The sequence below is a fragment of the Pelodiscus sinensis genome, chromosome 16, assembly GCF_052426305.1.
Source record: "Pelodiscus sinensis isolate ZL-2025 chromosome 16, ASM5242630v1, whole genome shotgun sequence".
NCBI classification, from domain to species: Eukaryota; Metazoa; Chordata; order Testudines; family Trionychidae; genus Pelodiscus; species Pelodiscus sinensis.
In genome coordinates this window covers 18,526,388-18,814,745 of record NC_143067.1, presented here as the reverse complement: position 1 = coordinate 18,814,745, position 288,358 = coordinate 18,526,388, and the positions used below count along the sequence as shown (strand labels likewise).

The 288,358-nt window shown below is 44.8% G+C and overlaps 2 protein-coding genes, 3 long non-coding RNA genes and 1 pseudogene across 7 annotated transcripts; 4 read left to right on the top strand and 2 right to left on the bottom strand.

Annotated features, from left to right (window-relative positions):
- The first annotated feature begins 345 nt into the window (after positions 1 to 345).
- On the top strand, positions 346 to 89,719 carry FGF1 (fibroblast growth factor 1). 2 transcript variants are annotated; one of them, XM_006128539.5, is made up of 5 exons: positions 346 to 488; positions 4,498 to 4,693; positions 66,125 to 66,326; positions 81,034 to 81,137; positions 81,693 to 89,719. In XM_006128539.5, the coding sequence occupies exons 3-5, from the start codon at positions 66,158 to 66,160 to the stop codon at positions 81,885 to 81,887; spliced, it is 468 nt and encodes a 155-aa protein (XP_006128601.2). In that variant the 5' UTR covers positions 346 to 488; positions 4,498 to 4,693; positions 66,125 to 66,157; the 3' UTR covers positions 81,888 to 89,719. The 2 variants fall into 2 exon arrangements, with proteins under 2 accessions (XP_006128601.2, XP_006128602.2); XM_006128540.5 differs by lacking the exon at positions 346 to 488 and adding an exon at positions 4,156 to 4,282.
- On the bottom strand, positions 45,867 to 96,503 carry LOC149523510 (uncharacterized). Its single transcript, XR_016346953.1, has 4 exons — positions 95,462 to 96,503; positions 80,734 to 80,822; positions 54,124 to 54,272; positions 45,867 to 53,321 (listed from the first exon to the last, which is right to left on the bottom strand). It is a non-coding gene; the product is annotated as an uncharacterized LOC149523510 (long non-coding RNA).
- Positions 96,504 to 113,201: 16,698 nt separating this feature from the next.
- Positions 113,202 to 238,892, bottom strand: LOC102452409 (uncharacterized). 2 transcript variants are annotated; one of them, XR_016346952.1, is made up of 6 exons: positions 181,258 to 181,535; positions 176,907 to 177,079; positions 159,085 to 159,255; positions 131,956 to 132,163; positions 117,205 to 117,315; positions 113,202 to 113,660 (listed from the first exon to the last, which is right to left on the bottom strand). It is a non-coding gene; the product is annotated as an uncharacterized LOC102452409 (long non-coding RNA). The 2 variants fall into 2 exon arrangements; XR_012896346.2 differs by lacking the exons at positions 176,907 to 177,079; positions 181,258 to 181,535 and adding an exon at positions 238,755 to 238,892 and having other exon boundaries at positions 113,204 to 113,660.
- On the top strand, positions 181,468 to 193,703 carry LOC112546688 (uncharacterized). The gene is made up of 3 exons (XR_003090403.3): positions 181,468 to 181,557; positions 181,889 to 182,017; positions 193,472 to 193,703. It is a non-coding gene; the product is annotated as an uncharacterized LOC112546688 (long non-coding RNA).
- Positions 232,680 to 232,779, top strand: LOC149523509 (U6 spliceosomal RNA; annotated as a pseudogene).
- A 104-nt stretch (positions 238,893 to 238,996) lies between the features above and the next one.
- Positions 238,997 to 256,934, top strand: SPRY4 (sprouty RTK signaling antagonist 4). The gene is made up of 2 exons (XM_006128538.5): positions 238,997 to 239,196; positions 251,957 to 256,934. The coding sequence occupies exon 2, from the start codon at positions 252,012 to 252,014 to the stop codon at positions 252,909 to 252,911; it is 900 nt and encodes a 299-aa protein (XP_006128600.2). The 5' UTR covers positions 238,997 to 239,196; positions 251,957 to 252,011; the 3' UTR covers positions 252,912 to 256,934.
- The last annotated feature ends 31,424 nt before the right edge of the window (positions 256,935 to 288,358 follow it).

Below are 288,358 nucleotides of genomic sequence, written 5' to 3'. Positions count from 1 at the left end.
TTTCCTTAGTTCGTCCTATGTGGGTGCGGATGAAGCAACCTGAGCTTCCAGGGGCCCCATTATCTCAGGGTCCTACCTCATCCTGCAAATCCTGGCACTTAGTCAGGGATGCCAGATTCTGACTGGGAGCCGACAAAGATCTGGATTTGATAGTGGGGTTGGTGATACTATTTTCACTCGGAGCTCTTTTTTTGCGAGCTTTTCTCTGTGTTGTCTCCTTTCAGAATTCTCTTGGCCTTTGGTGAAGAAGACCAATTGGGAAACACCCTCCTCTCCCTCCCCATCTTAACACAACACCTAACGCCCCCCCCCCCCCCCCATTATAGGCAAGTCAACAGTATTGCCTCCTTTAGGGAAACTCTCTCCCTTAGCTGTTGGAAGGAACTCCCTTCCTCCCACAGTTCCAGCCCTGCTGCTATGACTTTTCAGCAGTGTGTGCTGACCAGAGCAGAAACCAGCCTGCAAGTACCTCTGAGCTGAGATCCAAGGTGAGTGTTAGAGAACCTCAGTCCCTTCAGGGGCTTTTGAACTCTTGGGCTCCCTACTGGGCATCCGGCCTTGGCACAACAATGGGGAAGCTTGCTGGTGGCTTTGATGTTTACTCCCCCCGCCCAGGAGATCTGCAATGGTAATTATTGAACTCCCACTGATGCTTCAGGCTGGGCTGGGTGTGTATCACAGAGGGAACAGTCCGGGTTTCTCTTGGTCTCTGCACTTAAAATCTGGAGTCACTTTTACTCTGCTGCTGCAGAAAACTAGGATTTCTAAGGGGGCAGGAGCTGGAGAAGGGGGATTTCTCCATTTCATTTCTGTCTCCAGGTTGTATCCAACTGATTTGAACTTGTTGAGCCATTTGACCATTATAGCTCCAAGGAGATTGTGAAGCCAACCCGTATTACAAGGGGAATGCTGTGTAAGCCACTTTAAACAGCTCTGCAGGAAACTTTCATTAGTTGGAATGGTTTCTGTTATTGCTTCTTCCTGGTATTGTTTTGGGGGTGGGGAGGAGAGAAAACGGGAGGGGAGACCATATCACATACTCCCTGTGTTTATGTGAGAATGAGAACAGGCAGTCACACCCACAGTTTCCTGCAGGGAGAAAGTGGCTCTTCAGTCAAGTGCTTACAGAATTTCCAAAGAGCCTCATAAAAAGTACAGTATTTATGGGGTGCTGAGACGTGTCCCTATGGCTGAGCATGTCAAGAAGAGGACATCTGAAGCACCAAGCAGGGAGGGTTTATTAGGGATGCCTAGGTCAGAAGTTAACCACAGGAAGATGAAAAGAGGGATGGGAAGGGTAAAACAGTCATTCGGTGCAGTGAGGGTTTTGCAGTGCGTGTGTTGGGGCACAGTCTGAAGGGGAGAGATGGAGGGGAGTGGTGCAAAATGTAAATTCTTTAGGCACATGTAAACATACACGTGCACAAAAACACCCACACTTTATCTACCTGACAGTATGTCTAGACAGATAATAAGAAAGCAGTATAGAAGGGGAGCTTAGTAATAGCTTGAGAAGTTATTTCCAACTTTACTGACTGTCTGCTGTTGAGTGACTGTACAACACCGGGAAGCTTCCCCACTGCACTCCGAACTCCATGCTGGTGAATATTCTCTTGTCCTAAAGTGGTGCAAGCTGTTACTGTTTGCTTTTAATGGCTGCTGTACTCCACCCCAGAGGTGGCTGTACTTCAGGAACAGAGGAAATGATGCCTGAATACAGCGTACAGAGATGATAATGCCTGCTAAACTCTCTGGGATGAATAGCGCACTATTACATTCAGCACTAACACATTTTTAAAGAGCATTTAATTAAAACATGTTAGCTAACACTTTTGTTAGTCTGCAGACAAAGCATCGGTGTATTTCCAGTTAGGACTGGCTTTCCAAATCCTTAGGCCATGATCACACTAGGAATAAAGGTATATTTTAACCATATGTTGGCTAACACTTGTTAACTAACACACACTGAAATCCTAGTGAAGACAAAGCAAGTTGTAATTTTAACATGAGTTAGTTAAAACCCCTTGACCAGCTAACCAGTTAAATCTGCACTTTGCCTTGGTTGTAGCAAGAGTTAAATGTGTTAGCACGCACATTTTTCCTTGAGGAGGTGAGGCCATAGAGAACAGCAGCTTTCATGGAATTTCCACTAGGGCCAGATATGCTACAGTGCAGCAAAAGAAACTTAACCTCTGTGGGCTTCCAGCAAAATGTGGCAGGTTAAAGGGAAGTTTCTGAGCACTTCTCCAAGCTTCAGCTTTCTTGAGGCCAACCTATCCCTAATTGAGAGGTGCCGGGAGGATCCTGAGAATGCCTCCATCACAATAGCACCTTCTTCCAGATTCTCTTCCCATTCTCTGTCACCTGAGCTGCTTGAAAGCAAAGCAAGAGAAAACTCCACATTAGACACCAGACCCTGAGAGTTCCATCTGCAGTCATGCTGCTCAATCAGATGTTGCTTCAGTCCCCGACACTCAATATCGAGGCTTGTTCCACCCTTCAGTGAGGCTTCGTGGCCTCCCTCTGGACCTCAGAGAGAGAAACCATTTTACTCTTCCTGTTGGGTGCAGCTAACTCTGCCCGACCATCTCATCAGAAGTGCAAGGGTGAGGCAGGAAGTGTAAAAGTAGAGCCCTGATATGCGAGGGCCCTGGGCTGGGACCTAGTGGACTAGGGGGGCCTGGCTCCCCGTCACTGTTGCTGCTCCACACCAGGAATTGGCTGAAAAATCACCTAGGCCAGAAGGCCTGTATCTGCTTGTTGGTGCTTTTTCCAGTAAGGAGACTGAGGACTCTTGCTTGCTGTGTCCTGCCCAGAAGGCTGGAGCCACAAATTATTGTTGCTTGCCTAACCATGAGGCTATAGGTCAAATACTGTGCAATTACTCAGGACATCTACTATCATGCTCCCCCCCACTTTATGAAAATTGGCTTATATTAATATGCATAACGCAAAGATGCTTTATGCGACATACCATTTTTAAAGTTGCAACCTGCTGAATGTGTACATTCTATTCCTGTGCAGGTATCATTCTTGTATGTAAGGTTAGAAATATGAAGTGTGAATCTGTTTATAAATTTAGGCATGCTAATAGGGGGCATTAGTGATACTCCAGAAACTTAATGGCTTGGTGCTCAAGATAACAATCTGTAAATTAGAATAATTAGAATTAGAACAACTGTTAGGGTAAGAATTTGCATGTAACAAGTTTCTTAGTGTATTACAATTAGCTGACATTTTTTTTTTATTTTGGCTTAGTAATTTACTTTGATCTGTCTGTTTTCAATTGCAATCACTTCAATCCTTTTTTAAATACTTAATAAAACATTTTTGTTTATTATCAAGCCAAGTGTAAATAATTGTTACCTGTGGCAGAGCAACCACTGTGCATATCTCTCTTTTACTGATAAAAGGGGCTGATCTTATGAGCTTTCTCCATGTAAAACTTTTATACAGAGTAAATGGATTTATTTGAGAGTTTGGTCTCTGTGTACCTGGGTGCTGTCAACAACTCTATAGTTGAGCCCTCCCAGAGCTGAGCTGGTTCAGCATCTGTGTTGCTCTCCTGGGGGAAGGAGGCTATTACCCCAAATCTGTACCTTGGTGGGGGGAAACCAGAGATTCTGGATCAGTGGGACAAGGTGAGGGTATATTGGTAGGGTCAGTGGCATGATCAGCACCCCAGGTGATGGTCCTAAGGAGACCCTGTGATCCAACCCATCACTCTTATACCCTAAACATTTCGTTTTTACTCCAACCAGAGACTGGGGTTACGAGACGATGGGGCATGTGCTCGGTCTTCTGTTGAAGATTCCAAGTATGGGGCAGGCAGGTCCATGATCACAAATCAGGCCAGGGTGACAATATCTGGCCTCCTTCTGGACCTGACCATTATACACCCCAAAGGTCCAGATTGAATGTATGCATTGAGACAAATGAATCTGGAATTTGATAAAGGCTAGAATCTGGCCTTTTCTATGCATCCAATAAAAGATCCACTCCTAGGAAGAAGAAAAAATAATCCTTTTCTTTTAGCAGTTTTTCTGATCCCACTTAACCAAAATCTACTGTTTCCTTGGCAACGGCAACCTCAAAATAAACAGACGCCTATTAGGCTGTGTCCAGTAGTCCATTCAGTTTAACCATCTGCCCAGAAGAAAATCTGATGTGATTTAATGTGATTTACTGAAATCCTGCTGCAGTGCTGACTGACTCCTGGCAGCTCTGCAATGCAGATCAAACAAGTCACTTGCTCCTCTTGACTAGCTCTCGTGTCTCTCAGGTGATTGTCTCGCATTTATTTTTAAGCTCTGTCATCTTGATGCATGGTGTGTGCATGTCTGTGTGTTTCTGCCTATCAGGTAACAAGGCCCCAGGCTGAAGGAGTTAATATAACACAGCAGCCTCCAGTTCATGCAGCGATTTCTGGATTCCCCGCTAGCACCCGCTATGGAATGATTTAAACACCCTGATGTGCATGTTGTCCCCTCCCCACAGACGGAGCTGCAGGAGCCAGGGAACAGGAGAATCCACAGCAGACAGGGAGAACTGCAGCAGAGAGAAACTGCACAGGCGTCAAGTGGAGGAAAAGCCTGCAGCCGTGTTGCTGAATCTCCTTCTGTCCAGTGCAACAGCAGAGGGTTTTTCTGCCCAACAGAACACAAGTCCAGCTCTCAGGAGTACGGAGCTGCAGGTAAGCTACCACCCTCCCCTGTGCGAATCCTAGACCAGGCGGCAGGCAGAGGGTGCAAAGGGAGTGAAGTGTGTGAAGGGGAGGCAGAGGGGCGAGGGGAAAAAAGGAGGAAAGTTGCAGTAGATGATGCTGTGATTCCTGTCAGTGCTGCAGGCTTGCAGGAATAATGAACATCTGCAAATCTCCAATGCTACAGCTCAGTGTATAGAATGGCACAGACCGAGCACACACCCTCCACTCCTCTCCTCCCCCCCACATCCTCCTTTTCATACCTGACATTTTTATAGCACATTCCATCGCAATGTCTGAATATAGCTGGGAAACCGGCAGCCACCCCTGGAGGGAGGGAGCAGACGGCACAGGCACGTTGTACAACACTAGGGCTGCAGGCACTCTGGCTGAGCAGAGCAGGGTAAGCTGCCACAGTTCTTACAAAAAGCATCCTGGGACCTTTAAAAGCCGCTCAGAAGAGCCAGGACCATGATCTCATCTGAGTGCCACACAACTAGTAAATGGCACAGAAGACAATGTATCCAGCCCAGGAAGAGAGAAATCAATCTGGTCGGTAATACAAGTAGTTACTGTGAGTCAGCATGTTTCAGCACTGATGCTTATACCATGAAGTCCTCCACTCCAGTAACAAGGACCAGGTTGAAGTGTCAGAGTGGGATTTCCAAAAGCCCTTTTGTAAGTTACGCTAACTAGCACTTGTGCTCTTTACTCACACGAGCACTTTTTGAAAACCACAGCTAAGTCTGTAATGGGCTGGAGCCACCTGCCCCAGGTCAGCAAAATGCTTCCTGGAGCTCTCATAAGAACAAGGGTGCAAACTCTTTACATCTCCTTTATACAGGGGCAGCATGGGCTTCCCTTATGGCTAGTGTGATTAATGATTCTGCCAGGGGCACCGTTTCAGATGGGGGAAGGTAAACTTTAAGCATGATTCCAGGAGCTACTTAGGGTATTCTAGGGTTGTTGTGGTTGTTGTTTGGCAAATAATAAATTAGAAATTAACTTACAGGAGCACTGTATCTAATTTCGATATAATGAAAGAAAATATACATAAAAACCAATTATATATAGTAGCCCAATGTCTGTGAATCTGTAATGCTGAAACGCTGGCTGTTCCCTCTGGGCGGCGCTGTTGCCTTTCGCCGTGGTGCTCAGCTGACTTCTGTGTCACTCAGCTGGGCTGCCGCACAGGAGCAAGCGGTGCAAGCGGCCATTTGGGGTCTACACTCCCCATGCAGCACCGGGGTACTGCATGGAGATCATGGGGTCCAAACGGCCGCTTCTGCTGCTTGCTCCCATGCGGTGGCCCAGCTGAGTGGCGCAGAAGTCAACTGAGTGCCATGGCGGGAGGCAACAGCGCCGCCCAGAGGGAACAGCCAGGGGGCTGGGCCTGGATAAGCGTGCATCTCTGACGTCAGGAAAGGGCACCGGATTCAAAAGAAGGAAAGTGGAGCAGACACAGAGGACGCGGAGGAGACAGAGAGGAGAACATAGGAGGTGGAGAGGAGGCGGAGGACAGCGAGAGAGAGAGTGAGAGAGATGCAGCAGGAGGAGGAGAAGAGATGGGAGGGGGAGAAAAGAAAGAGAGAGAAGGAGAGAGAGGCAGGAGGCAGACGAAAGCTGAGAGAGAGAGAGGGCGAGGCAGTAGGAGAAGAGAGGCGAAGGGGGGCAGGGCGGGGGTGCATCCCCGACAGAGACAGAGGAGAGCAGAGAGAGAGTGAGAGGCAGGAGGGGGAAAAGAGAAAGAGAGAGATGGAGTGGAGAGAGATTGAGAGGCAGAAGGAGGAGGAGAAGAGAAAGGGAGAGTGAGAGGCAGGAGGGGCAGAAGTGAAAGAGAGAGATGGAGAGAGAGGCAGAAGGCGGAGGAGAGCTGAGAGAGACAGGAGGAGACAGTAGGAGGAGATGAGAGAGAAAGAGAGAGACCGGAGGCTCAGGAGAGAAGACTGATGTGGAGGAGAGACCTGAAAATCCCATCTTATGACAGGTTAATTGGCTAATATTTTAAGATTACTTGTAAGTGCAGAATAGAAAACCACGCCTGAAAAGTGGAATTCTTCTAAACTCCAGCAATGCATGTGTAACTGAGGGATTGTTTCAATTCAAGAACTGGCCTTGCAAGATAATAAATTTCCCACTGAAGTGAAGAGAGCACCTTGAAGGCCTGCTGACAGGGTGGGGGCAAAGAGGACAGCTGCCCTGGGGCTCTTTAAATCATTGCTAGAGCACTGGAGCCACTGCAGTAGCAGCAGTGGCCAGAACCCAGGGTCTTTTAAATTGCTGTTGGAGCTCCGAGGGGCACTTGCCAGGTGACACTGAATGGCTGTCTGCAGGAATCTAGTCCCAGCCCTGCCCCTTCCACCTGAGTCCTTGCCCTTTCTGGGGACAGAGCCAGCCCTCCCATCTTGCCCAGTCTGTCAACCACCCTGGCACCGTGAGGTGGTGGGTTATGGAGTCTGTGGGACTAAGCTGAGAAAAATCAGCAAGATGAACGTGACTGGTCAAATGTCATACTTTACATATGTGTATAATGACTGTCAGATTTCTACTGCACTAATAGCCCTATGTCACTTAAAAACTAGCCTCAAAGTAGCCCATTTATTAAAACAGAGGGTTTTTTTTTTAAACTTATTAGGCTATACCTTTAAAAAGAATAACTAGCTAGAGTATAATTAAATGATGGATGTTACTAGCATGGATATATAATGCACATTTTGGCAGTCAAATCTTAAAAACTGTCCAGATTGGCTTAGATTTATGTTCACAAAAGGGTTTATACAAATAGTTGGTAAATACAAAGGATTAAGTTCGACTTGATGCTACTAAAGCTTGTGAGTCTCTGTCACACCCAAAGAATTAGAACAACAGGAGATAAGAATAATTACCGTCTGGAAGAGAAGGAGATACAGCAGACTGCTGCAAAATGGCTGCCTGAGGGCAGCAGTTGAGGGCAAACAGGTCCTCCAAAGGCATTCTGGGAAACAGGCCAGAGGAAAAGGCAACCCCACTCTGGGGAGATTTGGTGAAATTCAGGCATTCACAGAGTAATCAGCGTTTCTGGGTCACAGCCTATGGACCTGACCCAAAGCCCATTGCAGGCGAAAGAAAGACTCCCACACATGAAACAAAAGACAGGACTATGCAGCACTTTAAAGTCTTTTGTTTCAGCAAGACCAGACTAACACGGCTACATCTCTATTACTATCCCACACATGAGTGGGCCTAAATGGTAGAATGAATGGCCTCAAAGGGGTACTGCCATTCACTACAAAATTAGAAAGTTCGAAAAAAAAAAGGGAAAGGTTTTATGTAACTTAAACAATATTGTTGGTGGCAGCAGCTTATGTTTGTTTCTTTGCTGCCGGGAAAGATTACAGAGGGTCTATTCTGCAGCGCAACTCTTGCAGCCTGAAACTTCCAGAGTTGGGCTGGCTGTGAGGATAATTATTCCCTGAATGTGATCCTGTCCTGGCTGAGCAGCCCCATGTCTACTGGTGTCACAACGGCCTTGCTCCTGCCTTTTTAATATATTGATTTGTGAAGCTGAGGGGCAGATCATGATGGAATGTGCAGCAAACATCTTCAGATCCTCCTGCTGCCACTCGGTATGTTCAAGGAATGAAAAACTACGACAGAGGCTCCCAGCCCTGTTATCAGCTCTGCCAGATATACCAGATACATTCTTATTTGTTAAGCAAATAGGCCAGTTGGCAGGGGGGAGAGGAGCAGGTTCCCAAGTCCTACCAGGTGGTACAAGTCTTGTGGGAGAGGAAGGCCAGGAGCCCCCCAAAATGGCACCCTTACATTTTGCCCCCCATCCATTCTTTCCTGAACAGATGTTGCCCTCGGGCATGATATCAGGCAGTAGGGTTGCCAGGTGTCCGGTTTTGAACCGAACAATCCAGTATTTGAGCTTTCTGTTTGGGAAACAACTTGAGAAAATATAAATGTCCAGTATTTTCTAAATCAGATGTAATGTACATTGTGATGTAATGTCAGGTGTGTCCGGTATTTTTGTTGAAACCATCTTCAGCCCCATCAGGCAGCGGTCATATACTCCAGAGCATGCAGAAGCCGAACCTGTGGACAACTTCTGCGAAGTGGGCTGAAGGAGACTGAGTTGTGCACCTGTGCTGGACCAGCCACAATAAATAGCATTAATTAATGTTTAATAGTTAACACTGAGAAGGATTTTCTAATGTTAGGTCCTGAATTCCGGGAGGGAGGCAGAAGGATGAGGGCAAGAGTCTGGAGTGGGAACAGAGAGGCTGGCTCATGGAATATGAGGCAGAGAGAGAACAAGAGACAGCCACGGGTGGAGTCACAGCACAACACAGAGGAGATCACAGGGCTGGACAAAGGAGAACAGTAGAAATGGGACAGTGAAAGGCCGAGCAGGGAGAAGATTCTACTCCTCCAAGGCAGAGAAGGGGAAATGAGAAGCAAGAGAAAGAAAACAGTGGAGTGAAGTGAGAGGAAAATAAAGTGGAGATGATGGACAGAATGTGTTGGGGCTAGCAGGGGGAAGAAAGGAAAAGGGAGAGAGGTTAGTTTATGGTGAGTAAGTTTGACATAGTTTCTCTCTGTACTTCCCTGGCAGTCACTCTGTCTCTGCATGTTGTGGGATGAGATGGGTTGGTTATTTGGCACATAGAGGTTGTTAATTAATATTGCAGGCTCTTTTGGATTCAGCAGCTAAATGAATAGGAGAAAAGTCTAAGAAAATAACAAACTTCACCATTCCCAGCATTATCCACATGCACACCAGCCCAACATGCGACTGATGATGGCAAAAAGATGTCTTTCTCTTCCATTCTTTTGTTGCAAAAATCAGGGCAACAGGGCCTGCTAAAAGTGATCTCCTTGGCCCTTCTCAAATGCCTCAGGCCAAGCCCGTCCAGCCCACAGCAGAGCAATGAGACAAAGCAAAAAAAAAAAAAAAAAAAAAAAAAGGTTTCACCAATACTGCTCAAGCAAAGCAACTTGGGTAGCCTTGAAGCCTCATGATTCTTGGAAGGGCCACATGTATGGAGTACCCAGAATCTACAGAAATGTCTGTGCACACAAAGATGTAAAGTTTAATTGGTTTCAAAGGACAAGACGCCACTTGGTGATAAGGCAGCACAATACTTAACTGATTTCCCTTAATTACTGAGTTAGTTTCCTTCCTCCAGCCACAGATATATGATTCAGCCGTTCAGGATACTGACTGAATACGTGGCATGGATTAAACCTAAATCGACTTGGATGCAACAAACTCTCTGGCCAAACCTATCACTTTGGAGCCTCCTGGAGAGTCTTTTTTCTCCCCAGCCCCACCTCTGCCCATGGGATAGATTCCCTCTCCCATCCTCCGTAAATGGACTCAGGCCTGCCTCCCACTCCTGATCCCTTGCTCTTCCTCCCAAATGAAGGCGTTCAGCAAACAGCTGGCTGCAGCTTCTTCCATTTCTGTATTAGTAAAGCTACAATTTAGTCATGGGTTTTTTTAGTAAAAAGTCATGGACAGGTCACATGCAATAAACAAAAATTCGCAGGCTATGACCAGTCTGTGATTTGTACTATAAATACCTGTGACTAAATCTTGGGGCAGCCTCTACTGAGGAGTCCAGGACCTGTGGCATCAGCTTCTAAGGGTCACTGAGGCATGGCTCTGGGGCCTGCAACACCAGCTGCTGCTCAGATGATCTCTGAGGTGAGCTGCCTGGGGCTGCTTGTGAAGTGGCCGGTGTGTGCAACTAGCACCAAAGCTGCTCCAGCAGCAGCTAACATGGTTGTCCCTTGAGTCAGCTGCTTGGACCACCCTGGGGTCAGCCAGCAGCGTTTGCTGCTGCAGAAGTCCTAGAGCAGTGGTCTCCAACCTTTTTACACCCAAGATCACTTTTTAAATGACAGGCCAAGCCAAGATCTACCGCCCTGCCCCTTCCTTGAAGTCCCGCCCTCTCTATTCTCCTCCTCTCCATCACTTGCTATCCCCAATCCTTATACTGCTGCTTTAAAAAAAAAAAATCTGTAGGAAGAGGTTTTTCCAACATTTGGTCTGTCTAGACTGGACCAAATGTCAGAAAAAAACCCCTTCTTTTGGAAGCCACCTTATTCCTTGTGGAAAGAGGAATATAGGGGTGACCAAAAGAGCCTGTTTGCTCTTCCACTAAAAAAGTGGAAGAACAAACGCAACCCTGGATGCAGAAGAGTTTTTCTGGGATATCTCCAGAATCCTGAAAAACTCCTGCAGACTAGCTGGACCCTTGCTATGTTGAGACAGGATGTGTAGTCTCTGGGGTGGGAATGAGGGATTTGGGTGTGGGAAGGGGTGAGAGGTGCAAGCTCTGGGAGGAAATCTGGATGCAGGAGGAGGTGGAGAAGGGGACACTGGCTCGGGGAGGGGGCTCCAGGCTGGACAGTGTTGAGATACTAACACTAACAGCAAGCTTCCCGGGCTGAGTGCAGGGCAGCCGGGCGGGAGTGAAGAGAAGCGGCTTCCTGGCCAGCTGGCCATGGTGCTCAGCCAGGGTACACCAAGCTCCAAGTGGGCTGGTGCAGAGGAGAAGCTGGCTGGCCAGCTGGCTGTGGCCTTCAGCCCAGAGGAGGCTGAACCACACTCCAGCTGATTGGGCGGCTTCCCCTCTGCGCCTGCTCATGTGGAGTTTGGTGCACCCTGGCTGAGCACCATGGCCAGCTGGCTGGGAAGTTGCTTCTCTTTGCTCCCGCCTGGCTGCCCTGCACTCAGCCCGGGAAGCTTGCTCCAGCACAGCTGGAGATAGACGCAGCCTCCCTGGGCTGAGCGCAGGGCAGCCGGGCTGGAGAGAAGAGAAGTGGCTGCCCAGCCAGCTGGCCATGGCACTTAGCCAGGGTGTACCAAACTCCACATGGGAAGGCGCAGAGGAGAAGCTGCCAATCAGCTGGAGCGTGGGGCAGCCTCTTTCAGCTGAAAGCCACAGTCAGCTGGCTGGGGTGTTTCAGCCCTCCCGTCCTCCCAGCTCCCACCATTCCTCGCAGCTACTCACCTGTGGTGTTGCTTGATGAGTAGCTGCTCCTCAAATGAGGAAATCTAATGTAAATGTACTGCGCAGGCACGCAGTTCAGAGAGGGCTCAAGAGCTACTCTTAGAGCCCCTGAGATCTACCGGTAGCTCGCGATCTACTGGTTGGTGACCACAGTCCTAGAGGATGCAGAAAGGGAGCCGTGCACACCAGGTGGGAATGCTCCTGTCACTCTGCCACTGGCCTCACTGGTGAGGAAGACTGCCTCTCATGTACTCAAGTACTGAAATGCCTGCCCTGAACTGGGCCTAACACAGGATGTGCAGCTCACAAGCTGGACGGACATGAAAGACAGGGTGTTTTCAAAGCCAATATAATGTACAATCAAGATGGCTGAATGAACATCCTCATGGGTCCTGCAGGGCTTAGCTGTCCTCATTATACAGCATATTCTGTCCTTTAGGTGAACTTTTAACAGTGGTTTTAATGGTCTTTCCAGATCTTTATCCAGTGGCCCCTACCATATCTGCATCAAGGGTGCAACAAGCTGCTCTGGAGCGGGGGAAGGGGCATGCAAGATATTACTTTGGGCCTGTCTCTCCTCTCACTGCTCAGCTGTTGAGCATTACTGCTTAGCTAATGTTAATTATTGTACCCCAGCTTCTCAGTGTGCTGAAGAATGATTAAATAAGTTTGCACAAATTTAATTGCGCCTAGTATTTTGCAAGGATGAAAGTAACTTAAGTTTCTTACAGGTACTGTCGTATTGCACCCCCTTGTGGGGGCACCCAGGGCAGAGGTTTGGGGAGGGATGTGATATGACAGTACATGTAATAAATGTAAATGTAGGATGGAGCATGCGGGGCTCAGGGCAGAGGATAAGAGTGTGAGGGTGAGGGCTTAGGGCAGGGGGACTTGAGAGGTTCAGGAATCAGAGAAGGGAGGTTGGGGGGGTCAGGAATAAGGGCAGGGGTTGGGGTTAGGAGAATCAGGGTAGGGGAGATGTGAGGGGAAGCAGGAATCGGGGCAGGCACTTGGGGTGGGAGGGTCAGGACAGGTGGCTAAAGGGTGTAGGGGTGAGTGTGGGAGTGGGGGGGAAGGCACCATTTTGGGAGGGTAGAGCAGGGGGTGGGTTGGAGTTCTGCCCATCCTGCAGCCAGCTGGGTCACTTTTCCCCTGCCAATCAGGGAGCGAGGGGAAGTGTAAAGCTTTTGTGAAGTCTCCTCTGCCCCTCCCCTGGGCAGCCAGGAGTGAGAAGAAGGCACACACACTGTGCACTTTCCTCTTGCTCCCTGACAGTCGGGGGAAAGAGCAGCAGAGTTCCAGCTACACACAGCTGCAGCCCCCTCCCTCCCCTAAAGGGTTCAGGGTTATGATGTCCTGAGGTTGAGGCAGCCCCGACCAGGGGGACGCACATCCCCAGCCTTAGGGTTGCCAGATGGTTTTACCAAAAATACTGAACAGCCCTCCCCCCCCCCAAAAAAAAGAAACACTGGGGAAAAAATTCTGTTGAGAAAAAAAAACGGGGGAGACCAAAGTTGTTGAGGGAAAAAAACCCAGCGTGGCCCCTTTAAGAAACACTTTTGAGGCTTTCTGGTCCTAAAAGACTGCCGGCAGCCATCCGCCATCTTATCTCCCTGCTCCAGGCCAGACAGCTCCCCTGTAGAATCAGGTAAGCACCCGGTATTTTCGCCTCTTGGCTGGGAAAACCTCAGAAAATACAGGACATTTTAGGTGTCCGGTATTTTCTGAATTTTTTTTTTTTTACTGGACAGGAGGCGAAAATACCGGACTGTCTGGGTCAGTACTGGACACCTGGCAACCCTACCCAGCCAGCCCCTTTCACCGACTTGACTGCTTGCTTCTGAACAAAGCATCCTGCAGGAGAGCCCCAGGAGCCTGGCTGGAAGCAGCTGCAGTTGCAGCTGAGCACCCCAGCCTGCCGCTTCCTGGCTTTTCTGGATTGGGCCCCCCTGTGGCCGGGGGTGCATGTCCTGCACGCCCCCTAGTTGTGCCCCTGAGCTGCATGCCTATGAAATTGCAGCCACTTATATTGCAGGGATGCAAACCCCCTGATATGCTGCCGTTACTCGTTGATATTTTGTATTGATGATCTCACTCCCGTGGTGGGAAGCTTGTGTCCCTAGACCAGTGGTCACCAACTAATAGATCTTGGAGCCTCTGACAGGTGATCCTGACTAGTTTGGCCAAGAGGCTATCAAGTGCGGGTACTTCAACTGCCCCTCCCCCCACAGCTGTGCCTCTCCCGTCCTTTGTCTTGGAGCTGGCCTCTCAGGAGCTTCCTGATTTCTGGTCAGGGCAGGGCAGGGAGAAGAGAGGTGCTGATGTGAAGGTGCCCCCATCTTCCACTTTGTATCCTATCTGCACACAGCTTTTGAGAGCGGTGTAGGGCCAGGACATGGGTCAACCTACCTTAGCCTCACTGTACCACCACCCAGGAGCTACCTAAGGTAAGCAGTGCCTAGCTGGAGCCCACCACCTTACCCCAGTCATGAACCCCTTCATGCACCCCAAGCCCCTGCCCTAGCCCTGAGCACCCGTCTCACACTCCAAATCCATTAACCCTGCGTTTCTCAAACGGTGGGTCCCAACCCCCCGGGGGGTCGCGAGCAACTTAGAGGGGGGTCACGGTATCACAAAGTTTGAGAACCCCTGCATTAACCCAAAATCAGATGAAAGTGAGTGAGAATGGGGGAGGGAGAGTGGGAGGAAGGAGTGAACAGGGGTGGGGCCTTGGAGAAGGGGCATGAAGGAGGCAGGGTAAAGGTACTTGGGTTTGAGGTAGATCTTGGATTGCATTTACATTTAAAAAGTGATTTCATGCTTAAAAAGGTTGGAGACCCCAGCCCTAGACTAACGAGAGAGCAAATCAGTCAGCATTGGGCCACTAGCCAGGGGCCACTGGGAAGAGCTGGGAGGGAGAACAAGAACTTGCCTCTAAAAGCAACTTTTCAAAGGGATTAGGTCAACCATTGCTAATATTCTTTGTCTGTATGAAGTAGTGTGGATTTAATGGAAACCTCCCGCATTCAGACTCAGGCTGCCTCTGTTTTGTTTATTTGAGTCTGACACTGAATGCTCTGGGGTAACATTGCCTTTCCGGGAATGCACATAGCACAGTCTGTGCTATCCTCCTGTCGCCAGCTTTGTGCTGAAATCCCATCGCTGGATTACCTTGGCCAGTGCCCTCATTCCGCCCACCCACACCAGCTTCCTTGTCGGTTCTGAGCATGAGTGAGGAGAGCTACCTGGGCAGTGTTATGTCCTGCTGTGCTGCAACAGACTCCTTCAGGCTGGATGCAGAACTCAGCAGAGTTCATGGTGGAGATGACTCATGTGGTGGTACTGGGCTACTGGATGGCCCAGGACAGCACAACTGGAGCATAGAGCTAGTCACCTTTATGGCAAGCGTTTCAGCACAGGAGTGACTCAAAATGGTTACTATTTGCTATTCATCATCAACCATTCTGTCAAGTCCATAGTGTACGTGCAGCCACCCCACAACATGTCCCTCGGCAGAAGGGTCAATGACCGAATCATGGTTATGGAGAGGAAATGATCTTCTCTGCTCTGCGGTGGGAGTGGGGGGTCCATCCAGGTTAGGGCCGTGGCATGGCCATAGGGCGCTGTTTGCAATGTTGCTTTCTGTGCTGTACATGTTCTGGGAAGACTTTAGATGCCAGGGCTGGCCAGTCACAGATGTTCATTTCACACCATGTTTGCTTTTCTCATATTTTTGTTTCCACTAACATCTGTGAATGGGTTCTAATGTTCATGAAAAAGGAGGATGGAAAGCAATGGCTGGTAGCCAAACTGAGTGCTGACAGGTGCTGTATAAACTCACACACAACATCTGTGAATACACCTCAATTCTGGCCTGCAGCACCTCAGGATAGTCCAGCCTGGAACGTCTCCGGGAAAAGGCAGTTGCCTCTTCTCACCCATGTTGGTGGTTTAAAACCTGCAGCAAAGGTAACTTTTCAAACTTGATACCTCAGATGCAATTTACATAGTAATGAGAGCTCTAAATAGGGCAAGTCTCAGAGGGGCAGCCGTGTTAGTCTGTATCTGCAAAAACAACAAAGAGTCCTGTAGTGCCTTAAAGACTAAGGGTACATCTACACAGCCCCCTAAACTGAAAATAAGATACGCAAGGGTTACCAGGATGCCGAAATAGTGCACCCGCTTTTTAGAAAAATATTTTGAAACAACGGGCGGATTGTGAAGATGCGGGATAGCTATTTCGGGATACCTCTGGTATTTCAAAATAGCCATGCCGTGTAGACGTATCCTAACAGATTTATTTGGGCATGAGCCTTTGTGGGTAAAAACCACTTCATTGTCAGAAAACGAAGTTGTTTTTATCCACAAAAGATTATGCCCAAATAAATCTGTTAAAGTACCTTATTGTTTTTGCTAAATAGGACAGTAATCAGAAGAACATGCTTGACTAAGGTAAGGTCACAAACTCTATAGTGACTTCAGTCATAAGAAATGTATTTGCCATTCTCTCCTCTTACACAAATGTATGTCACTTAGAATACTTTATACAGAATCGAAGCAGATTACAAACACTTATTCAGAAAGGTCTGGTTACTCTTTGGTACCCAATTCAGTGAAAATGAATTTATCATTCGACAGAACATTTTACACTCCTAGGCATGCAAATGTGAGGATTATATTAGCTGGATGGGAAACTTGAGACCTAGAAAGGTTATATGATGTGTCCAGTGTCACATAGTGAGGAAGTGGCAGACCTGGCAACAGACCTAGATTCTCCTCAATTCCAGCCTTCTGTTCTAATGATGAGACTAGAATGCTGCTGCAAGCTGATGAATGTTCCTCCCTGTAAAATGAGAGCATGGGCAATGTGTTTACTGTGGTGTACAAGCCATCATGACCCTGTTCTGCTAATGATCTGCGGTAGGAGAAAATATTGGAACCCGTGGCTTTAAATGTCGCGTCTGCTAAAGCCTGGAATGTATTTGTATTTAAATTAACTCCCCATGCTGAGTGGGAAATGTAGACGTGGAGAATTCCACTCCTCTGCCCTCTGGGTGAGTGGGCTCATTGTAAGAGGGAAATACAGTCCCTTCTAAAGAAAGTCTTTGGGTCACGGGTTTGACACACTTTGGGCTGAAGCCAGCTCTCACTGAACTCAGTGGGAATAGGACTGGGCACTTCTTTAGGGGCAGAATCCAACTAAACAACTTCCATCCCTTTCTCTGCATTACTTGCACAACAAACAATATGTGGGGGGAGGGACATGTAAAAGCATTATTAAAGAGATGCCACAGTCTTCAACTGCAAAACCAAATGAACCTATAAACAAACCTCTCCTTAAAGGAATAATTAAATAACTCAAAACTCATAACTTTTTAGCTAGGAAGCAATAACTGATGTTTAGATTAATATAATGATTATCAGCTGTATGCTGGCCCATTTCCAGTCTCATTCCCCTGCCGCATGGGCAATCTGTGCTTGCAGGCTGATGCAGGGGTTTCACTGTGTGCCATTTACAGTGGGAGGGAATCTTCTAGCAAACTATTCATGCCTCTGTCTTGCCATGAGATTTTTATGTTTAACTTGCATAGTAAAACTCATTGCAGAGCTGCACCCATCGTCCCCCTTGAGCTCTGGGTCCAGACTGGAAGGGATAGTTCTACTCCTTTGTGTGGCTTGAAAGTTCTCAGTGCATCCTCTCCTCTCCTCTCCCAAGTCATTTTTATTCTTTAGGATGCGTGTGCCTGAATTTGGCCAAACATCCGAGGACTCCCCACCCTAATACACGTGAAGATGCTTAATACTTAATAATAATAGTAATACACATGAATGGACTGGTTTGGATAAAATAAGACTCATTGCCCTAAAGGGAAGCCAGCACCCAGTCCCCAAAACACAAAGTGGGTTTATTTTTTGGAAGTTTGAAATATTTCCACTAAAATTTAGTAAACATTATTTTTCTTTTTCTTGAGGTTTCTGCACTTGTGGGTTTCTTCCACAACGTGTTTGAGAGACCGCAGAAGGTTCTTTTTTTAATGCTACTTCCAACCTGACTGGAAGCAGTGGAAATCTTGACACAGTCTATTCTGCTTCCTGTGACGTTCTCTCCACAGGGGTTAAATGAGCTTCGCCGACTAACACCTTGTCAAGATCTGACCCTCCAGTCATTTGGACAGTTGGGGATGCACAATCAGGTGCTTACTTACCCCGCACCAAACCACAGCAGCTCTGCCCCTCCCTGGGTTAGATGCTTTCCCATAGGATAACATAAATGTGCAAATTGGCCTGTCAGCTCTAGGGGTTCCCCGTGTGTGTACAGCACACAGCACAAAAAGACCCCTGCTGCAATATGAATAAGTTATTCAGTAGAGGTGAGTGGGTAATATAGCTGGAGCAGAGTTATACTCCATCCATTGGGGGGGGGGGGGGGAGGAGGTGATGAGGTAGCCTCTGAAGACAGGTGGTTGCCTATTCAGGGTGGGTAACTTCTTGTCCAGGTTCCACTGTACCCCAGCACTCTATCTACACATGCCACATCCAGTGAAACATTTAAATTACATGAAGAGAGCCAGCTTCAGAAGTCATATTTCTTGTATTTTGCATAATTCCTCTGAGAGCAGAAATCAGAATCCCTCCAGTTGAAAATTGGCAGTGTGAAGTTATTTAGTAGGAGTCCTTTGAGGGCTAAAATATATCACCAAAATTCAAAATTCAAAATTCAAAATACATTCAAAATTCGGGCCCTCATTCGGGAAGTCATGCTCCGCCCTGTGTCCTTGAAGCACAAGCTTCCTAAACACACACAGGGTGTTGATCCGACTGCAATCGTAGGGTGAAGGGGTATCTTTCGCACCACTCAAACCATTATCCCAGAGCTTAAAGATGAACTGAAAGCTTCTCTTTTAAAACTCAGTGAATTAAGTTCCCTTTTCATTAGCAGAATAGATGAGTGACATACAACTCATTTGCACAGTCCATTTTAAAACTTAAAAGTGTTGAGGCTCACATCCTCCCATGACCAAGCTGTAAGTTTATGGCATCATGTTTTCCAATAATAGCAGTCAATGTCATGAACACTTTGCACAACTCCTCACTCATTTTTAGATGTCAGCAATGACACCAACTGCTGCAGAACAAACCCAGAACTCTGACCTCAGGTCTTTTAGTTTCCCTTTGGCAATGGCACAAGCATGGCTCTCCACCTCGTACAAAAGCTACAGGAGAACTTTAGGCGTGAGATGCAAATTCAATGAAATCCCTAAATTTCAATACAGCTGCTGAAGTGTGAATGAAGCAAGAGGAGGAAGCAGTTTCTGTAAAACAAATTCATGGGAACATGTGCCTGTTCTAGGAGCTGATATTACAGTATAATTTCCATTTAGGCAGAACGAGACTATCACGAGAGAACTCTTTTCCCCTGAGTCTGGCACCACTAGAGCATGCTATCCATCTCCCATGCTTGTGGATGTTGGAAAAGCTTGTAGGAAAGCCTTCATACCAGATGTACTAACTGCCCAGAGACCTTCCAAATGAGACATGCATTTTAAGTCTTCACCACTTGTAGTAATTACAGGTCTTAGAGCACATTTCCTAAGAGTGGGGGTGTTCAGCGCAGTAGTACCGTGGTGAAATACCAAATTTAGATAATTACATACTAGCCTGTCAGTCTCAATTACTTCTGAACTGCTATGTGCTATTCAACCGCTGCATCCTCCCAGTGAAGCCAGTTACTTTGGGGGTCTTTGATGTTATTTTAATATTTTTCTTCTAATCACCATGCACAATACAGAATTCTACAGGAAATTAACATGAAAAAGAAAGAGATGCCTCTTTCTGGAGGGAGTGGAGGTTGCAAAGCAAGCAAAGCAGTGAGGAAGGGTCAAGATTAGAGAGGGGTCTGATCCAAACAGCAGGAGTGAAAGTTATTATTTTTTATTACGGTGGTATCTAGAGGCCACAATTGCACTTGGGACCCCATAGTGGTAGGCAGTGTACTAACACCTACAGAGAGAGTGTCATTGCCACAAAGAGCTAACAATTTAAAAGGACAAGACTGACAAATGAGAGAGGGAGAGCGAGAAAGGAAGTAGTGAAATGGGGAGCTATAGGCAGAGAGTTTAAATAAATGACTTGTCCAAGGTCACATAGGCAGTCTGGTAGAGCTGGAAATTGAGCCCCAATATCCTGGGTGCAGGCCAAAACGTCAAATGCAAGGTTATCCTTCTCATTTCACCTCTGGATCAGAACTTTGTCATTCAGGACACACTGCCGCCAGAAATAGGGTTACCAGGTGGCTTAAAAAGAAAACACTGGACACACTTGATCTCAGATGGGCGGGGGGAGCGGCCAGCGGGAAGCAGGGCTGGCTGGGGGAGGAGGCGTCGGGGGCAGAGGGGCTGGCTAGGGGAGATTGTGGTGGGGGAGAACTGGACAGCAAGAAGCAGGGCTGGCCAGGAGGGGGCCGGGGGGAGCGGAGCTGGCTGGGGGCAAGCAGGGGGAGAGAATCGGCCAGTGGGGAGTGGGACTGACCCGGGCGCATGCTGATCCTGGGGTGCTGCCCGCCCCCCGCACGGTCCTGGCAAAGCACGAGTGAGTCCAGCCCCGGGGATGTCCTCTAGCCCCAGCCCTATCCCCGCCCCCACCCTCACCCCTCGTGTAGTTGCGAACTGCCTGGCTGGTAGACACACTCACGCAGCATGAGCACGTCGGCCAGCCAAGCAGTTCGCAACTACGCACTGATACTCCTAATAATAATAAAACGTACCTAATTAGAAAATACCGGACATCTTATATGTCTGGTATTTTCTCAATTTGTTTTCCGGACAGAACCCTCAAATACCAGACTGTCCGGTTCAAAACTGGACACCTGGCAACCCTAGAGATAAGCCTAAGAACAGATGTATGATGGAGTCTGGGTGGGTTTGAGAGAGAGAGATTCAGAGCCCTGAGAGACCACTATTAAAGGGTGGCCAACTTTCTGTAGGCACAAAACCCAAATACCCTTCCCCAAGGCCCCTGCTCTGCACTCACTACATTTCCCCTCCCCCTCCTGCAGTGGCTCACTCTCCCTCTCCCCCACTCTCATTTTTACTGAGCTGAGGCAAAGGGTTTGTATGAGGGTGCTGGCTCAGGTAGTTGGGGTACAGGTTCTGGCTGGGCCTCTGGAATGGGGCTAGGGCTGAAGAATACAGGAAGGGGCTGCAGGTTAAGGCAGGGGATTGGGGTTCAGGCTCTGAGTGGGGGTGTGGGCTCAGAGTGAGGTATCTGGGATACAAGTGCAGGCTCCAGTTTTGTGGAAGAGCTCAGAGCTCAGGCCTGGGGTAGGAGGAAGTACAGAACAGATGGCTTTGGGTTTGGTGGGAGCTCAGGTTTAACTGTGTGAGTCCTGGTCAGCAGCACTAAGGCAGACTGCCTGATGCCTGCCTGTCCTGGGGCACTACACTGCACCCCAGAAGTGGCCAGCAGCTCTGACTTGTAGTCAGGGGGGAAGAAGGTCTCTGTGGCATGCTGCATGTACCACTCTCACCTGCAAATATAACTGCTACCGGGCAGATTTGAACCTGGGACTTCTAGAGCTTAGTAGAACAGCTGCTATTACTTGAGCTAAACCCCAGCTGGCACCTAGGTTAGGCTATAGAGCGCCCTTGTTCTTCTGTCTTGTTGTAAGTGGTCCAAGTGCCAATACCTGGGACAGTGAACCACACGAGGGCTGTGTCTCGACTGGCACGTTTTTCCGCAAAATCATCTGCTTTTGCGGAAAAACTTGCCAGCTGTCTACACTGGCCACTTGAATTTCCGCAAAAGCACTGACGATCTCATGTAAGATCGTCAGTGCTTTTCCGGAAATACTATGCTGCTCCCATTCGGGCAAAAGTCTTTTTCCAAAAGACTTTTGGGCAAAAGGGCCAAGTGTAGACAGCACAGTACTGTTTTCCGCAAAACGGCGATCGGGGCTTTTTTGCGGAAAACCGCATCTAGATTGGCCATGGACGCTTTTCCGCAAAAAGTGCTTTTGCGGAAAAGCATCCTACCAATCTAGACGTGCTTTTCCAAAAATGCTTTTAACGGAAAAGTTTTCCATTAAAAGTATTTTTGGAAAATCATGCCAGTGTAGACGTAGCCTTAGGGGTCCATTTAGACTATGTTCTTTTTTCAAAAGGAGATATGCAAATTTGGCACTAATTTGCAGATCTTCTTCCGATCACTTTTTTGAAAGAAGCCCCCTTTTTTGAAAGAACCCTGTACACCTCATTTTATAAAGAGGGGCTCTTTCAAAAAATCCCCATCTAAACTGCTTTCACTTTCGAAAGACCCACTTTTGAAAATGCGATTGGAGGAAGATATGCAAACTAGTGCTGAATTTGCATATCTCCTTTCAAAAGAAGAACATAGTTTTGGGGCACGTCTAGACTACTTTTTTTTTTCCGAAAAGAGATATGAAAATTTGGTGCTAATTTGCATATCTTCCTCCGATCGCATTTTCAAAAGCAGGTCTTTCAAAAGTGAAAGCACTTAAGATGCATTTTTTGGGGGAAAAAACCCTTTCAAAAAAATTGCTCTTCCTAAAAAATGGAGGTTTATGCAGTTTTTCGAAAAAGCGTTTCTTTTCCCAAAAAAACGTGTCCAGACTACTTTCACTTTCGAAAGACCTGCTTTCGAAAATGTGGTCAGAAGAAGATATGCAAATTAGCACCAAATTTGCATATCTCCTTTTGGGGGAAAAAACCATAGTCTAAACATGCCCTAGGTGTACCCTAACCCTAACTCTCATTAACACATGGAGCCTCGTGCCCTCCCTGTGCCTAGGAGCTAGACTTCCTGGCTGCTTCCGGGGTGCAGCACAGTGCCCCAGGACAGGTAGGAACTAGCCTGTCTTGGCTCTGCAGCACTGCCGTAGTCTAAACATGCCCTAGGTGTACCCTAACCCTAGCTCTCATTAATACATGGAGCCTCGTGCCCCCCCTGTGCCTAGGAGCTAGACTTCCTGGCTGCTTCTGGGGTGCAGCACAGTGCCCCAGGACAGGTAGGAACTAGCCTGCCTTGGCTCTGCAGCACTGCCGACCCGTCTTTTAATCCCTTTTCATCCAGGTGACTCTTGGTCATGCTACACTATTTACATGTAGCATTTATATTATACTTTACAGTCATCTGAAAGCTGTGCAAGCCTCACAGAAATCCTAAGGAGCTGTAAGATCATTTGATGTTTTCAAGAACGGGTTTGTTAAGGAAGCAGAAGCAAATCAAATGCCACACAAGGTACACAGGAAGTTTTCCTTTCCCAGAGGATGAAGAACATTCCTCTGACTAAAACCATCTGTTTGCAAACTCTGTGCCACATAACCAGCTTCCTGTCATAATAAGGTGGTGTTTTGACATTCTGGTTGTCTAGAGCAGTGTTTCTCAACCAGTGCTATGAGTACCCTCAGGGGGTACTCGAGAGAAGTCGGGGGGTACCTCAAGACAATTGAAATTTGGAGAAAACAAAATTTTTGTTTTAAGTTTTGCAGTGCTTTATTATTTTTGTGTTTTTTACACCCAAAAATTTTATCGCCCACCCAGCTACAATTAAGTTGTTTAAACAAATGTGTTGCAATGGTAGAAAAAAATTGTGTGTGTGAAAATTGTAGGTACTGGGGGTACTTCTAATGTTTTTAAAGGGGTACTTTATATAAAAAAAAAAAAGGTTGAGAAACACTGGTCTACAGAAGGGATGTTTAGAGACACTTGGCATTACCCAGTCGTATCACAAGGCAAAAAGCAACCCCAAACTACTCGTTGGCAGCTCCCAAACACACTCATATTAGCTTTCCCCAACTGAGAATATATTTTCCAAAGAACAGACTGCAAAGTGGGACGATGGAGTCAATGGATCTACAAGCCAAACTACATATTGCACAAGGATCCAGTGATTATTTAATAGGGACATTTTTGTAAGAGTAAATTTTTTAAAGTTCATGTGCTGAAAGTTTGGGACGATTTTTATTTTATACAAAGGGATATCCACCCATAATAGAAATCTGTCTGCAGAGAGGTGCATGTGTATTTTTTAAAACCAGGGCAGAACTAGGAGACAGGAATGGCTGCACTGTAATTACAGTCACAGCTCTGCCACCAACTTTTTGTGTGGCATGGGTGAGTCCCCTAACCTTTCCTTAGTGTATCCTTCTGTTAAATAGGCAAGATGCTGGTTAGAAAGACTATTTCACAATAATGTTAATGAATATTGTTAATCCTACATCCAACACCAGTGTTCATATTTTAATGCAGGTGTCAAATTTTTCAGTGGTAGCAGATGCCAGGGCTGTGGAGATCAGCTTCTCAGTGAAAGCTATATCTGGAATCTGATTATATTCTAAGCGTAACTTACTTTATTTATACATATACATCTGCCTGAAATGAAATGGCCAAACAGCATGCAGGCAGTATCTTCTTCCGGGAACTTCAGCCCAGCACCAATGCCTAGTTCTCAGGGAGCAGTTCTGCCTCAAAAACTGACTAATCATAGACTATGGCAGAAAGAAAATTCTCCTGCAGTGCACACAGCAACCTATACCCAGAATCTTGAATAAATCAAGAAACCATCACCACAACCAGAATTTCTTCCAAGACTGAAAACTTGCTCACATGCTAAGACATATGAATTGTGAAACTCTGTAATAGCACCATCTGGTGATGCCATAGTTTCTCCATCTATTAAACAAATGGTGTTCCACTGGGGTCTGTTTTGGGACCAGTTCTGTTCAATATCGTCATCAAAGATTTAATTATTGGCACAGAGAGTACGCTTATTAAGTTTGCAGATGATACCAAGCTTGGAGGGGTTGCAAGTGCTTTGGAGGTTAGGGTCATAATTCAAAACTAGAGAAATGGTCTGAGGTAAATAGAATGAAGTTTAATAAGGACAAATGCAAAGTACTCCACTTAGGAAGGAACAATCAGTCTCACACATATAGAATGGGAAGTGACTATCTAGGAAGGAGTACTGCAGAAAGAGATCTAGGGGTCATAGTGGACCACAAGCTAAATATGAGTCAACAGTGTGATGCTATTGCAAAAAAAAGCAAACATGATTCTGGGATGCATTAACAGGACTGTTGTAAGCAAGACACGAGAAGTCATTCTTCCGCTCTACTCTGCGCTGAGTAGGCCTCAGTTGGAGTATTGTGTTCAGTTCTGGGCACAACATTTCAAGAAAGACATGGAGAAATTGGAGAAAGTCCAGAGAAGAGCAACAAGAATGATTAAAGGTCTAAAGAACATGAGCTATGAAGGAACACTGAAAGAATTGGGCTTGTTTAATTTGGAAAGAAGACTGAGAGGGGACATGATAGTGGTTTTCAGGTATCTGTCACAAGGAAGAGGGAGAAAAATTGTTCTCCTTGGTCTCTGAGGATAGGACAAGAAGCAATGGACTTAAACTGCAGCAAGGGAGGTTTAGGTTGGACATTAGGAAAAACATCCTAACTGTCAGGGTGGTTAAACACTGGAATAAGTTGCCTAGGAAGATTGTGGAATCTCCATCTCTGGAGATATTTAAGAGCAGGTTAAATAGACATCTATCAGGGAGGGTATAGACCAGTGTTTCTCAAGAAGTGGTACAAATACCCTTAGGGGTACTCGAGAGAATCCTGGGGGGTACATCAACACAACTGAAATTTGGAGAAAGCTGAATTTTTAAGTTTTATAGAGCTTTATTATTTTTGAACTTTTTACACCCAAAAATTTCATCGCCTGCCCAGCTACGATAGTTTAAACAAATGTGTTGCAATGGTAGAAAAAAAATGCGTGTGTCTGAAAACTGTAGGTACTGGGAATACTTTTTTTTTTTTTTTTTTTGAAAAAGGGGTACTTTATAAAAAAAAAAAAAGGTTGAGAAACACTGGTATAGACGGTACTGGGTCCTGCTGTGAGGGCAGGAGACTGGACTTGATGACCTCTTGAGGTCCCTTCCAGTTCTGGTGTTCTATGATTCTAAAATAATTAGGTACAATGCCTTATGGTAGTGTTGTGCAGCATAGTTAATATTTATAAAAACCCTTTGAAGATGCAAATAGCTGTATGCAATCAGTGTTAAGTACACTTGAACCTCCATAATCCGGGGATTTCCTGATCTGGAAGCTACCCATGGCTCGACTCCAGCAGGGAAGGAGGAAGCAGTCATGCCTATTGCGACTCTCCTTCTCTCTCCCCTCAGCTGGGGAATGGCAGAGGAGCAAAGTGCTGGTCTAGAGGCCCTCCCAGACCCTGCACACTCACCTCCAGCGCACTTCATTGTGGTAAACACCCATGGTCCAGAACATTCTATAATCCGGCATAGCCTATTTCCCAGGGTTACCAGATGAAATTCACTCACATGTATTATTATTTTATCACACTGTGCCAGCATAACAGAAGCTTGCAGTACAATTTGACAGTCTGGCTTGTTTATTTTGGGTTTAACGAGATGGAAAAGCCATACTTATCTAATAAAAAAAGTAATATTTTAAGCCCCTTTGCCCCCTTGGTTGCTTTCTCCATCTACATTAAACAGAACTCTATGCTTCTCTGAGTATAGTGGTGTGTCAGGGGGTGCGCCCCTGACGGGGGTCACGGCCCCCTTCTACTGGCCCGTGCCTCGGTCCAGGCCCGTCTCTCAGGGCATATACAGTACCCAAAGTCTCAAAAGTCCCAGCCCCTCTCTCAGGGCATATACGGTACTAGAGGCCTAGCTGCTTGGAGAAGCCTCTCCTGGCCCGGGGTTTGATTATCCCGGGCAGGGGGAATGGGTGGTAGGAGGACCCGGGCCCCCCCCTCCACCGGGTCCCAGCCCAGGGCCCTTTAGGCAGGGCCTATGGCTCCTGCCAGCTCAGCAGGGAATCCAGCCGATACACGCCGAGCCAAACTTTGTATCCTTTGCCCTGGGCTGCTTCCTACCGCGCCCTGGTTGCCCTGGGGCCCATTCGCATCTGAGGCTGTACCTGCCGGGGTTGTGGGCGCGCTCCTGCTGCCCTGGGTCGGCGGCTGCTTTCTCTGTGTCAGGGTCAGGCACGGGCAGCAACTCCGGTCTCAGCGGCTGCAGAAACACTGGCCCAGCCTGGTCTACCCCCTCACCCTGCGGTCTCCCTGACTGCAGGGCTCCCTCTGCTTTTATACCCGGCCTCTGCTGGGAGCATGCCCAGCAGGGTCGGAGGGGCGGGGCCTTCTCAGCCAGCTGGGCCTGGGCTACCCCCTGTCCATCAGTGCGGTGCCTGTCCACCCCGTCACATGATGTTATCCAAGCTCCCCCTCAATTTGTGCCCTGCCTTTCTTGGCTCCCGACACAACTGTTTCTGTAAAGCGTAAGTGCCATGATTCCAAGTCTGCTTCAGGCCTCCTGAAGAGCCTTCAACAGTACTTGGGCAGAGCTGGGAAGAAAAACAGACAGACCAGAGAATAACATGAAGGCTGGAGAACAGAAGTGGTGACTGGGGTCACTGTGTGACAAGACCAACACGACTGTCCAGGCTGTGTGTGAGAACAAGGATGCCCACTCAAGGAAATTAGTGGCTGGTAATTGCAGAACAAGGAAAAGGAAAGCCTTCTTCATGCAGCAAATCAGTGGAGCTTACTCTTTCCTGGGAGTTACTGTAGCTGGGTGAATAATTTCAGGTCACTAGCAAGTCTCATTATTGCTTCAATTTAAACATCTTACAAGACGCTTATCCCATCTCTATGCATTTGGACATGAACTATAACTACAATTTGAACTGCTGAAAGCAAAAGAAAATCAGCAAGTTCCTCACCTCCTCCACCACAATATACAAGAGTCAGTCAGCAAGAAACAAGGGAATTATCATATTGAGTTTTCACAGCTAAGGAATGAAATCTCATGCTTCAGTGCAGAAAGGATTGTCACAATGGTCAGGAAAGGTTTGGCCCAACTGGTCAGTCACAATATGGGCTGCGTCTAAACTGGCAAGTTTTTCCGCCAAAGCAGGTGCTTTTGCAGAAAAACTTGCCAGCTGTCTATACTGGCCACTTGAATTTGCACAAGAACACTGATGATCTAATGTAAGATTGTCAGTGTTCTTGCGCAAATACTATGATGCTCCTGCTCAGGGATAAGCCCTCGTGCGCAAATGCTTTTGCGCAAGAGGGCCAGTGTAGACAGGTAAAAACTGTTTTGCGCAAAAAAGCCCCGATGGCGAAAATGGCGATGGGGGCTTTCTTGCGCAAAACCGCGTCTAGATTGGCATGGACGCTTTTCCACAAAAAGTGCTGTTGCGCAAAAGTGTCCATGCCAATCTAGACACTCTTTTCCGCAAATGCTTTTAACTGAAAAACTTTTCCTTTAAAAGCATTTGCGGAAAATCATGCCAGTCTAGACGTAGCGATGGAGTTGGGGAGAGGAAGAAACTAGTGAAAGTCTGACAGCTGTTATGTTGGGTATCTGGGAGTTACAGGTTAAAGCATGAGGCTTACCACTTGAGCTACAGGCTCTGTAGGTGGGGACTATAACAGACTCATATCCAGACAGCTCTCTTTAAGAGAATAAACCTGAAAAAAATATTGCTGAAGAAATTAATACAAGAGCAGTCCAAATCAAGGAAAGAAATGATCAGCTCTTAAAAAAGGTAGGAAGTGGTGTTTGCAGCAGAGGTGGACCTAGTCTCAAGAAATTTGGACCTGACCTTGTCCAAGAACTGGGAGTATTTGGATCCTGGGATTTCATTTATTACCACCTTTATTATGTAGCTTTGGGCTTATGCAGCAGTGTGACCAGATTCAGCAAGCATCCACAATGGAAAAGAGGCAGGCACTCAAACACCCAGTAGATTTTAGAGCATGGTTTCTGCTCTTTATCTAGGCTATGTAGGGTAGTAAGCAAGAGGAGGCTGTTTTTTTTCCTTTTTTTATTGGCAGTATATAGCTCTGCCCTGCCTATATGCCACTGAGCCAGCTAATGTTTTATTTACTGTTAGATAATGTTTTATTTAACTTGCCGTTCCCACCCTCTCAGAATAAGTAAGCTTGTGATGAGATGACTGGCCAGTATGGTCAGAGCAGACATGACAGAAGCTGTTACTCTAAACATGAATAATTTGATTCTAATGACTAATCTCATGACAAAGATTAGAGAAGAAGCAGGAAAGGTAATTGGCACTAGCTGGAGATCTAACATGACTGGTAGGAGGTACTGTACTACCTGGCCGCATCTCGTGAGAATCATGAGCCAGCCTCAGTCTCAAAACTGGCACCACTACACTGAGGGTGCTGGCGTGACACTGGTGCTGAATTTGGTCCGTTTGGACTATCTTCCCGTGACAATGTGGGGATTGTATTCACTTTTTTTTGCTTTTTTATGTTTCATGTGATTTTTACTGTCCTGTAGTAACCGCATGTGTGTACCTCAGTTTCCCTGGGCACTGCACCAATGCCTAGATGGAGATGAGAATTTCGGTGTGATAGTCTCCCTCATGTACACAATGGCTGATGCTTTCTGTAACCTGAGCCTGGGAAAGGGTTGTAACCAGGTGCCACCTTTTGCCCAAGAAGCTGGGCAAAGGCTGGGGGCAGAGCTGGCTTCAGGGCTAGGCTGGGTTGCTGAGTTATTCTCGCTGGCTTGGAGTGCAGAGATGGGGGGCAGGACTCTTGGCTCTGAGCCCCCTCTCCCCAAGATGGATTGTACTGACTGCTTCTGGTTTCTTTGCTGACAAGTCTGTTCTATGCTGTGTTCCTGTCACGTGATAAACCTTCTGTTCTACCTGCTGGCTAAGAGTCACGTCTTATTGCCGATGGGGGTGTAGAGCCCCGTGCCGTGGTGACACTTCCTAAGATTCCCTCTCAACCTTCCATCCAAAGATTTGCAATTTGCTTGCAGCAGCCTAGTGACCTAGGGAGCATGAATGACTTTGGAAGGTCTTTTGCTTAAAAAGTCTAGTTTGCACCCTGCCTTTTCTTAATTCAGAATTTTACTTTCCTCCTGAGGCTAGAAATCTGGGAGTCATTCTTGGCCTTGGACTCTTTTCTTCCTACATGTCCTTGGTCAGTAAATCAGACTGTCCCACCTCCTCATTAACATTGCCAGAATCTGCCCTTATATTAATCTTGATTTTGTGGAAACCCTTATTCAGGCCTTCAGTGTTTCCTGGTTTGACTATTACAATTCCCTCTTCTAAGTCACTACTCTCTAAACTGCAGGTGCTCCAGAATGCTCTGGCCAAATTGCTTCCTTGCTATGGAAGTGAAACCATCATTCCCCTCTCCTCTGCTAGAAACCACTGCTGCCTTTGTAGATATCTCTGACCCAGCTCAAAAATGACCTCGTGATTTACAGCATTCTCCAAGACCTCCCCACATCCTTCCTCTCTGACCTCAGGCATCCACCTACTCCTCCAGGCCCTTATTCTTCACTTTAAATCTTTGTCTTCTCTGCCCCTCCCTTTGACTTTGTGAGTGTGGGAGTCACTCAGTTGTCTGTGCTGATCCATCTAGCTGGAAATGTCTCCCTTCACTTCATTCCTTAAAATCTCATCATAAATCCTTCCCCTTCTCTTTAGCATGCAATTAACATGCTCTCTCTTTCTTCCAAGCAGGTTGTGTTTTAAGGATGCTACATGAAATTAAAAAGTTTTTAAACCAAACTCACATTTGGCCAGCTGTCCTACATGACTTGGCATTATTCACACTCTGAAATTTGATTTGTCCTTTTCATGTGTGTTCATTTTTTTTATTTGTATCCTTTGGTATATATGGTTGTGACAATTTTCTTCCACTATTTGATCTGAGGAAGTGGATCTGGCCCACGAAAGCTCATCACCTATTAAACCATCTTGTTAGTCTTTAAAGTGCTAGTCAGTCCTGTTTTTTGTTTCAGCTGTACCAGGCTAACACAGCTACATTTCTACCACTATTCCACCTGGTAGCATTTTCAACAGATAGGTAGGAGTAACTAATAGGCACTAAAGGCAATAGACTGAGTGGGGAGGTGCAGCTAAGCTACCTACTGGCCATTTGGGGCAGCAGAGTGTTTGAGAATGAGGGGCTATGCTCCCTAATGGCCCATAGGGACAAAAGAGAGCAGCATATGTCCAGGGCTGGCCATGCTACCTACTGACGCTTGAGCCAGCAGAGGGCATGGAGAGGATGGAGCAGCTATGCTTCCTAACAGCCACTAGGGGCAGCAGCGAGCAGGCAGCAGGCTCACCCAACTCAGCCTCACAAGCACATGGAGAGATCATTCCCCAACCTTACTTCCTTGCATGCCCCTCTTGGACTTTGTGAGGGAAGGAAAGCAAGTGTTGTGCAGCCACTATTCCCAGAACAGGTGGGCTTGGTTCTGACCTGCATGCATGGGCTGTTGCTCCTGAATCATCATAGCTAGCTAACCATCTAAACTGAGTGGGGTGGGGAGAAGGGTAGTAACTCACTGTTGATAAAGGCCATCAGCAGATTCTTACACCATAGAGTTCCTCTGCTCAGTGGTAGTGTGACCAACAGACCACCACCATGAACTGAGAAGTATTTCCTTGGGCATTCACCAGGCGTTTGAGTGGCCCTCTTGCATAGTTGAATAGGAAGTGGTTTGAGACAGTTGCTGTGTTCAAAGATTATAGCGTTCGGTAGCTAGAACATTTATACCAGCTGATTACTGACGTTAAGAGGAGATAATCTAAGTTTCCTAGTGCAATATGTCCCATGCAAAGTTGTTGAGTTCTCAGTCATTAGGTAGGTAGACGAAGACCAGAAGCCCAAGAGGCACCCACTTGTAAGGCAGTCTTCCAACTAAACTTAGTGTCACTAGTTTATAATTTTCCTGGGGGCAGCCCTTGAATTATACGCTGGACCCATTCTGCCATTTGTTTTCTTGGCTCCAAGAATGAAAGCAAGAGCGTTAGGCTATTAGTGCATTCACCCATAGGATCATACCCCACACTCTCCATGCGTCTCTCATGGGTATGAAAAGGGAGATCTTCATTCCAGCATACATATAACTAATACATCACTCCAAACAGATCAACCTGGCTGTGTCTAGACTGGTCAGTTTTTCTGGAAAATCAGCTGCTTTTCCGGAAAAACTTGCCAGCTGTCTACACTGGCCACTTGAATTTCCGCAAAAGCACTGACTTCCTACTGTAAGAAATCAGTGCTTTTTGTGGAAATACTATGTTGCTCCCGTTCGGGCAAAAGTCCCTTTTGCGCCAAAGGGCCAGTGTAAACAGCTGAGATTTGTTTTGCGCAAAAAAGCCCCGATCGCGAAAATGGCGATCAGGGCTTGTTTTGCGCAAAAGAGCATCTAGATTGGCCACGGACACTTTTCTGCAAAAAGTGCTTTTGCGGAAAAGCGTCCATGCCAATCTAGATGCTCTTTTCCGAAAATGCTTTTAATGGAAAACTTTTCCGAAAATGTTTTTAACGGAAAACTTTTCCATTAAAAGCATTTCCAGAAAATCATGCCAGTCTAGACCTAGCCCCTGTGTCTCTAGGAAAGATAGAATCCAGCTTTCTGCACACTGCTTACATCAAATCTAATTTACAATCCATAAAACCCCCAGAAGGCAATGCCCATTTCTGGAGTTAAATGCAGACTAGTTTGTTTTGCATTCTGCACATCTGGCCCCAAGTACTATCTGGGAAAGCCACCTCACATTGCAAATACCCCACTGCCTGAACAAGAAAATATGTTTGGATTGCTTTGTAAAACCATATAACTGAGTAACTTCATGATGTCTATGGTTGTGTGTAGCACCCTGGTGTGTATTTTTATGGTTCCCTTCACTCCAGCCAATCCCTCATCCAAGTATATCAGCTCAAAGAGTCACTCCTGTCTTAAGCAAAGACTTTACATTATTCATACATGGGTGAATGTGCCCCTGTCTACACTTTAAGTCTATGCACCATTTCAGTCTCACTTAAACCCCATTTTTGAGGACTTATTTAGAACTTAAATGGTATATTTGCCTTACATGGGCTCTCTGCCTAGGGAAGAATTTCATCCATATATGAAACTGGGCATTCTGAATAAACTTTCATATATGAACTAGCCTATTAGGTATTGCAGATTGTGTCATTTGTCAATCAAAAGGTAATTTCCCCTAGATTTCCCCTCTTTAGTATCACTGGCTAAATAATGGGGAAAGCTATTGACAATTACTAAGTCAGTAAAACAAATGCAAACTTTCACAATAAGCATTATTCACAAGGAATTATTAGACTAACGCTAGTGGCAGGTATGAGCAATCTCTGTACAGGTCATATGCCAGACAGACAAAAATGGTGTAGGCTGAACTTTTCTGAAGCTCTTGATCTGTTTTTTGGGACCATAAATCGAGCTCAATTTATAAAACTTGTTTTTCCTGTAGTTTAAATCTGTGTTTAGCTTTTTAAAAGATAATTTCATTAAAAATAAAGGTTAGCAAAATCCTTCCTTCCCACATTAGAAATCTCCTCTCCCAAATAGATTGTAAGCTCATCAGTTGCCCTACCTATGTTTTTAGTACAGGCCTGGGCAAAATATGGCCCACAGGCCAGATCCGGCCCGTGGATGCAGCAGGGAGCCCCAGACAGGCTTCCTGCTTGCCTTGCCCCACTAGCACGCCCCTGAGCAGTCCTGGCTTGTGCCAGTCACTGGAAGCCACCCATGCTGAAGCTCTGCATTTTAAATGTAGTAAGAGCTGGGCTTGCATAAGCCCAGCTCTTACTACATTTAAAATGCAGAGGTGAAGCATCATGGACCACCGCGAGTTGGGATTGCTCGGCTTATGCCTATTGGGTAGCCAACTAGTCAACTACTCGCTAACATTACTACCCCAGACCCCTCTTTCCCTCCTGCACCCCAGTCTTTTACCTCAAGCTCCTTTCTGCACCCAACCTCCTTCCCAGACCCCGTGCTTCCTCCATTAATATCATGGAAGAGTGTGGCCCTCAACTATTTGCAAAATCTTGGAGTTTTAGTGCACTTACATATTTATACACAACTTTAATTATTTTTCATTAGGCTGTTTTCCCTTCTTGCTCCTTTTTTCCACAGTTATACTTTGGGTCAGCTTTCAGAATCACAGTACTGGACAGAATTAAATATTAAGAAAAAGTTGTTTGCCCAACCCTAACAAACACCAATGAGTGTCATTTTGGAGAATTTTTGAATATTTAAGGACACACTTAATTTTGTGGCATGCCTTTAATTATAAAATTGAAACAGTTTTCTTGGAACACACTCTTTCCTCAGATGAGTAGCTATAAAAGTGAGTTGGTGTGCACGTAAGTGTTTGCATCTAACTCAAAATCCACAAAAAAATTTTAAGCAATAGAAACAATTGCTTAAAGGACTGGAGAAATATGATTTTTGTAGCTAACGATTAATTCAGTAGCACTTTGGAATGAGCTTTTTGAACCCTAGTGATTGAGTTTAGGTGTGTATGATTCTCATTTTTACTTTTTACAAGCAAGGCTCCCACAAAGATGCATTCAATAGCACAGCTACTATATCTTTGTAACAGAACATTCTTTAGCTCTGAAGTGACTTTTCCTCCCTGCCTTCACATGAATCTTAAACAATATTACAGGACGAAGAGCTGAGTGGATCCTTATCAAAAGTTAGTTATGTACTACCATTGTTTTCCTATTAATGCCTTATTTTTCAAGTATGGTTATCCTGCTGCGCTTGTAAATTTAGCCAGGGGCGCCCTCTTCTGGGATTTTATTCAACTGCTACCATAACTACATCAATAAAATCGCTGAATAACATCAGGCATTCTTTCCTATTCTAACTTAACTTTTTCATATTTCAAACACACTTTACCCTATCTGCCAACCTTCCCTCCTTCTAGGTGATTTTTAAATTTCGGTTTACATTTTCAGATTCTCTGGCGGGGTTGCATATTTACAAGTCTTTCCCCGGTGATGCTTAGAGTTATATTTATTTGAATTATTAGTTTGTTGTGGTTAAAGTCTGAAAATAATTGGGGATGGGACAAGATTTTTAGCCAAATAAATATCAGAAGATAAATCCTAATTTTCGAAACACTGGGATTTTATTTTACTGTTTTTCCCTTTTGGTGTCCCACTTTCCTACTGACGGTCAGAAGCAACCGTAAATAATGAGTCTCAGCAGAAGTGCTAGAAGTACTAGGGATGCCAGTATGTGGTTTGGATCAAGCTCTTCCCTTCCGACATGTCTTTGTGAATAGATGATGTTCATGCCTTAAAAAATGTCAGCATTTTAAAGGTAAAAGATATATATTTACCAGGATGTGAAGGCTGCTGCCAAATGTTCCCATTTGAAATCTCTCACTGGATTGCCAGTGAAAGCTCATAGTAATAAATAAATAATGCTTAGAGCACCGCAGGAAAAGAGCAAGTCTCTTAACAAATATTAATTTAGTTTCCCAATAGAACTGTAGGTAATACCAACACTTTGTTATTTCATTGTCCTAGTTATTTTCATCATGACTGAACTGTGAGGTGAAGTCACTGGATTTAGTTAAATAATGTGGCTTCACATTTGTACTTGTGTTTGTACTGTAAGGGAATTAGGACAACCCAGGAAACTACAGACCAGTCAGCTTAACTTCTGTACCAGGAAAGATAATGAAGTAAATAATCAAGGAATCCACTTGCAAACATCTAGAACATGGGTTCCCAAACTGGGGGACATGCCCCCCTGGGGTGTGTGTGAAGAAATTCCGGGGGGGGGGGCGTGAGGTGACCCAGCCCCCGGTCAATCTCCACCCCAAGTTTGCTGCTATTTTTGCTATATATTTGCTGCCCCGTCCGTTCCTTTTTTTGCTCAACATGTTTTGCTGGGGGTGGGGATGGGGCGTGAGAGTTTCTCAAAAATCAAAAAGGGGGCTTGATGCCGAAAAGTTTGGGAACCACTGATCTAGAAGATAATAAAATGATAAGTAACAGTCAGCATGGATTTGTAAAAGACATCACATCAAGCCAACCTGATAGCTTTCTTTGAGAAGGTATCAAGTCTTGTGGATAAGGGGGAAGTGGTAGATGTGGTATATACCTAGACTTTAGTAAAGCATTCCATACAGTCTTGCCTGACTTTTTCATTAATAAACTAAGAAAATACAACCTTGCTGGGGGTGCTATAAGGTGGGTGCATAACTGATTGCATAACCATTCCCAGAGAATAGTTATTAATGGTTCACAATCATGGTGAAAGAGCATAATGAGGGTGTTCTGCAAGGATCAGTTTTAGGAGTGGTTCTGTTCCATATCTTCATCAACAGTTTAGATAATGGCATAGAGATTACACTTATAAAGTTTGCAGATGATAGCAAGCTGGGAAGGGTTGCAAGTGCTTTGGAGGATAGGGTCAAAATTCATAATGATCTGGACAAACTGGAGAAATGGTCTGAGGTAAATTGGATGAAATTCAACAAGAACAAATGCAAAGTACTCCCCTTAGGAAGGAACAATAAACTGCACACATACAAAATGGGAAAGGAAAGGAAATGTACAGTATTGGAGTACTGCAGAAAGGGATCCAGAGTCATAGTGGACTACAAGCTATATATGAGTCAACAGTGGGGTACTGTTGCAAAAAAAGCACAGACGATTCCGGGATTTGGTAGTTCTTTTGCTCTAATCCACACTGATTAGGCCTCAGCTGCAGTACTGTGTCCAGTTCTGGGTGCCACATTTCAGGAAAGATGTGCACAAATTGGATAAGGTTCAGGGAAGAGCAACAAAAATAATTTAAAGTCTAGAAAATATGATCTGTGAAGGAAGATTGAAATAATTGGATTAATTTAATCTGGAAAAGAGAAGATAAAGAGGGGACATGATGACAGCTTTCAATTATTTAAAAGGTTATTACAAAGAGGGGGATAAAAAATTGTTCTCCTTAAAGATAGGACAAGAAGCAATGGGCTCAAATTGCTGTAAGGGAGTGTTAGGTTGGACATTAAGAAAAACTTCCTAAGTGTCAGAATGGTTAAGCACTGAAATAAATTGCCTAGGTAAGTTGTGGAATCTCTCACTGCAGATTTTTAAGAGCAGTTAGATAAAGACATGCCAGGGATAGTCTAGATGGTGGTTGGTCCTGCAATGAGTGCAAGAGACTGGACTTGATGAACTCTTGAGATTCCTTCCAGTTTTATGATTCTCTTTTTGCATAAATGTGTAGTTCTAATATTATGCCTAAATAAATGGAAGCCTTTGATAAATGTTCATTTAAATGGGAAATCAATTGAAGTAAATATAAGGCCGTTACATGAAAATCTCAACGTACTTTATAAACATCTCACTAAGTCTCTCAAAACCCTGTCAAGCCAAGTATTTTTATATCCTTTTCTAAAACATAATTGAAGACACAGACTTGTTAATGCCCATCACATACCTACAGTCGCACAGTGATGGAGCAAGGGCTACAGCTGTGACATCCAGGTTTTTGGTGTGGTCATTAGGCAACATTACCTCCCAGTGCTTTTTCTCACCTACAAGGTTATATGCAACGGCAGGAGTTGGCAATAATTTTTGCCTGGGGGACACTTCAAAAAATTTTGAAGTGTCCCCAGACCACCCCAGAAGGGGAGGGGCCTAAATGGGAAGGAACAGGGCTACCCTACCACCAGACTATGATTGGTCTGGGGGTGGAGGGAGCCTCTTTGCCCCTGCGTCCCACTAGGCACCCATGCTCTGGAAGAGGCTTGGCATGCTCCTCTACCCCCAGGCCAATCAGGGCCTGGGGGCAGGGGAGCATGGGAAGCCTCCTCCCGCCCTGCAAGGATCATGTGGCACTTTGAAGTGCCGCAGGCTCCTCACAGGGCCAGGGCAGGGTGAAGGAACCTTCACGCAGCTCCCCCACCCCCAGGTCCTGATTGGCCTGGGGGTGGGGGAGCGCACAAAGCCTCCTCCGCTCTACACCGCCCCCCCAGGAGCAGCGCTTCAAAGTGCCACGTGCTCCTGGCAGGGTGGGAGGAGGCTTTGCGTGCTCCCCTGTCCCTGGGCCAATTAAGACCTAGGTGCAAGGGAGCATGCAAAGCCTTCTCCGCTCTGTCCCCGCCCTATGATCCACCCACTTGGCAGGCCAGATCTGGCCCGTGGAGGTCCTTTTGCCCACCCCTGTGCAATGGCTTTGTCTAACCTTTTCCACTTCCCCTTTCTCTTAAAATCTCACTCATTGCTCAGGAAGTATGCATTGATGTTTCCTTGAAATGATTTGGGGTTAGAGTTATATGTGTTTACAGTTATGGAATTAGCTTTCTCATTACATTAAGAAAGCTGAATCTTTCTCTGTCTTTAAATTAGGACCAAAGGCGTGGATGTGAAATATAAGCACCTGAGCACTTTTTTGGATAGGGCTCTGCATAAAAATATTTGAATATTAGGACTGTAATGTCATCAAGTGCTTAAAAGTGGATACAGCTCATTCGCTATTTGAGGGGCTTTATTTTATTTTGGTTAGAGGGTTGATTCAGGGTTATTTAGTTTTTTGAAAAACATCACCCTCTTCTGCTTTGGTCTGAATATTGAGCACCACTGTTTCAAACAGGGCACTGTTTTGCTTGGAGTCCATGCAAGAGCAGCTGTATGAGTCTGTCTCTGTGCAGCCTGTGATTTTAACAATTTTTTGCAGGGATTCAATCATTTTGTCCCATGAAGGCTAGACTCAGCATGTGCCTCTCAGAGCTTCAGACCCCTCTTGGTGCTGTCACATCTGGGGCAGAGAAGGACCAGAGTCAGATCCAAAACTTTCACTAAGGTTTGATGGGTCTCAATCCTCTGTTCTGTCTGTCTCTCTCTCTAAACTGGGATGAGGGGAGTAATTCAACATCTGAGTGCAACTGACATTTCCCAGTGCTTGGAAACCTTCCCAATTAGTATTCAGCCAGAAATCTGCATAACCAACTGTATTTTATCTGCATGGCAGAAAGTACATTCGTTTCAATCATTTTTTTTACTTAGAGAGATGCTGGGTGACTTCACATCTGTTCAAATAACCAACACAAGGGCCATACATGGATATTTTGAGGGCTTAAGTAATTGGGCTAATTTTCTTCACAGGGATGCCACCTTTTGGAAGGGTAATTTCCACATCCATCTTGTGAAACCTGAGATTGATAATAAATAATAATAAATTCAAGTGGAAACTAGGCTTGTTTGGCTTTAAATCCCTGCAACAGCATTTGCAACCCAAATTTTACAGCTTTAGGCTTCACAACCTTAAACTGGCCTTAATCCAAAGTGAAATTTACCAGTCTATTTTCATTGTCCTGGCTGAGAGAAATTTAAAAAGGAAACAACCAGTTAGCACTAATACACACACAAAAATTGATTTTTAAAACGCTTTCATTTTTAATTATGTTATTGTTGAAAATTAGAGGCTATGTCTACACTGCAGGCTTCTTGGGCAAGAGAGTGTCCACACTGCCATGTGCTTTTGTGCAAGAGTGTCCAGGACGCTCTCTTACGCAAAAAGGCTTATTCCTTGTGGAGAGAGGAATAACTCTTGCACAAAAAGCCCTCTCTTCTGATGATCTACTGTAAACTTTCTTGCTCAAGAATGGGCTTTTAGTGTGGACATTCTGCAAGTTTCTGCACAAGAATGGCTGTTCTTGCACAAGAAGTCTGCAGCGTAGACCTAGCCTAAGGCTAGGTCTACACTACACCCATCTGTTGGCAGAGGGATGTAAATAAAGCACATCGGAAGTGCAAATGAAGCGGGGATTAAAATATCCCGCGCTTCATTTGCATAATCACGTTTGGGCGCTGTTTCGAAAAAGCTCCATTTCAAAACTGAAACCGCGGCTTAGCCGCGGTTCTGCCAACAGCAGAGTGATTTTTGACAGCTCCTGTACTCCTCATTTTTTGAAACGAGGCTTACAGGATCTGACGACAAAGGGTTCTGGGGTCGGCTGATTCCCGTCTAGACTACTGCGCTGTGCCGACAATCAGCTGATCGGCACAGTGATGTAAATGAAGCGGTGATTATTTAAATCACCGCTTCATTTCCCTTTGCCAAGTACACTCATCTATATCGCTCTGTCGACAGAGCCATGTAGTCTAGACACACCCACTGTGAATATGTAATACTGTGCTTTATGAAGGCTGGCAGGTCACTGCTTAATTCTTGCCTTGGGAGAGAACAGGACAATAGGAGTTGAACTAAACTCAGACTTGCTAAGGTGATAATGAATTGCAGGAGAAACTGCATCTTAAGTGCATGTCTTCACCCCACGGAAGATTGCTGCTGCTGCAATTGATCTTCTGGAGTTTGATTTAGTGAATCTAGTTAAGACTCGCTAAATCAAATGCAGAGGGTGCTCCCACCATCCAGTACTCCTATTCTTGCCCGAAGTAAGGGAAGCCAACAGGAGCGTTTGCTCCTGTTGGCCTCCCGCTGACGGGACACTGCCAAGCTCAGCTTAAGGTAAGCCAACTCGAGCTACATATTCTATGTAGCTAGAGTTGTGCACATTAAGCTGAGCTGCGAGATCTAGTGCAGACCTTGCCTAATCTTCTGTCTGAAGCGGAAGGAAGACAAGTGACTGCCCTAAGAAAGGGGACAGCTAGAGGCCTTAGATTTGATGGGGTACTCTCAGAGAGGCCATAAGAGAGTCAGAGGTGCAGTTGACTCTGGAACTCTGACCCCTGCTATACTATTCCCATAACAATACTTATGAACTGTATTCTCTCACTGGAAGACATTTTCCTCAGCCCTCCCCATCCCCCGCGCCCCTGGAAACATAGCACATGAAGGAAATTCTTTGGCGTTTTCACCTATATCTTATTAACTTACTAAATATTGCAACACAATAATCTTAGGGTGAGTCTACACTGCACTGTAACTCGAAATAAGTTACACAATTTGAGCTATGCAAATTGCATCTTATTTCAATGGTATTTTGAAATAGCTTATTTCGTCAAATTTCAAAATAAAGTGCCATTCCAAAATATCCCTTACTCCTTGTAGAATGAGGTTTACAGGGATGTCAGAATAGCAAGCCTAAAATAACGAAATAGCGAGCTCCAGAATCCCAAAATAGTGTTGCATTGTAGACATAGCCTTATTGAGCTTAAAGGCAGGCTGGAAAATGGATCTTGAGCTGTTGGCCCAAGCAACTACAAAATTATACTGCAATTATATCGTGCAGTTATTAGATTCTAAATGAAGAAATAGGCTACAGAGCTAGAGAATATGGGGCAGAATTCTGTCAGACAGTGTTTGCTGGAATTTAACACGACAAAGTGCACAGTCCCTTCTACAAACCTCCTAGACCTAGCCCAGTTAACACACTATCAGAGTCATCCTTAGTACTGTGTAGGTCCCCATAAAGCCTATTAAATTAGGGCCCCATGGCCAATGGCAGCCAGGGGAGGGCAGTTTTTTAGAGAAGTGATTTTATAATCTTCAGAACACACCTAATATATCTGGAACCACTATACCTGCTACTACACTCTGGGAAGCCTGACTGTTGAGTAATTATCTGTCTCTTGATGGTGAGCCACATGTTTAGGATGTTTGGATTATCTCTTGGATTAGAAACAAGCATTTACATTCCACCACTCCTGACCTAGTGGGCAGGGGAGTTGTTTGAAATATTGAACACAGTAAATTCAGAAACTGAAGCTAAGTCTACACTGGCACTTTACAGCACTGTAGCTTTTTGGCTCAGGAGTGTGAAAAAACACACACCTCCCTGGAGTGCCACAAGTTACAGCGCTGTAAAATGTAGCACACTGGGAGATCTCTCTCCCAGTGCTCGTGCCATGGCCACATTTTCAGTTTAAAGGGCTGCCCCGGCTGTTCTTTAAACTGTTAAATGTAGATAAAGTCTGACAGTACATACCTGGGGTTTGCAAATGCCTGTTAAATGGCTTGATTACCACTTGAATGGCTCCTTCACAGGTTTAGTGTTCTTCTAATAGGCCTGGCAGGTTTTGTCACTTTTAAGTTAACTTGACCCTCTCTCAAGCAAGCAGAGCCACAGATCAGGGATAGGAAGAGGTGTTTGGGTGGACATTAAGACACAGTGGTGCCCAGAATTTTGGGGTACTCTACATGTCTGTGTATTCTGCATATAGGTAAGGACAGCTCATCACCCTATGGATTTCCAGAGTTGTAAATTAATATTGAGTCTATGGCCAATCTAGAAATCAAGGAGTCCTATTTGGAACAACTCCACCCGATTCAACACTTGGGGAAGCCTGACTGTTGAGTAATGATCTAGCTCATGATGGTGAATCACATGTTTAGGATGTTTGGATTATCTCTTGGATTAGAAACAAAAATATGCCTTCCAAAGCAGGAAAGGGAGTTGTTTGAAATCTAGATCCAAACTCAGCTCATGATTTTGCAGCCTATGCTAAGTTTGGATGCTTATCTGGACTCCAGTAGTGGGAAGTGTTCACAGTTGCACCTCACACCACATGAAAATTCCCTATGTTCACTATTAAATCAAGACTTGAGTGTGTCAGGGAGCCAACCTGCTGAGGTTCCAGAAACCTTTGTGCAAAAGAGGGAGTGGCCAACAGTTGAGCATTGCCATTAGCAGAGATGTGTGGTTTCGTGGAATTTTGATGGAGAAACCAGGTGAAACTTGGCCTTTTTGACTGAGTTTTGGGGTTTGTAGATGGATGAGATTTCAGTGGGAGGGAGGGGTTTGGGTACACCCGAAATGCCAGATCAAGGTCTTTGCAAAGGAATAAAATCCTTAGGCTGGATCCTTTCATTTAGCTTTTGTCTCCATTGTATTGGACAGAACCAGTTAATGGCCAAGCTCTCAACCTAAAACAACTGAGCACTTATATCTTCATCCCCAAATAGCCAGGGATAGAGACAGAGGAAATGGGAGAGAAGCTCCCTGGAGAAAGGCAACTGTAAATGGAACCTTAAAATAAAACTATGAAGCCCCTGCTCCTGGCCTTGAGGTGAGCTGTGTGCTCCCTTTTGCCTGTTTCTGGGAACACCAACCTGGAGGAAGAGGCTAAGTGGTGAGCGAGTCTGTCTGTGGGAGGCAGCTTGGGAGGGATCTTACTGCCAAGGCAGCCACACCTGCAGTGAGACACTAAGCAAATCTGGAGCTGTATTGTTTTTGTGGTCTGACATTTAGCCCTGTGTGCTGCAAGGTAATTGGAATACGGGTGGAAGGGAGGAAATGGTGACATTTGAGAGTATGGCGACTGTTTTGCCTCCTATAACCTCCCTGCTTGGAGATGTGCTAGGGATGAGGGTGTCAAGAAAAACAGCCCTTTGTACCTCTATAGAGCCACTGCTTCTAGGGTCCCCAAGTGCTTTGCAAATATGACCACATGAGGGATCAACAAAAATCATTTCCTTAATGAAGGCCACCTTCTGTCAAAGAGCTGTTCATTTTGCTCTACATGAGAGGCTATTTCAAGGCAAGCAGTATCATCAGGTCAGAGGCTGTCTCCTCCAGGCAATGTCCCTGTATAGTTCTCATTGTATTAATTCAGTCATGTCCTTCTAGAGCCCAGAACCATAGGTCCAGCACTGCATAGTGCTGACATCGAGGCATATTTCCAGTGTCTTGGGAAATGAAATCCTATGACCCCACACAGCACAACAACCACACATTAAATCAGTGTCAGAGCTGGGATTGGAACGTAGGGCTTCTGATTGACACTTGTATGCTTTAGCCCAGGGGTGTCCAAACTTTTTTCAAAGAGGGCCAGATTTGATGAAGTGAACATGCGTAAGGGCCGACCATTTTGCCTGACATTCTTTGAACCATTAAAATTAAATGCAAATTAACTATTTTATGCAAAGTTTATTGCAAACGGCATACTTTTCATTTCATCACATGGATGACAAATCTAAACAGGTGTTAAATCACTCTGCCTTTCATATCTGAAGGCCAGATGAAAAAAAAATCCAGGAAGCTGAAATATATGTCAGGAACATTGTAAAGTACATTACATATTATTGGTAATAAAGGTTGTCTGTCAACTTTTAAGTTCAAAAAATATGAACAGGAACATAACACCAAGTATACATGTTGTGTCCAAATATATTTATAACTGATTTAGACCAACTGACATTAACTGAGATTTTACAATGTATTCATCTCAATTGAAAAAAAAACTTGCCTGCACTAATGTGAAGGGTGAAACTGAGATCTGGACTGCAGCACATAGGCTAGGTCTGGTTCAAAGGCAGTGGTTTTGATGCGCAAAATGTCACGCAGGTGAGAGTCACTTAGTCTTATCCTCACGCGGTTCTTGTTAAAGTTCATAGCAGAGAATGTCTTCTCACACATATATGTTGAGCCAAACAAGCTCAGCATTTTCTTAGCCAATGTTCGAATCACTTGAAACCGGCTCTTATCCAATTGGCGGTAAAAGTTCACAAGAGAGAGCTGTTGGTGACGACTGCGTAACTCGCTGTCACAATGCAACTCAATGAGCTCGAGCTGCAGCTGATCTGGAGCATCATCGGGGTCAACAGAGAATGGAGAGGAGAAAAGGCTGATCTCCTTTTCAATAGATGCAAAATCCTGAAAGTGCCGTTTAAACTCCCCAGCCAGAGATGCGATGTCTGCTGCATACCTGCTTGTTTGCGCACTGATATTGTCCTGTGGAAAACTGTTCATGATTTCCTGCAACACTGAAAAATGTATGGTATTGGGCTGTGTGTGTGACAACTGCCTTATGAAAAGTTGCAGCTTTGTTCCAAAGGCTTTGAGGTGTGAATAAAGCTGGTTCACTGCTGCATCTTTCCCCTGAAGACTCGTGTTCAGTACATTCAGATGCTTTGTTATGTGAACTAGAAACCCCAAAACAGCCAGCCAAATAGGATCAGATAGTTCTCGCATTGGTTGTCCCTTTGTTTCCAAGAATTCTCCGATTTCCTTTCTGAGAGAGTAGAAACGCTGCAGTGCAGACCCCCGACTGAGCCATCTTACATCGTTGTGATATAAAACATCTTCATATTCAGCCTGGATGTCCAGTAGAAACTGTTTAAACTGGCGGTGGCACAGGGCTTTACAGCGAATAAAATTAATAGTTTTTAGCACCGGTTTCATAACATGATCATATTTGAGATGTGTAGCACAGAGAACTTGTTGATGAATGATACAATGGAGTTTAATAGCTTTGCCTCCTTCTTCGATCACCTTGTTACAGATTAGAGTTGATAATCCACTTTGTTCACCAGCCATGGCAGGTGCCCCATCAGTAATAATCCCAGTAACTTTGTTCCAAGGCAGTTTCATGCCATCTATGGCGGAACTAACAGAAACAAATAAATCTTTTCCTCTTGTTTGGTCCGTAAGGCTCTGGAGGTCAAGTAGCTCTTCAGTCACATTCATTTCATCGTCCACCCCTCTCATAAAAATCAGCAACTGAGCTGTGTCAGATAGGTCCGTGCTTTCATCACAGGCTATTGAAAAGAAGTCAAAATCCACTCCTTTGGACGTCAACTGTCTCTCAATAGCTGATGAAATCTCTTCAATTCTCCATGCTATAGTGTTACGAGCCAGGCAAATGTTGGCAAACTCTTGCTTCTTCTCGGGACAGATATTCTCAACCATTTTCATAACGCATTCTTTGATAAAGTCACCCTCAGCAAAAGATTTGCAATTTTTAGCAATTAACGTTGCCACCTTGTGGCATTTTCATTTGACTCATGGGCTCTTGTGAAAAATCGCTGTTGTGACATTAAAACAGCTTCAAGTTGCTTCAACTTTTCACTGCGGTTGCGCCCTGTTAGCTTGTCGTATGTGCTATGTCTCGACTGGTAGCGTCTCTTGACATTAAATTCCTTATAAACAGCCACAGTCTCTTGGCATATCAGACAAACACAGTGATTCCGTATTTCAGTGAAGAAATATTCCACTTTCCACCTGTCCTGGAAGCGGTGGCCCTTACTGTCAACTTCCCTTCTCTTATTTACAGTCGCCATTTTTGAAATTGCCCAGAAGGGGAAGGGATCATGTGAGCGCAGTGCCAGAGGTTTTGGTCTAAGTGTGTTCATCCGAGCACTAATACACTGCCCAACAAGAATTCTCTTGCCTTTCGGGCTGTGTGTGGTGAAGAGTCTAAGGATGAGCTCGGGCGTGTTCGCAGCTCCACGTGCCCGAGCCCGCCAGGAAGCTGACAGCGCGCAGCGCCAATCACAGGTACTGAGACATTTCCCGATCTCTGAAGCTGCGGACCGGGAAAATGTCTCAGTACTTGTGATTAGCGCTGCGCGCTGTCAGCTTCCCGGCGGGTTCGGGTACGTGGAGCTGCGAACACGCCCGAGCTCATCCTTAGTCCTGAGCGGTGCTCGGGGATTCGTTGGGGGCCATAAAAGATAGATATTGCCAAATTACCTGTGGGGCCGTATTAAACCGGAACACGGGCCGCAATTGGCCCGCGGGCCGGACTTTGGACATGCCTGCTTTAGCCACTAGGTCCGTGGTCCCCAACACGGTGCCCGCGGGCGCCATGGCGCCCGCGGGGGCATTTGCATGCTCCCGCCAGATGCTCGGGGCTGGCCTGGCCCCGGGCACATGGCGCGGCGCTTGCGGGGAGCGTCGGCCCTGAGGAAGCCTAGTTCAAACTACCTAGTTTGAGCCCCGTGTAGCCGCGCTGCACGGGGTTCGAACCAGCGGGGTTTTAAAAATGGCGGCTCCCCGCTTATGCAAATGAAGACCGGGAAATTCAAATCCCGGGCTTCATTTGCAAGTGCGGTATGCCTACATTACCCTCCTAGTTCGAACTAGGAGGGTAGTGTAGACATACCCTGTGTTCGAATTAACTTTGTAGTGTAGACATACCCTGAGAGACAGACCCTTACTCTCCTATAGACAACCACCTAACCTCAAGATGATTCTTACCAACAACCACAGGACATACCACACTAATACCAGCCCTGGTACCTTCCCTTGCAACAAACCCCGTTGCCAGCTTTGACCACATATTCACTCTGCTGATACCATTATTGGAACTAACCAAGTGAGTTATAAGATCAAGAACACATATTCCTGCTCATCCAGAAATATAATTTATACTATCATGTGCCGAAAGTGTCCATCTGCTATGTACATTGGACAAACGTCTCAGACACTTCGCCAAAGAATCAATGCCCACAAAACAGATATCAGACAGGATAACAAAGAAAAAACAGTTTCTTGCCATTTCAACCAGAAAGGACATTGTCTCAAGGACCTGATTACCAGCATCCTGCTTCAAAGACCTTTTAAGACTACACTTGAAAGAGAATCCGCTGAACTGTAATTCATGCTTAAATTCGACACTTTACACCTAAGCTTAAACAAAGACATCAATTATCTTACCCATTACAAAGGTAGCTTCCCCAATTATCACCTCTAATACCATTAGCTCTCAGACATTTACCTTCCCCACCCTCCATCCCCCTTCTGTTCTGAAATTTGATTTGTCCTTTTCATATGTGTTCATTTTTTAATTGTATCCTTTGGTATATATGGGTATGTCTACACTACCCCGCTAGTTCGAACTAGCAGGGTAATGTAGGCATACCGCACTTGCAAATGAAGCTCGGGATTTGAATTTCCCGGGCTTCATTTGCATAAGCGGGGAGCCGCCATTTTTAAAACCCCGCTGGTTCAAACCCCGTGCAGCACGGCTACACGGGGCTCGAACTAGGTGGAACGAGGTGTACCGGTAGTTTGGAATAGGAAGCCTAGTTCGAACTACCTAGTTCGAGCCCCGTGTAGCACGGGGTTCGAACCAGCGGGGTTTTAAAAATGGCGGCTCCCCGCTTATGCAAATGAAGCCCGGGAAATTCAAATCCCGGGCTTCATTTGCAAGTGCGGTATGCCTACATTACCCCGCTAGTTCAAACTACAAAACATTGATAACCTCCCTGATAACACCATCCTTGCCACCATGGACGTAGAAGTTCTGTACACCAACATCTCACATGAAGACGGATTACAAGCAATTAGAAACACTATCCCAGAGGACACCACTGCTAATCTGACAGCAGACCTATGTAACTTTGTTCTCACCCACAATTATTTCCAGTTTGAGAACAACTTATACCTCCAGATCAGCGGCACAGCCATGGGTACATGCATGGCCCCACAGTACACTAATATCTTTATGGCTGACTTAGAACAGCGTTTCCTCAACTCCCGTCCCCTTTTATCCCTTCTCTACTTACGCTACATCGATGACATCTTTATGATCTGGACGCATGGCCAAGAAACACTGGAGACATTCCACAGAGATTTTAACAACCTACACCCCACCATCAATCTCAGCCTGGGCCATTCTACTCGAGAGATCCATTTCCTGGACACCACAGTACAAATCAGCAATGGAAAATTAGACACCACTCTCTACAGAAAACCCACTGACTCATACAGTTACCTACATGCCTTCAGCTCCCATCCAGAATACACCATACGATCCATCATCTATAGCCAAGCCCTTCGATACAACCACATCTGCTTTAATCCCACTGACAGAAACCAGAAACTTCAGGATCTCTACCAAGCATTTATAAACCTCAACTACCCACCCGGAGAAATAAAAAAGCAAATTGAAAGAGCCAGACAAATACCTAGAAACCATCTACTTCAAGACAGACCCAAGAAAACCAACAATAGAACACCACTTGTCATCACCTACTGCCCCCAACTTAAACCTGTCCAACACATTATCAATAAACTACAGTCTATACTGGAACAGGATACTAAACTCTGAGGCGCTCTGGGAGACAGACCCATAGTCTCCTAAAGACAACCACCTAACCTCAAGATGATTCTTACCAACAACCACAGGACATACCACACTAATACCAACCCTGGTACCTTCCCTTGCAACAAACCCCGTTGCCAGCTTTGTCCACATATTCACTCTGATGATACAATTATTGGACCTAACCAAGTGAGTTATAAGATCAAGAACACATATTCCTGTTCATCCAGAAATATAATTTATACTATCATGTGCCGAAAGTGTCCGTCTGCTATGTACATTGGACAAACATCTCAGACACTTCACCAAAGAATCAATGCCCACAAAACAAATATTAGACAGGATCACAAAGAAAAAACAGTTTCTTGCCATTTCAACCAGAAGGGACATTGTCTCAACAACTTGATTACCTGCATCCTGCTTCAAAGACCTTTTAAGACTACAGTTGAAAGACAATCCTCTGAACTGTCATTCATTGACAGTTTACATCTAAGCTTAAACAAAGACATCAATTATCTTACCCATTACAAAGGTAGCTTCCCCAGTTATCACCTCTAATATCATTAGCTCACAGACATTTACCTTCCTCGCCCCCATCCCTCTTCTGTTCTGAAATTTGATTTGTCCTTTTCATACGTGTTCATTTTTTTAATTGTATCCTTTGGTATATATGGTTGTGACTACTTTCTTCCACTATTTGATCTGAGGAAGTGGGTCTGGCCCACGAAAGCTCATCACCTAATAAACCACCTTGTTAGTCTTTAAAGTGCTACATAGTTCTGTTTTATGTTTATCAGGAAAGAGTGCACTGGCCTAATGGAAGAGGGTTTCAGTTTTAAGACTCTAAATCAGGGCTACTCAACATGTGGCCTGCGGCCCGTTTGTTTGCGGCCCAAGGTGCAGTTTGGGTTTACGTGGGGCTCAACTCGCAGCCCGTGGGTGGGAACCAAAACAAAAAAGTAGGCAATATAATGGTCTTCTGTTGATATGTGTTTTAGTAGTTAAATTCCTCAAGAGCCATTGCTCATTAAAAGTGCTGTGATGTGGGTGGAAATCGGGTAAATACTGCATTTTATTAATATCAGCAGAACTGACTTAAATGAGGCCTGTGTGTTGTGTAGTCTTGCCTTAATCTTTGTATTCATGCCTGTCAGTGTGAAAGAAGCTATTTGCATATATTTGCATGTATATGCAACCACACTTAAGTTGCGGTCCTCGGCATGTGCTGTGAGTATCATTGTGGCCCCCAGAGTTTCCCAAGTTGAGTAACACTGCTCTAAAACATTGTTTTTCCTCCTAAACCCTGTAAGATCAGAATCATCCATTTTGCAGGTGGTGAAACTGGATGCAAAAGAGCTAAGTGTGCAACAACCCTGCAACACCAGAAACTGTACAGAACCCAGCTAGCTACGCAGCAACCACAAACCAATACACACAGCCCACTGCTCAAGGGCTATAATAAACCACTTACTGTACACAGCCCTGTACTCATGAGCAACCTACAAACAACCAAACATATGCTAGTAGGGAATATAGAGATTTCTGCTCTAAGATTTAAAGAGCTTATTAGAAACAACAGGAGTACACAAGAAAAAAAAAACCCTCTATTTCAAAATGACTGATGGTACCTCAAGGTACCTCAGGCCTTTTAATACTGGTTGGACTCCTAGGCTCTGTGGCTCGGGGATATGTCAGCAGGGGAGGAGACTCATTTTGTTGTGGTAGGTCCCTATAGTTTGGTGCTGTCTGTTGTCCATAATGAGCAATGACACTTTCTATTTTAGATGAGCAATGATGACAGCACCAACTGATGTGGGTTTCAGGCAGAGAGCTGGATACACGATTACTCAGAAAACAAGCAGAGCAAGCAACACTTATTTTCCCCTGGCTCCATAAACCAGAAGTTATTTTTCTTCTGGAGTCTAAAGGTAATGTAAACCCAGACTACTAGCTTTTAGCTATTTCCAGGCGCAACTGCTACAAAGAGCAATTAGGCTCTTTTCACAGAGAAGCTTGGCTGGCATTTGTATGCTATCACCTCATCAGACATGCTGACCAGGCTCTGAGGCAAGGCATTCATAGGTGCTTTCCTCTTGATTCCCAAATAACCTCAAACACCACCAAGAAATCCCTCCCGTTAAACTATTCAGAGTAGACAGCTGGTGCCAGAAACAGAACTGGGAAAGGTACTTGCTTTGTTAGGAGACTGCTCCTCAGCAGGGTTTACTGACTTGCTTGCCAGCAGGTAGGAAAATACTTTCATTCTGCTTATGGGCAATGACGGGCAGAATCATGGAGCTCGGTTTCAAAGGAACAGACAGTGGAGATTACTCTAACTTTAGGTAGCTTGCAGTGCAGAACCTGACGCATAGCGAGTGCCAGGGAGGAATAATGGGTCAGTGACAGAACGATTTGTATTCCTTTTCTTAAAGGGAAGGGTAATCCACAGAGTGGTTTGCAAAGAGAAGGGATCCACAACTTGCATTCAGTTTTATCTGTTATTTGTAGTAGCAGCACCAATAGCATTAATCAAGGTCAACTGCCTTAGGATTACAGGAGATAATTTTCATGTGCAAGCAGGGCACTGCCTCCTACCTGGGAAATGACAATTTCCATTCTCTCTGAAGTTCATATGGTAAGCAGGCACCTCAATTAATTGACAGACCCAAACCCAGAACCCTGGATCTCAACACTCCTGACCTTCAAATTGTTCAGGTCAGTCTTTAGGGACTACAAAAGGGCCAGGCCCTGCAAGTTGCTAGGCACATCTCCAGGCACTCAGCATCTTGCCAAATGGGCCTATTTTTGTTTAATAACCACTGTTAATTGTTGGTTTAAAAGAATGTCTTTCTTTCTTTTTGGAGAAAGGGGAGCAGGGAAGCAGCTACCAAGCGCTCCTTGGAAGAAACTTAAGGGATAATGAAACCATAGCCCAAGGCAGAGAGGTATCCCCTTTCAGGCCGTGGGTGCAATGAATTTTCTGTTAGAATATGTCTATGCTACAGTTTTTTCGGAAAAACGGCTGTTTTTCTGAAAAAACGTGCAGAGCGTCAAGTGTGTTTTCGCGCAAAAAAATCAAAAGACCAGAGGGGTTTTTCTGGCGTAGGTATTTCTCATTCTACAAGGAAAAACGCCTTTTTGCAAAAAAGCTCTTTCACAAAAAGGTGTGTGTAGATAGGGAAGAGGGGTTTTTTTGTTTTTGTTTTTTGTGCAAAAAGAGGAAAGAAGAAAAGGCACAGGAAAGAGGAAAAGGTGCCCTGGTGGCTCTCTTTCGCAAAAACGCATTGCCTTTTCAATGAGCTTTTGCAATGTGGACGTGCTCTTGTGCAAGAAGTTTTTGCGGAAAATCTCTTCCGATAAAAACTTCTTGCGCAAGAAGTCTGCGGTCTAGACATAGCCTTACATCTCTGATTGGCAAAACAGAGCTTATGCTCTGCTGTATCCAGTGTGTTCTTTCCACAAAATAGGCCTCGGAAATCGGGTATATATTGGGAGTCAGCAGGCAAAGCTCCCATGAGAAAATGGGATTGGCACAGCCAGCTGAGATATTTGTGTGTGTTTGTTTCTTTGGTTTGAACGCAAAAGAGGCCACATGGAGCACCCTCCTCCCCACTTCATCCCCCTTCCCTCCTCAGTCTTCTGGAGCTGGAATTGCATTTTGGCCAATAATCACAGTGAAGGGGTGAGTGAGTGTGTTGTGGGGAGGCTGGAAAGAGGGGCCAAGCAGGCACAGGTGCCTTTAAAATGCGGGTTTTTTACTGGAGCTCTTCATACATCATCATTCCCATGGGCCTTTCCACTGAACTGGAGATTAATGCCTAACCCCTGCAACTCCACACTCTGGTCAGATTCACAGCTGCTTCTTTGCTGTGCTGGTTTCAGGAAAGAGGGAAAAGGGGCACAGTGGGTAGCATTAAGGGGCTGCAGCACAGGGAAAAATCTGGGGCAGAAGTCTTGTATTTTCACAGTGCACTGATGACAAGTTGTAGAATCTAGGCTTGTGACAGCAGGAGAGCACTAGGAGCTGTTAAGGAAGGAGTGGCAACATTCTTGGGAGCTCTCTAGATGGGAACATGGTTTTTGGCAATGCAAATGCATACTGAGGACGTGGCCCTGGCTCTCACAGCTATATGTTCTGGGTCTCCAGGTCTGCCGAATATCCTGTTTCATGGTTATGGGTGTTCGTAAATGTGCTTCTTGGGGGTTCCAAGAAATGTACCCGGGCACCCAGTGCGTGAGTGGCCCCGCCCCAGGCGCCCGGGAGCCTCTAAAGGTTGGGGACCACTGAGTTAACCGTTGGGGGTTAACTGGCTTCCCCCCTGCCGTCCTGGAATGAGCATCCTCTGTCTGTCATGGGTCCAGGCACCCCACAGGCATGGCCTACTCTGACTTGGAAGACGGAGCAGCTGCTGCCTGCAGGGTACCCCTGTTCTAGCTCCTGATAGAAGCAGCAGTGTTGGGAGAAGGCGGCACTGTGGAGCTGGTGCTAGGGGGAACCAGCTTTTAAGCCATCTCCTGCTTCTTCTTCCCTGCTGCCTCTGTAGGAGGCAGCGGGGGAGCAGGCAGGTCTGTGGAGCCCGCACATGCAGTGGCTCCCCATACATATCGGCTCCAACCTGCCCTCCTCACCCTCCATGCTGCTGGCTCTTGGGGGTGGGGTGGGGAGGTGCAGGCAGATCTGGTGCTTATGGGGAGCCTGCTTAAAGGCAGTTTCTCACAGACCCCGGCTCCTGCTCCCTCCCCCCCTTTCGTTGCTGCAATATTAACCAATAAGCCCAGGCTTATCTGTTAACGATGTAGTCAGCTACATGTTGACATCCCTAATACATACCCACGATGCATTGCTCACACTGTTGATGATGAATTCCCCAGTGTGGTGTCCCCTGTCTGTTGACAGAAGAAGCAAATGTGAACATGCTGTGGCGATTTTTGTTTTGGTGATTTAACTCTGTAGTGTAGCCAAACCCTTTGCTGTTGCAGGGCTGGGAGCGGCAACACTTAACCACCTGTAAAAAAAAAAAAAAAAAAGTGGGCCTAAGTCTTTGGTAGCAGGGACTTTGTCTGTTTATTCAAACAGCACCCAGCCAAAATGGAGCCCCTGTCTGGGTTGGCTGCATCTCTGAATGCTACAGTAAGATAATATTTAGGTACTAACAAAGAGCAAACCTCAATTATTCCAAAGCAGGCTCAGAGCCACATTCCAGCTTGGAGAGACTGGCTGCCCTGTCCTCAGCAGGGAGCTGCTCTGGTAGCTGAGGGGGAAGTTCCCCTCCCCTAGCCAGGCAGGACCATGCGCGGAGCCCTGAGCCCCTCACTGGGTGGGGCTGATTAAGCAGCTGTGGGGCCGTGCTGCTGCACAACTTAGAGGGAATCTAGGTTCACGCTGCGACCTTAAAGATTGGGGGGGGCGGGAGCACATCCATGCTGATTGAATTGGCCTCGCTAACACTGGTCCTACACTTGATTCGTAACTCCCTTCTTTTGATATACTAGTACATACATATATTATATACACCTTGTCTCTGTAATTTTCACTCCAATGTAGCTGATGAAGTGGGATTTGCCCACCAAAATGTATGCCCAAATATATTTGTTAGTCTTTTAAGTACCACAGGACTCCTCCTTGCTTTTGTGGATGTTGTGGCTTGGGCTATAGCTCAGACTCTGACATCCAAGGAAGGGAGTGGGCTCCTAGAGCCTCAGCTCCAGCCTAATCCGCAATGTCTACATGGCTATTTCTAGTCCTGTAGCATGATCCCGAGTTTGTTGACGGGAGCTGGAGACATGCTGCTGTAGGCTGTCACTCACTGTGTAGATGTACCCTTGAATGTAGCCCACTTCAGCTGAGCCGTGCATCCCTCCTCATTCCTGGAATGCCCCGGCACCACTGGGGGAATTTCCTACAGTCAATACCCTGTGAGCAGCGGAAAGGGACTTGCTCTGGGTCCAGGATCTAGCTGAATAATAAAAAGAATAATTAGAGCTTGACTAAAGCTTCCGGCTAAGGAAGGAAATAACTGACAATGACAAGAATTACCACCAAGTGTCACCATTTTGGGCAGCTTTGTAGAGTTTAAAAAGGACAAGCAAAACCACAGTAGCAACAAACTAAACAAAAGCTAAATGAAATGTACACAGATGTAGTTTGTTTACCTAGGTCCCCTCTTCCTGCTACCTTAGCCACTGAGTAATTTTGTTAGTAATGTGGGTTACAGTAAACACATCAAAGGAGAGGAAGAGAGATAACCTTCCCATGTTCAGGTTTATATTTCCACGCAAACATGAGAGAAAAGCAATGATCATTCAAAGAAAATATAAGCACTGGGAGGAAGGGAACGTCTCACTGACTATGCAGCAGCCCTTGAGGTCTGATTTTAAAAGAACAAGCAGAGGAGCTTTTTTGGTTGCTATATAGGAAGGCTTTGCTGCCTTCCAATTTTTAATTCCTGTTGACTTAAAAAAGTTGCTGGGCTTTGTCAGAGAACAAGAGGGCTGATCACACTCTTAATTCTAATCTCTTGCAAAAATAAGAATTCTCAAAAATGTGAAGCTAGATGGATTCTTAGCCTGCTAATGCACAGCATGGTTTTATTATGTTCCATCTTAAAAAGACTCAGCGTCTTTTTAATGCAAAGATCCACCAAAATGTGGGATATAGCCCAGAATGTTTAATGCTCTGATTAAAGGAAATGCCATGCAAGAGACACATTTATGAATAGAATACATCAGTATGGATGTTGACTGCCTCATCACGTTGGAGTAGTATAAAGCAATTAGGGTACATCTACACTACAGTGCTAATTCAAACTAACTTAGTTCGAATTAGTTAATTCGAACTAAGCTAATTCGAACTAACGCGTCTAGAACTAAAAACTAGTTCGAATTAGCGTTTTGCTAATTCGAACTAGCATGTCCACATTAAGTGGACCCTGAACCGGGCTTAAGGATGGCCGGAAGCAGTGCCGGCAGGGCATCACAGGAGGACTTAGAGCGTGGAGATGCTGTCTCAGGCTAGCCGAGGGCTGCGCTTAAAGTGACCCGACCACCACCCTGGACAGACAGTTCTCAGGGGTGCCCTGCTTGCAAACCAGTCCTGGCTTGGAGTGCCCGGAGTGCCCACACTGGGCACATCACAGCACTCGGCCATCAGACCGGCTGCACTTGCCGCAGGCTGCCATCTGGGGAAAGGGGGCAATTGGGGGGCTGCAGGAGAGCTTCCACCCCCAGAAGCCCGCAGAGCCAGCCCAGTCCTCCCCATCAGGGGCTCGTACCCCATTCCTCCCTCACCTCCTTCCACTTACCCTTCCCTAGCCCCTTTTCTTGATGTACAAAATAAAGGACAATTGTGTTCAAAAATGGAATCTGATTTTATTGAACAAAACTGGGGGAGACTGGGAAAAGGAGGTGCGAGAGGGGAAGAGAGAGGGTGGGAGAGGGGAGGGCAACTACAACGATCAGGGGTTGGGAACAGGTTCCATATGAAGAGAGGCTAAAGAGACTGGGACTTTTCAGCTTAGAAAAGAGGAGACGGAGGGGGGACAGGATAGAGGTCTCTAAAAGCAGGAGTTGGGTGGAGACGGTGCATACAGAAAAGTTCTTCATTAGTTCCCATAAAGAAGGACTAGAGGACACCAAAGGAAAGGAATGGGTAGCAGGCTTCAAACTAGTAACAGAAAGTTGTTCTTCACAAAGCAAAGAGTCAACCTGTGGAACTCCTTGTTGCAGGAGGCTGTGAAGACTCGAACTGGAACAGAGTTTAAAGGGACGTGAGATCAACTGATGGAGGTTGGGTCCATGGAGTGCTATTAGCCAGGGGGTAGGAGTGGTGTCCCTGCCCAAAGTTTGTGGAAGGCTGGAGAGGGATGGCACGAGACAAATGGCTTGGTCACTGTCTTCGGTCCATCCCCTCCAAAGTCCCTAGGGTTGGCCACTGTCGGAAGACAGGCTACTGGGCTAGATGGACCTTTGGTCTGACCCAGGACGGCCATTGTAAGCTCAGGGCTCAGGGTCGGGGGTCTCAGTGGACCCCCTTGATTTTCATGCACACCTGCTCCTGGGTGGCCAGGCTGGCAGCTCTCCTGCCCTAGCCGGCCACCTTCCTGTGCCTAGTGCGGAGGTCGTGGACGAGGTCCATGATGTCCGCACTAGACCAGGCGGGTGCCCGCCTCTTGCGGTCCCGGGCAAGCTCCTGGGAGCCGCCAGCCTGGTCCCGGGAAGAGGGGGAGGGCTGGGGGGCATCGGGTGGCTGGCTCGATCCGTGCCAGGTGCGGGGTCTGCTGGCTGGGTGCTGGCAGGCTTGCACCTGGCACGGGCACTGTAGCCAGCCCGTGCCCCTTTAAGGGCTCCGGGGCCGGGGCGGGGGCAGACGAGTTTCCCTGGTGTTGGCCAGAGTGGCCACCAGGGGGAACCTGGGAAGGGCTAGCCTCCCACTAGCTCGAATTAAGGGGCTACACAGCCCTTAATTCGAACTAGTAAATTCGAACTAGGATTAGCCCTCGTACAATGAGGTTTACCTAGTTCGAACTAAGCGCTCCGCTAGTTCGAATTAAGTTCAAACTAGCGGAGCGCTAGTGTAGCGCCTATCAAAGTTAGTTTGAACTAACTCTGTAGTGTAGACATACCCCTAGTGAATTTTGAAACTCCTTGGTAAAACCTACTCCTTCTTGTGTATAGCGGAATTCCCCCCTCTCTCTTCCCTCTCCTCTCCCCGGGTAAGAAACAACCTATTTAAAGGATTCCAAGAATTTGTGATGCAAAAAATGTTAACAATTTGGGGGAATTTCTTCCAGCATACTCAGACTCCTTGGATCTTTTTTCTCACCATGACCATTGGAGAAGTGACATTCAATTCCACATTAGTAAGCAAACAGCATTTCAGGAATCTATCAGGGCAGACAATGGATGGACTGGTGCCAGAGCCCTGAGTACTTTAAAAATATTTTACCTGTTGTAACTGCTTCCCAGTCTCAAGGGATAGATAAACAACCTAAGAAGTGACTGGTTAATCCCTCTGCCCTGAGTGAAAAAGAGGGGAGGGGGAAGGAGGACAGAGGTAGATGTATGATTTGATTATGCTAGACAATGCAGTAATGCCACAGGGGCCTCGACACATTGCTATAAACATTTTGCAACTTATTTGTTTTGATATGATTAGCAGAGATTCTCTTGGGGTCCGATTTCAAGTCCATTAAAATCAATAACAGTCTTTCCATTGATTTCAGTGAGCTTTGGACTGGACCCCTAATAATGCTGTTGTTAGCCTTCCACACAGAAGTAACCTAAAAAACAAAACCTGGTTTTAGATGTCCTCTTTTAATTGAGGCAATAGATTTTTTATTACCAGGCTACTGCTGTGAACAGAAGATGTAGGAGGTTATTCTCCTTGCTCTATGCACACAATTCCACTTAATGTCAACAGGAATTGCAAGAACATATAAGGAAACTGGTGTGAAAACAAAGAGGCTGAATACTGAATCACGGTGCAGCATGTGAGTGTTTACTTTAATGCTGCATTTGCATTTCAGTGGGTCAGGAAAGCAGGCAGCATCCCTTCTGGCAAAGGAGGAGTCAAGTTGCCTTCACACAGTGTTTTGTTTATATGTGTGAAGTTATCCTCCAGTCAGGAGCAATGTCAGGGAACAAACTTTACTACTTGTAGTGGGGTACCCCTCCCTCTTTGTTACGGGGTACTCCCCCTTCCCAACACCCACGAGGTCGTTAGTTGAAACCCCTCCTCGCGGTCACCTATGTGCGTCCCAACTAATCAGGTCATTAACTTGCCGGGTCTCCCCGAAACGTCGGCTGCGCGGTTTCCTCCTGGTGGGGAGAAGGGGGTCCGGGCCCGCTCCCTCTCACGGACCCCAGCCCAGGGCCCTAAGGACTCAGACGGAACCTTCGTCCGGTCCGGCTGACGGGGCCGTAGCCGCAACTCGTCAGCCTGCAGGCTCCCTTCGCCCGCCCTGGGCTGCTTCCTCTCCCCATTCCGGTTCACCCTGCTGAGCAAGGCTTACCCCTTCGGCTTCGGGCCCCTCCACCTAACGGCCCCGGGGAGGGAGGCCATTCGCGGCCTGCTTCCCCCTCCTTCCCTGCCGGCGGCGTTTAAATCCCCCGGATCTGCTCTGCCGCCGCGGCCCCACCCGGCGTGGCGTGGTGACGTCTCCCGTCGGCGGCCGGAGTAACGCGATGGCGTCATCCGCCTGGCCGCCTCCCTGGGATCCTCCAGCATTTCTAGCCAGAAGGCTGCCGCCGCCGAACAGCTGACACAACGGTTGGCGGGACGCTCAAGGGCCGCACGGGTGGCTGTTCGCGGCGCGTCCCGCTCGGGGCTCCCGGCCTGACCCTCGAGAACCGCCGCGTACGCGGTCGGGCGGGTCATCTCAGTGCGGGGCGCCCCCGCCCCGTCACACTACTGTACACAGCACAACAGCTTCTCAACAGAATTGTCTCACAACTAGCAACTCAGTATCCCTCATGATGACTGAGGACATTCAGTTAAACAGGTTGGTAACAGTGCCATCTAGTGACCCTTCCTTGTACCAACATTTGGTTCTCAACAGGAATATATTTTAGAGCGTTTGTCTGTCCGGTCATCCATCTGTCCGTCCGTCCATCCATCTGTCCGTCCGTCCATCCATCTGTCTGTTCAAGAACTCCTAAATGGTAAAGGCTAGGACCATCGAATTTGGCATACAGCTTCCTCTTGTTATAACTTAAAGCAAAGTAAGGGTTTAGTTGTCTCAGGAAAATGAGATGTGCCTGGAATGGGATTGCTTCTCCCCCATTGCCAGCCAGGTCTGCTCCATGCTGCGGTCAAAGGGGGACATCTCCTCCCCCTCCCCCCAACCATAGCAGCCAAACCAGAGCTGCTCCAGAGCTGCCACTACCAAGGGACAGGTGGTCCTTCCATGGCTCCCACCCAGCCTAATCTGGACCTGCTCCAGCTGGGAGACATTCACCCCTCCCCCAACTGTGCCTGCTGGAGCTGAAGCAGCCACGGAGATGTGCTTCTGACCTGGTCCCAAAATGCTGTGGTGACAGAGAGCTGGGGCTGGGGCAGTCTGCATACTGAACCCCTCATCCCCAGTCCTGCCCCAATAGTTTAAATGAAGCATGTACATTTTCATTTTATTTTAAATCCCCCCAAAACTAGGGGGCTGCACCCCTCTGTATTGCCCGCAGCTGGGACTGAGTTAAAAAAAGGACTCTTTTGAATAGGACACAAATATATTGATTATATAGCAGAATTTAAGTTTAGCTTTCATGATAGAATTTGTACTACAATACTTCAGTGAGGTAAACTGAAGTTTTTTTTTTACAGCGTAAATGTTTTGTAATAAAAAATAAATATAAAGTGAGCACTATACATTTTGTATTCTGTGTTGTAATTGAAATCAGTATATTAGAAGATGTAGAAAACATCCAAAATATTTAAATAGACAGTATTTATAGTACTGTATGTTTTACCATGCGATTAATCGCACCATTAATTTTTTTTAATTGCTTGACAGCCCTAATTACGTACACTATACACATTCCAAATAGCTAGAATAAGCATTAGCACGTTACTGAATTAATAACCAGTAACTGACCTGGAATGCGAAATGTATGCCCATTTCTTTAAAAATTTATTAAAGTTATTCTTTCCATGGTTTACTACTATTCTAATGCTCGGGCAGGGTGCTGGGAAGAGAACAAGGTATTATTTTTCAAGAGGACTAGAAAAAATGGATAAGGATCTTTTTATGAGATGAGATGAGGAATAGTTCTTCAAATGTCACCTGGGGAGAACAAGCCCCTGGAAGAAGTCAGGGGGAAAAAAATGAAGAAGGGAGGGGAAAGGTGAGGACAGGAGAACAAGCCCCAAAGGACCGAAGCAGAGCTCCTGTCCCCTTCCTGCCCTCTTTATCTTCAGTTTTAAACACTTCAGTAAAGCTGGACTATGAGTTGGATCCATATATCCCTAAAGCTAACGTTACAGTTCAGGCTCATATGCAAAAAGGCCCAACCTGCAATGCTCACATCTTGGGAGGTTCAAATCCAGGATTCCTGTTCATTTCTAATATTTCCAGATGGAAAAAGTATCTGGAGAATGAAGCCCTTTTTTATCGACAGAGCATGAGAAGTGTCACTTCGAGCTTTCGCAGTATTCAGATTTAGAATTACTGCGTTGTATCATGCAAGCAAGGTACTAACAAACTTCAATAGGCCTTTATTTATCAAAGGTGAAACCCCTTTACAAAGCTGTTGCTGCTCCCCTCTGTAGCTCTCACTCAGGCCTGGCCCATCTCCTCCCCCCTCTTTCCTGTTTCCTGTGCTTCCAGATTCCCAACAGCCAGTGCTCCCAGTTCTAAAACACCACATACTGCCCTAATCCAACCCCTGGTGTAGATTTGTCAGCAGTTATGCTCCTCCTCAGAGAATCCTTTCCTTTTGGACCATTTCATTCTCCCTGTGGGGCGTCAAGTAACTGAGAAGAGAGATGTCTCTTAGTTCAGCATTTTGGATACAGTTTTCTATTCCACTCCAAGATATTTAATCATTAAGAGGTTAGGCCTTTACCCAGCAAATTAAGGCCTTTTATGTTGTCTTTGGTTTGTGTCCACTCTCACTCTTTCGTTCCCTTAAAAATCTAACATTCTTGCCAAACATATAATAGTAGGGCCATGAGTGGGACTGTGTGTGGAATACCAACTACATGGTCATAAAAGTATGAGAACAGCATTAGTGGCTAGAGAAGAGAGACAATGGGAGTGGAAAACAGTATTCATTCAACTTTTCTTGTGGAGTCAAAGGCAGCTGGCAAGGAAGAACAAGTACTAAAAATAGGAGTAAATCCTTAAAGGAATAACATGAAATTAAAGTAACAATTCCAGCAGCCGCTCTGTTAAAGCTATCCATAGATGCACTTGGACCTCTAGACAATCAAGTACATAAAGGAAACATAGTAGTCTGTAATTCACTTATTTTGGCTACTGCAATAATTTGCTGGGTTCCTGTTTTGAGCTTCCAGTCTTGGGAAGTGAAATGATTTTAAATTCATTCCCAGTGAAAAAAACAGCCTACAGCCCTACACATAATTTGGAATGATTCATTGATTGATTTTGTTCAAAGAAAGCTGCAGAGATTTGGTACTACAAGCTGAAATACTTTAGTCTTATCAATAAAGGGTGGCCTCTCACAAAAAGATGAGGAAGGAGCCATCAGTGGTTATTAGTCAAAATGGGGATGCAGCCCCATCCTTAGGATGACTCAAAACCTATGATAGGCAAAAGTCAAGAGATGAAGCCAGGGGAGGAGTTCTATAAAATTGCCCTGTTCTGTGCACTTCCCCTAAAGCTGTGGTATTAACCGCTGTCACAAGATCGGATACTGGGCTAGATGGACCTATGTTCTGATCCAATAGGGCCATTCTTATATCCTTAGTCTCTTAGCCAACAGTCCATTAGCTTCCCTTAGAGCACAAGCAAGAGAAGTTGGACTTGCCCTTAACTGTCTTATTCCTCAGCAGCGGATGAATCCCTGGTCTGGGGCGGCTAGCCCCAGCATCGCCCCATCTACCCAAGGCTCTGCCCTTTCCACACCCACCAGAGCCCACCCTCCACTATGGCTGCTGGTCCCTGCCCTACACTAGTGCTTCCATGTCTCCTAGCCTCAAAACAGTGGGTGGACAGGCAGCATGACCCTAGCTCCGCTGGCCTCAGAGTGCTGGAGAGCTGGGCAGCATGGCTCCAGGATCCTCTGGACCCGGAGTGCCGGCAGCACGGCCCCAGTCTCTCCAGTCCCCAGAGAGCCAGGCAATATGGCCCCAGCCTCCTGGGCTGCATCACCCAGCCTGACCCCTTACCAGCATGTCCCCCTAGCCTTGAAGGCACTCCCACCGAGCCACAAGCCCTAGTGCTGGGTAGGGGGCAGCATGACTGGAGTTGCCCCAGTGCCGGGAGGACGTGCACCACGCCCTCCCAGTCCTGCCTACCCCAGCTTCTAGCATGGGAACAGCAGGCAGGAGGAGGTAGAGCATGGGCAGGGACATGTCTGTCTGTTACAGTCCTCACCCCCATGGTCTTATTGCTGCTTTAATGAAGCCACTGTATGGGGCAGGAGAAGCATCTTGTGCTATCCCATGTTACAAATATCTCATCTTCAAAGGGGCCCATTCCGGAAAGAAAGATTACACTTCAAAGAATGGCACCGGGCTTTCATACAGCCCAACTGCTAGAACACATGTGAAGCAGGAATCCGCTCTGCTGCTGTGAAGCTCTGTCGGCTGCCAGAACACTGCAAGTTCAAATGTGCTAGTTACAAGCGAGCTGTTGCTCTCATTCATTAAAAGAAACAATTAAAGTGACAAGAGGCAGTTACACAAGTCCATGGTCTTTCTTTGGAGACCTACAGAGGAGCAGTTTTGGCCATGTGGATGGGGCCAAGCTTTTGGGAGAATGCAGTTTGACAAACAGGGCACCTTCTATCACCTCCACAGAACAACCCATTAGGCTCACCAGGAGAGGCACCGATGTAACATATGGCAGAACTGAGCTGTAGTTGGTTTCAAAACCAGGGGAGAATCAAACCGCCTCCAGTGTGGTTTTGGAAACATTTGCTTGATAAAGGAACGCTTCCCAGGCTTTGCTCCAGAGAATGTAACTTATAAAACAAGTTCAAAACTATCCTGGAGGAACAAGGTTTAATACGCTGCTGAGGCTCAGCATTACATTTTTGTGTTTTGAGTGCTAGTGATTTAGTACCTAAGCAAAATGTCATGAAGGGAGAGCAAATGCTATGAACTGATGATTGCCAGAAAGTATTTCAGCCTTGCAGAAGACAGAAGTTATCCGTCTAGTCCTTTCTTTTTGCTTCCAGTGTTTTCCTCTCCTGGGGAAACTTTCTCCCCTCCCCCAAAACAAACACCACAAAAGGCCATATTTAAGAAAGGAAACAAAACAAAAAAGCCTAAAATGAGTGTGTCTACCAGAGCTGGTTGAAATGTTTTGTTCAAGACTTTTTTTTGACTAAATAACAAGGCTTTTTCATCCAAACAGAAATTTCCTTAGGGCGTGTCCATTTTGGACAATTTGCCATGATTTTGTACCAAAACAACCTCCCACAACCCAATTTTTTGGTTTTTTTGGGAACCAAAAACTGAAAAATTGGGTCAAAACTTTTCTTCCTGAGATGGTGGTCTCCCTTTCAGAAATGTGATCCAACACCCTTTAACTATGCTTGTCATTCAGATGCAGCTGTACATTTGAAACCTGTAATCAAGTATTCAGAGGTCAAATACTCAGATTTGCACCTGAAATTTAAGTTTTAATTCTAGGTGCTTAGCTTCTCTCTGCTCGGGCTGTAAATTTCATGAGACAGTGGCAAGCACTTTACTAGGTATAGTGCAACTCTATCTCCTCAGTAATGCATTACCAGCAAAATCAACACTAAATAGGGGGGCTATGTCTATACTGCAGGCTTCTTGTGCAAGAGCACGTCCACACTGCCATGTGCTTTTGTGCAAGAGATGTGCTTTTGCGCAAGAGCATCCATGGCAGTGTGGATGCTCTCTTGCACAAGAAAGCTCTGATGGCCATTTTAGCCATAGGGGTTTCTTGCGGAAGAAACCCCTGTTCCCGTCCACACTAGCCTTTTGCACAAGAGCTCTTGCACAAAAAGGCTTATTCCTCATGCACAAAAAGCTCTGTCTTCTGGTGATCTACTGTAAAGTTTTTTGCGCAAGAACAGGCTTGTCGGGTGGACGCTCAGCAAGTTTTTGCACAAGAACAGCCGTTGTTGTGCAAGCAGCCTACAGTGTAGACGTAGCCATGAGGTTTAGTTATATGTTATTGGAAAACAATAAAAATAAACCCTCTAAGTTATATCTATGTTTGAATTACAGCACGTTCTGTCCTCTTTGGACACGCACACAATTAATATATAGTATATAAAACACTGGTTGCTTGAAATAAGTTTCTAGACCAGAAAAGTTCAGATAAGCTTGAAATAGCTTATAAACTATTGGTTTCTTATCCAAATCAATGCAGAGATGCTTTTGAAGTTGGCCTATCACTAACATGAACAGATTTGTGTCTGCAAATCAAGTTGCCACTGAGTGTGCCACGTACACTGGAAAAAAATTAACACTGGCAAACGTGAGCCAGATAAGCCTGTGGTGCACTGTAACTTCAGCGGGGCACAACTGCCAAGCAGTAAAAATAGACCAAGCCGATAGTAGTCAATGCAACTACCTAGGTCCTTGTACTTTAGTTGAGAGTTTATGGGCTGTGGCATCTGCTAATCTAATGCCCTGGTCTGGAGAATTATGGACCTTGTCAGCATCTCCACTGTGAAGAGCATCGTGGTGTCTGATTCTGATGCAGTTCAAATGCCTTTGGTTCTGAACATTAAATTTAGCTAAAATGGGTGTCAGCAACTCCTCCTATGTACCTTTAAAAGCAAAAAGAATGTGTGACACTGATATCAGAATGTAGCAAACATTTATTTCCTAAAGCCCCTTTCCAGGAGTGCTTCTTTGCCTAGCATGTGAACTCCCAGAATTGTTTATTCAGAATGTTTTATGAAAGGTGCCAGATTATCAGCATGGGTGACCAAAGTCCTCTATCCAAGGAACAGGTACAGCACTGGAGATATTCCAATCTCATAGAGCTGGAAGGGACCTTGAGAGGTCATCAAGTCCAGTCCCCTGCCCTCACAGCAGGACCAAGTACCATCCCTGACAGATCTGCCCTAGATCCCTAAATGGCCCCCTCAGGGATTGAACTCACAACCCTGGGTTTAGCTGGTTAATGCTTAAACCACTGGGAAAGGCAGGACAAATGTTCTGTAGCTCTCCCCAGAAAAGTCAATTTGAGGGTATTTCTTTCTCCCCAGACCCATTGAATGCCAACCCTGAGCTGGGGTAAAACTGCACCTATTTACACTAGCTGAGGACTTGGCCCTTAGTCTTCAACATGTTTGCTGAACCTTGATACCAAGGGTGGCGATGGTTACAATAATGTGACAGTCACTTGTTCAGTGAACACTGGGCCCAACCCAACCACCTCGCATTATCTACTGTAGATGACCAAGCAGGTATACCGCCTCGTCCTGTCCACCTGAGCTCTCTCCAAACTGGTGCCCAAGGAGTGAGAAGGATTCAGCTCCCATTACCAGTCCCCTGAGGTACCCAAAGTTCCTGTTCTGTTACCAGTTGTGTGCTATGTTAGTGTGGCGGTCCAAAGCAGTATGTCCTACAACATCGTACTCAGTGAGTGTTGCAAAACTTGGTCAGAATAGCTTAGGAGCAGAGTGAGAGTCATTAACTCTAACAGGGGCACCGGCAGCCTCCACCAGGCCCCTGGAGAAGGTGCAGGGACAGCTCTGTGTTCCCAGAAAGGGCAGGGCCTTAGCTGGAAGGGGTAGGGGCAGGGCCAGGATAGCCAGTCCTCCACACTGCCCAGAGTGTGGCATGCCCCTCCCCCGCCAGCCCTCAGAGCCTCCTGAAGAGCACAAGGCAGCACTCTGGCAGCGTTTTAATGGGTCCAGGACTCTGGCTGCCATTGCCACCGCTGCCTTTTGAATCGTCAGGCTCCAGGAAAATGCCCTCTTTATCCCCCACCCCATCAGCAGGTCTGACTCTGAGCTCTTGTGGGTTTTTTAATGAGTGTTTTGCACATTTGTCCATTGAGCAAATTACCTGCAGAGGCTGGGCTGAGCAACTGTCAGCAACTCCTCTGGGCCTGTCTAGGATCCTTCCCTGCCCTGGGGGCAAGAAATGTGCTGTGCACTTTGTGGCCATTACTGCTAGAAGCTGTTACATTTCCTACAGACTGGAAGCTGTGCCACTGGGAGAGACTGAGAGATGGCTGAAGGGGAAATAACAACGTTCACCGCCCTGACCGAAAAATTCAACCTTCCCCTGGGGAATTACAAGAATCCCAAACTCTTATATTGCAGCAATGGAGGCTACTTCTTGAGGATACATCCAGATGGCAAAGTAGATGGGACAAGGGACCGAAGCGACCACCACAGTAAGTAAATCAGAAATGTGTTCAGGACCTATACTTGGTGTCAGGGGGTTCACACCCCCAGTGCACCTCAGTGCCCCCTGACTGTCCTCATATAGCCCCTCTCAGGGCAAGTTAGTCTGTATGGGTTGCTCATCATAGGCATCAGGGTTGTCTCAACTGCCCTGCTTACCTAGGCTGTATCAGGGTCCACCTCCAAACCAGGGCTTTGCCTCCAGCCCCTAGCCAGGGGAGTCTTGGCTGGCCCTCTTCCAGCTATTGCTGGCTATCCCCAGCTTGTCTCCCTCCCAGGGAACTCCTACCTCCTCTGCAGTTAGCTCTCCACTGGCTCCCCCCCCTCAAGCAACCTGGGCTTCTCTATATATACACACCTCCCAGCTGGGCTCACACTCGCCCTAATGATTACAGCTGGCTTCTACAAGCCACTAGTGCTGTGCTGGATCCTTGTCAGCTGGGCTCTCACTCGCCCTAATGGGTTCAGCTGGCTTCTACAAGCCAATCGTGCTGCCCTAGTTGCTTGCCAGCTGGGCTCTCCCTAGCCCCAAATAGCTCCAGCTGGCTTCTTTCTTTCTAGCCCCGGCTCCGGGCCTGAGTCCTGGTCTTAAAGGGCCAGTGCAGGGCAGGCACCCTGTCACACTTGGCTTATTAGTCATATAAATATTCTCTAAATTACAGCCCCTTTTCTCTGGGAGGCTGGCATTACACATCAGTGGTGTTTCCAGCCCAGAAGGGATAGGGAGAGTATTTATGATCTCTGCAAGGTTCTTTCTTCTCCCCATGGCAACACATCACCCAAAGGTTCAGCATGTGAAACACGGTCTGCTATCTGTACACTCTTCATAGATATAGTAGGTAAAGTACCTCACCTTTGTAAAAATATGCAATATGAAATTAGTCATTAAAAAAAAGTCACAACATGACCACAGCAGGAGAAACTAACATTCTAACTGAAGCACAGTTACCAGTTTACACAGTTAGTTGGCAACTGGAAGAAAGGGGTTTATCCACATTCTGAATTGAAAACCCAGCAGTCACACAGAGAATCTTTGCATTTACCTCAGTCCAGAAGATTCAGCATGGTAGTAGGGTTGTTATGATGTTACAGCTTTGCCTTTTTTGCAGGTTATATCATGCTCTGGAGTAAGAATTAAGGCCCAAATTCCTAAGCATGTGGAATGTATTCTATCTGTATGCCTTGCACAGGATTTTTCCTTAACGTAGCAAAGTGCAGTGCATTCCCGAAGGACAGACAAGTTTTAACAGTGCCAAGATTCAGCTGAAAAAAGTCATTCTGTGATTTATCTTTTTTAAAATGCACTCATATTATACATTCTCAAAACAAGGTTTGCTAATTCTATGCTGAGTTGGTTATGTGCTATATATGCATATTTGTGCCCCTGAAAACACAGCCCTGTTCTGACTACCAACTGGTGCTGCAAAGCATTAGGAGAGACTTTTACCAGTTATTGATAGAAGCCTGCAAACTCCTGGACCATGTTTGTGGGTTGTGAATCCAAATTTTCTGTCCATGCAGGGCTCCATTTATCAGAGTCCTCTCTGGGCATGTCTACACTAGGAAATTATTTTGAAGTAACTAAATTCAAAATAATAACTCCCAAAATAATAAAGTCACCATTTGTCTTACCATTTCCATATTCCAATACATAAATGCATCTTCTGATGTGAACGAGCGTTTTTATACATTTCAACCTGTCCTAGAAAGGCAGCCTTGTGAGCTGGAAAGCTCTTTTTAGTTTACCGCCAAATAGCTCTGTCTTAGAGTTGATCCAACAAGAATCCTTCTTCCCTTTGAATCACTGCTAGAGGTGGGTCTGAGCTGCACTATGCAGAACTGTACTTTCCCAAAGGTTCAGTTTGTTCAGATACAGTTTCTCATCAGGCTAGCAGCAGCCAGTAATCAAGCAACATCATAGCATGGTATTAGAGCAGCGATGGGCAACCGACGCTAGAGAGTGGGCTGCATGAGTGGTCCTCCTTCAGCTCAGTGAGCCACAAGATTCTTGCAATCCAGATGCTCTCTCAGGATAGGGCAGTTTTGCTAACTGCACTTGCTTACCAAGAATGTGCTGACTGATCCGTAGCAGCACTTTGATTGGCTGCAGAGAGAGTACACGGCTCGTACAGTCAATGTTGTGTGCAATTAGCATGCACCTGACTTCCCATGCCCTTGCTTTATTTGCATGACACTTCAGTATTACTGGTAGGAAAAAACCTACATGGATGGAAACCAGCAGAATCTGGCAACCCTGCACATTGGCAACAGTAAACAAAATGTCTCGTGGGCTACACATAGAACCCCGATGGGCTGCATGAGGCTGTCCACCACTGCATTAGGAGACGTTCTGCTGCTAGGAGGGGTCATTTATACAGATTTAGAAAGACCCCAGGGCACATTAACACGAGTAATTACGGTCTGCTTACTCAAATTCCCCTGCTGTTTCAATGAGATGCAGGAACATTCTTCACTTTCAGTCCTTAACTACTATGTGGCCTTGCTGGGCACAGTCAGACAGCTGGTGCATTTCACCCCAGTGGCAGGTGCATTTCCATTAGGGACAAAGGAATCCTTGGCTGTAGATTGATCAGAATAGAGTTGAAGTTTGTAAATTGTTTTGGGATCCGTTAGCATGAAAACGCAATCAATGATTACTAGAGACATGTTTTTTTCTGGATGCTTCACAATGATTATTTAAAGCAGGCCTTTTTTTAACCCACAGTTCTTTTTAACAAGAATTACATTTTGCAGCTTTGTGGTGCTATCGCTTTTTAATGGGGAAAGAATCACAGAACTATTTTTACACCACACCAAGCTGTGCAAAGATTACAACTGTTGTCCACGTCCAGTTATATCTAGGCAAGGGTTAAATAGAGGCTTTTAATGCATTCCTGACATTGAGCTGATTTCTGTCACACTGGCAAATAGGTCTGAGCTCCCATATCCCGTGGCTATGTATATTTGGACACTACTGAGATGGTATAAAATTACTATTTTCTTTATGAATCACAAACAGCATGTGTGCCATGTGACTCCTGCTGTTTCCACCCATCTTGCCATGTAAGTTTCTCTTCCACAACCTCTTCCCATTGCAAGCGCTCAACTCCAGAGTCTCCCTACTGTTTTCCGAATGAGGCAGATAACTATGCATTCCACAGTGTGCTGGCCTAGGACAGCGGTTCTCAGTGTATCTTGCAGGTTGACCGTGGGCTCCGGGCTTGCCTCCCTGCTCTGGCGCTCCAGCCCCGTACCCGCTCTCCACATGGTTAGAGTGCCAGCAGTGGCTTCCTGCAGGAGGGTGTGAGCCTTGTGGGCCAGATAAGGCTTGCCGGAGAAGGAAGCAGCTCCATGTGCTGCTGCTCCCCCTAGCCCTCAGTTGGGGGAACAGCAGTGTAGGAAATTGCTCACCTGGAGTCTTCCCCCCTGCTCCCATTGGCTGGAATCACAGCCAAAGTGAGCAGTGGGGGGCAGTGCCTGGGAGAAGTGGGAGGCACAGAGCCAAATAGGCGCCCCCCATCTGCCTCCTGCCGAGACCCCCGCACTCTCACCCGCTCCTGCATCCTCCTGCCCTCAGCCTGCTCCTGCACCTATATTGTCCTCAAGACTGGTTGGCTGGTGGTCTGTAGTGAGCGGAGTGGCTGCAGGACAAAAAGTTTGAGAACCATGGATTTAGGATAAGAGACCTTAAAGAAACAAACTGTTGCCGGCACACAGTGCCCAAGGGGGGCAACAGCTGGGTTCGTTGCCCAGTGTGCGCGCTCCCAATAAACACACCGGTGTGGAGAAGCAAAAAAAGTTTATTTGAACGTTCAAATAGGTGCGAGGAGACCAGACATCTCAAATCAAGCACACCAATGTAAGCAGTTTTCCCTCCTTATATACCCAGGTTGTTTACTTGAAGGAAAATAGTGAACTGTAGCAAGTTTCCCATGCTGGGACATGCTGCCAGTCCCCCCTCCTCCTCCTCCCCTCCCTCTACAGAAACACATCTGAATTCTTCTTCTATATCACTGATAGTAACTAGGCAACTTCAAGGTCTTGCTGTTCCCAGCTGTTAGCGAGCTATAGAAAAGTTATGCCTGGGGGGGGGAGGGGTGGTTAGGGTGCTTGGGCCTAGAGCGGGGGGGCTTCATCGATCCTTGTGATCTTCCACTCCCCCGAGTAACCTAGGATCATGCCCAGTGACCCCAACAAAACCAAAACAAACCCCAAGTGTTGTCTACTCTGTATAGGGACTTAATGATTTCATACAATGATTAGTAAGTAAGAGTAAGAGATTCTCTTGTTTAGGAATATTCTCTCTCCACACGGCTGTTGCTGGTGGCTGCCACCTTTCAACCCAGATTTGGCTGCATTTCAGAGGCCTAAACATTTTTGAAGTGCACTTTGGAGTTCTTCAGAATGAAAACTTGCATACAACTGGAAGGCATTGTTGTTCATGCTTTAAATTCTCATGTTTCTCCTCTTCCATGTTCAAACTACATATTACTGTACAGGCAGTCCCCGAGTTACGCGGATCCGACTTACGGATCCGCAGTTACGAACGGGGCACTTCCTCTCCCTGGTCTCGAGCAGACCAGGGAGAGGAAGCAAAGCGGCGGCGGAACGCGCGGCCAGCTGACAGCCCAGACGCGCGTCTGGGCTGTTAGCTGGCCGCGCGCTCCGCTCTGCTCCCCCCCCCCTGCAGACCAGGGGGAGGGGGAGCAGAGCGGAGCAAAGCAGAGCGGCGGAACGCGCAGCCAGCTGACAGCCCAGACGCGTCTGGGCTGTCAGCTGGCCGCGCGTTCCGCCGCTCTGCTCTGCTCTGCTCTGCTCCGCTCTGCTCCGCTCCGCTCTCCCTCCCCCTGGTCTGCAGACCAGGGGGAGGGGGAGCAGAGCGGAGCACGCGGCCAGCTGACAGCCCAGACGCGTCTGGGCTGTCAGCTGGCCGCGCGTTCCGCCGCTCTGCTGTGCTCCGCTCTGCTCCCCCTCCCCCTGATCTGCAGGGGGGGGGGAGCAGAGTGGAGCACGCGGCCAGCTGACAGCCCAGATGCGTCTGGGCTGTCAGCTGGCCGCGCGTTCTGCCGCTCTGCTCTGCTCCGCTCTGCTCCCCCTCCCCCTGGTCTGCAAACCATGGGGGGGGGGGAAGCAGAGCGGAGCGCGCGGCCAGCTGACAGCCCAGACGCGCGTTCCGCCTTTCTGCTCTACTCTGCTCCCCCTCCCCCTGGTCTGCAGACCTGGGGGACGGGGAGCAGAGCAGAGCAAAGCCGCGGAGCCCGAGGGCAGCAGGATAGCCACGGCGCGTCTGGGCTGTCCCGCTGCCCCCGTGCTCCGCGGCTTTGTTCCGGACGCCTGTGGTACAGCAGCTGGGGCGCTGCCGGTTGGTCCCGTAGCGCCGCTCTGGGTGCCACTGGACCAACCCAGCAGCACCCCAGCTGCTCTGCCCCAGGTGTCCCCTAGTCAGCAGCTGCTGAAAATGACCAGTGGCTGACTACAGGAAGCCCCTGCCCCGGGCTTCCTGGAATCAGCCGCTGATCAGTTTCAGCAGCAGCTGACTTGGGGATGCCTGGGGTTCTTAAGTTGAATCTGTATGTAAGTCAGAACTGGTGTCCAGATTCAGCCACTGTTGAAACTGATCAGTTTCAGCAGCGGCTGAATCTGGACGCCAGTTCCGACTTACATACAGATTCAACTTAAGAACAAACCTACAGTCCCTATCTTGTATGTAACCCGGGGACTGCCTGTACTACTATTGCTGCTTTGTATAGTGCTATGGGATGCCAAGCATTATATGAGTGTTATATGAAAAAACAAATTCTGTGCTTCTCTGACTGGAAGGGATGGATGTTTGGATTCTTCTATAGCTGCCCATATTAGAGTCAACTGGGATACCTCAAAGCATTTTTCCTTACAGGAATTTCCTAAGGAATCCAGACCTTCTGGATAAGCAAGACCCCTAGGTCAAATCTGTGCCTCTTGCCAACTTGGGCTTGATCCAGGACACAAGAAGAGCCTTCTCTGGTCTCTCAGCTACCTTTCTTCTCCCTCAGAGTGTGAACCTAATGTCTGCTACAGGTCACGCTAGCCGTAGTAATTCTTCTGGGATCATCCCACCAGCTGGGGATTGTTGGGGTGCTAAGAAATCCCGATGGGCCCCTGTGACGTAGTGGGGATACCTTGCTGGTTGCTATGCTGGGCAGTGGGCTGTGGGTGACCTCCACTGGCTGCTGTCTGTAGCACGGCCCAGTAGGGCAGGGGATGAGTCATTATGCAAAGGGGGCTCCAAACCTGTCTGACCAGCTACCCCCCAGGGAGAGAAACAAAGGAAGGTGGAATGCCGCCCCTGGCTGGGGGGCAGGGCTGGAAGTGAGGGAGTTAGTTTCTGTCTGGGATCATGGAGGAGACAGCCTAGGGAAAGGGGCTGGAATTTAGGGGCCCAGTCTCCCCCATCTCAAGGGGGGCTGAGGCATCCTAGGCCCGGTTCCTGCGACCAGATGACATCTGTGCTGTACTGTATCCTGGAGAAGCTATAAAGTCCCTCTATTCTACTGGCTGGTGGAGTCTGTCCGTGCCATTACGGGGGTGCAGGAGACAGGAAAACCCCAACATGCCGTCACAGCCCCCTTTGCCAAGAAGAGTGAGATTGGAGGGCGTAGAACTGGTTACACAGCTCTATGCCACCTGGGGTTTCTCTGACAGCAAAATAATCCCCAGATGCTACCTTAAGGGAGCTTTCTGGTTGCTTTGCATTAACTGAGCAGTGGAAAATAGCCAGATAGGGAGACTAGGGCATGAGAATTTGGTCCCAAAACTCCAGGGGATTCTTCAGCCCATAGCCCTTAACAGTTCATAGTTGAACTAATCTGGAGCTCTGCAAAATGACTAGTTCTGTTAAACAGCATTGAAACACCAAATAGACAATAGCCGTGTCAGGAAACGAGATGGACTAAAATGCCAAGGAATCAGTGTGGAAGTTCTAAGCTATTAGGGTTATTCACTTTCAAAATGCTTGGGAGGGGTTTTTAAAATAAATGTTGGCAGGGAACTGGATGGAGGGCAGGGCTGGAAAAGGAATGTGTAGTTCAAGCCTCTTGCTTAAGGTGGTCTGGGATTTAAGAATTGTAATGCTGTGTGTCTCTTCATCAGAACACATCGTCTCATTGCTCTGATTTCAAAGCAGGGACCTTTCCTGTTGCATGTGTATATTATGTTAATGAACATTTACTGGAATATCACTGTAGTTGAATCTGGCGTAAGGGCAGTGTTGGGAGAAATCAGACGTGCTTTACAAATTCTAAGAAAAACACTGAAAAAAACCTCAGTGCTCTATATTTTGTGTGTGTGTGTGTGTGTGTGTGTGTGTGTGTGTGTGTAAGCCAATTTGTGGCAGAGTTTTAATTCTAAATGCCATTTGCACACATACACACACGCACCCTCACAGAGATTGAGTGAAGGTGACCTCACTCTGGGTAAACATAGCAAGGGACGGGAAGTCTCTAACCAAGAATAAACTAGGCATGGAACCTCTGTGAAATCCTGCTCAGAAGAGGAAGTGGGAAAGCCAATACGGGGGGGTGGGGGGGGAGAGTCTTTGGAAGGCAGGATCACGCTCACGATATATACAGGGCAAGGTGCTGGAAGTGCTTCAGGCACTGGTTCTAGTCATTTTGGCACTGAGATACTGTAGCTGGGATTATGTCTGGGTAGTACTGTGACCCTCACACACAGAGCCAGGTTTGAGTCTCACAGCAAACATTAAGCTAAGTCATTTGCCAAAGGGCTTCTTAGGAATATAGGTTTTTAAGCCTAAAAGCTGCTATATATTCCTTTCATATTAAGTGTCTGAGCTAAACCACTGAAGGCAGAGGAGTTCTGAGCTCAGTGGCCAATTAAATTGACTTCACAACTCTTCATAAGCATGTGCATATAGGAACATAAGCTTATGATCCCCTAGAAGCAATCACACCCTAATCACCGGCTTATTTTGGGATTCAGCCTGTCGTTTCAAGTGAAGACTGCAGACCCAGGCCAGTTCACTCAAGTGAATCCATGTTAAAGTTAGACACACGGGGTTGGGCAGGCAGGACAACCCTGGAACTGGATGAACGAATGCCAGCCAGACTTTCATACACTGAGTGAATCACTCTGGGCTAGAGAACTCTGTAACTTAGGAACTCGGGGAGGCCTACTATGGCCATCACAAGTTGCTAACCTGGGATGTAGTCGGTGCCACTAGTGATCAGCATGGCCTTTCCCCTTTGCGTTGTGTATTTTGAGCTCTGGTAGCAGGGGGCAGTGATGAACACTGTAGAACAAGGTATGGCCTGGTCAGCAGTAGTGTAGGCTTCCCCCAGTGGGCTTCATTGCCGAGCTGGGGATCATTTTTTCAGGTGAAAAGCAGTTCATCCTCTAGGCTCATTCAGCCCAGTCTCTCTGTTGAAGCTGCCAGCAGGAATGCCAATACATTCCAGCAGCAGTGGTGGTTTGGTGAAACAGATACTTACCCACTAGGAACTAACATGTAGCAATCAACTAATTACCTAGAGCCTACCACACAGCAGAGACTTTTGAGTGCCAGCCTCCAAATCAGGAATAGTTCCGGGAAATCGGTTACCTTCCCACCCAGACCTTTGCCAGCTCTAAGCATCAAGCATGTTCAGTCCTTCCTTTGACCCCTTCCTCCAGCAAGGAATCAGAACAGGCGGCACTACAAGGAAATAGCCAGCTAATGCGGCGAGCTCTCCGCCAGGGTTCATTCATGACAGGCTGCTGGAAACATGTTGCACGTCGCCAGGGCTGCTTGCTGAAGGATGTAGGTTTGCGAACCTTTGCCAAAAAGGAACCTAGTGTCAATGAGCTACTAAAGTTGGACATCCTGATAAAAAATATTTAGAGAGGAAACTCCTGCTTAAAGGGATAGATGCCAATGGAATATAACCCTGGGAAGAGAGAACAGCTCTGTGCGCTGAAAGTTGTGTGCTTAGCAGGTTCCATGCCTCTATATTTTAGACATACTTACGTGGGATGAGAATTCACCCAATAAAACACACCCTCAATGTGCAAGCAGGCTGGTGACCTCACCTGGCCAGACTTTTCCCTTTGGATGTTATTCATATGACTAGTAGAAAGCACTGACTGACAGGGAGCAGCCAAGAATCCACTGAAGTGAATGGACTTGTTTCTCTGGAGTGTTATAGTACCAGCAAAATAATCCACACTGCTCAGAAACAATAAAGTCATCCTCAGTGCCACGCTGAAAACAGTGAATATTTGGTCACAAGAAAGTGAAGGGGAAGAGACAATCAGTAATTTATCAGGGTTTTTCTGCCAAGAGAGCTAGTGGCATGTGTGTTTGCGAATGCTCGCTCATGCACAAATCACAAAAGGTGTGAAATTTGAGGCTAGTTCTGATAAGCACCCGAAATTTTGGATAGGAGATCTGCTGAAAATAACTTGTGTCAAACTTCTCCCCTTTGCATCCAGTCCTAATTAGTAATCCCACCGGCAGCATCTTTCTTGCAATATTTGGGCACTTCTGATTCTAGAAATCAGAGAAGGAAGGAAAACTATGTAGAACATTCCAGACTTTTAAATAAGAAGTTCATGCTCAGTTTCTTAATTATTCTCTATTTTACCTAGTTCCTGGTTGTGAGGAATCCATGCATGAGCTACTAATATTCATCTTTCCTTCCCAAGCTAGTCCTCTCTTCTTTCTCCCATTCAGCCACATTGCTTCCTGTTACAGTCTAGAAATGTTACAGCCAGCCAGAGAGGAGTTGGTTTCTTCACTGTGGGTGGATGCTCTCTCTCAGGGTATGTCTAGACTGCATCCCTCTGTCGGCAGAGGGATGCAGATTAGGCAGGTTGACATTGCAAATGAGGCAGGGATTTAAATATCCCATGCCTAATTTGCATAAAAATGGCCGCTGCGTTTTGTTAACTCAGCACTTTGTCGGCAAACAGTGGCAGTCTAGAAAGCCTTTTTCGACAGATCCTGTAAACCTCCTTGCAGGAGGCATAAGGGATTTGTCGAAAAAGACTTTCTTTCTCGACAGATTCCCCTCTAGACTGCCGCTTTTTGCCAACAAAATGCTGCAGGGGCGGATGAGAGTTTTGCGGGGCCCAGGGCAGCACAATTTCACGGGGCCCCCTTTGGAGAAAAAATAGAAAAAAGGCGTCAAATGCGCAAATTGAAGGCTATTGTCATATTAAATGTGAATTGGATAAATTTGATAGAAACTTAATTTAGTTGGATAATTTTTATTTTATTTAATTTGTAATTCATTCTTAAACAAAATTCTGCATTAATAATTAAAAATTTTCGTTTGTATTTAAGTCTATTATAGCTGTCTAGCTCTTTTGGTAGCACATTCTTCAATTATGTCAGTAAAGTCAATTTCTTTACACAGGTCATTTTCAATGGATATAATCGAAAGACCTACAAAACGCTCCTGGCTCACAGTATATTCTCTTTGGCTGCCCATGGCTGGTATTTGCCAGGCAGCGTTGGGTGTTCGGCAGCCAGGCAGCATTGGGACTTGCAGGGGCCACGTGGAGTGTGGGTGTTGAGACTTGGGGGGAGGGGAGGGCAGGGGGCGTGTGGGTGTTGGGGCTTGGGGGGGCAGGCAGCATTAGGTGTTGGGATTTGGGAGGGGGGAATAGGCAGTGTGTGGGTGCTAGGATTTGGGGGGCAGGCAGTATATGGGTGTTGGGACTTGGGGGGGCCAGGCGGCATGTGGGTGCTGGGGTTAAGAGGCAGGCAGCGTGTGGGTGTTGGACTTGGGGGGGCAGGCAGCGTGTGGGCACTTGGGTTGGGGGGCAGGCAGGGTGTGGCTACGTGGAGGATGGTGCACAGATGGGCCATAGGGAGGACCAGCGAGCAGGGGTGTCTGACTCATCAGACAGGCCAAAATTACCATTTCAGCCCCTCAAACAGCTCCTGGCTGGGCGAGGGCAGCTGACAACTCCCCCTGCTCCCAGGGACATGTGTGTCTGTGGGGGGGGGGCACTGTCTGTGGAGCTGGGTCGCGCTGTGGCCACGAGTGGGGGGAGGTGGAAACTGGCGAGAGGAGACGGAGTCTCCCTGGCGGGCAGGTCGCTCTGCCCCCGGGCGTGGTGGGAAAGGTGTTTGGGCTCCCCCCCGGAGGAGAGACCGCACCACCCCCAGCCTCTCTCTGGGCGGGGCAAGAGGGTGGAGCAGTGAGATACCCGGGCGCCATGGCCAGGCGTAGCTCTTCGCCTCCATGGCAACAAGCTGCTGCCGCACGCATGCCACGGGCTAACGGAGCTGCTCATGGACACGCAGTGAAGGGCAACGGAGGCGGCGGCTCCAGCAGGTAAGGGCAGCAGCGGCAGATATATAGAAGGGCAAGTGGGGCTGGTGTGGGGCCTATTGAAGTGTGGGGCCCAGGGCAGCCACCCCACTGGCCCTGCCCTATATCCACCGCTGAAGTGCTGAGTCGGCAAAACGTGGTGGCCATTTTTATGCAAATTAGGCACGGGACATTTAAATCCCTGCCTCATTTGCAATGTCAACCTGCCTAATCTGCATCCCTTTGCCGACAGAGGGATACAGTCTAGACATACCCTCACTCTTGTATCACTATTTTAATTATGAAGCAGACACTTTTTCTGTTCTCCTCTCTCTTTCCTGGCTTCACTACCTTTACCAAATTCTGGGAATGCAGCATTAAGCAGAATGCAGAGCTGGAGTTTGCTTAAGGACTTACTGCATGCAAAATCCCAATACGAAGCGAGCAAACAAAGGAGTCACTAATGACAGCCAATCTGCTCCCATCCAGTTTGCAAATCAAACATTATTTACTTACCAGTAAGTGCCTAATTAAAGGATCTGAGCCACAGTAGCAAAAGTTTCACAGGGACAAAGGCTTCTGTCATTTCAAATGGAAATATGACTTTTTATTTTGTCAAAATGACACTAAAATAAAAAAAAATTAAAAGTAGGAAACAGAACTAAGAATCCCAGCCTGTCCCCCAGTGGCACTGAATTCCCAAAGGCCATAGATGCTATTTGACAACCTGTCTTTCTAGGGCAGAAGGAAGCTGATCCGAGGCCAAGAATTATGATGTGCCATGATCCTGATTTTGTAAAACTCTCATTTGCCTGTTTTAAAGCAAAGTTTCAATTATTCACACATGAGTGGGCTAGAATATTTCTGCTTTGCTAAGTACATATATATCCCCATCACAGCAGCATCTAAGTATTCTATCTGAATGCAAAGAGTTTTCAAGAATGCTGTCTAAAGATTCGTTACCTATTGAATCCTCTCCCAAATGAAAATATATTTTTGAAAGAAAGGAACACTGTCTAGGTAAAAATGATTAAACCCCCAATCACAGACAGTGAACTAAGAAGAAAGGTAACCATCAGGAAAGAGCAACCATGCAACTCAAATCAGGAGTTTAAAAAAATGTTTATTTTATGTAAGAGGACACAAAGGGTATGTCTAGACTATATGGCTCCGTCGACGGAGCCATGTAGATGAGTTTACTAGACATAGGAAAATGAAGTGGCGATTTAAATAATCGCCGCTTCATTTACATCAAATGGCCGCTGCGCTGTGCCGATCAGCTGTTTGGCGGCACAGCGGGACAGTCTGGATGCGCTGCAGTCGACAAGGGAAGCCTTTGTCAACCACTCTGTTATGCCTCGTGAAATATAGTAAAATAAAATATATATATTTATAGTAATATAAAAATGTGATCCCTTGCCATGTCTCCAGAGGAGATATATTCTAGGATGGAGACAGATCTTTCCTACTTTTTTTAGAACCCTTTAGTATCCTTTGTGGCTAGGAAAATAACTACACTTAGGGTATATGTCTACACTGCGTTCATCTTTCGAGAGAGAAATGCAAATGCAGACAAATAAAATTGCAAATGAAGCGCGGATTTGAATTTCCCATGCTTCATTTGCATAATCGCGTCCGGCTGCTTTTTCGAAATACCTTATTTTGAGATAAAAAATGCTGTTAGACACGGTTATTTCGAGAGAAAAAACCTTCTGCATCTAAACAGCATTTTTTATCTCTAGGGTATTTCTAAAAAGCGGCTAGCCACAATTATGCAAATGAAGCACGGGAAATTCAAATCCTCACTTCCTTTGCAATTTCGTTTGTCTGCATTTTGCATTCCTCTCTCAAAAGAGGAATGCAGCATAGACATACCCTTAGATATTAATTAACATACACTCAAAACATTATATAAATATTAAATAAAACAAGACTCAGGGCTGAATTCTGCTCTCAGTAGTATGTTCATGAAACTGGAGTAACTCCACTGCCATTGGATTGTTACTATTATTATTAGTGTTCGATTGGCCCCAATAAGGTCCAACCAAGATCAAGGCTCTGTTGTGCTCTGCTCTCTACATGAACATCATAAGAGACTGTGCTTTTCAACTAAGAGCAAGCACTTTTAACGGAGAAGGAATAAGGATGGAAGAAAAGATTATTATTATACCTATTTGACTGGTGGGTGTTGTACTTAAAGAATTGCACAGGATCTTCTTAAGAGGGATAAAGCAAAATGCCACATTTATTGGTAATACATCATTATTGTATAATATGCATATAATATACTATATTCATGCAGTCATACACACACACACACTCCATCTTGTCGTTGCTTAGTTATCAACTAATTGCTCCCCTAACCCCCACTGGCAAGGTGAGTTAAATGTGGGAGGGAAAGTGAAGACCCGGGCTTCTGTCGGTCTGGACCGATGCTCTGATGTTGACAAGATGAGACCCGGGGTCCCATGCAAGACACCCCACATTTATAAGAGCTTCCCTCTGATGTAAATCTATATGCTTTAGTTGTGTCGGTTAGTTCTTAATTAGATCTGTGATGCCTTCTTCTGGGTGTTATCCCCAATGCTACCACAAAGAGGGTATTTGCTTTTAACTCCTAGTTTGCTTCAAAAGAGGGTGCTTGCTTCTGACTCTCAGGCCATCCATATGTCTGATCCTTTCACAATGAGACCATTTGACAGTGTCTTGGTGTCGTTGGGTTTGGCTCCTATTCTTCCCCTTTTCAACTGTTGCAACTGTTAATCCTTCCAAGTTGTTACCTTCCTTTGAAGGACCCACAAAGGTACTTGCCTTTCTCGCCTCATTCATTCACGCCTCATTCATTAAGAACAGAACCACTTTCAAGTCAAAGGGGTAAGATCTATTATACTTCTGGAACACTTCTAGTACAAGGACATTTTCTTTACCTTGATTATTCCTAAGGACTATAAAACATTATAAGACTAATACAAAGTTTCTATAAAACATTATAAGGATTATACACAGTTTCCATGAGACATTGTAATACAAAGTTTCTATAAGATGTTATCAGACTATTTATCCACATTGGGAGCCAAGAGGCAGAAAGCTCAATGTTACTTACCAAGGTCAGACAGCAGGTCTCTTAGGTAGATCTAGAACTGGAACCCAGACCTGCCAAATCTCTATCCAGTGCTTTTAAAAAATCTTCCCCTGGTATAAAAAGAAGAAAATGTGGCCCTTCATTCCTAAAACATGGGGATGGGAATCAGACAAGGAAGGGTTATTGTCTCACCCTTAAGAACTGGGACTTTGGATCCGAACACAATTCTTCCCCATTGCTAAATTTCCTAGCAGCCTTACCATATCTATGATAACGTATTCCCTCCACCCTATTTTGTTGTTGTTTTATTTTTACTTTCAGTTCAGCTGCAGCTAAGTGCGGAAAGCGTGGGTGAGGTATATATAAAGAGCACTGAGTCTGGACAGTTTTTGGCTATGGACGCCAATGGACTTTTATATGGATCAGTAAGTATGAGGTTGATGTGGTACCAGACATGGAGAGTTTTGAGGTTAGCAGAAATCTTGTAGCACTGAGTAATATAACCCACAAGCAATATTTAGTCTCTGTTATTTTTGCAGCTTGATCGCCACTCTTTACACAACTTTATTTTTGGAATAAATAAATAAAAAGATTGTAACAGTGGCCCAAAATATTTAACATGTTGTAGTTCATATTTGGAAGCAGTAGCAGTACAGTGTCCTTTCAGCTTCCAGTTTTCAGAACTGGGCCAAAATGTATCTCTTACCCATAGACTGCTGTGATGTTTGCAATTCCTTGCTGCCAGGCTGGCTACTGTCCTGTTTTGTAAACTCCCTTTTCTTAGGACATACCATGTTGGATTAATCATTTTGTGATACATAGTTGGCATTCTGGATTAAATCTTCTCAACCCCCTGAGCCTCATGGCAAACCAAAACTCCCCAAATCTAACTGAGTCTAGATCATTGCATTTGGGTACAACAGTAATGGGCTTGCTTATGCCATTCACGCTCACAGTGGACACTTGGAACTCTTTTTCAGCTGTCACCGAGTGAGGAATGCTTATTCTTGGAAAGAATGGAAGAAAATCATTATAACACCTACATCTCCAAGAAGCATGCAGACAAGAACTGGTTCGTTGGCTTAAAGAAGAATGGAAGCTGCAAACTGGGACCGCGGACGCACTACGGCCAAAAGGCCGTCCTTTTCCTTCCACTGCCAGTGTCAGCTGATTAAGAGAAGTATCCCGGGTGCCATAAAAATACCCCGAGTCTTTAAGTCCCAACTATTTTTCCTTCTCTCTCTCTCTTTCACTGGGCAGTGTGACAGCTTCATTTTAGACCCAGACATTTTAAATCTAAATGCTTTAAAAAAATAGCGCAACTTAATTTTGCACTAACCAAGTTTAATGGGGAGGTGAGGAAAAGCTTGTAAAGCAATGGGCAGGCTGTCCCTCCACTGCATTCTTCCAGACAGGTCTCCATTGTCATACCCGCACAATAGAAAGCATGTGTGAGGCATGTTTGAGGCAAAATGTGTGCACTGAAAAATGCAAAATGACTCCAGAGAATATGCATAAACTCTTGTTTCAAAGGGACCAGACAGGTACATTATTGCTCTAAACTTATGGCTTACTGTAACACTAACCAAGAAGTTATTACCAGGGGAATATATACAACTAGGGAGAGTAAGTGCATGTTCTATATTCCCATAAAAGTGAAATTCCCCTCGAATACATAGGTATTTTCATGTAATCTAGATAGTATCTAATATACACTTCAAAAAAATTTAAACTGCATTAGTATGCAATTTGTCAATTGAAAATATAATCAAGAATGCTGCAAATATTCTACTTCTGTACAACTTAACTATGACACGTGCTCTTGAAAACTAGACATCTAAACCTGTCACATGCTATGGGTTGAATCTCTCTAGTCCAGCTCTCCCTGGACTTGACTGGTGCTGAACCAGAGAATTTGTGAAACCGTGGGAGGTCAATATTGTCTAGCAACATTACCAACATTTCCACTGCTTACTGGGCTCTTAGAAGACATTAAGAGGTAAATTAGAGCTAAAGAACAGCACAGAACACGGAGAGCCAGGACTGGTGGCTGTAAACAAACTTCATGGGTCTGTGGGAAACGTGCCCACACCCATGATAAGTAGACATCTGGTTAACTAATATCATGCTGGAACACAGATGTTGCTGGACCAGAGAGTTCTGGACTAGATGGATTCAACCTGTACTAATCTTGCTATTTCTTATTAATATCCTTCATATGAAATGTGTATTTATTATGTGACTGTGTATACATTATAAAGAGTTCAATAATATTAATTATAGACAGTCAAAGCAAGTTAATGTTATCTCAGTGAGGATGCAGATGGAATGACATGGGGATATATAATTTTGACAAGGAAGTCTAGAGAAAGGTCATGGGGAAAAGGGAAGTAGGCAAGAGACTATATTACCTAAAACAATTCACCATTTTTATTTTGTCCCCAAAAGCTAATTTTCCATTTGAAAGTGTAGGTCCACACTGAATGGTAGAATTGTGACACTGTAAAAATGGGAATTTCAGTAACTTCCCTATAAAGTGTGCTGAATTTACTAATACAAAGTTATTTTCTACCTGACAACCCCACAAATTCAGTCTGGGAGCTGACAGCAAATCAGGTTCTTCCTTTCTCATGCATGGCCACTAGTAATGGAGGCTCTGCTGGTCATATTCTCCCTTAATTGACTTGGTCTGCATAGCTGTATCTTAACTGGAGGATAACCCCTCTCCATTTATAAAGCACAGGAAGAAATAGAATCCAGTTCACTCTCTTAAACTACATAATTAGATTGGTTTGACTGTGTCAATCAAAGGTGTGAAAAATCTCCTCCTCTAAGTACTGTGCTTAAACTGACCAAAGTCTCTATGTAGGTGCTGCTAGCCCAACAGAAAAATTCTTTGGTCAATCTAGCTACAATCTCTCATGGAGTTGCATTATCTATATTGATGGGAGAACCCATGTGCTGTGGCATATTATGTATATGCAAGCTCCTAATCTCTGCCATTGCTATGTCTAGTCTCATTTCTATATTTCTCTGATCTGGTCTTGCTCCCCTTGAAATCCATGGGAACAGATTCAAGCACTCACACCAGTGACTTTCTTTGCTACAGGGTTAGCTTGAGGACTGTGCAAATGAATCAACCCCCTTCCTTCCTGTTGGGAGATATCAACATCACTGTGCTTTGCACCATTAGTGGATTCTGTAGCTTCTCTCTGAGCAGAGTTGCCATTGAGAGTGAATGCGAATTCTGCACACAGAGCCCCTAGAGAATTCATACCAACACTGGCGAATACGTGAAATATATACAAAGATTTGTTCTAATTTTGCAAATTAGTCTGCAATTCCAAAAATTTAATAAGGCTGCAATTCACTGTAGTCTAGACAGACTATGGTGCTAACGTGATTTTCACCCTAAGTGTCTTCTCTCCTTCGTCTTCCGAGACATTCTGGGTTCTAGACACATCTACGTGGACCATACATCCTAAGCTTTCCGTTCACTTTTCAGCACTTCCCTTCCTATCATTTACACCTGTAAAGGCTTCAGTTCTATTTAATCAACATTAAAGGATAGACTAGGTCCCTAAACTATTTTAACCCTTTACAAATTATTTGTTTAATGACTCTAGGTGACTAGGGACAAGTACTCCTGGTACATTAAACATCTGGAAAAATAGGGTTTATTTTTATTGTTTATATTACAAATAATATAAATTGTGGAACTATACGTCCACTGGTTGCATTAAGACAATGCATCTAACATTTGGAAGAGGAACCTAACACAAATTTGAAAATATTTGGTCTAAGTTTTTAGAAACCTTTGATTAATTCTTAGCAAATGGAAACCCAAATTCTGCTCCTTTCCCTCCTTTCTTTTCCTCTCCCATTCTTTTACCTTTCTGTTCTTCCTTCATCCCACCCTGGTATCCTCTTATTGGGGGGGGGGAGGGAGGAGGAAATTCTTTCATTAAAAGACAGCTCATCTGTTCTCCTCCAGCCTAAAGCTGCAAAAATTATTAGTAATAATATTTAGCACATTTTCAGAACTGCCAATGGAGATAGGGGAGTAACGGGCAGTTGCCATAGAGCCCAGTAATTCACTATTGCAGCAGTGGTGGCGATTGGAGCCTTGGGCCCTTTAAATTGCTGCTGGAGCGCCACACCACATGCTCCATGTGGCTCTGACAGCTGTAGGGAGAGCAGTGGGCTGGCTACTCTGGACCCACCCCTTCCAACTGAGGCTCCGCCCCTTCCAGGAATGTGGAGCCAGCACCTCCCAACCTTGTCCAGGGGCTCATGCAAAGTTTTGCATACAAATCTTCTTAGATGCCATAACAGGCTAATTTCCCGATGCTACATGGAATCATAGGAATCATAGGTCAGGAATGGACCCTTCTAGTCAAGTCCCCAGAACTCAAAACAGAATCTCTTTGCATTTGATTTCTGGCTCTGCCAATGTATCCATCTACTGCCAGGTGGACTGTAGCAGAACCTGAATACACAAATTCATTTTTGTTGAAATGTACTATACCTCCTGAAAACGTCAAGACAAGGCCCGCAGTGTCCACTAATTAGATATTATAATCTATTTTTTTCCACTTTACTTTTAACACTGCCAAGAGACACACCACTATCCTTCCCAGAAATGGGTGTTACCTCCAAGGTTCCTGCCGTCACTTGAATGTTTTCAATGACACACTTTGTTCCTGAACAAACATGACTATGGGATGTTCTGTTACCCAGGAATCATCTGTTCCAAAACCAGCAGTGCAAGTTTGTGATTCTTTCGGCCTGATTTTTTACTAATAATATTAAATTAGTGTTATAACAAACAGGGGAGCTGACAGCCTCACCTGGCCCCTGGGCAAGGTGAAGGAGCCCACTCCACGCTTCAGGAAAGGGTGGGGCCTTGGGTGGAAGGGGTTGGGACAGCCAGCCTGCAAAGCCGCCCAGAACGCCCCACACCATGATCTGGCAGTGATTTAAAGGACCTGGGGCTCTGGGCACAGCCACAGCTGTAGCAGCAATGACAGCAGCCAGGAGCTCAGGGCCCTTTTGCATCACCAGGCCCTTGGGCAACTGCCTCCTTCCCCTTCTTCCTCTGAATTGGGGAAGGGAGAGAGAGGGAGGGAAGTGCTCTGAAACGAGTTTCAGAAACAAGTGGACACACTTTTTCCACAATATTTATGAAAACTTTCAGAACTCACTTATCCGTGTATCTATTTCACTTGCTACAATGCTCATAATGATGAACTACGCTTGGTATAGAGTGATTGTCCTTTGCCTTCCGATCCACCATCTATTCTCCCTTCATAATGTCCCTCTTTAAAGTACATCTTATGGGATGGAATAGTTTCCTCAATGTGTACGGGTGCACATACATACACATATCCCTGGGGATCAAGAGCCTAGAACAGGAAATCTTTGGCTCCCTTCAAAAACAGCCCACACAGAGGCTTATTATGGTCCCTACATGTGACAAAAATTCCTGCAGTCAGAAATGTTCCCTCTAAACTTTTCCATCCTGTACAGATTTTTTCCATCTATGTGCAGAATAATTTGACATGCACAGAAGCATGTGCGTATGCGTACCACTAGAAGAAACAAAACATCTAGGTGTAGGGGCATTTGAATCTCTTCTGAGCAGCAGCACAAGTGCCCAGCTTATAGGAACACTGTCAATCAGGTTCTTGCTCAAGCACAAGATCATGTACAAAAATATTTCCAAAATTGCATCTCTTGCAACTGCAATATCTAGATATGCATGTGACCCGTTAGAAGCGTAACAGAGCATTTGCTTAGAGGAAGACTATAACTATGCACAGTATGTTCATATGCAATTTTTATGTAAACGATACTGAAAATTTGGCCTTTTAGGTTTAGTAACTCAAAATGTCACAATCTGATTCATGAGAAAACAGGGAGATGCTCCTTAGCTTAAGTCTTTTGTATTTGCTCTTTGGATTAATCAAGAACTTCATGGTTTGATTTTCAGAGGGGTAGAGAATCTGCAATAACTCTCTCTGTAAATAAGGCCATATCCTGGGCTGTGAATCAGGACAGGTTTTGGTGTGTATATTAAAAGTAAGCTTTGTTGAAATGGTCCAAATATATCGGGAAAGCATGCATCTATTTCAATAGCTCTCTCTTGAGTCAGCCGTGTTCCTTACTCAGGTGTCAATTGAAGGGGAGAGTAGCTCCTGTAGGACTTTGTGAAAAATCCACTTTATGTATTTCTCATGGCTCACATAGGGTATGTCTAGACTACATGACTCTGTCGACAGAGCCATGTAGTTTATACATACCCAAGGCCATAATGTCCTGGAAGTGCTGCTCTTGTTAATGGGTGCTGAACTATACAACAGCTTGCAATTATACGTGTCGCATGCATAGTTGAAGAGCTGCACACAAGTGCACTGTTTGTGTTATAGGACAGTGTAGAAGCAGCAAATAGCTCATATTATCATTGATGAAGACGTACGATGTAAATATCTCCAATTTGTATTGATGGTGGGTGAAGATTAAGAAGAAGAGTTTAAGTTTCACTGTGACTGAAAATATCATGCCTTGCCATATTTTTAAACTTAAAAATTCCTTATAAAGTTTTCTTCCCTTTATAATCAATATACTCTTATAATTAACACTAGCCTGATAAAGATTTTTCATTGAATATTCTTTATGCATATTTGCAGGTAGGTATACTGATTAATTGGCATATGCAATCTGCTCAAGCCAAGCCACAGTGTTCTTATCAGCAATGTTCAAGGCATGTAGACTTCCGGGAACAAGTCATTTTTCAATCTTCAACCATGCATGGTTGGATAGTCGCCAGGGGAGCCAACAGCCTCCAGAGGTCCCTGGGCAAGGTGCGGGTCCCAAGGTCCACGTTCCCAGAAGGGGCAAGGCTGGGGGCAGCCAGCTCTCCACTCTGCACAGAGCCCAGCACCCCCTCCAGCCTTCAGAGCTGCACCGTGCAGCAATCCCGGCAGGGATTTAAAGGGCCCGGTGCTCCAGCTGCTGCAATAGCAGCAACAGCTGGGAACCCCAGGCTTCTTTGAGTTGCTGAGCCCTAAGGCAATTGCCGCACTTTGCACCCTGTGTCTGCAGGCCTGGAAGTAGCCACCCACACTTACATAGTGGATTGTTTCTAAACCATCACCACAATTCCATGCAAATACCATGTCTGGTACCACGCTGGTTCAGAAGGCTTCACTGCCTTTGTGCTAAATCGTACTTGGGTTGACTTTGAGTGGGGAGGCTGAAACAAGATAATTATATGTCCCAGTCTGTGTTCCATGTAAGCTAAGTGTTTGGGCAGACACGCAGGAGAGATTCACATGCTGCTCAGCTGATCAGCAGAGCACCCATAGCCAGCAGCATGTGTTTCTATTGGTGGGTGCACATCTGCACATGCCTCTTGGCGCATCACAAAATTTAGTCTGCACGTGAATGGAAAAAATTAGAGGGAACATTGGTCCCACTTAAGGTGAAAGTACTTCTCTACATTGTTACAATTATCTAGATTTAATGCTGTAAACCTCAAAAAACTCGAGCACGTGGAACGTGTTCGAGTATCTGCTGAAAAAGTACCAAGTTCTGATGTTTTAGCACAACTCTGCGTCTGCACTGCAAAATATTATTAACAACACTTATAGTTCAGAGGACATGGATGATAACATCAGTGTTGGGAACATAGGAACATGAAGTTTCTTCTATGTAATGCAAATCAGAAAGCAGAAATCTCAGTTTAATGACATTAGGGACCACAGCTTTAGTATGTGCATTCAGACTGCCATGTTAAAGTTTATTATGGGAAAAGATGGAATAACTTTCCCATCCTGCCCCAAAATCTTTTATAAACGCCAAGAAAGCTCAACTCTGATGCATGATTTGGTTTTAAAGGAAGTGGGCTACAAGGAGGGATAGCTCAGTAGTTTGAGCATTAGCCTGCTAAACCCAGGCTTATGAGTTCAATCCTTGTAGAGGCCATTTGGGGCAAAAATTTGTCAGGGATGGTACTTGGTCCTGCTGTGAAGGCAGGGGACTGGACTTGATGACCTTTAAAAGTCCCTTCCAGTTCTAGGAGATAGGCAATCTCCATTAACTTAATGTATTTAATTTTAAATTTTATCCTCATGATCATTCCATAACCATTGTTAGAGCTGAGTTGATTGAAATACAAGACCGTTAAAGGTTTTGTCCAGTGTCCCGCTTAGTACTGAAACCCAGGCACATCCACGTGCTCTCCCTGTAACCACTCTATCACACGATGCGTTCAAATACAAGGCTCCTATTTTGCACATGCAACTCCCATGAGAAGTAACTACAGTAGTAAGAACTCTACTGAACCATTTTTCTTGGCTGCCTAGAATTTTCCCTACCCCCACAACCATCAGCATACTTTTAAAAATTCCTTAGTATTTACTAAGATAATGCAGGAAAGAATGTCCTAAAAATACACACCTGACATGATCAAGTCTCTTATCTCGTGAATCAGCAATGTCCCTGCACAAACTAATTTTCTTCAGACTAGATAGTGTAATCCTGGTTCATGTGAATGAGTAAGACCTCCATAACCCAGTCCTACAGTTCCATTGCTGATCAGTTAGAAAGGAGTGAGGGATGGCTACACAAAGTGCTAATGAGATGAAAAATAGGGGGAGGATTGGTAAAATGTGAATCTGCTATTGGAACCTTTATGAAAGTCACTTGAATTGACACACACTCCTAAAGCACTTCCCCAAGTTTGTCAAACAATACAAATGCTAAATGTTGAATTTAATGTTTCCAGTACATTCGCAAGAAATCTGAGAAACGAATTCAGTTATGTGGTTCAGATTGTGTTGGTCTAATATTTCAATCCGCTTGGGCTACTCTTGGAGGTATTTTTTCCCAATTTTCCCCTGCAGGTGGAGCATAGCAGAAATATTTATTTCTCCAGATAAACCCCCCAAAAGAGGAAAGCTGCCAAACAATCTAGTATATAATAAAGGCAAATATTTCCTCTGTATGTATGTCTCATTAATATTGAAATATGTAGCAATCATGGAATCATAGAATCCTAGTGCTGGAAGAGACCTCAGGAGGTTATCGAGTCCAGACCCCTGCTCAAAGCAGGACTAACCCCAACTAAATCATCCCAGCCAGGGCTTTGTCAAGCAGGGACTTAAAAACCTCTAGGGATGGAGATTCCTTAGGTAGCCCATTCCAGCACTTCACCATGTGAAGTAGTTTTTCCTAATATCTGACTAGACCTCCCCCATTGTAACTTGAGACCATTGCTCCTTGTTCTGCCATCTGTCACTAGTGGCAACAGCCTTTCTCCATCCTCTTTGGAACCTCCCTTCAGGAAGTTGAAGGCTGCTATCAAATCGCCCCCTCCCCCCGCCATTTTTCTCTTCTGCTGATTAAATAAACCCTGGTCTCTCAGCCTCTCCTCGGAGGTCAAATGCTCCAGCCCCCTAATCATTTTGGTTGCCCTCCACTGGACCCTCTCCAATGCATCCGCATCCTTTCTGTAGTGGGGGCCCCAGAATTGGACGCAATATTCCAGATGTGGCCTCACTAGTGCCGAATAAAGGAGAATAATCACTTCTCTAGATCTGCTGGCAATGCTCCTCCTAGTGCACCCTAATATGCCATTAGCCTTCTTGGCTACAAGGGCACACTATTGACTCATATCCAGCTTCTCATGCACTGTAATCCCGAGGTCCTTTTCTGCAGAACTGCTACTTAGTCGGTCCCCAGCCTGTAGCAATGTCTGGGATTCTTCCATCCCAAGTGAAGGATTCTGCACTTGTCCTTGTTGAACCTCATCAGATTTCTTTTGGCCCAATCCTCTAATCTGTCCAAGTCACTGTGGACTCTATCCCTGCCCTCCAATGTATCCACCTCTCCCCCTACCTTAGTGTCATCCGCAAACTTGCTGAGGGTGCAATCCATCCCCTCATCTAGGTCATTAATGAAGATGTTGAATAAAACCGTCCCTAGAATCAATTCTTGGGGCACTCCACGTGAAACTGACTGCCAACCAGACAGCAAGCCATTGATCACTACCCATTGGGCCCGACAATCTAGCCAGCTTTCTATCCACCTTGCAATCCATTTATCCAATCCATATTTCCTTAACTTGCTGGCAAAAATATTGTGAGAGGCCATATCAAAAGCTTTGATAAAGTCAAGGTATATCACATCCACTGACTTCCCATGTCCACAGAGCCATTTACCTCATCATAGAAGCTAATCAGACTTGCCCTTGGTGAATCAGTCAGGCACGACTTGCCCTTGGTGAATCCATATTGACTATTTCTGATCACTTTCCCCTCTTCTAAGTGCTTCAAAATGGATTCCTTGAGGATCTCCTCCATTATTTTTCCAGGGACTGAGGTAAGGCTGCCTGGTCTGTTGTTCCCTGGATTGTCCTTCTTCCCTTTTTTAAAGATGGGCACTACATTTGCTTTTTTCCAATCATCCAGAATCTCTCCCGATCTCCACGAGTTTTCAAAGATAGTGGTCAAAGTCTCTGCATTAACATTTGTCAACTCCCTCAGTTCCCTCAAATGCATTAAATCCGGACCTATGGATTTGTGTATGTTTAGCTTTTCTAAATAGTTCTTAACCTGTTCTTTCTCCACCGAGGGCTGCCCACCTCCTTCCCATACTGTGTTGTCTAGTGCAGTAGTCTGGGAGCTGACCTTGTCTGTGAAGACAAAGGCAAAAAAAGCATTGAGCACTTCAGCTTTTCCCATATCATCACTAGGTGTCACTAGTGATAGAAATGTAGCCGTGTTAGTCTGGTGTAGCTGAAACAAAAAACAGGACTATGTAACACTTTAGTCTTTAAAGTGCTACATAGTCCTGTTTTTAGGTGTCACTAGGTTACCATCCTCATCCAGTAAAGGCCCCACACCCTCTCTGATCACCCTCTTATTGCTAACATGCCTATAGAAACCTTTTTTGTTACCCTTCACATCCCTTGCTAGCTGCAATTCCAATTGTGCTTTCACCTTCCTGATTATTCCCCTGCATTCTCAAGCAATATATTTATACTCCTTCCTAGTCATTTGTCCAAATTCCCACTTCTTATAAGCTTCCTTTTCGTGTTTAAGCTCACCAAGGATTTCCCCGGTAAGTCAATCTGGTCGCCTACCATATTTGCTTTTCTTACTGCGCATTGGGATGATTTCTTCCTTTGCCTTCAATAAGGTTTCTTTAAAATACAGCCAGCTCTCCTGAACTCCCTTCCCCTTCATTTTAGCATCCCAGGGGATCCTGCACATCAGTTCTATGAGGGAGTCAAAGTCTGCTTTTCTGAAGTCCAGGGTGTGTATTGTACTGCTCTCCTTTCTTCCTTTTGTCAGGATCCTGAAATCTACTATCTCATGATCGCTTCTTCCCAGGTTGCCACCAACATCTACTTCCCCTACTAGTTCCTCCTTGTTTGCGAGCAGCAGGTCAAGCTGTGAATGGCCCCTGGTCAGTTCCTTCAGCGCTTGTACCAGGAAGTTATCCCTAACATTCTCCAAAAACTTCCTGGATTGTCTGTGTACTGCTGTATTGGTCTCCTCACAGATGTCAGGGTGATTAAAGTCCCCCATGAGAACCAGGGGCTGTGATCTGGAAGCTTCTCTTGGTTGTCTGAAGAAAGCCTCATCTACCTCATCCACCTGATCTGGTGGTCTATAGCAGACCCCAACCACAACCCCTGTTGCTCCCACCTCTAAACTTAACGCATAGACTCTCAACATGCTTTTCTCCCTCCATATACTGGAGCTCTGAGCCAGGGCCGTCCTTAGGCATATGCGGAGTACGCAGTCGTGTAGGGCACCACACTTTCTGGGGCACCACTCTGCCAGCCCAGGACGGAGGGGAAGCATACGCGTGCGCTCTGCACTGGAGCCAGTAGGGATGCTGCCGGCTTTTACGGCTCCGCCAGAAGACCCCACCAGGCTGCGGAACTTGGGCGAGGAGGCCAGCAAGCTGACCCCGGCTGGAGAAGGGAAGCTGTCAACCCGGGCGGCAGTGTCGGGTGGAGCTGGGGCTGTGCCAGGGGCGGGGTCACACGTGGCAAGCCGGAGGGGGCGGGGTCACATGCGGCTTGGCATTGCAGCACCATTTTTTTAAATGGCCAAGCCGTGCCTTGGTAGGAGACGCGCCAAGTGGGGTGTGGAGGAGCAGAGCCTCGCTAGAGGCAGGACCGGCCGTGTTGTGATGGGCCGGGGCTGCGAGCGCCGAGTGGCCAGGCTCCGGCACGTGGTCTGGAGCCTGGGCTACGGGGAGTTCTGGGGCCTGATCGCACACTCCAGCCCTGCAAACAGGAAGGCAGAAGGTAGGTGAGGCGAGGCGAGGGGGGATGGGTGGGAGAAGAAGGGGCTTGTGCTGATGGGAGGGGGGGAGAGGGGGCAGGTCAGGAGAAGAAAGGGAAAGGCACCAAGGGCCAGGGGTGCAGGAGAGACTAATGCGGGGGGGGGGGGGCAAGTGGAGACAATGAGGAAAAGGGCAGGAGAGGAGGTGTCAGTGGGAAGGGGGACAGGGTGATGCTGGGAGAGGAGAGGGGAAGGGCACTGGGGGCTAGAGGGGGAGGAGGAGGGGAGAAGGCTTAAAAGAAGGGGTGGGCATGAGAAAGGTGGGGATGGAGCAAGTCAAGTGTGAGGGCACAGAGGGGCAGGAGAGGAATGGGGCAGAGAGTGGTGAGGGGGTGGGCATCAGGGAAAAAGGGGGCAGGGGCAGTAAGGGAAGGGGGAGGCACCAGGCGGGTCCAGGGGTAAGGGAAGGTGCAGGTGCCAGGAGATTCCGGGGGGTGAAACAGATAGGAAGACACCTGCAGGGGAGGGACCAGCACCAGAGGAGAGAGTCAGGGCAGGTGTGTAGATGTAGGTGTTAGGAGAGGGGATGAGGAGGGGTAGCTCGCTTGATCAGAGTGGGGCTACTGGAGGAGTGGGCACGGGGGGAGAGAAGGGCTGGTGGAGGGGGCAGGTCTCAGGAAGGCTGAGGGCAATGAGAAGGGCAGGAGTCAGGACAGCAGAGGAGGGTGGGGGGTAGGGGGGCAGCAGGCACCAGAGGAGCTGATGGAGCAAGAGGAGGAGACATGGCAGCAGAGGGGAAAGGTAGAGGTTTATAAGATATTTATTAATAACTTGGGTGCTACAGTGGCACATCCAAACAAGCCACATGAACTCAGTACTGGTGCACAACAGAAAATTCATTTTGCTCATGGGAGGAAACTCTTAGGCTACGTCTACACTGGCATGATTTTTCACAGGAACTCTTTTGCAGAAGATTTTTTGTGCAAAAACTCTTCCAGAAGAGAGTGTCTACACTGGCATGTGCTTTTGCCCAAGAGCATCCATGCCAGTGTAAACGCTCTCTTGCACAAGAAAGCTCTGATGGCCATTTTAACCAGAGGGCTTTCTAGTGCAAGAAATTCATGTTGCCTGTCCACACTGGCCTCTTGTGCAAGAACAGTTGCGCTAGAGGGCTTATTCCTGAGCGGGGGCTTATTCCTGAGCGGGAGCATCAGAGTTCTTGCGCAAGAAGCACTGATTTCATACATTAGAACGTCAGTGTTCTTGCGCAAGAACTCGTGGCCAGTGTAGACAGACAGCAAGTTTTGGTGCAAAAGCGGCTGCTTTTGTGCAAGATCACACCAATGTAGACACAGCCTGAGATGGAACACTTCCCCCAGCCTCTCCGCCCCGAGTTAATGTCACACACATTGGGTCAATGCAATTGCAGGATAGTTGCATGAGGGGGGTTTGGTGGGAGCCAAACTAATCCCTATTGGTAGGAGGATGGTGAGAAAAGTCCTTGGGGGGGAGGGTGTCACATGACACCTTTTACTTTTGGACATGTGTCCATCTTGCCCTGAGAGTGTTTCCTCCAGGGGCGTGGCTAACGGGGGTCAGGTGTGTGGCTAGTGGGGGGGGGGGGGTGTCAAAGAGTACATTTAAAAAAAATTCTTTGGGTGCACACTCTAATGAAATATGCTGCACATGCCTATGACAGGAAGCAGTAGAGCATGGAGCAGCAGGGCTGGGTCCTAGAGAGCTGAATGCACTGCCTGCAGCACAGTCTGAGGGAAGGGATTGGCTGCTCGGGTTTCTGGGAAAGGGAGGGAGTAGGATGTAAGAGTAAGTCAGTCATAGGGGCACCAATTTAATAATCTCACGTAGGGCACCATAAATCCTAAGGACGGCCCTGCTCTGAGCAATCATACTGCTCTCTTACATACAGTGCAAATGCTCCTCCTTTTCTCCCCTGTCTGTCATTCCTGAACAGTTTATACCCTTCCATGACAGTGCTCCAGTCACGTTAGTCATTCCACCAAGTCTCTGTTATTCCAATCAAATCATAGTTCTTTGACTGTGCCACGGCTTCTAATTCTTCCTGTTTGTTTCCCAGACTTCTTGCATCATATACAAACACCTTAGTTAACCAGTTGATTGCCCTACCTTCTCCATTCAAATCAGGGGTCCTCCTTTGTTGCCCCTTCCTCCTTGCGTTTCTTCCCGATATCCCACTACCCCACTTACCTCAGGGCACCATCCCCCATGAATCTAGTTAAAAGCCCTCCTCACTAGGTTTGCAAGCCTGCCCACGAAGATACTCTTTCCTCTCTTGGTTAGGCAGATCTCATCTCTTCCTAGCAATCCTTGTGCCCGGAACAGAGTCCCATGGTTGAAGAAACCAAAGCCCTCTCTCCGACACCACCTGTGCAACCACACGTTAACTTCCATGATTCGACGATCCCTACCTGAACCTTTTCCTTCAACAGGGAGGATGGACAAGAACACCACGCGCGCTTCAAATTCCTTGATCCTTCTTCCCAGCACTACATAATCTGCAGTGACCTTTTCAACATCATTCTTGGCTGTATCGTTAGTTCCTACATGGAGAAGCAGGAAGGGGTAGTGATTCAAAGGTTTGATCAGTTTTGGAAGACTCTCGGTCACATCCTGAATTCTAGCTCCTGGTAAGCAGCACACGTCTCCAGATTCCAATTAGCCACTAATTGCTGCACTTTTGAATTGCGTTGCTAATTGCTGCACTCATGAACTTCTGCACTTCTTGAGTCTGAAGACTTCTTCCAAGTTTTGGTAGCAACATTATTATTTTTTCTCTAAGACAAATGTAGTGACTTGTTCAAAGAACACCTTCAACATGACGGGGGGAAATGTCTGTAAAAGCTTCAGAGACACTGCCAGCTGTCGCGAGAATCACAGGTCTGATAATGAATACCCAAGGGGGGAAGGACAGAGCCAGGTGGACAGTTTTATCAAATAAAAAATATTTATTTATGACAGAGGTGAATTTATAGTATTTATTCTAAGATTTTTAATAGACCGTGTTAATAATGAATTTACAGTATTATTATATTTATTCTATGGCTTCTAGTAAAACGTGTCACAGATATAGGGATGGGAATGGCAAGGGGAATAGTCTCTAATCTTAAAATATCCAGCTACAGTAATTAAATAACAGTGATAACTACAAACTCTTATGTACTACCCAAAAACAACTACAACACTAAGCTTATACAACAGGAAAAAATCAAATCATACATACCAACTTACACAGCACACGGAACATTTCACAGATATCGGTTCGGTTGCGAAGGCCTTGGTTACGCCCGAGAGTCGGGGGAGGTGGCTGGTCGGTTGATCAGGCCGGCAGCGCTTTGAAGTATATGAGAAGGCACACGCACGGTGGTACGTGTGTTGCGAAGACCTCTTAGAGCAAACTGTGCCATGGGTATTTATCCCCAAATCTGCACATCGCTTTCCCGCGCTTGCATATTACCATATATGGCCCAATGGTCACCAAGGCTATGTCTAGACTGCAGGCTTCTTTCGAAAGATGCTCTTTCGAAAGCATCTTTCGAAAGAGCATCTTTTGAAAGATCGCGTCTAGACTGCAGGCGGATCTTTCGAAAGAAAAATCCGCTTTTTCGAAAGAGAGCACCCAGCGAGTCTGGATGCTCTCTTTCGAAGACGGCCTCTTTACATTGAAGAACGCCTTCCTTCGAAAGAGGAACTTTCGAAGGAAGGCGTTCTTCCTCGTGAAACGAGGTTTACCGCCATCGAAAGAAAAGCCGCGTTCTTTCGAAATAATTTCGAAAGAACGCGGCTTGAGTCTGGACGCAGGGGAAGTTTTTTCGGGAAAAGGCTACTTTTCCCGAAAAAACCCCTGAGTCTGGACACGGCCCAAGTGGGGGGTCTGTGTCCCAGGGGTTGGGCTGAAACTGTGCAGGTTTCATGCGACCTGGTAAGCCCCGCAGTTCTCACGCCAAGGTGACGGGTGGGAGAGTCTGAGGCTATTTTCCCCTTTTCACACCTTTCCTTTTTCTAAAGGCAATGGTATGCAGGAAGGGTGCGGCCGGTTTCTCTCAAGGAGTACTGCAGCCCACTATAACAAGAGCGGCCTGGCCAAACTTTTTTACTGGGGGGGTGGGGACAGTTTCTTTTCTCTGACACCAGCTACAGTGCTTTATAAAGGAGACAACAGACCAATGTTAAATAAGTTGCTGTTTGTATCTATATGGATAATAAAATTCTTTGTCCATATCCTAGTGTTCTCATTGAGAGCTATTTCTCCTTAAGAACAGGCTAACTCTTAAGATTCTTAAGACATGGACTACAAGCAGGGCGAGTCGACAGACTTGCTGGGCCACAGGGCATGGTGTGTTCTCCCAGAAGGGGCGGGGCCTCAGAGGAAAGGGGTGGGAAACCATTCATGGGGGAAGCACACCATGTCATGCCCCTCCCTCCCTCTCTCCGCCAGTCAGTCCTGCACAATGTTCTGGCAACAATTTAAAGGGTCCAGGGCTTTGGCTCCTGCTGCCGCCACTGCCATAGTAGTGGCAACAGCGGCCAGGAGCCCTAAGTCCCTTTGAATTGCCAGGCCTCTGGACAACTGCCCCTGCCAGCGGGCCTGATTACAAGAGCCACGTGTAGTGCCATATGGGGTTCTAGAACCATGGGACACTAGCTCCTAGCTCACAAGTAACCTACCTACTGGCAATTTAAATATAGGCCCCGTTGATCTTTTTAATTTACAAAAGAGGGGAAAACATTTCTATTGGATATAGAGACATCAGCTTTATGGTAATTACTTCCCTTGATCCCACCACTTCTGGAATGCTCTGTTTGATGTGGGGGAACCATCTGTAAGGCATGTCAAAGAGTCATTTCTTCTCCTGAATTGCTTCTAGAAGGCCTTCTGTGTGCTTTGCATTCCAAAGTTTCCTACTGAGCCATCTAGTCCAGCATCCCGTCTCTGACCGTGGCTAGTTCCAGCCACTTTAAAGGAAGCTGCAAGAAACTCCACATTAGGCAGTTATACGATAACTTTCCTTAGAGAAAGTTTACTCTTGACTCTTGTTAGCCAGTGGTTGGCTTCTGTCCCCAAGTATCCCCAAGTAGGAGTGTTAGATCTCCTCTAATACTCGGGGGGGGGGGGGGGGAGGGAAGGGAAGGGAGTGTTGTTTGTTTATTAATATTTCTTATTAAAATACTAGATATCTCACCTTTAAATGCACCTCATTGCAGTTGTCCACCTGCATACAATTCCCACCTGTAAAATGGGAATAATAACTCTGCCTTTCTCCTACTCTGTCTGGCCTATTTACACCTTTTACTATGTGTGCATACGGTGCCTCGCATAATGGATGATGTTATACCAGCTTCAATGCATATTCCCCATTGGCCCAATACATACAATTATTTTCCTGTTCAGGTCATCTTCTGTATTTTAACTCTGAGCACCTATATTATGCTTTAAAAAATCTACTTACTCTAGGTATCTATTGTATTTGTTTTTAGGTTTTTAAGTAAATAAGAGATAATAAAATATAATTTGGTTGCTCAGTACCATCCTGGTAAGGGAGAAAAGTGGATTTTGCGCCTGAACCACTATAGGATGATAACCATTTGTACGTCTATCTTAAAATATATGTTTAAAGATCTGTATCATGATTCTGCTACTGACTTAATTAAACTACATTAAAGGGAATGATGCAAACCCCTCATCTGGTTATACTATTCAGACTTGAACCTCGGCGTTTATCCACTTGGGGACAAAGCCATTTCAGTGCCCCTGTTCTGTAACTGCTTAACGATGACTGGGATTTAAACAAGCAGCCAGTTTCACAAAGGCCAAAATCTGTGCTCTGTCCAATTAACAGATAAAATTTGTGGGAAAGCCTGGATGCAAACTAATAGACTAAAAGAAAAAAGGTCCCAGCCATGTCTTATTCCTTCGGTAAAACATGCTGCTCTGGCGGTTACAGTTCTTGGGAAACACTGTGAGTTATAGCAGGAGACACATGGCTTTGAGCTAGGATAAGACGGAGCCATGTGGACCATGAATAGCAGAAGCATCTTCTGCAACAAATGTCCTGTTAAATTTTTCTTCACAGGGCTGGGTGGTCACTCAGCTATGTACATCTGCACAGGAGGGCTAAACTCGAAATAAGCTACACAACTTGAGCTATGCAAATTGTGTAGCTTAGGGGTACCATGCGCCCAGGTTTTCCTGGACGTGTCCTCGTTTTCATTTGTTAAATCTCCGTCCAGCTGGCTTTTTTAAATGGCTAAAATTGTCTGGGATTTTGCCCTGCAAAGGAGATCAGGGTGAGGGTGGCAGCATGCGCCTGTCAAATGGACACCCGGACATTAACAGCTGCTCTGCTCACGTGCCCCAGCGCCTGGAGAGAAAGACGCATGGCTGCCGCAGCGGCTCCGGTAAGACCCAAGGCAGGACCAATGTGTGGAGCAGGTTTGGTTCCTCCTACAGAATCACCAAATTACCCTCCGCCCTACTTGGTTATGTCCCGAGCTCTGAGGGAGGGGTGGGGCATTGGATTAGATCAGGGAGGCTGAAGGGTGCCTGGCTCTGGGTGAGGGAAAGGGCATTGGGTAGAGAAGGGGGGCTGGCTCTAGAAGAAGGGTGGGGCATTGGGTTAGAGCGGGGGATTGGGGTGCCTGGCTCTATGGGAGGGGTGGGTGCACTGGGTTAGAGCAGGGTGGCTAGTAGGGTGGCTGGTTCTGAGGGAGGGCAGGGGCACTGGGTTAGAACAGGGAATTGGGTATTAGAACGTCTGACTTCTTTCCTTTCCTGTAGGTGGACAGTGGGTCTGTGGGTTAGTCTCAGCTCTGTGAGGACTGTGGGAGCTGGTGCTTGGTGGGGCAGGCAGGGGAAAGGAAGGGATTCTGGGAAGCAGGATTCCTGGGTTCCTTTTCTACCCATGCCACTTCTCCCCTCAATGTTTTTAACTTCATGCCCCAGGATGGGCCCCAGCCAGCAGCCTCCCTGGCCTTCCACTCTCTCCTCCTGGCCCTGCAGCAGCCCTGGCTGCTGGCTGGTTGGCAGCACCACTGGAGCCTGCGCTGCCGCGCCTCTCAGGACAGTGCAGGGGGAAGCAGGAGCCTGGCATGCGGTGTCCCCTCACACCATGAGAGCCAGTGGGGGCAGTAGCAGCTGTGGCAGCAGCAAGGCAGTGGCCAGAGACCTGAGCTTGATAAGTTTGATGGCTCCCGAGCCTGGCCTCCAGTGCAAGTAGAGCAGAGGCACCAGCAGGCACCAGGTGTCCTCTTTTTTGAAAGTTTGAATATGGTAACCCTAGCATAGCGTAAGTCGAAATAGCTTACTTTGAACTTGGGCACGTCTACACAGCACTTGTTTTGAAATAGAGCACTCATCCTACGACTTCCCTTACTCCTCATACAATGAGTTTTACAGAAGTCGGAATAAGAAGCCCATTCTTTCAAATTTATTTCTAAATAACGGGCTTGCTATGCAGATGCACAATACGCAAAAGCGCATAACATCTATTATTCCAAAATAATGCTGCTGTGTAGACCAGTGGCCCCAACATTTTGGGGGCTGCCAGGCACCTGTAGGCGGGGCCACTCATGTGCCGTACGTCCAGGGATGGAGCCACGCATGTGCTGCATGTCCGGGGGCAAGGCCGCCCATGCGCCACATGCCCAGGACCAGCACCGTGCAAATGCTGCGCACCCGGGGCAGGAGCCGCCAGATCATTCCGCAGGCACACATAAATGCCCCGGCGGGTGCCATGGCACCTGCGGGCACCGCGTTGGGGACCACTGCCCTAGACTATAAATGTGTGTACATATAGGTGATCAGGATTTCTAATTTAACAGGAAAGCTAGAAACTGTAGTATTAGATTTAGTTCTCCTGTCTTCCAACACCTCATTAATCTCAGAGCATTCCTCTCCTTAGACATCTGAAACCCAAAAATTATCATCTCAGACATATGCTTGACACTTAACTAGGGGGAAATGTCAACACTTTACCTGAAAAATAATCCTCAAGAAAGCTACAGTAATTGCTCCGGATCAATGAACAAGCAAGAATGACATAGGTTCTGAGAATTTTGCCCTCAGGGAAAGAGGTAATATGTAAAAAAAAAAAAAAAAAAACCTTTCTGGATTGAACACATCCCTATAGACAGCAAATGGAGAGCAAGTGGAACAGTGCTGGAGGAAGAGAAAGGGTCTGAAGTCTCTCTCAGGGAAAAAGAGTACATTCAAATCTCTTAGGGTATGTCTACACTACAGCGCTAATTCGAACTAACTTAGTTCAAATTAGTTAATTCGAACTAAGCTAATTCGAACTAACGAATCCAGACTAAAAAACTAGTTTGAATTAGCGTTTTGCTAATTCGAACTAGCATGTCCACATTAAGTGGACCCTGAACCGGGGTTAAGGATGGCCGGAAGCAGTGCCGGCAGGGCATCAGATGAGGAGTTAGAGTGTGGAGCTGCTGCCTCAGGCTAGCCAAGGGCTGTGCTTAAGGGGTCCCGAACCCCACCCCGGACAGACAGTTCTCAGGGGTGCCCCGCTTGCAAAGCAGTCCTCGCTTGGCGTGCCCTGAGTGCCCACATTGGGCACATCACAGCACTCGGCCATCAGACCGGCTGCACTTGCCGCAGGCTGCCATCTGCGGAGAGGGGGCAATTGGGGGCTGCAGGAGAGCTTCCACCCCCAGAAGCCCGCAGAGCCAGCCCATTCCTCCCTCACCTCCTTCCACTTACCCTTCCCTAGCCCTCCTTCCTGACGTACAAAATAAAGGATACGTGTGCTCAAAAATAGAATCTCTCTTTATTGAACAAAACTCGGGGACACTGGGAAAAGGAGGTGGGAGAGGGAAAGAGAGGGTGGGAGAAGGGAGGGCAACTAAAATGATCAGAGGTTTGGAACAGGTCCCATATGAAGAGAGGCTAAAGAGACTGGGACTTCTCAGCTTAGAAAAGAGGAGACTGAGGGGGGATAGGATAGAGGTCTATAAAAGCATGAGTGGGGTGGAGAGGGTGCATACACAAAAGTTCTTCATTAGTTCCCATAATAGAAGGACTAGAGGACACCAAAGGAAAGGAATGGGTAGCAGGCTTCAAACTAGTAACAGAAAGTTGTTCTTCACAAAGCAAAGAGTCAACCTGTGGAACTCCTTACTGCAGGAGGCTGTGAAGGCTAGAACTAGAACAGAGTTTAAAGAGAAGTGAGATAAAGTGATGGAGGTTGGGTCCATGGAGTGGTATTAGCCAGAGGGTAGGAGTGGTGTCCCTGCCCAAAGTTTGTGGAAGGCTGGAGAGGGATGGCACGAGACAAATGGCTTGGTCACTGTCTTTGGTCCATCCCCTCCAGAGTTCCTAGGGTTGGCCACTGTCAGCAGACAGGCTAGTGGGCTAGATGGACCTTTGGTCTGACCCAGTATGGCCATTGTAAGCTCAGGGCTCAGGGTCAGGGGTCTCACTGGACCACCTTGATTTTCATGCACACCTGCTCCTGGGTGGCCAGGCTGGCAGCTCTCCTGCCCTAGATGGCCACTTTCCTGTGCCTAGTGCGGAGGTCGTGGACGAGGTCCACGATGTCCACACTAGACCAGGCGGGTGCCCGCCTCTTGCGGTCTCGGGCAAGCTCCCAGGAGCCGCCAGCCTGGTCCCGGGAAGAGGGGGAGGGCTGGGGGGCATCGGATGGCTGGCTCAAGCCATGCCAGGTGCAGGGTCTGCTAGCTGGGTGCTGGCTGGCTTGCACCTGGCCACCGTAGCCAGCCCGTGCCCCTTTAAGGGCTCCGGGGCCAGGAGGGGGGCAATAGAGTTTCCCTGGTGTTGGCCAGAGTAGCCACCAGGGAAAGCTGGGGAGGGCTAGCCTCGCACTAGTTCGAATTAAGGGGCTACACACCCCTTAATTCGAACTAGTAAGTTCGAACTAGGCTTAGTCCTTGTAGAATGAGGTTTACCTAGGTCGAACTAAGCGCTCCGCTAGTTCGAATTAAGTTCCAACTAGCGGAGCGCTAGTGTAGCGCCTATCAAAGTTAATTCGAACTAACGTCCGTTAGTTCAAATTAACTTTGTAGTGTAGACGTACCTTTTGACATACAGAGTCAGACAGGGGAGTGGTGAAACTCAATAGCAGCAGATCACAGGCATTAATGAAAAAACTTGAGCTGAGCCACAGCAGCAGAGAATGAGGAGGAAAGTTTGAAGCCTATATAATTGCTCTTTGAAGCAGGAAGTGGAGGAGTTTTTTGACTGATTCCTCAGGATGCCGCAGAGTCTCTTAAGGAGGCAAGGGGAATGAAAAATACGAAGTGAGAACCCGAATCCCAAGGCGAGTTGGTCATTGAACAGTTGAGGGTGGAGCCTGTGGGGTAAACAAACCATCGTGAAGGAGGGACTATAAAACTATTACTGAGCTCCAGGCTTGGGCATTCTTTGCCTGACTTGAGAGAGGAACCTGTACATCTCAGAGAGGAGAGTGGGTTATTTCACATCACAGTCATTGTTGGCTCTCCCACACAAAAATCCATACAATGGGGATTAAGGAGGCATAAAGTTTCACTTTGTGTCCATACCTGTTGTGTCCATACCTGTCCAGACTGATGTTCCCCATCCCTGCCATACAGATTACTTCCAGCCCCTCATCTCAAGGCTTGAGTTTGCTCCCACTCTCACACACACACCCAGAGAAAGCAGAAAGAGGCATTAACAGTTGTATTTTACCTCTGCTCCTGCCTCCCAGCAGTACCCAAAAACTGCACAACCAGTTTACTACCCCATTCATTGCATGCTGCCCACCTGAAGCAGCACATAAGGATCCCCACAAGGCTTTGCCACTCTCAGTCACAAGCAGGGGATGCACTAGTAATTTTGGGAGCACATCGGAGCCCCCGCAGGCAGTCAAGGAGCTCAGGAGCTCTGTGGGCAGATACAGGAGGCTGGACTGGAAGAGGTCTGGGGAAATGAGGAAAGCTGGTTTGGAGGCAGGGTGGGAGGAGAATAAAAGGATTCAGGAGAAGCAGCTAGCCATCCCAGGACGTGGCTCACTTTGATGTGCTGGTTGCAGGAAGCAATTTATTCTCTTTGGCTTTTCATTCACTGTATTATTGGGGAAAATGAGGAGTGTTCCTGGGAAGGTCTTTATTGTGGCAGAGTTTTGAGGGCTCTGGCTCGATCACTGACATATGCTATTTCAGTCCTCAGTGTTTCCACTCTGAACTAATTCCCTGAGCTGCCCTCTGCTCCCCAGCAGGGAATTGTACATATTTTCCATGCAGTGTGTTTAAGCGATTTAGCACATTTGGATGCCTCTGCTTAGCACTGCAGATGATGGAGGGATTCAGGTGAGGATTGGGAGTATGGGAAGTAACTATCACAGCTGAGCCATGATTAAAACAAGTCTAATCACATCTCTCTTTTCAGGACCACCAAATTCGCCATGTGTTCATCGCCAAAAATAAGGGAAAATGGAAGAGTGGGAAGATGCCGTGTGACGGGGCACTCCACTCACTGCTACAATGGAGCCTCTTTCTGGTCACTATGGGGAATAGCTCATAAAGTCATCACCCCTTCCCACATGGTGTCTCTACTTTTCTTGCTTCACGAGCAGCAGCCCCTTTTTGTCACTTGGCCCTCCAGCCAGGTCACTGTTTACATTAGTCCTCTTACAGGGTACCAGAGTCCTCCCACTCACTGCTGCATAGTGCCATCCCCTTCGTGGCTGGCAGGGGAACCCCAGTGCACCCTCTAGTTCAGATTTAGTTCAGGGACCTTCTACCCAGCAATCAAGGTCTGTTTCCTCCTGAACCTTACTGCTTTCCCCATAGCCCTTACCTTATTCTCTGGCACTCCTCACACCACCCCCAGGTCTGCCAGTTTCATCACTCCCTCCTCCTAGAAAGCAACTGCAGGCTACATGTCTTTTTAGAGTCCAAACACTCCTTCCTTCTCCAAGAAAGTCAATTTCCAATATCCTGCCTTTATAGTCCCATCCCAGGTCTTCCCCGTTACCTGGGCCCCCTCATGCAGTCCAGGGATTACTTAGCCACCTGATTCCCCTCTGCTGTGGCCTGTAGGGTTAATTAGCCCCCTTCTTAATCTACATTAACTCTTTCAGGGCAAGTATAGGATGAACACCCCATCACATTTCAGCAAAGCTATGTTCAGCAGAAACTTCGTTATCTAGATCTGAAAATTGTACGCACAGGATCTGAACATACAACACATTTCAAACAGTGAGCCATCAACCAAAATGACTGTAGAATTGCCAGGGGGGATTAAATCTTGTTAGCTCCCCAGTCTGGTTGGCCCATGACTCCTCTTTGGAGATTTAAAAACCTGCTGCCAGTTCTTGTTAAATGTTTATCCTGCTCCCGGCATGAAGAAGGGCAGGAAAAATCATGCGCACTATGGCACTGTAGGGGTTGAAACTATTTTTTTTTTAAATTACTTTACATTAAATAAACAAACTTTCTGAAGTGATGCCATTTTTTGGCAAAGAATGTAAATCTGTGTCTAATGGCTCCCATATGCTCCCTACTTACAATGGGAACATGCCCATGAATGGTAAAATGCTGGTTAGGCATGAGGACTCATGACTGAGTTTCACCAGCAAGTATATTACATGCTGATAATCATAACCTGTTTAACTGGAGAGGACAGTGATACCCTCACTTAGGGTATGTCTAGACTACATGGCTCTGTCGATGGAGCCATGTAGATGAGTTTACTAGGTATAGGAAAATGAAGCAGAGATTTAAATAATCGCTGCTTCATTTACATCAAAATGGCCGCCACGCTGTGCCGATCAGCTGTTTGGCGGCACAGCAGGGCAGTCTGGATGTGCCGCGGTCGACAAGGGAAGCCTTTGTCGACCGCTCCGGTAAACCTCATTTCACGAGGCATACCAGAGCGGTCGAAAGTTTGTCGACCGTGGAGCGTCCAGCCTGCCCTGCTGTGCCACCAAACAGCTGATCAGCACAGCACGGCAGCCATTTTGATGTAAATGAAGCGGTGATTATTTAAATCGCCGCTTCATTTTCTTATGCCTAGTAAACTCATCTACATGGCTCTGTCAACAGAGCCATGTAGTCCAGACATACCCTTTGAGACAGGATTCTTTTAAAACAGGGTTAGGGAACTGCTGGGCTGTGGGCCGCACATGCTTTGTCAGGGTTAGCCACTGGTGGGCCGCCAGACACTTTGCTCACCTGAGTGTCCACAGACACGGCTGCTTGCAGCTCCCAGTGGCTGTGGTTCACTGTTCCCAGCCAATGGGCGCTGCGGGAAGTGGTGTCCCAGCCTGCACCACTTTCTGCAGCTCCCTTTGGCTGGGAATGGCGAATGATGGCCACTAGAAGCTGCAGGGCTCTGTGCCTGCAGACACTCAAGTAGACAAAGCATTTGTTGACAAACCGCCACCAGTTTTAAAAGTAAGGCACCCTCTTGTAAAAGGCATGTTCTCATCTAACTCCTCATGCTTTGCCCCATGGCTGCCTCACTTTCTACCTTCTCGCTCTCAGGGCATACTGACACTGTGGTCACGGAGTGTGTTAATCTAGCTAGCAAGGTACCCTTGGCAGAGAAGCCATGGCAGCACAGCCTACCTGCACAAATATTTACCCAGGGACCAAGCAGGCTTTGTACAGTCTGTGCTGAAGTCCATGTTCGTGGGGCTCCCTGCTATCAGGATCTGAGCTTGCTAGATTGTTAGCCTGGGTATATCTACAAAGGGCTGCAACCACTCCCCTCCCTCCCAAGATTGCCGTGTAGAAAAACCATCAGTGCTTTGACCCGTATTCAGGAAAGATGAGGTTGGATGAGGATGAGATGTGGGTTTTTGCTCATATATGTTAGAGCTTTTCAATAATGAATCTAAGTGTTGCCTTTATTAAACCCAGGTGCTCTGAACTCTTTAAAGTGCAAGTAATCCTACAGCAGGAGAGCTCAGCTTTTAATAGCCAAAGGGGTGCAGGGAACTCAGGCAATCCCCTGCTTCCAAGCTACAATGAAATCACTTAAGAGTGCTCACTGCCCCCCCACCCCAGCTCAGAGGAACAGGGTTTTTAGGGTGATTTTTGCCATTGCTATTTAAGGTTGTAACCCAGAATGTTTGAGAACAGTCTCATACACAATATTTCAGCATGTACAGGAGCAGGCAGTGTGGTCCAGCAGCTAGGGTGCTGACCTGGAGCTTCAAGCAAGATTATTCCCCGCTCTGCCAGTGTCTCACTCACTGGCCTTGGGCCACTCTGCTCCTTGGTTTCCCTCTCTGTGCAATAGGGGAGAACAGTTCTTGGCTCCTTTGGCGATCAGCAGATGAGAAGCACCATGTGCAAGTATGACGATTAGTAGCTGGAAGCTGGGAGAGACAGAGCTTGGCAGAACTGTTCAGAGCCTGAAAAACGGTGGGCTCCAGGGAGAGAGGCAAGTTTTGGGGGAATTGTGTTTTTCCTAAATCACCCCTCTCTCTAGAAGGCATATAAGTAAGAAGATAGAAGGCACATGGGAGGGAGGGGAGCAAGGAAGACTTTGCCTGTATAGAGCAGATCAGCTAGAAGAGAGACTCTGAACTTCCTTTATTTGACCTACTAACTTTCATAAGCAGCTTGAAGCAACTCTAAAACCTCCCCTCTCGACAGGCTTAGGGGCCATGTAGCCCACCCTGAGTGCTAGCACTTGAAACCAATTCAAAGTGATTTCGGAAGTCACTCCCGCCGGAGGGGGCACGGGCAGGAAGAGAGCTATTAACTGTAGGGGGGAGGAAGCAGGGGGATTGGAATGAGAGCTTTTGGAGGCAAGGCAGGAACGTGAGCAGGATGCAGTTGTCATAAAACAAGCTGACAAGTGTGTGTCAGTCACACAGGGGATGGACGCGACATAGCATGTGCTGTCTCCCCACCCCCACTGATCGGCTTGCGGCTACAGTGAGCCAGAGGCGGACATAGCCTTCTTTCTAATTGTTCTTTGGTTTTACCTTGGGGCTGGAAAGCGCCTGATTCTGTAGCTGGCAAAGGGGAGTGAACATCTTCCATGGCTTTTGTGAGAGCTTCCTGATAGCAAGGGCGGGTGTGTGGGGGAGGGAGAGGGAGGAGTAAGATGATTCCAAGGTTAGATCAATCACAGAAACTTTTTCATTTCCATTCCTCCCACCTTTGCCACCACCTGGCTGCCAAGTGGCCTCCCAGCTGTTGTTCCATGCTAACTTTCCTGTTAGCCAGGTTATGACAGGGCCAAGGGGTTGCAAAGGGCAGCCGGGATTGAGGGTGCATCTCCTCCTTCCCAGTTCTTGCACTGACCAGCCAGGCAATAGTGTGCCCCAGGCCACAATGACCCCTGTGTCTCAAATTCAGAGCTCCTCTTCTGACAACACTCCACTTCTGTGCATTATTCAAATACAGAGCCCCCAAAGCCCATGGGGGAACTGTTTTCTCCATTCGGTACATGCAGCATCCACTAACACTAAGGCCATATCCTGTACATGTGAACATTAAGAGGGGAATGGATGCCTTATAAGGCAGCAATTTGTCTTTCTAGATGCCACAGAGGAATTGCTCAGTCACTTTTTCCATAGAGAGGCAAAAGAGGTTAAATTCATCCTCACATTAACTTGGTTTACTTGAGTGGAAGTAACACATCTCTTAGCAGGGAGAATTGCATCGTCGGGCTGAAAGACAAACAACCCACAGGGAAACCGATTGCTTCCCGGTTACAATTCTTTAGCCTGGCTGTGATGAAGAGAACACAGCTGTAGTAGGGTCTGCTGGATTTACACGTCTTTATTTCTGTTTTGCATTCCGTTTTCAAGCAGGCCGTGGCAAAACCAAGTTTTGGGAATGCCTTTTACGCACAATGTAACAATATGCTGGCTGACCAAGCTAACTACTAGGAGCTTTGTTCAGGCTGTGGTGTGGCTTGTCAGACACCTGTTTTCTGCTTGTTGTACATATAATCCGAGCCCCTTAAAAGTAGGTCATTATTATATAGAAATGGATTTTTTTGTTTCTGTTTGTAAAAGATCAGGTTCAGTGCCAGTAAGTAATCAAAACATCCAGAAGGGGGCAGTGCTGAGGCAGAGCTGAGGTCTGGAAGAAGCAGCTTATTTTCGGTATTGTCGTATTTACCCTCTCAATAAGAAAAAGGTCTCGGGACTTAGTCCAGAAGAGGGTGCTGCCTACCTCCAAGATGCAACATCAGGACCAAGTTTATACTGTAAAGTTTAACACCTGCATTGAGGCTGCTGACTTCCTTCTCTGCACCCTCTTTATTCATCAGAGTTCCAAAAGGAAACACATCCCTCTCCCATGCAAACAGGAAATCCACTAAGCAAATCTGATCAAAGGAAGCAAAACAGCCAGAAATACATTCCAATATGATTTAGATAACAAGAAGCAGGCAAACTGGACTGGAAAGGGAAACCAAACATCCATCCATTCATCTTTGCTGTAGCATCATAAAGCTCTGATGCCAACAGGTACAAACCAAAAACAAGAGGACATGTGCCTGCATCCAAATTGCAAATGGAATAAGAAAGGGAGCTTGAAGGAAAACTGGAAATAGAGAATGAAGTATGAACAGATGTTTTAGCTGTAAAGCCTTCACTGGGAGAGATCAATGGGATGTGTGGAAGAATGGGCAATGGGGGAGGAGGAGATGAGTATCACTTGGCACTGAAAGGGAGACAATAAAGAATACTTCAGGGGACAGGAAATGAGATGTGTCAATACAATGGTGTAGTCATAAGCATTCTGTAGAGGAGTTTGACATTTTGCTGAACTACACGTTCATCCAACCCCTTCCCCACTGGCTGATCACAACCCCATAGCTGGGTATGTTTCACTTAATAGGCTACTTCTGTTACCAGCCATTCAGGGATTTTTGATGACGTGCATACACATTTTCTAGCTACCCAACTGAGGCATATAGTAAAACACATACACACACACACCTCATTCCAGCTGTGGAATGGGGACACTGTCTTTTCCGATGATTCTCTGCTGTTCAACACCATGAATTCCTGGCTACAGCTCTCTTTGCTCATAAAATTAAGGCCATCAATATCATGACAAAAGCCTAGGCTACACTTATTGGAGGCAGCTGGCCATCCTGCCCAAAGCCCACCCCTAAGCCAGAAGCTCTATCCAGAGAGATTGTCGGATGTTTGCTAGGGAGAATGAAGAATCGAAAGGCAAAAGGCAAGGTATGCATGTGCCGGGAAAGAGGGTGGGGGGCTCCTAAACATCTGGCAAGAATTCTTCCCACAGACTCTGAAAGCCTTTTCCTCCTCTTTAGCTCTAGAAAGCTGCCTAGCTCAACTCAGAGAGGGCACTTCCCTCTCTCCCCCAAAACAAATGAGGGCAAAAAAGCCCAAAATAAGTCAGTTGTTTAGTTTTGGGAGACAGTGGAAACCTAAGCAAAAGGAAAGTTTGGGTTGCTGTTGTTTTTCTGTGGTTGGCATTTTGGAAACCCTGCAGGAGGACACACACAGGGAGAGACCATAGGGATCCCAGTTGGTGGGACTGAGCCGGGGAGCAGAAGGTCAGTTCTAATAGCACAGTAGTTTGTGGTCAGTAAACCAGGTCACCAAGACATCTGGCTGCTGAGCATTTCCTGCAAGGATCACTATATGTTAAGCTGTTGAAAATGAATGCAAATCACTTTATGAGAGGCTAGAATTCTTGGAGTAAGGAAGATGGGCGCCAGGACTCCTTTCAGGTTCTGCTACTAACCTCCTGGGTGGCCTTTGAGAAAGTCACTTAGGGCCAAATCAACCAAAGTAAGGTGTCTCAATTCCCTCAAGGATCTGGGCCTTTGGGCCTGATTCTTAACGGTGGTCAGATTTCACAGCTCTCCTTGTCTTTAATGGGAGGCAGGGTATTAAGTATCAGTGTTCCCTGTAAGCTGGGCACTTGTGCAGCCACTCAGAAGAGACTGCAATGCTGCCTAGCTGATTAGCAGAGCACCCAGAACCTAAGTTTGGTGTTTCTTTGGTGGTGCACATTCGCAGTGCCAGGAACCTGGTGGCTTCATTCTTGGTTTCCCCACCTGCCCACTGGAGCAACCCCTATTTAATAACCTCACAAGTGACTTTTGAGACTGAGTTGCATTTTTAGAAACATGTTTTGCTCCTTGGACGAAAGGTAACCAAGCCTATTCAAATGATCAACAATTGTTAATCATGACTATTGTCATGCAAAAAAGTAGGCTGGGATTTGGAGTTTTTTGCAGAGAGATAGTTTGCAGGAAAAAATTTCCATTCATTTCAAGTGGGCCGTCTATATCGGTGGAGGGCAGGGCTGGACTAAGGGGTGGGCAAGCCACGCAGCTGCCCGGGGTGCCAATCGATGGGGGGCGCCTGATGGCAGCTGTAAGGGGCGTACGGCACCCCTTATAGATGCCATCAGGCACTGTGCACCTGGCTCACGCAGTGCCCAGCTCACGCAGCGCCAGCCCCACCCATCCCCGTGGCGCCGGCCCCCCATCCCTGCTGCCCCCCCCATCCCCGTGGCGCCGGCCAACAGCGCCCTTCCCCCCACAGTCACGGGGCCCTGCACGGCCAGGCACAGCAGCCGGGCCGGGCAGCGCATGCACCGTGCGCCCCGGGGGCAGGCCTGCACATGCATCGTGCGCCACAGGGGCGGGCCCGTGCTCCCTAGGGGGGGCGGGCCCACGCATGTGCTGTGCGCCCGGGGGCGGTGCTGCGTGCTTGGGCCCAGGGCGCCAAAATGGCTCGGGCCGGCCTTGGTGGGGAGGCAGGCTCTGTATCTGGAATGAATACATACTTCTAGGAATCAACAAGACCCTTGCTGAGAAAAATGCCCAGCCTATCGCTCATACCTACAGCTCATCACCTTTCCCTTGATACCCATAAGAGCACAGCATCCCCTCTGAAAACCAGGCCCTTCAGCTGCACAGCTGCATACTTGCAGCCTGCTTCAGATTCATCCCTGGGAGCTAGTGCTGGTCAGTTCCTCTCCAAGTGAGACTCCTCCCAAGACCTGGCTTTCCAGGGTTCATTCCACTTCCATCATCACATCGCTGCATTTCTGCTCAGCCTCCCTAGAGCACTCTTCACGTAGTTTCCCTCCATTGTGAAAGGGACGCATCAGGCTTTCCATTACCTTGAAAGGACCCTGTAAAAGAGCTATGTGCGCACCAGATCATCCTGCTGCTGGTAAGGAGTTCACAGCTCTCTTGTTTGATACTGTGCCTCAAACGCCCATGCTTTTCTAAAATATTTACATTCAAGAACATTTGATATCCGGTAGTCAAAAATCCAGCCGGAGCATCTCAGAACAGTGGCTAAAGAAAGGCTGATTGCAGGGGGTCTGCTTCCCTGCCCTAGCTCTATCCATCTACCTCAGCATGATCAACACACCCCGGGAAGTTTTGGGATCTGTGTGCACTGGAATGGGTTTAAGAACAGCAAATACATGTCCCAGGATTTGAAGCCAGGACTCCTGACACAAGAGGCCAGTAAGCTGGACAACTGTAGGAGCAAGCTGTTGGGCTAAATGCAGAGATGATAGCGTGAGCTACATATCAGCAGGAGGAGGGCATGAGGGAGTCTAATTTACAAGCTGAAGGTCATGATGAGGAGGGCGTTAGAGGCTGTGTTGCCTCTGTTAACTTATCTCTTAATATACCCTCTTCAGGCTCCAGGACACCTAAGTTAGGACTTCCTTAGACAACCCCACCCCAGCTGTAGACACACACATGCACCACAATAGCACATTCCGTCTGATATCATGGGACTGGACATTCCAGATGCAAATTCCCTCTGTGTGGAGCTCACAAAAATAAAATATTAAACTAAGTACACCAAAGACTGTGGGGCTACGTCTACACTGGCCCCTTCTTCAGAAGGGGCATGCTAATTTTGAACTTGGGAATAGGGAAATCCACGGGGGATTTAAATATCCCCCGCGGGATTTAAATAAACATGGCCACCGCTTTTTTTCCGGCTTGGGGAAAAGCCGGAAAAAAGCATCTAGACTGGCGCGATCCTCCGGAATAAAGCCCTTTTCCGGAGGATCTCTTATTCCTACTTCAAAGTAGGAATAAGAGCCCTTTTCCGGAGGATCGCGCCAGTCTAGACGCTTTTTTCCGGCTTTTCCCCAAGCCGGAAAAAAAGCGGCGGCCATGTTTATTTAAATCCCGCGGGGGATATTTAAATCCCCTGCGGATTTCCCTATTCCCAAGTTCAAAATTAGCATGCCCCTTCCGAAGAAGGGGCCAGTGTAGACGTAGCCCGGTGGTTTTGTGTCTTTGCTCGCTCTAGAAGTTTGTCTCCACTGTACTATTTCTAAGCACATGCACACATTTGTTCTGGCTAGCGGGGATATCTTTGGCAACTCTGCCGGCCACTTCATGTTCAGATGTGCATCCCAGTTCCTGGCTTTAAGTCCCAAAAGAGGAAGAAAGGAAGGAGGAGTCTGCTAATAGCCATTACACTCCTCCAAAAACACTCAGCGCTCAACATCAGGAAGCAAAGGCTTAAATGTCACTATAATCCCAATGGAAAGAGATGGTCCCTTTTAATGGGTTTACCTGCTTAATGCTCCATGACTACTTCTGGCTCTCACTGGTTTTCATTTTTTTGCTAACACTGGTTGTTGCAGGAAATTCTGCTTCCTACATTAGGTGCTTGTCTGCAACGAAACATACAAATAGGTTTGTCACATTGAATTCCCAGACTTTACGTGGTGGAATTTCCAGGATATGAATCTTCTGTCATTCACGTCCTTCATCTCCATGTGAATGCAGTTGTATTGTTACCCAAGGAGCAAAAAGCCTTCCTGTTCCTCCCCATATATCATCCCTCGCCCCTTCCTAGGGTCCCTCTGTTGTTGTCAACATAAAACAATGTAGTGAAACTGAATCCTGTTTCTTGCACTCAGGTGGCTTCTTCTTACAGCTCTTCAAGGGCCTGATCCAAAGTCTGCTGATGTCAGTAGCCTCCCATTGCCTTCAGTGCTTGGGATCAGGATGTGAGCAGTGTTTTCTGCAAGTTGAATGCTTATGCGGACACCCACGAGAGTCAGGTGCCAACCCGTTGATTAACAGAGCATCAACAGCACCCACAGCTGGCAGTATGTGTTTCTACTGGTTGTGTATATCCACTTGTGTCTCAGTGCACATAGCACAATTTATTCCGCACATGGATAAAAAATTGGAGAGAACATTGGATGTGAATGAGCAAGTTGCATCAGGGTAATAGGGCCTCTAGATGAATGCTGAATATGATTAGAAAAAGCTTGTGACTCTCTGCTCCAAATAAGTGATTTACTTGCACAAATTTACATTCCAGGAATAAGAAACGTGCGTTTCCTTGAACTCTGGGGAATAGAGAAGGCAGGCAGACAGGGGGAATCAAACATCCACAGATCCCAAAAAAACCAAACCAAATCCAACCCTCTGAATTGTAACTCATAAATAAAACTGAATGTTAGATTCAAAGCAAATTAGCAAACACTGAACTAAGGCAGGAAAAGGAGCTCTGTTAAATCACTCTGAGCCAGAACACCGCTCTCAGCCAGGACTCTGGCTCCCAGTGGAAGCTGTCAGGATTCAGCACCACTTTTCTTCCAGGTTTTGCTTAGGAAGCAGTACTCCCACACCACAGCGTTTTATATTTCAGACGTATCCTTGGCCTCTCGGGTACCCCAGCAATAGGCTTCTCCTCCAATCTTCCCTTCCTAAACCACTTGAATCTCATTTATCCTGCAGCTGATTTTCTTTTTCCCTGAGACGCTAACAATTTCTGTGGATCCATCTGGATGTTATTACAAAAATGTCTTGGGTCCACTGAGGCTGTTGGCAGCAGGCTCCTGCTTTGCTTCCTCTGTCCTCGATGCCTGAGGCTGAGAAGTTGACTTTCACAAGGGGTTTGGAACAGAGGCTTAGGAAAAAGAAACAGTCTGTATTTTTCAGGTGTTGAGGCCTCATGGGTTGTGTTCCAGGTCCATTCCAAACTCCCATCTGGCTGTGCTGGGCCTGCGTTCACTCAGGGCATTCTACATGGCAGCTGGGAGCAACCTGTCCACCCCAGTTAGACAGTCTTGCCCCAGCAGGGCTTCAGCTAACACACTAAAAATGGCCACATGGATGTTGCAGCTCAAGCTATCAAGTCCACCTAACCCCCAAGACTTCAGAGCCCAATCTACAATGTCCTCACTTCTGTTCTTAGCACACTGTTGGAAGCCCCGATAACACGAGTCTCTCTACCAAAGCTGGGAGGCTCACTTCCCGCTGCAGTGTAAACATAATCAAAAGGGCCCAGGATAGATCCTAGGCATGAGTTTAAACCCCACTCAGGGGGCAAACATCTGCCCTTATGTGAATGTTACCACTACAGGAGAACTATTCATCATCCTTGATGGGCAACTGAGCTACAGCATCACATCCATTAATTGTTATGAATAAATAATAATAGTTCTTTGCCCTGCCCATCCTCCAAGGAGACCAGAATTTTACCAGTGTGACCCTTATCCATGGATGGGACCCCCATGCAGTAGGGAAACATTTTATTTTATTTAATGAAGTTAATTAAAAAGTGTGTGCCTCAGTTTCCCCAATTCTAAAAAAGACATTGGACAAGCCCTTTATGCCATGTAGTAAAAGGATAGCAGAATTAGAACTCAGTGTGCTGTTGCACTCCATATTCTTTATGAAAATATGCTTAGGCTATAAATATGGCATAACTAAGATATGCTTTATGCAAGATAGTTCATATAAGGTATCACTGCAAAGGTATCACTTACTGATTATGATTATCCTGTTTGTACGGTGACAGGGTCAGGATAGAGAGATAGATTAGAAGGGGAGAGGCAGCTCTACAAAGTAGAAAACCCTCTCCTGACTAGCCAGAGCCTACTTTAGGGCAGCCAGGAGCAGATGACCTGGAATTATTAAGAGAACAGTGGAGACAGGGCTGCTATAAATCAATTAAGGGCCAGCTGATTTCATTTCAGGCTGCCACGGGGCCTTTTTTTAAAAAGCCTTGTGGAAAAGGAGTCTGGAGGGAGGTGGAGAGGAGTTATAGCTGATAAGGAAAGTATCAAAGAAGCTGATAAATAAAAAGTCAGCATATCCATAGACAGTGGGGAAGGTGAAGAGATTTGACAGGGAGTGTTTGTACTCCCTTCCCCACATATCCAGAGAGTCCAGCTGATAGCTGGGGAGGACTGGTTACCCAGATCAGGCTGACCAGGGGCATCTACCCCAACGCCGTTTTTAGACAGAGGATAGAAGCCCAAACCCCAGCAAGGGCAAGTGGGACCTGTGCTGCAGTACAGAGGTGGCAAGATTGTGGACTGAACAGGAGTCTGGGACCCAGGAGTGGGACTGACCTTGCCACAGTATGCATGTATCATTTTAGTATCTGAAGTTAGGAATATTGACTAACGTATCTGTATTTCAACTACGCTACTTTGAGTGATGTCCATAAGGGCTAACTGCATAGAAGCTCTGGGGATGGAGCATCCACAGGGAAAAACTGGTGGGTGCTGAGCATCCACTGGCAACCCCCTTACCGGCTGTCTTCTGCCACCCCAATGCTTCCTATCCATAGGCAGGCCCCACAGATCAGCACTTCTTCCTCCCTCCCATGCCTCCAGTATGCCATAATCAACTGTTTTGTGGCATTCAGGACTGGGAGTGGGGGGAGGGAAGAAGTGAGGACATGGCACACTCAGGGGAGGGGGCAGAATGGGCAGGAAGAGGTGGGATGGGGCCTTGGGGAAAGGGGCAGGGCCTGGGGCAAAGCCAGGGGTTGAGCACCCGCAATGCCCTGGGCACTTTTCAAAGTTGGTGCCTAATACAGCCTAAAACATGCCACTGAACACTTAATAGATGTTGCCTTCTGCACAAGAGTTGCTATGCAGATGAGTAAATACTCTTACTTTCAACTTTACTTCTTATCCCCAACACAAAGCAAAGACAATGTACTGCAGCAGATAGGGTGAGAACTTCACTAGGTTGAGGTGAATCCATCTCCCCATAGCCTGAGGTAATCTATTGGGTCAGCCACACAGTTGTGGCTTTATAACAGAACATATCCCAGAGTTGTTGCCTAGCTACTGAAGTCTGGCCACTGCTTACTCTGCCCCCTCAGGATCTGATCCAGCAAAACCCTGAAGCACAGGCTTAACTTTAAGCCTGCAAAGAATCCTCTTCAAGTCAAGGACTACTCACCTGCTTAAGGGCACTGCTGGATCAAATTCTCTTGATTTCACAGCCTCCATTCCTTCCTCTTCTCAGTCAAAGGACAGAAAACAGCTCTGCCAACAGGATGATCTCAACTTTCTAGCACATACAAGAGAAAGAGCAAGGGTTATGTCCACACTAGAAATGCTATAGCAGCTCTGTCACTGTTGTGTAGACACTTCTTATAGTAACAAAAGAGGTTCTTCCAGACTATTACTGTGGTAACTTATTCAACAGGAGAATCTACATTGGGAGTTAGGTTAGCATGGCTGTCACTCAGGGCCCAGGGTATAGATTTTTCCAGACTCCTGACCAACATAGATATGTCAACCTACATTTTACAGTGTATATCGGGGTTTTACCAGAGAAAAGCGCCAGTCTAGACGGGATCCTGTGGAAAATAAACCCTTTTCCGGAAGATCCCTTATTCCTACTTTCAAGGGATCTTCCGGAAAAGGGCTTATTTTCTGCAAGATCCCGTCTAGACTGGCACTTTTCTCCGCCAAAACCCCGAGCCGGAAAAAAGCGGCAACCATGTTCATGCAAATGCTGCGGGGAATATTTAAATCCCCCGCGGCATTTGCAATTCCAACTGGTCTCATTAGCATCCCTTTTCCGGAAAAGGGTGCCAATGTAGACACAGCCTTAAAGTCTTCTAGGTAAAATGCTAAAAAGTTTTAAAAAATATTGCAGGGAGAACTAATCATGTCTCACAAAATGATCATTCCTTCTAGAGAAAACTATTGCATTTAACGAGGATAAAGCTGATCATAGTAAGACAAAATAATACCCGAGTATGTACTTTTAATGCTTTCCATGCTGGCTGCCACTCTAAATATTTTCTTATAGTGACAAATACATGACAAGAAAGCAAACTTCACAAGGTTAAAGCCTCCAGCCGCCAACGGATGGACCACAGATAATCCAGGTTATAGGTTTCTAAGGCTATTGCGTGTGTCCATGAGTGAGGCTTTGTCTACACTTCCCAATTTAAAGTGTGGCTGCGGCAGTGCTTTAAATTGAAAAAGTGGCCATGACATGAACGCTGGGAGTGATCTCCCAGTGCTCTAGAGGGCAGTTCCCAGTGATGTAGCCTGGTTCACACTGTGCCGCACCTTGTGCATGCGGGGGAGGGGTGTATTTTCACACCTCTGAGCCAGAAAGTTATAGTGCTGCAAAGTGCCACGGTAGACTTGGCCTCAATATGTATGTGAAGAGACACCACATGCTGAGCCCAGACAAAATGGATGGCTATCCCACTGTTTCATCTTTATTGTACCCACCTTGAAATATCAGAGGAAATTACACTTTTGGGGATGACAAGTGTGAAGACTCTTACAGCAGATTTCAACTAATTAAACTTTCTCCACCAGCAGCCTCACATCTCACTCCTTTCCTTCTGAACTCATTTAATTCAATCCTTTCCCCCTTTTCTTACCAAACAGTGATTTTCAATAGTCACAGTTTGCCTGTATGGAAATACGATTCCCCTGAGCCTTAACTGAGAGCATCTGTGAATTTGGGTATGTTTTTATTTATCCATTATATCTACATCCTGAATGAGGCTATAAAGCACACTTACCCTTTACAACTTAACTTAGTGCCAAATTAGTCTGAGCTTATGGTCTGTGTTTATGTTAGTGTGCGGCATTTGCTGTGGGTTTTTTAAATGTCTTTGCCTGTGGTAACTGGTGATATTAAATCAGGGTAATAAAAAGGTAACGAATAAGAAGGATATAGTAACTGTGTGGTACAAACACACTACGAAGACTGTGATATCTTCCGGGGGCCCAGTTTGCATTTGAAGTGACTTGTGGTATTTTCAAGTAACAGGGCTATTTGTGCTTATTGTGACTATGCCAAATTCCTCTTCATGAAAATTTTGTACATCATATATACAGACCTACATGCATATATTTTACACGTGTCTATAAACAGATCTAGATCTAGTTAGACACCCACACTCTATATTTATGTTTTGCAAATATATATCCACTGTACTGGATCCTTTTGGGAAACTACCATAATATCAGAAAGCGCTAAATAAACATAGCCTTGGCCATTTGCATTAAGTATTTGCATTGGAGATGAAAAAGTATGCCACACCTCAAAATGCTTGCAGTGATCAGAGATCACTAAGCTGCTAAAACAGGTATTCCTGAAATCTGTATAATTTAAGTCTAAGAGGTTAACAATAACAGCTTTGTTTTATCTTTCCTCTGTGAGGATAAAATCAGTGTTGTCAACACCATGTAAACATCTAAAGAAGCATTTCTCAAGAGAGATTAAAGGGAGATAAACTACACAAAAATGCACTGGTTAGACAGATTACCATGTCCAGATCCATGTTCTTTTGTTATTTGAAAATAATCCTTTCAAATAACTATATTAATCTCCATCTTTGCAAAGTTACTTAAAAGAATCGTTATCAAATCACAAATTCTCACTGCAAACACCAAGGCTATGTTTACACTGGTGGGTTGTTGCGCCAGAAATATGCGAAGGAGCCTATGTGTGGAATATCACCAAGCCTCATTTGCATACCTAATGAGCGGCCATTTTTGCGGAAGAGGCCCTTGCACCAGAAGGAGCGTCTACACTGACCCTTCTTGAGCAAGAAAAACCCTCTTGCGCATTGCCGCTATGATGATTATTTTCAGGAATAATGGCATTGTGCAAGAGGGTTTTTCTTGCGCAAGACGGGCAATGTAGACGCTCCTTCTGGTGCAAGAGCCTCTTCCACAAAATGGCGGCTCATTAGGTATGCAAATGAGGCTCGGCGATATTCCACGCTTAGCCTCATTTGCATATTTCTGGTGCGACAACCCGCTAGTGTAGACATAGCCCAAGTGAATGAATGTGGATCTGACAGGGCAATATAGGTTAGAAAGTACATGCCTCAAATGTGCATTTCACAGCCATGGTGAAAATGTAATGATCTACAATATTAGTGTTAGATCTTTTTGTTCTGATTAGAAATGGGTCTGAATTGGAGTCTTGGATCCAAACTCCTCACTCAAGCTTCAGAAAACAGTTTCTTTAATATTTCATAGGTCAACCCCAATTCTGACTCAAAGACATTTGGATCCAATCTTCATTCACCCAGGCACATCTATTGCTTTTGATGGAGACTCAATACATGAGAAGTGTTTACTACACAAAATGTGAAACTCCCATTCACATTAAAATATCCACACTAAAAACTGTTCATAATTTTGCTTAATAATGGACAAATCATAAGACAGAAGTCAATATCCAGAGCAAGGTAACTGAGTAAAGACCTATAATTCAAATACATTTGATAGCTTTCCTTCAGACTTTGCAGACACATTTTTCTCTGCTTCCAGAGTAAAAATGTCATTTTTCTGGCCAAACCAATTTTCCAAGCCAAAGTTACAGAGGAGGCTAACACAGAGTTTTGTGTGACACCTGGTTCCAATCTTTGTAAGAGAGACTACTGCCTGTTCATACTAACGCTCCAAAGACAGGTAAAATACAGGTGGGGACAATTCCAATTTCCTGCTCGGAATGTACTCATATTCCAGCCTTAATACAGAAGGATAAAGGAGAATAGCCTAGATTCCGGTTTTGTACAGTTGTTTTAAGAGAGCACAAGCAAATAAATCACATGCCTTGAATTTTATTAAGCTGGATAACTCAAAGACACAGCCAAACAAGGCTAGTGGGGACATTTTGAATGAGATAAAACTTTATCTCCAATATCAGGAACTGCAGAATAGTCTAACACTGACATACACACTCACACACTGAAAGTTCATCCCGATGATGACAGAATTAAAATGCGGGTGACTCTAGGCCTCCAGTTTCTATGCAATAACAAAAATTCTGTAGCTTCATGGTTATTTACTGAGCAAAAAGGCACAAGAGGCAATGCATGTCACCAGGATTTTAGCAAACCTCAGCTGCATTGTGGGGCAGAATCCTGAAGAACAAGTGTCTTTAACTAGCTCAGAAGTCCAATACTGCCCTCTGTATAGGCTCTGCTTACAATGCCTTACAACTAGCTTGGCTCAGATGTACTTCCAGTCATTTTAATATGTGTTTCATTAAATCTATCATCCTGTTATGAAAAACAGATTGCAGCAAAGATGTAAGCGGAAAGGGGAAAGCAACCACATGAGATACACTGCTGAAACGTACGGTTGCTTCTGGGCTGGAGGGAAGAAACTGTTGCCAAGCCGCTATGGTGACAGGGGTACATTAGAAAGAAAATCTGTTTTCAGTTTGCTGATTGCTGTTGCCAAAATCATCCCCATCTCCCCTTGATCTGATTGTGTCATTCCATTAGTCAAATCCCTTCACCAGCCTCCCCTTTGCTTTTCACAAGCTCCTAATCTTCACTTTTATGGCTGAACCCCAACCCCATTTTTCACAGCTTCCTTCTAAAGCTGCCCCCAAATGCACCCGGGTCTCTCTGTCCCACTGTACTACCTTCCAGGCCACTCCTTAGACCAGGGATGGGAAAATACAGTCTGCCAGAGTTAGCCTCTGGTGGGCCCCCACACCACCATATTTACCTGCACATCTGCAGGTATGGGGGATCACAGCTCCCTTTGGCCACAGATCACTGAACCCAACTAACGGAGGCTGCCATCACCCATACCTGCAGAGGTGCAGATAATATAGTGGAAGCGACTCACTGGGGATAACCCTGCTGAACCATTGCTAGTTTATTGCCCACCTTACCTTCAACACAGGGAGCTCCAAGCTAATGCACATGAACGTTTGCATAGTTCATATTCCTCCTGAAAGTGTAAAAGGGTGGGGATCTGGCCTCCAGCCCCCTGCTTGCCTGGATCTAGCCCCTGAGGCTCAGGGCTGCCCCCCCAGCATTGGGTATCCTGCACCAGCATCGCCCAGACCCTACAGCCCCTAGCCCACTCCTGACCGTTACCACCCTCCCAGATCCCCCCCAGACCTCAGCCTGCTTCTGCACCCCTCTCCCACCCATATCCTCCACCTCTACTTCACTCCTGTACCCTACCTCTTACCGAGACCCCACACCCCCACTTTGTTCCTGCACCCCATCCGACTAAGACCCCTCATCCCCAGCCCACTTCCCAGCAGCCCTCTCCCACATACTGAACCCCTTATTTTTTTCTCCACCCCAGAGCGGGGGGGGGCTCACAAAATCAATTAACCTGGACCCCCTAGATTCTGGTCTGTGGCCCCTGACTAATTTTTTTGCAGGTCAGCATCCCTTGACCCAAAAAAGGTTCCCCAGCCCGGTGTAAAACTTCTCTTTCAAAGCTATCCATAATTATTCACCCGCCTAAAACACTTCCAAGTCCTTCAAAGAGTGCCATCTGCCTCCACCTAGATATTAAATCATCATCCGACAGTGATGAAACAACACATACTATTAATAATAAAATGAGCCTCCCAGTTGAGTTCTGTGCAGACAAATTACTATAAAAATGGCACAGTGCAGGCCAATGTTCATTTTCTCACTGTAATTTTTCATATAAAACATGCTCAGTTTATAAGCAAACTCAGAACAATAATATAAAGGGCCAGCCCTGTGAAGTCAGCTTGGACTCAGAGTAAAATTGGTCTCTTTCTATCTCTCGCACCATTACCAGCAGCAAAGGGGCTGCTACCGACCTAGGCCCTCACCCAGAGCTGTCCTGTCCACAGGACACAGGATGGTTCGAGGCTTCTGCCCCAGGTCCTGCACTTTGGGAGACCCCACAGCAACTGGCTTAACCATCCTATGCCAGGGCAGCCCAGGGGATTACCAGGGGTGGTGGGGAAGGGTTGGCTGGGGGGGCAGCAAGGGTCAGGCCCCTCCGTACTGAACTCGATGGTGGGCCCTAGCGGCAGCCTGTTCCACTCCATGCTGCTGCCCTCTCCCAACCTGCTGCACTTGGCTTCACTGCAGCAGCAGGAAGCAGAGTGCCCAGCCCAATGGCGCATCCCATGGCCGTGGTGAAGCAGATGACAGCAGGCTGGGAAAGGACAGCGGGGGGAGTGGAGCAGAGCAGGCTGCCGAGCCACTCCTGTTCCCGCCACCGCAGTGAGTGTGAGAGGGAGGGTGACACCTTCTGCCACCCTATGCCAGGACCCTGGGAATCCCCTGGCTCACGTTGCTTGGAGGAAGAGGCTTCAGCAAGGGAGGGAGGCCAGGCCAGAGAGGAGGAGAAGCAGGGGCGGGGTTTGGGGAAGGGGTAGAGCAGGGAAAGGGCGGTGCAGGGATGGGCCAGCGCCTGCATCAGCAGGGTTGCTCTGGGTCCAATGCCTGGGCCCTGTGGTGTTTGGCCCAGGCCCTGCACCCCCCTAGGGATGTCCCTGCCCTCAGTTACCACTTTGCACCCCTCTTTCAATAATGCCCTGTTGCCATCTGTGGAAGCCCATTGCCTTGAGTGGTACTGCACAGATATAAAGGACTACAACTTAGTAAACAATCCTACTGGTGATCCCAAGAAGGAAAAGAATCCAGCTCACTTTAGAGTTTGATAGACTCTGAGCTGTGTAGGAGAAAAAGAGCAGGGAAGAGCGGGAATGCATCTCTTGAGTAAGGCAGTGCCATTTTAACTAGGCTTCGTCTTTCAGGCTACATCTACACTGCACTGTAGTTTGAAATAAGATATGCAATTTGAGCTACTCAAATTACCTATCTTATTTTGATCTTATTACGAAATAGCTTATTTCATAATTTGGCGCTGTCTACTCAGCGCCAAATTTCAAAATAACCCACTATTCCAAAATGTCCCTTATACTTCATGGAACAAGGTTTACACAGGGACATCGGAATAGTGAGCCCAAAATAACAAGCTTGCTGTGAGGATGCGGGATAGCTATTTCAGGATACTTCACTATCCTGAAATAGCATTGCAGTGTAGACAAAGTTTCACAGAGTAATTGCATAGGCTTAATACAAATAATAATAATAATTAATAATAAATGTAATGAACCAGGAGACTATTCTAGTAGGTGCAGTAGAAGCAGAACAAAATCTGTTTTTAAATAAACCTAATTAAAATAGGCCTAACCCACTTGCATGGACACTCTCAAATGGGCTTTGAGTTTCTTACAGTTTATCTCCACAAGGAAGTTGCACTGATTCCACTTTAGGTGCGACTTTAACAGATCCAGAGCAAAAAGCTATGTGGAGACACTGATGTTGGTTCAAGAGTAGCTTACTGCAGCGTAGCAAAAGCTTTCTCTTACACAGAAATAAGCCTGTCTGAAACCAAAACAGATCAGCCCTGGGTCAAAATGGCATTCATTTATTTAAGCCAATGGAGATCGACAGAAAAAGAGAAAGGGAGGGAACCATAGAGAAAAATTTGGATGGGAAAATGCTCCATACGACCCATGTTGTGGCTAAATGTAAAAATGAACTATGGGCTCTGGTTAGAAATAAGGCAATATTCTAGGAATTCAGAATTAGTCCAGCTAAAAAAAGGCAAAAGCTACAGTCAGGTCATAGCTCAAAGGAGGCCACACAACTAGCAGCAAAGGATTTTTTAAAAAGATAGGTCACCACTTCCCTAAAATTGGGCAAAATCCCAAAGAAACAGCTCCACCTGGAGATCAGCAGGGAGAGAAGTGAGAGCTAACAGGCAGGGTAGAGGCAAAGTTTTGTGCCTGACCTCACGTGTGTTGATTTTGGTAACAACTTTTTAAACCATCACTTCCTCCTCTTTGCTTTATTTACTCCCTGTGTTTATTTTCTATACTGTTTATGCTGAAACATGTCAGTGTGTAACTTTCCAGACCATCCTATCCCACAGAGTAAACTCAATATACATGGGATGACACGGAAGATTAAATCAACCATTATTACTATTATTATGCTCAGGCTGCTGCCAACTCCTCAGTTTCTTGCTAAACCGGCTCTTTTAAAATTTACTATCTTTCTTGGAGGGTTTAAGTTTTTATTGGCAAATCTATAAATGTTAATTTCACCATTCACATAAAGCAACAATTGATTATTTCCATCAATAATCATTCAAATTTACAGATTAGCAAAATATGAAAAATGATGCTTGAGAACTAATTAGAGTGGGATTTAAGGATATTTTCACTGTATTTGGACATTATATTGGCAATTTCTATATAAAGGTTTAACTTTTTTAATCTTAACATATACTATCAAGAAATAATTATTGTCTGACCTGCTCAATGTCTGATCCCCTTGCATAATTTCCCACAACTGTGAAAATGTAAATCAATACAAACAATCACAATAGTTAAAATTAATATTAGAAGTATAATTATAAAAACTACAAATCTAATTCTGCCAGCTCTAATTATGTTTGATCTGTGCAAAATTACAGAGATGAACAAAATGCTCTTGCCACATTTCATTTTTGGTGTCCTTACAAGCACGAAACTCATTGTATATGTTTTTACTGATTCTTTATAGGTCACAAAACTTGGTGGTGAACTTGTGTCCAGTTTTTCTGGAAGACAAGGGAAATTTTCAGCTTTGCACTGATATTATTTAATTATACAGTCTTCAAAAATGGCTTTTACACACCCAGTTTAATCCAAAATGATTATTTTGACTTCAGCAGTTACTCCAGATTTAAATGAGATCAGAATGTGGCCCTTAGCCTCAATAATAATCAAGAAAGTGCCTAGTATGCTTCTGATGCCATATAAATATATAATTCAATACGATAACAGAATCATGGAATTACTGAAGTGTTTTCCAATCTGTTAGTGAAACAAGGCTAAATGTGGAAATTACTTTTTCCTTTAAGCTGCATTAATTGAAATGAGGGTGTTGCATCTTGAAAACCAATGTGAAATCATACTATTCTTTACATTAATTTTACGGATTTTTAAGCACCCAACATTGTAGCTTCTGAACTTTCTGAGGGTATGTCTACACTACAGTGTTATTTTGAAATAGCTTATTTCGAAATAACGCATCTACACACAAAATGCATTTCGAAATAGCATTTTGCTATTTCAAAATAGTGCGTCCACACTGAGTGGACTCTGAATCACATTTATGGCTGGCTGGAACCAGTTCTGGCAGGGCACCAAGTCAGGACTTACTGTGTGAGGCTGCTGTCTGAGGTTATCTGAGGTCTGTGCTTAAAGGGACCCCCCCCAGACAGACAGTTCTCAGGTTTACCTGCTTGCTTGTCTACCTCGATGAGGGACAGCAAAGTATTTTGTCTCTGCGTGCCCTGTTTGCCCTTACTGAGGACACCAGAGCACTCTGCAACATGGAGCCAGAGCTGCCCCTGGATACTCTGGTACTTCTCTTGGACGCGTTGCTGTGAGCCTGGCTGCACTTTCTGCAGGCTGACATCCAGGAGGTCCATCGAGGGGCTGTCAGTATCCAGGAGGCCCTGTGGGAGAGCTTCCATCCTGAGGGGCACTAAGAGCCTCCCTAGTCTGCCCCGCTGGGGGCTTGTGCCTCATTCCTTCCTCATGTCCTTCCACTTACCCCTCCCTAACCTTCCTTCCTGATGTCAAATAAAATACACGTACTTTCATGAACACAAACTGTCTTTATTTAACAAAAATGGGGGGGAAAGGGGGACAAACTCTGGTGAGACTGGGGAAAGGAGGTGGGAGGGGAGAAGAGACGGTGGGAGAAGAGGGGAGGGGGAAACTTGGGAGGAGGGAAGCTCATGGCTCAGTGCAGGAAGGGTGCTGCCGGTTTCTTTCAACGAGTACTGCAGCCCACTATAACAAGAGCGGCCTGGCCAAACTTTTTTTTTTTTTTTTACTGGGGGGCAGTTTCTTTTCTCTAACATGGGGAGTGGTGGAGAGCTGGCTGCCAGTGGCTTACTGGCTCATGGTTTGGAGCCACTGGATATGGGGCAGTGACTGCTGGCTCTGGGCTGGCAGGCTTGGAGCTGGCACAGGCACTGTGGCCAGAGTCTACCCCTTTAAGGGCTCCGGGGAGGTGGGGAGGGAGAGAAGTGTTCTTGGTTGAGGCTGGAGTGGCCACCAGGGTACCCTGGGAAGGCTGGAGGCCCCCTATTTCGAAATAAGTGTCTACACAGCACTTATTTCGAAATAGCTATTTCGAATTTGGCATTATTCCTCGTAGAATGAGGTTTACCAAATTCTAAATAAGCTCTCCGCTATTTTGAATTAATTTTGAAATAGCGGTTTGACTGTGTAGATGCTAGGAAAGTTATTTCAAAATAAGGGCTATTATTTCGAAATAACTTTGCTGTGTAGACATATCCTCACACAGATACATGATTTTCACACAAGGATTACACTCAGTGGGAACATGGTTCTCTATTCTCTTTTTGGCCCTTCATCCACTTTTTTCTTTCCCCTTAGTACTGCATAGGCAAAGCTAGTGTGTGTGTGTGTATATATATACATACACACACACATACACCCCTACACCACTAAAGCACTCACTACTGGACTGATCAGAACTACTCAGCTTTGTGTCATAAACCTTATACTGTTAATAGATAATGGAGAGTTTCTTTTTGTTCAAGTGGTGTTTTGAAGCAGGAGAGTCTGGGTTTTATGCCTTTGTGACTCTGATGTTCTGGGTATCCCTGACATGCAGCATCACAACAACCAGGAAGCCCTAGGTGGCCACATTGCAACATTAACCACAACAACATTATCTAAGATGCACTTTCATTATTTAGAATGAATGGCAAAAAGAAAATCAAGCTTTGTACAATCTATTCTGAGCTGGTGCCTCAAGTGGGCAGCTTCTCCATTCCTTTTGGACCCTTTTTTGTTGCTATGCCTATACAGCTAATTTGGATTTTTTGAATGACTTCCAAATCCTCGTCTCACAGAAAAATTCAAGGGTAGGTATGAATCCGCCCAGATCAAAACTAGTCACTCCAATCCCTGCAGCATAGAACTGTCAAGCCTCCCACAGCCCTAAAAGTGGCGCCCTCTTTTCCTTACATGGCAGGAGAAGGCAGGTGACCCAATAGCACAAAATGGACTCTGATGTTTAAACTCTCAGAGTCAATGCCTGGCCTCTTCACTCAGTTTTGGCTCAGTCTTTATTTAGGAACAGAGATTGAATGGCTGATTCGAAGTGACATGCACCACCTTGAGCCCAAGGATCACCCAGTTTGAGTCGTGCCCTTTGGTAGCTTTCTAGAATGTGTGTTGTGCAGATGAGAATTGTGCTCTCTGCCTTCTGCAGGCATCCTTCAGGAAGTTTGAAAGGAAAGATGGTCCACTGGTGAGGGCACTAACCTGGGACTTGGAAATCCTGTTTTAAATCCCTGCTCTACACCAGACTTCCTGCATGAGTTTGGGCAAGTCACTTAGGATATGTCTACACTACAAAGTTAATTCGAACTAACAGACGTTAGTTCGAATTAACTTTGATAGGCGCTACACATACAAACCGCTAGTTCGAACTTAATTCGAACTAGCGGTGCGCTTAATTCGAACTAGGTAAACCTCATTCTACGAGGACTAACGCCTAGTTCGAATTAAGCAGTTCAAATTAAGTGCTGTGTGGCCACTTAATTCGAACTAGTGGGAGGCTAGCCCTCCCCAGCTTTCCCTGGTGGCCATTCTGCGCACCACCAGGGAAACTCGTCTGCCCCCCTCCAGGCCCCAGAGCCCTTAAAGGGGCACGGGCTGGCTACGGTGCCCGTGCCAGGTGCAAGCCTGCCAGCACCCAGCCAGCAGACCCTGCACCTGGCACGGCACGAACCAACCACCCGTTGCCACCCAGCCCCTCCGCCTCTTCCCGGGAACAGGCTGGCGGCTCCTGGGAGCTTGCCCGGGACTGCAAGAGGCGGGCACCCACCTGGTCTAGTGCGGAGATCGTGGACCTCATCCACAACCTCCGCACTAGGCTCAGGAAAGTGGCCGTCTAGGGCAGGAGAGCTGCCAGCCTGGCCACCCAGGAGCAGGTTTGCATGAAAATCAGGGTGGTCCAGTGAGACCCCCGACCCTGAGCCCTGAGCTTAGAATGGCCGTACTGGGTCAGACCAAAGGTCCATCTAGCCCAGTAGCCTGTCTGCCGACAGCGGCCAACACTAGGGACCCTGGAGGGGATGGACCGAAGACAATGACCAAGCCATTTGTCTCGTGCCATCCATCTCCAGCCTTCCACAAACAGAGGCCAGGGACACCATTTCTACCTCCTGGCTAATAGCACTCCATGGACCCAACCTCCATGACTTTGTAACTTCTCTTTAAACTCTGTTCTAGTTCTAGCCTTCACAGCCTCCTGCAGCAAGGAGTTCCACAGGTTGACTCTTTGCTTTGTGAAGAACAACTTTCTGTTATTAGTTTGAAGCCTGCTACCCATTCATTTCATTTGGTGTCCTCTAGTCCTTCTATTATGGGAACTAATGAAGAACTTTTCTTTATGCACCCTCTCCACACCATTCATGCTTTTATAGACCTCTATCATATCCCCCCTCCGTCTCCTCTTTTCTAAGGTGAAAAGTCCCAGTCTCTTTAGCCTCTCTTCATATGGGACCTGTTCCAAACCTCTGATCATTTTAGTTGCCCTCCCCTCTCCCACCCTCTCTCTTCCCCTCTCCCACCTTCTTTTCCCAGTCTCCCCGAGTTTTGTTCAATAAAGAGAGTTTCTATTTTTGAACACACGTTTCCTTTATTTTGTACATCAGGAAGGGGGGGTTAGGGAGGGGTAAGTGGAAGGAAGTGAGGGAGAAATGGGGTACGAGCCCCCGATAGGGAGGACTGGGGTGGCTCTGCGGGCTCCTCGGGGTGGAAGCTCTCCTGCAGCCCCCCGATTGACCCTTCCCCCGGATGGCAGCCTGCAGCAACTGCAGCCGGGCTGATGGCCGACTGCTGAGATGTGCCGAGTGTGGGCACTCAGGGCACTCCAAGGCAGGACTGCTTTGCAGGCGGGGAACCCCTGAGAACTGTCTGTCCGGAGTGGGGGTCAGGTCCCTTTAAGCACAGCCATCGGCTAGCCTGAGACAGCAGCTCCACGCTCTAAGTCCTCATCTGATGCCCTGCCGGCATTGCAAAATGCTAATTCGAACTAGTTTTTAGGTCTAGATGCACTAATTCGAATTAGCTTAGCTCGAATTAACTAATTCGAATTAAGTTAGTTCGAATTAGTGCTGTAGTGTAGACATACCCTTAGTCTCTCTTGGCTTTGAGTCCTTATTTGTAAAGTGGGGACAATAACACTACCCTACTTCATAGAGGTATGGGGAAGATAAACACATTACAGATTCTGAGGGTATGTCTACACTACCCCGCTAGTTCGAACTAGCGGGGTAATGTATGCATACCGAACTTGCTAATGAAGCCCGGGATTTGAATTTCCCGGGTTTCATTAGCATAAAGCCGGCGCCGCCATTTTTAAAAGCCGGCTAGTGCGAACCCCGTGCCGCGCGGCTACACGCGGCACGGGCTAGATAGTTCGAACTAGCTAGCTATTCCACGAGGCGTACAGATAGTTCGGAATAACTAGCTAGTTCGAACTATCTAGCTATTCCACGAGGCGTACAGATAGTTCGGAATAGCTAGCTAGTTCGAACTATCTAGCCCGTGCCGCATGTAGCCGCGCGGCACAGGGTTCGCACTAGCCGGCTTTTAAAAATGGCGGCGCCGGCTTTATGCTAATGAAGCCCGGGAAATTCAAATCCCGGGCTTCATTAGCAAGTTCGGTATGCATACATTACCCCGCTAGTTCGAACTAGCGGGGTAGTGTAGACATACCCTGAGGGACTTAGACACTATAATAATGCAGGCCATATAAGTCAGATGGATAAACAAACAAACTCTGGTTGATGTCAATGAGACTTTTTTGATGAATAAGGGTTAGGTCAAATCTGAAGAAGTACTTTTGTGCACAACCAGTTTCCTTAGAGACTAACCTATCCTGTAGGTCAAAGGGCTGCTTTGTGAGTCCAAAGCAGGCCTCTTTTTCTGGAAAGACCCAATATTCTTCCCTTCTTCTTTGTCATGCCTCCTCCATGTACAATACACTGTTGCCTAGGTAACAGCAACTAGCAAGGCCCTGCGGTACTAATGCATCCAGTGGCCTGTTGGCCAGAAACACTAACTGCATCACCTCCACATACTTCTGTTTGTCCAGGACCCTTCTAGGATTCAGCACACATGAGCTTCCCCGAATTTTAATACCAGGACTGTGAGTCTACATAGACTCTTACCATATGCTAAAGTGATGCTTACTGTTACCACCTCCCCTGCACAAAAACCAAGAATGGGGGGGGGGGAGGGGAAACCAACCAAAATCTTTGAAATCAATTTGAACTATAACAAAATTTATCTCCCAAGCTCCAGAAACCACGAGCATAAATTTGGGTTTGGCTGGGATCTGGTTTTCTTTGGGCTCCACTGCATCACATCTGAAGCCCATTTTAAAGTGATTTGCTAGAGTGGTTCAGCATATTACAAGGGCTAACATGTTAGTGGCTCTGTTCCTGCAGCCACCAGATGCCTACTTGAGAGATGGGAAGCAGGGATGTCCTCAAGCACAAGGAGAAGTACACAGTTACTTCGGCCCTCACATACATGCAAACACTGTAGGACAGGAGTCAGCCTTGGGAACTGAAAAGTGGCACAAAACAGGATAAGGGAGGCAGTGGGTAAAGAAAGGAAGGTAACAACACATGCTTCCTAGAAAAGGGAGTGGAAGAGGAGGTGCTTTCACCAACATGGACTCCTGCAAATGGCAAGACCATCACTGAATGGATTTTCACAATCTTGGATCTGATCAGGAAAGAGGCTGCTCTTGTAATTCTTAAGTCAACTCAGTTCTGCCTCTGAATGGAGCAAGAGTTACCTTACCTCTCTTTTCCGTTGGCTGAGGGGGAAGAGTAGAGATGAGCCTACAGGGCAATGTTGGGATCCAAATCTCAGCGTTCCAGGATTTCAGAGGAGTTTAGATGTGGGGGCTTCGTTTCGTCTGGTTAAAGACTGGACTCGATGTGGATCCAAACTTCTCTAAAGTTCACAGAAGGAAGGAATGTGAGGCTGGGTTTTGGTTCAGGCCCATCTGTAATTTAAAAAAATATTTGAAGTTAAACCAGACAATATGGTTGGGTCAGGCATCTATATTTCAACTGACACAAAAGCATAAAGAAGGAAGGGAAGCCACAGTTTCCAGTATTTGTTTAAAAGATGAAGTTGTAAGGGACATGGGGAACATTAAGGTATGTTCTAAATGGTTTTCTTAGAAAAAAAACCAGAAAAATGACTCACTTAATAAATGTGGTATCTTGCCCTCTTTTGCCTCATGTGCATAGAAGCCCTGTCAACCATACAGCTCAATAAATGGTTAGGAGAAAAGAAAGGAAGAAGAAAAGAAAGACAGCAATTTACTCTGTGTCAACTTTCCAAATAATCCTTCACTCTTTTGTTTTGTTTGTTTTTTTTTCAACTCCTCCGGCTCTCTCAGTTGATCCCCAGGGATTTCCTTCCTTCCCTTGAAGAGGTAGCAGGCTATCGCTTTACAGTGAGAGAGGAAGCAGTAGAAGAGGAAAGAAAGCAGACAAATCACTGAAGGAGGAGGCAAATTAAACACCGCAAATGAATGCTGCGCTGTCTCCATGGGTTTAAATTGCCTAGTGTGTATGCGTGTTAGAACTGAGGCACAGTGGGAATTACGGAGCTTCGGGTTTTGGTCATTTGTACTATTCGTTGTTTTTTAAGTTTTTCCAGTTACATACTAATTCGGCTATCCCTCTGAACCAAAAAGAGGGTCATTTTTAATGCAATGCTTCCCAAACATTTCTCCATTAAGCTGCAGTCCTCCTGGCTGAATTCCTTCCAAATCACAGGCAATGGCCCACACATTGGTATCACAACAGCAGAAGTGATGTGCCAAGAGCTGTCATATACCAAAGCCTTTCAGGTTTCAGTTTAGAAAATACTTTACACTTACAGCTGCTTTTCACCCAGGGCATGTCTACACAGCAGCGTTATTTTGAAATAACTAATGTTAATGTGAAATAACAGAGTGCACATCTAGAAAGCAAACCCGTTATTTCAAAATAATGGGCTTCTGACTCCAACTTCTGTAACCCTCATTTCACGAGGAGTAGGGAAAGTCGAAGGAAGAGTGTTCTTTTTTTGACTTCCTGCAGTGTAGACAGCACCAAAAGCTGAGTTAAGCTACTTCGACTTCAACTACGCAATTAAATTAGCTGAAGTTGGATAGCTTAATTCGACTTCAGCCCACAGTGCAGACATATCCCTAGGGATCTCAAGGCACTTTGCATGAGTGAGTATGGTATTACCATCCCAATTCTATCTATGGGGAAACTAAGGCATGGCTTTGGCCTTATGTGTTGAGGTTAAGAAATGTAAATTAATAGAGGACGCATAATAGTTAAACATTTATAAAGGGGGCTGCAGAATGAAATGAAATTTATTCTTCTCTAGCAGCAAACTATTGTGGCATCAACCATGATAACAGCAACTTGTTTCAAATGTAATTGCTCAAATGGGCAAAAGGTGAATCATATTGTACCCATCTATTAATTCCTACAGGAACATTTAAATAAATGTAATTTTCTATCAGCTCCACTTCTGAAGCAATAGAACGATCTACAGGAAAAAAAATACATGTTTCAGAGATGACACTGTGAGCTCCAATGCATCACAAACCAAGTCAATATACATGTGCTTTCTTGAGATAAAACATGTACTCATTGAAGTCATCTTTGTGTATAATATAATGTATGATTATGTTAATTTGAGTACAAATCTTGTCTCTCCATATCTCCCCATACAAACACCCTGGTCTTTGGCATGCATTGGTTTCAGATACCACTAGAATAAAAATAAACACGAGCTGAGTTTCCTTTCCATCTATCTTAGTATAATATCACATTTGCTGCTGAAATGTGCATTAAAATGCCCACCACCCCCCACTGCCAAAATCCCCCTTCCTAGATTATGTATCCAAGAGAAACTTATATTTAAATCTAGCAAATCAAGGGTTATGCAAGAGGGAGGAAATATCACCTCAGACCACAACTGTTCCAGTAGTGTGAACAGTAGAATGAGAAAGCAAAATTCGGTATCTTCCATTCTTGTATGTAATGTTGTTGTAGCCATGTAGGTCCTAGGATACTAGAAACACTATGCGGTTGAAGTTTATTGGGCCCACTTCTGTTGGTGACAGAGACAAGCATTCCAACTTACCGGTCACAGGTCCTGAAGAAGAGCTCTGTGGAAACTCAAAAGCTTGTCTCTGTCACCAAGAGAAGATGGTCCAATAAGATACTGCCTCACCTACCCTGCAGCACCAGTGTCAGTTTGGCCCTGGATCATGACAAACTTTCGATAGTGATGCTTGTTCACGGCCTTCCTCTGTGTAGCCCTCTAACAAGGAAAGAAGGAACGGTTGAGCCTTATGACTCTCTAATGCTCCCCAGAGCTCCTCCTTTCCCCATAACCTAAGTTCTCTCTAGGGGTATGTCTAGACTACATGCCTCTGTCGTCAGAGGCATGTAGATTAGGCTACCCGGCAGAGGGAAATGAAGCCGCCATTTAAATAATCGCGGTTACATTTAAATTAAAATGGCTGCTGCGCTCTGCTGACCAGCTGATGATCAGCTGTTTGTTGGCAGATCGGGGCAGGCTAGACGCGCTGCTGTCGACAAGGAAGCCTTTGTTGACCGGCGCAGGTATGCCTTGTGAAACCAGGTTTACCTGCGCCGGTCGACAAAGGTTTCCTTGTTGACCGTGTCGCGTCTGGACTGCCCCGATCTGCCGACAAACAGCTGATCATCAGCTGGCCGGCAGAGCGCGGCAGCCATTTTAATTTAAATGAAGCCACAATTATTTAAATCACGGCTTCATTTCCCTATGCCGGGTAGCCTAATCTACATGCCTCTGATGACAGAGGAATGTAGTCTATACATACCGTAGGGTGCGCACCTGCATGGGCGTGCACAAAGAATTTTAATCCCATCCACCTCCTCAGCAGAGCCACACAGCAGCACTCACCTTCCTGGAAGGTAAACTAGTGGTGGTGAGGGAATGGGGAGCCAGAGCCACATGGTGGTTGCTCAGCTGCTCCCAGTGCAGGGCTACGGGGCTGTCCAGTTGCTCTGGGGTCAGCTCCCACTCCAGAACACAGGGCAGCTGCCCACCACGTGGCCTGCCCCAGGAGGAGCTGGACAGCCACCACATAGGCCCTGACCCCCACTTCAGTCCTTCCTCAGGGCTGAAATTGCAGCCAGAGTAGGCTGGGTGGCAGCTGCCAGATGAAGCCGGGGCACATGGGGCAACCACCCGCCATGCAACCCCACCCTGGGAGCAGTTGGACAGCCACCACACAGCCCTGGACCTAGCTCCAGCCCTTCCCCAGGTTGCCAGAGCTGGGTCTGGGTCTGTGGCATGGCACAGCTGCTGCTGGGGGTTGGGGACTGCCCTGCAGTGCAGCATGGCTGCTCCGGGAGCCAGAGCCCCCTGCACCCTTCTTCCCTCATCCTGTATCCCCCTCTGGCTCTCAGAGTCCCCTGCCCCTTCAGCTCCCTGCTGGTTCCTACACCCCCGGCTCCCCACATGTCGCTGCCCCACACCAAACACCCTACTCCCTGCAAACCCTGGGGGCTGGCAGCAGCTTCCCTCTACCCCAGCTGGGGACTCACATCCAGCCCTGTGGGGAGCAGCCTAGGGCAGCCCCTGCCCTGCACACAGGCTGTCCTAGGAGCAGGGCTCCCTGGGGGGGCAGGTCTCACCTTCTCCCCATGAGGTGTGGGGAGATGCTGCCTGGGATCAGGGTTTGGGGTCCCAGCAAGCGGGGAAGGGCTGGGCTGAGATCTCTGCGCTGAGAGAGTCTCTCAGGGAGCAGGGACACTGGTGGGTGCCACCGTGCACACAACTGAACAAGCGTACATGACCTCAATATTGGGGCACAAGACAAAACTCACTCTGCTCATGGATGGAAAATCTTGGAACACTGCCCATAACCCTCCCAATGGACCCTGTGAACAAGATTCTAGTGCAGCACAGAGCTCGTGACCTGGGGGACAGGGAGCTCGGGTGGATTGTAGCCACTTTTACACTCCGACAAATCTGTACAGTTTTGGGAGCTGGGTGCTGGCAGGCACCCCTCCCCCTTCAAAACTCAGATGGCTCTGAGAGACCGTGTGAGTTTCAGCTGCCTCCTGATTGGGTTGACAACTCTGTAGTATTTAAAAATTGGACACTCCAGCAGAAGTTCCAGAACCTACCTTTCTCTTCCCTTCCCCCCCAGGCCTCGCCTCCCCCACTTGCTCCTCTTTCCCCCTCCAACCCACTTCCATTCTCAGAAACTACCAATAGGCATAGGTTCTGGAAGTAAGGGTGTGGTGGGAAGTGCCTGACATGGTTTCCTTTATATACTTTATACACCACCACTCTGAAATTGTTCTGACGCCACTGTCAATTGGCCCCTAGTCTGCTAGAAACTCTCCAGTATTACTCTAGATCCCTGTAAAAAGCCAACTCCATCCCCAGTGTTTCAGGATCCACCCAGAGTCCTCCACATCACCCTCTAATACACTACCAGCTCCTTGTCCCCCCTCAAAAACCCCTACCTTCTCCTCTTTCTCCTTCATTAAACCTCCAGCCCCACTTGCCACCTCTTATCCCTCCTGTAATCACACTGCTGCCTTTCTCTTCCCTGCACAGATCCAATCATTTTTCACTGTTGAAAATATTCTCCACTGTTTTACTGGATTTTATCCATCCCATTCTGTTACTAAACAAACCTGGAAAAGGATCTTACAAAATCCCACACCAGCCACGAAACATGCCTTGCAGAAATACTTCTCAGAATGCAAGACAAAACCAGGGCACACAGAGCAGCACGGAGGTTTCTGCAGATTCTAGCAATGTGGTTTCAGCTATGCTGACTTAAACAGGAGGGGAAATGAAGCATAAGGGAGCTCTCTCGGACAACTGTTAGAAAATTCCAAAGCTGTGCAGAAAAATAACCTCTTTACTGAAAGGTACATTATAATGCAAGTCACGGCCTTCCTTAACAAAGATAGATACTTTCAGAAATTGCATATTGTTACTGCATTAAAACCTACTCTTTGTCGGTTAAGACTAAGTGTGTCTGTCTCTCTCCATGTGCCCACACACAACTAGATGTTATGTGGCCAGGCATGATAAGAAGAGTGATATTATGCAAGATATGAATAAGTTTGATAATACTCATTACAGATGGAGAAACTAAGGCACAGAGAGCATTTGTTCCAGGTGGAAAAGTTAGGAACAAAGTTGGGATTAGAATTTAGGTCAGGAATAGACCTCCACTTCCCTGCTCTCACCTAGGGATATAAGCCATTAGTCAAGTAGTCAACTACCCAATAAGCCTAGGCTTATCAGGCAGTCGAGTTAATACTCGACTAGTCACTTCCCCCACCCTTGCTGCCTTTATTAGAGGCAGCAAGTGGGGGAGTAGGAGCTGGTACAAGGGGGAGCCGGCTTAAAAGCCAGTTCCCCACAGAACCATCTCCATGGGGGGGGGGAGTGTGTGTGCAGGGGAGGTAGAGGCACAGCAGGGGAGTGGTTGTGAGCCAGGAATCAGCTCTTACTACATTTAAAAAGCAGAGGCACAGCGAGGTTAGATCCTGGGGCAGCTCGAGCAGGGACTGCTTAGTCCCCGCTTGCACTGCCCCACAGAGCTAACCCCACTGCACCTCTGCAGTTTAAATTACATTTAAACTGCAGATCCACAAAGGTAACGAGTGCTCCCCCCACTTATCAACTAATTGAGTAGTCGATGGAAATTCCATCAACTACTCGATTAGCTGATTATCTGCATTTTAACATCCTTACTCTCACCAACAGACTTAAATATCCTTCATCTGAGATTCTCAAAGAGCTATCCAAAAACTTATAAATAAGCCCAAAACCAGCTAAATAAAGATGTGTATTATTACATCCATTTTACACTGGTACAAATATTTAGTAGGAGTAATGTCACTGTTACACAAAAATTCATGTATTTGCTAGTGCTTCCCAAGAAAAACTCGTAACTCTGTGAATCTTACACATACACATACAAGATTAATAAAATGCAGACACATCTGGAGTGAAGGGTATGGGCTAGACAGACAACCAACATGCACAGTGTATCATCAAAAGAGAGGAAATTCTAGCCAGTACTTTTATGACTTTTACACTTTTATGTTAAAGCTCCCAGATGTCCTGGCAGCTTTAATGTCCAAATGAACCTCAGAGGACATAAACTGTCATGGCAAAACAAAAAAACAAACAAAACCCCAAGCACATAGAAAGTTTCATCCAAATACAAGGGATCTATCTTGACAGCTTCAGTTGGCCTGTTGGTATTTCCAACTTGTGGACAGAGCTGTGTGAATATCACTTAGGAGAAAATAAAATAAATATTTTATTAAATCCAAAATTAATAGTTTCACCATTTCAAGTAATTTAAACATTTTTATTTTTTTCCAGTAAAACTGGAGAATAATTCAAATTTTAAAGTAATTTCATATTGAATCATTTCATTTAGAATATGGCAAACCATTTTTTATTTTTCCCCCAAAAATTAAGAATTTGGGAAAATCAACACAAATCTGCAAAATGTTTCAGTATCATCAAATCTGCGATTTTTTCTGAAAAAAAGTTTCCTTCTGAAAAAAATTAACTAGTTCTGCTTGTGGATCCAGGGATTCTGGTATTTCAAAGCCAACACTTAGGGCATTCTGATAATCCCACCATCTTCAGAAAAATATAGAGCTGAACAAAGAAATTACAGCTTTGAGTTACAGATAGAGCCTTGTAAATATTTGGAAATATGCTAGTATCCACATCCGCGGATATGGATGTAGCTATTTGCAGCTCATTTTTGCACGTATCGATGCAGATATAGATACACATTTTTTAAATAGAACCCTGCACATTTGCAGATTTCTGCTTTATATCCACAGATATGGACGCAGACACCCACTGTGTTATGGCGCTGTTTCGAAATAACAGATGCTGTTAAGAAACTGTTATTTTGAGAGAAAACCCTTCTCTTGAAATAACCCTTATTCCTCATACACTGAGACTTACCAGTTATTTCGAGAGCAGGGTTTTCAAAATAGCGCCATAACGGAAATATGCAAATGAAGCATGGGATATTTAAATCCTGGCTTTGCAATTTTGAATGTCTTCATTTGCATCGATCTGTCAAAAGAGGGTGCAAGTGTAGACATACTGTATGTAAATAGAGACATATGTACATTATATTGTATATGTACATTGTATTTATATGTATGTAGTACATACAAACACTCTCATATTTGGAAGTTCAAGGCTCATGTTTCATACTTTCCAAAATGTAAGTTAGTGGAGCAATGGGGACTAGATAGGCTAGAGATTTTGAATTCAGTTGGATCTGGATCTGAGGTTTGGGTTCACTGTTTTCATTGGGATCCATTTCTGTATAAAACAGCACTACTGAGCCCTTTTAACTGCATTGTATACCTTCAAAGCACTATTCAAATGTTACAAAACTCCCACAGCTCCACCCCCATGAGGCAGATAATAATGCATCTATATAATGTGCTTATGCATGGTATATAGGCAAGAACTTCTTGTGATTCACTGTGGTCTTACCATCCTGGTCATCCCAAAGACTTACGTTTGTTCTTTCCTTGTTTAGTCAGTTTTCCTTAATCTGAAATAAAAATCACTCAGGACAAAAGCAAATTTCACTCAGGCTACGTCTACACTGGCCTACTTTGAAGTAGGAATAAGATCCTCCGGAAAAGGGCGCTTTTTCCGGAGGATCGGGGCCAGTGTAGACGCTCTTTTCCGGCTTTTCTAAAAGCCGGAAAAAAGCGGCGGACATTTTTATTTAAATGCCGCGGGGGATATTTAAATCCCCCGCGCATTTCCCTACTACGATGGCTGAAATTAACATGCCCCTTCCGGAAAAGGGGCCAGTGTAGACGTAGCCTCAGTGTATGAGAAACAAACAATGGTACAGTGTAGCCCCAAAACACATGGCCCTGGCAACCCGGGACTTTAGATTGTGGTCATGGCTCATGCACTCAGTCCAGCTGTCCAGCAAAGAAATTGGCAAAGTTGCAAAATGTTATTTGGCCAAAGTCCATGAGAGCTGTTGGGTGATTGAGGCTTCTCCCTTCCTCAGCATGGAACATTTACCCTAATTCACCATTCATCCTAATTCACCAAAGCCAAAAAATAACTGTGACAGGGACACATTCCCAAAAGCTACAGTTTTATGGCTGACGTTAAGCTAGCTTTGAGCGGGGTATGTGTAACATATCCCTTTTAAGAAGGCCTGGCAAACAAGGCAGATCACCCAGGGCATGTCTGTACTAGGAAATTATTTTGAAATAATAATGCCCAAAATAACCAATAATAATGCCCAAAATAACCAATAATAATGCCCAAAATAACCATTTTGAAATAGAGTATCCACACTACAGGGAAGCCTTGAAATTAGTCCGAGGCAGGCTCCCTTAATGTGGATGCGCTACCTCAACTTAGAGCCCCAGGAAGCACCAGGGAGTAATTATTCAGAATGACTCTGGGGAGTAGTTATTTCGAAATAGCAGCAGTGGAGCATCCACACTAATGCTATTTCAAAATAACTATTGTGAAATAAGCATTATTCCTCATGGAAAGCAGGAGTTATTATTTCAAAATAACCAGCCCCTTATTTAGAAATAACGGGCGTGTGTGGATGCGCCACTTGTTATTTCAAAATAACTCCCTAGTGTAGACCAGGGTCCAGTTCCTGCAGAATTTGCACCCTTATGCACTTGAGTTCTGAAGGCTTGGCCACAGCTACAAGATCTATATCAAGCTTGCTGCAGAAAATGTATGGCCTTCCATATACAGAATATGCAACTGTGTGGTGTGGTACAAAGGTATTATTTACACTTGTTTTCAATGACATGCACAATTCAGCCATGGCTTGACCTCTGATGAAGAAATATGACCATTCCAAATTCATGTCAACATTACCTTTATACCACATCACAGACTTCACAAGTATATATGACTTGTAGAGAATATGCAATATTGTGGTGTGGCAATAAAAGTTTAATTTTTAAATTTGGGTTGGCCTCACTATATTTATGGGGGGCAATAACCACGAGTTATTCACAGATGAGGACCAATAAAACCTTAATGTCACCCTAAAACAAGATGTATTCTGTATCTCCCACATGTTAGGGAGAAACTACTTTCAAAATGTATGAGAATTTATCTTTCTACCTGTAAAGCCACGGGACAAAGCTACCCATTTCTAGCCCTACACGGTCATGGCATATCAGACTTGAAAATCATGACACCCTTAAAAATAGAAAACACATTTTGGATAACAGGTACAGAACTAAAACCTTTTCTCAGGTGGGTTAAATTTGGGAGTGATGGTCTCATTTTGGGGCCATAGAAGGAAATATTTCTAATAGCAGATGTTTGAAGTTGCTTAGGCATTTGGAAAAGAGTCCCATGGGAGATGGACCAGTGGGAGGAAAGCAGATGAAGTCAGAGCTGCACGATAAATTCATAACTTGGATATATGTATAATAGGGGAGCTGACAATCTCTGTGGGACTCAGGGCAAGGTGGAAGTGGGCTAGTCCACACTCCCAGAAGGGGCAGACCCTTAGACAGAAGGGCAGAACCAGGATTACATGGACCACAGAGCACCCCCATAACCCTTAGGGTCACTCACCGCTCTGCGCCGTTCTCGGCTGGGAATCTTAGGCCCTTGAATTGCAGGGCCCTGGGCAACTGTCTCTTGTACCCTCCCCTTTGGAGGGCCTGTTGTATAAACACACACACACACACACTCTCTCTCTCTCTCTCTCTCTCTCATATCCACCCAGTCTTTATAAACAGAAGTCTGAGTTCTGTGGGTACCTGGGGCTAGAAACTTCATGCTTTCACATTTACTGGGTTTCCTAAGTACCCACCCATAACTCTAATCTCATGCTGTCATATTCCTCTGTGTCCTTGGATGGAAAGACACATGTAATGCAAATTCTCCATATATGAAATACTACCTCTGCTCTCTCCAGAGTAACAACAGATGTAAATGTTGTGCTGTTATTTCTGAGGAAGGGGCTCTGTTGGCCTTTCTGTACTCTTGGGTTCTGCTCTGGCTGCAGCTGTGGAGAAAGGAAATATTTGACACTAATGTAATCGTGTTCTCATCATGCTTTACCTCATCCCTGGCACTGAAGCAGCAGAGGGAAGGTAGTACTTTATTAGAATCCATGACTCTTTCGGGTACATTTCCCTGTCCTCTGTCTTCTTTCCCAAATCAAACAAATTTCAGCATATTCCAAAAGGAGCTTATGGTGGCTAGCCTCATGGCACAGGTTCCTGTGTTACAATTGGTGGGCACAAATTAATGGCCCAGTCATCAGAAGATAAAAGGGTGATAAAAGGGATGTAGTAAGCTACGCATTTTCTGGAACATCATGAACACAGCTTGCTTTAAGACCCCAGCAGAAACTGCACAATATCTCATGGCAAGTGTCCAAGTCACATAAGTTGTCCCTGTGTCATTGGTGCTAGAAAGTCAAAGCTATCATAAAAGGAGATGGGGACTTGTAGGCTTTCTAGAGATCCTTCAGAGCTTGTGATTTTATGATTCCATATTACAGCTTCCTAGATATGCTGTAGAGAAGCCAGGTTTTCAAACAATGGACTACTGTCTGTGTGAAAGTCATCCAACCAAAATCCTGACTCCTTCAATGAGATACGTTGCATATCTCCTTGCTCTTCAATGAGGGCCATCAGCCTCAACGCCTGATGCATCTTGATCTTTTAAAGAAGAGACTCTCAAACTGTAGTTTGCAAGCTCCATTCAGGTGATTTCTGGATAGTTCTCTCTAAGGTGCACACCTGGACAACCACACTCAAGAGAATGAAGGGCTGTCCTCTTAATTAGTGGCTCTCAGGTACAGCTCCACTAATTAGGTTCCTGACTCTGGACCCTCACATTGAAGGTGAGGCAGTGGCCTTGGGGTGAGTAGGAAGTAGGTAGGAGGGGGAATGGGTTGAGAAGGGTGGGAGGATTGGAATGTGCCGGGTTGCGGTGGCTGGAGAAAGAGGCAACTTTCTGGAGTTCCAGGGCTGCAGCTGCCAGGGAGAGACGGCCTCCTTCCCAGCCTCAGCTCTGTGGTGGGGGAAGAGACCTCTACTGATACTAAAATATGAGTTGTGTGCTGTTATTTGTAGAACAAAAACAATTACTTATGAGAACAATAATATAGTGCTTTTATCAAAAGCTCTTTACAATAATTAGCGAACGGTACAAACAACATTTGAAAAGTTCATTATGTGGTCCCTCAAGACCCTCAGCAATATTCAAGTGGTCTGTGAAAAAAAAAGTTTGAAACCACCATTTTAAAGAAAGAGAAGAGGTGAACTATCAACTTCTTATGTGCCAAGAAGAGAGCTCTTTATTGCAGGTTACAGAGATATCAATGTTCTTTATCACTTGCCAATCCAGTCTTTCTATCTCAGAGGAACTGAATTCTCTTCCCTTTGCTAAAAAATTGGAGTTTGCCACAAGAGGCTGCAGATGCATCTGAAGACATGGATTGCGTCCAGAGCTAATAAGAAGCTTTCAAATTTTTATTTTCATGGATTTTTGTCAATATTCAATTTATCACTTTTTTCCAGTTTTTTGGCCATCACCAGAACTACCTGATTTTTAAAAACAAATTTAAAATAAAAACCAAAATAATATTGTGATTGTTTAAATATTTTTGTTAGAGTTTTTAAAAATCTCTCTCTAGTCGTCTAGTCACAAATGTGGTTTGTGAGACAAGATGATTTTATCACTGTCTGTGAAGTGAAGTAGCAAATGAAATGGAACAGAAGAAACAGGTTACCTAGCAGTCAGAGCTACCCTTCTCTTAAGTCCTAAAATAAAACAACAACACATATTCATGCCAATGACTGTAAATATCAAGCTTTTTTTTTACAATGCTCTGTAGCATCAGCCACTTATTGCAAGTGAAAAATTAACTACCAACTGATTAAAGAAAACAGGATTGAGAAAAGCAAAAAGTAAAAGTTGAATTTCTTTCATTGTGGCTGGAGATTAGAAACAAAATTGATTAAGTAAAAACACTCAAATACATGATAATCATCTGATCCCAAAATGACTTCTAGCACTACCACTTCAACGCTCTATCTATGGAACAAGAGACCCTAACAGTGTAATTAAACTAATATACTGGAGAGAAGTTTTATACAGCTAAAATGCAAGTATTTTGTAATTGGTTAAAAAAATAAAAAATTGACCATTTCTGTGAAGAATTTCAAATACATATGCAAATGTTTCAAAGAAAAAAGGGCCAAAGGGATATATTCTTGAAAACAGACCAGTTTTGATGCCAATATAATTTTGTCAAAGCCACAAGACAATATTTTCAATGTTAAATCAGCCACTGAACCAGAAATATTGCAAAAACATGCATGTTTAGTACAATTTTTACAACTGTGCAAAAAGAAGCTATGTTTGTTTATTCTACAAAACTAAACTTATGAATTTCACACATCTCTGCTTTATGAAAATCTGACACGATTCTTCAAATTGTGCAGTTCCAATTACTTCAAAAAGGAGTTGCTCTAGATTTTCATACTGTAGGATCTTTTCTAGTATTGGCAGAAGCTGTGCATGGTTTTTGTTTGATTAGGACTGTTCCATCAATTACTAGACTTAGAACCTTCTTGAACTGGCATTGTGCAAACCAAAGCCCTACCTGAGCTCTGACAGAGTTTCTTTAAAATAGTTTTAAAACTAAACAATCTTGTGTACAGTGGCCAGACACATGTTGGAAACTCGTTTATCTGAAAGGATGTTTTAAACAGATTCAACTCCATTTTCCAAAATAGTTCAAATTAGGGATAGGGTTGCCAGATGGTTTAACAAAAAATACCGAACATCTCCCCCTCCCCAAAAACAGTGAGACCAAAGTTGTTGAGAAAAAAAAGGTGGGGCACTTTAAACGGCCCCACGCTCCTCACTCCCCCCCACCCCCACCCACACACAACAGGAGAAAATTGTCCCCGCCAGGCTTCCATCCAAGGGAAACAGGAAATACTGGACATTTCACATGTCCAGTATTTTCTGGTTTTTTTACCGGCTGGGGGACCTGAATAACGGACAGTCCAGGTGAAAACCGGACACCTGGCAACCCTAAATTAGGGATGTAAATATTAGTCAAAACAATTAACTGGTTACACAATTAAAATCATTTAACCAGTTATCATTTAACCAGTTAACCATTGGTGGGCCAGCATAGGGCTGTCCGAGCCAGCGTAGGGGTTTCCGATTGGGGCTTCATTCCCACTGAGTCTGTGGGGCAAATGTGGCAGGAGGTGCTCCATGCCAACCTGCCCACTGTGGAAGGGCTAGGGCCCCACTTGTCCACCAGGGCTGCCCCGGCACAACTGAGGCCAGCATCCCGCCTGCCTACCACAAGGCCCTGCCTGCTTCTCCAATATGGCTAGGGTTCTGCCGGCAGGTCCGATAAAGCTGCTCTGGCCTGGTGCAGTTGGCCATCCACCGGGGTTTGGGAAAAGTCCAGTTAACCGGTTATCCAGTAAGCATTCTGGTAAGTCTAATGCTTACCAAATAACCGCTTAAACGTTTACATCCCTAAAAAGTCTCAGAGGGGGAGCCATCTTAGTCTGTAACTGTAAAAAACGAGCAGTCCTTTGGCATCTTAGAGACTAATACATTTATTAGGTCATGAGCTTTTGCGGGTGAAACCCACTTAGTCATATTCCACTCCAACTCATCTAACTCATCTGAAAGCTCATGACCCAATACATCTGTTAGCCTCTAAATATCGTAGGACTGATCATTGTTTTTACATCCCTGTTCAAATTCTACTGTAAACAGGGCTTCTGCTCCCCCAGCCCTGCCTTTGCTCTGTCCTCTCTTCCCAAAACAGTCGTCTTGGTCTCAGATTCCCACCCATGATTCCACTCCTCCTCTTACTTCCCCCCTCCCCCTCCATCTTCCCATGTACACACAGCTCCTGCCCTACCTCTCATTCCTGGCTCCTTCTGCTAAACCCTCCAAGGTTCCTGACACCCCGCCCCACTACCACCATTTGCATTTCAGTCAGGTGGTTCCTCCTTTCCTACATGTTGCCTATGTTCCAGCAGGGGGAGCACTGAGAGTACAACAGAGACCATTTCCTTGCTCTTGGCTCTCATGTCTGGCACCTCTGCCCCCCAGAACCTGAGAGGAGGAACTATTGGGAAAGCTCTTTCAGCCCCTGTAGTCCTGGCCTGGAGCATGCTTAGTGAGGACGGAATCTTTGGAGGTATCAGACTCTGCAGAGCACATGTAGACTGAGATTTTTTCCTGAGGTTTGGCCAAATCAGGGTGAATTTTAACTAGGATGGGAAAAGCAAATCCATGGCATTCAGCGAGCCTTCCTGCTGAATTTTAAATCCTTGCCCCAAAGCATGGAGATGCTACAGCTTCTCAATGAAATGACTGTAATTTTTGTAAACAGCAGATTCATTGCTTTTAAAAAGTTAGAAAAGAAGACCGAGGTTACTAAATTGACCATGACTACTCCAGAATGGATAATTTTGACCCAAATTATTTAAGTTTGATAAATTTATAAACAACTGAAAACAAGATGTTATAATTTCAAACATGTCAGGCAACTTTCATCGTACGGTGTCACTACCTGTAGTACCTATGATCAATTTTCCATGTTGGCTTGTTATGGCTCTTTTACAAATTATTTTATGAGTCCTATGGAAACTGTGCCTTGGTTAACATTCACAGTATGCCATGGAACTTTCAGAACATACAGCACACAGATCTGTAATGAACAAACCAAAGGAATGGCCAATTTGGCCAGACCAATATTATATCTCACCCAGTATCCTGTCTTTCAACAGTGGCCAATGCTAGATGCTTCAAAGAACAGAACATGGTGATTATTGAGTTATCCATCCCATCATCCATGCCCAGCTTCTTGTAGTCAGAGGTTAGGGACACTTAGAGCATGGACGTTGCAACCCAGATCCTCTTAGCCTCTAGCAATTAATGGACTTATGCTTCTATGAATGTATCCATCCAGTGGGGTGGATTCTCCATCACTTGGCATCTTTAAATTAGGATTGGATTGGTCCTTCTACAAAATTCACTCCAGTTCCAGTGCAATTTTTTGGGTGGGATGCAGGAATCACTGGCTAAAATGGCCTGTGTTCTGCAGGGTGCCAGACCAGATGATCACAATGGTCCCTTCTGGCCTCAAAATCTATGAGAGGCAACTGATAGGTAGAATGATGGGAGGAAAAGGACCCCATCCTCTCCCCTTTTTCCCCTCTTAGATCTCTTCTACCATGTGGGGGAGGGGGGCATGGAAGGAACACTCCTGGGGACTTGCAAACTCTGGGTCCACAAGTAAAAAGGCAGGATCCACATGGCTTGCTTATATTCACTCCTTACGTGCCAGGTGGAGAAGGAATATAAGCAGAACTATCATTGTTCTTCCCCTGTGAGACCCTGGGACCTCCTCTCAGACCAGTCCTGAAAAAGGTATGGCTTCTGGCCCCTAATCCATTGTGTACATGCACAGGCAAACTCTGTTTGGGAGCAGGGAACAGACTCTGCTATTCACATTACACTTATTTAAACAGCGCAAGACATCTCAGGGGCAAAAACAGTGGCTTGAATGTTTCGTGCCACATGCCATCTCAAAACAAAGAGCTAGCAACCATGGCCTATGGGAAATAAATTAATGGTCTCAGTCCAGTTGTCCTGAATAGCCATCCACATCAACCCAGTTGGCATCAAATACTAGCAATGTTGTTGGTTGCCTCAGAGGAGGCCAAACACTGAATAATCAGGGAGATGGGGATCTCAGCTCACACCCCAAGTATTCACCCGTCAGGGCAAAGGGCGTAAGGAACACTGGCAGAGCAGAGAAGTAGACACTTGCATTTCCTTTCCCACTAAAGGGCACATCTAGACAGCAGGGCTAAAGCCTGAGCTACATCAATTGTGTAGTTAAAGTCAAAATAGCCTATTTCGGCTTTTGGTGCTATCTACACAGCAGGAAGTCCGAGGAAGATGTAAAATGAGGGTTACAGGAGTCAGAGTAAGAATTCCTCCAGTTCAACAGTATTTTGACATTATGTTGAAAAAGCTGCTTGTAGCATAGACATCAGTTATTCCAAAATAACACTGCTATGTAGACGTACCCAGAGAAAGAACTTCATTTTTCAGGTTCAGGGCTCTCATTCCAGCATCTTTCACTGCAGTAGATTCACTTATAATTTAAATAGTCAGAAAACCAAAAAGATTTAGTGACCAGAAACATAAATGCTAGGAAATAAGTATTAACTCAAGGAAATCAAGAGCTGAACAAGTTATATCTAGCATGGAAATGAGTTGGCTTATGGACACACGTTTGCTGCAGTTCAGAGATTGCGGTTCAAATCCTTCAATATCCTGTTGTTCTTTGGTAAGAACTAGACCCCAGAGCATCTCAGTCAAGCCAGACCTTTACAAGGTGACAAATCTGAATTCAGAGGAACATGACGACAAGAATTTTAAAAAAGAAAACAAGACAAAATAGGGCCCTTTAGAGGAAATAGGTTTCTTTCTCATTCTATCAGGGCTGAAAGTTTTTGACTCAGAGAAATAAACCAGATATTCCCAGTACAGTCACTAGGACACGCCATTATTTGTATTTATTTTTATTATGGGCATTGCATGGGGTGCTGCATAAGATATATGGGAAAAATTTCAAAAGCACCTAGAATCATAGGGCTGGAAGAGACCTCAGGAGGTCATCAAATCCAGCTCCATGCCCAAAGCATGACCAACCCTAACTAAATCATCCCAGCCATGGCTTTGTCAAGCGTAGACTTTGTCAAGCCTCATGGACATGGGACCCTAAGTCCTATTTCCAAAAGTGTTACAGCTGGATAGCCACCTTAGTTCCATGGACGTTTAATGAAAGTTAGGGTCTTAAGTATCAAGTCACTTTTGAAAAAAGGAATTTAGGTGTTTTTGAAAATTTTGCCCATGGTCTCTGCCTCAGCTTTCAGTATGGATTGTGAGGAAAAAAAGGTTTTTTAAAAAAAAAAGTGTTCTCGTTACATTTCCTCTCCTGTTTAGCTCCCATTCACTCAAACAGTCCTATTATTTGAAATTGGGAGCAAAAGTTTCTAAGATCGGGCCCTAATTTTCCTGACAGTCTGGGGGTACGTCTGCATTGCAGAGATTTTTCGGGAAAAAAACAAACTAAAATTGCGTTCTTTTGAAAAAAAAAAATCGGAAGAACAGGAGTTTTTCTGACATTGGTAAACCTCTTTCTGCAAGGAAGAAGCCTTTTTCCAAAAGAGCTCTTTCGGAAAAAGGTGTGTGTGGATGGGGAAGAGGGAACTCTTTCGAAAGAAGAGGAAAAAGAAAAAAGCACAGGTGCCCTGGTGGCCACTCTGTCCATTGTAATCACAGCTTACATGTGAGATAGCATCCACACTGAATGGACGCTATCTTTCGAAAAAGCAGATTGCCTTTTCGATGTGCTTTTGCTGTGTAGATGCTCTCTTCTGAAAAAACTTCTTCCGAAAGATCTCTTCCAGAAAAGCTTCTTCCGAAAAAAGCCTGCAGTCTAGACATAGCCGGAGCGCGTACCAGTATAATCACATAGCAAGGGATTCAAATTGAGCCCCAAAAGCTCAAATAGGGTATGTCTACACTACCCTCCTAGTTCGAACTAGGAGGGTAATGTAGGCATACCGCACTTGCAAATGAAGCCCGGGATTTGAATTTCCCGGGCTTCATTTGCATGAGCCGGGCTCCGCTATTTTTAAATCCCGGCTCGTTCGAACCCTGTGCCGCGCGGCTACATGCGGCATGGACTAGTAGTTCGGACTAGGCTTCCTAGCCCCCCTTCCTGATGTACAAAATAAAGGACACGTGTTCAAAAATAGAAACTCTCTTTATTGAACAAAACTCGGGGAAACTGGGAAAAGGAGGTGGGAGAGGCGAAGAGAGAGGGTGGGAGAGGGGAGGGCAACTAAAATTATCAGGGGTTTGGAACAGGTCCCATATGAAGAGAGGCTAAAGAGACTGGGACTTCTCAGCTTAGAAAAGAGGAGACGGAGGGGGGATATGATAGAGGTCTATAAAAGCATGAGTGGTGTGGAGAGGACGCATAAAGAAAAGTTCTTCATTAGTTCCCATAATAGAAGGACTAGAGGACACCAAATGAAATGAATGGGTAGCAGGCTTCAAACTAATAACAGAAAGTTCTTCTTCACAAAGCAAATAATCAATCTGTGAAACTCCTTGCTGCAGGAGGCTGTGAAGGCTAGAACTAGAACAGAGTTTAAAGAGAAGTTAGATAAAGTCATGGAGGTTGGGTCCATGGAGCGCTATTAGCCAGGAGGTAGAAATTGTGTCCCTGGCCTCTGTTTGTGGAAGGCTGGAGATGGATGGCACAAGACAAATGGCTTGGTCATTGTCTTCGGTCCATCCCCTCCAGGGTCCCTAGTGTTGGCCGCTGTCGGCAGACAGGCTACTGGGCTAGATGGACCTTTGGTCTGACCCAGTATGGCCATTCTAAGCTCAGGGCTCAGGGTTAGGGTCTCACTGCACCACGCTGATTTTCATGCAAACCTGCTCCTGGATGGCCAGACTGGCAGCTATCCTGCCCTAGACGGCCACTTTCCTGTGCCTAGTGCGGACATCGTGGATGAGGTCCACAATGTCTGCACTAGACTAGACGGGCGCCCGCCTCTTGCGGACCTGGGCAGGCTCCCGGGAGCCGCCAGCCTGGTCCCGGGAAGAGGCGGAGGGCTGGGTGGCAGCGGGTGGCTGGTTCGTGCCGTGCCAGGTGCAGGGTCTGCTGGCTGGGTGCTGGCAGGCTTGCACCTGGCATGGGCACCGTAGCCAGCCCGTGCCCCTTTAAGGGGTCCGGGGCCGGGAGGGGGGCAGATGAGTTTCCCTGGTGGTGCCCAGAGTGGCCACTAGGGAAAGCTGGGGAGGGCTAGCCTCCCACTAGTTCGAATTAAGTGGCCACACAGCCCTTAATTCGAATTGCTTAATTCGAAATAGGCGTTAGTCCTCGTAGAATGAGGTTTACCTAGTTCGAATTAAGCGCTCCGCTAGATTGAATTAAGTGCGAACTAGCGGTTTGTATGTGTAGCGCATATCAAAGTTAATTCGAACTAACGTCTGTTAGTTCGAATTAACTTTGTAGTGTAGACATACCCAGAGAGAGAGAACCAATCCCTGGAACTCATGGGAGTATGAAATACCTTCATGTTACTCGCTAGTGCCATCCTTCTGGCCAATGTAAAACATGGCATCAGGAGAAAGCTGAAAGAACCTACAATTTGGGGCCATTAAGCACTGGTATACACTAGGGAGATATTTCAAAATAACCCCCCTTATTTTGAAATAATAAGCAGAGCGTCCACACTGCCCATGGCCGGCTCTAGGCACCAGCAAATCAAGCACGTGCTTGGGGCGGCACATTTCCAAAGGCAGCATTTCAAGGTAAGCAGCTGCCCCGGCAATGCCCGGCCTCGCCCCGCCCCGCTGATTTTAAAGGGCTGCAGGAGCTTGGTTCTGGCTGCGTGTCCTCAGTAGCTACCTTCGGAGCGCGGCGCGACCACGCTCTACCCCACCCCGCCGGCTCCAGTCCTGCCACAGCCCCAGCCCCCTTCGCTAGCGAGAGACTGCGCCTGCCCCACCCTGCGCCCCTCTGGCTCTGCGCCGCCCTTTCCCCGCACCGCACCCTGCTCCCCTGCATTCTGGTCCCCCTACTCTCCCTGTTCCCTGCAACTCTCTGGCTCTGTACCGCCTGTTCCCTGCATGGTCCCTGCACCCCAGTCCCTATGCCCCTCTGGCTCTGCACCCCTTCTGCACCCCATAGGCCCTTTTCCCTGTGCCACTCTGAGTCTGTGCCCCCCCATTCCCTGCATCCCGATCCCTCTGTCCCTCCCATTCCCCTTGTCCCATTCCCCATGCCTCCCCCACACCCTGCTCCCCCCAATCCCTGCATCCCACTGGCTCTGTGCCTCCCATTCCCCGCGCCACCCCGTACCCCCCACACTGTTCCCCGCACCTCTCTGGCTCTGCGCACCCCAGTACCCCAGCTTCCCCCGGTCCCCACACCCCTCTGGCTCTGCGCCTCCCATTCCCCATGGTGAACCCTGCTCCCTGTTCCCCATGCCCCTCTGGCTCTGCGCTGTCCCTGCACCCTGCTCCCCCTGTGAGTCTGGAGTAAGGGTGCTTGTCCATAGGGAGGGGCTGGACAGGGCAGGGAAAAGGCTGTTGTGAGCCAGCAGCGAGTGAAAGGGGAGGGGGAGTTTACTTGAAGCGCCTTTGCCTTTACGGAAAAAAATAAAAATTATATTTGCTATTTATAGGGCTAAAGTGCCAGGACAAAAACAAAACAAAAACATTGCAACGTGCAAATGTGCAAAAGCCAACAAAAAAAAGGCGGGGAGAGGCCAAACATTTTTTTGCTTGGGGCGGCAAAAACCTAGAGCCGGCCCTGACACTACGAAGCCTGTTATTTCAAAACAATGGGCTGGTGATTTTGAAATCTGTACTCCTGCTTTCCTCGGAAAATAAGCTTATTTCAAAATAGCTATTTCAGGAGTTATTTCAAATTTAGTTATTTCAAAATAATTTCCTAGTATAGGCATGCCCTAAGAGTGAGAGCAGAAAAGGAGATAAATAAAGGAGGGGGAGAGGAGAGATCTCAGAGGATCTTCCCACATATTTATAAAGGACAATATTTGTTCCTAATATTATTTACAAAGAAATTTTTACAAGATGCTACCCAAAGAATCCCCATGGCACTGCACAGAATTCTGCCCCGCCCCCATTCGCCTCCTACCTCTGCAAAGCAAATGATTTTTGTTTGTCCCTAGAGTAGTCACTTCAGACATCATTCACTGTACATTTTTATTGAAATCTGCAACACAAACTGCTACCGCTAGAGCTCTGGAATCTGTTATCATAAAATGCAGGAAACATGCCTGCTCTCAGATCCTCCAGCCAAGGCAGTCACCCTGTGGAAGAAAACCCTGCCAAATCTTTGTTTCCAGGTTCCCCGGGGAGTAAAATGGAGAGATCTGAGGAAATGTTCCTCTGAAACCAGTGGGTTTTGCCACTTGTTCTCCCCCTCCCCCCAAAAAAGTCTCTGGTTTCTTAGCTAAACTATCAAAATTCACTATTTTCACATCACTCACATAGGACTCACTGGTTCAATTAAAGTTCTACAAAGAAACTTCCGTTTCACCCTAGAAATGGGTCATATTAAACCTCTGGATCCAAACAGCCCTAAGTTGCAAGATGGTCCAGACCCACACACTCATTCCACAGCCAGCCACCTTTGACCTTAGTTCATCCTGTGCTTTGCTATATGCTGGGCTACTCACCTTTGCCGTCGTTGCCCATCCGTTGTTGTTTTCCCCATATCTTCCCATTTCATGCTGAGATCAGCCATGTTTTCAAAAATTATGTCTGTGCACTAGAATTCTGGAGCCACAAACTCTAGATCCATGTATGAGTATACAGCTCCCAGCTATCTTAAATTCATATGAACCTAATGCTCAAAAGGGAAACTAGATGCAAAACTATCAAAATCAACAGAAAGTTTCACTGGAACCAAGAGAGTTATCCCAGGATGCATAAGAATGGTTGGGGCAGTACAAATGTTTATCAGACTGATAGACATGTTCATTTCTCTTATATAAAGGCACCATGGCAAACAAACAGTCTAATCACTATTACTAAGAACTAGATCTTGCAAAGTACTAAGCAATTCCCAACCACTGTTTCTGGATCCCGGATCCCAAAACTACCTGGTCTTGGCACAAGTTGGAGCTGCATGAGACCAAGATTAACAATCCACTTCCAGACACCTCACAGATGTAATGCAACTCTATTTCACTGTACTGCTTGCTGCCCCCATCTCCTTTTGGCCTCACACCATTTTCCTTCTGATTCCCTAGCGTGGTACAGTAGAGATGGCAGATCCACCTTTGTCCAGTTTTCTCCTGATGGACAGTTCCCCTACACAGCGAGAATATACACTTTGACTCAATTCACACAACAGCAGCATCTGATGAAGTCGGTTTTGCCCACAAAAGCTCACGATACCGTGTATATTTTAGTTAGTCTCGAAGGGTGTGTCTACACTGCACCCGTAGTTCAAAATAAGCTATGCAATTTGAGCTATGCAAATTGTGTCGCTTATTTCTAGTTAATTTTGAAATAGCTTATTTCAAAATTTGGTGCTGTCTACACAGCACTTATTTCAAAATAAATCGCTTTTCCAAAATGTCCCTTGCACCTCATGAAATGAGGTTTACAGGGATGTTGGAATAGCGAGCCCGTTATATTTCGAAATAACAGACGCACTCAAAAGACATGGAGGTATTCCGAAATAGCGCTGCAGAGTAGACACTGCCTAAAGTGTCTATTTGTTGTTTTTAAAATTACAGACTAACACATCTATCCCTCTGAGACTATGTATCAAGATGGTAGAGAAATATAAATTAAAGTTTGGCATGTCATAGAAGCCCAAGGGAATTAGGAGCTCTGCATCAAGATTCAGCATTTATCTCCCTTAGAATCACTGCACTGAAAATCCCAATGAATATTATATAGTCATACATGTACAAAACATTGTTTGGACAGGTAACTCCAAAAGGATCTAAAACAGGAGTGGGGAACCTCAGGCACAGGGAGCAGATACGGCCTCTGGCTTGCCTGGATCTGGCCCCCAAGGCACAGGGCCCTCCCCCACAGCACTGGGGAGTGCACACTGGCTCTCCAGCCCTCCCACTGCGGGACTGGAACACACAAAATCTGGTAGGCTGGGCTCTTCACTCTGGTGTGCAAGAGGAATGTGGGCAGTGTCTTTCTCCTTAGAACAGTGTTTCTTAAAGTGTGTTCCGTGGCACACCAGTGTTCCACGAGGCAGTCGGAGGTGTGCCATGGAGAACAGAGTTCAAAATGGCTGCCGTTAAAGGTGCACGCTTTCTTTCTTTCTTTCTTTTTTTTTGGTTCAACAAATTTTGGCTCAACAAAAAACCCTTGGTGTTCTGCATAAAAAAAATTATTGTTTGGTGTTCCTCGGTCTTAAAAAGTTTAAGAAAAACTGCCTTAGAACATAAGAACGGCCATACTGGGTCAGACCAAAGGTCCATCTAGCCCAGTATCCTGTCTGCCGACAGTGGCCAATACCGGTTGTACCCGAGGGAGGGAACACAACAGGTAATCCTCACATGATCCCTTTTTAAATACTGGTGTCTTTTACTTGATTGTTAAGCCACAGTGGCACTTTTTTGGTTCGTTTACTGTGTTTTTTAATTTGGAGTATACATTTAAGTTGTGCCCACCAGCAGCCTCACTCCACTCAAAGCAGCTGGCTGTTCCATGTGTCTCTCTGTATCACATGCCAGCCAATAGGAACTGAGAGATTTTACTAGGGATGGGGGCAGTGTGAAAAGCCTCTCTCCCTCCCCAGCACATGGTACAGAGAGCCACATGGAACAACCAGATGCTTGGAGCAGTGTGGGGCTACTCTGTGTCTGAAGGTCCCAGGGGAGAGGGCTGCGAGCCGGATTAAAAGTCTTGGAGGGCCAGATCCTGTCTGTGGGCTGTATCTTGTCTTTCTCTGTTTTACATGCATACATGGATACCTATAATATTTGTTAGATTAATAAATACATAGTAGAAACTGAAAGGAATATCTGTTTGGATAAGCAAGTTGAATAAAATTGCTGATCCATTCATTTTCACAAGGAAAGAAAAAACAAAGACATTACGCTGTTTGTTATTTTTTTCATAGGCAAGTAAAGATTGAGAAAATGATCACTCACCATTATAATCCCAATCTCAGGTCTATAATCCTGAAAAGGAAACCTGCACTAAATAAAAATTAAGTCTACCAGGGGCTGTTGAAGCTTAGGGTCTCTAAAGAATTATTTTCAAGTTCCTCTCCATGAAGGATATTAAGAGTAATAAAGTAGCTGCAATTGTGGCTTTCTAGAAAGTGTTTTTACTAGGCAATTCTAGAAAGGATAACTCAGAGGTTGTGTTGCTGTGCTTGTGGTACACTGCCTTGGCTAATGGGTATATAGTAAGTACATTTTTGTTGGCATCTGGTTTAAACTATATTTTAATGTGTAAAAATTGAAAAATTCTTGGCAGAACTCCACAGCCTACAAAAAATGTTCCTCTTGAAAACTAGTTACGAGTTAATGATAATTCCACTTTGGGCAGGAAGGAAGGATTTAGACTGGATGTCACTGAGTGACTCGGGAGAATGTTCATCACAGTCCTGCTTTCTGTTACTCAAGTCCTGTTAAAAAAACCAAAAACGCTCTACTTGTATGAGATACATTAATGATATTTCTACAGAAGCAAGTTAAATTTAAAAGTATTGAACAATCCTGAGTACATGAAAACTTTGTGATTAGTGTTCAGTTACAATAAACTTTATGATGCATTGTCTTAAAAGCAAATGAAAATATTAAGATGTAGACATTCTAAATGATTCAGGCAGAACCCTTACACTGAGTTAAATACAGTGAAACACCATAGTTACTGATGTGCAATTCAAGCCCTGATTTATTTCTGTGTATTACCATGAATGGATTGCAATTTTGGATACAGCAAACATTATTCCCATTCACTTCAATGGACTTTCGATCAAGCCCACTTTGAAGTTCTTCTGTAAAAGCAAACCTTCGAATACCCTGAAAATAACCAATATGCAAAGTCATAGAAGTATGTGATCAGATGCATGAAATCTCCTCTCATGAAAGAAAACAGCAGCTGTTACATTAACTCAATTTAAATAAAAATATACATATTTAAAATGGTTAACGAGAATGATTATGTGTATGAATCTTTTGTAAACAAAGGGTACAGAACATGAATGCATCTAGCTTTGACTTTTACAGAAAGACAGTCACTTGAAAACAAACACATAATTGCTGACATTTGACCATGGCAAACAAGGGCATTTGTATGGAATATTTAGAGATACATCTTATAACTCCATTGTAATAGGGCCTTGATCCTGCAAATGTTACACATATGCTTTACTCTAATCATGTAGCATAGTCCTGTTGCAATCTATGCCCTGGTCTACACTAGGACTTTATTTCAAAATAATCTCACTTAGGTCAAATTTATAAGCAGAGCGCCCACACTTTCAAAATAAAAGGCCGCTTATTATGAAATCGGTACTCCTGCTTTTCTAGGGGAATAATGCTAATTTCAAAATAGTTATTCTGAAATAGCATTAGTGTGGATGCTCCAGTGCCGCTATTTCAAAATTACTACTCCCTGGAGTAATTTGAACAAACTATTGAGAAGCCTCTGTTAATGAGGATATGCTACCTTGATTTAGAGCCCCAGGAAGCACTGGGGAGTAATTTGAACAATTACAGTGCTTCCTGGGGCTCCAAGTCAAGGTAGCACATCCTCATTAACAGAGCCTGCCTTGGACTAATTTAGAGGCTTCCCAACAGTGGGGACACGCTATTTCAGTTTTCTTAAATTGGGAGTTATTAAGTCAAATTTAGTTATTTCATAATAGTTTCCTAGTGTAGACATGCCCTTTGGGATTGTTCCTGTACTCGGTGTTAAAACACATGCCTAAAGCATGTGGGACATTGGAAGAGCATTTTGGAAGAAAATGATGGGGGGAAAAAGTAAAAGAACACTGCTAATGATTTGTTTAGCTACTAACAAATGCCATACAAAAATAGTACATTGCACACACGAAAGCAGCAGTTTGTCCTTACTCCTCAGCAAAGATTAGAGGGTGAAGATTTGTGGTGAGGTGCCATATTAATAACCAAGATCTTGTCACTTTTTGGCAAATTACAGTACCACTTATTAGGAATCAGTATTATAAATAGTTAACTGATCCTTGCTGCGTACAAGAACAAAGCCCATAAAGTAGTACAGAAATGTACTTCTGTGTTTGTTTGTGTATTTGCTAATTGGCAACATTCAACGATGGGTCTCCTGTCATGCACATGAATTGGTGAGCATCTGCTGCATTTTGTTTTATAATAAATAAACACATACACACATATTCTCTTCAGTAGAGAGAGTAGGTCTGCAAGAAATGACACAGATATATGGTTTGAGAAATGACAGCAAGGCAGCTTAAAAAGCAGAGGCACAATCAATACGAACTACAATCTTTAACCTAGCAGCCCAAAAGTACAATGGCCAAATATGCCTTTAAAAACATTCCAGTAAAATGGGCAGATGATACAGAAGAAACTTTGAGTCAAAGACAAGGAAACAAGATATTAAAAAATGTAAATGAGGGGGAAATTATAAAAAAGCATAAAGCTCCTCTCCCTAAGGGAACAGCTGTGTATGCTAATCCCTTCTGGGCTGCTCCTTTTGGATCTCCCTTCCTTCCTTCCTCCGTCCTTCTCTAATAGCTCCCTTGTTCCTGCTGGACAAAACTAGCCCTTTGTGGCTGCTTTCAGAACAACATTAAAAACAGGAATAGGGAAATTGTAAACAGGAGGCTTCTGGCCTACAGGCCAAGGCACACACAGGCCTCTGAGGCCTACTTCATGCTAAGCAAAGAAACAGATCTTTGTTGCTAAAGGGATTAGGGCTGCGGGATTTCTGAGGCACTGCTAAGGCATTCAGCTGGCCTGAAGTAGGGGCTTTGTAAGGAGATACCTCCATTAGATATCTGTGAGCGGAAATCATTCATACTCTTTATACAATCTGGGTAATGTGATATTGTTGGACTGTTAAACAGCTCGAGTGAAGCAGGGCCCTATCTACTTGAATGGTGAATTCTTCAGCAGCTAAATAGATGGTGGTATAATTACCTTAACTGACTTTAAAAAGAAGTGACTGATCTTTAACTCTTAGCTGGTGTAATAAAAAGCAATCACAATGAGATACCTGGAAGCTGCAGTCAGAGGTTTGCTAAGAAATTGCATGGAAATGGACTTCCAAATCCGGCTCATCATCTGAATCACATTTATCCAAAACAGGTTCATGTCCCACGATACTCATTTACTGTATTGTCAGTGCCTTCTGTAATCTGAGACTTTCATAATCCAAATGAATCTCCTGGAGAGCACAGAATACAATTAGTCAAAATTGCAGCATATCTTTAACAGTACCATCGCGTTGCACAGTTATGGTCCACAACACTACAGTTTACAATAGAACTATTGCATTGTTTGGAGTTAATACTAAAAAATACTGTATCTTTTAAATTAATAAAAATAACTCCCATTTATCTATAGTACTTAGATATACTATAACTGGTTATTATCATATATTCTATGATTATATTATATCATTGGTATGTTTCACAGTTAATCTCTAATCAAATTATTCTGCTAAGCACAAAAGCCATAAAGACAGAGACTTTCTGGGACACTGTAGTACTGTCCCACCTCCATTCTGAGAGCCCCAGTGCTCTTAAGGAGGATGAAAGTCTCAAGGGAACAGAGCATTTAATGGGAGCAGAGGGAAACCATCCCGTAGTTGGGACCCTCCTCCCAGAGGATGTTGCGGTATCCTCTCGCACTGAGGATACCTATGAGGGGGAGGGAATGCCAGTTAGGAAGAGGCAGGTGTTAGTAGTGGGTGATTCGATCGTTAGAAACATAGATAGTTGGGTTTGAGATGACCGGGAAAACCGTATGGTCACTTGCCTGCCTGGTGCGAAGGTTGCGGATTTCTCGAGGCATCTAGATAGACTTATGAGTAGTGCTGGGGAGGAGCCGGTGGTCGTGGTACATGTAGGTACCAATGGTGTAGGGAAGGGTAGGAGAGATGTCCTGGAGGCCAAATTTAGGCTGCTAGGAAAGAGACTGAAATCCAGGACCTCTATGGTGGCATTCTTGGAAATGCTTCCAGTTCCACGCGCAGGGCCAGGTAGGCAGGCAGAGCTTCAGAGTCTCAATGCGTGGATGAGATGATGGTGTAGGGAAGAGGGGTTTAGATTTATTAGGAACTGGGGACACTTTTGGGAGAGGGGGAGCCTATACAGGAAGGATGGGCTCCACCTAAACCAGGGTGGAACCAGACTGTTGGCACTAAACATTAAAAAGGCCGTAGAGCAGTTTTTAAACTAAAAGATGGGGGAAAGCCAATTGGTGCAGAGATGCACGTAAATCGGAAGGAGATTTCTCTTAGAGGAGAATCCATTGATAGAGATTCTCTAAGATGTAGTCAGAAAGAGAGGAGGGGAGAGGGCAAACCATGGACCAGAGCAGACAAACAACTGCATACAAAGGAATCCAATGCATCAGGGAAGGGCAGACAAATAACCAGTGGCAAATTTCTAAAGTGCTTGTACACAAATGCTAGGAGTCTGACTAATAAGATGGGTGAACTAGAGTACTTCGTATTAAATGAGGAGATTGACATAATAGACATCACTGAAACCTGGTGGAATGAGGAAAATCTGTGGGACACAATCATACCGGGATATAAAATATATAGAAAGGATAGAGCAGGCCGGGTGGGTGGCGGAGTGGCACTGTATGTGAAAGATAATGTAGAATCAAATGAAATAAAAATATTAAGTGAATCAACATGTTCAATAGAATCACTATGGATAGTAATTCCATGCTCCAATAATAAGAAATTAGCAGTAGGGATATATTACCGACCACCTGACCAGGACAGCGATACTGACATTGAAACGCTGAGGGAGATTAGAGAGGCTACCAAAATAAAGAACTCTATAATAATGGGGGATTTTAATTACCCCCATATTGACTGGATACATGTCACCTCAGGAAGAGAAGCGGAGATAAAATTTTTCAATGGCTTAAATGACTGCTTCTTGGAGCAGCTAGTGCAGGAACCCACAAGGGGAGAGGCAATTCTCGATTTAGTCCTGAGTGGAGTGCAGGATCAGGTCCAGGATATAACCGTTACCGGATCACTTGGGAATAGTGACCATAATATAATAACATTCAACATTCCTGTGGTGGGAAGAACACCTCAGCAGTCCAGCACCCTGGCATTTAATTTCAAAAAGGGGAATTACACAAAAATGAGGTTAGTTAAACAGAAATGAAAAGTCACAGTGACTAGAGCCAAATCCCTGAAAGCTGCATGGAAACTTTTTAAAGACACCATAATAAAGGCCCAACTTAAATGTATACACCAAATTAAAAAACATAGCAAGAGACCTAAAAGAGTCACCGTGGCTTAACCACCATGTAAAAGAAGCAGTGAGGGACAAAAAGGTATCTTTTAAGAAGTGGAAGTCCAATCCTAGTGAAATAAATAGAAAGGAACATAAACACTGTCAAATCAAGTGTAAAAATGTAATAAGAAAAGCAAAAAAAGATTTTGAGGAACAGCTAGCCAAAAACTCAAAAAGAAATAACAAAATGTTTTTTAAGTACATTAGAAGCAGGAAGCCTGCTAAAAAACCTGTGGGTCCCCTAGATGATCGAGCTATAAAAGGAGCAATCAAGGACGATAAAGCCATTGCAGAGAAACTAAATGATTTCTTTGCTTCAGTCTTCACGGCTGAGGATGTTGGGGAGATTCCTGAATCTGCACCGTCCTTTTTGGGTGATGAATCTGAGGAACTGTCCCGGATTGAAGTGTCATTAGAGGAGGTTTTGGAACAAATAGAAAAACTTAATGTTAACAAATCTCCGGGACCGGATGGCATTCATCCAAGGGTTCTAAAAGAACTCAAATGGGAAATTGCTGAGCTATTATCTGTGGTTTGTAACCTATCCTTTAAATCGGCTTCCGTACCTAATGACTGGAAGGTAGCCAACATGACACCAATATTTAAAAAGGGCTCTAGAGGCGATTCTGGCAATTACAGACCGGTAAGTCTAACTTCAGTACCGGGCAAATTAGTCGAAACAATAGTAAAGAATAAAATTGTGAAGCATGTAGAAGAACATAATTTATTGGACAAAAGTCAACATGGTTTCTGTAAAGGGAAATCCTGTCTTACTAATCTGTTAGAGCTCTTTGAAGGGGTTAACAAACATGCGGACAAGGGGGATCCAGTAGATATAGTATACTTGGATTTTCAAAAAGCCTTTGACAAGGTCCCTCACCAAAGGCTCTCGTGTAAATTACATGGCCATGGGATAAGAGGGAAGGTCCTTTCTTGGATTGAGAACTGGTTAAAAGACAGGAAACAAAGGGTAGGAATAAATGGTAAATTTTCAGATTGGAGAGGGGTAACTAGTGGTGTACCCCAAGGGTCAGTCCTGGGACCAATCCTTTTCAACTTATTCATAAATGATCTGGAGAAAGGGGTAAGCAGTGAGGTAGTAAAGTTTGCAGATGATACCAAACTGTTTAGGATAGTCAAGACAGAAACAGACCGTGAGGGATTCCAAGAAGATCTCACCAAACTGAGTGATTGGGCAACAAAATGGCAAATGAAATTTAATGTGGATAAGTGTAAAGTAATGCACATAGGGAAAAATAACCCCAACTATACGTACAGTATGATGGGGGCTAATTTGGCTACGACAAATCAGGAAAGAAATCTTGGAGTTATCGTGGACAGTTCTCTGAAAACTTCCACGCAGTGTGCAGCGGCAGTCAAAAAGGCAAATAGGATGCTAGGAATTATTAAGAAAGGGATAGAAAATAAGATCCAGAATATCTTACTGCCCCTGTATAAAACTATGGTACGCCCACATTTTGAATACTGTGTACAGATGTGGTCTCCTCACCTCAAAAAAGATATTTTGGCCTTGGAAAGGGTTCAGAAAAGGGCAACTAAAATGATTAGGGGTTTGGAACGGGTCCCATATGAGAAGAGGTTAAAGCAACTGGGACTTTTCAGTTTAGAAAAGAGGAGACTCAGGGGGGATATGATAGAGGTATATAAAATCATGAGTGGTGTGGAGAGGGCAGATAAAGAAAAGTTATTTATTAGTTCCCTAAATAGAAGAACTAGAGGACACCAAATGAAATTAATGGGTAACAGGTTTAAAACTAATAAAAGAAAGTTCTTCTTCACACAGTGTGTAGTCAACCTGTGGAACTCCTTGCCAGAGGAGGCTGTGAAGGCTAGGACTATAATAGAGTTTAAAGAGAAGTTAGATAATTTCATGGAGGTTAGGTCCATAAAAGGCTATTAGCCAGGGGATAAAATGGTGTCCTTGGCCTCTGTTTGTCAGAGGCTGGGGAGGGATGGCACGAGACAAATCGCTTGATCACTGTCTTCGGTACACCCTCTCTGGGGCACCTGGTGCTGGCCACCTTTGGTCTGACCCAGTACGGCCGTTCTTATGTTCTTATGACAGTGTTATGCACATAAACAGTACGGCTGTGTCTAGACTGGCCAGTTTTTCCGGAAAATCAGACACTTTTCCGGAAAAACTTGCCAGCTGTCTAAACTGGCCGCTTGAATTTCCGCAAGAACACTGACGATCTCATGTAAGATTGTCAGTGTTCTTGCGGAAATACTATGATGCTCCCGTTCGGACAAAAGCCCTCTTGCGCAAATGCTTTTGTGCAAGAGAGCCAGTGTAGACAACGCGATATTGTTTTGCACAAAAAAGCCCCGATCGCGAAAATGGCAATCGGGACTTTCTTGCGCAAAATTGTGTCTAGATTGGCACGGACACTTTTCTGCAAAAAGTGCTTTTGTGGAAAAGTGTCCGTGCCAATCTAGACGCTCTTTTCCGCAAATGCTTTTAATGGAAAAACTTTTCCGTTAAAAGCATTTGCGGAAAATCTTGCCAGTTTAGACGTAGCCCTGGAATTAATACTGAAAAATACTGTATCTTTTTAAATAATAAAAATAACTCCCGTTTATCTATAGTACTTAGATATACTATAACTGGTTATTATCATATATTCTATGATTATATTATATCATTGGTATGTTTCACAGTTAATCTCTAATCAAATTATTCTGCTAAGCACAAAAGTCATAAAGACAGTGTTATGCACATAAACAGTACCATTATTATATCACCTAAACTCCCCTGTATTTCAAATGGAGAAGTTATTTGAAACTTCTCCTTTAAGAGATACCTCATCAGAGGTGGCTGTATTTTGACTATAGGTCAAGAGATCTCTATGCACATCACATGTATTGTCTTGATACTTATGAGTACTATGCTGTACAGTGAAGAGAAAGATACAACAGGTAATTTCCCATTCAGGTACTCATCTTTTCACCTCTGTTGGAGATTAGCCACATCCATTCGGATTTAATTAGCACAGTTGTCATACTCCGCTTCCTTCCTTCCTTCCCTCCCATCTGAGGAAGTGAGTTGTAGCTCACAAAAGCTTATGCTCTAATACCCTAATAAATCTGTCAGTCTTCAAAGTACCATGGGATTCCTTGTTGTTTTTGCTGAAACAGACTAACACAGCTACCTCTCTGATACATAAGTGTGTTAGAGATGGACCCAATCTATATAGAGTTCAGATTTGGATCCAAGTTTCTGCAAAGTCTGAGTAGGGTTGCCAGGTGTCCGGTATTCACCCGGACAGTCCAGTATTTTCACCTCCTGTCCAGTAAAAAAAATCAGAGAATACCGGACACCTAAAATGTCCGTTATTTTCTGATTTTTTTCCCCAGCCAGAGGGCGAAAATGCAGGGCACCTGGCAACCCTACAAACACTCAGTGTCCAGCCTTCCCCCCCGAAGTCCCTCCTCCGGCTCCCAACACCCCCAGACCTCCGACCCCAGCCCCCATGCTCACCTGGTTCTGCAAGGCTGCCAGCACAAAATGGCTGCCAACCAAGGGGAAGCCTGGGTCTTAGTGCTTAACCGCTCCGCTGTTCCTATCCCTGCACTCACTCTTAAAGGGGGACATGCTGTTTTAATGCTGTTTTATTATCAATAAGTTAAAGTTATTTTATTTAACTTTGGTCTCCCCCCCCCTTTAACAGAATTTTTTCCCGGTGTTGTTGGTTTGTTTGTTTTTTGGGGGGAGGCAGGGGTTGGTATTTTTGTTTCAACCATCTGGCAACCCTAAATTTGAGGCTGTTTGGGGAAGTTATTATTTAGATTCAAATACAAATATTACAGCTAGCTCCCAATCTCTTTAATGAGCCAAACCAAACCCTCAGATCCAAGTCCTGGAGTGGTCAGCCATACAATCTAGGCCTGTACTCTTGTCTTCTGTAAATATATAGTTATGAACTGGGTAAAACTTTGTTATGGGTTGAGTTTAAAACTCATTTAAATTGTTGTGTGAATTCACCCTCCACTTAAGATAGTTGTAAGAAACAGTTAAGGTGCCACACCTAAAACAAAGCCTTAATATGGTCAAACCAGAAACTAGTACCAGGTTTTTGACTCACTTTCTTGTTTGATGATGAATACATTTTGCATGTAGTTGGATTTTTTTTCCAGGCACTTTTTTTCCATCCCACCCTTCCACCTTTTGGGGCATAGCTTCAGAGTCCCATACCAGAAAAATGTTTGCAAAAATAATTTTCTATAATTAGAAAACGTTTCATTGAAAATTCATTACTGGAAATGAATGAGTTTCCTGCACTTGCTGAGTTAGGCAGACTTCAAGACATTCTACTCTGTAACATTTACTGATGGCCTGATAGTCAACGGATTTCTGCATTTGCACTAGGGCTGAGTGGCAAGAGCCTACCATGATCTGGACAAACCAAGTACTAAGATGTGGCTACCCCACCACTTAGGTTGGCAAAATTTATGTCATTCAGGGACATGGAAAACCCACTCCCTCCAAACAACATACGTTTCACTGGCATAAGTGGAAATGTGCACAATGCTATGTTGGCAGGATAGTGTCTCCCTCCGACAGAGCTACCGCCACATGTGAAGGTGGTTTTATTATGTCAACGGGAGAGCTCTCTCCCATTAGCATGGAACAACTACACAAGCAATCTTAGAGTGGCACAGCTGCATTGATAATGCTGTGCCGCTGTAAGTTCGCTAGCGTAGACCTGGCCTTACTTATATAGATGATCTATCCTCTACTGGGAAGACTACATCCCGCATGTGGAAGGATGTGTATGACTTCACTGATCCTATGTATTTTAAGTAAGTATCAGTCTCTGCCCTGATGAGCTTATAATCTAAAGGTATGCATGGATACAGTTTCAGTGTTGCCCCTCACAGTTTTATTGTGAGTCTCACAATAATCGGTGATTTTTTCTTAAACCCTCAGTTCCTGGAGTATGTGTGGGTCTCAGCTTTCATTCAACATCCTGTCCCAAGTTTCTCGCATTCATGGTTGCAGAGAAAAGCTACAAATATGATTCAAGTGCACCCTTAAGACTCAGAAACCAGGTGGCAAATAACCTCCCCCCCCCAAAAAATATATTATTTGTCTAACAGATCATGATTTTAAGCCAGTTTCATGAGTTTGGGGGCCCTCGTTCATGATTTTTAAGCATTTAGGGTTGGCAATGCTTCAAGTAATTATGATAGCCATTGCAAATGTGTTCAGTCATTGATAGCTCTTTGCATTTATGCAGTAACCCTGATCTCATCTGCCTTGTGTAAGCATTAGGAAATTAACAAGCTTCACAGCGCTCAGGAGGTAAGGGAATATTATTACACATAAAGAAACCAAGTCACCAAATTTAGGTGACTTGTCTAAGAGCTTGTCTCCAGTACAACTGGGACCAACTCTGTGGCGATTGATCCACTGGGGATCAATTAAAGGATCGAATGAAGAGCCACTAAATCAGCTACCACTTATTCATACATTAACTCCAGTAAGCCCCAGGAACAAGATGAGTAAGGGGAGTCAACAGGAGAGTTTATCCTGTCAACCCAGCACATTGTGGACCCTGCAGTAAATAGATCTATGCTAGTGGTTCCCAATCTTTTTACTAGTGTGGACCCCCAATCAGCCCCCCCAAATCATTCAGACCCCCAATTACCTCCCCAAACTGTCTGCAGACCCCCATCAAAGCCAATTCTAGCCACAATTCTAGTAATCAGCGGAGTATTTTCTTGCTTTTTGTTTACTTATGTCTGATTAGACATTCCACTTGTGGATGCTTCACTCTACTCATCAGTCTCCTTTCTCTTCAGCGAGCCTGATTTCAGCCACAAATCCATGTTGAATGTATGGCTAACGTTGTAAGCTTCTAACTGTCGCTATTGTTTTGTCACACAACGACACCATAACATAGATTTTTGGACAGTAATTAACAGCACTATTGGAAGATATTTAATTTTTAAATAAATTACAAAGTTACAATCAATTATTAATTTTAAACTTATTTTCTATGGTCATTTTTATGTATCTTTTATTTTTTTCGCGGACCCCAGGTTGGGACTCACTGATCTAAGCTATTTTAACTTGAGTTACATTACTAACGTAACTCAAATTGCATAGCTTAGATCAACTTGAGCCCATAGTGTAGACCTGCCCCAAGTCTAAACAGAGAGTTTGTGATGGGAAATCTGGGTTCCATTTCCCGCTCTAACTCACAGACCCACACTGTCTCAAGATTACTCTTCCTCCTTGCTATAATGTGAAGTATTGTGTGAACAAGCATTATAGGTTGAAAGCTAAATGGAGCAGATCTAAGGTGCTGCAAGACTATTGGTTATTTTTTAAGTTGGAACAGATCTGTCTTTCCAAAGTTACTGAAGGAGTAAAAGGATGTGTGGGTAGGAGGACTTGGTATCTTTTACTGTTTTTCATGGTTGAAAGACACATTCTTGTTAACTTATCTTTAAGTGTTCACATGCATGATTTGGCCTCACCACCAATACCAGTTGGAAAACGCTGTTGCTGTCATAGATTTTAGGACTATTTACAAGCCAAGTTTCTGTGTCCTTGGGAATACAAATAAGCACTCACATGGGTAGAATGCTGGCCTCCAGAAAACAAGTCATTTCTGCTCCTTTATTTATGGCAGCCACTGACCAGGGGCATCGCTTAGGTTTCTGAGCTTCAACTACTTGCAAGTCACGTTCCAGGGCTGTTCTCTGAGGTGAAATGAAATCCAAAGTCTAATCTTCTCAGTTAGTCAACTCTTAAAATTCAGAAGAGAAGACTTTCTGTTCTTCTCTCTAGCAGCCGTTTGGGCATGCCATCACATCTCCTTGGACACCTTGACATAGATGCCCCACCTTCATAATTTTGTGGGTTCTGACTGTTTGATTGAAGAGCCAGAACAATGTCTGAGCTTTGGGGCTGTCAAGTGTGCAGAACATTACTGTTTAGAGAAAAAAATATTTTTTGCAAGAACATTCCCAGAAGAGATAGCTCCAGGAGATGTTTCTAAGACTTAGGTTACAGAAGGCTTGTAGTAAACAGATCCTTTGGGGGAATGTTGTATCATGCAAGCAAGGTACTAACAAACTTCAACAGGACTTTATTTACCAAAGGTAAAACCTCTTTACAAAGCTGCTGCTGCTCCCCTCTGTAGCTCTCACTCAGGCCTGGCCCATCTCCTCCCCCCTCCTTCCTGTTTCCTATGCTTCCAGATTCCCAACAGCCAGTGCTCCCAGTTCTAATAATTACAAGCTGCATCTAAAACACCACATTCCCTCCTCTCTTAAGAAGCTCTCCCAATTATAAAATAAACATTGTTGTTCTAACCACAGCAACAAATATGGAAGACACTATACCATTGGCAGAAATATTACACTGAAAACACTGTAATAACTACATAACATAGTCTCTAGTCCAGACAGGTGGTCATCGAGGTCTGACAGACCATCTCTCAAACCCCGGTTCCAGTGCAATGTCTTGTTGTGTTGGTGCTACAGTGAAGTCATACAATACGGGCTGGGTGTTGGCATCATCTCCTCTTGGTGCATAGGCAGGTACAAGATAAGAAGCATTCCATACCCACCCATCAGAAAGTCGATAGGTATAAGTTCCTTTCTTCTCTGTGATTTTAAAAGGAGATGTGAATTTATGGTCCCCTTTGCGTAAAATTCCAGGTTTTCTTACTCTAACAAAGGAACCACACTCAAACTTCGGTTCCTTAGCACCCCGCCGTTTGTCTGTGAAAGCCTTATACTTTACTTGCTTCTGTTCAGCTGTGGTTTTTCATTAGTTTTCCCCTGGTGATTGTTTGTCTGCAGCAATAGTGGACTTTTCTGCAAAGGAGTCACAGCCTGGACTGGGCGTCCTGTATCCATGTTCATTATTTTGGCTTCTGCTATAGCGGACTCAATCTGGGTAGCAATGGTTATTGCTTTTTCCAGTGTAAATTGTGGTTCTAGAAGCAAGCGTTCTCTTACATGAAGCATGGTTGTTTTTTCAATGAGCTGGTCTCCAATCATCTCATCTGCCATATTCCCAAAGTCACAAGTTGCAATCCGACTCTTCAGAAAAGCAATACACTACAGTATAGTCTCCCCTGGTTTCTGCTCATGCTGGCAAAATCTGTAGTGATTAGCTACTACATTCACTTTTGGCACAAAAAAGTTCTTTAATGCAATGAGTGCAGTCTCATATTTATCATCTGCAAGGGGAAAAGTGTAAAATATACGCTGCCCTTCTGCTCCAAGGCAGTGGATTAGCAGAGCACGTTTTCCTACTTCAGAAATCTCTGTAGCACTGATGTTAAGCAGATAAGTCTCAAACATATGGATCCAGGAAGTAAAAGCAATTGGAGGCTCACCTGGCCTTTGCAGAAAGGGTGCAGGTGGGTTCAGAGGCAGAAGATCCATCCTCGTCGCCAAAATGTTGTATCATGCAAGCAAGGTACTAACAAACTTCAACAGGATTTTATTTACCAAAGGTGAAACCTCTTTACAAAGCTGCTGCTGCTCCCCTCTGTAGCTCTCACTCAGGCCTGGCCCATCTCCTCCCCCCTCCTTCCTGTTTCCTGTGCTTCCAGATTCCCAACAGCCAGTGCTCCCAATTCTAATAATTACAAGCAGCATCTAAAACACCACAGGGAGGTAAGCAGGTAATGCGTGAATGAGCTGATGGGTAGACATTCACTGTACTGATATACATCTCTACATCTCTGTGTTGTACTGTGTACTGAATGCGACTGTTAGAAAGCGTGTAGCGGATTAGTAGAGAGTCAATGTAATTAGAGAGCAGCAGTTCCACCAGAATAGATCTATAATACTTGAGTTTCTTTTCTGAAAAAAAAAAAAAAAAAAAAAAAAAAATTTCATACCTACCAGTGTAAATGAAGTCTTTTGGTATTATTCCTGTACTGCTAGAAAGCCACCTATAAAATCTGTCTTAATTAATTCATCCAACTGTATAGGATTGTTCAATTAGACTAAGTTTTCCTGTCTCAAAAAATTTCAAGATATAGACAAAAGCTTTCCTAGCTTGAACTGGGATGAAAAATTAAAACCTCAAAAACTTTGACTCAAAGAGCTAGGGGGAAATATCATTTTGGGTAAGCTAAAATATGTGATGCTGAAAATTTTGATTTTTATAAATTATCTTACATTTTTAAACAAATAGTCATCTAGAACCAGAAAATTGTAATGTTTTGACCATTTAAGGAATATTTTTCCAATGTATTCTAATCAAAACAAATAATAAATATATTTAAATTAGCAGTCAAGAACCAGGAGATCGGGATCTATTGGAAGGGCTTGGAGCCTCTGACAGGTGATCCTGACTGGTTTGGCTGGCAGGCTATCAAGTGTCATGCTTCTTCTGTCCTCTTCTTTGGAGCTACCCCCTAGGAGCTCTTGTTTGCTATGCAGGGTGGGAGAGGAAAAGAATGAGGTGCTGATGTCAGGGTGTCTCCGCCTCTCCCTCTGTGTCCCATCTCCACAGAGAGGGAGAACATAACTTGGCTTGGGATGGGGGGAGCTTGGCAGCTGTTCCTATAGTTGAACACACTTAAAGGGGCAATGCAAATCTCTGTCATTCGCACACACTGCATGTGTCTTTATCACTCACACACACCTCCCAGCCCAACATACTTGTGTTCTCTGACTGCTTGCAAAGTGGGTTATTTTAGGTTGTTAACTGGTCTGCGCATTTTATACTTTTTAGTTTTCTCTAATGCTTATATTTAATTCTTTGAGAAGTGAGTTCTAAAATGCCTAGCTGGCCATGGCTGGAGTAATTATCCCTGTGGTAAGTTTTTAAAAATATACTTTATATCTAGTGTTTTGGTTTCTATAGGTGGTGCACATCTTCACGTTACTCTGATATTGGTGCACATAAAAAAATTCATTCCCTCCAATTTTCTCCATCCATGTGCAGAGCACTGTCAGGGAGTCTCCTGGAATCAGGCTTGAACTCCGGGAGGCTCCTGCAGCCAACTGGGGGACTGGACACTAAGGGTGCATCTACACAGCACCCTTGCCTCAAAATAAACTACACAATTGGCACTACACAAATTGCATAGCTTATTGCAATCTTATTTCAAAATAGCTTATTTTGAAATTTGGCACATTCTCCACAGCCAGATTTTGAAACAAAGCACTACTCCAAAATGTCCATTATCCCTCATGTAATGAGGTTTCCAGGGACATTGGAATAGTGAGCCTGTTATAGTTCGATATAACAGGCTTGCTGTTAAAATGTGGAGTAGCTATTTTGGGGTACCAGATGTATCTCAAAATAGCTCCGCAGTGTAGATGTAGCCTAACAGTCCAGCAGTGCAGTGGGGCTAAGGCAGATACCCCCCTTTCCTGGCCCTGTTGCACATCTGTATATGCCTTGGTGCACATAACAATATGTATTCCACACGTGGAAGGAAAAAATTAAGAGGTACTGTTGCCTGCGGCCCCTAGGGGAGGTAGGGATGGGGTGTCCACAAGTTGCCCTTGCCTACAGGCACCACCCCCATGACTCCTGTTAGCTGAGAATGGGAAACCTTAGCCAATAGGAGGTGTAAGGGTAATGCCTGTGGATGAGGAGTGGTGCACTGAGCCATCTGCTCCTCCCTACAGAAGCCGCTGCAGGATATGCTGGCTGTTTTCAGGAGTGGTGCAGAGCCACGGTGGGGATGAGCCCGTCTTAGCTCCACTGAACAACTAGTGGGGAAATGCCTGAGGTAAATGGTACCTAGCTGGATCCTGAATCCCTGTTCCAGTCCTTAACCCCTTCCTGCACCCAACCCCTTCCCCAGGCTCAGCCTGGAGCTCCTCCCCTACTCCAAACCCCTTGGCTCAAAACCAGAGCCTGCATCCCCCTGAACTCCGAGCCCCTGCCCAGCTTGGTGAAAGTGAGTGAGGGTGGGGGTGGGAAAGGACTGGGAGTGAGCAGGGTGGGGCCTTGAAATAGGGCTAGAGCAATTGTGGGGCCTCAGAGAATGGGTGGGGTAGGAGGTGGGGCAAGTGTATTGGAGTTTGAGGTAGATTTCAGATTGCACTTTTATTCAAAAAGTAATCTTTTGATTAAAAGGATTGGAGACCACCAATCTAACTCAGCCCTTTCCTGTGAAAAGTTTCTGTTTCGATAAATTATCAATGTCTGAAACAAAAACCTTTGGTCAAAAAATGCCCAACCAACTCTAATATTTAGAAACCTCTACAACTAGTTTCTCTATATACAAAATAAAGTCAGGGTTTCAAAGCCTGACTTGGGATATTTCCTGGCTTGAATCCAATCTGGTGAAAGTGGTGAATCTCACTTCTTTGGAAGTAAAAAACAATGAGACAAACAAAAAAAGTTTCCTCTTTTTGCCATGCAATCATGAGATGTTAGATCTATTAGTGGTGCAGGGTTTTCAGGAGTGAATATTGCTACACTGGGCCTCAGGCCAGGTCTACACTTATCCGGAGATTGACAATCCAGAGATCGATCTTCCAGAGTTCGATTAAGTGGGTCTAGTAAGGACCCGCTAAATCGACTGCTGATGGTGCTTCTGTCAACCCCGTTACTCCACAGGGTCACAAGGAGTAAAGGAAGTCGACGGGAGAGTTTCTCCCATCAACTTCCCGTAATGAGGACACTGCAGAAATTTGATTTAAGGTACATTGACTACACCTATGTTATTCTTGTAGCTGGAGTTGCGTATCTTAAGTTGACTTTCTCACGTATGTAGACCTGACCTCAGATGAGTAGAAAAAAGATTAGTCCACTTACTAGGGGAAATGACCTAGAAGTTGGGAGAACAGATTTCAGTTACCTACTCAACAACAGGACTTTTATTGGAAAGATTACTGTTCCTCAGCTCTCCATCTATAAAATCATGCTCCCTAGAAACACCTTTCAGGCTGTGTGGTGCTCAGCTGTTATGGTGATAACTATCACATTGATGGCCTGGTGGCAGGGTGGAGCTAAGTGAGGAAAATTCCATTGCAAGAGAAAAAGTAGTAAATGGTTTATTTGGCAGTTATTTAGTTTAAAATGTAGCAGCTGTTTGAAACTATTCACGAGTTTGGAAAGTCTGAAGCCAACCCTGACAGGGTGCAGTTTATATGATCAATAGTGTGTGATAAATATAGTGTATCACATAGACACTATCCCCACTTATAATATCTATAGATAAAAAATACAAAAAAAATGGGCGATTCCCCCAACTGTATGCAGTACATATGGTAAAGAATGAGAGGATGGGCTATCTGACTTGCGCTTGTGCAAATATCTACAAACTTGTCATTTATTCTGGACCACATTCAGTTCTACTACAGAAAAGATGTAAGCATAAATTATGAGTGAGACTAGCCCAAATAAGAGCATTGGTCAGACCTCTAAAAATACTCTCATCTATGCTAATGTCCTCATTTTCCTGGTATATTAAGAGATCCTTTTAAGACCAGCCAGACCACTCTATAATAACAGATTGCTATGTGCAGCTGAGTTGTGGATTTCCCAGAGACATAGTTGTTACAGGATTTTGCAGTGAAAAAGGCAAAATTAACAGCTGGAGTAAATTGCAGGACTTATTTGAATTCTACAATCTGCAGTACAGATCTCCAGTTCTTTATTAGTGGGGACACATGATATCATTTTAACTCATTCTAACTGTTGTCAGTAATCTTAATGTCAGTTTGTGGCTAATTGATGCCATGTAACTATAATATGTATACTAGATCACTTGCAGGTGCAGACAATCTACCAGTATAACCACTGCTTTAAATCTTGGCCTGTGGGAACCATCCCAAATGCAACCATATCAGACAAGTGCTATTAGTCTAATTTCATGTACATATGTCAAAGAGAAATGACAGGAATTGTAAAATGCTATTTATATCTACTAATTACTTTTAAAAAAGCCCACACACATCTGTACGAATTAAAGAATCACACTAACCAACTGTGAGTGAGATCCTGTCTCATGGGGATGAGGAGGGATAGCAGAAGAGAAAAATCTTAGTTTGTTTAGAATTGTCCCTCAGCTCAAAGAAGTGTCAGTATTGTATTAGCGCCAGAACTCCAAAAGGCACCAGTGAATGCTTTTCTCATGAGGGAGTGAGATTATGGATGTATCCATATACTCAATAGTGCCATGCACCTCAAATACAAATATACCAAAATCTTGATGTTTCTATCGGACTTGATAGCATAAAAAGTGCCCCAAGATGACTGCTCCGTCCTTCTTCCTGTCCACCTCAAACAAAAAAGTTGGAATCTCCAGCCATCTCCTCTGGATCAAACCCTAGTCTCCACCTACTCTTTTGGCAGCTCTTCTCTTACATTTCCAGCCAGTCACACATGCTGCTCTTTCATAAGGCTGACTAGGTCAGTTCTCACAGATTTTTGGGGTGGATTAAAAGTAGCATTAGGAAATAACCTAAGAGCCCTGATGCAGCCTGTGTCCCCAATGTTAGCATGGTAGCCAGAAAGCAGATTGCTTGACTTTTAATCATCCTGTTCACTTTTTCGAGACCCTTTCCGAAAAGTTTAGAAGAATGGAAACAGCAGCCAGATACAAAGCTCCTAGTTCTGACCTTTGAAGACCACTCCTCCAAATAAACTGGATCAATTTAAAACTATAAGAACCAGTCTTTGTTTTGAAACATTGTTTGTCTTCAGCCCGATGCTCCGAACAAACCCAAAATAACACAAGTCATTAATGTGCAGGGGAAAGCACTTTGCCGGCAGAACTGTTAAAAATAGAAACGGGAATAAAATTCATACCTTGAACTAATCATTCTGCTTTATTATCTTTTCTGGTCTGTGACTCTTCAAATACAATAGACTAGACCGGGAGATATATGACAGTACCTCTCTGACCAATTACAGGCAGTCCCCGAGTTACGCGGATCCGACTTATGTCGGATCCGCAGTTACGAACGGGGCCCTCTCCCTGGTCTCCAGCAGACCAGGGAGAGGAAGCAAAGCGGCGGAGCACGCAGGCAGCGGACAGCCCAGACGCGCGTCTGGGCTGTCCGCTGCCCGCGTGTTCAGCCGGTTTGCTCTGCTTTGCTCCCCGTCCCCCCGGTCTGCAGACCAGAAGGACAGGGAGCAAAGCGGCGGAACAAGTGGGCAGCAGACAGCCCAGACGCGCATCTGGGCTGTCTGCTGCCCGTATGTTCCGCCACTTTGCTCCCCGTCCTTCTGGTCTGCAGACCAGGGGGACAGGGAGCAAAGCAGAGCAAAGCGGCTGAACACGCGGGCAGCGGACAGCTCAGATGCGCATCTGGGCTGTCTGCTGCCCGCGTGTTCCACCGCTTTGCTCCCCGTCCCCCTGGTCTGCAGACCAGGGGGACGGGGAGCAAAGCAGAGCAAAGCCGCGGAGCCCGAGGGCAGCAGGACAGCCACGGCACGTCTGGGCTGTCCCGCTGCCCCCGTGCTCCACGGCTTTGCTCCAGATGCCTGTGGTAGAGCAGCTGGGGCGCTGCCGATTGGTCCTGTAGCGCCGCTCTGGGCGCTACTGGACCAACCCGGCAGCACCCTAGCTGCTCTGCCCCAGGCGTCCTGATTCAGCCACTGCTGGTCAGTTTCAGCAGCGGCTGAATCAGAACGCCTGGGGCAGAGCAGCTTGGGTGCTGCTGGGTTGGTCCAGTAGTGCCGAGGAGCGGCGGCGCTACTGGACCAACCCAGCAGCACCCCAGCTGCTCTGCCCCAGGCATCCCCAAGTCAGCCGCTGCTGAAACTGACCAGTGGCTGACTACAGGAAGCCCCTGCCCCTGGCTTCCTGGAATCAGCAGCTGATCAGTTTCAGCAGCAGCTGACTTGGGGATGCCTGGGGTTCTTAAGTTGAATCTGTATGTAAGTCAGAACTGGCATCCAGATTCAGCCACTGTTGAAACTGATCAGTTTCAGCAGTGGCTGAATCTGGACGCCAGTTCCGACTTACATACAGATTCAACTTAAGAACAAACCTACAGTCCCTATCTTGTACGTAACCCGGGGACTGCCTGTACACATTAATTAAAAGCCTGGGTGTGGGTGGAGTGTACAATCCTGTGCATATAGACTTTACTTGTGCTCCAGTAAAGATAATTTCCAGCTCATCGCTGAGGGTATATGTGGCTTGCGTAGGTGAAAAATGTTACAAGTGTTATCTTGGATAGGAAGTGGGATTTTCCCACTGCACCCAGCCTGTAATCATGTATAATTAACCCATTTTTTAGTCTGTAATTTGCATTTCCCCATGCCCCCTAAAATATAGCCAAAAAGCCACTCCACATATTGCTATTCTCTAGTTTGTGACATGTGATACATATTGGCTTTTGCTTATACTCGCATTTACAGAGTTCATTCAGCAACTGACAGTTACAAGAAAATGCTGAGCAAAATACAGAACTGTATATGTTTACAAACGAAAACAGAACATTTGGCAATTTGCATGACCTTTTGTAACTTAAAGAGTAAAAAGGAAAGAGCCTAGAAATAACATCTCTAAAAAAGAAGCTAAATTCCACATGAAACATACCAGCTCTGATCTGCCACTATACAGATCTGCTACTATACCTTGACCAGCAAAAACTTCTATCCGCCTGTGAGTAGGAAATGATGCCCCAATGCATTTTCATTAGCAACAGCTGCTGTGCTTTCTACTTATACCAGTAGTGCAGCTGTGTAATTCCACCAGCTTCAGTGGCATTTGTTCTTATCTGTACCAGCAGGAGATCAGAAAAAGTATCCTACCAAGACACAAGAATGAAGCTCAGGTCACCACAGGTCAAAAGTTAGGGTATGTCTAGACTACATGCCTCTGTCGCCAGGCCTACAGGATAGGCTTACAGGATCGGTCGGCAAAGGCTTCTCCAGCCGATTGATCCACGTCTAGACTACCGCACTGTGCTGGATCAGCTGATCGTCAGCACAGCGTGGGGGCCATGTTTATTTTAATTAAGCGGGGATTATTTAAATCCACGCTTCTTTGCCTATGCTGGGTAGCCTAATCTACATGCCTCTGGTGACAGAAGCATGTAGTCTAGAGACAAACCCTTAGGCTGCGTCTAAACTTGCCAGCTGTCTACACTGGCCGCTTGAATTTGCACAAGAACACTGATGATCTAATGTGAGATTGTCAGTGTTCTTGCGCAAATACTATGATGCTCGCGCTCGGGAAAAAGCCCTCTTGTGCAAATGCTTTTGCACAAGAGGGCCAGTGTAGACAGGTAAAAACTGTTTTGTGCAAAAAAGTCCCAATGGCGAAAACGGCGATTGGGGCTTTCTTGCAAAAAACTGCGTCTAGATTGGCACGGACACTTTTCCGCAAAAAGTGCTTTTGCGCAAAAGCATCCATGCCAATTTAGACGCTCTTTTCCGCAAATGCTTTTAACGGAAAAACTTTTCCGTTAAAAGCATTTGCGGAAAATCATGCCAGTCTAGACGCAGCCTTAGTGTATAGCAGTGTAAATTGACAATTAATTATTCTGCTCCCTTCCCCCAATTCCTAGCCATGTGAAGACATGTGTATTACACATGTGTTTTGTGTGGAGATGGAAAGTGTCCCTCAGCCTGTAATGATACCCGTATTGCTGAAGGTGGAGGAGGTCCTCCATGGAAAGCTCTAGAAATTGCAGAAAGTGGCGGTCAGTGGTATTGAACCAATGCCCCAGCATGATGTTTAGCAGAACTCTAATGAAGGATGTGCCATCTTTCAAGTGAAACTTTAATCTGAAGTTATAACCACATGTATTATTAAATATCATAAAATCACCTAGCACTTTGAGGTCATAGGCAACAGTATGAGTCTTCGTCCGAGTATTTAGGCCAAATTCCAAGTCAAGGAATTATATTCTGCTTCTCTTTAATTCCCCTTATAGCTGCAAATAAATGAAGTTGCAAACTCTCCTAAATGTTGTGAAGTGCTATTAAACACGTGCTGAGTTTCACCCCAGAGGTCCCATTTCAGTGGAAGTGGGTGGAGCAATTGCTGAATAGTCTGTAAAATGAGTTGGAACATTTCTGGGTGAAAGAAACTATACAAATGGAAGTCATTATAACTTCCTTGCTCCAGTTCTCTGAAATACCACCCACTACACCAGAGTACAGATCCAGCAGAAAATTTCAAATCCACAGTATAAAATGGATTTCAACTCCCAATAGTCATCCTTACCAAATGTCCTTGGAAGGCTGACTAAATCAGAGAGCAGAACCAGATACAAAAATTAAAAACGGGTGGAAGGAATTAAACAGGAAGGTGCCCAGCAAAGGTTTTTGTGGCCTGTTTGTCTTGAATATCAGTTTTTCAAAGCTGTCAAACAAATTTCAGAGATTTTTACCCAAGCAAAATGAAAGATTTTAGAACATGAAGAGAAATGACAAGCATTCGCCCCATAAATTCTTGAATAGCACCATTGTTCTCTCTAATCTTTTCCATCCAAGTGCGGAATAAATTTTTATGGGCACTGAGTTATGTGCAAATCTGTGCCACTAATAGAAACACAAAACCTAGCTGTGGGAGCTCTGCTAATCAGCGAGGCAGCATTTGAGTTTCTCCTGAAAATCCTTTGAGTTTCTCCTGAATCGCCACACAAGAACACAGCTTAAAGAGAACACTAAGCAGCATACAGACAAGGAAAGATCTTTACTTGATGACGAAGCTAATTTACTTGATGGCTGAGGGTGCAAGACGGGGTTGTAACAGAGAACAATCCGCACATATTCTATTAAGATTTATAGGGACACGAAGAAAATTGTTGCTGTTTTCTTTGAGTTCCTTCCCTCCACAGATACATGCTACAGTTACCTTTTCCTTTCCTCAGCTAGCTGATGTGAATGCTTTCCAATATTTGCACCTCAACAATGGAGCTATATGAACAGACACCCAAACTGGTAATGTCAGACTGCTAGTAATGCATTTTCCAAGGTATATCCCTTCTATCTGGCTTCAGTCCTGCTCCCATCACTCACTGAAGTGCTTCCAGATGACCTTAGTGGGGCCACACCCATGAATAAAGAGGGTAAGAAGTGGCCCCACATTGTACAATAGCCTGGCTTCATTCCAACTTTGCATATTTTGCTCTTTTTCATGCTGTTTAATAAAAGGGACCCAGCCAAGCAAAGGAACGTCTGTCTCTCTGACAAGCAGAAAAGCTATAAAACTAATGGAGCTGACTGAGCAGAACTGAACACTAAGAGCCATTCATTTAATTTATTAGGGCATCTTCCCTGCTTTCCTATCTGTATTAGCATTTAAAGCCTCCTATGGCAAACACGAACTCCCAGTACATCATTTGGAGATATACTGCCTCTCTACTACAGGGGTGGACAATAATTTTTGACAAAAGGCCACTTCAGAAATTTTTGAAGTGGCCCCAAGCCACCTTGGAAGGGGAAAGGCCTTAGGTGGAAGGGGCGTGGCCAGGAAACTACTGTGCTGCCCCACCCACAGACCCTGATTGGTCTGTGGGTGAGGAAGTGTGTGAAGTCCTTCCCCCTCCACTGTCAGAGAGAACCTCCAGTTCTGAACAGCTGGCAGTTCCCTCGAAGTGCCCGCTGGCGGTGGGAGAAGACTTTGTGTGTGTCAATCAGGGCCTGGAGGCAGGGGGAGCATGCGAAGTCTGCCCCCGACCTCCAAGGAAGTGACGTGCTTAGAGTCACCCGCCAGCTAAGCATCAGCTGGCAGTTGAAAACTTCGTGTTCCTCCTGCCCCCAGACCAATCAAGGCTTGGGGGTGAGGGGCACGCACAAATTCTCCTCCCACCCAGCCCCCATCCTGTAAGGCACATGTGGCACTTCTAAGCGCTGCGCACTCCTTGCAGGGCAGGAGGAGACTTTACGAGCTTCCTCCTGTTCACAGGCCCTAATTAGCCTGAGGGCGGAGGAAGCATCAAGTCTCTCGCTCCCTGCCCACTGGCATGTGGGTTGACTCTAAGTGCCACTTGCTCCCCCGTCCCTAGGCCCCGACTGGCTTGGGGGCACAGGAGTGGCAGGACCTCTGCGGGCTCGATCAACCTGCTTGGTGGGCCGGATCCAGCCCACAGAGGCCCCTTTGTCCACCGCTGAAATACTAGCACAGGGCAAATCCTACAGTCTGTTCAAGCGAGAAAATCCCTTCACCTTAGAGGGAGGTTGGAAATTGCCTTAACCCAAACCACAGAATCGGGTTCTGTATTAGAAGATGCTATGAAGAGAAGGCTGCCTGAGTAGCAAAGGTTGAAATTAATAGACAGCAGGCTTAAAAGAAACAAAAGGGAGTATTTCTTTACACAATGCAGTCAACCTGTGGAACTCTGCCAGAGGATGTGGGGAATGCCAAGAATATTACAGGCAGAGCCATAGGATGGTTCGGGGCGACCACCCCGCTTTGGGGGTTCAGAGTTTCAGAAGGATGTGGAAACATGGGGTGAAGGGTGACCCCAGGGGACTAGTGGGGGGCCCGTCACTGGCAGCAGGGGTCAGGCTCACCCTTGCCCTCATGAGTAGTGGCAGGAAGTGAAGCTACCTGGTCCTAGCCCACTCCCCTATGCCAGTTCCCAGCATCGCTTGAGGGGTGCAACAGGGGCAGAAAGAGGTGGGGTAGAGGCAGGGTCTGAAGCAGAGGTTGGGGTGTTCTGGGCCTTGCATCTCTCTAGGGACATCCCTGAAAACAGGATTTAAAATAGAACTAGAAACATTCATGAAGGATAGGGCCATCAATGGCTATTAGCCAGAATGGGTACAGATGGTGACCTTAGTCTCTGTCAGAAACTGGGAATGAAAAGTGACAAAGGATGGATCACTTGATGATTCCCTGTTCTGTTCATTCCCTCTGGGGCACCTGGCATTGGCCACTGTCAGAAGACAGGATACTGGGCTAGATGGACCTTTGGTCTGACCCAAAATGGCTATTATCTTCTTACCAATAGATTTACACTAAAATACAAACCTGAGTTGTTAGAAAACTTGAAGGGGAGGTAATTGGTAACCCAGTAGCTGAGTTCAATGAAGCCAGGGATGGGGATCCTACACGGAAAGATGAAATCAACTCAGGCTATTACAAGTCACATTTTTGTCCCTCCCCTGGGACAACCCAGTTCTTCAGAACTCGTACCAACCCATGAGCTGGTACATAGCAACAATTGCCACGGCAACAGGATTCAGAGCCCACCCTGATCAGAGCTGCATTTCAGACAAATAAGAAGGTGAATAAAACTTCATGCCTGGAACCTATTACCGATGAGCACAGGTAAAAAAGCTGGATGGACCGTGCTGAGCTACTCTGAAACCTACACAACAAACAAAGCAAAAATGCTTTTCCTTGCATTAATTACACGCACACAAAAACTTCTCTGCTGTGAACACTTTTGATTTTGGCATTGAAAATGTTACCGAAAACATTCTATACAGTTCATGTGAGGCTTGAATTTTTCCTATAATGTTTATCTCTTTTCTTAATGGCCTTTGAACTTTCAGGAAGGGACTTTGAAGACATGGCATAAAACAGGGTGGGGTTTTTTTAAATTCATTATCCTCTCTTTGATGATCTTGTTACTTTTTAATAACTGCATCCTCCGCAGGATGTGGAAGCCAGAAGATCTAAAAGCGATACTGACAAGAAAGACTGGAAAAGTCACAGCTTGGCCAACTTGTTTGTCAATGATTCGCTTGAGGAGAATAGGACCTCCCTTAGTCTTCACTATCCAAAGGTACCTTCTTGTTTCTTATAGGAGGGTTGGGAAATTAGGCTCAATCTGTTGCTGCTGCTTTGAGGACACTCCAGAAGAGCAAGGTACAGGGACCAAAGCACAGCAGGACCCAGGAAGGATGTCAAAGCAGAGGGGAGCCAACAGCCTCCGCGGGCCCCTGGACAAGGCGGGGGGTGGTAGCTCCATTCTCCCGGAAGGGGTAGGGCCTCAGGTGTAAGGCATGAGGGTGGGGCAGCCCAGCCCTCTATACCCTACCCCCCGGTCCTCAGAGCCGCATGGAGCAAGCAACTCTGGACACCACCACTGCTGCAGAGCCCCACTGCAACTGCCCCCTTTCCTCCCTACCCACCCATGAGCCTGCCAGCCCAGCAGATGCCCCCCCCCCCCCATCCCCACCTGGCCTATACTCACAAGCAGAAATTATCTGATTCCTTCAACAGCTTCCAGTATCTTTTGAGGGAGGGTTCCCTTTTACTCCCTCCCCCCCAGCCTTTGCAATATTCAGGATTTAGTAATTCCCCTTCTTTTGTCTCCTCCCTCTTTCATTCAAAAGTTTCTGAACTCAAAGTTAACAGAAGCAGGGGCAGGGCATATGTACACACTCAATACCCACCTTTAAAATACAGTCTTTAAAAACAAATGGATGAAATCAACAAGTAAAATGCTAGAGGTGCACCGCAATCCAAAGTAAGGTAGCTTATTACAAGTTACTTGCAAATTGTATAGCTTATTTCATGTTAATTTTGAAATAGCTTATTTCATCATGTGGCGCTGTCTACTCAGCGCCAAATTTCAAAATAAAATGCTATTCTGAAATGTCCCTTACTCCTCGTACAATGAGGTTTACAGGGATGTCAGAATAGCGATCCCAAAATAACGGGCTTGCTGTGAAGATGCGGGATAGCTATTTCGGGATACTCCGGTATCCAGAGAGAGCACTGCAGTGTAGACGTAGCCTAGGAGCAGTTTACAGATGGAGATGGATTAGTCATGTCAGTTAACTTATTTTTAGTCAGGTCGTATTTTCAGAATTGTTCTGAGTTAACTCTGCTCCTATCAAAAGCAGTGTCCGAACTCCCATTTTGCTGGCAGCAGTTTTAACACTGACCTGGAAGGGTGAAATCCTTCCTAAGCACAAATTCAGTAGTCACTGTACCACCACGTGTACTGGTCCACCTTGTCAGATGTCCTGTATTAAGTGCAACCAAGCCCTGATGCTTCAGAGGGGGGAAAAAAAGAAAACAACCACCCATAATTCCTAAGGCCAGTTATACATCAGAGAAAACAAAAAATCTTCCTGAAGCCTGCAGGTGTCCAGCTGAAACCCTGAAATGCCGTCTCAAGCAACACACAGAAGGCAACAGAAGGCAGAATAATGGGGTCTTGCAATCCACCTAAGACTAAAAGCATCATCTCCATCAAAAACTCTCAGTCCATTGATCCAGAGAGCTTGGAGCCCCATGTGTGTGTACAATTTTGGTAGCACTATCAGCTCAGATGTAACATAGGCTAAGAACTTTAATTCAGAAGTAGTCTCTTGCCTAATCCCCAGTTGTACCATTTGGTAACAAGTCTCCCAGACTTGTCCCTTTATAGAGTGTAGCGCCTGGCACAGAGGCTAATTCACACTCCAGTAAAAGGAGATGTTTATTTAAATAAAATCACATGGCAATTGTCACTGCAGTCAAAAGAACTAAAGTTAGAAACATTCCTCTGATTACAGCACTTCCTGACTCTCACAGAGACTTGGCCTGGTGCAGAGGAATGAAAACAAAAAACTGACTTGATAAATGGGAGGAATGCAAAGAAGCAAAAGAGGGGGGTTGATTTGTGACTTTCACCAAAGATATAAGGAGAGGAGGAGGTTGTTTTTTCAGGTGTCCTCTCTGTTACTGTTTTCTCAAGAACAGGAAAGGCCCAGTGATCTTCAAATGCTTTTGGATGTTAAAAGGTTCCTGCATCCTCTCTCATCTTCATCCTTCTGTATTCACTGAACTTGCTACAAAACAAGTCAAAGCAGATCAAATTCTCTTTGGCATATGGAGAAGGGAGAAAGATCATCAAGTTTCATTGGTCAAATAGGATGTTATATTGCCCCAGTCTTCTTGAATGAGCTTTTTAACTGGCAGGTAATGGAATGCAGGCTACATCAAAATTGCATTTGCTGTCAAATGGAAGCATTAATTCTTTCCCTTGCCAGTATTTGGATCAATGTTATATGAAACAGCGTTGCACAAATTCCGGAGAGTTATGACCCCAAATTGGTTCAGAACTTCCATCTAACCCTGGGAGCCAATTGCCTGCTTACTTGGGATGTTTTAAACTAGACTGGTGGATAAAACACTAAGAACAATCCTGCAGGAGGGACCAGATGGCCTAATAAGGTCACTTTTTCATATCCCATTCCCATGTTTCTGCATGAAGAGTAGATATAACATCTAACCAGGATATGAAACTAGTGATTTTACTTGTTACAAAATAATGCTGCTACGTTACAACACTGAAGTAAGAGAGGCAGGAGGGAATGGAAGAGGGAAACAAGGGGAGGAGTGATAAGGATTTTTACCAGCTTAATTCTATTTAACATTTCTTAGCAGAACCTTAAGGCTTAAAAGCCCTCATCTTTGCATCGAATTTTGCTCCCAGAAATGATTACAGGCACAACTTTGCAGTGCAGATAATTGCGAGTGCATTTAGTGCTTAGCACAATCAAATGCATGGGAGCCAAAAGTTATTTTAGGTGCAAAATTAGAACAGACTTGGAAAAATCAGATGCAAAAAGTATGATTGTCCCTTACTCGCCTCTTCTCAAGTTCTGCAGCTGTCTTGTTTTAGAAATCAGAGGAATGACGTAAACATTTACTATGTCCTTGACTTCAAACTCCTCTGATTGTGATGCAAGAATGCAGTTTTAGGCCTGTGGTATATAAATCTTTATGTTTAAAGGGGCTATTCAACCTATGTAATGAAACCTAAGTCTGGTACTAAACACAGGTTCCTAAAGTCCGGATTGCCCCGGAATATCCTGTGTCACAGCTCATTTGGAACAGGCAGTATCCCGTCACACTGTTTTGTCTTCAGTAGTCCAATATCAAAGGGTCAGCCAATGAATTCCTGTGATCATTGGCTGTGGGTTTGGTTACTGTCCCCTCCCACACTCACCTACTACAATTATGATTTGCCCTGTTGCCAAACATGGGACACTACAAACCTTTATTAAATACATAAAAAAATGAACACCCTACATCCCTCAAAACTCAGGGTTTTGCCTTGAAGTCCAGTCAAGGAAGAGAACAGTAAGACTATACTTGATGTATGGAAGAAGTTGAAAAATACACATCACAATACAAATTCTTTAGATCCAGTAGAATTGGTCTGTTCTAGCAATTTTTTTTTACATTAAATCTCTTTTCTTTCAAACTAAAAGATTTGAAGATGAAACTGAAGCCTATGTTGGCTTGCTTTAATTTTTACCCTTCCACTTGGTTTATTTCCGAATTCAGATTCAGACATTTCCACTGCTGAATTGTTTTTGTAGAACGGGTCTTCATGGCATAAAGCCGATGGTCAGAACCTCTCAACTTTATTTAACCCTAGAGTAGGGAATTGCATTAAATCATCGCTAGAGAACCTCATAGTGATGGAGAAACAGATGTTCAGCTACAAGATAAGCCGTAAATAAATCTTCAGTGTTTATTAGTGGTTGAGTGTTTATTAAAATGCTGACCAGTGAGAGGAATTTAGAGGCAATAACCCTGAAACCAACTTAAGGAATTTTTAAACAAAGTAAAAACAAAATGTTAGTAATTTCTTTTTACTTACATTACTGCCTAGTTTCTTTTCATTGTGAAGTTCTGAGTTCCAGAAAGTGAAAGCAGATAGGACTAGCAGAATCAGGAATTATGCAAACTTCCACCGTGCAGCTTTGTTAATGCACTTCAACTTTTACACACAGGATGATTTACAGCTTTATGCCTCTGTAGGAAAAGGTCTACACAATTCCATTGGGATTAAACAAATAAGGCTCTGTAGATTAAATTACTCTAAAAACTATAGAATTAAGAAAACAAAATCTTTTCTATGTGTTATTTAAATCATCCTTATAAAAAAACCTGTTCCTGGATGGCCTAAAAAAACCAAAAGAAGAGTTATTTTCTGTTCACCAGCGTTAAACTGTGAAGAAGTCTGCTAAGCAGGGCCAGATTAAGGCATGGGCTAGACGGGCACCTGCCTGGGGCGCCAACCTTTGGGGGGCACCTGATGGTAGCTGAAAGGGGCACACAGCGCCCTTTATAGCTGCTATCAGGTACCGCATGCCCGGCTCCCGGATCGCAGGATGCAACAGCTCCCAGCAGCCGCCCTGCAGCGGCCGTCCAGGGCGGGGGCTGCGTTAACCCCCACAGCCCCGGCCAGCAGCGCCCTTCCCCCTGCGACCGCAGGGCCCTGCACGGCCAGGCTCGGCCCGCCCTGGGTGGCCCCGGGCTGCGCGCCAGCAGCGGTAGCCAGGCTGGGCTGAGCTGGGCACGTGTGTTCTGCCGCCACCAATTCTGCATGCCCTCTCCTACGCGCCGGGCAGGGCCAGGGCCGCGCATGCGCCCTCCCCCATCATGAAGGAAAATGAAAGGAAGTCCATCTTAGGCAATTCTTTTCAGCTGGATAGTCACTGTGAAATTATTGGGAAATAATCTCTTATTGCTGTATTTTAGTCGCTGATCTGGTCCAGTGGCAGGAGGCCACAGTGGACACATCAGACTATTGTTACCCATCTCAGACTATAGACCAGAGTTTGAAGGCAGATCCTCTGCCTTGCTGTATCTCTCCCACACACTGCTGATGCTACTGAGAAGCCTCACTCACTATCAGTCTGTTGGCTATCGCAAGAGCTCCAGCTGCAGGAGAATATTTCCCAAAACAGAAGCTCTATTACAAGGGGGAAGCATGTTTTTGGCAAAACACTGCTTAGTAGCCTAATGCCAGATTTGGAAAAGGCGTTTAGGCAACCACAGAGAGACACCCAATGGGATTTTCACAAGCACCTAGGTGCCAACTTTTGTGGTGCCCAGGTGTTTGTGAAAATCCCACTGAGCATCTGTCCCCATCTTCTGGGCCCTAAAGCTTTTTTAAAATCTGGCACCATGCTCTTTATTATCCTTTGCTATTTTCTTGTATTACTTTTTGTTTCTTTGCTATTTCAGATGTCTGGCTCTCGTGGTTAGAGCTTATTACCTTTTCAGGCCTTCTTGCTTTACAGAGGTGTGTCCTGAGGATACTTACTAACAGAGTGACAGGAAAGGAGGAAACTGACACGTCATTAGGGGACATAAGACTGCTCATGGCACCAAGCAGCGATATTTCCAACAAAACCAACTCCTCCGTGAATGAGGTCAAATTCAAATCTCTAACTGACGGCTGCAGTTCACAACTGTTTCACAGACCTACTTACAATAAGCCAACAGCCAACATTTTGATTCTTTGCGTTGAAAAGATGCGCAGGAGCCTTCACAATGAAATGCTTAGGAGAAAAACAGACCTTATACAATTAAATAAGGAGTGTTGGCATGTGTGTAAATATGGTGAACTCAAAAACAGAAAAAATAAAACCTTTAAAAACTTCCCTCTCAAAGGAAAACAGCAGTGCCCTGAGATACAGAGCACCTGAGTCTGCTCTCCTGCTGACTTGAGTCACCCTATGCCCTGGGGCACGCCACATAATTTCACAGAGCTTCAATTAACATTTGTGAAGTGCTTTGAAATCCTCAAATGAAAATGCTATTTAAAGTTCAGCGTATTCTCTCCTCTCACTCAAAATTTACATGGTTTGTGGGGTGAAAGGGCAGAGGTCTTGGATAAGGGAGTGGAGAGTATGGATTGAAAAGATTAGAATTCTTGAACTTAAATTGGAGAATTGGTCTGAAATCTACAAACTGAAATGTATTGATGACAGGTACAAAGTACCACAGTGAAGAAGGGAAAAAAATCAAACACAGCTACATAGTGGGCAATAACTGGCTAGGCAGTAGTATTGTTGAAAAGGCTCTGAGGTTATAGTGGATCACAAATTTAGTATGAACCAACATAGTGATCCAGTTACTAAAAAACCCAAACAAACCTAATACTTTAGGTTGTATTAATAGGAAGCATCTAAGACAAAGTTTAAAAAACAACAAATAGCCTAGCAAGCACCTTGTCAGTCTTTAAGTCTTGTTAGTCTAGTTGTTGTTTTAGTCTTGTTAGTCTATTCGTTGTTTTTTAAGTTTTTCCAGTTACAGACTGACTTGTCTACCCCTCTGAAGCTTTAAGACATTAAGTTGTGGGATCTAATGGTCCCACTCTTCATTTGGCGAGGTCTCAGCAGGAGAACTGCATCCAATTCTAGGTACCACAATTTAGGAAAGACACAAACACTGAATTCTGGGAAAGCTTGAATTTGGATCAGAGCTTCACGGCTGCCCATTAGGTCATAACAGGCTGAAACAAACCCCAGAGCCAAACAACACAGCACTGTTTTTACTATTAAATGCGTATAAGGCCATTTGGCTGTTAAAACATAGGACATCTACACACAACTGTCCAAGTGGTTTACAAGCATATTTTGTATCACCTGGTTGCAATACCATCTTCAAGCCAGCTGAAAGAAGCGGTGCTGTCTACCATAGTTTTTCCCCAGTGTGGACTAGCAGTAATTCAGCAAATTCTTCTGACTTCTCACCACACCACAAAACATCACATTTGGAATCTACCCAAAAGGTCTGTGTTGCAACACCTTTTGCCTACTGTAACAGGATGCCACTCTATGCAAAACCCTGAGGAATGTGGTAGACAGGAAGAGCTAGAAATGCTATTTAAAGCCATTTAAACCCTGGCCTTTTCATTTGCAGGGTAGTTCACACAGCTGTTTCAGTCAACACCCTGCAAATTAGTCATCCTTATCTGCCTCCTCCCCTTCCCCCATTGCAACCTAACCAGGTGCAGATCAGCAGCTCTGGTGTCATTCGGCTGCACAAGTGCAGCCATATGTTTGAGCTGGCTCCTGGGTCAGTCCCAACTGTTCAAAGGGCGCACTCAGAGGACACCAGGTCAAGTAAGAGTGGCAGAAACATCTGGGATTTCTGAGCAAGTAGAAAAATATAGATCTGTCAGCCTGAAACAACACTTTACTGCACTGCCATCTCTGTGTACAAAACCTTGTAAAACCTCTGACAGAACCAAGTCAGGGGTCAGATATAATCAGCCATGTTTTCTTAAAGACACATAATTGTTTTTGAGGGGCAATGGGAGCCCATGGATCCATTTACCAAATCTGGCAAACGATTGACCTATGTGGAAAGCCGTGTTGTATTCAAATGGTTACTATTTGCTGCATATCCAGAAGATTCCAAGGTGTCACTAAAGGGTTTCTGTTTTCATGTAACATTTTTAACCAGTGCTAACCTGGGGTTGCCTCATCTCCAAAAAGATATCTTGGCATTGGAAAAAGTTCAGAAAAAGGCAAGAAAAATGATTAGGCATTTGGAATGGCTGTCATCTCAGGAGGGATTAATAAAACTGGAGCTTTTCAGCTTAGAAAAGAGGAGACTAAGGGGTGATATGAGGCCGGTCTATAAAATCATGACCAGTGTGGAGGAAGTCGATAAGGAAAAATTATTTACTTGTTCCCATAACACAAGAAGTAGGATTGAACTAATAGGTAGCAGATTTAAAACAGACAAAAAGGAAGTATTTCTTCACACAATCCATAGGCTGACCATGCAACTCCTTGCCAGAGGATGTTGGGAAGGCCAGGACCTCAACAGGATTCAAAAAAGAATTAAATTCATGGAGGATAGGTCCATCAATGGCTGTTAGACAGGATGGGTAAGAACGGTGCCTGTGGCCTCTGTGGCTTTGTCTACACTGCCTGCCTTTGCCAGCAGAGAGTATGCAAATGAAGCGCTGATTAGCATTTTGTCACGCTTCATTTGCATAATCTAGTCAAGCTGGGGTTTTACGCAAAAAGGAAACATCCACACTGTTTGTTTTTGCGCAAAACCAGCTCAAATAGAGTATGCAAATGAAGCATGACAAAATGCTAATCAGCGCTTCATTTGCATACTCTGCAGGCAAAAGCTGGCAGTGTAGACATAGTCTGTTTGTCAGAGGATGGGAATGGATGACAGGGGAGAGATTACTTGATGATTACCTGTTCTGTTCATGCCCTCTGAGGCATCTGTCATTGGCCACAGTTGGAAGACAGGATACTGAGCTATATGGACCCTTGGTCTGACCCAGAATGGCCATTCTTATGAATGTAGTATCCTGAGAGGTGCTAGTTGTAGAGACTGAAGGTCTGGATTTCACGGATAGCAGAGATATAACACAGGTAGCAATAATACAAGCTTCCACTGCTTTCCTCATCAGCCAGCCTCAGTTCTCTTGCAGGGGTACCTACTCTTTTAGGCTGTGTCTATATTACGCATTTTCCTTAAAAATCCCACCTCTTCGGGTGGCACTGACAACTACAGTGGGAAATTTTAGGAGGGGGTAAAACGTATCCAAGACAAGGAGTCTCAATAGCTTATTCAAGCACTTCTCTCTCCGCAGCTACTGCCAACAAGGATGCTCATTTATTCTACTTGAGGAATCTTTCAAGATGTGGAGATCTGCCTCTTTTGGGAGCTGCTTTGACTGTCAAACTCATTTCACAAAGACCAAGAGATAGCAAACAGCGTCCACTTTAGTCTCTGCTGACCAGGGTTACATTTGAACTTGTAAAACAACGAAGACTCCTATGGCATCGTAATAACTAACAGATTTACTTTGGCATAAGCTTTCATGGGCAAACACCCACTTCATCAGATACACTGGATGAGTCTTTGCCCATGGAAGCTTACGCCCAAATAAATCTGTTAGCATTTAGGGTACCATAGCACTCCTCGTTGTTTTTGCACTGCATTGTTTTGTCTGGAAATGAGTGACGAAGCAGGATCACGTGAGGATTATCTGTTGTGTTCCCTCCCTCTGGGGCATCTGGTATTGTCCAGCAGACAGGATACTGTGCCAGCTGGACCACAGGTCTGAACCAGTACGGACGTTCTTAAATATATAGAAACTAAGATGGCTACTCCTCCGGTATTTGAACTGGTGACTTAGAGGTGTAAAGCTCACTCTCTCTTACTACCAATCCCCTAACCCAGATGTTCCCAAATGTTTCCAATAGCATCTTAACACAGAAGGTACCTTGTGGTCATTTTCTCTCCCACTTGTGATCATACGGACCCCACTTCTTTTTCTCTCCATCATCACATGAAGTCAGGTGGAAGCTACAGTAGTGGATTACACGAAAGTAGGAGAGTAGTTCATGTATGTTTAGCTGCCTTTTTAATGAAATTTAGCAGTTGGAAGCAGTTGGCATGCCAGGACTATGTGACAATTCTCCACTGGACACATTTTGAGAACTGTTTCTCTGTCTTCCTTCATGTTATTTCATTGCTTAAATCTGAACTACTCAATAGCTGGCTACTAATTAGCAGAGATGGAAGGATGAGAAGGAATGCAATTGAAAATGATTGTGTACCAGCCACCATATTGTGTACCAGCTCTGTTAAGCAACAAGAATGATTAAAGATTGAGAGAATATGACCTATGAAGGAAGGCTGAAAGAATTGGGTTTGTTTAGTTTAGAAAAGAGAAGATTGACAGGGGACAAGATAGCAGTTTTCAGGTATCTAAAAGGGTGTCATAAGGAGGAGGGAGAAAACTTGTTCTTCCTGGCCTCTGAGGGTAGAACAAGAAGCAATGGGCTTAAACTGCAGCAAAGGAGGTTTAGGTTGGACATTAGGAAAAAGTTCCTAACTGTCAGGGTGGTCAAACACTGGAATAAATTGCCCAGGGAGCTTGTGGAGTCTCCATCTGTGGAGATATTTAAGAGTAGGTTAGATAAATGTCTATCAGGGATGGTCTAGACAGTATTTGGTCCTGCCATGAGGGCAGGGGACTGGACTCGATGACCTCTCGAGGTCCCTTCCAGTCCTAGTATTCTATGATTCTATGATATTGCAAATATCACAGATTAAAATCCAGCATATGCTACATTACCAAGAATATTGGCATTTATCTTGGTGAAATAGGGTGAGTGACCCTTACATTCACAAATGGCACAATGACAAGTAAATGAGTGCCTGCAATAGAGCAGATATGTCTTGGTTTGATGTATGGTGATTGCATTCTTGATTTGAGCCTATCTCTAGTTTCCATAGAAACATTAGGGTTTGTTTTTGTTTTTTAAGGGCCCATTCACCAAGGACATTCTGAGTGAGACAGAAAAGATTGAATCTCTTTCACATCTTGTATCTCACTATATGGAGACTGCATCATTGTGTGGTGTGGGGGTGGGGAGGTTCCACTGGATGTCTAGATGTCTCAAAGCACGTGTCAGTGATTTATCCTTCTGCTAAAGCAACAAGGAATCCTGTAGCACCTTAGAGGTTAGGGCTGTGTCTAGACTACATCCCTTTTTCGGTAAAGGGATGTAAATTAGGCACGTCAATATTGCAAATGAAGCCAGGATTTAAATATCCTGCACTTCATTTGCCTAATGGCGGCTGCTGCTTTTTTTCGAAATGGGACTTTTTTGAAAAAAAAAAAAAAAAACCACGGCAGTCTAGACGGGAATCTTTTGAAAATACAACCCATTTTCGAAAGACCCTGTAAACCTCATTTTTTGAGGAGTACAGGATCTTTTGAAAAAAGGGTTTTATTTTGAAAAATTCCCATCTAAACTGCTGGGTTTGATTTTTTTTTCCCGAAAAACACCCTTTTCGAAAAAAAGCAGCAGACGCCATTATGCAAATGAAGTGCAGGATATTTAAATCCCGGCTTCATTTGCACTTTCAAAGTGCTTCATTTACATCCCTCTGCCGACAGAGGGATGTAGTCTTGATGTAGCCTTAGATTTATTAAGGCATAAGCTTTCATGACAGGAATCCTCACGGTTTTTGCAGATATGGACTAACTCCGCCACTCATCCAAGATCTTTTTGCGGAAGTTATTCTCAGATGTACATTCTGCATGAATATATATATATATATGTGTTTGAGCGACATACTTGTACAGCATACAGAGAGCACATACAGTGATATGTGCCTAGTACCAAAGACAACATGAATGTAAATACATTTTAAGCCTAATTATGGAAAGTACTTTGGCAGGAGGCAAACAGGGGTACAAAGAACTACTATTTAGATTCTTCAAGCTATGGCCTCCATTCAATACACAATCAACAATATTTAGACAGTATGGTCTAGTTCCTTCCTTCACAAGGTAACTTCCTCAGTCTGGCAGGCCTCAAACATGCAATAAAGTGACCTTATGTGTAAGGACAATGTCAAATTGAAGAAGTAGTTAAAGTGCAATCTCTCTCTGGTTCCATGTGTCTGCAAAAGTTGTTTTACTGGTTCCCTTCTGCTTTGTCTGCAGGGTAGAAGCAGCTTTCCTCTGTCTGAAAGGAAAAGTTACTGAAGCAAATCTTACAGTGCTGTCTTGGCAGTGCACCAAGTAGGCAACAGTTGGAGAGCGTTCCCTGATCCAGCCAGGCTATGTGACACACACATAAAACGTTACACAGAACAGGCTGACAAGAGGTGCGTGCACAACGCGCTAGAATAAAGCTGTAAAATGTAAAACACTAAAACTAGTGCATTTATATTTTTACATCTAAATCGGGCAGTGCACTTGAGTTTTGGTTCTCCCCAACCCCAAATCTTCCTCAGGCTTGGCCATAAGATGATGCCCTGTTTACTGACATACTTGCACTTCAGCTGTTCCAGCTTAACTAGAGTGATTTTTTTCCCATTCAAAGTGTTCCCTGTTCTGATCTACTACCCATAACATTTGGTTCCAGACCACATGGCACACTGGCTTCGAAAACTCTGGCTCTACAGCCAAATAAAAAGCTTTTTCATTTACACTCAAGTTTATATGCAGCCATTCCAGTGCTGTATTTTCATTCCTTACAGAGCCCCCACCAGAATAAAATCTTTTTAAGTGCCATTTTTCCATTTGTGGATTATCAGATGTTGGCAGCTCTTATTGCCTCTGTGGCCTCTATAAAGGTGGCAACTGGGTACCTAAAGGTAATACATAATGTTATACACAATGTGAGCCATTGAATACTACTCTTATACCTAATAATTGCCCTTTAGTGCTTTGCAGTGTTGTATAATCAATCAGCCACTGACTCATCCTCTAATTTTGAAGAGAGGTGTTTTATAAAGCCCACAATGCCACTTACAACAATGGACCCTTTCTGTTGTGGACAGGTGAAAGGCAAGGTTAAAGGAGATTGGTCATTTATTAAAATATTGTGAAATTCCACTGAGGAGACTTTGCACTATGGAAAATAAATAACTAAAAAAAAATCCTGTCCTTCTCTACCCTGCCCCCCTTCTTCCAGTTCCTGTTTGCATACAAAAAAAAGTAGAACTCCTCCATTATAAGCTGACATTTGCTTGTCCAAGATCTGGAATTTGAACATTATAATACACTGCAACTGTGTGGGGCTTTCATTGTACTTAACTTCATTATTATAAACAAGCAATGGGTCCAAGTCGCAGATCTGCAACCAGATTTAATCTCTCCTCAATGCAAAGATCAAGTTTCTGATCCAGGCCTTTCTCAACTATAAAACAGAGTTCCGCTATTTCCCAGTTTTTTTAAATATATATTATGTGGTTGGATATGGACACACTATGCATATTGTACAAATACACACCACATATACCATAAATCAGCTAAATAATCAGAGGAGATTGCTAAAAATTAGCAAATGCCTCCTTTGCTATTCATCCAACACTAAAATCACTCAAACTTCCTGACTTGTAATTCAATGACCATATGTATATTACACCACCAATGATAAACTATGTTTAAATAATTAGTTCAACACAGTAAAACTGAGCCAGTAAGTTCTGAATAATTTACAAACTCATAGCCAGAAAAGGAGAAGATGAGACTACCAGATGAACCCAGAGATAGGAGGAAAAAAAACGACAGTATTCCATCATATTTTTCCAACTTTTAAATAGTCATTTGTTTCATGTCTCAAAGGTAATCACTGAGGTTATGTCTGCACAGCAGGGCTAAAATCAAATGAAGCTATGCAACTTCCACTATGTCAATTGCATAGCTTAAGTCGAAATAGCTTAATTCAGCTTTTGGCACGGTCTACACAGCAGGAAGTTGAAAGAATAACACTCTTCTTTTGACGTCCCTTGTTCCTCAAGAAATGAGGGTTACTATGAGCCAAAGTAAGAAGTTCTCCAGTTCGACATTATATCGAATAAAGGCTTGTAGTGTAGACAAGAACTATGTTACTTCAGATTAACATCAGTTATTCCGAAATAGCGCTGCTGTGTAGACATGCCCTGAATTTTTAGTGCAAGGCAGGTGATAGTCTGGCAAACTAGAATGGCAGAGAATATCCCACATCACTTGTGTGTCGATTGTGTTATGCAAAAAGGCATTGAAGTAATTACTAATACTACTTCAGGCTCAGGCAGAATATTGTTTGTTCAGTTCTGGGCACCACATGTTTGTAGCCAGACACAAAACCCCATCTTGTTTTTCCACGAGCCCCATCTTGTTCCCCCCCCCCCCCAGAGAGCAAGAGAAAGGCAGTCAGCCTTTGATGCCCTGGGAACGCAGGTGTGCTGCCTGTCCCTGACTCTACCATAAACAGAAACCAGACAGTAAATGGGCTAGCTGACGACCCGGGACCTCCCGTCGCCCTGATGGCTAGTGCCAGTAATTGACACGCCTGCACTGTCCCAGGAGAGGAATCTTCGCCCATCACATACCAGAGGTGCCCATTGTCTGCATTTTCCCAGGTGTAAATTATGCTTTGCACCCTTCGTGGGAAACTTGGTATTCAAAGCCATTTTTCCTAATTGGCCACTTGAGCCTAGGAAGAAGCCTTCATGACCCAAGGGGTATAAAAGAGGTTCAGCAGCCCACCCCATTTGAGCTCCAATCATCTATACCTGCTGGCAGGTATTGATTGTCTCCCGAGGTCTGTGGGACGCCCAACCTCGCCCTACTTCTTCCCGAGGGATTGAGAGAAAGACGCTGGCCATGCCAAGTCTGGAACGCAGGGGTGAGAATATATACCTGCTATGTATCTATTTTGCATGCATTTAATAAGAGCTCAGAGAACCAAAGGGTTTCATGGTACCTGTAAGTGACTTATTAGTGTAATTTCTGTCCTGTCCTTTGTAGTGTCTGTGTTATCTGTAACACAGTAGTAGCATTTAACAACTAAGTTTACCCTGTAACAATAAAATAGTAACTGTTTAAGCTTTAACCTGACTCCTTCAGTTGCTGTAACAGAACCAAGCACAATTTAAAAGAACTTCAGCCGGTCATAAGGGACTCACTGCCCTGACCGTCAGCTGACAATGTTAGAACAGACATGGACAAATTGGAGCATGTCCAAAGGAGGGAAACAGAAATGATACAGGGTTAGAAAACCCCACTTGTGAGGAAAGATTATAAAACCTGGGATTATTTTGTTTTGATGCCTACATTTGGAAGTGATATCTGAGGGTATGTCTACACTACCCTCCTAGTTCGAACTAGCGGGGTAATGTAGGCATACCGCACTTGCAAATGAAGCCCAGGATTTGAATTTCCCGGGCTTCATTTGCATAAGCCGGGCGCCGCCATTTTTAAATCCCGGCTGGTTCGAACCCCGTGCCGCGCAGCTACATGCGGCACGAACTAGGTACCAGCCGGGATTTAAAAATGGCGGCGCCCGGCTTATGCAAATGAAGCCCGGGAAATTCAAATACCGGGCTTCATTTGCAAGTGCGGTATGCCTACATTACCCTCCTAGTTCGAACTAGGAGGGTAGTGTAGACATACCCTGACAGTATAGTCCTTCCTTTCTGGTTAAGTTTTCTCAAACGGATGCAAAAAACTCAAAACATTTTAGAATTTATGAAGACAGTTTTAGTTTTTCCAATACTTAAATGGATATAAAAGAACAGCATTAGGATTAGAATGTATCTATTCATAGTCTAAATTTGTTACCTGATCCATCTGCAACAAAAAAAAGGAAGTAGTCTCAATTTGCTTTGGGAACTTCCACTGCCACAAAAGTATTATCAGTTTGCCATAAATATGGATAAGCTAAACTGTTTATTTGAACTAACAAAACATTAAATGAACTGAAATTATCATTTTTAAGAAGACACAGAGTAAGCAGCAAGAGTGCATCTATACTATGCTTCTTTCACACAGCGTGTTTGTATGAAAAGCCAGAAAACAGTCTTTAAACAATTGAACATTTAAACAGTACCTCCCATATGAAATAGAGATTATTCATTATATGGATTCACTTAATCCTGTATTGATCTTATGTATTGCTAATCAAATTAAATTAGACAAAGGGAAAAGAAATAGATAATGCCCTAAAAATAAAAAGTTATGAGTGTCTTCGAACAGCTTGTGACTATTACCTAGATCAGCTGTTCCCAACCGCTGGGCCACAGCCTGCTGTGCTGCGGTGACTGTCAGAGCTCAAGCCAGCTGTTCCCAGCGGCTCAGCTCCAGCAGCCATGGTTGCTCAGGTGGCAGCAGGAGGAGGAGGAAGAGCAGGAGACGCTTCCCTCCTTCCTCTCCCATCCAGTCTTGGGGAGATGCGCTTGGAGAGGGAGGGGGCATGAAGAAGGAAGGAGGCACACATGCCTCTCCAGGGCTCCCCACCCTGCCCATGTGGCCATTTTTGCCAGCAGTGATGCTGGGGCTGAGGTGGCAGCAGGAGGAGATGCCTCCCACCTTCCTCCTTCCCTCCTTTTCGCCATAATGGCGGCTGATCAGGGTTCTGCCAAATGTGTTTGGAAAGGGAGGGGGCACAAAGGAGGAGAGCCACCGTGGCTGCCCAGACGGCAGTAATGGCCACGCTCCCTAGAAGGAGCAGCCCTGCTCTGGAAAGTGCAGGGGTGGGGTAGGGGCAAAGAGGTGATGGATGAGGGTTTGGTGGGGTCATGGGGCAAGAGGGTGTTGGCATGGGCTGTAGGGGGTCAGAGGTTAAAAGGTCAAAGAGTACAGGGCATAGGAGGGAAGGGTAAAAGCGTGTTAGGCACTGGGGAGCAAGGGGCTAGATGGACTGATACCATGTTATTAGCATATTTGTGTATTCATCATGCAAATGATGAATATGCAATTATGCAAATAAAATGTTACCAGTCTGCCAAGCATTTGTGAATGGATTTGCCGGTCCCTGGCATAAAAAAGGTTGGGAACCACTGACCTAGATCTCAATAACTCTGGGTTCAGGTTTTGTTGTCAATGCAAAATTGAGCTCTTATGTGCCCTTTTATGAAGCTTAGGTGAATTATAAGTGAGCCCGGGCCAACTCCTGGGTTGAGATAGAGATGGGTCTAAAGTGCAATGCTGGCATCTGAATCTAAACTTACAGTTTGGGGGCATCTGGCTCTGCCCCTAAAAAAACAGGGATCAGTTGCAAAGTTTGCTTTAAGTTGCCAACTCTCCCAAGTTTTGGAGATATTCAGATCTGGGCTTTCATTTCAGGCCCGTCTCTAGCAATGGCCATGTTACAGATGTTCATCCACTGAGACACAACAGGTCTCCATCCAAACCCAGTTTGTTCAGCAAATACTAGGCCTTGCAACCAGAAATATTAAGAAGAATGTTTACAGCAAATTCCCCATGTACTGAGAGAAGCAATGATGTGAGGAGCTTATGGATTGTACAGGGAGCAGCTGCAGCTGAGCTGAGAAGAAAAATATGAGAAGGAAAGAAGCTGCCTGTCATATCAGGCCTACTGTTAAAGACAGATCGTGTCTTACACTGATGCAGCACATCTGCATACAGGGTCTGCAATAATGTAATTACATTGAGAACATCATTCCAGTGCAACTTCCTTGATATAGGTAAGGCCTCCAGCCCTGACTCCTGTGAAGTAGAAAGGCTTTGGTGACTTCCTCAAAGTTACATAGAAATGTTGTAGCAGGGTCAGAAATAGAATCCAGAATGCCAGATTCCTTAGGGCAGATTCCTTAGGGCAGTATTTTCCTTAGACACAAGACGACTCTAACTCACTTAATGTTAAGAATTTTGTGTTGTTTTTCTTCAAATCTGGGGCCTAAGATCTTGCTAGGAGAAACAGACCAAGTTGCTGCTTATTTGGTGCAGAGTGCAACAGATAACAACACAGAAGGTATTGGAAGCACACACAAATCCAAATTGCAGGGTGAGGAAAGGGGAAAAAAGCAATTTGTGAATCATTACAATAAATTCCACAAGAGCAGCAATTCCACACAGACAAGAAATCATTTTCTTATTTCAGGGGGGAAGGAAGCCATGTTAGTGTCTGTGCAAAAATGAGATTCCTATGGCATTTGACCCATGAAAGCTTATGCCCGAATAAATGTTAGTCTTTAAGGTACCACAGGACTCCTCGTTTTTACATTTTTTTTTTTTTGTTTTGCTATCAAAACTTTTTTTTCCTGTGTTTATTATTGAAGTTAAATTAAAACAGTACTTTCTGGCAGGTGCTGAGTCCAATTTTTAGATCTATTCCCCCCACCCCGCTCCCCTTCTCCCCCCGAATTCCTGCTGATTTAAATTGCAGTTGTGGGTGCCTGGTCCCTGCACATGGCTCTGTTAGGCGAGAACTTAGCAAAAAGGAAACTAAAAAATGTCAACAGATAATCAACATTTTATTTTAGCCTGTGGTCATATGGTTTGTTGGGTTTTTAAAAAAATGTGGCCCTGGTAACTTTTCTACATAAAGGAAAAGCAAACAGCTGAAAAGCCCTCCTTGTCCTTTGATCCTCCCTGTGGAGAGTAAACCATGAAGTGTTTGTTAAAATGCTAATCCGATTTAAAGCTGCTTTTGAATGGGTTAGAAGAGGAAGTGCCAGCTACTGATCTCCTGTCCAGCAGTGTTTTTAAAGCCATGTCACTCTGGTTTTCAAAGCCAGGTATTCTATTCACATATGGTCATTGCTTAGACCAAAGAACAATCATCCCCGAGGTAAAGCTTATTCAAAACGGACAGTGAACACATTTTTTTCCAGTGTCTTTTTCCTGATGAGGAAGGCATCATTTTACCAAAGAAGGTAACAATGAACCCCGTAGTACCGAATGCACAAGCTGATCCCACCCCACCCCGCAAGTCCTGCTCTGAGTAGGGTTACCCAGACTAACTTGGCTACCCCTCTGAAGCTTATCTACTCACTGTCTCTCTTTTCTCTTCTTCCCCTCCTTTTTCTTCTCCTTTTCTATCTTTTTTCCCTTCTCCCTCCCCCCTCGCCCCACTTCCCTTATTTATTCTTGGATCTGGACTTCAAACATTCCTGTCATCTGAAGAAGTGGGTTGTGCCCACAAAAGCTCATGATACCATCTACACAATTTGTTAGTCTTTACGGTGCTACTAGTTTATTTGTTGTTTTTTAAGTATTTCCTGTTACAGACTAACTCAGGGTATGTCTACACTACAAAGTTAATTCGAACTAACAGACGTTAGTTCGAATTAACTTTCATAGGCGCTACACATACAAACCACTAGTTTGAACTTAATTCGAACTAGCGGAGTGCTTAATTTGAACTAGGTAAACCTCATTCTATGAGGACTAACGCCTAGTTCGAATTAAGTAGTTCGAATTAAGGGCTGTGTAGCCACATAATTCGAACTAGTGGGAGGCTAGCCCTTCCCAGCTTGCCCTGGTGGCCACTCTGGGCCAAACCAGGGAAACTCTTCTGCCCCCCTCCCGGCCCCGGACCCCTTAAAGGGGCACGGGCTGGCTACGGTGCTTGTGCCAGGTGCAAGCCTGCCAGCACCTAGCCAGAAGACTCTGCACCTGGCACGGCATGAGCCAGCCACCCACTACCACCCAGCCCTCCGCCTCTTCCCGGGACCAGGCTGGCGGCTCCCAGGAGCCTGCCCGGGGCCGCAAGGGGAGGGCGCCCGCCTGGTCTAATGCGGAGATCGTGGACCTCATCCAGGTTTGGGGGCAGGCCTCCAATGTCCACGACCTCCGCACTAGGCACAGGAAAGTGGCCGTCTAGGGCAGGACAGCTGCCAGCCTGGCCACCAAAGGCCACATGCGAACCCAGGAGCAGGTTTGCATGAAAATCAAGGTGGTCCAGCGAGAGCCCCGACCCTGAGCCCAGAACATAAGAACAGCCGTACTGGGTCAGATCAAAGGTCCATCTAGCCCAGTAGCCTGTCTGCCGACAGCGGCCAACACCAGCTACCCCGGAGGGGATGGACCGAAGACAATGACCAAGCCATTTGTCTCGTTCCATCCATCTCCAGCCTTCCACAAACAGAGGCCAGGGACACCTTTCCTACCCCCTGGCTAATAGCACTCCTTGGACCCAACCTCCATGACTTTATCTAACTTCTCTTTAAACTCTGTTATAGTTCTAGCCTTCACAGCCTCCTGTGGCAAGGAGTTCCACAGGTTGACTATTTGCTTTGTGAAGAAAAACCTTCTGTTATTAGTTTGAAGCCTGCTACCCATTCATTTCATTTGGTGTCCTCTAGTCCTTCTGTTATGGGAACTAATGAAGAACTTTTCTTATGCACCCTCTCCACGCCACTCATGCTTTTATAGACCTCTATCATATCCCCCCCCCAGTCTCCTCTTTTCTAAGCTGAAAAGTCCCAGTCTTTTTAGCCTCTCTTCATATGGGACCTGTTCCAAACCCCTAATCATTTTAGTTGCCCTTTTCTGAACCCTTTCCAAGGCCAAAACATCTCTTTCGAGGTGAGGAGACCACATCTGTACACAGTACTGAAGATATGGTGGACCATAGTTTTATACTTCCCCTCCTCCTTCTTCCCCTGGCTTCCCCTTTCCAGCTCCCTCCCCCCAGGTTTCCCCCTCCCCGCTCCCACCCTCTCTCTTCCCCTCTTCCACCTCCTTTTCCCAGTCTCCCCAGAGGTTAACCCCCCCCCCCAGTTTTGTTAAAAAAAGAGAGTTTCTATTTTTGAACACACGTGTCCTTTATTTTTTACATCAGGAAGGGGGACTAGTGAGGGGTAAGTGAAAGGAGGTGAGGGAGGAATGGGGCATGAGTCCCCGATGGGGAGGACTGGGGTGGCTCTGCAGGCTCCTTGGGGTGGAAGCTTTCCTGCAGGGTCTCCTGGATCCTGACAGCCCCCCTATTGACCCTCCCGGATGGCAGCCTGTGGCAAGTGCAGCCGGGCTTATGGCCAAGTGCTGTGATGTGCCAAATGTGGGCACTCCAAGACAGGACTGCTTTGCTGTCCCTCATTGAGGTAGACAAGCAAGCGGGGAACCCTGAGAACTGTCTCTCCGGGGTGGGGGTCAGGTCCCTTTTAGCAGAGCCCTCGGCTAGCCTGAGGCAGCAGCTCCACGCTCTAAGTCCTAACCTGATGCCCTGCCGGCACCTGTTCCGGCCAGCCTTAACTTCGGTTTAGGGTCCATTCAATGTGGACATGCTAGTTCGAATTAGCAAAACGCTAATTTGAATTAGTTTTTAGGTCTAGATGCACTAGTTCGAATTAGCTTAGTTCAAATTAACTAATTCGAATTAAGTTAGTTCGAATTAGTGCTGTAGTGTAGACATACCCTCAGCTACTCCTCTGAAGCTGAGTAGGGATGTTAGAAATCGTGTAATTGAATAGTCGTATAACCGTATGAAATCTTAACAGCTACTATCCCTGGGAACAGGGTGGCATCCAGTGCACTCCTGACCCCACTCCTGGGGAGCCCCCTGCCATCCCGCACTGCTGCTTCTGTATCAGCTCCCCACGCAGACCAGCTGCCTGCCACACCACACTGCTGCCTCTGATACAGATGCAGCAACATGAGGTGGCAGCAGCCCCTGTCCAAGGGGGGGGGGGTCCAAACTCCCCAAGGACAGAGCCTTCTCCATGGGATGTGGAGCATCCTCTGTCCTTGGGGAGCTCAGGCTGCTGTGGACAAAGGCTGCTCCATGGCAGCCTCCTCTGCCCCCCAACCATGCTGCTGCCTTGCAGGGGGAGGGCAAGTGGCACCAATGAGTCAGTGTTGGGGGAAACTGACTTTTAAGCCAGCTCCTTCCGGCACTGGCTCCTGCCTGTCCCACCCCCCACCCTCCTGCCTCTGTAGGAGGCAGCAAGGTGGGACAAGCAGGTCCACAGGAGCTGATATACACAGGGAGCTGGTTTGAAAGCCAGCTCCCCATGCATATTGGCTCCAAATTACCACCCTTACCCTCCGCGCTGCTGCCTCTCTATCAGAGGCAGCAGTTTGGGAGGTAGGGGGCAGCTGGATCTGGTGCTCATGGGGATCCAGCTTTTAAGCCAGCTCCTCACAGGCACCAGCTCCTGCTCCCCACCCCCTTGCTGCCTGTGATACATAGGCAGCAGGGAGCGGGAGTAATATATGTAGTCGACAAGATTAGCTGATAAACCCAGGCTTATCGGTGAATCATGTAGTCATCTACATGATGACATCCCTAGCTCTGAGCAAGAGATTTAGCTTGACCCTGACAGCCTCCCTGATAATGGAACTGTTGTGAATGGACAGACTCTTGGGTGCCATTGCCCAATAACTCTGGGCATCTAACTTACCGCTTCACCTCACTGCATTTTAATTCTCTTAATTCACGCAGACACTGACCAAGGAAGCTGCATAATCCCTTGCATTGCAAGGTGACAACAAGGTCAATAGCTCCTTAGAATCGCCATATGTGAATGTAAAATCAAGGCACATTCTCAGGAATCCTGTTTCTTAATTCTTGCAGCCTTTGGAGAAAGACAACATATTATTTGCATTGCTAAATATCTACTGCATTAGTATAATCACTGATAAACTATCTTTTAGATTAAAAAATACCAAATAGTCTTTAAGGTGCTACTAGACTAACAAAACATGTAGATAGTATCATGAGCTTTCGTGGGCAAAACCCACTTTGTCAGATGACCGGAGTATAATAAGTCCAGATCCTAGAATAAATAAGGGAAGGAGGGAGAGGGAGAAAAGGGGGGGGGGGGGAAGAAAGAAAATGAGGGGGAAAAAAAAGGAGGGGAGGAAGAAAAGAGACACAGTCTTGGATCTGGTCTTATTATACTCCGGTCATCTGACGAAGTGGGTTTTGCCCACGAAAGCTCCTGATACCATTTGCATTTTTGTTCATCTTTCAGGTACTGTTAGACTATTCATTGTTTAAGTTTTTCCTGTTACAGACTAACTCGGCTACCGCTCTGTAGCTTTCAGGTGGCAGTTCCAGGTCCAAAAACCCTAATTCTCATCTAACAATAAACTAGTAAGGAAAGATTTAACAGTGGACAAGATATGTAAAGATTTGCAAAATGAGGTAGCCAGCCACCAGTCAGAAATGGACAATAACATAAACATGGCAAAGGTATATAAAATTCAGCTATTCCTTTACTACTGTCAGCAAGACAGGGGGACCTTGGTGCATAGTGCCAATATTTGTGTGGACAGGACTGAAATCTTTAAGTAATATGAAGCAAAATGCAGGACAATGTAGCACTTTAAAGACTAACAAGATGGTTTATTAGATGATGAGCTTTCGTGGGCCAGACCCACTTCCTCAGATCAAATAGTGGAAGAAAGTAGTCACAACCATATATACCAAAGGATACAATTAAAAAGATTATATGTAAAAATAAACACAAATGTACCTTGCAAAGTATAATGCCTTAGAAAACCTAAAAATATACTTGTAATTTTCTTTTTAAATTCAAGGTCCCCCCCCCCCCAAACACTTTGTGCAACCTTCATTTAAGGAGTCCAGGTGTTAACAGAAGGGGGTGATGCTTCAAAGTAACACTCCATGGCAGGAAGAACTGAAATTAGCCAATTCACACCTACGGTCCCAGAAGCTTTACTTCCTCAGGAGCCCACTGCTAGAAACAGCTGTGACCAAATTATAGTTTGCAGATCTTCTTTTCCTAGTTGGTGAAGGAAACAAATGTGATCTTAAGAAAACAAGGTAGCACAACCCATTTTCCTAAATGGCAACTCTGCATTGTATCTTTCCTAATGCATCCCTTTAAAGGATGTTTGGAAATACAAGTGAGAATTCAACAGTTTCTTTGCACTGTGCTCTTTTCAAATGAAAAGGTGACTGAGGATTCTGAGGCACATGGAAAAGAAAACAAAAACTTAATATACTAACATCTCTTACAGGAAAATGGTCCCAGTATGAATTTATCTTACCTAGCAAGCAAAGTTCTCTGGGTATTGGCAGTTTGTCACTGAAGACATTAAAATTTGAGATTTTAGAACTTCTAGCTTAAGGGACGATATTGCTTTTCAGAGACAATGTAGTTTACTGGTTAGAGCGTGTGAAGGAAAGTCAACAGTCATGCATTTTATTCCTGGCTCTGCCACAGACCTTCTAAGCAAAGTTGTAGAACCTCTCTGTGCCTCACTTTCACCATCTGAAAACTGCTGCCCACCAAGTGGCTAGATGGATTAGATCGGGCATTCTGCAATTTTTCAGACTCAGAATGATGCAACCATATTCAATGTTTGTATTGCAAAGCAGTGAAATTATTGAATGAAAAGTGCCAGAGGCACATGGTACAGCTACGCTTTACAAAAGGGAAATCCTCTAACATAGGATTGCCAATTTTTGTTGGATGTATTCCTGGAGGTTTCATCACATGACAATCTTCAATTTAAGGATTAATCTTTAATTCCCAGGGACTCCAGTATAATCCTGGAGGGGTTGGCAAACAAATCAATGCACACATGAAACATGTGCTTCTTCCCATAACACATGTGCCCGAATACTCACTAGCTCATTGTTAAAATGACAAAGTCACACATCTATATACAGGGTAGATAAAATATAAATTATTATTAAGATTAAATATTAAATATTTGAAGAAGAAATGCAAGGTATTTCCATTATTAAAACAGGAAAATTTAGGGTGAGAATAATTTTGCGATCCTTTTAATTTTGTATTTGATTTTGACTTGGACTTTTTGAGATCTAAGTGAGAAGGAATGAAATCCCTGTAAACTTTTTATCATCCAACATTTGCAACACAATATATTTTCACATCTGAACTAGATTTGCTGCTGCACAGTATAATGTATATACTGGGACTCAACTCATAATAAAGCTTTCTTTGATAGCGCCACCTAAAGCTTTTGGCATTTGGAACCCAAACCTCACATTAATCCCTCTCAATACCACAGTTCTTTACAACACTAACAATACTCTGCATCCTCAGAATGGGGGAATGTTATGTGAGAGCACCTAGGGATAGGATGGGATACAATGTACTAGTTCAAGGAATAGCACCAGCATCTGAATTTGGAATTTAGGAACGACCTGGACATTTGCCAGTCAGTCTCAAGGTGATCAAAGTCTAAAGACTACTTATCTAAATCACCTGTCTTTTTAATATAATCCTCCACTGTTTCTGTCAACTCAGTACTGCCATCTATATAATTCAGCTATGAGATTTAACAGTGTGGAGCTATAGGATTAAATGCACCACTTAAATTAATGTGGACATTTTCGTTACTGGAAGCTATTTTTTAAAACTTAATAAAACTGGGTGTTTTGTGTACAGCACAAATATCCACATTGCCAGCATGTCATTTTTAAAAGTATCAGGAAACTTCAACGTCAAATTGCATTACCTTATATTTATACCATATATCAGGGGAGGGGAACCTTGTTTGGGTCGGGGGCCACTGACCCACAGAAAAATCAGTCGGGGCCCCACACACCACACAAAAAAACCCCACCTACCCCTCACTGACATGGTCCCTGACTGAGAAGCAGAAAGACACTCCCCACATTCTCCTTACACACCAGAACCTAGAGGGGCCCAAGCTAAATGATTTTGTGTGTTCCAACCCTGGAGGGGTGGGGGCTGGAACACCAGGCTCCCCAATGCTGGGGGTGCCCTGAGTCCCAGGGGCTGGATCCAGGCAAGCTGGGGGCCACATCTGTGCCCAGGGCCTGAGGTTCCCCACCCCTGTCTGAGCCCTGTTTAATGAGCTAATTTATTTCAGTAGCTCATTATTGTCTTCGGCTCAGAATCCCTGTTTTAGGATCAACCAGGAGAGTCAGCTGCACGTGCATTTGTACAATTAGCTCTCTCGTTTCTGAGCAATTGTTTAAAAATGCAAATTAACTAGTTGGTGTAAAAATGGCCCTAATTCCAAAATGTTGGATTAATAATAATTTGGATTATGATAGTATCTAGAGGGCCAGATTTAGGCTCTGGCCTCCAATGTGCTAGAAACTGTATATATCCAAGAGTACATAGCTGTATATAAAGATGATCTTGGACTTTAAGTGCATACAAAGGAATGCGAACAAGAGCTTTCAGGTGTTCAGACCTGAACTTCACATGTGATTCCTACCTCTGCAAAAGGAGAAACCAAAATGCTAATCCAGAGCCATATGCATGTTTGGCAAGTTTGAATGAGGGCTGAATTTTGAAGTTTAGACATCTGTTGTCTTGTGTAATTATTTCTTGGCTATGCACTTTATAAAAGGAGTCCTGAGGGCATAATTTTACATAATGAAAACCAAAGGCCCTACGCACATTGGGATAAAAAACATGCTAGGATTCTAGAACAGTGTCCTTGGCTAGAATGGATAAGCATTGCTTTTGTCTTAAATCTGTGTTAATAATCCCTGCTACAGGGTAGCTAAAGGGGATTAGGGCCTGATCTAGCAAACATAAAGTCAGTGTGAATACTCATGTGAATAAAGCTACCAAGTGTTCACTGGGGGTATGTGCTCATTTGTAGCACAGTTCTGGGGAGAAGATTGTTCCTGATAACATGGTTCTTTGAAGAAGAAGAAAAAAAGTCCTTGTTCATAATGACCACAGAAACTAAGATGTGTGTTTAATCATGTAGCCACCACGCTAATGATCCCAATGTGAACAAAGTCTAAAGGTTTGTTATAGCCAGACATAGTCACTTGCATTTTAAAGTAATGAATTCAGGGGAGGAAACAATGAGAAGAAAACAAACACTCTTCTTATAGGTGCAATTTGCTTTAATAAAAAAAAAATTACTTTTCTTTAACTAGATAGTGCACATGTAAGAAATAATGTCTTTTAAAAAAAGCAAATTCTTTTCAAACAAAAATTACAACACGCATGCATCCCTATACACATGAAAAAGCTCTGCTTTGCATCACACACATTGTTTTTAAATTAGATCTCCTTTTTCCAAGATGGAAAAATCACAGTCAGCATTTGTATATAAATATTATTACACAGCTTGAATTTACAAGCCAGAAAACAGAGTGTGCTGCATGATATGCTAAAAATTCCTTGCTGCAAATTTTTAAAAATATTAAAATAAGAATCTCTGTTAATACAGTAATTCCACTGTCACATAAAATGTTCTGCTCACAGCGATTTGGGGTTCAAGCAGCCACAGAATCCACATTTGATTCTAAAATAATGGTGCAAAGACACAGACAGAAATCATTTCTGCCACAGCTGCTGCTTGCACTCTTCAGTATGTATTAAAATGGAATGCAACACAATTCTAATATTCGGTCTAGACCATAGGGGATGGGAGGGAGGTGGTTTTTTTCCCTTATTGGGAGAGAATGCTCTAGTCTATGACTACCTGCACATCTGTGAATGGTAACATTTTTAAATCAGACCTGTCAATCATTTCAGTGCATCTTTCACAAAGAAATAGAAGAAGAGTCCATGTCTAGCTGAGCTTGTTCTACCCCCTGACAGTATTTTTCATTATTTGTCCCCCGGAATTAGTTGATCCCTAGGTCCAGCCGTCCCTCCTGCAAGGCTGGGGGAGGGGCTTTTAGAAGTGGGCAGGCGTTCCCCTAGGGTTTCAAATAGGACCAATCCATCTTTCTAAATAATAGAAGTACATCTTAATTCATCCATCACCAAGCCCATGGAAACTCTGCAAATTTAATGCCCAGAACTACAAACCTGTTCTTAACCTTTTACTAAGATCAAATGTAGGCTTTATGTAGGATAGTCTGATTCTCCAAACACATATTCCTGAAATGTGTACTTAACTACTTTAAAGTAGTCAGTGGTGCACAATTTCAAGTGTTTGGGCCGGTAGAGGGGAATAATGAAGAAGTGGGCTGTGCCCCCGAAAGCTCATGATACCATCTTCATGTTTTGTTAGTCTTTAAAATGCTACCAGACTATTTGTTGTTTTTGAAGTTTATCCTGTACAGACTAACTCGGCTACCCCCTGAAACCAAGTTCTTTATTGGGAAACTTCAACCTTCTCTTGCAGGAAGATGAAGTTGATATTCTAATACTGTAAGGGTGCGTCTAGACTGGCAAGATTTTGCACTGTCTACACTGGCCGCTTGAATTTGCGCAAGAGCACTGATGTTCTAATGTAAGAATTCAGTGCTTTTTGCGAAAATACTTTGATGCTCCCGCTCAGAGATAAGCTCTTTTGTGCAAGAATACTTGTGCAAGAGGGCCAGCATAGACAGGCAGCTTAATTTTTTGCGCAAGAAAGCCCGATGGCTAAAACGGCCATCGAAGTTTTCTTGCGCAAAAGCGCGACTATACTGAGCACGGATGCTTTTGCGCAAAAGCACTTTTTGCACAAAAGCATCTGTGCCAATCTAGACGCTCTTTTGCGGAAATACTTTTAACGGAAAAACTTTTCCGTTAAAAGTATTTCCGCAAAATCTTGCCAGTCTAGACGCAGCCTAAGTCTTTTCCATAGCTAAGCTATCATACGGCCTGAAGCTGCAAATTCCTATTCCTTATCATCTCACGCTAACGCTCCTGTATCAGAAAGTAAGTATTGTTAGCTAGGCCTCAGAGCACAGGTCTGGTCTGAGGCCTAGCTAACAACAGTAAGGTTTCTGCAACTCTACTAGAAATTAACTAAGGCCAAGTCTACACTGGCAAGTTCCTGAGCAGCAAATCAGCCCCCAGCACTATAACTCTCCAGGTGTCCACTCTGGCAAGACAATTAGTACACACGAGCTCCACTGTTGCTGCACTCTGGGTAAACCACCTCAACAAAAGGCATAGAGCTGGCTTGCTGGGGTGCTAGTGTGGACCCCGTGATATACTACAGCCTTGTGACAGGCTTCCAGGACCTGTCCCACAATGCCTATTCTTGCCTCTTTGGTCATTAGTTTGAACTCTGCTGCCCTCCCTTGAGGTCACCAACCCTCAGATCCACCCTTTACATTCCTCTGGTATTTTGAAAGTCCTGTTTGCTTGGTATTTTTTCCACGCATTTTTCCAGGTGATCATGCCTGCTCCATGCACCAGGAGATCCCCTACTTGAAGCCATGGCGAGGCGCTGGACCTTTCCAATGTTTGGGGAAAGGAGGTTGTCCTGTCCCAGCTGTGCGCCAGCCATAGGAATTGTGATACCTACAGACCTATATCGAGATGCATGACTGGGCCAGGGCTGAGATGCACTGCAGTACAGGGTCACAGTGAAGGAGCTGCTGCAACACTCTTACCACAATGCACAACAGGAAAACTGCTACTCTGGTGCTGCATCCCTAACCTGGAGGTCCTATGATGAACTGGATGAAATACAATCCCACCTTTGCTCCAAAGAACCTCATGGATACTTCAGTGCCCCAGAGGCCATCCCAGAGTGGAATGAACCAGGAGGAAATCCTGGAGGACGGTGCCACGGGGGAGAGGCAACCAGAGTCAGAGGACAACTCGGCATCCACAGATGCCTTCACTCAGGAGCTATTTCCTACCCAGAGTAGACTAACCACTGCAGAAGTCAGAGAACGGAGATAGGGAAGCACAAACAGGGAAGCCAGGCTTCATGAACTGGGCTTGTTTAGTTTGGAAAAAAGAAGATTAAGGGGGGACATGATAGCGGTTTTCAAATATCTTAAAGGGTGTCACAAGGAGGAAGGAGGAAATTTGTTCCTCTTGGTTTCTGAGGACAGGACAAGGAGTAATGGGCTTAAAGTGCAGCAGGGGAGGTTTAGATTGGACATTAGGAAAAAATTCCTAACTGTCAGGGTGGTCAAATATTGGAATAAATTGCCAAGGGAGGTGGTGGAATCTCCCTCTCTGGAGATATTTAAGAACAGATTGGATAGACATCTGTCAGGGATGGTGTAGACGGAGCTTGGTCCTGCCTTGAGGGCGGGGGGCTGGACTCGATGACCTCTTGAGGTCCCTTCCAGTCCTATTATTCTATGATTCTATGAAACAGTAGAGCCTGGAAAGTGGCTTTGATTTCTGGAAGTGCTGAAGCAACTTGTTGGCAGTGATAGTGTTGCAGCAGAAAGCAGGCTTGGGTCTGTGCAGTGCTAGTACCTACGCTGGGCTAGTCAGAGGCAGAACAGAGTGTCAATGGACTCTCTCGCTTCATGGTAATCAGTCTCACAGATTACATTGAAAGTGTCATGGAGATGCTGGGCTATTCACTTCCACAGGTTGTGGCAGAGCTGCTGGGTTCACTGTCCCATTAAGAGTGACATTGTCCATACCACTGCTGCACTCAGACAAGCCACATAAGGGCCAGGACAGAAGCTGCAGTTACACAGAAGACCCTCCCTTGCATCCCTTCTCACCCTCAGCAACAAAATATCTTCCAGGACTACCACAGTCTGTGGAAAATGCATGGACATTAGTGACTATAGGACCTTCCTGCAGTATGGGCAGTCTCCAAGACATACCTGCCCAGACTACCATAAGGCCCTTCACCAATGAATTTCCCTTCTCCAGTGATTAACTCACCATTTTGGAGGTCTTATGTGCACTTGCCCTAGGACAGCCAGTGATAGGGATGTGAGCAGTGCTTGGCTGTGTCTACACTGGGCCACTTATTCTGGAAAATCAGCCGCTTTTCTGGAATAAGCTGCGAGCTGTCTACACTGGCCTTTGAATTTCCAGAAAAGCAACGATGCTCTACTGTACAAAATCAGCCGCTATTCCGGAAAAACTATTCTGCTCCCGCTCGGGCATAAGTCCTTATTCCGGAACACTGTTCCGGAAAAGGGCCAGTGTAGACAGCCCAGTAGTCTTTTCCAGAAAAAAGCCCCGATCGCGAAAATGACGCTCAGGGTTCTTTTCCGGAAAAGCACATCTACATTGGCCACAGACGCTTTTCCGGAAAAAGGGCTTTTCCGGAAAAGCAGCCTGCCAATGTAGACGCTCCTTTTCCGGAAATACTTATAACGAAAACTATTCTGTTTTAAGCATTTCCGGAAATTCATGCCAGTGTAGACACAGCCCTTGTGCTTAACCTGGACAATGTCCATTCTCGGTCTAGAGTTAACAATGTTCCCCCTCTGCAAAATGTAGCATTTTGGCTTCACAGATCTAACCTTGGGATCCCAGCATTCCTTGATATTGTCTGCTGGATGCCTGCACAGGGCAAGGACGCATCCTCAGAGAAGTAAAGATGACTTGATGCACGAGGTTAGGCGACAGGCTGCTGCTGAAAAGAAAGAATTGAAGGACTGGAGGGACAGTGAGACAAGAGAGCGGAAAGAAAACGCTGAGCACTGGAACAAAGCCACAGAGCAGCTCTTAAACATTATGGAGTGCCAAACTGATGCACCAGGCCAAACCTGGGCAAAATGTCCTCCGCAGGACAGACCTGGCCCACCAAGCCACCAGATCCGTCCTGTGGCTTGCCCTGCTTGCCCCCCACACACTGCTGCTGTAGGGCTCTGTTTGAACAGCTGTGAGCCCAGAGAAGGGGGCGGAAGCTTCATGTGCTGCTCCCGCCCCCAGCACAATCCAATTGGCCAATTTCCCATTGCCCCACTGGTGTGACATTCACCCAACCCCAGAAAAGTTATTTTTATTACAAACATATATGCAGGGAGCTAATACCTTCGGTCCTGAGGCCACCAGCCTAAATCAGGCCCCAACCGGTTCCTGACCAGATACTGTTACATCTGCCAGCAGTAAAGAGCCCTGTGCCCAAAGTGTTCGGTTGGGGGGAGGGGAGGGAATTGTCAGTCCAGTTCACAGTAAGCACATATTCCATTCACAAAAGACACTGGCTGCGTCTAGACTGGCAAGTTTTTCCGTGCTTTTGCGGAAAAATTTGCCAGCTGTCTACACTGGCCGCTTGAATTTCCACAAGAACACTGACAATTTCATGTAAGATTGTCAGTGTTCTTGCGGAAATACTATGCTGCTCCCATTCAGGCAAAAGCCCTTTTCCGGAAATGCTTTTCCATTAAAAGCATTTGTGGAAAATCATGCCAGTCTAGATGTAGCCACTCTGAATGGGACCCTTACGGACAAGACATGGTATATAAGGAATGAATCTTCACCTCAGCCCAGATCACTTTTTTCAGGGATGCTGATAGGCAGCCTGGAGGAAGTTTATAGCATGAGCAGCCTGAGAGCATCTTCTCATGGGAGAGGACGCTGTCTGCAAGGCCAGCAAGACATCCACCTTTCACTGTGTTTTTTTAAAGATGTTCTTTCTGGAAGATATTAAGGGTGATTTGTTGTATTGAAACCAGTCTGACTTGAGCAGATTTAGAGAGCTCTGTACTGCAAAGAAACCTATTCTCCCAAGTTCAAAACAAGGTCTACTACCACTGCCCTCCTGTTAATTTCTGCAGCAAACAACATTCCTTAAAGCTGTTACAAAATGCTTCCTGTACTCTCTCCTCCAAGAGGTGATGTTGCCTATATTGTGACTGGGAATATATTCACTTATTATACATCACCATAATACTTGGGGAGAAGGGACGGAGATATATTGTTGCCATACAGCATTAGAAACCATCAGCTTAAGAGAGAGACATGCACAAGTGACCTTTTCTGCAGTAATAAATGTTACTAAAAGGTTAGGAAATGTGTGTAAAAGGATTTCATAATGACAGATTGAATCATTTATTTCAGTGTCAAGTCCACTACTGCGTGTGGGGAGGGAGAGAATTAGGATAACAGATTTAACTCAGTCTCTACATCCCTGCATCATTCCCCAGAAATCATTCCAGGAAGAGCAATGTCAATGCCTTCCTATTGATCATTCAGATCCCTGATCCCAAACTTCCATTACCATAACAGGTAATAGTAGAAAAACTTGCAGCCAAACATGTAACCCTCTGATGCTAAAAGCACAGGATCACGACCTCTGGCACAGAAAGGATTTAGTCATTTTCTTTTTAAAAGCCCACACTGTGATATTAAACCAGAGGCTCCAAACGGGAGCAGGGCTTCATTGTGCTAGGGCAAGGGTGGGCAACAAACTGCCCATTGGGCAGATGCTGTTTGCCAGGATCACCACTGGCAGGTCACCAGATGCTTTATTTGCCTGTGCATTCACAGGTATGGCCGCTTGCAGATCCCGTTGGCCATGGATTACCATTTCCAGCCAATGGGATCTGTCGGAAGCAGAGCAGACCAGAACACCACTTCCCGCAACTCCCATTGATTGGGGAGAGTGAATCATGGTCAATGGGTGTTACGAATAGCCGCACCTTTGTATACATGTAACCCCCTTTTTCCTCCCCGAGCTACTCAGGAGCGGGTCACACTCACAGGTGTGAGCCTGATGGTTTTAACCCAAAAGGAGATTCTGAGCATCCCAGTGGTGATGGTGTTTAGTTGGGGAAAGCCCTATCCACCTCCTTGCTGCAGTTCCTTGCTCGTAATGAATGTACAATGGCAGTGCCTCCACCTGGCTGGCCTTGTACACACTTACTGGTGTGCCTTGAGAGCCTCCCGGAATATAATCATTCCAGCTATAATATGGATCTAATTCCAAAACAACAACTACAAATCATATACATCTAATAGATTACTTTAAAATAAACAATCTTTACTTAACTTAAATAAACAGGAGTTAACAGATTAACAATGAATAGCATTAACAAAGTGCACAACAATAATTGGAGCTTATCTATCTAGCCTTTTGTACTGCTAATATTGATCCCACCCCAGAGTGTGCACACCTCTGGACTCACCGTCCCAGACTCTTGCTTGTATGGGCACGCTTGAAGAACTGCAGCTGTAGTGGAGATTTGGTCCAAGCTAGACAGCAGCTCTGTCCCAGGCAGCACTTTCCCAACAAGGCCCAATTACTTTCTACCTCATGCTGTGCCTATCAAAAGCAGCCTGCTAGATCCAACTCCAAAGACTTCTAGTCCCAGTCTGTAGCTGCACTCCAACAGACCCTGGACTGGATCAAACTCCTCCATAGCAGCCTGGCTCCCCTTTGGTTCCAAACTCCAAGGGCAGAGTCCCAGACTGCTAGGCCTCTCTTTTCATGCACATGGAGAGCCTCTGATCTCCCACACAAGAGTCACTTCCTTCCTGTTTTTCCCAAGCGCTCATGGGAATTGTAGTCTGGATTGCAGCACACAGGGTCTTTCCAGGAAAAAAAAAAAAGGAGGCCCCTTTAGTAGGGAGGCTACATACTCAAAAAAAATATAGTGCCTAGCAGTCTGCTGGTGGCAAATCACGTCCGGCCCGTGGGCCAGTTATTGCCCACCCCTGTGCTGGCACTGTCCAACATACAAATATTAGACAAATAGGATTCATTCTTAAGCTATATAATTGAAAATAATACAAACACAACACCTGTCTAGAGAAGCCTCTCTCATGGAAATACATTGCCAGGAAACTACAATGCCATACAGAGATGTGGAGATACAAGGTTTGTCTTCACCTGGCAAAAATTCAACAGGGTGTCACATAAGTACCACGGGAGGAGTGATGAGATGGAATGCAGCATTCCAGGACACATCCCCATTCACAGAAGAGGAGAATGTTAATTAAAATTAGTTTCTGGGCTGACTGTCTGCCACACCCAGGTTAGGGAATACTGTATCCAATTGCAGCTGTCGGAAAAGCTCTAAGCAAATAGAATTTCATTAGTCACAACCAGTGTTCCCTCTAAGATTTCCCATCCATGAGCGGAGTGAGTTTTGTCTTGTGCACCAATAATGAGGTCATGTGCACTTGTTACTAACAATAAATAAATTGTTATGGAAGAAAAAATACTAAAACAAGGGATAATTAACAATGTGCATGACCCTGAACCCACCCACCCTGAAAACCACCCAGTCTCACTCCCACCCAGCCTTGCTCTCACTGTTCCTGCATCCATAGGCTCCCCAAACCCTACACCTCCATCCTTTGCAGTGCTCCCTTTGCTCCCTACCTTCTGCACAGTGCTCCCTTCATCCCAACCCCTTCACTTTCCTCTTAGCTGCACCCCCTAGTCCTACCTGGCACTTCCAGAGTTCTGCTCACTCCAAGAGTTCCCTGGTGTGTAGGGGGTAGGTAGGTGGGATCGTGGGAGAAAGCATGGATTCCATAACTTTCTGCCACCTCTGTGACTTCTGCAGCAGCCAGTATGACTGATTCTGGGCAGCTGGCCCCAGGGGGTACGTCTACACAGCAGGGCAAAAGTCGAATTAAGATACGCAACTTCAGCTATGTCAATTGCGTAGCTGAAGTCGAAATAGCTTAATTCAGCTTTTGGTGCTGTCTACCCAGCAGGAAGTCGAAGGAAGAGCACTCTTCCTCCGACTTCCCTTACTCTTCGCAAAATGAGGGTTACAGGAGTCAGAGTAAAAAGTCCTCCAGCTCAACATTATTTTGAAATAATGGCTTGCTGTGTAGACGCTCGTTTTGTTATTTTGAAATAATGTCAGTTCCTGGGCAGCCAAAGGAGTGGCTGCTCAGATGACCTTGCCCTCCTCCTACCCCCGCAGCAGCAGCCCCCTGCCCAAGGTTTAGTTAGGGGTATTTATAGTAAATGTCATGGTCAGGTCACAGGCTAAATTTCTGTTTATTGCCCATGACTTTTACTAAATACAAGGCCGAAATCACAGCCTTGGCTATATACTGTATGAAGCTGTATTCTTTTCTGGGTGCTCTACATTTACCAATCACTACTTTAATTAAACAACTCTCTTTTGTAGTATTTTAATCAAACGACTCATTTTCTTATAAACACACACACACACATATAGATCACAGCAAGTTACAATGCTGTAAAGTGCCAATGTAAATTGGGCTACAGTGCTGTTTTACTGTTACTCTGTTTACTACTTCCCTCGTGGAGGTGGCTGTACGTAGAGCACTGTACTTTAATTTTTAGAAGTGTAGACAAAGCCCATATACCACTATAGCCTCTGTTGTTACTTGTTATACATAAATTTTTCCACACCTCAACACCTTTGTTGACCTTCTTTGTACCTTTTCCATCTCAGACACTAATTTACTATAGGTAACCAAATCTGATGATTTGTTTCATTATTAACAAGCACTGATTTAAATAAACAACCTTACAATTCAAAGAAAGTGCAGATTAAACCTCTCTAATCCAGAACTCTGGTCCAGCAACATCCGTGGTGCAGAATGATTTTAGTTAGTAGATGTCCACTTTTCATGGATGTGGCCAAGTGTCCTCCAGTCCCATAAAGTTTGTTCACAACCACCAGTCCTGGCTCTCAGTGTTCTGTTCTGTTATTAATTTCTAATTTACCCCTAAATGTCCTCTAAGAGCCAAAGTAGTGGAAGAATTGGTAATGCTGCTAGACAATATTGACACCCCTGCCCCCGTAGTCTGGAAAATTCTCTGGTTACAAACCAGTCAAGTCCCAAGGGTGCCAGACTAGAGATGTTCAACCTCTAGTGATTTTCTATATGGAATAGGGTTACAGGAGAGCAAGAAGGGCCTCATGGAACAAGGGAACCAGGTTGGGAAATAAAAATCTTCAGCGTCACTAGGGAGCTACAGACAGTGGCTGCCATAAAGTTCTCTCCAGCACTCACTGCCAACCTCTATGCTTATTACCTCATTATCTTTGCCTAGTTCTTTTCATTACATTTCTCTTTGCAATGCTGCCCTTCCGCTCCCAAAATAAAATGCTGCACCCTAGTAGTTAAGCTCTGATTGAGAGACATTGGAGGATGGAAACATTTGGCAACTCATTTCCACCAGTTTTCTACTCCAAAACTGGTTATGAGAAGCTAGAACGGTAACTCCTACATTTTAAGAGCCTGAGTGTGGATATGTTCAAGAGACAATAAAGATGAGTTACTAGGTGAAATTCGAAGCCTTTTGGAACATTGAAGTTTTTAAGCAAGAGGAAACCAAAGAAACATGAGACAAACAGGGCAAACTTTTAAAAGGGAGCATGTCTAACTGTTTCCCCTTCTAAAACTTGCACTTGCTTTTAGTTACATGAAAATTAAGTTCTCCCAAGACGAGTTATTGTGCCTAATGGAGAGGCTGAATTCAAGCTTTAAAAGGGGGAAAATGGGATGTCAGGCCTGCTTGGAGTACAAGTTTCAGCATCACCTTAACTATGGAGTTGCTCCCCATGTCTGCATGACATACCATTCCAGTATTATCTGTGCTATTATTTATTACTTGTATTCAGGGCAGGAGGAGCACCATTTAAAAGCAGACACAGATGTGCCCTCCTCCACACCACTGACCTTCTCTTCCCCTTTCAAGCACCTCCTCTACCCACCAGCAGCCTGATATTCCTATTCCGCTCCTCCCCCTCCAACTCCTACCCCAGACATTATCCTTTACATTTGTTCACTCCAAAAGTGAGATGGAGACAGTGTTATCTATTTTTGTAGACATCGCAGCCTACTAGTCCCTGTGTTTTGTTTAATTCATCCAAACCTTCACTTTTGTTTTTTCTAATTTAGGCTGCATGTTAGAAAGTCTGGCACTGCATAATGGGTAATACCTCCACAAGGTGTGCACAGTGACTTCAAAAGTCTGTTTTTGAAGTAATCGGCAAGTCAGAGCCCACTAAATTTGAATTTTAGACTATTTATGTTGATGTGTATTACTCTGTATTTGTCCACATTGCATTTCATCTCCTGCCCTGCCCATCCTCTCTAAGGGCATTTAAATCCATCAGGAGTTTCTTGCAATCCTAACAAAAAATAACCAACATAAATAATACAAAGTGCAACTGGCAAATTTCATCAGCTCACTCTTCACTTGCTTGTGCAAAGCATTGATATAGTGAACAACTGCTGGACCAATAATGGGACACTTCACTACTAGCTTCTTTCCATTCTGATGAACAATTGCTCATCACATTCTCTGTTTCTGGAGACTAACTGAAAAAGAGGGATACCCACCAAAACACTAGCCACCAAACTCCTGAATTTTAGAGGAGGGTCTAGAATTCTGGATCCTAACATCAGGGTGTCTATCAGTCCTTCCCAATGTACAAAAGAAAATATTGTTATTTATTTTTCTTAAGAGTTATTTATATCCACAGGACAGCACAGCATTTAAGTACATGCTAATTTTTAAGCATATTAACGGTGCATTGAAGTCGATGGGACAGCTCACAATATTTAAATGCCTCGCTGAATCAGAAGTTGCATGAGGGAGTTTTATCAAAAGCTTTGTTTGAAAATTAACTGGGTCACATTTTTTGTCTATTCTTTCATTAACTTCTCATTAAAAAATCAATTTGGAGAGTCCCCACTTTCCTTGAAGAAACCTCTCTGGGTTCACCCTAGAATATCTAGTTTATCCAGAGGGGTATTACTGTACCCTCGATAAGACTCCCAATCAATTTGAGAAAATTATGCTTATGAGTAAAGTTTCAGGGAACTAGAAATGTTCTGTCTAGAGAACAGAAAAATGCAGAGAAGCAGGGCCATCTACAAAGGGATGCTATCAGTGGAACAAGACTCAATTATTCTCACTAGTCAGCAAGGACAGTACAGAAATGAGGTTAACCCTGAGCAGGAAAAACAGACTTTGAAGAAAGCACAGATCGGCAAGAAAACTGGGTGCCAAGGGAAATTATGGAATCACTGAGGACATTCAAGGCTAGCTTGCATTAATGATGGTTTCGAAATGATTAGATCAGTTCAGCTACATTGCAGAGTTTTGGACTTGATCCCCTGTAAAGAACAAATGATGTCAAACCAATTTGATAGCTTTCTTTGATAGGATAACAAGTCTTGTGGATAAGGGAGAAGTTGTGGACCTGGTATAACTAGACGTTAGTAAAGCATCTGATACAGTCTCGCATGACCTTCTGTAATGGACCAGGCCGAGTCAGGGCACTGCTGAGGGTGTCCGCTCAGGGTGAATTGCTCAAACTCAGGGCTCCTTACAGCCCCTGATCGGAGACCTTCCCAAACAGGTCACAAACCAGTCATACCGAGCAAAACCCCTCTGACACTCCAGCTGTCCCTTTGCCAATTAGCCCTGGGCCTAACACACAGGTGAGATGTTATAGAACCCAATCTCACCTACACTGAACGGGTTCTTCCAGTCCCAAGAAACCAGCCACGGTTCCCAGTCAATTTACACTCTGGATCTTACCCACAAAATCACGCTGGGCCAATCCTTTAGAATCTAAAATCTAAAGGTTTATTAATAAAAGAAAGAAAAGCATTGAGAGTAAGGTTATTAAGGAGAATACATTACATGCATCGAATCACCAAGTTCTCAATGCAAGCTCTTAGCAGAGATGTTATAAACTGCTATCTTAAAAGTCTCTGGTGTACATCCTATGTCAGGATGGGTCAACGATTCTTCCCGGCTCGCTGTTCCTCACAAGGCTGCATCTGGAATCAGTAGCAGAATTGAAGGCAAGATGGAGTCTGCCTCATGGCATTTTAAATCCATCCCTGATATCTTCCAAGCTGGAGCAGGTCACATGGCTCAGTGACCTATCTCTGTGTCCCATGTCAGCAGTCATGATATTGGCTGGTTTGCAGGTCCCAGACACATTCCTCAGGTGTGTATTGGCCTCTCTGAGAGCCTGTCCCTGGAGCCTTGCTAATTAGCATAGTCACTGATTGACCATTCCTGGCCCATTGCTCTGTCTCAGACAGAGAATCTTCCAGCATCAACACAGATTACATATTTATAACTCCACATAGAGATATCACCCACCTACATGAATAACATACTAAAATCAGTAGAACATAAGGTTTCATTTGACATCTCACATGGCCCCCTTTGTACAGACTTTGGGGCAACCCCTTCCCCCCGCCCATGGGTACAGCAGTGACCTGTCTGATCCCCTTAAAATTCAGTAACATGACACCTTCTTATCACAAAAATAGGGAAATACAACTTAAATGGGGCTACTATAAGGTGGGTGCATAACTGGCTGGATAACTGTTCTCGGAGAGTAGTTATTAACAGTTCACAAACTTGCTGGAGGGGAATAACTAGTGGGTTTCCACAGGGGTCTGTTTTGGGACCAGTTCTGTTCAATACCTTCATCAAAGATTTAGATCAGCCGTGGCCTACCCGTGATTCTTCCCCTCCCCCCCCAGGATGCGGCTCGTGAACCACCTCCCCCCATGGCTTGTAAAGCCACGCCCATGCCCTCCCAAATGACCCTCTCCTCCCAGCTCCCTGTGCTGACCTGGGCAGGGGAGCCAACCGGCGTGGCCATTAAAGATGGAGAATTAAAGATGGCGTCAACCAGTGGGAGCCTGATGTGGCCAAAAAGCCTCTAAACACGGTTTTTTGTTTGTTTGTTTTTTTGCTCGACAACTTTGCCCCAGCTCTTCGCGCTGGATCAACTAATATCTTGGCTCTTTGCCCAGAATGGGTTGGCCACCCCTGATTTAGATGATGGCATAGAGAGTAATATTATTAAGTATGCAGATGATACCAGGCTGGGAGGGGTTGCAAGTGCTTTGGAGGATAGGGTCATAATTCAAAACTAGAGAAATGGTCTGAGGTAAATAGAATGAAGTTTAATAAGGACAAATGCAAAGTACTCCTCTTAGGAAGGAATACAGAATGGGAAGTGAGGGTATGTCTACACTGCCACCCTAGTTCGAACTAGGGTGGCTAATGTAGGCATTTGAAGTTGCAAATGAAGCCCGGGATTTAAATATCCCAGGCTTCATTTGCATCTTGCCGGGCGCCGCCATTTTTAAATCCCCCTTAATGCGGACTCCGTGCCTGCGGCTACACGCGGCACAGAGTAGGTAGTTCGAATTAGGCCCTCTAATTCGAACTACTCGGCTACATTTCTATAACTAATCTATCAGGGATGATCTGGATGGTGTTTATTCCTGCCATGAGGGCAGGGGACTGGACTTGATGATCTCTGAAGGTCTCTTCCAGTTCTAGTATTCTATGATACTAGAGTTACCTTCCAACCTAAATAATCCTGAAATTCTATGTATATTTCATTAGCTTCATTGACAGGGTGGTGGTTTCACTTTATTCACTTTTCCTTTTAAAGTTAATGTCAGTGTTGCATCCTATTATCTAGCAGTTTTAACTGGGGATGAGAATGACCTGCAGGTCTTCTATCCTCCAAAAGGAGAGACTACATCTTAATAATTGGAATTCAGGTTTCTTTAAATACAAAGGGTAGGGACTGACTTCTAGGTTCCTAGACAGAAGTCAGACAGGGATACAACACACATGCTGTTCCCCTTTTCTCCAAGTTAGAAAAATATTTTTTATAACAATAAAATTAAAATTGTCAATGGGGTCTTAATCACTGTGGTGATGTGACAACCACGTGTCATATTTTTCTGATCATTATTATGGGACAGCCTCAGTGTCAGATATTTTTAGCCATCTGGGTCAGTTTTCTTAAACTATGATAAGGTTTTGTGTGTCAGTAATCATAGACTCATAGACTTTAAGGTCAGAAGGGACCATTATGATCATCTAGTCTGACCCCCTGCACAGTGCAGGCCACAAAATCTCACCCGCCCCTCCTAGAATAATCCTCTCACCTATATCTCAGATATTGAAGCCTTCAAATACTTTGAAGACCCCAAGATGCAGAGAATCCTCTAGCTGTGATCTGTACCCCATACTACAGAGGAAGGCGAAAAACCTCCAGGGCCTCTGCCAATCTACCCTGGAGGAAAATTCCTTCCCGACCCCAAATATGGCGAAATCAATACCACCCCTTTAAGTGTCACCATATCATTCACTACTATACTGCACAAATGTCCCTCTTTCCTATAGTCTGCACCTCATTATTATCAGTAAGTCCCCTGATAAAAAACTACAACAAAAAATCTAGTAGGTTTAGCAGGAGATTTGTGCTTAGAGACCTCAACTAAGAACTCAGAGTAATATCTGATATTGGACCAACTTCCCTTGGTAAGACAAGCTTTGAAGGTTACACACTCTTCCTCGGGTATTTTCCAGCAATAGCAACTAAGATCTTGCCCATTTAAATAATTGTTAATAAAAAAAAAACGTTGATTAAAGGCAAAATAAACGAAACTTTACTTTTCTCCCTTGTCCTGCTGTAAGTTTCCACACCATTCTCCCACTCCTGTTATCCTTACTCAAGCAAACCTCCTACTTAAGTCAACAGGAATTTTTCCACAATAAAACCTGCTGAATTGGGGCCACGAATGCTTGCATTAAATATTGATCGACAGCTGGTTTAAAGCAAAAGTAAATCCTGTTCCTGGAAGAGATTCCTTTGAAATCTGACAGTCCCCTGGCCGTTTTCTGGTTTTTATGTGTATGTTGTCTGGGTGTTTGAAGGAGGGGATGAGAAGGAAATCAGAACGGAAGGTGCTAAGATGTGGTAATTGTATCAAGCTAGGCAGTCGAAGGGGCTGAGTTACACATTTATTCTCCTGTAGCATCCTGAATAGTAATCGATTTAGGATACCCAGAGATAATGCAACTCGTACTGTGAAGGGAGACAGACACCCCCATCTATCCAGACGCCTTCGACCTGCTGAACGACCTTTGCAGTGTTCCCCGCCCACGCCCAAAAGGTGTCAGTCATGTGCTAAGTAAAATCAGATTAAGGCAAAGGCGGGGGAGGGGAGCTGCAAAACGAGGTGGGATCCATTTGCCCAGCAGAAAATCCCCTTTGGAAACTGCAAGCCGCAGCAGCTCCGCTAACGCGGGGGAGGCGGAGGCGGAGGCGGGAGGGAGGCAGACAGTGGGGATGTTTAGAGGAAATTTACAATCATTTCCTCTCTGTGGTTTGGTTACAAATCAACAACATCCTGTTCTTTTGTGAGGCGCGGGGGCGCCTGCCAGGCTGATCGCGGAGTCCTTAAAGCCACAGAGCAGCCCACCCCCCACGCCCGCCTCGTTCTCTGCTGCAGGGTCAAGTTAAAAATAATGCAGCGGGAACGGCCACGCTTTGCAAAGAAAGGACCGTCCGCAGCTTTCGAGCGCCAGCACGGCCCTTGACCCTCCAGCTGGGCCGGAGGGAGCACGGACTTCAGGGCTTGCATTAGTCCGTGACAGCGAGCAGCAGGGAGAGGAGTTTGCACTCACACAAGCACCCAGTCCCCACCCGCTTCCAGCTACTTGCAGGAGGGCAGGGAAAGGAAACAGGGCTGAGCGAGGAGGTGCTGGGGTTAATGGTGTCGCCTGATGCTTTCCACCACCGGGTGTGATATTGCGCCTCCAATCTAAAGTTGATCGTCACCCCCTCCCCCGATAACCAGGAGTATAAACGCCTCTCGATCGGTTTGGCTCGTCTTCCCTGTGGATGTGAATTCAGAACGCACTGAAAGGAAATGCATTTTCTCTAGACTATGTTAGCCCTTCCTGTATAGCCGCAGAAGTAAATGATTCTTTCATCACCAAGTGTCCTAGTCTTTTGTCCTACAATTCTCTCTCACCCACCCACCCCGTTTAACGTTTTCATTGCAACAGTTAAACCCTGAAGACAATATTTAAAGTCACATTATTACAGCCCAGAGTGAAGGTTGGATTAAAACATTCACCACAACCCTTTGAGAAGATCCTCCATCTATCTCAAAATTAATTTACAATTGGAAAAAAAATCAGTAGTTTTACAAGAGTATAGACACTTGGCTAACTGTAAAGCAATGGAAGCTTATTCTCAGTAAAATGCCGGCATTTTAAATCTTAACCTCAAGTATAGGAGCTGCCACCACTACTGCTTTTGTAACTAATTATATATAGATCCTTCTGATTCTATTTGGACAAATTTTTAATTGTGTATTTAATTCAACAGGAAAAGTGCTTTGATAGTCATCAAATGGTTGCAAGCTAAGATGATCTGTACATATGCTTAATTAAAAAAAACAAAAGAGCCCTAATATCTTACCTAAAAGCTCCAAGATGATTTTCCACAACCAAGTATTTCTATAGTAAGGAAACATATATTTTTAATTGAAGGAATTTAAAAAAGAAGCAGCAGAAAATAGTTTTTGGGATTAAGCCCAAATCTAAAGAAAAAAATCTAATAAAGGAATTGAAATTGAATCACTTATGTTTGAGTTTTATATTGTGCTGTTTCATTTATTGTAGATGTTGATCAATAGATAGTCAGATTATCTGTACTTCAATTGCTTAATTATGTTGTAATAAACATGTATTGTCCTCTGCTCTGATTTCAGCATCCATTGCACAAATGTGAAAACTTTTGATTTCTCTCGTTACCGTCTATCCACAGTATACTACAGAAATGTAATCTGCCTGACTTTTTTTTTCAGTGTCTGCTTCACTGTGAACTAACTAGATCACTGCTAAACCAGCTTTGCAGTGAAAAATTCTGTTTCCCATTTGGAAAAAAGTGAAGTCACTTCTATTTAAAATTTAATAGAATATTATTGTTAATAGAGGATACATTATTTTCCAGATTATTGTTACTAGTTTGCAGTTATCTTTATGAATGAATGCAGGGAGGGGTAAGAAAAGCAATCAAGACCAGAATTTGTACTTCTCAAGAACACACAGGCCTGTAATTTATTTATTGCTGCAGTAATATATTACACAGAGGCTAGTAAAATGCTGCTTTCCGCTAGTTCTGACATTTCATAATAATATTTTACCATACTGGGCTGTGCTTGTCAGAGAAGAGTCTTTCTCCATCTGGAAATTCAGGATGTTTTCTTTCCTATTTCACAAATATAAAGTACCATATATACATTTAAGCAATGGGTGATAGTGAACACTATTTTAAAGTATCATATTCTGCTTTTGCATTTACTCTCATTGCATTTTAAAAGGAAGATATAACTATCATAAAGAACTTCTTGTGAACTCATAAAAACAACCAATTTGTTCCAGATGTGACTAACTTAGAAGAAGAAGAGCAAGAAAACTATACTATATATTTCATTATGTAGCATGTAAATTCTGAAATAGGAACTTATTTTTTGTTCTGTGTTTGTACAACACCTAGCACAAAGGGTCCTGGGTCCAGGACCAGGGAGCTTAGATGCTATGCTAATACAAATTTTAAAATTACTGTTTTCACCTCCTTATAACCATGTATTTGCACTTGTTCATTTAGTTGCTAGAAATGTCTAAGCCACCTGGGGATACCTGGGAATTCAGCCCAATAATTAAGTTTATAAGCAGAATTGTGTTTCTGGAGATTATTGACTTGAGCAGCAAATAAATATTCAGAAAAAAAATAAGGTAATTGAGTTGATGTAATCAATTTCAGAAACAAAAATCTATTTCTCATAAGCCACTGGTTGTTCTACTGTGCAACAGCTGACATCAAATTGTCAAGGAATCCTCTATGGATGCTGAGTGGTTTTAATGTCATGTTTGTGGAGTCTATGGTTCAAATGTCCATATTAGGAGGGAGACTGTCTGAAGACAGGATGCTGCCAGCCTGTAAATAAAAAAGTACCACAGATCTTGTCTATGTCCAGCAACCTCCAAAAAGAATCCCCTTAAATCTTTATAACTGAGGGCACGTCTTCACTCGCTGCGTCAAAGATTGACAATCTGGCATTTGATTTAGTGGGTGTAGTTTAGACCCATAAATCGAATGCTGAGGGCAGCTCCGGCCAGCATCTGTACTCCTTGCAGTTGCAAGGAGTAAGGGAAGCCGAAGGGAGCATTAGCTCCCATCGACCTCTTGCAGAAGGGACAAGTGGCAAGCTCGGCTTGAGGTAAATTGACTCTAGCTCTGTAGAACAGTAGCTGAGTCGGTTTACCTCAGGCTGAGCTTGGTGCCTTCCCCACTGTGGGAAGAGAGGGGGGGTGTCTATACTAGACCCACTAAATCAAATGCCAGAACATCAATCTCTGGTGTGGTAAGTGAAGATGTGCCCTAAAGTCCTTATCTTGCTGGGTGCCAGTTGCAGAACTTCTGCTCAACTCTAGGGATTTTTGTCCTAAGTCAGTGCAAAATATTTTGATAATATTTTTGTTTACCTCAGATTTTCATATTGAGACATAAACAGAACACAGTATCTGCACAGCAACTTGGAAAATGGAGACAAAAATATTTCACAGGCGTGCTGAACCTTAGTGGTTATCCTAACGCTAGCAACATTTTGAAAAGCAAAAATCAGGAAGTGAGTATGTACATCTAGAATTACCAAGCTTCCCCACAAGCCAAATATTGTATCCACTATAATCTACAATTATACAGCCCACATTCATAAACACACACGAATAATTTTACACACATGAAGAATCCTATTGGTGTCAGTGGGACTCCTCAGATATAGAAAATGACTCATGCTTAAGTGCCTGCAGTCAGGTACATGGGACTGAGAAAAGGAATAGGGTCGGCTTACACAGTTTATAGTCAAAGACTGCATTTGGGGGATATTAGCATGTGCCTGTGATAGGAATCACAGGGAGCTGAGCAACCTGCTCTGGAAAACAGCATTTCCCATTGTAAGCACCTCTCATCTCAACAGAGCTGAGCTTATTCAGAGATGCTGCTTTGTAGAGGACCAGTTTGTGCCTGAAAAATGTAAGCCCTTTAAGCAGGGGTGAAAGTAACTAAATAGCACCAGTAGCTCATTCTGTTCCAACAGCCCATTCTGCACCAGGGACAAAGATGCCATGTTCCCCTCCTCCATACCCGAAGCCATTCCCAGTCAGCCAGACTCCTGTTTGCTTTTTGATTCGGATTCAAGAATGAAATTGAGCACGTGTCTATAGCCAGGTAATGCAACAGAACAAAACTGCAAGGGAAGGAAGGAAGCGAAGCAGTTGGTGTTAATTATGCAAAGCTGATGTGACTTGTCGGATGTGAGTAATTCCAGGATACGAGCAACAGGTGCCTGATGAGGCAAGAGGAAAACCCAGAGCTCTTCTCTGCACAGTGGAGGTAGACACATGTCATTTCTCCATCTGTAAAACGGGGATAATGGAGTGCAGTCTCCTCACCGGGGGCTGCCAGGGTTCAATGCAGAAATGTTCATCAAGGCTTTTGAGAACCATGGTTGGGAGAAAGATGGGCTAGCACTGTTTAGTATTACTGTACTCTGGCAATACGGGCCAGACTCTATCAATTCTGCCCTGCATGCTGGGACGTTTCAGATCCCATAGGGTGATAAGACTTGTGGAACCTTTCGGGTGCTACTGTTGCAGAACTGAGAGAGCCAGCATCCTACCATCTCTAGGATCATACATCGAGGATGCTGTTTCGACCTTCATCTCCTCTCTAAAGTGAGAGCTGATGGAGGTTTGCCTCCCAGAATTGAGAAACTGAGCAGTGAGGGTCTAGATCAGGGCTGGGCAAATACCGGCCCATGGGCCAGCTCCGGTCTGTCAGGGTTAGCACCTGGTGGGCCCCTACACCGCGGTATTTACCTGCGCCTCCACAGGTACGGGGGAATCACAGCTTCCGTTAGCTGCGAGTCACCATTCCCAGACAGTGGGAACTGTGATCACCCTAAATATGGAGGTGCAGGTAGGTACAGTGGCAGTGGCCCACCATGGGCTAATCCCAGTGAACCGCCACCACTTTGTTGCCCACCCTGTTCTAGATCGTCAAACTCTCTGGTCTAAGGAGGACGGCGCAAGATGCAGTAGAAAAGGGAAGTGGTATCTATTATGATATTGGGAGAGGCTAGATGAGGGAGAGAGAAATTCCATTAGCTGTCCCAACCCTCCGGGACTCATGCAAAATTAATGAAATGGTTGTGTGCGCCTTTAGGTATTTAATCCAGCTCTTACCTCATCTCTATTGCCAAGGCAGCAATAATTCTACCACAGCTGGCCTTTTGACTGGCATCCATATGTTAGTCTGGATCTGGCTGTGGCGAAAGATTGCAGATCTATACTTTTGCCAGACTGGGGCCAGGGTATTGCCTGCTTCTCTGCCACTACATTGCCAATTCAAACAGGCTTCCTGCTCATTTCTTTCCCAGCCATAACAGACCGATAAACTACATACTGTTAACAAAACATAAAAGAACAGAGGAAGATGAAATAGTCCAATATTTTGACTTTCCCCGTCTGTCTCCAACATACATATGTCCAATACATTTGATACTATACACAGATTAGCAGTCCAATTTCACCTACTTCATTTATTAATAGAATCACAAATGCGCCCAGCACAGAAACATCTTATCCTTCAGCAGCATAGACTACAATATTTTGCAGCAGGGTTAAAGCTATTTCCAAACACATGGCATGGATGCAAGAGGTGTAAGAGAAAGAGATTGCACATTACAGGCTAAAAGCCAGGATATGAGATACCTCTAAGAGTCAGGCCATAAAACACTGCAATCCCCTCTCCTCACGCTCCCCGTTTTTAACAGGAGGTTTCCATTTTGCAGTTTCCCGTTATGCACTGTGTTTGGAAATAGTTAGCAAATAATAAAAAAAGAAAAATGTTCTCAGCATGACATTGGCCACAGATGGCAAAACTGCCTATATGGGCATTCTTTGATTTCCAGAATGAAGACCAAATTTTAAGTCGCTTCTCTCATTCAGAGTTGTGTGAGTTCACACTCACTGCAATATGCATATAAATAAAACATTGCATGTGCATTTTGCTACTTTGAAGCTGAACTGGTCATTCCTGCACACAAGTATCCCATGTGCATGCTAAATCTCCATAATGCTATAAGCATGCCAGGAAGGGAACCCAAAGCTTCATGGAGGACCGCAAAGGGCTAAATTCTGGGTACATGTCTTAGAGTTAGCATAAACATGATAAAACATAAGTAGCTAAAGAGAGTCCCACTGGCTACACATCTGAAATATCTCAACAGTATAAATTATACCAGGGTGGTCAATTATATTTTGTCAAGGTATAGTCAAGGTCTAGACTCCAGAGAAAATAATAATAAAAATAATGATAAGTGAATACAAATTTCAGGGTCCATTCTAAAATGTCTGGTGGTCCAGATTTGACCCATAGTCTGTCTGTTGACTATCCATGAATTAGGTTTTCCCCGGGGAGTTGCAATTTCACTTATGTCTATACTTGATTCCTTCTTTGAGGGAGGAATACAAATGTAGACATCCGAAATTGCAAATGAAGTGGGGATTTAAATATCCCGTGCTTCATTTGCATAATTGCGAACTGCCATTTTCCCACAAATAGCGCTATCTCGGGTCATCAAACTCGGTCCCCGTGGAGTTATTTCGAGAGAAAACCCTTCCCTCAAAATAACCCGTAAACTGAGGAGGGTCCTTTCCCAGTCCAGTCAGATGGAGCTGGTGATATTACATTACAGCATATGCATCTGTCCTCTGACCTGAGATCACTAAACTCATTTCATATACAGAAGAGCAGGAATTGCCTATACTAGAGAAATCTCATTCAGTATCCTGTCACTGACAATGGCCACTATCAGCTACAGAATTTCATGCGAAGGTGCAAGAAACCTCAGAGTAAGCAGCTCCGATCAGGGAAGATTTCCTCCTGAACCCCACACAGCAGTGGTTGGCTTTTGTCCTGATGAAAAATGTTTGTACCTCTTCCAAAATTCTTTCATATGTATTATAACAACTCTAGCTACTCTTGCTACCCATATGAATGGATAAACCCATTTTCAACTTTGCTGCAGCCAGCAGCCAGCAGTAATTGTGCTCCATGTTGAGGATCTACTACAGATTAGTCTGCATCAGTAAAAGAATGGAAGTCTAAATTAGTCAAAATAGAAAGAGAGGTGTCTGGGGGCCAATATTAGAGCTGCTTTGGAAGGGTGGGTAGGGTTTGGTCTAACATAAACGAAGCTGTAGGTCAGGCGGTGCCTCGAGCACAAACACACTTGCAAATTGTTTTTTTAAAGGAACTAACTCAAATTAAATAAAATAATAAATCCCGACACAACTTGTCATTCCCAGCGGCAAAGATGATTGTTTATAAAATTAGCCGTATCATGGTAAACTGGAATGTAACCTTTACAAAGTGAGGGAGAGGAAAGCTCCATGCACAGAGCTTTAACATTGGAGAACACATGTCCTTTTTAAATAGAAACACCTTAAAAAAACAAAAGCAGCGAGGAGTCCTGTGGCACCTTATAGACTAACTGAAGTGTAGGAGCATAAGCTTTCATGGGCAAAGGGTCTTTGCCCACAAAAGCTTGTGTTCCTACACTTCAGTTAGTCTATAAGGTGCCACAAGACTCCTCGCCGCTTTTGCAGATTCAGACTAACACGGATACCCCTCTGATACTTAAAAAAACAGTTGTTCTTACCAGTATATTTGATAAGGCAGGGTACATGGGCTAATTATTATATTCCCTGAAGCCTTCTGCAGTTATCAAGTTATTATTGCTCATTTAGAGTAGTGCTTTATTCAAAGACGTCTACTGTAATCTCCATTTAAACGATTTATGGAGAGTCCTGTTTGATTTTCCATCACTGGCAATTTTAAAATTATGATGGGGGAGTTCTATAAGAATTCCTCTTGGAATTTGGGGGAGGGATTAGGAGGAAGGTCTCTGGCCTGTGTTATAAAGAAGAGCAGACTAACTGATCATGGGACCCCTTCTGGCTATTGAACGTATGAATCTATGTAAGTGGGCAGAAAGGCTACGCTCTAATGATAGCGACCATAAAACATTGGAAAACCCAGGTTTGTGAAAATGCACTAGCTAGGGCCTCCTACTCTACTCCTTTTGGAAATTTGTGCCTGTAACTTGAATTACTCTGCCTAGGTCCAATCAGCTCGGGGGGGGAGGGGAAAGGGGGTGTGAATTCTGACCTTCCAACAGCTCCAGCATGCTCCAACATGCAACGCAAGGAAAGGGTTTTGCCACGTGGGCAAATGACATTTGAAAACACACTCTGCTTGCTGACAAACAGATGGCAACAAATAATCAAATCAAATGGCAGCAAATAATAATCAGCAAAGTTGCCAGAAATGTGCTCCCTTGTTATCCCTCGGTCATTTGATCACCATTGTCCGTAGCACTCCCCTGAGGACAGTGGGAAGTTTGTGCTTTCACACAGTGTCATTCACGAAGTTATTCATGTAAAAAAGGCCAGAAGAACTTTAAAACTGGATAATAAGAGACTGTGAATCCCAGTGATAACTGAACCAGGGAATATTCTAAACAAAAAGAGCTGTCAGGAATGCTGGTCACTTTACACCACTTGATGCTACAGTCACCAGACATTCTAAGCTTCAGAGTGATGTTTGAGGTTATTGAGTATGATGATTGTGTTGTTGATTTGCTGATGACTGTGCTATGCAGGGAGAATTGTGTGGATTTACATGAGCAGTGACCAAAGGATTGTGTTGCAGTAAGAGGCTGTGTATGTTTGGGGTCGCTGTATGTGCTGGTTATATTGTTGTGAGTTGTGTTATGCTGGGACAGTTGTGTGGATTAGCATTGGAGATTTGTACAGGAGTTGTATTTTATTGGGAGATTTGTGTTGATCTATGTAAGGGGCAGTTGGACAAGTAATGCACCATCTGTGCAGTCTCCCTTCATATAACAAATTAAACTGTGGCATGCAAATTAGCTGCAGAATGAAAGGGCGGTGATGGATTGAGTTACTTCTGCTATCACAATGGGTGAGGACTCTCAGCGTAACAGAGAAGCTTACCTTACCGTAGCAGCATATATACCAAAATTGGAATGATACAAAGAGTTACACGGACCCTGCACAAGGATGACATGCAAATTTGTGTATCTGTACACTGTAAGGTTGTAATTCAGAAAGTCAAAATGGTTGAGACTTAAAAAATGGATAATAAGACCATGAAACCCACTGATGAGTCAACCTGAATTTTAAAAAGCCCTCAACCATATATGAATGTAGCTTTTCCATCACCTCACAGTCACTCAACAGATATAATACCCTACAGTGTATAATTATATAGACCACTGGTTTCCACATAAACAAAGTAAATAAGAACTTAGAGCACAAAATGTCCATTTCAAAGTCATTTGTAATCTATTGACAACTTAATCTGATGCACAATATTAAAACCAGGGCTGGCAACAGACTTCACTGGGCCCTGTGAAGAGGCGGGGCTTCAGCAAGAAGAGGTGGAGCTAGGGCCAGCCAGCCCTCAGCACCACCTAAACTGCATTACCCATCCCTCAGCCAGTCCTCAATGCCGCCCAGACCAGACCACGTGTAATGTAAATGGCCTGAAGCCTTGAGCACTTTTAAATTGCCAGGCCCTGGGGCAACTGCCCCCTTTGCCCTCTCTTCCTCCCACCCGTCAGCAGCCCCAACCAAATCCTGAAACTTTATTGCCATCTAGAGTACAAGCAGGATTAATCCAAGGACAGAATGAAGGGAGTAGAGCAGGAACAGGGTCATACCTTTGCCATTCATCAGGATTTCCTCTTTTACATCCTGAGCAGCTCTTCTGGGCATATGCTGAAGTCAATGGGAGATGCAGATCTCGGCATTTCTCAGGGTTTGACCCCAAAATGGTCACATTTAAATTTCTAATCTCTGTTCTGAGCAGAAAGCCAGATGGTTATGGGTTGAAAGTGTTTTATTGGCCCAAACACTTTAAACTGCAAAACAGCAGGCAGCTTAGCCAACCACCAAACCGTACAGAAGTGCTGCAGTATCTTCTATCTTAATGAGGCTGCAGATGTTGTCAGTGTCAAGTTTTGCCCTGAATATTTTGTAATTCTCTCTCTCTCTCCCTCTCTCCCTCTGATTTTGAAGTCACTCACCCCAAATTCTGTCCTAACTCACTCATTTTTCTTCTCCAGGTAACAAGGTTTCCCAAGCTGGAAGCAAGCTTATATCACACTTCAAGTTCCATTCCTTCTACCACAGAGGAACAATGGGCTCCTAATGAAGTCACCTTCCAGGCATGCACAGGCCCTTGAAAGCAAAGTGTGGGAGAATCACTGGGCCCTGCACCCCACATCCGCAGTGAGGTCTGACTCTGAGATAGCAGATAGAAGAGGAGGTTTATTAGTCGAGACAGGAACACACTGTAGAATAGACTTGTCAGCACAGTCACCAGAAGCAGTCAGTATAATCCATCTTTGGCAGAAGCTCCCCCCCCCCCCCCCCCAGAGCCTGGCTCTGGTCCTCCACCCCAACCTAGACTGCTCCCCTCCCAGCTCCTGGTCCCAGCCACGTACCATCTCCTGGTTTTTGTCCTGCTTCCCCAGCAAAAGGTCTCACCTGGGCTGACCACTTATAAATACTCTATTCATCTGAAGAAGTGGGTTGTGCCCATGAAAGCTCATGACACTATCTACATTTTTTGTTAGTCTCGAAAGTGCTGCAGGACTATTAGTTGTTTTTTAATTTTTTTCCAATTACAAATCAGTTAGTCTCTAAGATGTCACAGGGTTCCTCATTGTTTATGCAACATAAAGTGAGATTTGGGGAGGGGAGCAGAAACAAAGGAGGAAATAGATTACCTTGATAGATAACTTCTTGTTTGCCCAAAATTATACTTAAAAAAAAATCTTATTCCAGATGCAATTTCACCATTTCTAGCTGTTGGTGCCCTAGCACTTGGGGACTAATATTTTGTTTCCTTTTCCAAGTGCAGTGGGTTATCCCTAGTGGGTTCCCCTCTGCCATATTCCATTAGTAGTTCCTATATCAAAGATTATAAACCCTTACTGTGCTGTGCCTATCATTATACTGTTTAATTATAGCATCAGGCTTCTTTGATATAACATAATACAAGTTGAACCCCTCTAGTCCGGCAGTCTCTACTCTGCCAACATCCATGGTCCGGCATGATTTTAGTTGGTTGGATGTCCTCTTATTGTGGGTGTGGCCAAGTGTCCTGCAGTCCCATAAAATTGATTTACAGTCACCAGTCCTGCTGTTATTTTGTTTTAAATTACCCCTACATGTCTTCTGAGAGAGCAGCAAGCAGAAAGAGGCAGCAAGTGGTGGGGGCAAAGAAGGGGGTAGTTCAAAGCAGCAGTGTTGTATGGTGTCTGGGGCCAGACCCCGGGCTCCTTGGGGTACTGCTGCTTTCAAACGCTGCTGCAGGAGCCCAGCATCAGGCTCCTCCCGGCATTTCAAAGTGGCATGCCACACCGAGCCCAGGATCAGAGTCCCCAGCTGACCCCAGGCTCCACATGGCGCTGCCACTTTGAAACGCCGGGAGGAGCCTGATGCTGGGCTCCTGCGGTGGCATTTCAAAGCAGCAGTGCCCCACGGAGCCCAGGATCAGCTGGGGAGTCCCCAACTGACCCCAGACTCCGTGTGGCACTTTCGCCTTTAAAGTGTAGCAACAGCCCTAGAGCTGTTGCTCCACTTCAAAGGCGGAGACGCCCTATTCACATCGATTAGTCTATTACTATTAGTCTAGACTATTCGATTAGTCAATTACCCACAATTTAACATCCCTAGCAAGCAGTGGAAGTGCTGGCAATACTGGTAAACGGAAGCATGTTTTTCATGCTTTATCTACTTATTTTCTTATGCCAATACAGTAAAATGGTGTAACGACACTAACACTTATTAGGAAGAGAGCTGATAAGCCTTGGCTAGGCATAGGCATCTATAGGGTGTATCTGTAGTGTCACACATTACTAAGCAGCATTGCAAGCTCTGTTCCATTTATTCGCCTCGGTGAAATAAAAATAACGAGACCCACTCACTACAATATTGACCTCCCAGGGTTCAGCAAATTCTCTCATTTGGCACCAGTGTAGTCCAACACCCTGAGGTCCTGAGAGGTTCAACCTGTAGTTTACCAGTTGCCCCATAGGCAGGTGAGGATTTATGGAGTAAAACATATTGTACAGGAGCAAAGAACTTCCATTACGTTTGCTATGCAGATGCACTTGGTCACAACCTAGTTTTGAACACCTCTAATTTTTGGGAGAGGGTACATTTGAATCTCATGTTATCCAGTTACAGAAGACAAGGAGGGCGAGGAAATACCTTTTATTGTACCAACTTTGATAGGTGAAAAAGTCAAAACTGGAGAAGAGTGTTGTGTACCCTTGACAGCTTGTGTCTTTCACTAACAGAGGGTGTTCCAATAAAAGATATTGCCTCACCCACCCAGTAAAAGATATTGCCTTTCTAATATTCTAGAACCAGCACAGCTACACCATGGAAAACTACAGCATAAAGGTACAGCACTTTTGCAAAATTTAAATAAAGGCTCAGAAGTGCTGCCTCAGAGTGATCTGATCCAGAGCTCTTTGTGCATTTGAACTTCTCAACTTCAGCAATAACATTTACAATGGGGTAGCCCTATAGCATTTCCTTCTTCAGGAAAATTACATTTATATTTTCTTCTGATAGCCATACATTTACTAATCTACTGAACAGGAAAATGCAGAAAAAAAATCCCTTTTTTCTGCCTTTTTATATAATTATTTAACTATAATGTTATACGTGAGCAATAGCAGCAAAGAAAAACACTTTGGGCAACCATTTTCCATTTTTTTAGGTATTTGTTTAAAAAAAGGTTGTCAATCTTGCATGTTTAATATCTAGTAATAATATTTTAAGTAACACCATTAATCCAGAAGATTTCACAGTACTTTACAAATCACGGAACTACAATTATACCTACTATTGGGGTGGAGCCAACAGTCAGCTGGTAGCTACTAATATTATCCAAGTCCAAGGATAATAGATCTTTCAATGCATACATTAGAAGATAAAAGCATACCTCAGGTCAGTTTTGTCTTATGTGCCCCTGATTGTTAAATGTCTTATTATGAAGCATTTTCATGAGAACATAAATGACTTTCTCGTCTCTGTTTCCCTCTCTCGCTGGCCTCCTTGCATTTGTGGATGGCCCAATAATAGCCCCTGTTCATAACTGGAAAGGTTTCCTGTACTCCAAACATACAAAATACATGACTATACTACACACCAACTGCAATCTACAAGGTTTGCCTTCTTCAAAACAAATAATTTTATGTAGGTGACATATTTGACCCGGTGTACAACACTGCACTCTTCATTAGCAATAGTGGAAAAAGTTTAAAAAAAAATCTGTTCAGCACTTGGAACACGTCCACTTCAATGACGACAATGCATTAAACAACAAATTACTATTTATAATAATTTCTACAGTGATAACATTGTCTGTGCAAGGATCCTAAAGAACATTTTTCTTTGGTTGGAAAATGTCTCTGATTACCCATGGAAATGGGAAGCATATAAGGAGATTTTCAGAATACTCAGCATCCACAGTCAGGCCAAGATTTTCAAGGGAAATGAGGCAGGACATAAGCAGTTGTTGGAGTGATCAGCACCTGAAAAATGGAGCCTATGGTCCAGTCTCCCTATGTCTTCAAGGGCTTTGAATGATTGGATCAGGCCATATATGACTTGCACAAAACTACACAGAAGCAGAACAGCTGAGCTGAGCTCAGAACCCAAATCATCTAATTCACAGGCCTAGTTTCAGCCACAAGGCCATCCAAAGCCTCAGGATGGTGTCATTAAAATTTTGGGGGTGTGGCAAGACTAAATCAGTGAAGAATGTGACCCCGATGCATTATACTGAAGTTAAATCAACATACATTGCCTATCAGATATATTGTCCCCGGCAGAGTTTGCATATCAGTGTTGATGATAAGATATTGTTATATAGCTATGCTGCAGTAGAAGGACTGAACTAGAAGCCTAACTTCTGGTAAATGACCTACAATGCAAGGCAAACTATTTTCAGCAATAAGATGTTTCATCTTATATGTCACTCTTCCACCCACATCGAATACCAGATTCTGATCACTAACATCAACTCCAGACTATTTCCCCTCTTTCTCTCTAGTCACATTCATGTGCAAATTCATTGGATAAACAAGCAAGTACACCATGTCTGTGTGCCAAAATGATCAGATTTCCTCCTAAATAAAGGCTTTCCTAAGAGCTGTTTTCCCTTTGCTTTGTTTTTCCTTCTCCCTCGCCATAGCATGATGCATGTTCTCATTGTTCGTCAGTAAGACAGGGAGCAGCTTCTCTCTAGTCTGGGAAGTCCCATGCACTCCAGAGGGATTAAATCAGGGATGAATGCCATTTAATGAAAGCCATTACATAGTATAAAGATTGCGTTATTTCGAAAAATCCAGTCTTGGCTGACCTCAAGGAGTAAAGATCAACCTACAGATTTCAACGGAAAAGGCAAGATAACATTTGTGCTAGTACATCATGTGAGTTCCCTATTCCTTGCGTTAATCTCTGTTTTCCTTGGGGTGAGAGAAAGGGGGTGGAGAAGAAAATAATCGCAGTAGAAATATCTGACTCATGGTGGTCCAACGCTTCCCTGCGCTTTGCAGGTCACAAACATTGCCCGCTGCAGATCAGCACAACTCCCCTAGTCGCATTGGAAATGGCAAAGACAGGAGGGAATTAGCCCGGAGATGGTCCTGCCGGGAGGAAGGCTGCATGGGAGGAAGGGGAAATGTCATGCTGTCGTTACAGCACTCGGAGTTGGGGTGCGGAGAAACGGGGACCTCTGTAGTTTTACATCTGAGCAGCAGCAAAATCGAGAGCAACTGCCAGAAACGTAGCAAGAACAACGCTCCCAGCCGCTGCTCGGCTTCACCAGGCGCCTCGAACATTGGAAGGACTCACCAGAAGGCTCCTGCGTGGGGATCAAACCCGAACAAAATGCTCTCTTCCACCCTCCCCGCAAATAACCCCATGCCCCCCCTTATTTTTTCTCATTGCATATGCACCCCGCGCCTGCTGCAGTTTGCTTTACCTTCAGCCCAAGACTGGGGGGGTGTGGTGCATGCGCAGCTGCTGCCTGCCATCCATTCATAAAAAAAAACCCAACCCACATCTAGCCTTTGGAACTTGCAACAAGTTCCCTTCCGGCCCCCCATTCATAAAAGAGAGCAGAGCATGCGCCTTGGGACCTCAGTGCCCACCCATTCATAGAGTTGGGAGGACAGGCATGCGCAGAGGGGGTCCCTTTCCTCCCATTCATAAAATAGCCATTTTCCCAGGCAGCAGTTGTTGCAACATCGAGGGCCGAGGCGAGCAGGGGGAAGCTACTGCTGCTGACAGCACAGCACTTGCAGGTCTTTCCCTGAGATTCATGGTGTTTCGTGCCAGGGATTTTGCAGGTCCGGCCCTTTGAGCTGCCTCGGATTTAGGATTAACTCGCCTGTTGAGAGATGATCTTGTCTGAACTGTTTAAAGTAAGTGGGAGACTCATATTTGTGGATAACTATATAAATAAATCCCCTTCCCTGCCAAGAAAAAAATTTGCTCCCTTTTTAGGTGCATTTATCTATTTCCTTTGCATGGCTATTTATCACAAACATAAATGTGTATATTACGATTTTTCTAACAGTTATAAATTTACACCTATGTTGTATGTGTAGCTGTCTGGTGTCTCCTTGACCTAAAGGGAAATTTGCATTCTTGAAAGAAAAGAAATATCCTGGTTCCTACACAATTCGCATGTGTTCCCGTGATTCGTGTTGAAGCTCCTTTTCCTGCACTCCTATTAACATCTGTATTGGCGTTTGGACACGACAGGCGGCTTTTACCAGACGTGGGTTGGGATTATTTTCGTGGCTGTTGGGTTGGCTTTGGGGTTTTTGTTTTGTTTGTTTGTTTAAGAATCGCATTGGGCTTCTCTTCTGTTGATGGAGACTCCTTTCCTTCTTCCCCATCCCCTTCCCATAACGGGCATACATACATGATCCCCTAGATGGACAAATAAAACCTGTACCTGGGCTTTCTGCGGAGAACGAAAACTGATTTTATGTATTTCTCTCTTCCAAGCCCTCTGCCTTGCTAGGATCAAGTGGCTCCGCAGCTGTTTCCATAATAGGGCACTTTAGCGCTCAGCCACTGGAGTGTCAGATCTTTACTGGGTGACCTTTGCTCTTTAGCATTTTATTTCATGCAACTGTCCTGCAATTCCGTTTTTTCTTTATTTCTTACTCCATCTTTGATCTAGGCCCCCACAGTCTTCTCTGTATTGCTATGCGATTTTGTGTCTTAGTTACAACTTTGCATTGGAGCTGTAGTGACATGTTTTAAATTGTACCTAATTGTAGACGTAGGTTTGTGCATATAATTCTGTAAATTTGCACATATATTTTCTCCATAAATAGATTTTAAAAACATGGAGAAAAACGCCTTGAGAGCCCTTCTTCACTAAGTGCGTAGCTGAGAGGACGAGCTAGGTTATTTTCTGGTACTAGTCCTGGCGTCATAGTGGAAAGACAAGACTAGAAACGATATAGTCTGGAAATTCATTATCAGAAAGGAAACAGGAAAACCAGAGAGACATATGCAAGGCACAGAAGTCCAAGAGGAGAGCAGGATTGGAAAAGCAGACCTTGGAAATGGCAGTGCAAACAGGAATCAGCATTAATCACAAGGGGAATGGACTTCATTCCTTCTTGCTCCTCAAGTGATGAGAAGTAATGTATTACAGGGGTTGATTTTTCTGCAATAGAATCTTTCCAAAAGGATCTGCGTTCTCAATTTAAAAATATTGAATTGCACACATTTTTTAAAGCAGGTACAAAGACGAAACCTTATGGAATTCCCAGAGTAGAGAATAATTTGTCTCTTATTCTTTAAAACTTCTCAAACTTCCCTTGTTTCAAATCATTTTAAAGACATGGTATGCTAAAAGTCAATTTACAGAAATCTCAGTTCAGCTTTAAAGAGAAAATTGAAACACTGCATGTTCAATATTAAGTCAGTCCTCTCTGACTTTGGCTGCTAAAGGATAAAGCTGTCATTTGTGCACTGAATCACAATTATTTTCATGACTAGCTCCTCCTCCTTAATATAAAAATGAATGACCAAGGAAGGAGTGGTTGCTTTCAGTTATTGGAACCCTGTTGGGGATATCTCATTGATAAATGTGCCATATTCCACAGGCGAACTTCTATTGATAGAAAGGACTCTATTGCTATTGCACAATTAAGGAAACATTTCTAAATCTTGCAGTGCTTTTGAAATCCCCTGTGAGATATATAAAGGGGGAAACAACTTGTTTGTCTCCTAAAAGAGCAAAAGAAAAGTTGTTTTAATCTTTCCCTGACCATGGTGTGAAAATGCTCCTTAAAAAAAGGAGTCTTAAATAAAATGGCCCTAACAATCTTTTTCTCGCACTGAGTTAGTTCATACTAGCTACCCCATACCTCAATATAAGTAGAAAGCTCATCAAACAGGTTGACTATACAGCTGTCCAAATCCAGGTCTCGTGTCTAAAGCTGTATCTCTTTTTACAAAAATAACTGGCCAAATATTATGACTGGGTGGGTTGTTGTTTTTCTTAAATGTAAGAGCTAATGTAGTATAATTTTCTTCACTTACTAGAAAATCCTCTGATAGCATTCAACAGTTAGTGTTGTTAACTTCTATAATTCTATAAGTGTTCTTTAACTTCTGTGGCTTTTATTTTTGTATGTCAACATTTTGTTTTAGCTAAACAATAAGAGAATCTATTGCCTTCAGAGATCTGAAAATTTCTCAGGCCAAATCTCAAGCTGTAAGAAAGAGACTGGACAGGGTACTTCTTGAAAAGTTTACAAGCCTATATTTTCAGCTTCTCCTATGTCAGAGCCATTGGCCTAATCTTAAATCAATGCCTCATTTTTAAAAAATCAGATTTTTTCCCCACTAAACTTTATTTCTCCTCTACCCTCTCCTGCCCCTTATTCTTCTCGGAGGAAAAACTAACTATCCTCACACAGGTACGGCCATTAGGCAGGAAGGGAACTCAAACCTCTTATTTATTTGTATGTACAAAAAGGTGCTAAACACTAAAGAAATTTCACCAAAGAGCTTGCAGTTTAAATCAGATCTGACTTATTGAAGCTATAGACATTCTACCCATATCCACATATCTTATCTCTCTCACACACATATGCATACTTTCTACAACCCTTTTTGGTAGGGAGTGTCATGTCTTTTAGGCTGTGTCTAGACTACATTCCTCTTTCAACAGAGGGATGTAAATTAGACACTTCGAAATTGCAAATGAAGCACGGGATTTAAATATCCTGTGCTTCATTTGCATAATTGCATCATGGTGCTCTTTCGAAAAAGAGCCATTTTAAAAGTAAAACTACGGTCTAGATGCGGTTCTGTTGAAAACGGCAAATACTCAAGGAGTACAGGATCTTTTGGAAAAAGTCTGCCATTTTCAACAGAATCGCATCTATACCGCCTTAGTGTGTATTTCTAGCCTTTTATGACATTAAGCTTTTTCTTTGTAAAAGATTTTCTGTACCAATAAGCAAGCTTTCTCTTCACCTATAACCCCTCCAACTAAATCTTCAGAAGACTTCATAGGATCTTTAGATTCCTGCTGGTCATAGCACATCATTTACTACTCTTGAGGTGTCCAGTTAAGAGGTTCTAACCAAAGGCAAGGTTAGAATTTCTTTAGATACCGTTCAGCTTTTTATCTCTGTGATTCAGAATGAGTTAGGATTTTGATGGTAGTTATACAGTGAACCTGATTCACCATTCTGAATCCTTCCTGTGCTGTAAAATGTCTTTTAGAGTATCAACAAAGCTTTGCCACTCCTGTCTACATTGGGCTGCTCTTTGCATGTCCCACATGTTAAGTCCATACATTTTTCCGTAACTACTGTGCTATGGAAGGATTATTTCAGTTAGCCCTTTTGGCATGTTCCTCCAGTTGGCCAATGATGTGCCTTTTATGGCATGTCTTCACTTCATTCTTAACACATGCCCCCGATATTTTGGTCTTCATCTCTGGATAATTTTGTACATAAGGAGTTGCTGAGATTTGTCTGAGTTCAGCATAGCCTTGCCCAAATCAAAATTCACTCCATCTGGGTTGAAATTCTGAAGGTATATCTGAGTGGTGGTCAAAAGATCTGGATTCTATTCCGAGTTCTGTCACTGATCCACTGTATGAGTTTTGGCAAGTTGCTTAAAGTGAAATTCGGGCCCCACTGAAGTCAAGGGCAAAGAATTCAGGATTGACTTCAAAGAATTCAGGATTTTGCCCTTAATATCTCTGCCTGTTTCCACATATATATCTCATGCAGAGTTGTGATGTTTTATTAATCCTTATGAAACACTATGCAATCTTTGGAAGGATGATATAGCAAATCAAAATTAGTATTTGTTATGCTAGAAATGTTTGCATTGGTTATGTTATGGGGCTCGGGGGAGAAACTTGGGTTGCACTGTTTCCTATCCCATCCGGTTACCTTCATGCAGTGAAAGGTATCTGAACCAGAGCGAAGTTCAACAAGGTGTAATTTTTGATTGATTTATTGCTAGTTCAAAAGGATCTCTCTGATGCGGTTTAGTAACTCTCCAGTGTTGCAGAAGTTAGTTCCAGGTATTTGATATAAATTGCAGGCAGTTCTTTGAGGCAGTAAGGGTGGAGCAAATCACAAGAGCGCCACATTCTAGTGCTATAGAATAGCCTCTGTTTTTTAGAAAATAATCAATTTACCTGAGAGGCACCAACCAAACTCTCCATGTGACAAGGTGAGGACCCTGACGCAGTTGAAAGGCATGAGGCTGAAGGACAACTGTTGTCCCTGAGAAATTGCCTTTATGAAGCAGAATGTTAATTTAAAGGGGTAATATGACCCATGAGTCAATACTTGAGATGAACAATCATAGAGCTCTAACTCTAGCTCTATATTGCATTATTACTTAGCTTCAGCTAGAAATGCATTTATGATGGAATAAGTTTAAAGCAATGTTTGGGGGGCTTTTATTTAGATGTCATTAGGTCCAATGTTTGCTTTTTAATTGCACCTTGCAAAAGCTGCTTGGGCAAAAGAAGGGTATCTTGGACCTGGTCCTAGGTGGGTGAAAGATGAGTGCTGAGTAGCTGCAAGTTCTATTGATTAATAGGCATAACATCTGTCAGAATCAAGACAGTTATGTCTCTTAAATACATCGAAGGCCACTTCTTTAAGGCCTGATCTTGCAGCCCTTCCTCAGGTGACATCAGTGGGACTGCTTCCCCCATAAGTGGTGAAGAATCAGACCCCCATTTTCATTATCTTGCTATTACAACATGGTTACAAGGTGTTAGATTGAAAAAATATCAATATTAAACAGTTAGCTATTTAACTAATTGTATGAAGATGCATACCTCCAAACTTAAAACAACAAATAGTCTAGCAGCACCTTAAAGACTAACAAAACATGTAGATGGTATCAAAACCCACTTCTTCAGATGAATGGAGTTATTAAAGGTCCAGTTCCAAAATAAATAGCGGATGAGGGGAGCGCTATTCATTGTTTAAGTCCAGTTTCACACTAACAAGGCTACCCCTCTGAAGCAAAGTTAAATAAGTCATTCAAAGTCTGTTCTGTTTTTCAGGAACTAGAAGTTGCCCAACCATTATGAAAATCCAAAAGAATTTAAGAGAAACTAGTGGGATCCTATAGAAATTACTTTAAAACTTGCAGAATTTAATAGAGAATGAGCTCTTCTGTAGGATTATATAAACCATTCCACACAGTTCTACAGTAAGTACTATATATATATTCTATTACATTCAATAGGATAGTCCAAAAACTATATACAATTTTATAGGAAAAAATTATAGAATTTTTAATAAATTCTACATCTACAAAACTTCCAGATTTGAAATGGTACCATAACTACTTTTTACCTTTTTTCTTTTTAAAATATTTGCAAATCCTAAAGTTTTAGGTGAGTGTTATGCACAAAAATAGTAGTTTGGATACTGAGAAGAGGAAATGGTGAAAAGGGATCACAGAAACTGCAGTCAATTTAGTGAAATTAGCCACAAAGTTAATTCCAATAAATGGTTGTATATTGTTTTTTATATCAAACAATGCAGATGTATTATGTGGACACTCCTACTTTTGAATGGGGGTAGAAAAATGCAAATCTTCTCTAAATGAATGTTTATTCTTGAATTCTCTGTTTCAAAGTAATTTCAGTCGACTTATTGGAATTAACTTTAAAATTAAACATAAAATCAATTTGAAAACACCTACTTCATGATTTGCCTTCTGTTTGGTTTCTGCCTATATTGTCAGACTTGGTGAATTTGTGCCTGGCTTAATACTAACAGCATGTCTGAATTTACTAATGATTGAACTATTTTATTTGCATGTTGTTGGTATATTATTCTTTAATATAAATTAAAACAGAATTTGTATCCAGAATTATACTGGTGCTTTGAAATATGGTATTTTTTGCATGCATCCATACAATAGTGTGAACTGAGAGTACTTGTGTGCTTAAATTTGTATACATGTTTTGTATACATGTTTTGACATATCTTGCATGAATCAGGGCCGAAAGGCAGCCCCATTAACTTAAAGAATATCAGTAGGACCTTAAAGGTACCACTCTGTCTGGGAGCTGACTGTACTGTAGATAGTCTACACAATAAGTATTGATACTGTAAATTTGTAATTACATTATTTGATTGCTACTTGATAGCAGGTAATAGAATAGTTGACTAACCGCATGAATTCTTAGCAGTTAGTCAACTATTTTATAGTCCCCACTCCGGCTCCGCTCCCAGTGCACTCTGACCCCACTCCCAGGGAGCCCCCTGGCATCCAACGCTGCTACCTCTGTACCAGAGGCAGCAGCGTGGGGTTCTAGGCGGGAGCCAGTCTGTGAGGAAAGCCAGTTTAAAAAACAGCTCCCCTCATGGACAGCTGGCTGCCTACCGCCTTGCGCTGTTGCCTCTGATACAGAGGCAGCAGTGTGGGGTGGCAGCAGCCCCTTTCCGAGGCGGTTCCAAGCTCCCCACAGAGCAGTGTCTATCCAGCAGCCTCCCCTGGCCCCCACCACCTCCCATGCTGCTGCCTCTGATAGAGGCAACAGCGTGGGGGGGGAGGGGGAAACGCCAGAAGGTTGGCCAAGTGGCACTGTGAGTCTGGTGCTGGGGAAAACAGGCTTTTAAACCAGCTCCCTGCAGCATCAGCTCCTGCTTCCCCCCACCCTTGCTACCTCTGATACAGGCCTAGCCTTACTGGTTAATCGTCTAATCGACTATTCATTGACAACCCTGGTTGATAGCGGTTCTTCACTAAGCATCTTGCTATTTGATGGGCTTTGCCTCACAGTTCTTAAATTCAAGTTTGTAACTTTCGATGGATTTTATTTTCTGGCTTACTTATTTATGCAAGGAGTTGAAAGAAAATGGCGTCTAAAATCTATGGCAATTCTGGTTTTGGTTTTGGTTTGGTTTGTTTTTTACTAATTCTCTTATAAAGAGCAATAACCTTGATTATACATTCTTGCCTGAATATTGGCTCAAATGTTATCTGTGAGGGACCTATGAGAGCTGCAAGTTTTTTCATTCTTTTAAACAACTAAAAGCAGCAGCTCCTTCTGTCCATCTCCTTTTTATGACACAATTAATTCTTTCCTTGCAGATGAAATGCAGGTCACCTATTAAGCTGCCTATATCATTCCCTGCAGTGGCACTTCCAACAACACATCGCACATCTGTATGAACAGAATGAAGGCATTTAGGTGAATCTGGTATTTGGAGTATCTGTGAGTGATGCTCACATATCACTAGACACCTGAAATCTCTGTTCACAGTCCAGTGGTAGCACAAACATCTTGTCTGTTCCTTTCCACAGTGCTTCAACTGGCCAACCCTAACCAGCAGAAGAGTTCTATTTCTCATCAGAAAATCATTTTTGGATGAATTCTAGCAATTTCTTTAACCAGGATTGCTTTGGCAGCCAGAACCAGATATATCAGTTCAGAAAAGCACAGACTAAGCTGTCCAGTTTAGCCTCTCTTACGTCCAGGGCTTCTTCAGTCACAGTGATCAGTTTCATGCTGTCCTGTAGCGGAGCTTGGGTTCACAACCCAGTGCTGATTTGCTGTGGTAGGGCACTGCTACTATTTTACAGGCAGTTTAATATTTCATCCAAAGAAAGATCCTTCTTCCCCTCTCTTGTGGCTGTCAGGATCCATTCATTAAATACGTAATAGAACTTAAGTGTCCAGTGCATCTGCCCATTTTCTAAACATTCAGCCTCCAAGAAGCTTGTCGACAATTCTGAGGTCTCTTTCTATCCTGGGACCCCGGTACTAAAGTAAAAGGGGATGAAGCTTGGGGGAGTATGTCAGTTCCCAGTGATCTGACCAGCTGCTCAGAGTGTTTGCTGCAGAGAGGTTGAGTGAGCCATCACAGAAAAGACAAGTTATTGCATCATACAAGGTACTTATGCTTCAGGGAATTTTTGTAGAAGTCTTAGCCATACTGGGGTTTTACATAGCTACTAACCTTGGTATGGAACAGGGAGAGGAAATTTAACAGCAAAAAATGGTAGGATGTTTATATCATTTTAAGAGATACTCTAAAGAGACAGTGTGTCTGAAGTGTGGTATCTAGGAAATCTGGGTTTTTCACATCTCCATGTCTGTTTCCCCATCTGTGAAATAGGAGTAATGAGACTTCCTCACCTTTGGCCAAGTGATTGAGACATTTTCAACTGTAACTGTCTTAAAATCCCTTTGGGCGGCTTTTTATTGGGAAGTAGGGGGACTTAAATTCAGGAAATAAAACTGCTGTTCTCACCAACATTAAATATCCCAATTAAACCACCTGCTCATGTCGGTCTGCATATGACCTATCACAGAGTATAACAGTTGCTGAACCTGGCTAGAGTCTCTGTATGATGGAGGTCTGACTCAGTGGAATATTTTGAATATGCAAGTGATTCCTGCTCATTCCATGTAACTAGCTGTGTTTGCATGGCCCTTTAGATGTAGTACTGTCTTAAGTTCCCTTGTAAACATTGTGGTGTTTGCAGGACAGCTGCCTTTTATCACTAAGATGGTTCCTGTTCCTTGATGCGGTATGCACCCATTTGCCGTGAATTCAGCAGTGTGGGATCAAACCCATAGTTTGTAAAGTTAAGCTAAATGCTGAGCTCAAGCAGTTACATTAGACACTGCCCTATCGTACAAATGTTCTCTCCAGCATAACATGCCTTAAATCATGATTTTTCAGCCCACTTTAGACCTGCTGTGAATGAGCACAACTCCACTGATTTCAATCAAGTACAGCCAGGATTCCGTTAGAACCTAATGGATATTAGGAAGCTGCAAGTACATATGCGCTATTTTTAATTTTTAAAAAGATCTGTCATGAGAGAGCCATTGGTACAGAGATAAAGGGCATGAAACAGGACTGCTTTAATATGGTGCAGTATTCCTCCATTTTATACAGTTCCAGCTACATTCGTACCAACATCAGCCAGACTGAGTGCACACCTTTCCAACTGAAATAGCTGCATCTCGAGTGTCTTAGCTTTAAAAAGCTAGGCTCTTGTGAGAGCCAACTGTCTTCCTTTAAATGCATAATCTCTGGCTGACAAATTTCAGTGATTAACATGTTATATAATACTGAACTCTGAGCTTTAGTAAATATTTCCTGTACTATGACACTGAATTAGATGAAATGTACAACTTATTGGAAATCATTGTCTTTTTTTTTTTAAAGAAAATTAAGCAATATTTCATCACAGCAGCTCATGCAGTTAAGAAATTAGTGCTTTCAGAACCTTTCTACTTGCAAGAACTGTGAATATTTCGGTTTTGTTTTTGTTTAGGAACATATTCTCAATGAATAATCTAAGAAGGTTTTTTTTATGAATGACTGAGGAGGAAGAGTAACTAGTGAATTGTTAAATGGCAAAGGACACTGGCTTAGACTAAGATAGCATAAATAGCTTCACTATTCCTTCTAGATATAAAACATTTTGTCCCGTTTTTTTTGTCGTGTGGCAGACTCTCTTTAAGTCCAGCGACCAAGTATGCTAATACAGCAGAAAAGGCATGTGCTGTACTGACCACAGATTGATGTTCCATAGTCCATTTTTAGTGCATGAGCCCTATCTTGCAAGATGCCGAGTGCCTTTTGTGAGGTGCTAAGCTACTTTACCTCCTTTTGGTTTTACTGTATTTGAGGGTGCTCTGCACCTCTTAGGATCAGATCCCAAATGTCAATAAAAGAGAATGTTATTTTAATAATGGGCTCTGGACATCATTTTAAAGCAGATACTTAATCCCCCCCCCCCCCCCCAAAAAAAAAATTCTCTGATGTATGGTGGTGGAAGGGTTGTTTGTTGTGGGAGGGAGGTTCTTGGTACAGTATTTTTCATCCAATTAATTTAACTTGTGAGAAATGATTTAACAGCCACGTTGTACGGGATGCTCTGTGTATGTTGCATAAACACACAAAGTTCTAGGCCAGGAGATTGAGTGGCTCTTAAAGAGTAATGAGCTCTTTCCATATAGACAACATTTATGAATAAATCAGTCCACACTGCCTAACCTCTTGGTGTAAAATCCACATTTTTCACACATTTCTAAGACTTTAACAAAAAAAAATCCTGACCAGCTCACTACATTTGGATTTCAAAAAGCCCCCTTTAACTTAATCTGACGTTTTACTTGCTGCTGCTTTAAACTGATCCTGAACATAATTCATAAATATAAAGGTCACTCTGCAAGGAAATGGCCCATCACATTGAAAACAATGTGCATTTTCTAAATTTGAACCAAGTAGTTTCCGTTCTTTGATTTAAGTTTAGATACTTCCTGTGGTTTCGTGTCCTACGCTGCAGTTGAATCCTTGGACTGGCTCCAGGATAAATTGCACTCTTTCAATGAAATTAGAAACTATAGCAATAGATGGTTGAGCTGCTCTGGCTAGTAAGCTGCATTTAGACTATACGTTTTTCTGCTTCATGTTTGATGCAGATAACCAAATTATTTGTGTGATATGATCTCTGATCACATTTTCTGTGGTCTCCATTGAAGTGAGCTTTGCCTGTAATTTGCACCTATCGATTGTTGTTGCTATCTTAAATGACTGGGCTGCTAAATAAAGCCTATATCCTCCTTTTTATTCTGTTTCCCATAATGGGGATGAAAGAAGTAGAAAACCTGTGCTTTTTAAAGCCAAGATTTGTCTGATGGAGGGCAGTTGGCTGAGGCAATCTGTTGAGACAAACGGGACCAGTGCTCCCTGAAAACTGTGAGCTTGAGTGGCCACACAGGAGAGATTCAAATGCGACCCAGCTGATTAGCAGAGTGCCCACAGCTCGGTTTTGATTCTAATGGTGGTACACATTAACACATGCCTTGGTGCACATAAAAATTATTCCACACATGGATGCAAAAATCTGCACATGGATGGAAAAGATTAAAGTAAATGTTGTTGGGGACCTTTTGCAAAGCAAACCCAGACTGCAGAATCGAAACATATGGGCCCCGCATTGTCTGCTCCAAACTCCTCTGCCATTCTAGCTCCCCAAGGGGGTGAGGGAGGGTTCAAGTTCATAGGGGAGGAAGAAAGATGAATCTGTTCAGTACTGCTGTGGGTGTTTTGAGACAGTGGTCTGGATATGTTCTGTTAAACTGGGGAATTGTAAGATGCCCCAACTGAAGTCAGGGTAAAGGGGGATGGGAGGAATAACTTGAATCCTGTAGGGCATCAGGATCTCTGGGAGGGCTTTCAACCAGGAAGCAGCCATTCATACTCCATGCCACGTGGCACAGGCCTATGAGCAGTAAAGAGCACTCTGGCATCTGTTTTTTGCACTTAGTGAGGTGTAGTCCCAGGGGCCTGTGTCATATCTCAGGCTATGTCTACACTGCCGGATTTTGCCGGCAGAGAGTATGCGAATCTGTTTTGTGCAAAAAAACCCTTTTTCGCAAGATCTGTATACTTCCTTTTTTGAGGCATAAGGATCTTGTGCAAAAGGGGGTTTTACACAAAACGGATCCATCTACGGTGCTAGTTTTTGTGCAGAAAGCCTCGGGCAGAGATTATGCAAATGAAGCATGAGAAAGTTGCTAAAGAGCACTTCATTAGCATACTCTCTGCCACTGCTGGCAAAAGCCAGAGGTGTAGACATAGCCTCAGTGTCTTTTAGTTTTGCAGGATTGTTGGTACTGGTAGGAGTATTATCCTTCAAGTCTGTGGAAGGCTTGCCACATGAACTCTGCACAGTTGACTTCCATGGGTCTGAGGTGTGGGGCAGGGATGGGGAGGATGGGAGTGAGATGTGAGAGGCTTTCAGCAAAATTATCCCTGGAAAAACCTAGAGTGACTTTCCATGAGAAGACTGGTCTGCCACTGTCATTGGTAACTTGAATGGACTTCTGCTCTGTGCACAGGGGTGGGGAGGAGGAATTAGACCAGGCATGGCCAGAGGAAGGCAGGGGTCTCCAAATCAGGATCTGGGACTCTGTGCACACAAGTGAGAAGCCAAAAAAATGGCCCCGAGAGAGAAGAAGAAAGACATTCCCCTTGCACACAAGAACCTCGGGAAGCCCAGCCTAGTACTGTAGATTTTGTGTGCTCCAGCCCTGTGGCATGGCAGTAGGGGGGCTGGAGTGCCAGCATGGGCTCCCCAATGCTTGGTGGGGCTTGAACCTCAGGGGCTGGATCCAGGCAAGCTGGGTCCATATCTGGCCCCCGGGCCTGAGGTTCCCCACCCCTGACATCGAGGCTTAATTCAGGCCTGACTCTCTGTGCTACTGGGAGTGAGTCTACTAAACCAGGACTTCCCAAACTGGTTGGACTAACCTTTTGCTAGGGTGAGCTCCCCGCTGTTCCAGTCATTGCTTGGTGGAGATCCAGGGAGGTGACAAGGTCACATGATGAGTAGATAAAGAATATTTTAACAGGTTGATAACTCTTAAGCCAGCAAGCTCCACAAGTTTCCTTGCCTCCCCAGCAGTCACTGAGAGAGAGAAGGCTACTAAACCTAAAATCCTAGTTAGCAATGAGTGGGAGCAGTGAGAGCCAAACAGTCTTAGTATGAATCCCAGCTTTGGACAAGAGGAGATGATTCATGTCCACTTGCTGAGTGTTTTGAGCAAGGAGCCCTCCTTGGACTGGGCATAGTGGCAATGTGAGTTAATTTGGGAACCATTCCCATTTCCCTTCTCTTTTTCAGGACACCTAACGCAGTTTCCCCCCCCCCCCCCCTGTGGCGAAGGACAGTCTGACCAATGGAACCCCGGATTCCCCACAACATAACTGTGGTCCCAAACTCTGTCATGGTGCAGCCGTTACTGGACAGTCGGATCCCCTATGGGAGGCTGCAGCATCCACTCACCATCCTGCCTATTGACCAAATGAAGACGACTCACATTGAGAATGACTACACCGACAATCCCAGCCTGGCCCAGATGGCTGCCCAGAAGCGCCCCCGAGGCCACCACGAACCTGCGTTGATGAACCAGCATCTGCAGAGATGTGAGCAGGATGTCACCCACCCCTGGATCTCTTTCAGTGGGCGGCCCAGCTCCATCAGCAGCAGCAGCAGCACGTCTTCTGACCAAAGGCTCTTGGATCACATGGCGCCACCCCCTGTGGTGGATCAGTCCTCCCCAAGAGCAGTTCAGATACAGCCCAAGGCGATTAACTGCAAACCCATGGATCTGAAGGGACCCATGTCTCAGGAGCCTGACAAGCACTTTTTATTGTGTGAAGCCTGTGGGAAATGCAAGTGCAAGGAGTGTGCCCTGCCAAGGAGTTTGCCTTCTTGCTGGGTCTGCAACCAGGAGTGCCTCTGCTCCGCACAGAACCTGGTCAACTACTCCACCTGCATGTGTCTGGTGAAGGGCGTCTTCTACCACTGCACTAACGAGGATGATGAGGGCTCCTGTGCGGACCACCCCTGCTCCTGCTCCCATTCAAACTGCTGTGCCCGCTGGTCTTTCATGAGTGCCCTCTCTCTGGTCCTGCCTTGCTTGCTGTGCTACCTGCCAGCCACCGGTTGTGTGAAACTATCTCAGAGATGCTATGACCAAGTGAGTCGGCCCGGATGTAGATGTAAAAACACAAACAGTGTCATTTGCAAGGTGGCACTGGATGGCAAAGTGAGCAGGCCAGAAAAGCCTTTCTGATCCATGGGGGAGGATATGGGAAAGATGGAAGAGACACTAGAGGGGAGGTTATAACCTGTGTTCTGAAGATATTGTGTGTTAACCTTTTGCCATCAACAGAGAAAGCCGAAGTAACTATTTCCATAAACTGAAGCACTTTCGGTTATTCAGGGTTTTGGAATTGATTATCTAAAGTTAAACAGATGGGGGCCAATAGAGGAAGATTCTTAATACTTTACAGAGCCCAGGCCAAAAACCAACATAGACCACAGAGTACAGCTGCTTAAAAAGTCTTTTCACCATCTGGCTTGTTGTGCTGGCTTCTCGCTGTGCCTACATCCAGCAAGAATAATTAACTATTAGCTTGGCAGGCACATCTGCAGTAGCAATATTCATTTTCATTCACAAAATGAAGAGTGGGCTTAGAATGTAGGGTGGGTTTCCTTCCTTTTTCAATTTAATGATTTGTTACCAGCAGCCTGTTGAAGGTAAAGGGTTAACCATTTTTCTTTCCACTTGACCATTAAAAGGGCCAGTTTAGTACAAAGTAAATGTTTTCCCAAAGCTTTTTTCCTTCCCTCTTTCACAACAGACTTTGAAGCAGAAATAACGTTTTCAAATAATTTTCTATAACTGTCATTACCATTTAGGTATATGTCTATTCCTGCCCGACCCATCACATTCCCTTTTTGATGCAGATTTTATTTTCTGACAGAGTGTGTCATGTGGAATCTCTGCTCCTTGCCCCCTCCCTCCCACAGTAAGAGGGTTATGGGCGTAATGTGTTCTTCCCTCCCCTCACTCCTTTATGTCAACTTCTTTTGAAATTTTACATTGTCATTTTGCTAGTGAGCCTAAGTCTACAGTTTCATATTTTAAAAGTTTACTAAATGAGACCGCTATTATTTATTACATTAGCAGTAAAACTTTTTTCCAAAGGGGCTTTGAATTAATTCAGCTTCTGCAGTGTGGTTTTTTTTTTCTTTCAGCAAATGCTGACACAGAAATCCTATTAAGCTGAGAAGTTTGATTTCTCTCTTCTCCCTTCCCTCTTTTCCCCCCTTCCACCTCCCACCTTCTCAAGCTGTAGTAAAAGCAAGGTCAAGAAAAACTGGGCACAATACACATGTATGGTTATTTTTGTTTGTTTGTTTTTTAATGAACATCAATCCAATACTAGTTCTCACAGAACAAACTCTTCAGGCCTACTTTGCTGATAATATTAAGAACACTTTTTTTTGGCAGAATGACATTTGCTTGAAATATTTTTTCCTTGATTTCTATTGCTGCTGCTCAACTTCTGACTTTTCTGTATAATAGTGTGTCTTTGAAAAGTGTAAATAGAGAAATTAAAAAGTGTCTATTTTAGTGTGAACGAGTACTGGGGAAAGCCAAGGGTGCATATTTATGGAACCCGGCCCTTGTTTTTCTGTAGCTGATGATCATAATCTTTGTCTGTGCACTTGTACAAGGGCCAGCTCTTCCCTCCCTTACACTGCAGTAACCCCTTTCTCTTAACAACTGCAAGGTGCTATTCAAAAACCTTAGTCTTAACATGCAACAAATCAGATAGATAGGTACTTGTTGCATGCTGAAAGCTGATCTAAAGTGTGTGTGTGCGTGTGTGTGTGTGTGTGTTTTAATTAGAGGAAATGTACTACGTAAATGCAGAGCAATGACAGAGAAATGTCATCTTAATTAGATAAGCAATAGGCAAAGCTCATGTAGCATTTTCCAGAAATCACATTTGCTTGGTTGTGATACAATTGCTGTTTTGTTTTTCCAAATGTACTGATGGGAGGTGTTTTTTTTTAATTTTTACTTAAGAAATCATTTATGAGCGGGTGACTTTTTTTTCTTAAGTTTAATTGTAGATATTTATTAAGTGGGGAATTGTTTTTTTTTTAATTTCCTTTTTTGTATTTATAGCATTAGCTGGCTTGTTATGATAAATCATAGAAAAGAGATACTACATCTATGTTATCAGATACTGAGTCCTGTATCTTACCCTCACCTGGAAAATACTGTGTGGAAGATACTGTACTGTGTGTGCTGTGAAGAGGTTTGTATGTTTAGTCATGCACAACTCAGAGGGAATTTTGCTAAGAAAAAAAAGGAAAAGCCTCAAACTGGCTGAACTGCTGGTTGAATGTATAAGGCATTGCTATTTAATGGAATGATGTCATTTTCTTTAAGTGCAAATGGATTAAAAGACGTGGCAACAAACACAGAGATCTACATCAGCAATCTTCCACCTTGAACATATGCAATGTCCAAATGGCCTCCAGCTATACATTTTCTAATGACCCCAGGCCATAGGTTAGTGCAGCAGGATATCCTAGTGCAGATTTTCAATAGAAATCCTGCTGGCCGGATGCATGTTACTGCAAACAAACATCATATCAGAATGATCTCTGGATCTCTGTTGTGCCACACCACACACATGTGAACGAACACACACACACACACACTCACACAGAGCGACTCCATATTCTTAAATTCTCTTCTAATGAAAATGGCCGCCAGCAACTTTTACTTTCCTTGTATATAGTTGTAAACACCTATCTCCATTGGTTTCTTTTAATATATAAACCCTGCTATAATGTAAGCTGATCCTAGGCTGAAAGACTGTAAAGCATTAGTGGATGTGTTAGTGCAGTGGTAAATGTAGCAGAATGAAACTCCTTGTATTCTTCAAGCCCCTTTTGGTGTAGCAATCAGGCAGCATGTTTCACCAGCTCTTTGCCTGAGGCATAGCAACAAAGTTGCTGAGCTTCTTGCATAGCATTCAAAAGATTCTGGGTTAGACCAGGCCAGAGGAGCCTTGACAATATGACGCTATGCCTTTAGATGCCTTTGGCTGCTATGCTGATGGAGAGTATTTTTCCAGCCATCTACTAAGTTTCCCCTTTTTGCCTCCACTCCTCCCCCTTCACTTATAAGGGACATACTTCCACCGTGACCTCATGCCACTCCTGAGACAAAGAATACAGGGACAGTGGAATATGCTATGTAAATCTATCTAGGCTAGAGCCACACCTAGTTTGCATGAAATAAGCTGCTTTCCTCTCATGCAGAGACAACAGATCCTGACATGCAAAGTGGTCTGTGATCCCTGCAAGCTACCCCTGTCTCTTAGGCCATGTCTATGCTACAAGGACGCCAGCAGCACAGCTACAGCACCATAGCTAGGCCAGCATAACCCCCTTGTGCAGGTGCAGCCTGTAGCAATGGAAGGGATTTCCCCCCCCCCCCAAGTGATTTAGAAAAACCACCTCCCCAAATGATGGTAGTTAGGCTGAGAGAAGCATTCTTCCCCCCACCTACCTGTATATACTGGGGGAGGGGTGGGAATTAGGTCAGGATAGTTACGGCTTTTGGGATTGGCTTTTTTACACACCCTTGCGCACCAAAGCTATGTCAACCTACATGTAGGCCGGGCCTTATCAGGAGAATGGCACAGGGTCATGTTGGCACAGGGCCAGAGGGAGCTTGCCGCCATCATCATGAGCCCAAGTGGGAGGAAGGCAGCTGAGAGGACATGCCCATTTTGTGCATCCTGTGATGTCTGTTTTTAATTTGCATCTTCTGTGTACCTGGTGCAGGGGAAGCAAAGGTTTTCCCTCCGAGGTATGCTATGCTGTAAAGGAAGTTGGGACGGGCTTTGGCACAACACTTATGTTTTACTGCCTTTCAGAAGCAGTTTCTCATTGCTTTTAGTAAACTAACCTCTCGAGCTTATTTCTTCCATTTCTGTCTCTTTTGCAGCACTGGGGTTTGGGGTTTTCTTCCTTTCATGTTATGAAAAGCTGTTCAAGGATTCCCTCCCCTACCAGTCACCTCCATACACACATACCCTGAAAGTTACTACGGAAGGTTTCCTTTGTATAGAATATTTATTTTGAAGCTCTATTTTAATAGTATTTATTTTAGAAAGTCTACTATTGTAAGAGTTCTTCTGTTTGTGAAGAAAAACAAGTTAAAACTGAATGTTCTGATTTAGAAATATATATATAAATATATAAAATATATATTGTTAAATATACAAGTGACTGTTTGTGGTTTCTTTAAAAAGGGGGAGGGGTAGCATTTTTTCCAAGTAGTTCTAGAACCTGAATTTAATCTATTCTAACAGCTTTCATCTCCCCCCCCCGATCACCAGTTCATGGAATCAGCAAGATCTTTAGGAGAGAACGAACATTTAGATCAGAAGCTATTACAGCTGATCTTGCTTTCTGGCTAGGGCCTGAAACTGTGACAATGCAAAGCTCAAGTAAAGTCCACCTGACCTGCAAGTATCCAGAGGCTGAGATAAGTGAAAGTTGCCAACCCTTCTTCTCCCCAACACCTGCCCCAAAATGCAGCCATGTGAATGAACGAACACACACACACACACACACACACACACCTGCCTCCCCCCCCCTATAGTTGATCACTCTGTCAATGCAAAGATCTTGGAAGAGAATTATGAAAGCTTAAACCAGATCTGAGGTGAGAGCGAGTAGACAATTCAGAATTTTTTGGTCTCCCCTTTTGTTTACTTGGCTAAGCTGATGACTTGTTCAACCCTGGCTCGCTCTTACCATAAATTGTGTAAGACAATCCACTGTCCCAATTACAATTTAGTATTGAAATTGCTTTCTATGTCTAAGCTGAGCAGACAAGGCCCACTGAGGAAGGGAGGACAAAGGAGGCCACTACCCAGGACCTGGTAATACCAATGGTGATACTACTGCTGTGGCCAGAGCCCTGGGCCCTTCACATTGCTGCAGGGATGCCGTGCTTGTGTGCTCCAGGCAGCACACAGGGCTACCTGGGGAGGCGTGGCACTCTGGATGGCGTTGAGGTCTGCCTAGCCCCAGTCCCATCACTTTCCCCAAAAAACCTGCCGAGCAGGCCCTAGCCCATACCTTGCCTGGGGCCTGCAAAGCTGTAAGTTGTGTTCAACTGATGCTTCCATCTCCTCCTGAAATGTGCCCACTCCCTAATCTTCCTCTACTAAACGAAATAGGTCCCACTACACCAACTGTATGGTTCATTATGATAGGTTATGAGGCTGTCCAGCATTTTGACAAAGGAAAGGAGACACACCAAAGTCAGCCCATCAGTGATGCTTAGGAAGAGTCCAGGAAAAGAGCCTGATGCAGGAGTAGCAAACCTTCCTATGATGACTATAGCGCCAGTCTCCTGGTGGAAGTTGAAGCATCCTCTACTTTCTGGTTTGCTTGCAGGCCTCAACCTGGGCACAATTCAAGGGCAAATAGGAATCCTACTCCATGTTTCCTCTGTTATCTACACCCATCTTTAGCTGTCAAACCATATCCCATCTTCAGCGCTGCTCCCCAGTGGCTTTGGTATACTGTGTGCCCTAACACCTGTTATTGGAAAGGCTACCACTGCCAACCACCATGGGATGCCATGAGAGGAATAAAAAAAACCACAGGGATCCTCCAGTGATTAGACCGAGTTGTCCACCCCCAACAACTCTGTGCTCTGGAGACAGACAGCAAGGACAGTCCAGACGCGTATCACTATTTCCAGGAGACTTAGGAAGCCTCAAAGGCACCTACAGGTGCCCCCCCCCCCACTTACAACTTAATTGGTTCCTGGAGGACTGTCATAACTCGGGCTGTCATAAGTCGAACCCTTATTGCGCATAGGCACAGTGTTATAAAGGGGGGGGGGGGGTTTCTGTTCCAGGCCTGCTTTGCCTCCTGGGAGTTGCAGTCGCCTGAAGCCAGCGGTGCAGTGCGAGCTGAACCCAGAGCCAGCCAAGGGCACTGCCAGAAGATAGGCGGCTCTGCGGCTCCCAGAGCTAGCGTCATGGTGTGAGCTGCACCAAGAGCCAGCCAGGGGGCTGTGCCGGGTGGTAGGTGGCTCCACGGCTCCCAGAGCCAGTGGCGCAGTGTGAACTGCACCCAGAGCCAGCCAGGGCTGGGCCGGGCAAGAGGTCACGCTGTGCTGGAGCAGAGAGGTCATAAATGTGTGGGGGGGTCGTAGGTTGTAAGTCGGGTTCGCCTGTACAGTGATCCAGCAGCATTGATGCGTCTTAACTTCTGTTTTTTTTGTTTCAGTGACGTTACAGATCCACTGAGCACATCAAAAGGCGCATTTGAGGAAGGGACATAAGTTAAGTGCAACCAGACGAGGTTATGACCCTTTGGTTTAGTTGATTCTTGCTCATGTGCACATTTTAAAATGTAGTTGATTTAGGATATTTACAGTGAAGAGACAGTAAATTCATAGGTGCTAGGCCCTGTCCTGCTCTATCAGTAGTAAAAGGCTTTTGGCCAGCAGTGGTATAGCGAGAGTGTTATGCACCAAGGGGCAAAGGCAAAATTTGTGCCCCACCCCCACAATCATTTGTTACTATGTATATGTTATTTATTTCTAAGTCAGCAAAAATTAACGTAAATTTTAAAAAGGAACAACCCCCAGCCAGACTCCCACCCCTTGCCTGTCCCGCCGCCACATGGGGGCTCCCTGTGGTGCACAGGGCTGTTCTACTTCCAGCCAGACTGATGTGCTTTCTGGCCAATCAGCAGCTGCAGTTTCTTGGAGGGGCGGGCTACAGGTGAGGACCCAGACACTGCGACCCACTGAACAGCACCTCGGACCAACTGATGACAAAGGGAATTGTGGGGGTTGTAGTCGCAGGCAGGGCTGCATTCTGCGCATGCTCAGCCTGAACCCCCACCTGGTGCACCGCCCCTGCCTGGTACTTTGTGCTCAGTTTCCATTTCCTGCAGGTGTGGAAGCGGCCAGCGCCCGTGGGGTCCTAGCACTGTCCTTCCCTCCACTGTCCGGCTGTCCACACAACTTTTGGCAGCTAAATTGGTGCCCTGCTAGTGTGGCAACTGCCTCCTCCCCCCCCCCCCCCCGATTCCTCCCTCGCTACGCCACTGTCGGCCAGGAAGGATTCATTTTCTTCTTTAAAAAGGTTAGGGACAAATAAAAATCAAACGTTTAACAGCTGGGTCTTTAAAATAACATAGTCAACTTACCTCTATTGCAGAGAAACTTTGCGGAGACACAAGGTCCCCTCCTAACATCCCATCCCACTCCCCCCACCCTTGGTATACAGTTTTCATTTCACAAGCGGGCAGCCATGCTTTTGCACCAAAGTAAATAAGTTGACTTTAAAGGTACAGTTGTGACTAACTGGATTAACATAAGCAGACAACTGTATGACAGAGGGATGGAGGCCGAAGGAAAAGCCAGGAGGACTCCCTCCTCCCCTCTCAGTTTTAAAGTTTATTCATCCACACTTTAATAAAACAATATGTCCGTGGCCTGAGGCAGGTTAATTTTCATAATTTATGAGTCTCTCAGACAGGAAGAACGCTCCAGGTTTTATTGTGTTTTGCACGATAAATGGCATTCCAATTGTCTGCCTGTTATTCTTTCAGGCTGCGCTGTCTGGCAGGAACACAAGTCCTTTAGGAGCCCACCTGTGCCTGTCGCCCTCAGGCACAGGATAATTATGAATACATCTGTATGTGCTAAGAAGGAGATGATTGAAAAACTCTCCTCATTTCCCCATGTCATTAGAAGACACTTCCTGTATTGACATGTATATTAACACTGAACAGCTACAGGCTTGAAATAAACTCCCTTCCCATTAAAACTCTTCCCTTTTTATACTCCGCCCTCTCTGCACAGATGCTTTTCCTTGCTTTTCATGTGATTGCATGTACACTTGTTGCAGCAATGCCCTGGCTGCAGAGATAGAAGAATGGCCTTCCCTTGCCTTAATATACATTGGCACACAAGTCATGGGGCCAGAGTCCCATGTATGCATCCTAGTCTAAAAAACACCTGTTAGCAGCCTGGCCTGTCTGGCAAATGGCTGGGTGTCAGTATATTGTGCTTAAAAGAAGCACATGGGATCTTTTTAGAGGAGAAGGCAATACACTGTGTTTATTGAGAATACAGTAGAGAAGCAGTTAGCATATACTTCGAAGGGTATGTCTACACTACAGCACTAATTCGAACTAACTTAGTTCGAATTAGTGCATCTAGACTTAAAAACTAGTTCGAATTAGCGTTTTGCTAATTCGAACTAGCATATCCACACTGAGTGGACCCTGAACTGAGGTTAAGGATGGCCGGAAGCAGTGCCAGCAGGGCATCAGATTAGGACTTAGAGCGTGGAGCTGCTGCCGAGGGCTAGCCGAGGGCTGAGCTTAAAGGGACCCGACCCCTACCCCGGATAGACAGTTCTCAGGGGTGCCCCGCTTGCAAAGCAGTCCTTGCTTGGAGTGCCCTGAGTGCCCACACTAGGCACATCACAGCACTCAGCCATCAGACCGGCTGCACTTGCCGCAGGCTGCCATCTAGGGAGAGGGGGCAATCGGGGGGGCTGCAGGAGAGCTTCCACCCCCAGAAGCCCGCAGAGCCAGCCCAGTCCTCTCCGGGGGCTCATACCCCATTCCTCCCTCACCTCCTTCCACTTAACCTTCCCTAGCCCCCCTTCCTGATGTACAAAATAAAGAAAACGTGTGCTCAAAAATAGAATCTCTCTTTATTGAACAAAACTCGGGGAGACTGGGAAAAGTAGGTGGGAGAGGGGAAGAGAGAGGGTGGGAGAGGAGAGGGCAACTAAAATGATCAGAGGTTTGGAACAGGTCCCATATGAAGAGAGGCTAAAGAGACTGGGACTTTTCAGTTTAGAAAAGAGACTGAGGGGGGATAGGATAGAGGTCTATAAAAGCATGAGTGGGGTGGAGAGGGTGCATAAAGAAAAGTTCTTCATTAGTTCCCATAATAGAAGGACTAGAGGACACCAAAGGAAAGGATTGGGTAGCAGGCTTCAAACTAGTAACAGAAAGTTTTTCTTCACAAAGCAAAGAGTCAACCTATGGAACTCCTTGCTGCAGGAGGCTGTGAAGGCTACAACTAGAACAGAGTTTAAAGAGAAGTGAGATAAAGTGATGGAGGTTGGGTCCATGGAGTGCTATTAGCCAGGGGGTAGGAGTGGTGTCCCTGCCCAAAGTTTGTGGAAGGCTGGAGAGGGATGGCACGAGACAAATGGCTTGGTCACTGTCTTCGGTCCATCCCCTCCAGGGTCCCTAGGGTTGGCCGCTGTTGGCAGACAGGCTACTGGGCTAGATGGACCTTTGGTCTGACCCAGTACGGCCATTGTAAGCTCAGGGCTCAAGGTCGGGGGTCTCAGTGGACCACCTTGATTTTCATGCACACCTGCTCCTGGGTAGCCAGGCTGGCAGCTCTCCTGCCCTAGCCGGCCGCTTTCCTGTGCCTAGTGCGTAGGTCGTGGACGAGGTCCATGATGTCCGCACTAGACCAGGCGGGTGCCCGCCTCTTGCGGTCCCGGGCAAGCTCCCGGGAGCCGCCAGCCTGGTCCCGGGAAGAGGGGGAGGGTTGGGGGGCATCGGATGGCTGGCTCGAGCCGTGCCAGGTGCAGGGTCTGCTAGCTGGGTGCTGGCAGGCTTGCACCTGGCACGGGCACCGTATCCAGCCCGTGCCCCTTTAAGGGGTCTGGGGCCGGGAGGGGGGCAATAGAGTTTCCCTGGTGTTGGCCAGAGTGGCCACCAGGGAAAGCTGGGGAGGGCTAGCCTCCCACTAGTTCGAATTAAGGGGCTACACACCCCTTAATTTGAACTAGTAAGTTCGAACTAGGCTTAGCCCTCGTACAATGAGGTTTACCTAGTTCGAACTAAGCGCTCCGCTAGTTCGAATTAAGTTCGAACTAGTGGAGCACCTATCAAAGTTAATTCAAACTAACATCCGTTAGTTCGAATTAACTTTGTAGTGTAGACATACCCATAAAGACAAACCCACATAAACACACATACACACACACACAAGTCCTACAGATGGTGCATAGTTACCAGTCCATGGTGGCTCAAGTCAGTCCTATTGGCCAGGCAAGGCTGACTGAGTGAGGAGTCGGGGTTCCTCTGAGGCTTGGCTTGCAGGACTGAACCCAGAGTCCAATGGTCAAGACTTCCCTTCTTATACATGAAAGTTCCCATTGGAGTCTGTGAATTTTGCAGTGTCATGCTGCTGTCATCCACCCTTAGGAGGTGTTCATTTGTGTTCCTTTGATGGTGATTGTCAGGGTTCCCATCCTTGTTTCTCACTCTTGGGTGGGTCTCTGTCTGTCTCCAAGGTTTGTCAATGCTACTAATTCAATTCAGCCTCAAGACACAATGCATTTTTCCTTATCTTCAAAGTTTCCACTTCTTGATCACCTGGGCATCTGTGATGGCTTTCACTCACACACACCCTCCACTCACATCAAGCAATTGGATAGAGTTTCAGACAAGATCAATAGTTACAAGGGGTACAATTTAATTTGGCAATACTTAACAGGGAGCAAGGCCTTGCTGTAAACATTATCTAATCATGAGACACACACAGAGAGAAATAGAAGCTACAGAACTTACAAGCAAGTCATTACATCAGATCTTTATGCATCATACTTATATTCTTATAACCAATATTAAAATATATAGTTTTACTACAATAGAGGCATGGAGATCAGTTCTGTGGCCAAAGGCATAGCTCCCGCACCTTCCTGTTCCTGTCTCTAGTAGGTTGCAAGTGTTGAGACATATGGCTTTTGAATCTAATTTGTGTAGTCTTCAGGGCTGTGTCCAGACTCCATGCCTCCGTCGACGGAGGCATGTAGATTAGCCAGCTCGGAAGAGGGAAATGAAGCCGCGATTAAAATAATCGCGGCTTCATTTAAATTTAAATGGCTGCCCCGATCTGCCGATCAGCTGTTTGTCGGCAGATCGGGAGAGTCTGGACGCGATGCCCCGACAAAGAAGCCTTTCTTCATCGACACAGGTAAACCTGGTTTCACGAGGCTTACCTGTGTCGATGAAGAAAGGCTTCTTTGTCGGGGCATCGCGTCCAGACTCTCCCGATCTGCCGACAAACAGCTGATCGGCAGATCGGGGCAGCTATTTAAATTTAAATGAAGCCGCGATTATTTTAATCGCGGCTTCATTTCCCTCTTCCGAGCTGGCTAATCTACATGCCTCCGTCGACGGAGGCATGGAGTCTGGACACAGCCCAAGTGATAGGGAAGATCTCTGCACCATGAACAAATGGCCAAGAGATTTGATTCTTGTGATGGGGAGAGCTGAGCAATGGAAGCCATTGCGTTTTGAATGATTATTATTGCATTAGTGTAGTAGCACCTGGTTACCCTGGCACAAATAGAGCAGATGCTATGTGGACACGGCAATGGCATCAAGGATAATGTTGTGACATGCATTTGGCCGCACAAGTAAAGTTTTCCTCTCATGCGATAGAATTTGCGCCGTGGAGAAAGGTCAGTTTGGACTAAGAACGATTCACCAAACTCTTATGAGCTGAACCAGGATTCAAACCCAGCTCTTCCTAGATGAAATGCTCAGCCGGTAACTGTGTCCCAAAGTCTAAGAAGACCCTGAATGCTGAAGCTTCCTGGGCATTGAGAAGCTCATGGGTGGGGGGTACAGTGCTACTCCTTCAAAAACAGCTCTAAAGAACTCACAGTGCCACTTGGAATACACCATGGCTACAGCTACATTGCACTTTCTTGTGCAAGAACATATGCAAATGAGGCATGGCGATGAATATCACCGTGCCTCATTTGCATACTTAATGAGCTGCCATTTTTGCACAAAGGGCTTTTGCACAAGAGCTGTTCTGCCAGAAAATAAGCAGCAGAACGGCTTGGCTGTGTCTAGACTGGCCAGTTTTTCCGGAAAATCAGCCGCTTTTCTGGAAAAACTTGCCAGCTGTCTACACTGGCCGCTTGAATTTCCGCAAAAGCACTGACTTCCTACTGTAACAAATCAGTGCTTTTTGCAGAAATACTATGCTGCTCCCATTCGGGCAAAAGTCCCTTTTGCACAAAACTTTTGCGCAAAAGGGCCAGGGTAGACAGCTGAGATTTGTTTTGCGCAAAAAAGCCCCCATCGCGAAAATGGAAAAAGCAAATAGTGCTTTTGCGGAAAAGCGTCCGTGCCAATCTAGACGCTCTTTTCCGAAAATACTTTTAATGGAAAACTTTTCCGTTAAAAGCATTTCCAGAAAATCATGCCAGTCTAGACGTAGCCCTCTTGTGCAAGGGGGAGGAGGGGTTTGTAGACTGCTCCTTCTTGCACAAAAATGGTGATTCATTAAATATGCAAATGAGGTGCGGCGATATTCATCACCGTGCCTCATTTGCATATGTTCTTGCGCAAGAAAATGCAATATAGACATAGGAATGCAGAAGCTTAAAAGGAATATATAGTGAGCCAGCAACACTCCAAACATATGTTGGCGATCACAGAAGCAGTCTTATTAGTCTATAGACTATAGCATTGTCTCCCAAAAGAGGTGCATTGTTGCCTATGATTTTATTTAACTAGAAGATGTACCCAATGTTGTTTGGGACTTTAGCTCAAATTAGTTTTGTTTTTCTTCATTTTAATCATTGTTCTGGGGTGGGGCTGCGGATGAGACAGCTGACTCTCCACCATGAAGCTAGCTGACCAAATGACTTTTTCTATCCACAAAGAGTAGGGAGGCAGCTGCATTCTCTGTACCATGTTCAGTGGGGGATTCATACCAGAGCCGTTACAGCTGGTAGCAATCCCACCACTTTAACGCTACTTGTTATAAAGGCCACAAAAAACCTCCTTTCCCACTTCATTTTCAATCTGAGCTGTGCCATGCCTCTCTAGGGGGGAAAAGAAAGAAAAGGGAAAAAAACCCAGGTAACAGCGCACTGCTTGCATGAATGCTGACAAATAAGGACCAACTAATGGGTTGGATGAAATATGCATGAAAAACCTCCAATGTAGATTTGGTACCTGTTCTCCAAATCCCCTTCATCCCAATTCCCTTTTACTTTGCACAGGGTCAGGGCACAACAGGGAGGCAAGATCAAATCAGTATCTTAGATGCCTATATACAAATGCGAGAAGTATGGGTAATAAGCAGGAAGAACTGGAATTGCTAACCAATAAATACAACTATGATATCATTGGTATTACAGAAACCTGGTGGGATGGGACGCATGATTGGAATATTGGTATGGAAGGGTACGGCTTGCTCAGGAAGGACAGACAGGGAAAAAAGGGAGGAGGGGTTGCCTTGTATATTAAAAATGTACACACTTGGACTGAAGTGGAGATGAACGTAGGAGATAGCTGTGTAGAGAGTCTCTGGGTTAAGCTAAAAGGGGTAAAAAACGAAGGTGATATCATGCTAGGAGTCTACTACAGGCCACCTAGCCAGGTGGAAGAGGTGGATGAGGCCTTTTTTAAACAATTAACAAAACTATCCAAAGCCCAAGATTTGGTGGTGATGGGAGACTTCAACTATCCAGACATATGTTGGGAAACTAACACAGCGAGGCACAGGCTATCCAATAAGTTTCTGGACTGCATTGGAGACAACTTTCTGTTTCAGAAGGTTGAAAAAGCTACCAGAGGAGAAGCTGTTCTGGATTTGGTTTTAACAAATAGGGAGGAACTAGTTGAGAACTTGAAAGTGGAAGACAGTATAGGGGACAGTGATCATGAAATAATAGAGTTCATGATCTTAAGGAAAGGTAGAAGGGAGACCAGCACAATTGAGGTTATGGATTTCAGGAAGGCAGATTTTGATAAGCTCAGAGAACTTGTAGGTAAGGTCCCATGGGAAGCAAGACTGAAGGGAAAAACAACTGAGGAGAGTTGGAAGTATTTCAAAGGGACGTTGTTAAGGGCCCAAAAGCAAACAATTCCACTGTGTAGGAAAGATAGAAAATATGGCAAAAGACCAGCTTGGCTTAACAAGGAGATCTTGCATGATCTCAAAATAAAAAAGGAGTCATATAAAAAATGGAAACTAGGACAACTAACAAAGGATGAATATAGGCAAGCAACACGGGAATGCAGGGGCAAGATTAGAAAGGCAAAGGCACAAAATGAGATCAAACTAGCTACAGGCATAAAGGGAAACAAGAAGACCTTTTATAAATACATTAAAAGGAAGAGGAAGACTAAGGACAGGGTAGGCCCACTGCTTAGTGAGGAGGGAGAAGCAGTAACAGGGAACTTGGAAATGGCGGAGATGCTCAATGACTTCTTTGTTTCGGTCTTCACCGAGAAGTCTGGAGGTGTGCCTAACGTAGTGAATACAAGCAGAGAGAGGGTAAGTTTAGAAGATAGGATACACAAAGAACAAGTTAAAAATCACTTAGGAAAGTTAGATGTCAGCAAGTCACCAGGTCCTGATGAAATGCATCCCAGGATACTCAAGGAGCTGATAGAGGAGGTATCTGAGCCTTTAGCTATGATCTTTGAAAAATCATGGCAGACAGGGGAGATTCCAGAAGACTGGAAAAGGGCAAATATTGTGCCCATCTATAAAAAGGGGAATAAGAACAACCCAGGAAATTATAGACCGGTCAGTTTAACGTCTGTCCCAGGGAAGATAATGGAGCAGGTAATTAAGGAAATCGTATGCAAACACTTGGAAAGTAATAAAGTGATAGGGAATAGCCAGCATGGGTTTGTGAAGAACAAGTCATGCCAAACTAATCTGATAGCTTTCTTTGATAAGATAACGAGCCTTGTGGATAAGGGAGAAGCGGTGGATGTCATATACCTAGACTTTAGTAAGGCATTTGATACGGTCTCGCATGATATTCTTATTGATAAACTAGGCAAATATAACTTAGATAGGGCCACGATAAGGTGGGTGCATAATTGGCTGGATAACCGTAGTCAGAGAGTTGTTGTTAACGGTTCTAAATCCTGCTGGAAAGGGATAACAAGTGGAGTTCCTCAAGGGTCTGTTTTGGGACCCGTACTATTCAATATCTTCATCAATGATGTAGATATTGGGATAGAGAGTACTCTTATTAAGTTTGCAGATGATACCAAACTGGGTGGGGTTGCGACTTCTTTGGAGGATAGGGACATAATTCAAAATGACCTTAGCAAGTTAGAGAAATGGTCAGAGGTAAACAGGATGAGGTTTAATAAAGAGAAATGCAAAGTGCTCCACTTAGGAAGGAACAATCAGTTCCATACATACAAGATGGGAAGCGACTGTCTAGGAAGGAGCATGGCGGAAAGGGATCTAGGGGTCATAGTGGACCACAAGTTGAATATGAGTCAACAGTGTGATGCTGTTGCAAAAAAAGCAAATATGATTCTAGGTTGTATCAACAGGTGTGTTGTAAGCAAAACTCGTGAAGTCATTCTGCCGCTCTACTCTGCACTAGTTAGGCCTCAGCTGGAGTACTGTGTCCAGTTCTGGGCGCCACATTTCAAGAAAGATGTGGAGAAATTGGAAAGGGTACAGAGAAGAGCGACAAGAATGATTAAAGGTCTAGAGAACATGACCTATGAAGCCAGGCTTCATGAACTGGGCTTGTTTAGTTTGGAAAAAAGAAGATTAAGGGGGGACATGATAGCGGTTTTCAAATATCTAAAAGGGTGTCACAAGGAGGAAGGCGAAAATTTGTTCCTCTTGGTTTCTGAGGACAGGACAAGGAGTAATGGGCTTAAAGTGCAGCAGGGGAGGTTTAGATTGGACATTAGGAAAAAATTCCTAACTGTCAGGGTGGTCAAATATTGGAATAAATTGCCAAGGGAGGTGGTGGAATCTCCCTCTCTGGAGATATTTAAGAACAGGTTAGATAGACATCTGTCAGGGATGGTGTAGGTGGAGCTTGGTCCTGCCTTGAGGGCGGGGGGCTGGACTCGATGACCTCTCGAGGTCCCTTCCAGTCCTATTATTCTATGATTCTATGATTCTATGCCTAGGCCTTGGATTATTTTTAGTGTTTTGGGGAGAGGTGAAGAATGTGAGAAACAGAGAGAAGCAAATCATTGTGCAACAATTATTACACAGATTCCACGCTTGTACCAGGGAAAGACTCAGTTGCTACCGAGAAGAGGACCGTGTGCAAAGGAAAGTATCATTGTGTCTCCATTTTCCATCTGTGAAATGGGCATTATAATTTTTAAAACAAGATGATTTGCATTCACATTGATTTTCTGAAGGCCTCTTGAGGAGACATTGTTCTGTCGATAAGTATTTTTTTCAAATATACTATTATCTATGTAACCAGCAACAAACTTGATTATTACAAATTAAAGCATTAAAAATCCAGTTTGTTTTATGTTATTTATACTGTTTATTTACACAAGCTATTGGACTCAATATAGGGGTAACTAGATGAAAACCTATAGCCTCTGTTATTCAGGAATCAAACAAGAGGATGTTATTCAATGCTACCTTCTGGCCTAGTAATTAGTTGAATGGGGAGGAGAATGTTTCACTGACATTGAATAGTGAAACCTCAGACCAAGGAGAACATAAGACAGTGGCAGGAATGTCTAATGTTTAAAGCCTGTGATGAATAGGAGGAGTACTGGCCAGCACTTGGTGACTAAAGGGTTAAACTCAGGTAGCTAACGGTACTGGCAGGGGGCCAAAAGAACCAATGGGATACAGTGCTGAAATTTAAATCCTGCTGCTGTTTCGCTTTGTGTGAATTCTAAGTTAACAGCTGGAGGAAGCAAGATGAAGCAAACAGAATTATCATACCTCCAAGAAAAATTGGACATGGGTATGACGGGGCTTTGAAGTACGGATCGTGAGTAGATAGAGAAATGCTTGTTTAGTTGTAATCAAGGTATTTTTCTTTATTTTGTTGTTTGGTTAAACTTCCCTGTGTGAATTCCCTTCACCATATCTAAGCTGCAGCCCAAAGGACTGTGTTTCTTTGTGTTTTGATCTGTTCTTTGCTCTGTAACACCTAGAGACCAACTTTGCTTCATCAAGTCCAGATTTTTGATTTTTTAATAAAATCACCTTTGTTAAGGCAACGATTTGATGTCTGTGTGTGTGCCTGCCTAGTCTGAGAGGTCAGCTATCAGAGAGACAGTTTGTTTTCTGTGTTTTTGTTTCTTTTTTTTCAAGCCCTCTCGTGGAAAAAGAGCTTGGGGTACCCCTTGGGAAGATGTTCAAGTGAATCTTCCATACTTGATGGTGGCAGCCCGTCTCCCAAGGCCAGGGAATCTGTAACCTTGGGGAGTTTTTTTTAAACAGAAGCCTATAGAGGCAAGGTATTTAAGATTTCTTGAAGGCCTCTACCATCTGCACTCAGAGTGACAGAGTGGGGAACAACGCTGACAAAGCTATTTGGGGCATGAGTTGTATAATTTTACTTTAATTCAAATTATTGCAGCCCTTGTGGAGGGTGAAGGACTTGACCTTTAAATCAGATGAAACTGGACCAAAACAAGATAGAAGCAGGGCAAATAGAAGCAACGCTGAGAAGAAAACTTTTACCCTGAACTTTTCTTGAACTTACCAGCCTGACCAGAACATACAGATCTGAACCTTGACATATTGATACATTGTTCATAAGCCTTTGGAAATGTTCACTGAATGTTTACATTTCCCCTGCTGGAAGTTGGCCAAAGGAATCTTGGCAATTTTATGGGGTAGATGGTAGGGTGATGATGTTTTAATTTAAATTAGTATCTTTTTAAAAAACATTTTTATTACATTTTCAGTTACTGAGCATCCTTTTCCCTATTCGTGCAGGGTAATTATTAAATGAGGGGTCATCTACATTACCATGCTATACCTTTAGAGTAGAAAACTGCGAGGCTTTTATTTAATAGGAAGTGATGGGAATCTTTACAATTAAAAGTGAGAGGCTAGTCCCCAGACAGAATGGTCTAATCAGGGCACAGAACAAGAATCAATATAAGCAAGATTCACGATCAGATATGATCATCCAGGCTGGGTACAATATATAGTACTCTGGAAAACTCTCTCAATGGCTGTGTCTACACTGCACCCCTTTTCCGGAAAAGGGATGCAGATTAGACACTTCGGAATTGCAAATCCGCGGGGGATTTAAATATCCCCTGCGGCATTTGCATTTACATGGCTGCCGCTTTTTTCCGGCTTGGGGATAAGCTGGAGAAAAGCGCTAGTCTAGACGTGATTCTCCGGAAAACAAGCCCTTTTCCAGAGGATTTCTTATTCCTACTTGAATAAGGGCTTATTTTCTGGAGAATCGCGTCTAGACTGGCGCTTTTCTCCGGCTTATCCCCAAGCCAGAAAAAAGCGGCAGCCATGTAAATGCAAATGTCGCGGGGGATATTTAAATCCCCCGCGGATTTGCAATTCCGAAGTGTCTAATCTGCATCCCTTTTCCGGAAAAGGGGTGCAGTGTAGACACAGCCAATAGGTATTGAGTCCTTGATAGTTTCAGACTCAACATCAATCTCAAGCTTACAAATGTTGCCAGATCTAGTCCCATAATAAAATTCATCCCATGCATTTTATTGGATCTAGTAAAACCATCCCTTTCAAATTCAGTTCCTTCCAGCCTATGGTTAATCTATTGCTCTTTGTAAATAAGGTACAAATATTCTCTCCCATATATAGACACATACACAGGGCCACTGATGGTAGGTGAGACAAAGGGGCCAGCTGCCCTGGGTCCCGGCAATTTAAAAGGGCTCGGGGCTCCTGGCTGCCACCGCCATTACCTTGGCAACAACAGCCAAAGTCCTGAGCCCTTTAAACTGCCTCCAGAGCCCCTGACTCCATACACCCTGCAGCCCACAGCCTCGCCCCTTTCCAGGGGTCCCCGGAATCAGCTCCCCACAGGGCCTGACAAAACTCTGGGCAGTCCTGTGCATACATAATTAAGCACACATTCACATATGTGAAGAGGCATAACTTGCTGCTATTCCACTTAGCAAACAGTTTCTACTCTGTTTATACTGAAACCTGATAAGAAATTCAAGGCCTGATCCTCCTGTGCCTTGAGAGAGTTATTTTTACAGGCTGCAAATTGATATTCCTAATGTACTGCTGATACTAAGAACTTTTGCTCATTCACCTCTCAAATTGCCAGGTCCCAAATACTCAAAAGAGAACCACAAGCAGATCTGCAGCACAGGAAGCTTCACAACAGTTTGGCTTTAGTTCCACAACACACATACCCGTTTCTATAACTTCAGTTTCCTGAGTCAGCCTTTCCCTTGTAAATAATTCCTCACCAAGCCAGCAAATGCCAAAGTGGTGTGGGATGGAATTAAATCTGGGGTAACGAGAGGGGAAGTCCCATGTAATGATGAGAGTTTGGCTCAACTCAGATAAATCAAAGGCCAATATACATCACACATATAAAAAGCCTGGCATTTTGTGAGAGTCAGACAAATGGTTTGGATAAAGATAAATTGCCTTTGCATTTTGTTTTACTTCCTAATGATAACAACTTCTGTGTGACACTAGGCTCTTCCCCTGAGAGCCATAAAACTTTACAGATCTCCATCAAAGAGTTGAGAGCAACAGCTACCGTTCAGGGGGCATCTGTCTCTGCATACAAAGCAAATGCTTCCTATTCAGAAAATAAATTAAAAGGTCAAGGCAATGTGTTTCAGAAATGGAAACTCCCTTTTAAAGATTTGTTTTCTGTAGTGAAAATTTTCATGCAAGGTCTGGGGAAAGTGATACTGGGAAAGTTAAATACTCTGGGGCTTTGTTCATCTCATTGGAATAAAAGAGCAAAATTACCCCAGGATAGTACCATGGACACTTAAAAGAGGCCTCAGAGCAGAAAGCAGGATTTTAAAAATAAATCTATATTTTTATTTTGTTAAAGAAAATATTCTGGAGGGGGGGGGCACTAACTTTTCTAAATCCGGACATTTGATTTTTGATTGCCTCACTTTCTGGGTGTCCATTCAAAAACAGCATGGCCTGATTTGTGAAACTGCTCCCTTTACTGAATTCAGCTCGAGCTCCTCCACACTTCTGAGAACTCAAGCCTTCGGTGTTTTCCAGGGAGTGCACTTGAGTAATGCACCCAAAATTGGCAGCTATTTTTGAAGATTTTGGCGTATCAGAAAAGTATTCAGTGTTCCAAAAATGGGGGGAGGGGAAGGAAAATATTTACTACAAGATGATTTTTAAAGCATTTTCATAGGATTATATGTGTGAATTTGGGCTGGAGAAAGGTGCTGAGTTGACTGAACCAGTGGCATTCATGGTGGGATTATTGAGTTCACTTCACAAATGTGGCGAGGAGTCACAGGCCTTGGGAGGTAGGCCAGTCCTCGCCCGCAGACAACCCACCAACCTGAAGCATATTCTCACCAGCAACTACACACCGCACCATAATAACTCAAACTCAGGAACCAATCCTTGCAACAAACCTCGGTGCCAACTCTGCCCACATATATACACCAGCAACACCATCACAGGACCTAACCAGATCAGCCATACTGTCACTGGTACATTCTCCTGCACATCCGCTAACGTAATATATGCCATAATGTGCCAACAATGCCCTACTGCTATATACATCGGCCAAACTGGACAGTCCCTACGTAAAAGAATCAATGGACACAAATCTGATATCAGGAATGGCAACGTACAAAAACCTGTAGGGGAACACTTAATTCTTCCTGGACACACAATTGCAGATCTCAAGGTAGCCATCCTGCAGCAAAAAAACTTCAGGACCAGACTTCAAAGAGAAACTGCTGAGCTACAGTTCATCTTCAAGTTTGACACAATCAACTCTGGATTAAACAAAGACTGTGAATGGCTTGCTAACTACAAAAGCAGCTTCTGCTCTCTTGGAATTCACACCTCCAGATCAGCTACTAGAAGTGGGCCTCATCCTCCCTGATTGGATCCACCTCATCATCTCCAGCCTGAGTCAGGCCTGCATATTTTTACCTGCCTCTGGAAATTTCCACTACATGCATCTGATGAAGTGGGTCTTTGCCCACGATAACTTATGCTCCAACACTTCAGTTAGTCTATGAGATGTCATAGGACTCCTCGACGCTTTTGCAGATTCAGACTAACACGGCTACCCCTCTGATACTTCACAAATATCTAAATCAGGTTGTCCTGCCTGGGCTGTAGACTCAAATGAAGATGAAAAGCCTTCTCAGTGATCTAAACACAAAGTGCAAGGTCAGCAATATAGGTCCTACCCAGAACTGGCTTCTTGAGTTTCTGGGAAGGGAAGAAGCTGACTCTATCCCTTATGCTTACTCATCCATACCCTGATTTGACCCATGAACCTCCATTTGATAAAAGCAGCCAGCCTTTTTTATTTAGCCCGCTGGAACCTGATTGGCTGCTCCCAACCATTCTAGCAGCTTCAGGCCCAAGTCCTGATATTCTATCAGCAGCTGATCCTGGGACACCTTTCTAGGCAAATCAGAAGGTCCAGAGCTCCTGCTCTTTCCCTCTTAAAAGGCCAGTTCCTGGCGTGCTGCACCAAGGCATCAGTATTTCTGGTAGAGGGTAACAAATGCATAGTACACCCCATCACACATCCTAAAAGGCTATAGTCATTTTCTCATAGAGCAAATACAGCTCAGAACAGATCAATGCAATTATTCCCAACCCTGACACTCACCCTCCCTAAGTGCTCAGAGGGGAGTTCACTCCATAACAAATGCAGTCCCAGCTGAGCCTACATCTAGAGGACAAGGGTAATTTTTGTGTTGTAGGTGCTCAGGACTCAAAATGTTGACTTCAGTGGGCTTTGAATCAGGTCTTTGGTCTGATTACCACATTAAATTCATTACATACAGGCCACTGAACCGGTAGCAGTAACTTTCAGTCTGACCTGGGCATCTCCTTATGAAAGGCTCTGTAGGCCATAACTCTTCTCCTAAGCCACCCTGTACATGTTCAGAGTCTCATTGGCAGGGAACAGACTAAAGCCTAGTTCCAATTCACTCATTTAGAGAAGACACCATCCCACAACCAGACTGCAGTTTCATGTTAAGGCAGTTTTTAGTCTCCTTTATTGACAGTGGCTGCATTGCACCTGTACTACTTATGGAGACCTAGCTCCAGATACCTGCCTGTCCACTCCAGCTGTAACACTTCTGACTGACAAGGTGGCTACAGCCTGTGTTCCATCCCCCTCCTCAACCTGTGTTCCATCCCCATTCATCCATAGTCTGGTTCCGCACCAGAAGTTAGCAGGATACCATGACAACTCCCCTCCCTAATTTGCTTCTCAGACTCCTAGCCTGGTGGCTGACCTGTGAATGCTTGATGACTGTGGGGATACCTTGCAAATGCAGAGGGGGTGAGGACCCTCATGACTTTCCTCAGAGGGCTGGGGAGGTGGGGGTGGGAGGACAACACAAACCATGGCTGCTGCTCTTACGCTGTGCTGTATAAATGTAACAGTTCACACAGGGGTTTTTGGAAGCTTCTCTCATTCTGGAAGTCTTAGCTGGAGAAAAAAGCCCTGAATACTTCTGTATACCAACATCCTGATTCCTCACTGAATGCACAGCAATGCTGCGTTCGACATTGTCCACAAGCCAAAAAAGATCCTGGCCAGTTTGGCACATGTTTATGCACCAGGTTCTTCTCTACACGTGAAGAACGCTCATCTTAATCTTTAGTTGAGCCACCTCACTATCTCATGGAACAACTGTCCTCATTCACTCACAGCTGATTCTTCACCCTGCCTCCCAGTAGCCCCTCCAGAGGTTCTTCCATTGGAGAACATGATAGAAAATAATCAGCATAACGGCTTTGCACAAGAGAGTTTTTCTTGCACAAGAAGGGGCAGTGTAGACAGCTCCGTCTTGCGCAAGAGCCTCTTCCGCAAAAATGGTGGCTCATTAGTTATGCAAATGAGGCTCGGCGATATTCCATGCTGAGCCTCATTTGCATAGCTCTGGCGCAAGATCGCGCCAGTATAGACACAGCCTGGGTGAAACAGAAGTCAACTTTACAAAGGGTTTGCAATATCCTGGTTTTAGTATAGGAAATACAATAAATATTGCAGTACAAAAATCAAACTCTGTGGCATATTTAATGTTGTGTTAATGGTGCCTGCTGCACAAAAGAATATTACACAACAACAACAACTTCTGTGTTTAAAAAAACACTAAGGTTGCAAAGTCTTCCATTGCAGAGTTCCAAAATACTGGAATTTGGATTGCTCAATGGATTAAGAATTAAGGATGCAATTTTATCCTGCAAATCCACATTGACCCTTGCCCTCTCAATTGGCCATTTTCAGGACTGTGATCTTAAAATCCACACGATAATCCTCTGAGCATGTGCAAACACATTTTTCAGATTCTTATAACACGGCAAAATTGTGGCCTTTTTTCAGGATAAGGGGGCAAGGGAAGGGGTAAAGGAACACCCTTGGCATCAGGGCAAGTCTCCCCATCCTCTATTTTGTCTGCAAGTTTTTTTGGCTTTTGTTTTGTTAGTTTTTGAAAACCAGCCCAAGTCAGACACTCAGCAAAGACTATTTCAGCCCAAATGGCTGTTTTAATCAACTGAAAATCGGGTCTTATCAAAATACTGTATCAAGCACCTTAACTTCAGGGGATGGTACCTGTGCAGCCTTGAACAGTGGCTGTCAGCTTTTCCATGCTTCTATGCCGCTTTCAGGAATCTAATATTCCCTGCATCCCCCCAAGTTACATCTCACTTAAAAACTACTTGCTTTCAAAATCAGACACAAAAATACAAAAGTATCACAGCGCACGGCTCTGAAAACTGTCTGTTTCATATTTACCCTATAACTGTAAAACAAATTGGAATATAAATATTGTTCTGACATTTTAGTGTATATAATGTAGCACAAGATGCACAGGTCACTGCATGAAATTTTAGTTTGTACCGACATCGCTAACTCTTTTTATGTCGCCTGTTGTAAAACAGGGCAAATATCTAAATGAGTTGATGGACTCCTGGGAAGACTTCTGTGTACCTTCAAGGATCCATGTGCCCCTGGTTGAGAACCACTGGCCTAGAATACTCAGATGAGCTCATTTCTTCTGAAAACACACACAACTGCATTATTCATATTGTATTAGAGAGATGGAAAAGTTAATGTTTCTTTGGATTTGATTGTTCTTAAATACTGCAGTTTTCACTGACTTGTTTCTTCCTTACAGAGAATGAACAGACATGTATGTGTGACAAAACACCAAATAAACCATAAAACCAAGTTCCGCTCAGCGCTAGGTATGTTTGTGATTATGTTATACTGTTATGTAACGGCTACTTCCTAATCAGAAACATCTATTCTTCTTGGAGCATGAAACTCTACACCACATGCAGTTGAGTGGATGATTATGCTTAGAAAAGCAATATTCTCAAGTGCTCTAGTCTAACCCAAGGTATACTTGGACCTACTCAGTGCTATAAAGTGAATTTAATCTTTACAAGGGAGCCCTCTTCTTCAGATAGGTGCTTTAAAAATATCCAGTTTTTGTATTTTATTGTGTTTTCCTTAAAGAGGTTGGAGTAATATTACCTCTGATTTTACACTTCAGGTTTTAGGAGCCTGATCCAAAGGCCACTGAACTTAACAAAAGCCATTTAATTGACTTGGGTGAGCTTTGGATTAGGCTTTTGAGTGGGAATTTTTAAAGTGCCTATTCTTGGCCTAACTTTGTTCTAATTGAAGTGAATGATTAAACTCCCATTAACTCCAAAAGATGCAGAGTTAGGTTAACACTAATTGCTTTTGAAAATGCCATCCTATGTTATATAATCCCTGAGAAGGACAAGCTGTGCTAGAGGATAGAGAATTCATAGAATAAGCTTCTATGACATTGATAGAGGTTTCCAGGTTTGAGTAAGAGCTACTATGGTTCTGTTTTACCTCACCGTTTATTTATTTATTTATTGGAGCTACACAATAGCTACACTGTACAGTGACAATTTGTCATGAATCTTTCCAAACTGACTTGATGCTTCTTGGAAGAGTGTCAGTATCAAGGCCCTTTGAAGCAAGGAGGGCTCAGGCTTCCCCTTGACTTAGTAGTTATCCCTCAACCTCATGTGTAGACAAATACCTGTCAGGAATGTTCTAGATAATACTTAGTCCTGCCATGAGTCAAAGGGACTAGACTAGATGCCCTCTCAAGGTCCCTCCCAGTGCTATGACATCAATAGGAATCTGGCAGTACTAGGGCTAATTAGTGATCTTAGATGTGTGTAATGGGGATTCCTGAGGAAAACTTCTCCCAGCTGTGGTAGCGGAGCAGGGAGGCTGCTATTCAGTGGGTCCAACAGCCTCATTGGGCCCCTAGGCAAGACTGGGCCTCTGGCAGAAGGGGCAGGGCTGGAGCTAGGCAGCCCTCAGCACTGCCTGAACTGTGGCCCTCCTCCCCACCAAGCCCTCACTTCTCCCCAGAGCATGGTGCTCTGGCAGCAGTTTAAAGGGCCTGGAGTTCTGGCTGCCATGGTGCTGCAGTAGCAATGGCAGTGGCCAGGAGCCCTCTGACCTTTTATATCACGTGGCCCTGAGGCAATTGCCCCCTTTGCACTCCCTGGCACTACTTAAGTGTATCTGGGAGCTGAGTAGAGAATGAAGACCCTGGAAGGAGGAACAAGGAGCATTCGCCTCCAAGAAGAGCTTGAGGAAATCAGGGTGAGGCACCCATAGGGAGCTTGGTGTGCGCCAGGGAGCCCTGAGTTAGGGTCTGTATAACAGAAGAAAGAGACCCAAAAGAAGCAGTTTAGGGTCTTATGTGGGAGTCCTGAGCTAAGGCCTACAAGGATAAGGGAAGCCCAGGAAGTCAGTTTATGTGGTATTTGGACTTCCAGAAGGGAAAACTCTGGGGTGACAGCATCCTAACAAGAATGAGGTAAAACTGAGAAGGATCTGTAATGTAACACTCTGAATATCCCAGAAGGGGAGTGAATTCTTACATGATTTGGATGGAAGGCCAAGCCACAGAAAATTCAGAGCGGGAGTCAGGAGAAAGCATTAGCGAGGGTTGGTCATTGTGACGAAGGAAGTGGCCACTTGGGTGCAGGGCCTAATGGTATAAGATGTGAACTCCCCGGTAGTGCTGTGTCCATGTGTGGGGGCCTGAGAGGTGAGTGAGCACCTTTACAGTCTATTATGAAGAGGTCTAAGGACATCTTTACCTGTAGATAAAACCCTGGATTTTAGAATTACTAGAAGACGAGGATCCGTGATAAAATCCTGGACTATTCCAAATTATGAAATGTGTTACAGCCAAAATTTCCGAAGTTTGGTGCTCAATATCCACAGCGCTGCACTTCCCACATCGTCCATTCATCAGGATACTTTTACTTAGGTGCCTATTTTACCTAAATCTGGCCTGTACTTATAAATAGTAGTTGGTAACTAGTAGTTTTTGACTCCTATGACAAAAAGGCTTCCCCAAGTCAGTAGTCAATATGGAAACTCTTCAGGAGTCAGACAAGTTCATCCTCTGACATCTTCCATGTTACACTGATTATGGCCCAGTTCATAGATCTGCCCTGTCAAAGAGTTGTAGGGTCAGTTGCTGCACCAGAAAGATTTTTAAATATATGGTATGTAGAGATGGCTTGGCTTATGGACATGGAACTAGCACAGTAGTTTTGTGTGTTTTGACATCCAAATTCCATCAATACATTGTCTCCACAGCTGCTGTTTTGATAAGCTAGAGTTATTATCCCAAAGCCATGCTTGTAATAAATTGAACTTCACCTTTTACTAGTATTTTACTCTCTGACCAATACAAGATTGTCTTTAGTAAAGTGTGTCCAACCCACCCAAACCTAAGGGCAAGGTTCCTGGACATGTTTCCTTTGAATGACCCTAACCTTAACCCTAGTGTCCAGCCCATCGAAAGCTAAGGAGAAGGTTGTGATAGACCTTGACTTTAGCAAGGCTTTTGATACGGTCTCCCACAATATTCTTGCCAGCAAGTTAAGGGAATGTGGATTGGATAAATGGACCATAAGATGGATAGAAAGCTGACTGGAAGGTTGGGCCCAGTGGGTAGTGATCAATGGCTCGATGTCAGGGTGGCAGTTGGTTTCTAGCAGAGTGCCCGAAGGTTCTGTTCTGGGACCAGTTTTGTTCAACATCTTTATTAATGACCTGGATGAGGGGATGGATTGCACCCTCAGCAAGTTTGCAGATGACACTAAGCTAGGGGGAGAGGTAGATACGTTGGAGGGCAGAGATAGGGTCCAGAGTGACTTAGACTAATTGGAGGATTGGGCTACAAGAAATCTGATGAGGTTCAACAAGGACAAGTGTAGAGTCCTGCACTTGGGACAGAAGAATCCCAAGCATTGTTACAGTCTGGGGACCAACCGGCTAGATAGCAGTCTATAGAGAAGGACCTGGGGGTTACAGTGAATGAGAAGCTGGACATGAGTCAACAGTGTGCCCTTGTAGCCAAAAAGGCTAATAGCATATTAGGTTGCATTAAGAGGAGCATTGCCAGTTGATCCAGAGATGTGATTATTCCTCTTTATTCAGCTCTGGTGAGGCCACATCTGGAGTATTGTGTCCAGTTCTGGGCCCCCCACTACAAAAAGGATGTGGATGCATTGGAGAGGGTCCAGCGGAGGGCAACCAAAATTATTAGGGGGCTGGAGCAAATGACCTATGAGGAGAGGCTGAGGGAGTTGGGTCTGTTTAGTCTGCAGAAGCGAAGAGTGAGGGGGATTTGATAGCAGCCTTCAACTTCCTGAAGGGAGGTTCCAAAGAGGCTGGAGAAAAGTTGTTCACAGTAGTGATGGATGGCAAAGAACAATGGTCTCAGGTTGCGATGGGAGTGGTCCAGGTTGGATATTAGGAAAAACTATTTCACTAGGAGGGTGGTGAAGCACTGGAATGGGTTACCTAGGGAAGTAGTGGAGTCTCCATCCCTAGAGGTGTTTAAGTCTCGACTTGACAAAGCTCTGGCTGGGTTGATTTAATTGGGATTGGTCCTGCCTTGGGCAGGGGGCTAGACTTGATGGCCTTCTAAGGTCTCTTCCAGCTCTATGATTCTATGATTCTAGGTTCCTCGACATCTCGAATGAAAGAGTCAAGGACATAAAACAAGAATAGTGAAGGCTCTCCATTTCTTACCCCTCATCCTCAAGGGGGAAAAAAAAGAAACACCTTATGCAGTTAGAAAATGATGGAACTTTACTTCATGTCCCAAAGCCGTGGGCAGAAAATGCTGGTTAAGATTCCAACAAGGCAGACATGTACTTTAACAATCCCCTGGCCACCTCCTTTTCAGAATTAGCTTGCCTGTATGTTGTAAATTGCAAAACGGAAGCCCAGAGTCACAAACAATTGCAGGAACCTGACAACACCAAGTTCCTGTGGATTCCATGGGAAGTACAGTTTTAACCAGTCCAACCTGTCTGTCTGAGGGGAAGTGGGCAATAAATAGCAGCCTAGTTGTTATCAAGAGGATGTGAGCTATTTATAAAAATTCTTGGGGTTTTTGAACTCTGTTTAAAGAGGTAATATCCTCCTTAGGTAATTGGGGACTAAAATTCTAAAGCAAACAGAATTACTCAACAACCTTTAGGGAAGTTTTAAGATTCATGTGGTTACAGGGAGAGACAGACAAATACTAATGTGTCTTGTTTGAAACAGCTGCTATATGTTGTCCCTGTGTCTACAGAAGGGAACAAAAGGTCTTTCAGTATGTAATTCTGTATAGCAAGTATGTTCTTGGACAACTGACAACTCTTGACATGTAAGTATTTGCCAACTGCAGGTCGATAGTCCATATGGTTGGCACGTGGTTATTTAATGAAACAAAGTTTTACCTGTATAATGCACTTTACATCCTAAAAGGCCCCAAAGTGCTTTCTCTGTACTATACTTCCAGCATAATTAAATTGTAGCCATCTTTGGGTGGGCGTCAGCTGGTGCACAGGAGAATTTTGGCCAGTAGTAGCAACTGAAGAGTTCACAGGTTTACAGAAATAGTCATGGGGTCTTTGATATATTTATACAGAGACAACAGCATTATTGCTTACAGCCACTCTTAACCCATCTCTCCACAAGAAGCAAGGGATTAACTTTTAAAACAGGTGTGGGGAATCTATGGCCCAAACAAGGGAAGCAGCGGGCTGGATTTGGCCTGCAGATTCTGCGTGGCAGGTAGGAGGAAGGAGCTCTGCATGCAGCAGGAAAGCACTCCATGCAGGTACTGACCCCCATCAAGCCCAATCATAGGGAATTGGGACCAATGGAAGTGGCAAGGGGCAGTATTGGTGGGGACGGGGGAGCACTTCCCTGCAGCGTACAGAGCTACACAAAGACACCTGACCCCTACCCCCCAGAAGCTGTGCAAGGTAAACACTCCAATCCCCTGCCCCTCCCATTCAGACCCTGTTTCTGCATCCCCCCTCCTGTCCAGACCCTCCTACCTGCACCCTGCTCCTCCATCCTACCTCCTGCTCAGATCCCACACCTCCATCCCAGCCTATTCATGCACCATACCTCCCATCCAGACCCTCCAACCCTACCACCAGCCTGCTCCTCGGCAGACCCCTCCCACATACTGAACCCCTCATTTGTGACCCCATACCAGAGCCTCAGGAGCCCCACAAAATCTACTCATGCTGGGCCCCCAAAAGAGTTAATCTGTGCTTGGAGTTTTTGGTTTTCTTTTTCATTTTGTTTTTTGCTTCTCACTTGTGTGTGGCCCCTGATTGATTTTTCTGTGAGTCAGTGGTCCCCAACCCAAAAAAGGTTTCCCACCACAGTTTTAAAGGGATGCTCTCCTCCAGCCTCCTGGAGGGAATAGTTAATAGAGAAGACTTTGATGTCAGGTAGAAACATCCAAGTTGTGGTCTACACTGAAAAGTTATGTAACTATACTGATATAAATCAGGATGTGAAACAAACAACACAGCCCTGACTCAGACAACTTGGAGAGGTGGTATTCCTACACCAACAGAAAATCCCAAGTCTTTCACAGGTTGGGCACTGGGAAACAATTCTGATACAGAAGAGCATTCAGGAGGAAGAATGCACCTGTGGAAAATCATGGAGGAAGAAATAAGGAAATCTATATACTTTTATATCCTTCGTGACCTTGGTTAAATCACAATCGCTCAGTCCCTTGGTTACCTCTTCTCTAAAAGGGAGATAACTAACTCACAGGGTTCCCAAAGCTAAATCCATGGATACTTGTCAATCAATCTGAAATCTCTGGATGGAAAGGACTGTGGGCCAGACCTAGAGCTATCATAATTCAGAATAATATCACTGACTTCAATTGAGTTACTCAGGTTTACCCCATGTGAGGAGCTGGTCACATACATGGAAAGTAACATAACTACTGTCATGTACCTTGTAAGAGTGTCTCTTGCTGATGTAGAAGTTCATTATCCCATAATCAGCATTTTCTGAATGTGATGCAATTCAGAAACCTACATCAGCCGCGCACTCAGAAATATATTTTAAAAAGCAAAGAACAGGCATAAGGCAGTCAACATTTCTGTGGGAACCACACACAAAGTTGTCCTCACAAAATGATGGCATGGTCTAAAACACACAAACATGCTCACAAGAAGGAAAACCATGAAATTAAGGATAATAAACAACAAAGAGAAACACATTCCCAGAATCTGTTAGTGTTTATGAGTCACCAAGACCTTCCTGCCTTGCCGTATAAATGGTGGAAATCTGCTGTGATACATCTTCCCCTTAAACAACTGAGGCACTGCTTTTATCACGTACCAAGTGACTGGGATGAAGTGTGGAGGACAGAGCCCTTTGCAAAAGTGAAAGTGTGTGTGTGTGTGTGTGTGTGTGTGTGTGTGTGTGTGTGTGTGTGTGTGTGTGTGTCAAACCAAATCAGAAGAATAAATGCCTCACGGCGTGTAAACAGAGGCATCTGCACAAGCTGTCTTGATGAAATCATTGGTTGTTCTGGCCCAGTGCTCTTTGCTAGCAACAAAGGACTAATAACAGAATGAACTGAAATGTCAGGAAAACTTAGAGCTTGGGACATTAGTTAAGTCTACACTGGCACTTCACAGTGCTGTAACTTTCTGGCTCAGGAGTGTAAACCTTCCCCTTCCCCCTCCAAGCACAGCAAGTTACTGTGCTGTAAAATGCCCGTGTGAACTAGGCCAGTACTGTTAGCTACTCCTCTTGTGGAGGTGGCTTACATAGAGCGGACGGAGAGCTCTCTCCCAGTGCTCCTGCCATGGCCACGCTTTCAGTTTAAAGTGCTGCTGCAGCTGCGCATTAAACATTTAAGTGTAGACAAAGCCATTAATTCCTTATTATAAACAAATGATTCCTCCTCCTCTCACCTCCCTACCATTGTTAAAACATTTGTTTCATTATTGGATATTTGACGCCCCCCCCCCCCCAAATCCCAAATGAGAATTCTTAACAGATCACAATAAGATTGTTGTGTCCTGGTTTTCTTATGTCACGCCCATCATCAGGATGTTGGGGAGCTAAACCCTGAATCCAGACACACAGGATGAAATCCTGGCCCAAGTCAATTGGAATGTATCCAATGGCTTCACCCCCCAGGCTTTTGACAAGATATGTAGCCTTATATAGACAAGATCTACAATAGTATCATGGTGGATGCTGTCTGAGAATCCACATGTGATTGTAGAGCCGAAAGTGCACTAAAAGATCGGCAGTGGGTGAATAGGGCTCGGGGAGGCGACCACCCAGCCCCGCCTCTTTCACCTGTGGCCCTGCCCCCCTGCAGGAGCCAAGCACTGCCCCCCCTCCCCCACATACATACCGCAGCAGCAGAGCTCTAGAAGGCTGTCTTTCCCTGCAAGCTACCTCTCACTTCAGGAGCAGGTCTCCAGCCTCCCCGCATGAGCCTTCCCAGCCCCATAGCATGGGTAGGCACATAGTCCCAGCCTCCCTGGCACTGGAGCATGGGGAGTTTGTTTCTATGTGTCTCACGCAAACAATTTCTTTCATTTTGATCCAAGTGGATTCCCATCCCCTTCCTTTCCAGACACATGCTGCTGGGAGTTTTCAGTGTAAGGCTGAACAAATTCAAATACCCAAAGTGAAACTATGTAAAACATTCATCTCCTCTCATGGCAAAGCATCACAAAACAGAATTTCATTTGGTTTTAAGGAAAATATCGTACATCCCCCTAGTTTGCAGAAAGCTAGGCCCGTGTTTGAGAGTTTGATCAGAGTTTCTACTAAACCACAAACAAGTATGGTTTTATAGTTAGGGGTTTCAATACCAAGACTGTGCACAGATAAAGTTTACAACTAAAAGTGACTCTACAGGCTAAAAATAAATTAATGGAACCAACTACCCAGGCTTGCAGGACTCATTCTGTGGAGTCCTGTGGAAAAATGGGAGTGAGATTGAATGGCATGTGAATTTCAACCTGGGGCTACATTTCAAAGCTGACCCTCATGCCTAGTGAGGTGAATTAAAAAACCCAGAATCTGACACCTATGATGTTTTCAAGATCTGAGGCTACATCTATACTGCTTCCTTCTTGTGCAAATGCCTATGCAAATGAAGCACAGATTAGCATATTGCTGCACTTCATTTGCATAATTAATTAGGGGGCTGTTTTTGCGCGAGTGGCTTTTGCGCAAGAAGGAAGCAGTATAGACATAGCCTTAGTGTGAATTTGGAAGCTCGTTTTTTTTCCCTCTAACAACAGAATTAGTTTTCTAATACTAGCTATTTTCAGCATCCCATCAAACAGGACTATACCTCTTTGGTATAAACATAGGATCCAATGCAGTGAAGTGCTGAGCCAGATCTCATGAGACTACAATATTAATTGCAGCTAGTCAGCATCTGAGGATCAGATCCATAATCCCTAGGAACCCAAGAACAAAAAATAGTAAGAAGCAATGTGTTTATTGGCAGGTGTTGTTTTCAGAGATGTGAGTCTTCCTACCACTGTTCCTCTATTTACTTGCAATGTTTTCTTGCATGTTCTTTGTATTTTTACTTGGCTCTTCCCTTTTTAATCCTACTCCTCAATAGATCCACATAGGTCAAGGGAGCTGGAAAGAAAGAGACCACCTGACTTAGTGGCAGGCAAGGTGCAAAAGATCTGTAGCTTGGGCAAGCATCCAAATATGAATATTTTCTGCAGGTAGCAGAAGTGCACAAAACTTAAATGAGAATGCAAAAAGAAGCAGGATAAGAGCACCTTCTTAAGTACCCTGATTCATTCTGTGTAACTATCAGTCTACCCAGGGTCTTAGATGGCTTTCATCAATGTACATGCAGTGGTCCCCAACCTTTTGGGGCTGCCGGGCACCTGGGGGCGGCACCACACATACGCCACGCACCCAGGGTAGGGGCTGCGCCTGCGCCGGGTGCCCAGAGCACAAGAATGGCTCGGGCCGACCCTGGTCACTAGGCAGGCACACATAAATGCCCTGGCAGGCACCATGGTGCCTGTGGGCACTTCGTTGGGGACCACTGATACATAGTATTTGAGCACAATCATCAAAAGTGGCAGTAAAAGCCAAGTCTTTATATTTAAACAACAGATTTGCATGCTACTGCCTCCGCACCCCATCTTTTGTTTCCACTGTCAGATTCCTCAACTGAATTTTTCTGGGAAAATGTCAACATCCATTGGCCATTTAGATAATTTCTCTGGATTGCCTGTCTTTTCATTAAAACCCCACAGGATGTGCTGCTTTTTCAATCTGAAGGAGATAGTGTGATTCAGGGGCGATCAATACTTGCTCTGTTCAACAACCCACCCCCTGTTTAACATTCCCATTCATCTAGCATGACTCATTCTGCCAGTTCAGAAAACAGTTTTCCTGCTTCCTTCAGGTTTCTTGGTTTTCATGCCACAAGTGCTGGAAACAAAAATGCTACAATAATGATAATACCAAAAGAGGCTACCCCCAAAATTACATATTTTGATGGAAACAAGGGAGTTGAAAACCCTGAAATGTCAACCAGAAGTGATCTAATTTTATGTTTGCACTAACTAAAGGACACGCTTCAGCAGCAACTTTCAACACCAATAACGTCTCGATGGCTTTCCATGCGTGGAACAGCTATCAGTGCAGGAAGTACAGCCCAGTGCTCTGAGGTGGATGGCTAAATGGAGATGACAGGTTGTAATAATTGCAGGGACCTTGTTATTGACTAGTGTTCACTCAGCAGCTAAAAACGCTCAGAAGAAAAAGACGTCAGTGTTAGTGAGGGATTTCTTTTTCTGAGTCCTTAACAAGTGTATAAAGATTCATGAGCCTCTAAATATGAGAACTGCTCAGCTGCAGGGAGGGTGGCTGGGTTTTTTTCTTTTGTGCTTCATCCTACTAAGTGCTTGAGCAAAGCAAATTCCTGGTCCTTACCTGGCTGAGCTGCACTTCCAGCAATGATGACAGTCTCCAGTGATCATGGACAGCGAGTGCAAGAGGCAGGGGAAAGCAATGCCCTCCCAAACTGCCAGCCCAGCACCACCCACACTCTGCCCCTAGCCTCCACCCCATTCAGAGTGGCTCCCTCAGTTTTCTGGGATTATCTGGGCTTCAGCCCCACCAAGGTTGGGGCCATGCTGGGGCTGGGGAGGCTGGAGCTGGGTTGCCTGCCCATGCTTTCCCCCCCTTCCCACCAGAGCTGGGGCGGCTGGATCTGTATGCTGCTCTCTGGGGGAATGATGGTCTCCCCTATAGTGGGGGGGAGTGCTTGGCTCCCCCATGCACCTGGGCAGAAAGAGCGGAGCTGAGTGCTTACCTCTCCCAGCTTTTGGTTCTCCCACCATCCCCATGAATGCGATAGCATCAGAAACAGCAATTCACTAATACATCAGCAGGTAAGCATTGGTTTGGGGGCTGCAGAGGGTATATTCTCCAGTGTCTGTTGCCATCATTTAAGCCTGGCCATAGAGTGTGAAAGAACTAAAATTCTGTGTTGATAATGTTGTGCAGGTGGAACAGCAACACCAGGTGGAAGGCAAGAGAGAATCAGGCTTTGGGCATTTTGTTCCCTCCTGTCCTCTTCTTCCCCTCACCCCCAATCAGTGCTTGATAATCCCAACTCTGCAACTCCTTGTATGATCTTTGGCAAGTCACTCGACCTTTCTGCTTCCATTTCCTTTTGCATCTACCCCCCTCCAAAGGGTGTTGGGAGTACTCCAATTTGTAGATTTCTTTGGAAGTAGCCTTTCTTGAGACTAATCCAAGCTAATATGCTGCTTACAAGGTCAACAGTATTTTGTAATTGACCATTTCTAGGAACAAGCAGAGTTGGGATATTGTGTCCCATTCTTCAGACTAACTCAAGGTAATACATGCAACCATATTCGATGGAAGCAAATAGAGACATCTTTAGAGTGTAAGAAGAAAAACCACTGTGGTCATTGATGTCCCAAATAACTTATCATCCTTGTTTGTACCCCCTACCTAACATAGATTTCTCCCCTTTCCCTTTCATATCCACTTATCTGTATGAAGTTTTACTTAGTAAAAAATGTGTTAATATTAGTCACTAATGTCTTAGTTTTCCATTAAAAATACAGGGCCAGATTCTCAGCTCATACAAACTATTGTGACTCCATTTAATTGAATAGGGCTAGCTCTGAATCTGACCTTTATTTTCATATTCTTTCACTTAATTGGTATAGGAGTCTGATTTCCAGTCTTTTTATTCTCTGGTCTCATGGACTGCTTGTAGACACGAGCAGTCCAGGAGACCAGAAAATAAAGAGACTGG

What these genes read in the sequence shown, in the direction of transcription:
- FGF1 (XM_006128539.5), top strand. Translation starts at nt 66,158, where the DNA reads ATGGCTGAAGGGGAAATAACAACGTTCACCGCCCTGACCGAAAAATTC. An exon ending in GGACCGAAGCGACCACCACA is followed by an intron (nt 66,327 to 81,033) that starts GTAAGTAAATCA and finishes TTTTACTTTCAG; the next exon opens with TTCAGCTGCAGCTAAGTGCG. An exon ending in ATGGACTTTTATATGGATCA is followed by an intron (nt 81,138 to 81,692) that starts GTAAGTATGAGG and finishes ACTCTTTTTCAG; the next exon opens with CTGTCACCGAGTGAGGAATG.
- SPRY4 (XM_006128538.5), top strand. Translation starts at nt 252,012, where the DNA reads ATGGAACCCCGGATTCCCCACAACATAACTGTGGTCCCAAACTCTGTC.